Below are 288,358 nucleotides of genomic sequence, written 5' to 3' on the forward strand. Positions count from 1 at the left end.
TATTCCGAAAGGGCTACATATTAAAAAGTAGTGTCTCTGTATTAATTGCCTGCTGTTCCTTTTTACATTAAGGGACTGTTCTGGGTACGATGTGAGTTACCACTTTGCTTGACACTGTCTTCCCTCAGCTCTTTTTTTTAGTACTTATGGGCTTTAACACTCAACTTCCTTGGAATAAGTTATGACTTCTTAATCCCACAACACCAGGGATTCCTGTCAAAGCATCATTAAACATGACAAATGGCAGGAGTATAAATACAGCTCAGTGGAAAAAAAATGTTAATTTGTGCATGTGCCTAACACTACTGCTTAACTTAAAGCCTGCAGCTCCCAGGACTTTTCTGACCAGATACTGTAAATTGCCCCTCCACATTGTGACTCAACCTTTTTTATATTGATTCACAGTAGCATCATGACTCTCACCAATATATTGCTGTATTTTAGCTCTCCACTGCATCAGTGTTTTGTGTTGGAATTATTATAGTGTATCTGCCTGAGTTGGTGCAGCCTTCATTTGCTTTTCCTACAGTCACTTATTTCTTCTTGGATGATGGAGTTCTTACTGGCTGAGTTGTACTGCAGTGGGCAGATAACACAAGCCACTGTCTAATTTATTTTACTTTTTGACAGTGTCTGCAAATGATTTATTACATCCTGTCACAGGCCTCTGGTTGGGCCATTCCTGTTTAATGAGGCAGTATTACTATAACCAGTTAAATGAATACACCATCACTGAGGTCACCCCCTCCTGTCTACCTTAACCTGTGCGTGAGTGTGGAAGGAAGATACTTGTATAATTTATGATCTCCCATGATTAAACCTGATATATAAAGGAAGGCCAAAAATGTATTCAATATAATGTAGATGACGCCGAATGACAGCAGTGATTATTCTGGCTTGACTGTGCAGTGTAATCGTAAACCTGTGAATACTTGTGCTTTGAGAAAACTTGGTAATCACAACCCACTTTAATCATTTTTTAATATAAAACAGTAATCCAGTGGCAGAAAGTATAGTCATCATGGGAATCAAAATTATGCGAATGATATATTTTGGAATATGCAGTACCATTACCAAGTGTGTAAAACCTGTGGACAGGAATATAAGAATATGAATTAATGTTTTGGGCTAATGACCAAAATCCTTTTTGCAGTCAATCCCCCCAATACAACAGCTCGACCAGGCTGTAGTTTTGGTGGCTGTCTTTGGTAAAATGAATGTTAGAACTGTATGTATTAATACAGTGTCAACGCATACTGTTTCACCATGTTTACAATAAATAATTATAAAAAATAGTTCCACAGAATGATGGGGCTTATTCATACAGTGCTGCATTGACTGTTGTTGCATTGTTGTATTTCTAATTTTATGGAATTCAGTGAAAAAAAAAAATAATAAAAATGTAGGAAGTGGGGGGTTACTCGGTTTGTTCTTGTTTTACCAACGTTCTAGGACCATCAAATGCAATTTACGTTATGCAGCGTTTGCTTTATTACATTATTATATAATATATTATTACATTATTATCGGGGAGTTACTTTGAAGATGTACGTTTGTATTTTAAAATATGCTCCCTTCCTCAAATGCTATAGATTGACGAAATAAAGCACTTTGAACTTTGAATGTGTAAGCACGGGCTGAATGGATGGAGATGCAGACTAGAGTTGTCACTCGGGGACCACCGTACTTGCACTCGTTGTTTATGAGCGGTGCTAACTATTGAGCTACCCAATAGTTACGTGGAGAAATGGCTGAATATACACACGTAAAATCAACCAAATTGGTTTTGAAGGGTTTAAACAAAGGGTATGTTATTCTTTCACTCTACTACACGCGTCATTGGCGCGTTTAACATTATCAGCGGAGAAAAATGGGTCTCTGTAACCTCTGCTAACCTTAGCTACGGTAGCAGAGGCTAAAACGACGATGTTGCTACTTTACTCCTGGCTTATCGGTGTTTTCGCTAAAAAGCTAATAAGAGTTAAATGTTTTTCCCAGACTGTCTGACTCAGTGGTTTGTTTAAGGTTGTTTTAGATGTTTGAACATGTCACTTGGCTGCTGTTGCTATTAGCTAACACAAGCCATCGCTCACTTGTGGAATTCGGACAAGAAAGTAAATAATAGTACATAAATGGCAGCAGCACTAACAAACTATCAACGATAAAGCATCGCAATGATCATTCAAAAAATATACGAAATAGTTCTCTTATCTTTGGTACTACTTCAGCGTTTAAGAATGATCTGTTCTAACAATAATCATATTTTTCATTGTAATCTTGGCACAAAAAGAAAGGACATTTTTGTTTGGTCGAGTATCTCTTTGTTGTAACAATGCTTATTGGCAATACATTTTATACCGTTGGAAAGCCTGTTTAAATCCCTTTTAAATGGTACCACATTTGTAAGGAAAATACATTTGTGGGTTGAGCAACAGAGTTTAGTTTGAGGGTTGTGCCCATGAAAAAATGCCAAAGTTTTTGCCAATGCCAAATAGTTTAGTCTGCTATTGACTCTTGTTTGGTGTTGTTTATTGGAGTGGATGATTGAATTCTGAAGAAAAATTGGATTTTAAACAGGATTCCAACTGTATACGATGTACTGCCAAGAAGCATTAAGAAATAATCGACCAAACACACTTTTCCTTACTTTTTGTGCTAAGTTTATTTTGGTTATGTTAAGTGTCTTTCATGTTTAAATGTGATATGTATCAAAAAGAACATTACGTTTAGTGGATATATGTTATTATTAGTTGCACATAATTGTCCAATTGATTTATTTAAAGAAATAAATACAAGTATTGTTTTACATTTTTACTTGTAGTTCCACAGCATCTGTTAGATGAGGTAATGCTTCTTAAAGAATATTCAGCTCATATGTCCTGGAATTGTCTTATGTTAACTTAATAACTAAATGGCAATGATTTGTTGTTGATTGTGAGTCTGCCTATTATCTTATGTTTTACAAGGTCCACCTCTGTGATTTAGTAGTAGCCGCAAACATATACACATATTACATGTTCATTTTATTTGACATTATTGAATATTGTGTCTTTTGTTCAACAGCAAAAAGAAGAAGCACAAGGATAGGAAGAGAAAAGCTGCAGATGAAGACCACAAACCTGATATAATTGGTTAGTGTCATACTAAAATATGTATATATCACTTTACTAATAATCTGTTCATTAAACTGGAAATTATTTCCTCTGTGAGTGGTTGAGGTGAGACAATCTGACAAGTTTGCAAATACTTATGAAGCAGATAAATGGGAGAATTGTATGAACGGCTCTTTCATAATGTTTTGTTTGTGTAAAAAGGTACCCAGTATTAACATTTAGATTTTTATGATTATAAACATTGTGATTTATTGTTACATAAGTACTAGAATTTACTGAAAAATGCTTTATGCAAACTCAACAAATATTAGATTAAATTGTGCTGTCTAGAGATTGTTTTGTATAACATTGTATCAATCAATAAATCATAGATCATCATCAATCATAGAAGTGTGTGTGTGTGTGTATATATATATATATGTGTGTGTATATATATATATGTGTATATATATATATATAAAGGTTTTTGCTCACATCTGCTTCCCTGATATATAGTATCCCCAAGATAATCAGAAAGTCATGCTTTTTTATATTAGAACATTTTATGCCAAACTTTGTCCTCTCTGTGGAGTTTTCACCTTCATGCTTCTTAGAGCAAATTACTGTTTATCTGTGTTTTTTTTAACAAATTTTGACATGGATCTTTCTGCTCACCAGATGGGTGGTGGGCAGTAAGCCACTTTGGGGAACTCACCGGAACAGTTGCAATAGAAATGCAGAACAACTCGTACATCCATGCCCTGGATACTGGACTTTTCACAGTTGGTGCACCACACAAAGGTAAGCAGATGACTTCAGGGAAATCCATGTGGGTCATATTGTATTAAATTTGAGTAGTAGTTGCTGTCCAAGTTTGCATGATTGAACTCTCTGAAGTATGCTGTAGTCATGGACAGGGAATGCAAGAAAACCCATTTTCATCATTTTGAAGTGAATGAGATGCTCAATAATGCCAGCTCACATATCGGTAAAGCAACAAGCAAGATATTATCAAAGACAATACGTATTACACACCCTCAGGCTCCAGACATTTGGAGGATGAAAGGGGCTTAGCCTTCAGTCCACCAAGCAGTAAGTATTAAAGCAGGGAATCTGGACACCAGACTGAAAAGGCTGAATTGGGGTTGAGTTGAGGGGAAGGGCAAAGCTATCTCTTTTCTGCCTCGGGGCATTTCTGAGGAAGTGGTGCCCATTGCACCAGTCTGCCCAGAAAGAGACACGACTAACAATTAATTCAACCCACGTTTTGTGAGAACTTGTGAAAATGGTTTGCAAGAGATTGAAACATCCCTTTTTCCTTAGTGGACCCCACCTCATGCTCTGCATACTCAAAAGCTCATCTCTGGGAGATGAAAGAGTACGCCAGCTCACAGTATAGGAGGAGAGATTATAGATTTCCCTCTCTTTTCTGCACCTGCAGCACACTGAGGATGATGCAGCCTTTTAAAAGGCTGAAGAAGACTGTTCACATTCACCGTTCTCTGACTTTTTACCTCTGTCTTATTAATGATGGTTTTGTTCATGTCTACTACACTTTGTTCTCCTTTGACCAGAATTCTGTATGATACACTAAAAACTGCACAAAGCTTTGATTTATTGTAAAGGTCAGGAAGTGGCCTAATCATAGACAGGTCATAGTTTTATGAAATCACAGGAAGCCCAGAAGACCTCACTATATGAAGTGTAGCATTTCAATGCAACATTTCACTTCTTTTCATATCATAACCAAATGTCTCAATGTTAGTGAACTGGACTCCGATGTGCCCAGTGCTGTGTAGCCTGAGGGGTTTGCGTTTTTAATTATGAGTAACAGGAAACCTGGAACTAGGAGGAAATATGCACATTTTAATAATGATTTATGATTGTTTCACATGTATTAATTACATGTATTATTATACTTTTTTTGAGGCAAAAACATTTGTAGTCTACAGCATCATATACGCTGAGTACAACAATGTAGCAAACAATAAATAAATTAAATAATTTTTTTTTTTTAAAGGTGAAAAATGACACTGTTTATGGCAGTCTGAAAGCAATGCAATCAACTGTGTCATTTCTTTTAAAGCAAAACAATGTTTTATCTGTTTCAGATGATGAAGGACCAGATCCACCTGAGCAGTTTACTGCCGTCAAGCTCTCAGACTCGCGGTAAATACACAAACTTACATCCACAGATAATTCTTTACCTACAGATTTATTACCCCACTTCTGCATTTCATGCCGCCTGTCACAGAGCCATTTCTCATGGGCCAGTTTCACCTTTCAATTTGCAGAGAAAATCCACAGTATTTCAAACATTACCTGCTTCTGAAGCACTGGAAAATTGAAAATTACACTCTACTATTTTTTGCTGTTGCAGAATAGCCTTGAAGTCTGGATATGGCAAGTATCTGGGTATCAACTCTGAAGGTTTAGTGGTTGGGCGCGCTGATGCCATTGGCTCCAGAGAACAATGGGAACCAGTCTTCCAAAATGTAAGTAAATTAGGGCTGCAACAATTAATCAATTACTGAATAATTCTGTATTTATTTTGATAATTGATTTATCAGTTTGAGTGTTCATTTTATAATTAAACAAGTAGATTTCAGCTTCTGAAATGGGAATATTTATTTGTAGTTTAATTTATAATTAAATTAATAGTTTATTTTTGCTCCATATAACAAAGAAATCATTTCAACAGAATAATTTCAGATTGTGGACAAAATATGTGAGAACATCATTATTTGACGTTTGGGAAACACAATCCACATTTTATGACATTTTATGGACCAAACTAATCAATTATACAATAAAATGATCTACAGGTTAATCGATTGTGAAAATAATTGCTAGCTGCGGCCTTAAACTAAACTAAACTAAACTTTTGTCACAATGGGAGGATAATTGTTTTCTCCATACTTACTGATTATCATTGTTAATTTATGTATTTTCAACAGTCACTTTTCCTGTGCCTTTTCCAATCCCTCCTATTAAAAAGTCCACAAAAAGAACCATTGTAGAACATAGTTAAGAAATATATAAGTGATACCTTTATTGAAGCTAATATGTTGCTTAAGAATTTATAAGATTGTGGTGGTGATACTGAATATCACAGGATATAAATATGTATTTATGTATATATTTAGTCTTCAAAGTGTTGAATTTGTTGCCATGTTGACAAATAAGGAATTTGATGTAACTTGTCAGTAACCTGTCTCTGCACATTGCACAGAACTAACATTATATTAATAAAGATAGACAAAGCTATTATAAAGGCTGTATACAATTCATTGTCTATAGATTGATGTTGAATTGGCCAAAAAATATTCTTTCATCTTTTAATCATTTACTAAAATCCAAAAACATGATTTTGGGCATTGGCTTGATAAATGTAGTATACAGTATTCGTAAAGAATTAATTTAGTTTTTGGGTTTCCCAAGTGACTAAGCAATATTTTATATGATTTAATCTGCCAGTTGTTTGTAGAAGTACCTATTTACACAAATGCCCATATGAGTTGTAATCAGTGTTTGAAAAATATACATATACATATATTTTGTGGCATGTGTCTGCTGTCCCTGCCTTTCACGCCTCATCTCAAGTCTGAGTGGCATCAAGCCAGTGAGAGATAACACTTAGCTGTAGCCATGATGAACAAGTCCTTCATTATGCAGAATGCGTCTGCCTTATCACTGGAGCACATTGCTCTCCTTGATGGTTTGCTGAACCTATAAACAACCTTCCTGGCACAACCTTGAGAGTCTTTTTACATCAAATATCGGGCAACCTTTCGTGCCTGTCACAACAACCAATCCCACTGCAATTCTGTCTAATCTACTGCCCTCTCCTGTGTTCTCTCTCTGTTCTGCCTCAGGACAAAATGGCTCTGCTGGCAGCGAATAGCTGTTTCATCTCTTACAGTGACAGTGGGGACATTGTTGCCAAGAGCAAGACAGCAGGGGATGGCGAGATGCTGAAGGTGATGCGTAAATTGTATTCTTCTGCGAGGTTCAAGTTTACCCTTTCATTTTAAGTATGCCATTTCTGTGAGGACCTGACTCCTTGACATGAAAAAAGAGGAAATGTTTGCATCTCCTAACGCACAAATTCTCTTTCTTCCTGTTTTTTCCGTCTCTCCTGACTGATAAACAGATCAGATCAATTATAGAGCGAGAGGACAAGGGAAAAGATGACCTTGCAGATGAGGACAGGGGCAACGTGAAGTCCTGTGAGCTCAATTACGTGTACGTAACTTCCTTTTTGAATAGTTTAAGTGTTTAATTAATATCTAGGCAGCTCATTCAGAAACAACTGACAGGAAATCCATGTTGGATTCTCACTGAATATCACTTTGAAATTAACTCAGTTCATCAGTCCTTGAAAAATGTTAGCACCTTAATATTGATTATTGAAACTACTGTGACATTAGTCAAAGGATGTTTGAGGGAAAAGTAAAAATAAAAAGGTTTTCTACTCATTTGGCTATTTATTCAAACTTTAAATTGATTAAAATTGATTAAAATAAAACAAGCAGAGAAAATACCACTTAGATTTAGTTTTGGTATTTCTTCGTAGGTCTACGCTCATGGAACTGTATTTTTTCTTTTCTTCATTTGTCTGGTCACACTTTTTGACAGTTTTCCTGTCTGTTTAAGCAAGGTATTATTATCTTAATTTGGATTTAGAATAGATTTAATCTGAGCTACGGTGTGTCTCTGCACAGCCTCTTACAGATAAAAATTATTTTCCTTAAAACTACATAAAGCATATTTTTCAAATTTTGATCAAAAATCACAACCTTGCATGTGAGACTGCACCTTTTAGCTGTTACTTAATCATCCCAAATGTCGTAAAGATGCCACTGACGGCCAGCTGTTTGAGCGGGCATCGGCACAGTTAGTGTTTTATATACAGCCCTTCTGTAGCCTGTTGAGTTCCAGGCTATCAATCTGAAAGCTTTTTTTATTTTCACTTGGCATGGCTTGTAACTTCTACTTCTATCATTTTTTTGGACGAATGCTGAGGAAATAGACTTGTGTTGTTGACATGTTGATAATGGCTGCCCTTGAGCCTGTGTCTTGATGTAGTGTTTAGTGTCTGAAATGGATGGAATTATATAAATAAAACAGATAGACCAGCTAAATATCAAAGAAATTACTGACAGGCTGCCTTAGGTGTTTGTGTGTGCAAACTATTAACATTAAAGTAGAGATGCAATATATTGGACTATTTGCAGTATACGGTAGTTTCTTCTGTTCTGCAATTAACATTATTTTCATACTCATTTTCATTTACATTCTTAATTGAGAAAAGGACGGTAGCATAGAAGTCAAGGAGCAGCTTATTTAGCCTACTGTTGACATCATTAGTCATATCCGAAATAATGCAGATAACATCGTGTATCCCTACATTAAAATATTAAGATATTTTACATTGAAATAATACATCAAAATCTGTGCACATTTGTGAGGGTAAATATTAATGAAGAAAAAGTCCTCGCAGGTTTTACATCAGGCTGAAAATTGTTTTTAAATGTCCTCCCTTGAACTGCCAAATATGCTGTTTTCTCCAGAAACACCATCTGCCTTAGCGGACCATTTTAATAATAGTATATCGTATCTGCGTCAATGTGCATGGTTGTGTGAGCGAGACATTTTCATTTGCAGAATCATGTGAGATTGTCTTAACTCATGTTACCATGTGTCCTGCAGGAAGAAGTTTCAGAGTTTTCAAGATCGTCGCCTCAGAGTTAATGAGGATGATCCGTCAATGTTAAAGAAAGCCAGAAAGGACGGGATGTTACATGAAACTTTGCTCGACAGGTGTGAAAATAAGTTTTTACTATTATTTATAATATTTATTGTTGAACACTTAATTTAATTTTGTATTATGATCACTGTCTTTTATATGTTTATTATTATTATGTTTATATTTATTTAATTTATATTAGACATTTAATTTTGTTTAAAAAAAAATCTACATTTGTGCTTAAATTAAATGACGTCAAAGTCATTCACATTCATATTGATATTATAAGTTAACCTAGTTAAGACTCTCTTTTAAGATGAGCACTGAACCAAGCTGCATTTTCACTTATTGTTGAAGTTACTTGAAACTAAATTAGCTGTTATTAACTGTACTGATACTGTAGCATAGTTGTCAAAAAAAAATTGTTTATGGTGTTTTTTTGTAATTACAGAGTAATTTGATCACTGATAAAACAATTTGATGGTGTCCTCTTTTTTCATTACAGGAGAAGCAAAATGAAAGCAGACAGGTACTGCAAGTGAAGACTCATCGCGACTGCTTTGTCTTTTGTAAAAGTCACATTTGATCTTTTAATCTAACGATTGATGTATTTTTCTTTTTATGTTTCTAATAAATGTTACATGGTCTAATTCGTTTTTCTGGTCTGTTTTCTGCAGCCAGTTTGATCTTCCACCTGTTGGCTCATTCATTGTAAATAATGAACTATCATTTTACTTTGCTGTTTTCTAATAATTAGCAGATTAACAATTCATTAATGTGTTTGTCTCAGAAAGCCCTTTGTTTTTAGATGCATTGTATCACTCTTTAGTAATAACATTATCTAGAATTGAGAGTTGTACACATAAATAAAACAATAACAAATGCGGACCTCATCATCAGAATGTTAATACGTATTTATAGTGCCAGTCATCAGCTCTATATTATTTGGTGCAACATGAGTTTAAGTAATGATGATAAATGTCACTTTCAAGTTACTGTTTATACACAATAAAATAAACCACACTGTTATGATTTCCTCCTCACATCTAGCCACCAGACAGTGAAGTCAGTTTTGAACTAACTAATTTTGATGTTACAGTGCTAGATAGTGTTAAGTAAGAACATTATTGTCATGATGGAGCAAAAAAAAGTACATATTCTGCATACTGTTGTACAGTATTGTCTGCAAAATCCCCTATTGCCCAAGCACAGCTCTAAATGTGCCTTTCACACTGCAGCCATTTTGATAAATCACAGGTCTAAATAATCAAATGCATATTGGCTGAGTTCCATTTGGTTTCCATAGTTTCGGGTCACATGAACTGAACAAAGAAATTGTCAGTGTGATCAATAACATATAGTATGCGGTTTTCCTGCTAAACCATGACAAAATGGCTGCTGTGCAAATGCCTCATTTTGTCTATATTTATTTATGTTAAAGATTTAATGGTTTAACAAGCTTTTACAATCAAATTAAGTGTCTTTAAATGTGTTCTGAAGAGGAGAAAGACAGGCTGTTGCACATGAATGAATGAAATGGCAATCATTTGAAACTATTGAAAATATATCAGAATATTTAACTTCATATTCACTTTTTCCTTTAAATAAGGTGTGAGATAAATAATTTTTATTTTATGATATTTTATTTTAATTAGAGAGGGTATGTGTCATACAGTTATAAAAACTGTTACCAGACAAACTCATGGACGTATCCATGGACGAATCATATGAATGTTTTCACTTCCGTATGGAATTGACAATGTTCCGATAGACCTGCTTTGAAGGGTGTTATGTTTCTCTGTTTCAAGTACTTCGTCCCAGACGGTCGCTGTTTTGGAAAACAAATTATAAAAGTTTTGAAACTTTAAAACTTATTTTCAAACGCGTGCAACTTGTTTCTAAATTAATAGTGCGGAAGATGTTTTATTTCCTCCCCAGAACTTCCTGTCCCCCCCCCAGTTTCGCGCATGGGTCAGTCCACTTATCACGGGAACAACTTCACGTCTTCTTGAACTGCTGCTCTAAAGAGAAGTCACAACAAGGCTTTGGGTGAAACCTTCCCGAAAATGGGTCACCTAGTTTACCTCATTTTAGCAGCTGTATTCTCTGTCACGTCGACCCAGTTTATACCACCGGTAAGTAACGTCTGTTTACTCACTGTGACTGTGTTTGTGTCCAAATGTACTCGGATATGTTGTTGTTCTTACTCTGAAGTCGGTGTAAACCCTGCTTTTGTCATGTATGTACAGTACACAGAGGACTGTCGGAAAGACATGTATCCACCAAATGGCCCTACGTAAGTAATACGTATTATTATTATTATTATTATTATTATTTGTATTATTAGTGTGTAAATTAATTTGTGTTTATAAAGAAACGTCGCCACACATGCTGTGTTCTGTAACACTGAGCTCTGCTGCATTCACTTGTCCCTCGTATTTTTGTCCATCCAGCTGCTGGAGTTTGTACCTGTTGTGTTGGTTTTACAAATGTTTACTCAGGTTATCATATAATAAGTCCAGACTCTTGTGGAAAACTGAAAAAAGGGTGGAGGAAGTTAGTCAAGTCTCTTTACTTAAATTTTATTAACAAAAGGCACACTGGAAACTAGTTAACATATACTTCAAGCACCAAAAGTACTTAAGGAGAGAAATACAGTATATTATTGGATTATTGGATATATAATCATTGATATTTTAAAAATTCCCATCTGTGTTAAATACTTTTGTCCTGATATATAACAACCTATTACACGACGATGTGTAAATTTTGCTTCATGAATGACCTCATTCATCAAAAGTTTTGACAATTATTTTAGCTAGCAAATTCATCACCTCATTGTTTGTACATTAAATCAGTGATTTGCTGATCATGATGTAGAAAAATCCTGTCTGGCCTTTGCTGCTCTGGATGCGTGAAATTTCAAGTGATCACATCAAATCAGTGATGCTGTGACTTACATTTGTTATGAATCGAATAATTACACTGCAGTTGTTTCACATAGCAATTTGTTTTTTAATTATTATCTCTAATCAGGTTCAAAGGAGCTGTCAGTTGGTACACAGTGGACCTCGATTTACACCCCAGCAAGAGATGGGCGGCTGTGATTTCTGACAAAAAATCAGATGTAAGAATGCTGTCGACGACTTCAAAAATAATTGTATGTGCTCCAGGTTTCTCAAAAAAGATCCTCACTCTGTTTACTCCTGACTTTACTTTTTTTAGCTGGTCAACATGATTCAGGCCATCAGAGACCTGGCTGATGCGTTTGTGCCCAGTGGAAGACTGGTAGAGCTGGTGGACATTACACTGGTACAGTGTCACTTCTCCTGGTGTCTTTGTTTTCCTTCTGACTGAAGCTTTAATGACTGAAATATGATTTATACATTTCTGCAGCCCTTGATGGCGGACACACTCCCAAAGCCGTTTGGTGATGAAATGAAAGGAATTTCCACTGTGTCAGGGATTCCTCTAGGTAAGGATCCAAATGTGTACAGAAGTTTGAAGAAATAAAACATGTGACTGGTGTGTGTACATTCAGTAGGCTGTGTGGACCAATTGTCAAGCAAATCTATCTTTGTGAGGACATTTATGCTGCTCCGCACAACTTTAACAGGCTTTTTGAGGATTAAGATGTGGTTTTAGGGTTAGACATTGAGTTGTGATGGTTATGTTAAGGTAAGGAGTTTGATGTGTGTGTGTGTGTGTGTGTGTGTGTGTGTATGAGAGAGAGAGAGAAAGAGATGGATTGATTGATTGATTGATTGATTCACATTTTTATAGTTTTGTTTTACCTTTTGCTTTTTTTAATCACCCAGGTGAGGTGGTCTTGTTCAACATCTTTTACGAGGTGTTCACCGTTTGCACATCAGTTGTTGCAGAGGACGATAAAGGTGAGTCATGGTCCACAATCGTGTTCTGTGACCAACGGTAAATGATGCCACATCCTTCATTAAAATGCTTCCTGGCTCTACGTTCTTCCAGGAAACCTCATTCATGGCAGAAACCTGGATTTTGGCTTATTCATGGGGTGAGGATTTAACAGTTTTTAAAACCTGATGGTCTTGACTCAGATCTGGATAAATAGCGTCTCATGAGATGAGGTTGTCCTTCTTTACAGCTGGGATGCTAAAAACAAGTCTTGGATCATTAGTGAGAAGCTGAAGCCTTTAGTGGTGAACCTGGACTTCAAGAGAAATAACCAGACTGTCTTCAAGGCAACAAACTTTGCTGGTTATATCGGCATGCTGACTGGAATTAAGCCTGTGAGTCACATGGCATCACTCCCTTCATCGAGCATGACTGCTGAGTTGTTTACACCTCCGCAGCTCTAGATGTGAAAAATATTGAACAGAATTTTTTTTCCCTTTCCCTCTCAGCAAATGTTCACTCTCACTATGAATGAACGTTTCAGCCTTGATGGAGGATACGTTGGTGAGTAAATCTGTTTTGCTCGGTCCTGTTTATGAAGTGCTTAGTGTGTTTCATGACTGATTAGTGCTACTCTACCATGTGTCCTCATGCAGGAATCCTGGAGTGGATCCTGGGAAAGAGAGACGGCATGTGGATGAGCTTTCTCACTCGCTCTGTACTTGAAAATGCTAACAGGTAATTCAACTCTATGTGTCTGTCTGTGTGGTGGAGGTACGTGTCCAACTGTACCGTGACTTCCAGGTGAAACAAGGCTACGTTATTCTAATCGGAGCCATGGTGTGAATCGCTGCCTCGCGAAACTACAGACAAACGCAAAAACAAAGGCAGCATATTATAGCTTATTTCTCATCAGAAATCTACTCGGAACCAATTTTTCACAAAAGGGAAAGTTTCCAAAGGAGACGCTTTAGTGCAGCAGACAGCCCACCAGTGAAAGTGTTTGTCCAGTCAGGTTCCAGCCAGTGTTTTGGTAGTAAATGTACCAAAAACACTGGACTACACAAACACAGTGAAGGCGTCAGCTGAAATGATTCTCATTCTCTTTGAAATGACTGAAATGCATGGAGCGTCACTTACTGTACATCAGCTAAAATATAAGGCAGCTCCTTAAATTCTGGTCAGTAGTCGCTAAGGGGAAACTTTTGATGGTAACCTTTTTGCAACTAAAACATACAATGGCGACGAGCGATAAATGTTCCTTCAGAGAATCATTTCAAATTTGTCATAAATATTTAAATGCATTTTGGCTTTTCAAATGTTAAGTCTATGGTGGCCTCACATATCATGTGTTTGGCCTCTTTAATTTTTTAAGTCAACATGCACATGTTGCGTAAGTCTAAAATCTGGCAGTGTTAGACTGAATAGACTGAAACTACATACGTCATCGCAGGCACACAAGGTTTATCCACACGTGTAAAATCTGTTTTAATGCTCTGCGTATGATAAACATTTTGTATTCTATCTGCAAGTGAGGTCATTGCACACACAGACATACAGTATGTCGTGTGTATCTTCAGATTGGAGAGGATGCCATTTTCGGAGAAAGAAATGTAAATAAAAAGCTGTTAAAACAAGGTATAAAAAATTATTTAAAATAAGAAGACACAAATAAATAAGATCTTACTTTTGTAAAATAAAACAGGAACTAAAACTAGTAAAAACATGGAAAAGATATACTCACAATAATCTACTTTAATAAAAACAAGCTGCAAAGGCTTTTCTACAATGATTTAAAGAAGAGAGTTGGAGCAGACCTAAGGTTTTTAATGCATGAAACCTAAGTACTATCTGTCAACATTGCTGTCTCAATCGTGTTTCCGCTTTCCTCATCATTAGTTACGAGGAGGCCAAAACTCGCCTGGCTCAGACGAAGCTGCTCGCTCCAGCGTACTTCATCCTGGGAGGAAATCAGACGGGCCAGGGCTGCATCATCACCCGCTCCAGAGAGCTCAGTCTTGATCTGCTGGAGTAAGTAATGGAGCTGATACTGCACCCTTTTTTCTTTCTTTTTTTTTTAAGAGTATTTTAATGTCAACAACACAGTGTTTCTGTTCTTGGATGTAGAGTTGAGACTCTGAATGTTTGAAACTATATAGTTTAACCCTTTAACACCCAAGCCTCAAAATGTCTGTCAGGACTTCTTTTTGCTTATTTTAACCAGAAAAGGACCTGTGAGTAAGTGTTTTTGTCCATTTTTCCAGAATAGCTTTCAATATCTGGTAGTTATTTACTATTTCCTGCATGTTAAAATAGTGTATTGACAATTTAAATTGAAGAAAAACAAAAAGTTGTATTCAAAATAAAAAATACTGTAGTTGTACATGAACACCAGATTTGACATTTGAACATTATAACACATATTTAAAATAGTTTCTGTCTCAATGTCCAAAAACAGACAACAATGTACAGACGTTTTTCCAATGTTTTCCCTTTCTGGCGACAAAGACGCTGATTCCCCGTCTTCCTGCAACAAATTACCGTAATAGCCACAGTTGACTTTGACATGCAGCTTCTCACCTTTCAGAAACCTTTGGAATTTTCCAATAGCACAAACCGTCACATAATTATGGTAATGTAAAGTGCGCTTGCGACAACGTGTCGTCTGCGATGCGCTCTGTGTTAAAGGGTTAAATGTGTCCTGTGTTTTTATTAAAACATTATTATCTAAACTGCAGCCACTCAATAGTCACTGTGACACAGCAACCATTTGTTAGTCTTGTGAAACTTAACGTTTGCTTTAACAGGAACTGATGACTGCTATGGTGTTGGGGTCATCACCTGATCGGCGTCTGTTTCACAAAACAGTTGTAGAGTTTGTCACATGTGCAGATTTATTTTTAATTTCACTGTTGCATCTCCAGGATTGACCTGAAGCTGGGTCGATGGTATGTCCTGGAGACAAACTACGACCACTGGGAGGAGCCTCTTTTCCTGGACGATCGCAGAACTCCCGCCATGAAGTGCATGAACCAGACCACACAGAAGGTAAACACTGACCACACCCACTTCCTGTACAACGAAAAACAGCTTTTACCAAAATGTAAAGGTGAAGTGTTTTGTGTTTTAAGCCATTTTAAGTTAAAGCATCAAGATTTCGTCCCATGTCTTATGACACGTTTGCATTGTGGTGTTTTTGAAATGCTAAATCACATTTGATCTGATTCTGTTTAGAACATCACTCTGGAAACGTTGTATAATGTGCTCTCAACCAAACCAGTGTTAAACAAGGTGAGTCTTCTTTCACACAACTGTCGTTACAGATTCAGTTCTTATTTCTGTGTAACTAAGGTGTTTTTTTTTTCTTTGTTCCTTTTTCAGTTGACCACATACACAACACTGATGCAGGTGTCTGAAGGCAAACTGGAGTCGTATATCCGTGACTGTCCTAACCCGTGCATGCCTTGGTGATCCTTGGCATCTCTCGACTACAAGCTCAGCTGATCTAGAGGGGGAGAAAAAAAAATCTACACTTGTGTTTGCACAGCAACAAATCAACCTGAACCGAAGTCTGTCTCCTCTTCTTAAAACAGTTCAGAAAAATTTAACGGTTTTGAATAAATGCTAATTATTTTCTCTTGTAAAGGGAAACAGCTTTTTTTTTACATTGAAATTGTATATGGATCCCGGAGATGAATGCACATTTGTATAATTAAATTAATGCGAATATAACTATATTGTATTGTTAATTTCTTAAAATGCAGCTCATGCTCACCATTTGTGCCTGTTCACACCAAGTGTTAAGGTGTTTTTTGTGTGTGTGTGTCCAAAGGTTTGTAAACAGCTCAGTAACGGGTATATTTTCAGCACATGACTATTTAATACTGATAATGTACAGTACCTCATCACTGACACCTTTCCTTTGAAAACAATCTCATTAAAAGAATTCCCAAAATAAACTTCAGGTTGTGATTTTATGGTCTGTCGCGGGCTTCATCAGATAAACAAACCAAACGATCGTCCTCTGCTGAAATGCCTGGATTTCTGAAGTTGATTTTTACATCTGATTTATCATGGTATTACAGGGGATGTGCGTGAAACATACATGCACACCTGCATTTAAACTCCGGAGATCATACAGGGACAACCCTCTTTTTTGTGTGGAAGATACAGACAAGTACAGGGATTTAGAGGCTAAACAACTTTGAACCTCAGCATTTTGACAGAACTGAAAAACAAGACAATCGGTTGAGGTAACGAACTTACTTCATCATAATTCATAATCAGTTTTTTCCAAAATTCTAATTTACTGGGTAGATGAGCAGGTGAGCGGATGGAGTCATTCTAAAGTCAAATTGGTAGGTAAATGAGCACACAATCATTAAAATATGACCATTTCCAAAAAAGAGAGGACATTTTACATCTACTAAGGACATAAGTATGTTTTGACTAGTGTTTGACAGCTGGAAAAACTACTAAACTAATATCCATTTATTGGCGAGGGCCATCAATTCAATTTCTAACTATGGGCCTTGGTTCCCACAGTAAACCAGGGGCTGATGAGAGAGTGGTTAACTAACTTGTGTTAACTGGCCGGTGATCCAGCCTGAGTATAAGTGACAGCAGCAGTTATGAACATACTACACACTGGAAGGCAGCTGCAAAACATCAGGAGGAGAAAATCAGCAAGAGGCATTACACATGAAGGTTACAGCATTTTATTTATTAAAACTTCTTATTGTAATCAACATTTTAATTACATGGAAATCAATGCAGACTAACAAAACTAAACAGCATATGAAGAGAAGTCTTAAAGGATAAAAGCTTAAGTTTGAGCCGTGAGCTCAGATAAAAAGAAGAAACTGGTTAAGTTGCAGAAACAATAAGCTAAAGTCAGGCTACAGTTAAACTTCAGTAATCCTACCGTTATCTCTTTATAATAAGTGCAACAAAAAAAAAAGAACGTTACAAGGAGAAATAATAAAAGTGAATCAGTAACATCTCTCAACTCATGTCAAACTGATCCCAGAACCAACGAGGGGAATAAGGCAGATCTGAACACAGGTGTCAGTACTATAAAGATTTAAACAGAGGCAAAAAAAAAATCAGCAGCATAAGGATAACCCCAACCAGATTACCAGAAAATCACATTACGATTCAGGAATAAAATGAGCTAAGTGTTGATTATGTGTAGAGGACTTCTACTGCCTACCTACTGTGTGTTTGTGTGTGTAGCTAATTTGTAACCAAACATGTGATCCACTGCTTTTTTTATTTTTTTTAAATTAAACAAGCAGATTAAGAATCAACAATCTAAATAAAACCAGAACAGATTCATGGTAAAAGCATAGTGTTGCTAAAAACAGTATCTTATGAGCCATCAGATTATTCTTTACATGCTCTGAGCTCCAACAGCTTCTGGAAGACAGGGAGAACATAATTTAGTAAAGCAGTAGGAAACTTATGGACGCTGAGATCGATGTAACGCCAGATTAGTTGTGTGTTTAGCAACGACACAAATACATTTATAATCCAAACCGACAGGGACTATAATCCATACCTGGTTCCTTCAGTGCCTGAGCATTTCCCACCAGCCCAGTCAGCGATTCAGTGTTCCCATTCAGGAGCTCTACAGACAGGTTGTTATTCTGCTGCTCCTCCACGATCCGCTTCTGAAGCTCCTCCTAACATCACATCACACAGACTCGGGATTAAATTCATTTAGAGACGTGCTTCCTTTAAAACTGGGCTCTGCAATTTTGTGTATGTTGCAATCCTTTCACACCCTGATAGAGGTCATGAGAAAGTGTGTAAAAAGAGGTGCCTGTAACAAAGACATTAAAATGGACATAGTCTTCAGTTGCAATTTTATAAACTCCCGCAGTGAAGCCTTAAGATCCACAGTCAGTTTTTTTTTGTGAATTCTGCTGTTGGACAAAACCAGCTGTCAATCTCACTGGTGTCCACTCATATGTGCCATGCTTTACTGCCCAAAACCCTTTTAAATGAGAACATGATTTACAAAAGTGGCATCCTGCATTATTGAGGAAGACCTGAGAGTAGAGATTGAGAGGAATACTTCCTCATGAAAATGTTTACTGACCTAAATCAGGTGAGAAATCTTCCCATAGACTTGCATTCAAACAGAGTTCTTTTTTAAAATCGGTGGACTTGCCCCCTAGTGGCTAAATGCCTCCTCAGTCGGCATCTGCACAGACTATGTGCAGATGTTGAGTGTTTTGTGGGTTGAGCATTGCAGGGCTGTAAAAGCGGGTGGCGTGTATCAATTGTCAAGAGTAGCCTGCTGTTAGCTTTTCCAGACTTACACACCGTCGCTTTAAAAGAAAATGCACTTTACGTTTTATTGTGTGTTTGCGGTTACGTACCTCACACATGACTGTGAGCTGCATTGGCAAGTCATCCACCTTGACAAAGTCTTCCTCATCAGACTTCTGACTTGTGTTGCCTGACCCCATCTCCTGCATCAACAGTTTAACAAAATCAATACAGAACAGCGACAGTAAAAGGAAAGACATTTTAGTGAAAAACCCAATGCTAGGGTTGAGCACAAATATCCCGACAGTGTCCTCCCTCCTGGACTTACGTCTACATTGATCATGACGGGCGAGTCTGTATCCGGGCTACTCGTCGTGGATGACTTCTTGTGGACGTCCGGAGAGACTGCAGCGTTTTCTTCTGAAGTGGCAGATGCCCCGTCTTTACTCTCCTCCACAGGGCTCTGGCACATCACTGTGGTATCTTCATCCACAGTGGAATTCTTAGCCCCAACTGGCTTGTTCATTTCTACAAGAAAGAACACACAAAGGACTAAGAAGGGATCTGAAAATACGGGACTGACACAAGTCTTTAATTGTGTTCGCTGGACAGTTCTTTACAGTTCCCACTAAAATATCCAGAAGGCCTCACCGTCGCCATTCTGGTCAGTTTTGGTCTCCTGGATTTCACCGACTGTTGTTCCCTAGAACATGACACAATCACACAGATCAGATCAGCATGTCACAACATGTTTTGCTTATGTTAAAACTAACTGTGGCTCTCACCTGTGGCTCCACCTGTCCATCAGCAGACACTTGCAAAGAGGTTTGGACGTCGACAGGTCCGGCCTCAAACTCCTCCATCTCCTCCTCCTCATTCTCATCCTCCCCACTGCCGTAGTTCGTCAAGGCCTGAGTTTCTGCTTTGGAAAGACCTGGTGTAAGAATGAGATATAAATATTATTTATCTGTAGACCACATACACAAACATATCCAGGTAAAAAACACAACATGTGGACGGACATGTTTCCATTGTGATTGGTTGTTGGTGGTGTTTTACAGCAGCAGGCATCTGTTAAGTTGCATTACTGCCATTATTCTTATTCCTTCTTGTTCCCCGACACCCATATTTCATATTTTTAAACTGAAACTTTCTCAGTTTCCATCATGTTGTTTTCACTATTTTGTCATACTATTTTTCAAGTGTGACATAAAAATAAGCTAAAAAAAGTAGCAAGAGTCCCTTTGCTTCTTATGCTTATACAAAGGGCTCTTAAAAAAATAGGATAATGATTAGGAAGAAAATCCTTCACTTACTGATTGACAAAGGAATTCCTTGTCCAGCCCCTTCATCTTCCTCTTCAGCCTCTGAAGCTTCACTGCTCCTGTTGTTCTTCAGTTCTGTCTGTAGGTAATGCCGCTGTTGTGAAGGACTGTCTTCCTGTTCAGCTTCATCTTGGTCCTGAATTGAAAAAAGGAGACATCATTAGTGCTCAAGTGACATGCTACAGTATGAACGAGTGACAATTTCATTATCAGCATTAAATCAACTCGCCTTGTCTTCATCCGAGTAGGCTGGAGTAACAGATTTATCACCACTGGCTATATTTTGCTGATCGGCGGAACAATTAACAGCGGGACACAAATTAGTTGAACATTTGAGTGAATTTATATTACAAAACATACAATGTGGAGACAGAAAAAGGTAGAAACAACTAACCTTAAGAGGGTGTTTTTCTTGAGTGGATGGCCCACTCCTGTTTTTATTCTTTTGTTTGGTTGCTGAAGCATTATTGCTGTTGTCCAAATCCTGCATGAGCCTAAAGAAAGCCAGTTCATTGAAGAGGATCTCAGAGATCTCCACAAGAAGATCCTCTCCACAGTCCTTCAGAGTGTGGCCAACAAATTTACTGAGAGAGTCCTGGTGTGAGGAAAACAAAGTACAGATTTGATTAAACCTGCTTAAATGAATATCGCCTCCGGTTGAGGAATCTGGCGCTGGTTATACATATACGTACCTGCAGGATGCCTCCCAGCTGTTTGTGGAAAAAGCGGACAAACTCCTTGCTTTCATCGTTTTGTTGTGTGAGAGTGAGGACCATGCGTCGCACGGACGTCAACAGCTGCAGTGAGCACACCTCGTCCATGTTCTCCTAATTAAAGGAAGCATTTCACTCTTAGATAATCTGAGATCAGATTCACGATATGAACCCTAGTATTCATGAAGATTGACTTAATAAATCTGATCTACAACGCTTGGCCCGTTAATCTAAGCATATCTTTTCCAGGGGCACTCATCCCATGAGCCAGAAATCCTGAAAGATTCATTCCTCTCTGCTCATAAAGTTAGGTGATTTTGTCAGGGAATAAATTACCTCTTCATCAAATGAGGGGATGTGCGTTGTAACTATCACTGACTTTTAAAATTGTATTTAATTAAAAGTTGGGAAATAATTCATATTTAAGAACTCAATCCAATATATTCACTCTCAATTTGAGCTGGAGACTGACACAATTTACCTTAACACTTTAGTTCATGTATAAGAATTCCCAGAATATTATCTGCTGACACAAAGCTACTGTCGCCTGCATTTCCTTGTTGATGTTGATTTTTCTACCTTCAGGTAGGGAATGACTTCCGTCATGATGGCTTTGATCTGACGATCCAACTCCTGCGTGTCAATCTGAGGACAGTGCACGTCGCCAGCTGCCCCTCCTGCTCACACACAAAAGACAGTTCGAATTGAGACGTGATGCAGCCGCATTCAACAGCACAGTGTGCAGCAGCCGCAGTCGAGGTGAGGTCATGTGATTGGGTACCTTGGGCTGGTTCAGCAGTGTTAGCAGAAGGACGTTCAGCATGTGAGACGTCAGCGCCACCTGCACCTGCAGCGCCGGCATTGCAGGGGTTAAATTCAGCTTTTAGCTTCATGCGCTCATACTCCCTAATCCTGGCCAGAGCTTTGTCTAAATGAATCACCGTGTTGCCTATCAGAGCAGCAAAGAAAAAAGAGCAAGGGGAAACATATGGGATATGAATAACGAAGGAAAGGAAAGAGGATAATTGATATTAATGCATCACCAGAACAACCACATTGACACTAGAGGATCAAAGTATGCCAAGGCTTACTGCTCTTAACCTATGATAACAAAGCCATTTTCCCTTCTAGCTATCTTCTGAAGGTTGTTTTTTTTTTTTTGGCCATGCATCATTGATCGTGGAGTGTTTCTGGTTGATTCACCTAAACAAGCCCAGCTACGAAAAAATAGCAAGAGATTCCTCAATTTGCTATATAGTTAAAGACTGTAAGCAAAGCAATTCAGCTGAATCCCAAGATTTGAAGAAAGACAGATTCCCAAGGTCTAGCCTTTTATTCTCCAAAATGAAGTGCTTGACACATGCAAAACTTTACCCAAGTCATCATTTGCAAATGGTTCCAGGTTGGAGGAGGTTGACATGGTACTGTCATTGTCCACAGACTCTGCATCATCCCTCTTCTTCAATGTTTTCTGTGTGAACCTTAGGTTCTTCTCCACCACCTCCTGAAAAAGAGAAGCATTCTGTGTTGTTAACACGCAGCCAGCCTCCAGCCTCAGCCAACCCAGCCTCTGAGCATTCAAGAGAATCAAAGTATAAGATAATAGATGATTCAACTCAGCCACCCACCTATAGAATTCAAGACACAATTATAGTGTACATAATAAACAACAGCAATGGTTCCTTCTCTTTCCGCTCTCTTGACATAAAAAATAGACATTTCATCCATCATTCTTGAACAAAGGCTTTATTTAGACAGACAAAGGGCCTGGCTGCCAATTAGCAGAACCCAGGGGACCTTGGCCCAGAACAAAGGATGCATGTCTGATCTAGCAAAAGAGACATTGAGAGATGAGGGCCATTTTCTTCATAGGCAGGCTACTGAAGCCCTACTGTCGAGCTATACTCAAGACAATGAAGAAATGGTGAGGGGAATTTAAAAAAAAAAAGAGAGAGAATAAAGAGAGACACAGATAAGTCAAGAGAAGATGAAAGGAGGGAGACTAATCAAAGCAGTTGAAAAGGGAGCAAGTTAAAAAAAAAAGAATGAGGAGAAGATGTCAATGTGGGTTAAGAATAAGACTGCAGAACATGCAAAAGCTTAAGAGACAAGAGAGCAAATGAGGTGGGAAAAGTGCAAGAATATCCCACTGAGAGGCAATACTGTGTCTCTTACTGCGTCACTGGTAGCCAGACTCTCACTGGGTGTCAGCTCAGACTGAGAGCCTGCAGCCCAAACCACAGGAGGCAGCTGGTCCTGAGTTGCACTCTTCTCTGCAAGGTACCTGGTCACTATATCCTGAGAGAAACACAGAGACACAATATAATATAATCGTGGACTGAAATTACTCTTAAAAGGAACTGGTTGAAGTAGCTGGGGAGAGGAGTGTCTGGGCTTCCCTATGGAAACTGCTGACCCACGCAACCCGAAACCAGATAAGCGGAATAAGATGAAGAAGACTGAAATTCATCAATGAAAAAATGCCTTCATATATAAGGTCAGGGTCAGATGAGTCAATTATGATGAAAAAAGCATTACATTTTACAAAGAATATTTGGAAATTTCAGACACACTTTTACTTGGACTATCCTCTAATCATTTTAAATATTTTAAGTAATTGATGTTATTTTTACAATAAACAAGAAAACAAAAGACAAAACATTATCAATCCATTTATATTAACTAAAATTATCTCAAAGAAATCTTCTCTTTCCTCATCTCTTCTTTATATGTTTGGTAACAAACAACCTCTACAGTTGTCCTTAAAATATACAAATGGGAATTTAAATTAAACAATATTCCTTCTTCTCATTGGAATCATCTCCTACAGACGGTCTTCCACACTTTCAAATGTGATCAGGAGTTTAAAATGATCAGGGCAGCCCTAAATACAGAAACAGAAGAGAGAAATCTAACTCATCTGTAGCAAGTTGCCAAACAACTTGCCCAATATTCTATATTTAAATCCGCTGGAATATTTTGGAATCAGAGCCCAGTATAAACAAAATATCCATGTCAGATAAAGGCTTGCAGTGAGCAGTAACATGTGTCTACTCTCACCTGGAGGGAATAGAGCGCCCTCTGCCGTAAGTAGTCTGTGTTGAGCAGTTGCAGCTCATGAAAGAGCTCGATGAGAAAGTGAGGTCTGGATTCATTCTGGGATATCAAGGTGGCCACCTCGGAGTAAATGGTCTCCCTCAGGGCCTCGAAAAGGGAGAGGTCACTGCTTGCATCTACAAGTTCAAGATACATGAATGGGCATTTGCAGAATCTTATCCATGAACAAAACCATAGTCTTCCCTCAAACTCTAGTTCAGGTTAAAAATAGTCCATGCAATGGATAATTAGGTGATATGATTTTCTTGGATTGGCACTGTGAGTTTACCTGGTGCTTCTGTGCATGCAATTCTGTTAGAGAGGAAGGGTGTTCTCCAAGCATAGGCTGTGAGTAAGATAAATTAAAGTGACATAGCAATTGAAACAAAGGTTTGAATTAAACATGAGGGCATAACAAACATGCAGAGTAAGTAAACATGATGTGAAATAACATGCTTTAAAAATACTACAAAAAATATGCTTTAAATAAAGAAAAATACACTGCGATTTACAAAAAACAAAAGCAGAATATGAATATTAAATGGATACAAAGACAAATGAAAGGGAGTGAAAGTGCACTACAAGGTTGTTTTAGCCATACCAGAAGAGAGGTCATTTCTTTTATTCCCAAGCTTCGTCTTGCTGTCTAGTTTTTCTTGAGTCAACTTGTCCAGCAGACTCTGATTCTGATCCTTCTGATGAGACGGGGCTGCCCTCTCTTGGACAAAATCTGAAATGCTGCTAACGCTGTCACTCTCATGCTCTGAGGAATACAAAATAAACATGAGCCAGATTTTCTTCATTAAGTTTTCACTAATTTGTTTACAGCAAAAAAGTCCAGCTCCACTTTCTCACCTTCACTGTTCTTGTTGTGTCCTTTGTTCCTCCTTCTCCGACTCTTAGAATTGGGAGTCTTGCTTCGGGAGGCCAAGTTGGCTTGTGCTGAGGCCTTACGTCCAGCTTTGAAAGTCTTTGTTATTGTGGTGGGGTCAACAGGGTCGGGCATGCTGCTGAAGCTTTCCTGTGACGCCTCGTCAAAGTCTTGAGTTCTAGAGTGGTGGTTAATGAAAGCAGGAGAGCAAGAGTTCGTCTCTTGTGAGTGCATTTTAGACGGGTGAGGCTGGACGGTGTTGTTAGTGTAGGTGTTAAGCCAGCCAGCTGGTCTAAGGGGACAATATGAGGAAAAAATATGTTAACAGTGGTGCATAAAAAAATTAAAATGTCTTAAAAGGCAAAAATAAATGGGCATACCCTCTTTCTGTTGTCTTGTTGAGAGGAGAGTGCTGCAGTGGAGGAGGGAAACTCATGTACTCTGTTTTGATTGAGGTGTTGGGGTCTAGTTGTTGCTTTTGATGGTCAGCTGCAGCGTGACCAGCTGTACCCTGCGGGAACTCACCCATGGCAGCAGGGAACAGTGGATAAAAGTTAAAGCCTGCAGAGTAAAAGGAAGAAAAGCTTAATTGGTTTAAGCTACTGGTTTAATGGTCCAAAGAAGCAAATAAATGATGACAGTAAGACTTTTGCAACACGGATTCACTTTAAAACCTGGGGGAGGCAACAGATTATTGGCATTGTTAAGCAATAATCACATATTAGCCTTTCAGTGTAATGTACATCAAGTGATCTTAGAGTGAAGTTGACTTCTGCACCTCCTCTTTGCACTGTTTCCAGCCTCATAGAAATCTGGCCAATGCCAAGAGACTTAATCACAGGGCAGTTCCCGTCAGTCCTTAAAAATAAAGCCCTTTTCACTTTAAAGCATTTGTGAGTGCCTTATCTTGGACCCATTTTTATCTTAAAAATAAAATCTGTATTAATTATGATAGTTCAGTATAGCAAAAAAAGGCATGTCAATATCAGTGGACCATTTCAGAGCTGGAGTGACTGCCTTGGGTAATCTGTGCTCATCAAGTGGAAGTGGCTCAGGACAGAGAGTATCAATCCCAAAAAGATAGTGATCTAATGGTGGGATGAGACTCAAATATCTTTCTGCCTCCCACAACTTTAATATATAGTACATTAATTCAAGTTCAAATGAACAACAAAACATTAGCAGCAATTAGACTGCTTCAACAGTTAACAACAGAAGACAAAAATATTTGTAATACAATTAAGACCCAAAGCTAGAAAATACGTGTGCCATACTGGGAGGGAGTGGGGACATGGTAGATGTTGACATGTTGTTGGTTGGAGGTTGCAGGGTAGAGGAAAAGGGGGGGAAGACACCAGGAGATGCTGAGGGACCGGAGCTGGATTGCTGGGGTGTGCCCTGCTTCTGCGCCTGCCAACCTGATGTTGAGGAGGACAGCAGCTGCTGCTGCTGCTGCTGCTGCTGCTGCTGCTGCTGCTGCTGGCAAATGAGGTCACTCAGGACCTGCTTTAGCCTGTAGAAAAAGTTTTGATAGAATGTAGAACACTTAAAAAAGATCAGACAGCTTGATACAAATAAAGTGCCGTACATAAGTTAGCCTCTTCTTTTACCTTTGCACATTGTTTTGCTGCCAGGCGAGCTGGGTGTAACACTGGTTGAGCTGGTGCATGACCAGTTGAACCTGTGGTGATAACAGGTTGTTCGGTAACACACTGTAGTGACCGGTCAGTAGGGTTTGCAACATGTACGACAGGGTCTGTGAAAAAAGATGAGAGACAACATGGCTGACAATTGCTTTTTCTTTTAGAAAAGCTTCTTTTCTTCATTTAGAAATATACAGAAGGGCTTGTGTCAGTAACAAGGGTCGGTGTGTATGTGTGTGCATGTTTTTGGTAAATGCACCAACCTGCTGGTCCTGCAGGACTGTCTGACACATGGTGGCACTGAAATCCAGCTGTCTCTGCAGCTGGCTGACCTGTTCCTGCCACTGGCTTGAGCCCTCAGCAAAGGAAAGCTCAGAGGGCCAGCGTAGGTTTTCTTGCCGCCGTATGCCACCATGTTGGCTTTCAGACTGGTTCAAACTCCTGGACTGCTGCTGTTGCTGTTGCTGCTGCTGCTGCTGCTGCTGCTGCTGCTGCTTGGCCTTTGTCTTGTTATGAAGATGTCCACTACAGTCCCCTGAGAAGGCTGGAGGAGGCTTCAGGTTACTGGAGACACAGAATAGTGAGCACAGGATTTTAGAAAACACATTATATAATAGATATCAGTAGTGACAGTGACAACACAATTCATACTGGTTCCACTTTGTCTGACCTTCCTTGATTATTCCTGCTACTGTACGAGCGCTGGTTCCGGCTGGAAGAGTAAATGTGGATGTCGTCATCAGAAGTGCTCTCTGCACTTTCTTCCTGATCCTCTTCCACCTCTGCACCCATCTCTGTGGTATAGTCTTCATCATCTTCTTCTTCTTCATCTTCATCATCGTCATCATCACCATTAAGGTGGCAGGAAGTTGAACCCCAAGTAGCCATTGTCCTAATGACACATCATAAAAATGGTGCTATATAATATACTAGATTGTATCTAGTATATTATATTAGATAATATACTAGACTGTGGACTGGTCATTAGTTTATTACTATTCAATTTGCTATTCCAGTTAGTTGAAAAGACATTATTAAAAGGGACTGTGTCCCACAAGATGGTGGTTAAAAGCTAACCACCATCTGACATTAATGAAACAGACACCTAATGCAACACGTCCTACCTTTCATCCCTACTGACAGTTTGTGAGGGTGAAGCAAGGCCATCTTGGTCATCAGTCTGGCGTGAGGGAGAGTCCTCCAGACCATTACGCCTCTGATGCTCAGCCATCAAGGACTCCAAGTGCTTTCTACGTTGGCGCAGTTCTTCGCGCAAGATCTGGTGACGACGCATCTCTGACCAAAGCTGCTGGCAACAGAGGAACAGAGGGGTTATTTTCAGTTCTGAAATAGCAGACATGTGACTAACAGTGATCAGGTCTTACCTCATTATCAGTAACTGAAGAAGTAGCTGCTTCTGGTGCAGTAGCTTTGAGCACAGACGAGTTTGTTTTTGGTTCAGATGAAGACGAAGCCTGGATAGGGACCGGAGTGGCAACTACAACTGGTACTTTTTTCAGCAAACCCTGCTGACTCACTGAGCTGGACAGAGATGACTAGACAGAAATGAAAAAATGCATATATTATTTAACATACAGTATCTAACACTTAAAAGCTCTAGTACCTCAACACTGCCAACGTCCCTGTATGATATATGCCTAGGTGATCCTACACCACCCACACCCTCCACTAAACAGTTAATACAATAAGCATTAATATATGAAATCAGTTCATCAGATATCTGTGTGAGTGTAAATCACCTGGAGGTCAGGACAAGCCCACTGAAGGTCCTGGATCTTGCCTTGGATTTCGATGAGTCTCTGACGTTCTTCGTGGAGCTGTTTTAACTCCTGTTGCTGCTGAAGCAGCTTCTCCTCATACAACTTCTCCCTGTGTAGTTTTAATGCAATGCAAATAGACCAGGGTCAACACAAAAAGAAAATGAATGAATTTATATTCAAAACAATGTTTTGAATATAAATTATAATATAATTGTAAATTATAAACAATAATATAATTGTGTAAAAGTGCCTAACATTTCATATACTGTACCTGGCCTTGCTGGAGAGAGTGAGGTTTCTGGGGTTCTGTTTAGATATAGCTCCAAGTGGCCGAGCAACAGTAGCTCTGGTGTTATTTGGCTGTTGGTGTGGGGCTTCATCCTCATTAGCTGTTGTACCATCTGTGTCATCACTCTAGGAGCACACAAAAAAGGCTATTTTGTAGAGACTAATGGCAACAACTCCATAACAGGAAACAAATTTAACAAAACACCCACAACAACACATCATCCATTATGAATTTGGTCATCATCTTACCTGAACCATGGCCACCAATTCCTGCAGCTGTCGTAGTTTCTGTTTCGCTGTCTGACGATGCACCTTCTGGGAAAAACCTCCGTCATTCCCCAGACTGCTCCTACGACTAGACCCTGATGCCTCACTACCTGGAGCCACAGCCTGTGCCCCTGCACCATTATCGAGACAATCCTCATCTTCATCCTCGACCTTCACTCGATTGTATGACGTGTCCCGGTTGTACTGGCACTCTAAATAGGAGCAAAGTTAGAGATATGGTACTTGCATTTCTGCATAGTTATGCCACATGCTGCTTGCTCCCTTAATATTGCCTTACATTAACCTCCAACTGTTTACTCAAAATCACAATCTTTCAGCTAGAATTTAGTGGAGTAGCAATCCAAAATGAGCATGTTAACGTGGGCTGATGAATTCAGTTTGCAGCTCCTCTTGAGAAGATCATCCAAATTACTTCAAGCAAATTCAACACAGCAAATGTAGACTGAACAGGGGCAATAGCAACATGTAGACTTTGGGTTTAGCAGTCCATACGATCTTAATTCCTATATATGTTCTAAATAAACTGTATATATGTATGTTTACATGTATAAAAGACGCAATGCTCATCGGTCAGTGTATCCATGTGCGTACCTATGGCCGAGGGGATTTTGAGGCTGCGGAGGTTGGCTGCTGACCGGTTGTTGATCTCACATTCAATATTGAGTCTTCCATCTCGGTTGTTAGTAGTGCTACTCCTGACACAGCGCCTGTTGGTCAGGCTGTTCAGGTCTGTCCAGTTACCACTGCGCTGTGGATTTCTAAACAGATAATGTGCAGCATAGGAATTATGCACACCATGATCCAATGGTGATTTCAATGTCATTAGTGACAACAAAAATATAATTTTTCAGATATGACATTTTAACACAATTTGGAAAAATACTGTCATTGACTTAATTTACTGACAAATTATTTTATTTAGACACCTACCTGATATTAGTTACAGACTGGCGGTTGTCCTGCTCAGGGTCAAACATGGCTTCAAACATAGAACCATCCGTTTCATCTTCCTCCTCCTCTTCCTGATCATCATCATCCTCTTTCACGTTCTCATTGATCGCATCCACCATCATATCAGAGGTCTGCTCGTAGTACTGAACCAACTCTCGAAGTTCATTCAAACGCTTGTGGACCTCCTTTAGCTTCCTGTACAGTGAAAAGAACATGAACGTGAATTAAATAGATTTTATGAGACGATAACTCAACAGCATGGTTTACTATGCAATGCCATACTGTTGATACATGACTTGTGCTTGAAGCCATGTGTGTTTTTGAACACACCTGAGCTTGTCTGTGGAGTTGGAGCTCTCCTGGTGTTGTGTGAGTGACGTATGAAAAGAAGTAGAAGCTGAGGTCCCGTTAGAGCAGAGAGCAGATGGACAATCTGAAGATCCGCCCGCACTCAAACTGCACTGTGTAGACAGGCCACGACCTAAAGGAAACCACATGCAATTCATCAATTTACAGAGAAAAAATGCAGAAAAATATCACCAAAAAGCTTTGTATAGATGCCTTATTCTTACACGAGCTGTTATTGAGAGTCTGGTCTCTAAGCGAATGCAACTCCTGCAGGATCTTGTCCATGGTTTGCTTTTTGTCCTGCAGCTCTTGGAGCTTGGTGAGTTTAGCACTGGCAGCTGTTGCACCAGAGTCCAGCCCAGTGTGTGGGCCAGAAGCTGAGTGAAGGAGCGGCCTGTGTTGTGGCGGGCCAACAGCCTGAGGTGTCCTTGACCAGCACACCTCTCTGGAGAGTGAAAGACTCTCTGCCTGTCGACGGTTGTCTGGTACTGCTTTAGTCTAAACAACAAAGATAATGAAAGAAATTATAAAATTCCTTTATAAAAATAAAAATATGTTAAAGGCATCCTATGTTTTCACTGCCATAGCGGAAAGTTAACATCTTTAAATGCAGTTACTTTTGATGATTTATTAAGACAATAAACTGCTCAGTGTGTAAACTTATTCTACATGACAAAAAAAACATTATTTATGTATAATATGGAAGCCATGTCTACTATACCTTTGAGTCATGTAGCTGGTTATGGAAGCGCTGGATCAAATCATTTAACTCTTCGTTTAGTTCTGATGTGATGCTCAGACCGGAAACACTTCCTGTGGTTTCTGTGACAACTAATGACAACACATTGTTCTTTTAGATTCATGTAAATTATCTAATTTTTCACGATAAAAATAATGATTACTAATAATAATAATAATTACTGTTTCACTTAGCTTCGACCATATCTGTGACTTTGTTAGTAAATGTGTATCTTACCGGTGTCTTCAATTACAGCAAGTGCCTGTTCTGCATTCTGCTGCATGGCCATCAGGGCTTCCTGGCGGCCCTGTAGGGCCCTGAGCTGCTCCTGCTGCTCCAGCATCTTCTTCAGTAGCTCGTGCTGCTTACGCAGATTCTCCAACTCTTCCTTCTGGTCAGCACGCACAACCTCTGGCCTACCACCCTGCAACATTTACACCCACACACCATTACAAACACAGAGACGACCAAAACTGCAATACTATTCAGCACAGTGCAGGGCAATCCTTCGAGAACTGTATTTAGTAGAATTTATTTTTTTTCCAATATTGACACAACGAAGGTTCAATATACAGTAGAGTAAATCCAGGTTAGGTTTACACATGATGCAAACACACTTTGAGAAAGAACACATAATTGCTTTGCCTCAGATTTGGGAAACATATTTTCTGTTGAGCAATTGTTTGTGTTTGTTCATAAATAAGTTTAAAACCACCATTAAATGTTTCATTCAGGAGCACATTTTCAGCTATCTGACGTTTTATCATGCTAATTATATAAGAATGAGATGGGCATGAATATGAGACTTTTTTTTTTAATTTAATAACCTATTTGATTTAAAGAATTCAGTCAGTTAATGTGACTATTCACATTAATTATACTAAAAACATTGGGAAAACTAAAATAATGCTTCCTCAATTAATACACTTTCTTCTCCAATGATTACCTCATTTTTGGATGAGCTTTTACTGGACTGCTTGTGTTTGTGCTAAAAGTTAAGAGCTGCAGTCTGAGCTCCCCACACACTCGATCCCACAGAAGTAATGAAATTTACCATCTCATTAGTTGCTCCTCTTAGCTCAGCATGCTGTGAACCTTGCATTACTTTTTACATGTTCTCTTGTGCTTTAAGTTAAGAATATTTGAGTATTTGACGACCAATCCCGCCAAATATTCAAATACCATTTTTTCTTAAAATGCCCATCCCTAATTATTATCAATATCAGATCATCTCAAATGCTTTTTATTGTGATAATGTTTATGGCCACATTGTTCAGCTCTAACTCAGAAGACACAGTAAAGGGAAATTGTCACATACGGACATAGGCTGAGCAATTTGGGCAAAAAAAATGTAAATGTGTCGATATCGATAACCTTTATAAAAAAATGCCAATGACGTTTGACAAATCTAAGGATAAGAATTCGAAGCAATTATATTTTTTATATCTCGTAAGTGTTTACACGATGCATATACTTAACATTTTGGTATTATGGGAAAATATTTAATGTAAAAATGATTGACTTACCACCCTATGGATGATTTGCTATGACATTGCAAATCACCAGAACATGACTTGTTCTTGCTTTAGTTCTACATCCTTATGTATCAATTCAAAGTCAAGCCCACATTTACATATATACAACAAAGAGCATAAACATGGACAGAGGGTTTCAGGTTTGGCCCGTAACAAATGTACACACCATTGCATTTGAAGCACCTGAAGAGCCAACCTCAATGTTAACAGAAGCACTCTCTGCCACTGAACCTGAGCCCACAGCAGAATCCAGGGTCCCTACATCATCCTCTTCCTTCTCCTGTGCCTATAAAAACAGCAGCAACAACAGCCACTGGCTCAAATGCACTGTAGCTGAATGACGTAAATTCACAACAAAACAAGTTTGTTCATCAACTATTTGCCATTGTTAAAGATCACAAGTTTGTCACTGTAAATAATTGATCATACTGCAGTTGGAAATATGCATCAGATGCTGACATTTATGGGATTATAAAACATGGAGATAACTGAAGTCTTCTGTCACAAAACAATACTATTCCTTTAAGAGAAATGCTTAAATCGAGGTACATCCCACAGCAAAGAATGTTGTTATGCTATGTTCCAGTTTTATCATCCCATGAAACATGACTCCACTGTTGAAAGTGTCTCAAAGAAAGAAACTCATTAAAAATATATGTTTGGCTGCCTGGATACTAACAAAGCAGGTTCAACTTAAGCTACAAAATAACAACTAAAATGTTGCACATGACACGCACATTCATACAAAATTACACAGCTTTTCCAGTAAGTATATAAGCATGACAGCAGATTACATTAAATATATCAGTAATGAAGCTAGGGAGACAGTTTGTACACTTACAAGCATTTTTTGCAGGAAACGTAAATAGGACTTCTCTTGCTCCTTGAGGTGGTCGATGAGATGACAAAGACGCTCAACGTTGGCCGGCACGTCATTCTTCTCCACCAGGTCATCCCGCATGGAGCTGGCCTTACTGATGTACTCCCGGATCTGTATCAGTTTGCTCACCACCTGAGACCATACGAGGAAGGGGTGGTGGTGTATAGGTGTGGGTTTCAGGAGAGTAAAAGAAGAGAAGACAAGCGAGATGAAAGGAAAGGTGAGCAAGCATCTGTATCGACAGCTCAGACAGCTAAACAAGGGCAGAAAGGGGGTTGGGCACCAAGGAAACCAAACTCACTGGGAGCCAAGGGTGGAATATTTATAAACTGCCCTAAATACAGCCTAGTTTCAGCTGCACTAGCTCTCTTGCTCAAATTTATCCTAGTTCTGGTTGTACAGTAGTGGTTGAGTACAGCAATATAAGCACGAATTTGCATGTTAAAAAAAATTAAAAATACTCATTGCAATCAGATGTGTAATAAATATCTAATTCTAAAGATGTACTTGGATAAAATTGCTAAATGATTTGTCTAAAATTACCATTATATCAAAAGGGGTTTGTAAATGAACAAATCGGCCTTAACTCTTATAAGCTAGGTTTCTATAAAAAAATGTATGACACAATTTAACCAGATTGTCAAAGATTTGGTAGAAGAAAATGTGCATTTATCACCAACAGTAAAGTGAATATTGGAAGTTTATTCACCGAGAGCAGTAGATGGCGCAAAAGTCACATGTCGCCACAGAGGAAAAACAAGGTGCAACTTGAGGACATAAATAAATAGCTCCCACAGCTGTTGGTATACTTCATGATCATGTTTCAATGCTGCTTCAATTCATTATTGTAGTAATATTAGCTTATTGCACTAAATGGAGGAACGTTGTAGTTTCCTCATCAGAACTGAGAAAGAAGATGTCGGTAGATGCAACTTTTACAATGATATACACATCACCTCCAGCTCTAATCTGTCAATTTGAAATAGCAATCTCTTTACTCTCCACACTGCACTTCAATCACCTTTGGTATATCAAAGTTTTTTCTTAACCCTTAGAACACTTAGGAATTTGGGCTGCTTTTTATTCCATTACTATGTTTAAACATACATAAAGAGGCCATACGAATGTGCTATATATCCTTTTTTCAGCACAACCTAGACAATCTGATGAAAAAAGCTTATTTTGACCAACTATATAAACACACCTGAGCAAAAAATACTCAAAATGTTTAAAATCCAATTGAAATTGTGAAATTTGGAAATATGTCACATTTCACTTGGCACATTTTTATGAGCAAAGAGAAAAGTCAATTTTGTGACTTCTGCACAATTATTGCTACTTTATAGCACTACTAAAATTTGATATAAAATGAATCATAACTCATTTTGTTAAAGCCTGAATATGTGACCTGTAAACACCCCCCCCCCCCAGATGAGTTGTGTATTATTCCCACAGCACTTTGCCAAGGGTGCACCTGTGGCACAGTGCACTAAGGGTTAACTAACATATCTTATCATCTGCTTGACAGACAGATACAAACTTTAGTACAGCACTGTGAATGTATGCAACAGACTTGCAAATCAAAACATATTACACAACATCCAAACTCAGTTTGTGGTTAGTTTTTTAGACAAAATGAAGTTTTTCTTTACCTTGCCTAAAAAAACAAACCAAAAAACTAAGTTCAATATGTAGACATAATGAACTTTCACAACATGACAACCAAGCTCAGCGTAAGTAACAACACAAAACATTACCTGGCTGCTGTCTATTCGTGGCTCTCCTCTGTCTAATTCTCTGCGCACCAAGGGCTCTCTCTCTGCCCCACCATGGATGAGCGTCACAGTCCCCTTGATCATCACAGGGGTTAACGTATCCCTCAGTCCTGCACTCTGCTTCTTGGTTTCCTTGGTGATAGCAGGGGTGGCTGGGGCAGAGGAGGACGGAGGGAGCAGCTCCTTGCTTTTGTTAGTGTTTACATGCAGAGGTAGGAAGTTGTACGGCTTCTTGTTCTCTCCAGCTAACTGGCGCTGGTTGTTGGCAGCTGTGACACGCCCCTGAGAGTCACTGCCAATGCTCCTCTGAGTATGTAAGAAAAGAAGTTATAAGTCAGACAAATCCCAAATCAAGATAGTAGATGTTTACTTTTTAAAATGCAGACACTGTAATTGTTTACATTTGAGTCATTTTTGTCACAAGGCATCTGCATAGATTTAAAGTCAAAATGAAGACAGGTGATTTTTTTGGCATCAAACAGTGAAATTGTATTCTGCAACTTGATACTGATTACCCCGTGTCTCATTGTCTTCTTACAAAAATGTAAAAGCAATGGCTGTGGTACTTTTTGTTAACTTGCAAATATTGTTCCTTGTACTGGTTTAATACTGTATGTTCAGTTTTTCTTGTGAAGGGATTTTTGTGGTGGAACCAGAATTTGGGGTTGATGCACTTCGATAGTTGTGAATTTTTTGCTATAAAAGTAGAAATTAACCGATTTTATAATGCGTATCTTGTTATTGAGTAACACCTACAAATCATTACAAAAAAACACAAATATACAACAGCACAAACGAATGAATAGAATAAATCTTAAGGGCTCGTAAACTAACCCGTCTACCATTATTCTAACAATATACAGTTTGATTAAAAGACATGGTGTTAGACAACAAAACCATCTTAATGATGTTTGACTGGAACATGCTGAAAACAACCAAATAAAATTGTGTATAAGTAAGACTCTGCTGTGGTAAAAATGTATTAATAACAAAATTCTCACCACTGAAGAAGAGCCCTGAAATGCTAAATTACATTTTTTGCCCTCTCAAAAGTTTACACTTTGTCATCTCATTTAAGTCTGCCACAATTTCCTCTATTTGTAACTTAAGCACCACAGCAAGCAGCGAGTTAGAGCAGAGCACAGCAGAGCATTAAGCTACTGCTGTGGTGATGTGAAAATGTTTTTCATGCCCAATTCTACCAAAAACACCAACAGTATAATATGATATTAAGCAGGAATTGGCACCTGCAGTGGGTAGATAGGAACACTACGGCACATTGTTGCTTATGGTATGAAACGGTGTCCTTGTGCACATGCTGGTATGTACAATTTAAACAACACAGATCAGGAACCGTTTTTTGTTTTTTTTTGTTTTTTTTTTTTTAATGCAGCTCTACAGTGTTTTCGGCACACACAACCCCCTAAAAGGATTCCTTTTAAAATATCCAACAAAAAGATTGTACATCGTCCACAAAGCTTATTGTCACATTTTAATAGTGCCTTGTATTATTACACAGCAGCTAATCTGTCAGGCGACAACACCACAGAGATCTACTTCGATCATGAGTCCTAAAACAGTTTACATTACCACCTTTAATTCACTGCTATGTAAAATATGTATCTATATTCCTGTGACAATTATAGGTCTAATTACATAATATTTTTTTACCTCATCCAGGTCTGTGAAATTGATCCTCTGACGCAGTTTGTCCAGCTCAGCTTGGTCTGGGACAGACATCTGGGTGGTGTATTTGATGTGTGGAAAGGAATGAGGGGTGCGCGCTCTCCTGCGACCAGCCCCAGGAGTAGACTCTGGAGAAATATCATTAGTCAGGCGGCTCTCCACCACTGCAGCTGACAGCTTCTTCTTGTTCTTCTCAGAAGATCGGTTGGCTTTCTTCTGTTGTACACCCCAGTCCTGAACAACAAGGGGAACAATTATATTATGTAACTGTGTTTTTATGGAGTTGGACACAAAACGTGCAGACCAACATACATACACACACACAACAGAAAAATACATTTAAAAGAGTGCATATATGTACACAATTCAGATGTTGGTAATATTGGCTGCATATTTAAAAAATAACAATAATAATAATAATTTTGTAGAGAGTATTTCCAGTGTTAAACATTACATGAAAATCTGACAAGTCCTTACCGTGTTGTTGAGTCTGTCTTCCAGGCTGCCATTGGTTACAGTCCAGTTGTGTAACTCTTCTGAACTGTCCTCAAAAGGAATACCTCCAGTTGCCATCTCACACTTTTAATGCTTGCTGGAAATAACAAACAAAATACATACAGTTAATCAAGCACAAAGGATAGGAACAAACAAGTTCTACAAGTCCAAATCAGCCTTATTGGCCAAGTATGAGTGCCTGTACCAAGAATGTGGCTACTGTTTTTACGTACACATAAAAAAGTAAATTAAATATTAAACGAGGACAACAAAACAAATTAGACAAACAATAAGTTAAGCAATTGTACAGACTATACAGGTGAAATGGAAGAACATTTGCAGATATTAAAATATTTCCAAAAACACAAAAGTCTCGCCGTCTCTAACGTTAATCAAATAGAGTAATAGTAATAATAGTAAGGTGCTGACATTGAATGACATTGATAAAACACTAAAGATTTTACTAAAAATTTCATTTCTCAACATGCAATCCAAAAAGATAAAGCTCAATACTAACGTTAGCACTGAGGTAATCAATGCAGATATATCTTATTTACCCACCGTGGGCTCTCCCTTACAGCTAACTGTCAAATTCAAGAGTAAAATGCGTCATTTCTTACCAACAGCAGTTAACTTTAGCTAACGATAATGTGCAAGTGAATCAGCCATTTACGCCGACCATGCAACATAACAGGCTAGTTTCGGTAACTCGTTCGCTGGCGTTAGCAGCAGCCTCTAGGTTTTGTTTGTGTGGCCCGCTAAGATTCCCGGGTTACAACAATGAAATCTTCCCTCCACCAAGCAGCGAGTTAGCGCGAGCGTTCTCTCACTGCTGCCCGAGAGGACAGGCTCCGCCTAATGTTAGCTTAAACTGGCAGAAAGTGCGTAGTGGGTTAAAACGCGAAAGTGTCTAGCTTCGTTCTTGTTTTTGAAAACTTTACTAGCTCACTGACTCTAACCAGACCCTGACTCTAAACTAGTTCCGTCACACAATCCCCATGGAAACACGCAATAACCCCAATCTCCATCAGCTAACCCACTGGTTAACATTCGCGTGATTTTTTTTCTTTTTTTTGGTGACAGAACATCACAATAACGTTACATACGTCACTCAAATTACACGAAAAAACAAAAGCCCATGCTAATCACTCACCAAAGTTGTCAAATGTGGCTAATGCTACATAGCTTGCTAACAGCTGCTCAACAACACAGGGATAACTTTAAATGCCTCAGCAAAAGTTGAAGCACAACATCACATTTAGCTACTTTTAAGCTAATAATTATTTGACATGTCGTAATAAGTTGGGCTTTACAAGCTACCGAGACTAATCTATACTCATATTAGTTAGCAAAAGACAAACGCAGCAGGTTGACTGTCTCAGTCAGAATTATTACAACTGCGCTAGCTAACTTAGCTTGCCTTGAGACAGACGGTGTTGATATTATCAGTCAGACAGGATGTCAAAGCAAATGTCGTTGTCTACCATATCATATATTGCAATTATGTCTTCGCAATTTTTTCTCCAAATTTGGTAAACGTCATGTGATAAACAAAAAAGTCTTATCAGTCCCAAAATGCCAGCAACTCAAGGATTTGATGTTGGCCTGATATAAACACTCCTGTACAGCAGGAGGCGCAATACGTTAACAGCAATCTCATGTTTCGCTCACCGGAAGGAAACAGTAATATTACAGATCGTCGTGTACTCGTTCTTACAAGTAAGCAACTTGTGTGTTGTGTAGTGAGTAGTGAGTGAAATTAAGCGAAATTAAGCGCAGAGGAGAGACAGCTGAGAAATTCACCTCCACATTTACCCGATTAATATCAGTTTTTCGGACTCAAGGTTTGTTCGCTTTTTTGGCTCCGCGCTGAGCAAGTTGTGACGTCGGTTAGCCTAGTGGCCTCTGAAGCTAACAGTCAAAGAAGGAAACGACGGAATAAAGGAAATCTAATTCCTAGATTGTCCACGTTAACCCCATCAAAGACAAAGTACGTATACTCTCCGTTACTGGGATTTTGTGTTTCCGCTGTAGGAACCAGTGAACTAGACAATGGGGTCGTCAAAGAAACACAAGGAAAAGAGTCGCGATAAAGACACAGAGGAGCGCCGTCGCGAGCACAAAAAACATCGCCACAAGGACCGAGACGCTTCGGATCGGGATGGAACACGGGATAAAGAAAAACGTAAGCGCTCCAGGTCCAAGGAGAGGAGTGGACGAGATAGCCGCAGCAAAGGTGAAAAGGGCAGCGGTGAGCCACGCGTGAAAAAAGAGAAAGTTGACATTGGATATGAAGAGAGCAATGCTGAAGTACAACCCCAATCTGCGAGCGGAGATGCTTCACTCAGTATCGAAGAAACAAACAAACTTAGAGCGAAGCTGGGTTTGAAGCCCCTGGAGTTAAATGAGAACAAGAAGGAGCTCGGTACCAAAGAGGAGCCGATGGTGGCCGCGACCATTAACCCTGTAATCATCAAACAGCAAAAAGAGATGAAAGAGAAGCTTGCCGCTATGAAAGAAAAACGCATCCTGAACCAGAAATTGGGCAAAGTTAAGACTTTGGCTGAAGATGACTGGCTAGATGACACAGCTGCTTGGGTAGAAAGAAATAGAAAGGTGACCAAAGAAAAGGAAATGGCAGAGAAAAGAGCCAAACTTCTGGAGGAGATGGACCAGGAGTTTGGTGTCAGCAGTCTCGTGGAGGAGGAGTTTGCACAAAGAAAAAAGGTTGCCTACTCATCCCGAGATTTGAAGGGACTCAAAGTGCAGCACAAAGTGGACTCATTCACCGAGGGCCAGACTGTCATCCTAACCTTGCAGGACAAAGGTGTACTTGAGGAGGAGGAAGATGTGCTTGTAAATGTGGGGCTGGTAGACAAGGAAAAAGCTGAAAAGAATGTGGAGTTGAAAAAGAAAAAGCCAGAGTACAAGCCCTATGAAGAAGAGGAGAGTGTGGATGACATGGTTACATTAAAGTCCCACTCTGTTCTTTCAAAATATGATGAGGAAATTGAGGGCGAAAAGAAAAAGAGTTTCCGGTTGAATACTGGGGGCTTTGCTGACGGGATGCGAGAGCGGGAGCTTCAGGTCATGAGAGAGACTCTGCGAAATCAGGCCCAGTCCTTGGAAATGCCAGCACTCGCCATCGCCTCAGAGTATTACACACCTCAGGAAATGGTGGGCTTTAAAAAGACAACACGACGTGGGAAGAAGATCAGGAAGAAGGAAAAGCATTCATCTGCAAAGGAACTACAACTTGATGACACTCGCAGCTCTGATTTTGGTTCCAGGACACGCGGTCGAGGCCGCAAACAGCTAGATGATGATGTCGAGGAAGTAAAGTTGGAGGATAGCAAACCACCACAAGATATCCCCCAGATGTCTGATGACATCAGGATGGCAGAAATGGATATAAGTGACGATGAAGACTTTGTCATTCCTGAGCCTGCTATAATTGAGGAGGATGAGGCAGAGCAGGAGCTTCAGAAACAGCTGGAGAAGCAGAGGAAGCTGAAACAAAAGCAGCTTCTTAAGGACTCTGGGGAGAAGGTGGCAGAGCAGATTAAAGTGCTTGATAAAGGTGAGGATGACAATGATCCTGAAAAGAGAAACAACATTGTCTTCAATGCCACCTCAGAGTTTTGCAGGACTCTTGGTGATATTCCAACTTATGGGCTGTCAGGCAACAGAGAAGACCAAGAAGAAATTATGGACTTTGAACAGACAGAAGAGAAAGACGAGGCTGGAGATTCAGATTCAGAAATTGATGAAAATGTTGGATGGAGCACAGTCAACTTGGATGAAGAGATAAAACAACCTGACTTTGCTACAGCTTCAGCCACCATTTTGGACGAAGAGCCCATTGTCAACTCTGGCCTTGCTGCTGCTTTGCTGTTGTGCAAAAATAAAGGTCTGTTGGACACTCAAATGCAGAAAGTAGCTCGTGTCAAAGCTACAAAGGGTGCTCTACCCAATGATAACTACTGCATTGAGGACAAGATGGGCTTTGATGATAAATACAGTCGCAGAGAAGAATACAGAGGGTTCACACAAGATTTCAAGGACAAAGATGGGTACAGACCTGATGTCAAGATTGAGTATGTAGATGAGTCTGGGAGGAGACTTACTCCAAAAGAAGCTTTCAGACAGCTCTCACACAGATTCCATGGGAAAGGGTCTGGAAAGATGAAGACTGAGAGGAGGATGAAAAAGCTGGAAGAGGAGGCACTGCTGAAAAAGATGAGCAGCAGTGATACTCCGCTGGGGACTGTGGCTTTGCTTCAGGAGAAGCAGAAATCCCAGAAAACACCCTATATTGTGCTAAGTGGCAGTGGGAAAAGCATGAACGCGAACACCATCACTAAATAAGTAAACCGTGGAAAGTGAATAATCTTATCTAGTACACTTTCTCACAGATGTTTTAAGTAGTGTAACTGCTACAATTTCTTGGCTTAGTTCATACAAGCGTCATTGTTGTAGTGTGGTAATGTTGAATAAAATGAATATAAGTAAGACATGTTTTTTTTTTTTTACATTTGAATTTTCAAAATTAAGTAACTCGGGGCATAACAAAGTACAATATTCCCTTCATGAAAACATGTAGTTGATTGTGCAGTGTTAGTTTAATTTTTATGCATCTGTTAATTTCATGAGAGCTGTTGCCTTGCATGGTCATTTAACTACAAATGAGTGGGAACAGAAACAATTTGATATGTATTTGCTATCATGAGTGGCAAAAGTTGATGACAATTTTCATTCAGCTTTATGATGTGATTTACAACAGAAATAAAAATACATAAAATATACAGTCTACCTGTTGTAATTAATGTTTTGAAAACTGGCACAGCTCACACGGTCTACATTAAATCCTCAATCTGTATTCTAATTACTACTAAAATATGATTATTTCTTTGAGCTGTAACACCCCATGCATCACCAGGAAATATAATTACAAGTTAAGCTGCTCGGAGACAAATGTGGCCAAAACACAACCTCCATTGCAAATGTATTTGTGGCAATATACAATTTGAGGTACATTTAATCATGTTTTATGAATAATTTTTTTTCTTAGTTTTGTTGAAGATGTTTTACCTTTCATCCACCTCAGTCAAGTGCAGTTGCTTTTATCAAAACTGTTGAAGTTTTTCACCTGGATAACCTTACATGCAATGTAATTAGTTTTTTAGTTTTTTTTTTTAAGTCTGACTGCATATTAGAGAAGGATCATAACCCAATATTGATACTTTGTGTTTTTTGATAAAACGGATGGCAGCCATATAATAATTTGGCACTTGATGGATCATTATGTGTAGTAAGTTCTTATATTTTATTGTTAACCATAAATTACATTAATGTGTACACATTAAACATAATAAAATCAATCACAACCATAGCTGTGATAGATTGGTTATTCCCAGGGACTGGGTTGGGATCCACACACAGGTTGCAGGATTAAATTTTTTTCTTGGATATCATTTTTGCAGCCTTTTACTTGAGGTTTGCAATGTACAATTGGCCATGCATACACTAAAGTTGTGATTAATGTATCAAACATGACTGGTTTACCTTTTCAAAATATTACACAAATGGCAGTGAAAGTGCAAATGCAAGATTTTTATTTTATTTTTTTGTGAAGTGGATCGCAATGGTGTTCCAAAATCTGGGTCATAATGAACTAAGGTAATGGATAACGAATGGCTATTCAGAGATTATAAATTATTGTTTTTTTTTTTTACATCACATAAAGCATACACCTTTGACCCTCAGATGTGTCACGTGATTCAGCGGAACTAAGTTGACGGTTAAGCGGCTGACCGACAGCTATTTTGTTGCACATCCAAGTAGCTATCCGACTAGGCTAACGACGGGCTACATCGCTTCATCCATGCAGAGTTGACGGCTAAAGTCTGCACATGAAAGGTAGGTGTGTTACGAAACTGAACGCAACTTAAGGTTGTACGTCACGTAAAAACAAAGCGAGAATATACAGTTCAAAGTGATTTGCATCTTCCACGACGTGTCAGTTTGACAGCTTCCTGTTATTTAGCTAGCACAGAGCTCAGTGACTGGCGGTATTTTAAGTAGCTTTGGCGATTGCAAATGGCTTCTTGTTCTTCGAGAAAAATCGTTATATACCGACTGTGTTCTCTCGACGTTGATATTTTACCGGTGGGTTAAGTTTCGTAATATTGAGAGTTTTGTTCTCACCCCATATTCTATTTTGTTTGGCTGCGTTTTCGGCTCGGGGGAAGCCGAAAGGCAAAGTGGCATTAGTCAATTTCTTGAGCTGTCACCTTATTTCTTTTTTGATTTGTGGACGTGGCATGTATTCGTTAATTCAGTTGACAAAACGTTGGTTACGTTGGTTGATATGGTTATTTTATGGCCGTTACCTCTATTGTTGATTTTGTATTCTTCTTCTGGATGTTATCATCCATAAGTCAATAAGGTTAGTGCTTGCACTGAAACTAGCCTGACATGAAAGGAACCTTTGACACTTAACTTTCATGTCTTATCATCCTCAAGTTAAATGCCTACTGTGCTCTGTGCTTTCCTATCTTTCTACTTTCCATGGCATATGTTGTTGCCAACTGCCATACATCGAGAAAAAAACTCACACTGAAATTTAATTCATTGTGTTAATAGAATTTTTGCTTTTATTTACTTGTATTATTAATGAAGTTTAAATTATAATTTGTTGATGTTGATCAGTTGATTCTGATTGTATACTTGGTGCAGCTCACCGTTGCAACAATCACACCAGTTTATAAAAGGAACAACAGTATGTCCAACCAGGAAATGTTTATCCCCTCCCCAAGGCTCTAACCACTTCCAGTGAAACCAGAAGCTGTTGTGATGTCTGAGTCTAAGCCCCCCACTCCAACTCCTGGAGACACATACAAGGGTTGGCTATTTAAATGGACAAACTACATTAAGGGATACCAGAGACGCTGGTTTGTTTTGAGCAATGGACTATTGTCATATTACAGGTAAGTTATAGTCTGCTCACACACACACACACACATAATATATATGCCAAGGAGAGTAATTTACTCTTATAATGCACTGCATTAAAATAGCACATCTTTCCTCTAATTTAAACACTATTTCAAATGTGTTGTTTGTTGTTTCCTCTCTCCTTTCTTCATATTTATGTACAGGACCCAGGCAGAAATGGGTCACACATGCAGAGGCACCATTAACTTGGCCACAGCCAATATTGCTGTTGAAGACTCGTGCAGTTTTGTCATTTCCAATGGTGGAGCACAAACCTACCACCTGAAGGCCAGCTCCGAAGTTGAGCGCCAACGCTGGATCACAGCACTGGAGCTTGCCAAGGCTAAGGCTGTCCGTATGCAGGCCGAATCCGGTGAGAAGAAAGAAACATTGATTGGGGAAATACTATGAAAATATTATATAGCTTGTAAAACAGCATCTAAGATATGCACAAATGTGTGGTTTCTCTTGTTTCTCAGTGTTGAAATAAATAATGTTAATGTGACATTTTTTGTTCTCACTAATGTCTTTGTTCTTTTCACATTTTCTTTTCCTTCCTCAGATGACTCGGGTGATGATTGTCCCTCAGTGCCCCCCACCTCAGGACAGGGTGGAGGCTGCCGTAATGCAGAAGTCCAGTCCACACTTCGAACAATGACCAGCAAGGTGGAGGACCTCAGCACCTGCAATGATCTCATTGTTAAGCATGGGTCCGCCCTCCAAAGGTATCAGTTATTTAAAGAAGAGTGATGGTGATTTTAATATTTGCTTTGTCAAATTATTTCTACATTAATGTATTCATTTCTTGTACAAACACACAGGTCTTTGTCAGAACTGGAGGGGATTCGGGGTGGAGGGGATATGGGGGACAAAATCAGACAAGTGACGGAGAGGGCCACACTGTTCCGAATCACCTCGAATGCCATGATCAATGTAAGATACACTTGTTCAAACACAGAGGAAGACAGGTCAGTGTTGTTGGCTCTCTAACATGTTCCCATTGTGTACATGTGTCCTAAGGCTTGTCGAGACTTCCTCTCCCTGGCTCAGAATCACAATAAGCGCTGGCAAAAGGCCCTGCAGACTGAACGGGATCAGAGGATACGGCTGGAGGAGACACTCGAGCAGCTGGCCAAACAGCACAACCACTTGGAACGAGCTTTCAGAGGAGCCACAGTTCTCCCTCCTTCATTCAGCAATCCTGCCTTGGGTAACAAAAGTAAGTCTCCCAAACCTTGCTTAACTTTTTTTCTTTGGAACTTTTACTTGCCCTATCATACCACATACCTCCCCTATTCATTTGAGATCAGTGGAACCTTTTAAACCTTTTAGTCACGCCTTCCATCACTGTCTTTTTTCGCTTTAGCTGGTGTTTCAGGAAAAGGTGATGCAAGCGATGAGGATGATGACAATGAGTTCTTTGATGCTATGGAAGACCCAGCAGAGTTCATAACTGTTCCTGCTGACCCTAAGTATCACAGGTTGAATATTTTAAATGTCACTGATATATTTTTAACATCTCAACTTTTTGTGATTTCTCTCCCTTTATACAGCTTTGTTTTAAAATATATGCTGTCTTTCGTCTCTGTTTTACAGGAGATCTGGCAGCAACGTCAGTGGGCTCAGCAGTGAGACCGGAATGGACGATCAGTCTGTAAATGTGTGTGAAACTCTAGAGTTCAATTATCTTGTCTTAAAATGCTATGTAAAATTACCTAAAAATGTTTTACTGTAGTCCCAATTCAAAGCATTCAAGAATGCTGACTGCCACTCACAGAAAGTTTCCATAATGGGGAAAGCCGACTCTGCACCCAGTGTTACACTGTGGTCATATACATACATAACTGTCTCATTGTCTTATTTTTACAAATATTCAAACTATTTAATTAATTTTTACAGCAACAGGTGTGTTTTAGAGGATCAATGGGAAACACAGCAGTGGAGAAATATGTGATGAGTAGAGTGTGCTAGTAATAGACTCTAAAAACGTTATGTTCGATAAATATCCACGACATAGTGTGTGTGAGAGCGTGAGCATTAGCTAACTTTGGCTGCAGTGCCATGTTGTTTCCCTATCCTGGAAATTGTATTAATACACACCAGTATCACTCTTAAGCATCCTCTCTGCTTCCAGCTATCTATATTTGAATGCACCTTCACTGCAAACCCTCACGTTGCTTCTTTTGTTAAGAAGTTAAAAAACTTCTTGGGGTTGTGAGGCTTTTTAGGTTTGGTAAAGTTCAACATCTCGGACTCATGGCTACAGCTGCTATGTAGAGCCATCCAGTGTGTCAACACTGATCAAACCAACACTAGCTCAAAGTTAACACCAGATCAAAACATGAACAGAGTTTACAGCCCACAAATGAAAATGTATTTTGTGAACATACTGGCTGCACCATTGTTATCAGTGAAACCAGTATTGCAATTCTCTATTAAATTTTATCTTTAATCTTTTAAATTTTATTTAATATAATAAAATTTCTTACATATAGCACCTTTTTTTACATTGTTATTTTTTTTTTTGGTTTTGTCTTCCTTCAGTTTGATGAACAGTCTTTGGCGTCCAATCTGGAGTCTCCCCAACCACTTGAGGTTGAGCCAGTTAGACAAAGGCGGACACGTATCCCTGACAAACCCAACTATTACCTCAATTTGTGGAGCATTATGAAGAACTGTATTGGAAAGGAGCTCTCAAAGATCCCAATGCCTGTAAGAAACACATTCAGTTGGTATATAAGAAGCTTTTCTTGAAGCATTACATGTAATCACACTTTTTTCTCTGCTAGGTTAATTTCAATGAGCCAATCTCCATGCTGCAACGTCTATCAGAAGACTTGGAGTACTACGAGCTGCTGGATAAGGCTGCTAAATGTCAGAGTTCTCTAGAGCAGATGTGTTATGTTGCAGCGTTCACAGTCTCCTCCTACTCCACTACTGTCCACCGCACAGGAAAACCCTTCAATCCTCTGCTGGGAGAAACGTTTGAGCTTGATCGACAAAAAGAGTGCGGTTATCGCTCCCTGTGCGAACAGGTATGAGAACAAAATGTGGTTAACAAGTTAGTTTTTGCACTAAGCAGCTGTTTAGTGTGTTTATAGTGTATTTCTTGTAAAGGTCCATTAACAGAACCTCAGTCAGTTTTTACCAGATTTCAGATGTAAAACAAGCATGCTCAAATTGTGTTTATCAAGGCTTGTTTATTTTCTTGAATATGTGTTGGTCACTGTGGCACAATTAACCATGAAAGTTTTTTTTCACGCGCCTCTTCTCAGGTGAGTCACCACCCGCCTGCTGCAGCTCACCATGCCATGTCTGAAAAAGGTTGGTCCCTCAGACAGGAAATTACATTGGCCAGCAAATTCAGGGGAAAATATCTCTCCATCATGCCCTTGGGTGAGTTTATTAGTCTCTGGGTCTCACATTTTTAAGTTCATACCTTAATTTTGTGTACATGCAGAATTAAGATGAACACTGTTGGATATAATTATGTTCCCTCTCTCTCATGCACCAGGTTCTATCCAGTGTATATTTGAAAAGAGCAACAATCACTACTCTTGGAAGAAAGTCACAACAACAGTACACAACATTATTGTGGGGAAATTATGGATCGATCAGGTAACCCTGAAGCAGAGCAAGTCCTGATTAAACTGAACATTGAACTTTGAATCTGCTATCAGGGGCATCATCTCTTGGTTAACCTTTGGCTACCCTCTTATTCATTCCATTAGCACCACCCTTCTCCCTCAATGAATGGACATTTAATCACATACAGTCTAATGTCACAAGTAGAGACAACTGGCTCTTTGAGAAGTTATGGCCCCTAAAGTGTCCTGGTATACTTGAGACATTTCTCCTAGATTTACTGACAGAGAGACCCATGTCACTGAGCAAAGTCTTAATCAGTGATTGCTGTTGGAAAATGGAGATATTTATCACTCAATTAAAAACAACTTTCACATAATTTAATGTATGTGTATGTGTACATGTAAATGTATGTTGTTCTGCTTGGGTTGTCATTCATGACAAACATTTTGACCTTTTCTGTCCTCTCCATCCAGTCAGGGGAGATAGATGTGGTGAATCACAGGACAGGAGATCGCTGCCACCTCAAGTTTGCTCCCTACAGTTATTTTTCCAGAGACGTACCAAGAAAGGTGGACTTAAATTAATATTCTTTTCTCCTTGTATTTTATTCTTTTAACATGAAGTGTTCACAGTTTTACTTACTGCCGGCTTTTCTTTTTAATCTTATCAGAAAGGTGTGTTTTTTTTTTTCTTCTTTTAGGTAACTGGAGTTGTAACTGATCAAGAAGGAAAGGCCCATTATGTGTTGTCGGGAACATGGGATGAGAAGATGGAGTTTTCCAGGATAATGCAGAGCAGTAAGGGTGAAAATGGTACAGAAGGCAAGCAGAGAACTGTGTATCAGACCCTCAAAGCCAAAGAAATCTGGAGAAAGAACCCTCTACCGTAAGTGGTTGACAGCTCACCTTAGCCCTCTACCTTAACAAGAATCAGGGATGGGTAAAGGGGTAAGGAGTGAAAATGGAGTTGAGCCTTATTGTGATACTTTTTCAGAGATGGAGCAGAGAACATGTACTACTTCTCCTCACTGGCCTTGACTCTAAATGAACCTGAAGAGGGGGTGGCGCCAACAGACAGTCGAAGACGCCCTGACCAGCGATTAATGGAAGATGGACGCTGGGATGAGGCTAATGCAGAAAAACAGAGGCTAGAAGAAAAACAGCGTATCACCCGTCGAGAAAGGGAGAGGGAAGCTGTGAAAGCAGCTAGTTCTCCAGAGGAAGGTAGGAAAAGATAAAGACAGCCATTGTTTTTTAAGTTAATCAGTTTGTCTTGTGTTTCTTTCCATTCATTGTTTGTCCACTTGGTCTTTGTATACTTTGTCTGCTTGTCTCTGTCTCAACCCTAAGCTGTCACTGAGGATTCAATCAATGACTCACCCTTTAAAAGCAAGTACTCTTCTCTTAGTCTTTGCCCGCACTAGTTCTCTTTATAGTAAAGCAACACTATGCAACTTTTTTTTTTTATACCTTAAACTGACTTCATAATCAATAAAAAAGATGCAGGAATCATCAAAAGTCTTCGCATTTGGGCATGTATGTTGTAGTAACAGCACGTCTACCAAAGGTTGTATAGTGTTGTGTAATGCTAGAATTCACATTCTTGCACATTTGTGTGTATAGTAGGAAGTAGGGCTGCACGATAAATCATTAAATAAATCGCAATCTCAATTCACAACTACACATGATCTCATTTCTAAATGACAGCGGTTCTTCTCCATTTTATTTCATGAGCTGCATCGCAAACAAATGGTCACAATTTCCTCTCAGAGTTTCTCACCCCAAACACAGCCTTGTCGCTGCCTTCTCTCTCAACACATGAAGTGCCTTTATGTCACGTGATTCAGTAGTGGTGGAAGCCCGTCTGCAGTTGAGAGTTTATGAGCAGCGGCGCTGAGTGAGTGCTGCACTGAACATAGGTGTGTCTGAAAGTGTGTGCTAAGGACAAATAAATACAAAATGGATGGTGATGTAAACCCAGGTGGTAGTGACAAGAATTGCACAACCACCCAACCCGAGCTTGTGCCAAAAAAAGGTTTGCATTCGGCTCGCCGCTCGCAATTGCAGGCCTTAAGCAGTGCTGCCGCTAAATACATTAGAACTCCTCCTTAAAAGATTCCTTGCTAAATGTTGGAGATTAACCCATGTTTTCAAGATTGTTAAGTCTTTTTAACTGGTATGCAGTTCGGCATTGTTCGGTTAGATTCCTGTGCCTCTTCCTGTGACGGCACTCTGACCAATCAGTGAACGGCAGTCTGACGACGTCACGCATTTTCCCTGGTTATGACGTCACAAGTTGAACTAGTGGAAAAACTCGTAATGTAACTTAAGCCACTACTACTACACTTTTCTAGAATCGTGCAGCCCTTGTAGGAAGGTGTTGGAGTAAATGTTTCATCATCATCATCAGCTCATTCACATTTGCTGCCCATTCATTTTTGTTTCAAATAGCTGATGCACAAAAGACTGGCACAGAAGCAACTGAGGTTTCTGACGAAAGCAAGTATCACAGCTTCACATTGAGTGTACTTTTTAACAGTGCTGTGTGTGGCATTTTAACAAAGCAGTGAGTAAGAGGAATTGAACATAGCACATCCAATGGAGACGAGTAGGGTTGTTTAAATTCCATTGCCTTCACAACTATTCAAGCAAGTGCTGTAGTTTGTGGAGAAAAACATTGCTGATGGTAATCTGCTGCTGCGGCGGCGGCTGCTGCTGCTGCTTGGAAAAAGGCACTCAATAATTCTTTGTGTACAGGGTGACACAGTTCATATTTACTATTTGTGGTTTGGAACAGTAACAGTTATCGCCTCAGAAAATTGAGGCCACCACTTACCATTAACGGTGCATTTCTCAATCTAAAAAAAGATTATCTATGTAACGCAAAGCAATGGGAAATATGGCTTTAGATCTGCAATTAGTAATGTTCTTCTTGAGATGAAGGTCAACTTGTCTTTACTTTAAGTATAATTCTCCAGGATTTAAAATGCTACAAATAGCACTTTCAAAATGTACACAAGATATTGTTGTGGATTTTCTTTATTCTTATTTATTTTGTTTGTGCTGGTGTTGCTCAGCTGACACAGAGGACTCTCCTCCACATACACCCGTTGCATGCAAGTAGCCCTTTACATTTCCCCTCCTCTTTGTCTTCTTTCAGATCATGCCCATTCCTTTATTTCTCTCCCATACCTTCATCCTTCACTCTTTTTTTTCAGCCCTCAATGGACCGTCATTCTCCCCTGATTTAAGCAAGTATTCTGTTGAGATATAACGTACACTGCAATGATTTTAGAATACAGATTAAAAAGAAAAACATGTTCCTTTCCTACCATTTTGACTTTACATCCTTTACAACTTGTGCTCTCTTAGTGGAAGGCAAGGAAGGTCCTCATGGCGCTCCAGTCAAAAGCAAGTAACATTAGTCCTGCACTCTATTGACCCCCTTTTTTTGGATCATTAGTTTTTTTTGGTTTTTTTGACTAGGTGTGCAACTAGTTATAATGGCCATAGTTGAATAACGTTGATTATTTTCTCTATTAATGGATTAGTTTTGGTCCACAAAATGTAAAAATAATCAGTTTATTGTCATAGAGGAGCAAAAAAACCAAGAACACATTAATTTAAGTATTAGGTTTGTGTTAGTTGTCCTTTATTTAGCTAATTGTAGAATCTGCACAGTAGACCATTTATTATACTGTTAGCCAACCATCTGTGAGCACATAAGCTTAATTTAAGCTTGATGTGTTGCCATGAGCTTAGTGGTTTCCTTCCTACCTTTATAGTAAACAACTTGTTTTCTTTTCTTTCAGGCACCCATCAAGACAACTACCAATCAATGTGGTTTGAGAAGACGGACGACCCTGTATCCGGAGAGACCCTGCATGTCTACAAAGGAGGTTACTGGGAGACGAAGGACCAAGGCAGCTGGGACATGTGCCCTAACATTTTCTGATCACAGGCTAATCGGCTCTTTTTCAATCCGTGGTGTGAGAATGAGAAGATGGTAAGAAGTGACCTGTCTTACACCAGCTAGAGTGGGGAATCGAGCCTGATATCAACTTCTCTTCAATGCCTTTGGCTTTAAAAGATTGCACCCATCACCTTCACTTCTGCAGCACAGATTTGCTCAGGATCAAGTGCATGTGGTTTTCACCATCAATGTTGATACAATCTCCATTGTGCTTGTAGAAACCTTGCACCTGATCAGTGTTCAGAAACCATACTCACTGCCTCTTTAATACTATCTTTACTTTGATTTTTTTTTTATTTGCATGTTGTTCTGACCGTGTCTATGTATTTTGTGGATTTACTGATGTTGGGCATTTTTCATGTCTCACTCGGACATAGTGAACCACCAAGTTGCAATCCTTGTGTTGCTTTATTTTGGAAAGACTCTTCCCTTATGCAGCACCACTGGATAGATTATCAAACGCTCGCATATTAACGTTTCCCCTACACCAGTTTGAGACCACATCAAAAGCATTCAGTGTTTATTATTTTATTTATTTTTTTATAGTCATCTTTCATATAGACCAATATGTGAAACTGGGTTTCTCTTTAATTCTCTTTCTTTATTCCATATATGAATATATGGACATATTGAATACTATTAATAACTGAATTACAGGGTCAAAAAACATGCAGATTTGGGGATTAGGCAAATTGGGCACTCTAAATTGACTGTAGGTGTGAGTGTGGATGGTTGTTTGTCTCTATGTGACCCTGTGATGGATTGGTGACCTCTCCAGGGTGTACCCCGCCTTTCGCCCTATGTCAGCTGGGATTGGCACCCGCGATCCTCATGTGGAGGATAAAGTACAAAAAAAATGACGAAAACATAAAATAAGAAAATACTTTTATACTCCCACTTCCCATTCCTACAAGAACCAGTGTTTGGTTTTGTTGTTTTCCTTCAGCAAATCATTTTAGAGTCTAAATGTTTCTCATGTCTCATTTAATGCAACAGCACGATTATAATGTGTTTCAGTCTAAGTGTGTTTAAAAGTTTGCCTCCATTTAAACTCTACTTTCACTTTCAAAGTAAATATTGACACTCACAATGTGAACCTGATTAAAATGTAGAGCAGAAGGGCCGAGCTCAAGATGGCACAGGGTTGTTTTTGAACTTCTACTGACACAGTGATCAGTGAAGTGAAATATGAGGCAAGTGTTTTTGTCTTCCTGTTTTATTTCAAACATGGATCGTAGCTTTAATGTCGTGTCGGGATATTTTATTATTTGCGTATTATTAGTATGGATTTTTTTTACAGACCGCAATAACAGTGCCTCGAGGTTTGTGTACACAAAATGGCTCACAGTGAAATAGGAGGACAGTGTGAAGGTAGAAAGCTGTAACTTAAAACCATGAATTCTGTGTCTGTGTTTGTCTCCGCTGCTGTTTGTGACATCAGGTGGAAGGACTGTGTGGTTGATGAAAATCTAAATTTCATTTTATATTCAAGTGTACTTAGAAGGAGAACACTGAAAAATGATGATGAGAAAGTATAATGTTGCAAATATTTATGTGTAAATAGTGAAATTATTGTGATATTAACTGTTTTTGTTGAGAATACAGAATCAAAAGGCAGGGATGCACTTTTATTGATTTCTCTTTCTAATTTTTATCTTATCCACTATGAATACATTGTTATTTCTCAGCTGTGTGTACCGTTTTACCCCAACTCATCCTGTACCACCTAGTTCAGCTTTATATATTCATATTTTCAACTTTTAATGGTTTAGATGTCACAGAATTGGTCCATTGTTTTCTTTTCATCATGTCTTCGTTCTATTGTCATATATTCTTGATTTTTAAGCATTGCTTTTAATTTTGTTATTTTTTTTTTCAATTTATGTTTTTGTTTTTGCCCTAGTGTGGTTTTCAGAATTGATTTATGTTTTTGCTAAAAAAAAAAAAATTATCTGAAGGTGTAATTGCACTTAGGTTCATTACATCAATCCTACCTAATTTCGATTGACACTTTGTGGGTTTATTATGGAAGCCTTTTCCAAACTATGATGAAGAATTGCAAACATTAAATAAAACAAATATACTTTTTTCTTTTTTGTGTCATAGGTTGATAATATTAAAGCCTGTATGGAGATGAAGTGCACATCTTTGGTTTTGCTGTTTATTTATTTAAAACAAAGGCCCATATAACCTATTGGATTCTTACACTTGGCAGATAGATTAGTAAAGCTATAGAAGAAAAAGTGTGCCTTATATTCTTAATTTAAAGTTTAAATAGTTATTATGTGTCGTGGTTTTCAGGGTCTCTGTAGAACTGACATGTCATCACAAATATCAGCAAAGGCAAAACAAGCTCTGTCAACATGTCATGAAGACCAGTTTCTCGGCGTGTTAATATTAGATAATGACTCGTGTTTGAGTATCATTTTATAATGTGATACCTTGTTGAACTACAGCTATTATTGCTTTGACTGCCTTTTACATAAAGCATACATTTTACAGTTATGTCTGCACAACTACACTATTTGCACTGGTACACAATTATAAGCATTTTACTTGTTTGTTGTATGATTCTGAGATAAGTTTATGTTAACGTTCATGATTTGATAGTTAAAATTCAAAATGCTTCAATATTATGCGGTTAACTTCATTTAGGAGAGAAACCAGGCATGTCCAAATTATATCATGTTCAGACTTTAATGTGCTTTACAGAAAAAAAGGTAGTACAGTACAAGTATGTATTGAAATTATAATTCAAAAGTGGAAGCAAAAGAAAAGTGTGACCATTTTCGTTGGGAATTTGGGGGATTTCAAACCAACAAACGATGTAATTTAAAGGATAATTCCAGTTTTTGAATTGTATTTTACCTTTATTTGTATTTTTAACTCCAGGACAGTGTAAAGAAGAATGTATTCAGATTAATATTCGTTTATTTTGTCATATGCAATGAAATGTTATGGACAAGAAAAGCAAATCAACCCACTATTCACAACACTAAAAAAACAATACATTCAAAAAATATAAGCAAAAGTATCAAATACGACGATACATTTAATTTAATTTGTTTACATGTGAGCGTCAAGAGCTAAAAATGAGAATACAAACATGAACTTGGTTAAGATAAGAAAAGCAACTCTCTCAGTAAGACATAATGATATAGTCCATAGTCAAGTAAATGGTCAGTCAAAGCCAGGTAAAAACATACGCCAGCCAAGTCTGCTCCGTTCAGCGGGAATGTTCGGTGTTTGAAACGAGCGTATCTCAAAGTGACGTCAGCATCTTTGTTTACGCACCGATCTCTCTACTCTCCTCAGCTCAGCTCACTCGCACATTAGCTGACTCGCCTCATCCTCTGCTTCCTCTGTTTCCGTTTTCTGTGAAAGCTACTGTTTAACTCACAGGGCGTGTAATTTGACTGTTGTTTTGCGGTTAACTAGTCGACTCTCGAAGATGTCGGTTAATGGGCCTGGATGTGGAGAAGACTCTACAGACGCGAAGCAAAGCGGCGGCCAGCGGTGAGTCAGGGTTTGTTTAGCTAGTTAGCTGTCTCCATTGTTGTGGGTTGTTAGCAGACAGCGATGAGGTTCTTTGTCAATATTTCTGCTACTCTCCTATTAACTCGCCCACTGTTTAAACTAACTTTAGTTTTTATCATTGAGTGAATGTCTGTTGTACAGCATTGATTTAGCTTGTTATTATATGGGCCGTGTTCTGTTGTTGCCATCCTTCAGGTCAGATGGGTCTTCGGTTGACCCCATGGACGTGGATGCCAAGTCCCACTCCCACAGCTTCAGATACAGCCTGGATTTTCCCAGCATCGGCCAGTGCATCATCATCAACAACAAGAACTTCGACAGGAAAACAGGTCTTTATTCAGCAGGGTGTTTTTTTGTGCTTCTTTGGACAGGACTGTGGTCACTTTGTTTTCTGTTTAAGTTTTCAAACTAGTAAAGAACACTGAGAGAAAAGAAAATGTGAGACAGATCAGTTTAATGCATTATCACGTTTGATTTTACTGTGAGCAAAATGCCATATCTTAAATTGGAGAATGGAAAAGTCATAGTGAGAAAAACAAGGGAACACAAACCTTCGCCGAGGCTGCTCATCTTCCCCATCAGCTGCCACTAACCCTAGTATCTAGTTTCCTGTTGGTTTCTATAAACATCTCCAACTTTTGCCTTTAAGTATGGTAGATAAATTTAGTGAAAGGTCAGAAAGCCCTGATGTTGTTTGTGAATCTTTGTGTGTTAGATGATTTAATTTCTGTGCAGGTGGCCGATCATCCAGTGCTTGTTTATTTAGATTTCCATTGTGTGATCAGTGGACACACTGGGACTCGTGTTGTGAGGGAGGTGTTCCTGTTGTAATCTTAAGTGTTCATACATGGCCTGGTTTTTTTTGATTAATATGAAGGGTCTTGGTACAGAAATGGATTTAACTGAAAAGTACATTGATGCTTTCTTAGCTTGCCGTGAGGCTTACACATCGAGCATCCACATGTTTCTAGGTTATCGTGCTACTAGACTCAATTTATGGGTCCATGTTGCTCATGAAGCTGCATCTCATGGTAGTTTTCCTACAAAATTAGAACAGGTAGGCATAAATGTGTCCTTGCATTTCATAAAATAATACAAGTACAAGAAAGTGCCTAGTCACATCAGGAAGTTTCAGTTTCCCACATGATTTGACTTGCTGTCGTCATGTGAATATTTATGGTTTAGTTGGTTCCTCTTTAAAGTTTGCTGTAGACTGTGGAGGATTTATGTAATAGGATGATTGTTCTATAGCCTTTAAGGTAAGCGTAATCAAAATGTTGTGTGTCATTGTGTTATTGAGATACATCAAATGTTGAATTGATTTTAGTCTTTGGAAACTGGCACACTGTGCAGTCTAGCTGTGTCCGCTTGCATTTAAAGAGCCTCTAATGTGTTGTCGTGAGTTGTCGTGTACAAACCCGCCTGGCCGGACTAATGGCACACACCTGACTGCTTGCTCAGACATGAATGTGACAAACACCATTTGATTATGTCTTTTCAGCTGTTCAACCAAGAAAAGAATCTTGTTAATGTAGTTTGGTGCACATTCCCCTTCCCCCGGTTTAAAATTAGCAAGCTATTTATCACACAGCTGCTGTAGCTAACATACTAGAGATATTCATTCCTCAAACAGACAGTGGTGGCTCAGTGGTGAAGTTTTATAGTTTTCAGTGACCGTACACAACGTAATTGTGCCCACCCACACTTGCTAATAATGTGGCAGTGTTAAGCTGTAAGTAAAATTCAGATCAAGATGCAAAGAGAGCTTGTTGGAAGGAGCAATTTTGTCTGGTTAACTTAGTGCTGCACCATGGCTTAAACAACTAAAATGGAGCATATTAATGCAATGAATTTACAGATGATATCAAAGCTTTTAATTGCACCCTGTTTTAATTTTGTATATGTTTTTTTCCACAGTATTCAGTCTGTTAGTATTAATAATAACTTACAACAATGACTATTGGAGCTTTTCCACTATTTTCCACCATTTCCAATTGCATTTTAAGTCATTCTAATAATAATAATACAGATTCTGTAAATATTTGTTTTGCAGTATCGTTGCCATCATTTACTAGCTGTGCAGAGAAGAAGATAAAGGTTTATTGCAGAATCTCGTGCACCTGCTTTTATTTTATTCTCTGATGACAGAGGCATCATCACACCAACTGCTTCTTGTGCCCCATACTGTCCATTTAAGTAGTTTTCTCTATGGTGGACGGTTTGTAACAACATTGTAATTTGTCACATATTTAAAGCTTCAACAAATCTGACTCCCACCAAATCACAAAAATGTTTTTACATGTGCTCCAGTGTGTACCAGTGGTAAAATTGTGTGTTTTCAATGTTTTTGTCGAGTAAACACAACTTTTTTTCTCTTGTTTTGAAGGCATGAATCAGCGAAATGGCACTGATGTAGATGCTGCCAACATGATGAAAGTTTTTTCTAAGTTGGGTTATAAAGTGAAGGTATACAATGACCAGACAGTTGACCAGATTGTACATGTTTTAACAGCTGGTAGGTGCATCTTCATAAACTATCTTTCTAAAATCAGCCATTTTATCAAAACATTGAGTGCTGTAGTATTTCTTTTTCAGCGTCAAAGGAAGATCACAGCTCCTCGGCCTCATTCATCTGCGTTTTGTTGAGTCATGGAGATGAGGGGATATTCTTTGGTACAGACAGCTCGGTGGAGCTCAAGTACCTCACATCACTTTTTCGAGGTGATCGCTGCAAATCCTTGGTGGGAAAACCCAAACTCTTCTTCATCCAGGTATTTTATGGATTCTTTCTTTCTCTGCTGCAATAACTCAAAGCAGCCATGCTTAACTAAACTAAATCGATAACTGAATATGAAAAAATGTCCAGCAGTGTTTAGATCTCAGGTTGCTTGGCAACATTCCCATGCTGCACACAGGTAGTGATTTGTTTTATGACAATACAGATGGAGGCAACAGCTTCATTGTGCTAGTAAAGTGCTAGAGGGCTGCAAACAGGTTGGAGTATGACTGAAAACGGAAGGAAGCGTCCTTAAACACTTTTAGAAGTAAATTCTATGGGTCAAAAAACTCAGTTGTTCAGTCGCTGTATTCACACAAACTCTCCCCCAGTCAGGTCTGATAGTTTTGCTTGACAGAACCTGTTTTCAGATGAAGGATGCAGCATACAAACAATGTCACATTGAAGATCAGAGGCAGAACAATAACATCAACAACACCACTGACCTCTCACTGCAGCTTTAACTCAGGACTTTAAGGATGTGACCATTTATTTTTCTGTTCTTTTTCACACTTTGTAGGCCTGCAGAGGCACTGATCTGGATGCAGGAATAGAGACGGACTCTAGAGAAGAAGGCACAACAAAGATTCCTGTGGAAGCTGACTTTCTTTATGCCTTCTCCACAGCACCAGGTCAGCACACATATATTCAAACACACTTTTTTGGATATCCTACCTTTTCAAATGTTGCATTGATATACCTCAAATTCCATCTACAGGCTACTACTCATGGAGGAATACTATGACCGGGTCCTGGTTTATTCAGTCCTTGTGCGATATGATCTGTAAATATGGAAAAGAACTGGAGCTCCAGCACATCATGACCCGTGTGAACCACAAGGTGGCAGTAGAGTATGAGTCTATCTCCAATTCACCAGGTTTTCATGCAAAGAAACAGATCCCATGCATTGTGTCCATGCTGACCAAAGAGATGTATTTTGTCCCTTGATGTAGTCGCCACACAAGAACACTACTTGTTGGCAGAGCTTCAGCTGCAGGAGAAAAGCTTGGGTGTCCCAATAATCAATCATTTTAGTTTACACATCACGACTGAATATCACTGAAACCTCATCTTAACATATTTCTGGGAAAGATTGCTGTTTTGTCAGGAGCTTGGGGTTGTAAGGTTCTTATTGTGTGGGGTGCTATTATAAGATACATAGCAATACATGTTTATACCTCGGGAACATTCCTTTTTACACATTTACTCTATAAAATGTATTTCACAAAATCACTTCATCCACTGCAATCGTGGGATCTTGTAATGCCAAGCTCACAGTGTGTGGCCAGGAGTTGCCTCTTTGCTCTTTACAACAAACACATTTCAGGTAAAATACTGAGAGTTTGAGAGGAAGTTTGACCTTTTTTTTATCTGTTCAATCATGAAAAGATTGATGGGCTCCAGCACCAGCAACAGTTTGACTTAAGTCGAAAGCAAAATGGATCAGGTATCTTTTATATTCTTGGTTTCTCTTTGTCCCTTTTTATAATCTTGAGAAACTCGAGCCATATGCTGTCATTCAGTGACTTTATGCCCAGAGAGCTGTGTGGAGCCTAAATCAAATAATCGTGCTGTAGCACATTCAGGAACATCCAGTAAGCTATTGTGTGTTTTGTTATTTTAAGTATTTTCCACAAAATATTTTCTGCTGCCAGTAAATGAGTGGGAACACACCAGCTTCTTCATAGCATTCACGAGTAAAGTCAGCCAACTTGCATGATGCTGTCATTTGAGGCGCACAATCCGTTATTCATACTTGACTTTTCTTATTTAGCTGTGGTTCTTGTTTGTTCTTTTGGGTGGTGTTGGGATTTTTAATTATGTAATGAGCAATGTGATGCTTGATCCTTGATTTTCTATAATAGTTACAGTACCTTTTGAATTCTTAAAAAAAAAAAAAAACACCTTCCTGTGAAACTGTGAGTCAATTATCATCAGTGTTGGTTGATATCTGGCAAAGCACTATATGTGTTGTAGGTCATTTTTAAGTCAGATTTAGTGAACCGTGTGCTTTCAAACTTTCAAAAAAAAGACAAACTTTCTGAGCTCACTGCATGTGAATTATTCAACAACATTGTTATTAGACAATCCACTTTTAACTACTATCAGTGTACTGCAGTTGGCTGTGAATGTCACTTGTTGGCTTTTTTGTTTTTTTGGAATATCACTGTTTTTGTAAGCAGTTTGTTTGATGTGAGTTTTTCTCCCTAAAAGATAAAAACCCATTTTCACAGCATCACTTCTTGTTTTTCTTTATATCTTGTAAAGATTTAACCTCCACAAACACTGCAGAGGGTTTATTTGTGTGCACTGTGTTAAGTGTAAATAGGCAGGATTACTCCAGATTTGACTTGCCTGAAGGTGAGAAGAACTGGGCCACCAGATTCTGAGGCCCAAGGCCAAATAAAACTGGGCTTCACTTTCCTTCATTGCCAGCACAGAGGCACTTCACCTAAACCTGCTTCCACAAAGACACTTACTGTGTGTTACTGGGGTTTCCAGTGGACAGTGATAAAACACTTATTTTTTAACTTAATCCTTCCTATTCTTTCTTCAGCTTCTCCCTTTAGGGGTCGCCACAGCAGATCATCTGCCCTCCATCGTGTCCTCTCTCTTGTGTCCTCTTCTGTTACACCAACTGTCCTCATGTTCTCCTTCACAACAACCATGAACCTTCTCTGTGGTCTTCCTCTTTCCCTCCTGCCTGGCAGCTCCAATCTTCAACACCCTTTGTCCAATATGATCACCATCCCTCCAATGTACATGACCAAACCATCCTAACCTTACCTCTCATATCTTTCCCCAATTTAATCAACCTGCGCTGTCCCTGGATTATGCTCATTTCTAATCCTGTCCATCATGGTCACTCCCAACAAAAGTCTCAGCATCTTCAGCTCTGTCGCTGTCTCCATTTTCTAACCTAACCCTATAACACTTAATTTTACAGCACTTTTCAAAACAAGCTTTACAAAGTACTCTATGTGGTTAAAGACAATAAACTCAAACATTAACATTAACATATATAAGATAAAACAATAATGGTATAATACAAACAAGATAAGCTTACAATAACACCACATCCTCAGCTGGACGAAACAATTTCCTCTTAAAAACTTATATACGTTTATTTTCTTTATTCTTTTTAATGACAACAATGAACGTCTTAGGACAAGATACAACAAGTACATAATTTGTTGCTAACATGATCGTTTTGTATGATTATTGTTAACACAGGGCAATATATTGTTAGGTTTTGTTTATTATTATTTTTGGTGGACGTCTCCAGTATCTACCTCTAGTTACTTGTAAGTGTCACCAGAGTTTGCAGGGCTGTCCCGTTACATATTGAGTCCCATTAGAATTACAAGCCAAACAGCCATGGGGTGAACACTCAAATGTTTTTTTGTCCAAAATCTAATTTAAATATACAGTGTTTCAAATTTAGCAACATTTATTGGTGAAGTTACATGTTGCAGCTGAACATCCCTCACCTCACTCTTCCCTTCCGAGTGTGTTTCGGAAAACCGATGTAGTGTTCAGTTAAAACTCAAAAGATGTTTAGTTTGTCTTTTGTGGTTGCATTGGAAAAAACATGGTGGTCCAAAATGATATAAAAACTCCTGATACAAATATAAAAGGCTCATTCTGGGGTAATAAATAAGAAAAGATTAGTTGGCAATAATAGCTTTATCTTAATTTTCTGCTGAATGGAAATAATTCTAAATCTAAATTGTACTCAGTAGCCCTTTAATAATGCTTTTAAATGTACATTTATGTTATTTTAATTGTGTTATTTGTATAATGTTTGCTATTTATGTATCTATCAAACAAGATATGAAGAGTGACTTTTATTGTTTAATCAGATAATAACCTAAAATAGATAATTACCTCTAGGGCTGCAAATAAGGATTCTTTTCATAATCGATTCATCGGTCGATTATTTTCTTGATTGATCGATTAGTTGTTTTGAAATATGTTGATCAGTGTTTCCCAAACCTGGAAATTATGATGTTCTCAAATGTCTTGTTTTGTCCACAAACCAAAATTATTCTGTTTTAAAGACTTCTTTGTTATATGGAGCCATGAAAACAGGACATACTGTATTCACATTTAAGGAGCAGGAAAAGCTGAAATCTTGTTTTAATTATTTGTGGATGTGTTGACTCATGCTTCTCCATATGCAGTATAGTACTGTGCAAAAGCCTTAGTCCATCATTAAATATGCTTTTATAGTGATGCTATAATAACCATACAGTTTAAATATTTCTTAATTATTTCATGGAACCAAAACAGCTTCTTCAGGTTAACATGTCAAATATACAAATACTTTGTGTATTTAGTGTGACCCACCCTTACCCTTCAACAATAGCAAGACCCTGGCTGATTGTCCCACTTTTTCATGTCACAACTATATCTGCTGTGGAAAAAGGTTTATATTACACCAGGTTTATTAGACATGATTGAGCATTACAATGAGTTCAACTCAATGACAGTTTGTTAATATATATGACCAACTCTCAGTCACACCATGCCAACCCATGTGACAATGATCAGAGACATAACAACAACAAAGCTAATGGTGCCTTGAGACTTTTGCACAGTTCTTTGTAATTATGTAAAGAAAGTGGACAAAGCATCACAGAAATCCTTTGATACAAGTGGTTTAGTGCAGCGACACAAACCATGCAGCGTCAAAAAAAAGTGTAATGAACCTAGTAAATGAAGTGTGGTATGCAACTTGATCTCTTTTTGTCTTTCATGCCCACAAAGTGTTAATAATCAGCCATTGAGGCCTGTTTTGTAACACATGTAAAACACTTTGAAGAGCCACATCCTAAAAAATGCTTTATGAATAAATACATTACACATAAATAACCTGTCCTTGTCAAAAACCTTTGGTGATAATGTGGGATGATGGTGGCTGTACATGTACATCATCATCGATGTTCATTGCATTCTTCATGTTTTATATTCTTTTCCACTGTTGTATTTGTTGCACTCTTATTGATTTATATTTTTCTTAATGTTTGTTATTTTATGTACTACCTGTGTATTACCTACCATTACTACTACTACTACTACTACTACCAATAACAACAACAATTTGACTTATATAGCACTTTCAAGCTTAAGTACTAAGGGCTTTCCAGGTTTATAAGGGGTGTCACCAAGGAAATAATAAAGTGAAAAAAGACATCAAAAGGGCATGCCACCATCCACCTGAAAGGCAAACTGAGCCCACACGTTAACAGGTATTAGATCAATGTCAATAAATATAATATATAACATATAAAACCATATTGTGCATTTATAAATAAAAACAAATATAGAAGTGACTCGTTTTCATCATGAAAATAAACGTAAACTTTGCAAATAAACGTTTAAAAAGTAAGTCAAAATGTGTACAAGAGACACACAAACGAGTGCCATTATGACACACAGATGAATTAATACACATATTACAATTGTTGGAATCCTTTGCTAAACTTATTTTGGTCTTTTAAAACGGATTAAATCAAAATAATGTAGGAGTTTACGAGTACACCTGAACGCAGCACAAGTCCTCGCCTCTTTGTAGCTGGATGTCGTTGGGTTTTATGGCTCAGTGGAGTGGTCGGAGCGTCATGTTGCCCGTTTCCCTGATTTTACGCGTCGCACCTGACACTTGTAACGTCGTGCTGCAGACTTTGTATCGGCGCAATGTTTGTTTTAACCCTGTAATGTTTTTCGTTATTGTGTTAAAACAGACTTGACCAGAACCGTGTGTGTCTGTCTGTGTGTGCGGCGGGCTGTTTAAACAATGTCGCACATCTAAACTGCAGGAAACTTCTTGGATTTCCATGTGCGTAAACTTTGACCGAGGCTGGCATGGAGAAGTTCCTCCAGATATCCCCGCACTCTCTGGCTCTGGTGCTGTCGCGGGTATCCAGGGATTATGAACAGGAGTCATCATCCTCATCATCCTCATCATCGTCACCGAAAGCCGTACTCTCTGTAAACCTGCAGCAGTATCATAGTTACACCACCGGCTACGAAGTCTTCGCTAATTTCAAAGCCGTCAACATGCAGCATTTCTGGAACATGCCCCTGACGCACGCGCTCAATGAGATCTTCTTCCTGGGCTGGATCGATGAACATGTGCTGCTGATCCAAGGTAAAGAAGTTCACCTCCAAGTCCTGAGGAACGGATGGACCAGGCGCACACTGAAGCCGCCGCAGGGCTTCAACATCAAGTGCATAGGTGGGTATCATGTGTGCTTGGGTGATTCCACTTGATCTTCATTCCACGTGGATGTGTTTTGAGATCACAGAGAAAGGTCTTATATAGGTCCGATACTGATCAAAATCACTAAGCATAGACTCTGACCATAATGTGAGTATAGGAGATGCAGTGCTCATGTTAGTTATTTTAAGATAAACAAGAAACAAAAAGCAAATCAGACAAGTGTCATTTGGTACTTTCAGTAGAGCCTCAAGACTGTGATATCTGTACTGGACACAAAGAAAGATGACCTCTAATGGAGACGAAATACAGAGAAATTAACACGTTTTAGTTGTTCATATTGTCATGTACAGTTTTATCTCTTTTGTTTAGTTTGTAATTGTAGTTTTACATGATTATTAATAAAGGGCCACACATAAGGGGAATGGGTTAGCACTCAGTCGGAACAAGGGCCTTTCTGCATGAACTTTGCATGTTTTCTCTGGGTTCTCCAGTTTCCTCCCACAGTCCAAAAACAGGGATTAGGTAAATTAGACACTCTTGACTGTAGGTGTGAGTGTGAGAGTGAATGGTTGTTTGTCTCTATGTGACCCTGTGATGGACTGGTGACCTGTCGAGGGTGTACCCCTCCTATCGCCCTGTCAGCTGACATTGGCACAGCACAGCTAGAAGAAGGATGATTACTAAAAAGGGAATCAAATCAAAAACACAACTGGCAAATCTTGACCTCACACAGTATTTCATTACATTATCAGGCCATGATATTTGCATGGGATCTCAAGCTGTAGTCTTTACACATATATGAGACTTGTACTTCAGACCCTGTGAAGTCCAATGAAAGAACAGGCCTTACATTGCTGTCGATCTGTGTATTGGACTTTCTCCATGTTGAAAAGAAAAAAAAAGATTTAAAATGTTGTGATATTGTAATGGACAGGATTCACTACTCTGAAATCATGCACCCTTATCTTTTTGGCAGATTTTGCTTATGTGGACCTTCCTGAATTATACTTTTTTCTATGCCAATTTTGTGAATCCATCTTAAAAGAAATTACATTATACATTACAGTAGCATCATAAGTCTTAGCTGGCACAATCATCTTCTTGCAGTCGAACATGGAGCAAGACCTTGAAAAGTCTGGAATTTTGTGTGCAAGTCTTGAAAAATAGTAGAATCATAGTAGAATTTTAAAAATACATGATATATGAAGAAAAGCAAATAAAAACATGATATGATTTAGCTAGCTGGATGTTGGAGTGATATCTAATCAAAGCTCATGTTACGTGTTCAACTTTGGGGAGGTTGTTAAGAAAGTTTTTGTGAGTTTAAATGATAAGATAAGTTATGTTCAGGATGGGAGGAAAGATTATGAAGTCTATCGACACTCATCCATCCATTCATTTATTCATTCATTTGTGCTTTTATAGCTTGGGTTAGAGTGGTTTTAAAAAGGTTTTTGTCAGTAAAACACAATTTACTTAATGTATTCTGCATTCATTCATGCATTTACTAAAATGAACTTTTCTACTCAACATGACAGGTACAATAGGCACGCAAGTATAAAACTATATAAAGTCAAGAGCTTGATTTTTTGTTTTGAAAAAGTCTGGAATATTTAATTGGGAAAAGACCCTGTTTTCACTATCAAGTGTCTTGTTGAATTTGTCCTGTTACATTAAATCTCATTCTTCAATTACCAGCCTCTCAAAACACAACACAGACACTCTCACACACCCATGTTAACCCCTGTCTTCCTCTTCCTCTTTGACGAACAAGCTCCATCTGTGGTTGTGACTTCCTGCCTACCTTGAGATTGCCAGTCATAAGCACTGTTGGATCTTGGTCAAACAGAATACTGCATGCTTATTGGCTCACTGATGCTGCCCAGATTAACTCCTAAATCGTTTGATACCACAAAAGTATTGGAGTTGATACCCAGCACTGTTGCTAAGTAGGGATGGAGTAATGGAATGTAGAATATTGAATATCGGTCCAATACTGGTGAAAATCACTGGACCCAGACACTGGAAAAAGAAAGCCTTTTAATTCATGTTGTTGTTAACGACTGAGTCGTTTAAAGGATGTTAAAACAACTGTGTCAGACTGATGTCGACATTGTTTGATTCGATTTATTGTTGAGTGATTTACACATTCAATATTTTGCTCAACTCAAATATAAGTAAAACTGTATCAAATTGTTTATACAGTACAAATATTGACGTGTGCTCTCTTTTCTCAAATGTAAAATGTAACAGACGATCTGTTAAGAAGAAACTAATGTCATTGATAGTGGCACTGAAATAGGCACAGACCTGGTCTCTTGACCTTTCAGACCGGCCTTTGTTATTTTTAAACGCATGACCCCGGTTTGTTCCTGCAACTTCTCAGTGTTTTCCTAAAGCAATCTCAGCACAGGGTCCACTTCCTTGATTGTTTCTCTACCACATAATGCCGTCTTGATCAGCAGGGTGATCGATTGGTTTGTTCCAATCCATGCTAACCTAAAAGTTACGATACTTTATCAAACTTTGGCCCTTTCTTAACAAATGCTGTAGTATTGTCAGCATCCAGTGGCTCTGGCGAGTTATACTGGTTGTGTCATGCTCCCACACCTCTTTAATTGCTGGCAATTTACAGTTATTGGCAGTGAACCTCAAATCATAATAACACGGATTCTTTGTAACTGGGTGTTAAAATATTTTGCCTGAGGTTTTCATATAATAACAATAACACGGGCCGGAGTTTTTGTGATGATAGGAGTTTCAGCAGCATCCCCACCCCACCCCCACCCCCCATAACTTCATGTCACGTTGGCTTCAGACTGAATCAAAGACCTGCTGCACTTCAACATTCCCACACTCCTACTCCTCTACCTCTGACAAGGCCATAATTCACTTCATGTGCTCGCACAGGTTTTGATGACTGGAGGTTGTTAGCACATCTAACTGTTGCACCATCGCATCACGCTGCCTTCCCAATTTTCCCTTTGTGTGTGTTTATGTGTGTGTGTGCCTCTTTGTACAAATGAAAGGTTTTTCGATGTTATAGATGAAAATAGGTACCGTTTCAACGGAAAACAAGTTCCTACAAGAGCTTCCAATTACGACACTCATTTCTTTAGTTCACCGGTCATTGTATAAATCTGACCATCACCAGCATCCCTGACGTTTGTTCAGCAAACTGATGGGAAGTTTGCAGTTGTGTTTTATTGGAGAAGAAAGTTGTATGAAAAGCTCCATGCCCCCCGACCCTCCTGTGTAGGATAAAGCGGTAGAAAATGGATGGATGTCACAGCACATGTAGATACAAATTGTCTCCATTGAGCAAAATAAATCAACGTTAAAAAATGATAGTTGTAGAGGGTAGAGCGTAGAAGTCAAGGAGGTAGCAGTCTTAGCCTAATGTTCTAGTCATTAGTCATATCGGCAGATATTGGTATGTTTGCTGATACCGATATCATGCCGATAATATCGTGTATCGCTGAAGATAAGTGCAGTGATGCGGTTTCATTCAGCAAATGCAGTATATTTGAAAACACACACAAATTGCACACTTTTTTTTCATACTAACAAATAGTTTGCATAATGTGATAGGTGTTGCTATGACAACAGCACACAGAATTATCACCTGACTCCACGGATCCTCTCTACAGAGAGTTGTGGCATCTGTCAGCTATTTGTTTAATTTATTTTCACTGTTTCTTTAATGGCTGCTAAATATGAATGTAAGAAGATTTAAACTTACCTTCAGGAGCTGGTGCGGACCAAAACAAAGCTAAAAAATGAAGGAGCAAAAGTGGACTTGCCATGTGCCAAACCGATGCACAACAACTTTAAATATGAGGCTTTAGGTCACTGTTGTATTAGAGAACACTGAACAGCAAAAAAGTAACTCGTATGGCCGTCGTTCAGGACATCGTTTATTCAGTAAACTGATTATGAACCTAGCTGCAAGTCATTTTAACATTATTCCCAATTTGAAATTAGGATTAGTCAACCCTTTAACAGCTAAGCCTTTTTTTTTAGACTTACTTTAACCATAAGGGCCAGAAAATGTCCCGTGAGTAAGTGCTTTTGATAATTTTTCCAGAATAACTTTCAACATCTGGCAGTTATTTACAATTTACTGCCATGTTACAAGAGTGTATAAACAATTTAAAAATAAAGAAAAACGTTTTTATTTAGAAGAAAATACTTACATTGAAGTTGAAGATGAAAACCGGAATTTGTGTGCCAAATTTGAAATTTGAACAGTGTAAAACATTTAAAATTTGAGTCTTCATGTCCATGGAAACTATGTTCAGGCGTTTTTCCAACTCTCTCTTCTCTGGTGACAAAGACGCTGATTCTCCGGCTTCCTGCAAACAGCGCGAGTAAAATTACCGTAAATAACCACATGGCTTTGACGTGCAACTTCTCAGCTTTCAGAAACTGACAAAACAAAACAAGACTTTTCAGTGTTTTGACAACATTGTACATTGTAGTGCATGTTCAGACTCTTCTGTTTAAGACTAAACCTGAGCTGCTAGATGCTGATTTTCATTATTTTTTGAAAAATAGTGCAAGGTTTGTTCTAGTCCAGAAATGTTCAAATATGTTCTGATTGTGCGAAGCTGCATCGGAGAAGGTGATGTAGCTTCACACACAGACACCTGTGAAGCAAACACTGATAAGCTCTGGAATGTTTGTCTTATAGCTAATAACTCACCGGACTCTATAATGCCTAAACCAACAGAGTTTATGTGCTGCTGTCAGAAGTGATGTTTTGTAGACTAGACTCACAATCTGGGATTGATATTACCTCAGAAATCTCAGGAGTAATTGTGTTGTGTTGTGATAATATGTAACAGTTAGTGGCCACATTATTGGGCAGAAAAATCAACCTTTAGTTTACTAGTAAACGAGAATTCAGTGGAAGTTAATTTTTAACCTCTTTGACATCACCTAAAACAGTTCCCCTTTGCAAAAATGTTATAATTATTATTATTATTATTATTATTATTATTATTATTATTATTATTATTTTTAATCTGATCACCTCTTGTTTTTATGCTTGTCATAAATGTCCTACAGCTGTAGTATACAAACCTAAACCAGATTATCCACCAAACTGCTTGGGAAAGTTTGATCAGGGCTGACATCCAGCAAGTAGCTTGATTAATACATTGATACACAAGATGAGGAGTTTCAACTGTGTGGAGTTGGTATTTTTTAACATACTGACCAGTCAGTCTGATTAACAGAGAGACGTTGTATCCGTTAGCCGACTAAACAATGGCCTGTGAGGAGTGTGAGGAAGGAAAACTGGAACATTTGTTCAGGAAACACTTGTGCAACTGTGTTCCCCACTACAGCTGACTCCTCCATTGGAAGGAAAGGGAGGGTCCCCGCAGAGAATTGAGGGAAGTGTTCAACGTGGCATTTGTTGCAGTTTATGTTAATGTCAGGTCAGGATGTGTTATGTTAAAAAAAAAAGAATGCTTTTGTCTTTCTGTTTATCCCCTGATCTGAAGAGTGGTCCTTTTTAAAAAAAAAAAAAAAACAACCAAGACATGTGTTTTCCTAAGTGTTCCACTGGAGGGCAGACCACCAGCAGAAAAGTGGACTTTAGCTGAGGTTGTTACAGGTCACAAAGTCTGCTCTAGTGTTGGACAGTTCAGTGTTTCATCCTGATTTGATTCAGTGTTAATCTAAACATTTTAGAAAATCTGAATCTTTGAAAAAGACTTTATTTATTGACATAAGTGTATGTGGTCATAATAAATTCCTGTTCTGACAGATATATACATTATGGCCTACTGCTGTTTTGGTGCCAAAAGACACATTTGTAATATAGAAATATCAGAGGGAATGGTCATTTCTAAATAATTATTCTCATTTTCATTTGACTAATGTTGCGCCTCTTGCTATTTGAAAGTTGCAGTAGGCCGTATTGCCATTTTAATAAAGGTTTTGACGAATTGTTCAGCCCTAATAATTATATTAACCTCACAAACTCAGAGCAGTCAAACCTCTGATGTGGCCCCATACAGTGTACATTTGTTAATATTTTAAAATGATGCCCTACAACTTTAAAGCTAACAATAAAGTTAGTATAACCTAAAGGTAAAGATATTTTTCATCAGGCTCAGCTGCCAGTTAGCACATGTTAGCATCACAACACACTAAACTAAGGTAGTATATGGTCAACATGGCTAACAAGTCACAGCTGTGGCTTAGTACAGAGCTGCTAGTCTCATTTTAACTAGGTCATGGACTCTTGGCTGCAGTGACTCCTGGCTGCAGTGAAGAAAATGATTGTAACCGTCCACTAAAGTGCACAATATTTTCCTCAGATGATCACTTAACATCAATATAATGTAAATAGTGAAATAGTTAATGTTTTTAAGCTCAAAGTCATTCAGTCCAAAACCAAAAAGACATTGACTGCCATATATTGGGGGGGGGGGGGGGGGGGGGGGGGGTGTTTGGGGGGGGATAAAATGAAGATGTAATGAGATTGTGAAATCAGTGAACAAATAATTACCAAAAGACTGGCTGATTTAAATATTCCCTTATTCATTAAATTTTCTAATCCACTAATTGTTCCAAATCTAACCACTATTTCTGGCAACTAATTCAATACACGATAGTCAATATAGATACAAGCATGTTTCTATATATATTTATACTGTATATATGTATATATAATCTTTTCCATTCTCTGGAAGTTATAGTTTCACAATAGTTGCATTTTCAGAGCGTGCTGATGAGTGATGTACAAATTTCAGCAGCAGTGCAGGAGCATTCTCTGTCCATGTAACAGCCAGTCAGTCCTCGTCAATGTGCCGTCTGTCTGCTTTCTATCTTGAGTAACTGGCTCTTTAAGGGAACAGCACTCAAAGGTAACAGCTATGAGATCATCGGCTTGCGTCGTCATGGCAACAAAGGCTGTTGCAGCACTACTGAGAAATAAAATGGCTGGCGTGCTGTCGCTCTCCCTCCTCCTCCTCCTCCTTCTCCTTCTCCTCCCCTGCCTCCTCCTTCCCTTCCTCTCCTCTTTCAGTTTGGTATCAGTGAACTGGAGCAGATTGGTTGTGACACTGCCCCCGCCCCCCCACTCTTGCCCCTTCCTGCCCCCTCACTTTGCTCCTTATTCTGTCCCTCCAACCGTCCATTCACACTCCACACATGTGAGTCAGCAGGAGTCTGCAGCGACTGCCATTCTGAACATGATTAAGGTGATGCTTTTGAAGGGGTGTGTGTTCCTACTGGGAGTTCAGCTGTTGTCCACACAGTTAAGTTACTGGATCAACTGGTGGGAAGCAATAATGAGAAAAGCACGATTCAGCACGTTTTTAGTTGTTTTTTTTTTAAAGAGGGTTCCCTTGGGTTGTGGCTCTGTCAGGTCTTCAGATTGGGTCTTACACTCAGGTGAGACACACAAGAGGAAGGACTGTGGTGGTTTAAGGGGCCCCCTTCTTCATTCTAGTGACACAGAGAGGGTGAGGGAACAGGAAGTGGGATAGAGGGAGAGGATGGGAATTTTGCCAAATTTAAAACTCTTCTGATTCCATCAATTGAGGACTACACATCAATATGTGTGTGTATATATATTTATGTATATGTGTCTTTGTGTGTGTTTTGAGCTGATATTTGCTCTGCTCTCTGCCTTATGTATGTCCTCGATCTCTCTCACTCTCACACCCCCCTCCCAGCCTCAATCACCCAGACACAGACGCATGCATGCTCACGCAGAAGCGCGCGCAGCAGGCGGATGCGCGCATACACACTCTCCCTCTCTCCCTCACTCTCTCTCTTACACACACACACACACACACACACACACACGCATACACACACACATACACACACATAGACACATACACACACACATACTCACACACCCTTCCTGGAGGTGCTGGGAGCAGCTGCAGCATTAGCGTTGAAAGAGATTTGCCGTTCACTGGAGTTTGCATCCCCCCCCCGTTAATGAATGGATGCTACGGCGATCAGCTCAGGAGCTTCTACCATTGGATTGCGGGAAATGGTGGATATCTATTCTTGAATTTATTTATTTATTTCTATGCTCTCCATTTTTTTCTCCCCACCCTCTCCTGGTGTGCTGTTGTCGAAAGGACGATGGGGTCTTGTGCTTGATCGGATAAAGATGGAGGTGAACGTGTCGTCTCTGGTGCATGGCATACTACTGAGGTTTCACTGCCCGCTAGGGTGAATGGAGCTTTTATTTTTCTTTTTTTTTTTAAGTGGGCTCTTTTGTTTTCCGGGGATTGGCCGAGCACTCCTGTGGTGAATTGAGCTATTGTCGAAGACTGGGCCTCTCAAGCTTTAAATCTTTGACTATCCATCCATCCCCTCCCTTCCTTCCCCTGTTACCTTCAACTCAAAAAGGAACAAGTGGATCCCAAAACCTCCACTGAAACCTCTCCTCACCGTCCTCCTTACTTCCAATGCCCCATTTCCCTCATCTCTACCCCTGCCCCCCCCACCTCTCTCCTGCTCCCTCCTCCCACATCAGAGTGGCTACGTAATGTGCCTCCCTACGCATGCAAATGGGGATGCTACAAATGGTGGCTGGGACTGATGCCGATGAAAGGGTGATGCCTCGCGCAGTCACCTGCACTGCTGCCACTGCTCCAGATCAGCCTGGGAGAGCCCAGCAGCCGATGACAACCACCCACAGTGTGAACACAGTCATTTGTAGCTTGCTTGTGGATGTAAATGAGACGTGTGTATGTGTGTGAAGGTGCACACTGGTTCCTGCCATGTCTGGTGTGTGATCGCTCTAGCGGGACGTTCTTACTGATGCGGGGGAGGCACTGAGCCTGAGGTTGGTCGACCTCCCCCTGCACACCCCCTCTTGTCCCCACCTCCCTCCTTCCTTCCCCCTCCTCCCCATTCCACCACACCACCTTATTCCAGAAGCCCCCAGGGGGTGAAGGCCACCTGGTAAAGGGGTCACGATGAAGAAGAACCGTAGCAGCAATCCGCGGCGGGCCTGGCCCAGCTCGGAGCTTAGTGAACGCCCGCTGGAGCACAGTCTCCCCCGTAGTGAGAAAGACATCCGTGTGCAGAAACAGCATCTTCCTCCCCCTCCTCCACCTCATTTCTCTCCATCCCCGCCAAGGTATCGTGCGCCAGGTGAGTCAGACACTCCCACCAGAACAAGCTCCACCCTCTCTACACTGAGCTCTTCAGAGTTTAGAAAGACACACTTTAATTTGGTGGACAAAGGGCAGACATGAAAGTGGACAATATTTTGTGTTTCAAGTTTTCAAGTCAGAAACGTTTCTTTCCTCGGGACACATTGTGCCATCTTTTTCATATTTACTGACCCATATTTTAAGAAAAAACTATGGGAAAACAATGAACCATTGTAATTGTCAGTTTTGTAAAATGTAAATCCTAATAATGATGAGGAAATAATTTACTGGATTCCCAAAAGTTCAATAGTAGGATTGTGCCTTTGCTCCACATTATGTCACAGATTCATATTTGGGACAGGGACAGTAAATCTGATCTGATATCAGTTCTTAAATATTTTATTATTTGTCTTTCCTGCTTCATTGTAAGCTGTGAAAACAGAAGCACTACAATCCCACTCTTTGGAGATTTGCACACATGAAAGAAAATATAGCCTTAAAGCAACAGACGGGGTGATTTTCTTGCGGCCAGATTGCGTTTTTCTCTTGTTTACTAGGAACCAGGTAAAGCCTCATTAAGCCACAGAACGCTTTAATGTCTGTGATACTAAGCAGAGATAACGTCATCGTGTTGCTTAACTGACCATTCAGCTGAGTGTGGTGAGGAGGAGGAGGAGGAGGAGGAGGCAGGGCCCTGCACAAGACAGCACAGGTATCAGAGCTGTGAGCATCAGTAGACAACAACTTCAAAGCAGTCTTCTATCAGGGAAAATGTATCCTGTCAGCTCCCTGAGAATATGAGAGGTCACTGGATTACTATAATTGTGAACAGATGACAAATGAAAATTGGAAGATTGTATGTTACAGTTTCTTCTTCACATAGTGAGATTCTCTGTCGATCACCAGATTTAGGTCAGAGTAGAGAATCACTACAGCACAGATGCTGCAGCAGTGGATTCAGTGCGTTGCATTACAATCTTTCAGCAGGGCAGATGTTTTCTGTCAGAGCCAGGGCTTGAAGCAGGGCAGGCTGATTGTAGGATGATCTCAGTGCTCACTACTGCTGACAGCAAAGCCAGCTTAACTTAAAAAAAAATAATAATAATAATAAAGTCTGAGTATTTTCTGCATGTACACTGTGAATGATGTGATGCTAAGTGCAGTAATGTTCTGTTAAATGACAAATGAGTTTGAACTGCACTCGTTCTAGCTTCATTTTTCATTTGTCAGATCATGTGAATCAGACGTAGATTCAGGTGATCTCACACCACAGCTGCGGTTGCTGCAGCAGCTGCTTTATTTTGCTAACCTACGAGAAACAGGAGGAACGAGACGCTAAGGAAGCCCAGGGAGGAGGGGAGGAGCCGTGCCAGGCAGCGTGCACAATGCTGCTGTTTGACCATTACATCATAGCTTCACACGCTGCGCATGCTGTTCATTCATGATCTAACAGTTGTCCTTGTGCCTCCTCCTCCCACTCCTCCCCCTTCTCCTCCTGCAGGTGACGTGTCTCCGATCAGCATGTCGCCCATCAGCCAGTCACAGTTCATCCCACTGGGGGAGATCTTGTGCCTGGCCATCTCTGCTATGAACTCTGCCCACAAGCCTGTCAACCAGGAGGCTCTGGTGGAGCACCTCACTGCCAGCTTCCCAGGTACAATCCTCTCACTGTGTTCCTGAAGTGTGTAAAAAATAGCTTCAGTAAAAACTGTGGAAAAATAGCAACTGAGTTTGTTGTTTTTGTAATTCGTTGTCTGTTAGTCATTTCCTCATTCAATGATTTACTACTGCTGTGGCCATTTAAAGAAAGTATAACATATTAAGTTTTACTTTTAACATCTCTTAATTTAATAATAGTTGAGATATATAGCTGAAAGGATTAGTCGAGCAAGTGGTTAATCGATAATCGATAGCTACTAGCTCCTGCTTGTCAAATATGGCGGTTTTCTTTGTCATGTATAAATATCTTTGTAACTTGTGATTTAAAGATGCCACATTTGCTATTTCCTGACATTTTGAAATGGTAAATTGATTGAAGCCCCAAACAAGGACATTAAATCCACAACCAATGCTTGTGAAATAAATGTAGTAAAACATAGTAAACATGGTCGGCTCCCTCTCCAGTCCTACTCTCCTGTTTCTATTAAAAAAAAATGTTTTCTCTGTAAGTGAAATATACACTCACTGATTTATGTGACATTAATCTATATTGTCACATCTCCCCGGGTTTTATTAAATGATCTATTTGAAGATCTCATCAAACATGAAACAAAGATTTTAGTTTTTCCTGTTCTGCTTTGATGATCTTTTTTTAGCATCACCCAATTGTCCCTATATTACAAACATCTTTGCAGTGTGAACTTAAAAGGTTGCATCATTTCAGTGTAACAAATGTACACAGGGGTGATGTAATGTCAGGCAACACATACATAGTTTTACAAGAATGCTTACAGTATATAATGCATGTTTTTGGACCGTGGGAGGAAGCCGGAGAAAACCCATGCACACACATGAGAACATGCAAACTCCATGCAGAAAGGCTGTAGCCACCACGAGCTGACTGTGGTTGAGAGGAAGGTTAGACTCTGGACATGTCCCCTGTCTGTCACAAGACCAACATATGGAGACAAACAACCACTCACACTCAATATGTTGGAATAGAATTTGGATGTATATAATAATGTGTTATACTGTCATGCAAGATGGAGATTTATTTTGGCGGGACAGTTTAGATAAACAACAACAATAATACAATAATAAGCAAGGTAATTTAAATATGAATAGGGTAATATTTTAGTATTACACCAAGTATGGTGATATTACTGTAATTTTCCAATGGTACTAATATTATGCATTATGTAATAGCATCTTATTTCTATAGTAATAACCAAGCAGTAGATATGTTGGTGTATAATGTGTGGAACATAAGGGGGGATGAATTCCAACTTTATAATATGGTAAATATCGGTTCTGATTTACTAACATTTTCATAGGTAGGTGTGACACTGGTGGCATCCTGCACTGATTATCATAACGAAGCTCCTACCTCAATGTTACTATTACATTGTTATTACTAAGGTGAAAATTAGTTTGAAATAAGATGTTATGACCATAACCTCCACATTACATTGTTGTTACCGTTGTTACCGTAAGAAATTGCAAAAAGAAATTCACAATTGCCTTTATTTAAGATTAACTAAAATTGTTATATAACCCTTTGCATTAACATTTCTTGTTTCCTTCAGGCGTGCCTACACCCAGCTCTGAGGTTCTGCGACATACCCTGAACATGCTGGTGCGAGAGAGGAAGATCTACCCAACTCCAGAGGGCTACTTCATTGTCACACCCCAGACCTACTTTATCACTCCCTCCCTCATCAGAACTAACAACAAGTGGTATCACCTGGATGATCGGTTGCAAGAACGGCAACCGCAACAGCAGCAGCAGCAGCAGCAGCAGCAACCTCAACAGTGCACTTCGCCTCCATCTGGCAATGCAACACCGTCGACACCTGGCTGCCTGAGAGAGAGGCCTCCTCGCAAGAATCACAATGACTCATACAATTCCTATCGTGAAGACCCCCCCAGACATCACTCCTCTGCGCTCCAAAGTAAGTCACCAAAGGAGCACAGAGGAGATTCGTATCAAAGTAAGCCACCCAAGGACCACACTGGTGGGGAACCTCCACCGAGCACGGCAGCCAAGGAGCACAGAGGAGAACCGCCTTCGTACCCTTATCCCCCACTTGCCACCTCCCCTCCTGTCCAGCAGCAAACGTCACCTCAAGATCCAGCTGATAAGAGCAAGAGCATTAGTTCTTTCCCTTATAAAACTGACACTCTGACCAAAAAGAAAGAAGGAAGTGGTGGTGGTACTAGTGAGAAGCAATCCAAGAGGTTTGGACTCAGGCTGTTCAGACTGAGTTTCAAGAAGGATAAAATGAGGCAGTTGGCCACCTTCTCAGCCCAATTCCCCCCAGAGGAGTGGCCTCTTCATGACGAGGAAGTGCCCACCACGCCTATTCCCCGTGAGGTGGAGATGGAGATTATCCGCCGAATCAACCCTGACCTAACAGTGGAGAATGTGGCAAGGCACACAGCTGTGATGAAGAGGCTAGAGGAAGAGCGCACGCAGAAGAACAAGGTGGGATCGGCCCAACACAGTGCTCGCAGCAGGAGGGGTAGGGGACATCGGAGGGCTCCACATGGTAAGTCTCGCTCTCATAGCAAACCCCGCACCTCTAGAGGGGACCCATCAGAGGGTTCAAACTGGGACCTTGTGTTCATGGAAAGGGATTACCGTTTCTTTAGCCACTCGTTAGTTCGCTCACCTCGAGAGGCCATGTACACTTTAGAGCGTAGGCGGAGTGGAGGTGCAACGTACCTGGTCCACAGCAACCCCAATATTACTGAATCGAACTGCCCTGTTACCCCTGAGTGGGACGTGTCTGGGGAGCTAGCCAAGAGGCGGACAGAGATGCCCTTTCCCGAACCGTCACGTGGAACATGCCAGTCCAGAGTGCAAAGAAGTCACAGTCACAATCAGGATAGGAAGTCGCGTCATGAGAGGTCCGATCAAGCTAAAGAACGATCTCGGTCCATGGACAACTCCCTTAAGGGCCTGTCACTGGGTGCTCCAGAAGACTTTGATCCCACTTTGGAGGAGCGTAGTCATTACTACACTGATGACGGCACCCTGCGAGCCACACAGAAGTCCTCCCACTACTCAAGGATCATGTTCTCTGCTGCTAAGTTCCACTCTGATTTTAATGTGCCTGATATGGGGAAGGGGAGTTTGGATGAGTCGAGGATTCGGAGTACAATAGAGAGGAACAAAAGCAGAGACAGCTTGCCAACGTACAATGAGCTAATGGGACTTTCTCCTAAGCCCTCAACAGATGAGTATTTCCAGTGCAATACGTCAAATGAAACAATCCTAACTGCCCCTTCGCCTCAGGCAAAATCAGAATATGACACATTAACCTCATCAGGGGGACTCCAAAAGGGCTCTCCGGCTGACCGCCAAACGCCTCACCTCACGTCTCCTCATACGATGGAGTACAAAGAGGACTTGTCGGCAGCAAAGGGACAGAATGGCTCGGTGCGAATGACACCAAGCCAGACACCAGAGCCCGTACAAAATGCCCGTTTGACGCCACACCAACACAATGTAGATCCTGGAGGGGGTGGAGGCAGTATGGTAATCAAGAGGAAAGAGATCTTCAGCAAGGACACTTTGTTCAAACCTCCACTCAATGCCTTGTCCACAGGCTACGTGGACAGCAGCTACACCAAGTCCGGCACATTGCGGAAAGCCTCACATGCCAAATCAACAGAGGCCCTAGACAATCCTGAGCCCCAGCAGCCTTCCAATTCAGCCACTTCCTCAGCATCACCTGCAGTTTTACAGGGCTGTTTAGAGCCAACAGTCCCCTCTGCCTCATTTGACTATTATAATGTATCAGACGATGAGGAAGAGGAAGAGGCAGAGGAGAACTCGCACAAAGAGTTGGCATCAACAGGGGACAACAAGGACCACGGGGAAGGGGGTGGTAATGGTGGAGGTAGTGGTGGTGGTGGAGAGGGAACCATGCAATGGCTCCTGGAGCGGGAGAAGGACCATGATCTGCAGCGAAAACTGGAGACCAATCTGACCTTACTCAGCCCCAAGGAGACGGAGAACAGCAGCAGCCAGAAGTCGGCCCACTCTGCCCGTTTGGACAGCATGGACAGCAGCAGTGTCACAGTGGATAGTGGATTCAACTCCCCCAGGTATGTGCAAAAAGCACTTGTACAGTATATCTCACTCAACTGCAAAATATGGTGTGCAAAAATATCCCTATTGTTTGGGTTGCTATCACACCAGGTGTGAAGGTTCTAAAGCCAAGTAATTGCTGACAGGTAAGGACGGTATAAATGTAGTATGTTATGCTTGGTGGAGAGAACCTACCGTTATAATGTCCATGGTTGAAACCATTTTTTTCCCTGTCAAACCCTAAATTATTCCCAAGGTTCCTATCCGCCATGCTATTACCAGGAGTTAAATGGTAGTTCTGACATCACAATTCACCTCAACACTGAACTCTACTCTGTATGTCAGAAAAAAGTGTACTTCAGCTCACGTTCGAATTCACTGGTTACATTGTGACGTCGGGTAAACTTGACAGCTTTTACTGTAAATGTGTAAGTTAAAGTTTGTTGGCGCTCACAATATGTTTCACAGATTTCTACATTCATAACAAAAATTCAAGGCACATACATATATATATTTATATATACACACACACAGTGCTTAGGCAAATAAAGTGAATTCACCTTTTTACACCCCAATTTGAGTCAGCTCACTGGGCTTTTTCTTTGAGAAGTCAGAAATTAATTATTAGGCATAACATTCAACCACTAAAACATTTTTCTGTTCAGGAATGCAAGTAAATAACTATAATTTGGTGTCTTAATCAAGAAATAATAATGTGCTTTGCTATTTTTTCTGTTGTTTTTTTTGTAAAACAGGAGATTTGAAAATTCATGGATAGCAATAAAAATTATATTTTAGCATTAAAAATATAATTCTGGTTAAATCGCTCTACATACTGGTGTATTAATCATTACGGAGACATAGAAGTTGATTTTGATAATTACCAATTCTGTTAATTGAGGGCAGCTGTGGCTTGGGTGGTGGTCTAATAAATTTGTTAAGCACTGTATGCATATGTGTGTGTGTGTGTGTGTGTGTCTGTGTGTGTATGCACGCTGTAATTACTCAATTGTGCTGGTTGTGGTAATTAGTCAGTATGTTCACCACCTGTTTCTGCTGCTACCAAGTGGCAGAATTGTTGTTATTGCAACCATAAGGGTTATATTCAGAAAATGTAACATATTTATCATCTTATTCTCTTTATGTATTTTTTACATAGCTCTTTTTAACCCTTAGTACAGGTGCACCCATGGTTGCTGTGGGAAAAATACACAACTACTTATATGGACATTCTTAGGGTGTGTGTTTATAGGTCAAATATTAGGGCTTTTAAGAAATTGTTTTTCGTCTTCTTATGTGTTGTTGAGTTATTTTGTATCACATTTTTAGTAGTGATATAAAGTAGCAATAATTGTGCAGAAGTCACAAAATAGACCGTTTTTTTTTTCCTTTAATTTTTGTTCATAAAAATGAGCCAAGTGAACTTTGAACTGACATATTTCCAAATTTCACAAATTCAATTGGATTTTAAGCATTTTGAGTACTTTTTGCTCAGGTGTGTTTGTATAGTTGGTCAAAATAATATTTTTTTTTCATCAGATTGCCTAGGTTGTGCTGAAAAAAAGGATATGAGACACTCTATATTGCACTATATTCTTATGACTTCTGTATATACTGTACATTTAAAGATAGTAATGGGAAAAAGCCAAAAGGTTCTGTGTTGATAGGGTTAATAACCTTGAAAAATTGTCTAATTGTAAAATATGCTTTAAAATAGAGCACAGGAGATAATTTTTGGGTCACCAAATACATTTTTTTAAACTAAAGTTTTTTTTTTTACAAAAGTTATATTGTTTTATGTTTCAAATAACATGCATTTAATTCTTAAATATTGCCTAATCAAACTAAGATTATATGTTGGCAGTAATGGCAGAAAAAGAAGAAAATAAAATAAGACAGAAATGTTATATTAAATACAAATTTGCTGTTTTCATGATTTATGTTGTGAACTGGCTCGCGATTGGTTGTCATTTTTCAAATTGTGTGCATGTAAATAGTTTGGGAAACACAAAATTTGAAAATGTTCAATAGGTTTTTTTTACTTGATATTATATTTCACAAACCATCCGTTTGACTTGATGTCACCTCTGTTGTGCAGGACACGTGAAAGCCTTGCATCCAACACATCCAGCATTGTGGAAAGCAATAGACGGCAGAATCCAGCGCTGAGCCCAGGCCACATTGGTACCAGTGGTATCGGACTGCCATTCAGCTTTCGTGCCATCCCAGAGCCTCCCACCACACAGCCTGAGAAACTCCAGAAGTCATCGAACTGCCTGGCCTCCATCACCAGCGTCTGACAGGGCAGCACAGACTGAGACCATGAAGGTGGTGGAGGAGAGAGGAAGTGAGGTGTTTTCACCATTTTTGACCCTTGCTTTCCTCAGCCTACACACACACACACACACACACACCTGAAAACACACACACACTTACTCACACCTATTCAGACTCCTGAGAATCCATTTACTGGGACTGTTACAAAAACAGGCATGGCTTCAAGAGACTGTTCCCACAGCTTCAAAAACTTTACTGCAAAAAAGAGAAGAAAAACTACAGAATATCAAGACCACACCAGGTGAAGAAACCTACAGGAAGTACTTGGATTTTGGTGACATGGACTCTAGTTTGGCTTATATCAAGATTCTTGATTATTGGTATTGGAAAGTAGTAGACTATAGGATTCAAGTTACATTTGGAAATATCAAAAAAAAACTTTTTATATTACTTAACAATACATGTCCGATTAAATGTTCTCCTTCCTGAAATAGCGTTCTTCAGGACGATTCAATGTATCAGCACAATGTCGAGACAATAAAAGTTGATCTTGAGAACAACGAACGAAAGATATAAAAAACATAAATCAGCTCAGATTTGTGTACCGCAATGCAAATGATGTATGTATACTCGATACTTTTGATATACTAATTATTATAATGGTGGTATTAAAGATGCTATGTGACCAAAGTGATGTTTGGATAAAATGAGCTGCACTTCACCTCTCACATGAACGTCACACAACATCACAGGTGTTCAATAACATCTCATCAACATCGTGTGGGCTCCCTACGTTTGCTCGGTTGTCATCGTGGAGTATTTTGTTTGTTTTGAATCATAAAAAAAACTATTTCCAGTGAAGGTTAAGAACAAACTCTTATCATCATCATCATCATCATCACATTCGCTGTTTCCAAAGAATAATTGACTTGAACATATTATTGTTTTGGGTTTAAGTTGGTAATTCTGAGCTGATTTTGGCTTCTCTGACTTCATTACTCTATACCTCAAAGCAGTGATGAATTATGGGAAATGTAGACACAACAAGCAGATTATGTAACCAGCTGCTACAACTGCAGCTGACTCCACAGTTGTTAGATTTCTGCTGCTACTTTCAATATGTAATGGATCCAAATGAAAGGTCATTTAAAATGAAAGATAAAAGTATTTTGATGCTTTTTTAAAAGTCATTTTTAAGCAAAAAGAAAAAAAAATTTTCAGCTTCTCAGGTGTGAATGTTATCAGCCTATTTAATGCAAAATAGGGAAGAAAATGTTATCCTAATTTTGCCGTTGCTGTGAGCTGGAGCCACAGTACACAGGGAACCGTGTAGCAATAGACAAATCTGTTGAATGGCTCATTTCAACTTCAACTTCAAAAAAAAAAAAAATCCTGCTAGTTAGTTTACAGAACATAAATCATTCATGCAAAAAGAGCGGGAACATTTCTTTGTCCATGTGTATATTATGTATAATATATACATTATGTAGTATTTATTATGTGCTTATCTTTGAGTTTTGAACTCTTGGGCAGATTAAACAAGCAATCTGGAATTTAGCTCGAGATATTATGATTCAAACAGTATTTTCACTATTTTCTCACGGTTTAGGGATAAGAATGTTGTACTGACAGGTCAATAGTGCAGCACTAAAATCTGGATCATTATCATCTGCAATTTGATCTCAGACAGGTTAGCACTGTACATATGCTGGATTTCTAACCCTAACAATGTTGAAAAATGCTTTCTCTTGCAATCATATAGAAAGGGAATATCCACCCTACTGACTGGATCCACTCCAAAACTTAAGTAAGTTAGTACTTAAGTAGTTTTTTCATAATCAGACAGAATTAACAAACAATAGAAAAAAACAAATCTAATCTGTAGTTCTACATCAGGGTTCAAAGGGTTTGAATTAAAAGATTTTGATCAAGAAATTAACTTTCAAATACAAGTGAGTGTTGGTAGATTCACTTTTTTGTTTTTCCTCAGTAACAAAATTTAGTTGACCTGAGTTTTTTAGGTCGATGGTGGCAGAATGAGATGTTTTCAAGTCAAAACCAAGAATGTAATCAGAATGACTGGAGCTCTCCTGTTGAACTATGGGTAGACACACAATTAACACACTGAGCTCTGAAACACTGCAGAAGATCTGGGTTCAGACATCATTGAGCAGGTGGACCTGGATCTCTAGTGAACAACACAACAATACAATAAACTCCACAAAACCCTAACCCTCTGTTGTTTAAGTCATGGTCAGTAACGCTCGTATTCTTAAGAAGAACCATACAACCATTACTTTTAACCTTAAACATTAGAATTGTTTTTGCTTTCATAAAGTACTGCAGCTGACCTTTGAAAAAACCCTACCTGGCGCCCTCTTGTGGTACGTCATGGTGAGACTACAGCCTCAAACTGCTGCATGTATGTAATATTACTGCACCAACTTGAGTTCAACAATTTGTCCCATTAAAGGTAAGTGGACTGTGCTTCTTTCCCAACAACCTGTGGTGTTTGAAAATGGGTCAGAATATGTTCATAGAAGGAGTAAAGGCCAGACAAGTTCATGTATTATGTGTTTAAGATGAAGTTAAAGCATTGTGCATATGGCGTTCACATATTCAATGCACCTCCTACCTTGCAAGGTTAACAATTATTACTAGAACATTCCGTGGAGAAATTTCGAGCATGTCTGCTTCTTGCTGCCAATTTTGGGTGGATTGAATGTTTAAAACGTGAAGCTTTTAGACTGGGGGTATCCAAACTTTTTTTAATGAGGGCCAGATTTGATAATGTGATGTTCGGGGCCAATGGTCACTTCACACCTTTTACAGTAACTTTTACATACAAATACAATGTTTAATTAAAATTAGTCATCTATCTATGACATTTTTGTCTAATTTTGTACGACATACTAAACTATGGCATTTTTGTCAAATTTTGGACGACATACTAAACTATGACATTTTGGTGACTTTTTGGACGACATACTTAACTATGACATTTTTGTCACATTTTGGACGACATACTAAACTATGACATTTTGGTGACTTTTTGGATGACATACTAAACTACGGCATTTTTGTCAAATTTTGGACGACATACTAAACTATGACATTTTTGTCACATTTTGGACGACATACTAAACTATGACATTTTGGTGACTTTTTGGATGACATACTAAACTACGGCATTTTTGTCCAATTTTGGACGACATACTAAACTATGGCATTTGTGTCAAATTTTGGACGACATACTAAACTATGACATTTTTGTCACAATTTGGACGACATACGATACTATGGCATTTTTGTCAAATTTTGGACAACATACTAAACTACAACATTTTGGTGACTTTTTGGACGACATACAAAACTATGACATTTTTGTCAAATTTTGGACGACATACTGAACTATGACATTTTTGTCAAATTTTGGACAACATACTAAACTATGACATTTTTGTCAAATTTTGGACAACATACTAAACTATGACATTTTGGTGACTTTTTGGACGACATACTAAACTATGACATTTTTGTCAAATTTTGGAGGACATACTAAACTATGACCTTTTTGTCACATTTTGGACGACATACTAAACTATGACATTTTTGTCACATTTTGGACGACATAGTAAACTATGACATTTTTGTCAAATTTTGGACGACATACTAAACTATGACATTTTTGTCACATTTTGGACAACATACTAAACTCTGACATTTTTGTCACATTTTGGACGACATACTAAACTATGACATTTTGGTGACTTTTTGGATGACATACTAAACTACGGCATTTTTGTCAAATTTTGGACGACATACTAAACTATGACATTTTTGTCACATTTTGGACGACATACTAAACTATGACATTTTGGTGACTCTTTGGATGACATACTAAACTACGGCATTTTTGTCCAATTTTGGACGACATACTAAACTATGGCATTTGTGTCAAATTTTGGACGACATACTAAACTATGACATTTTTGTCACAATTTGGACGACATACGATACTATGGCATTTTTGTCAAATTTTGGACAACATACTAAACTACAACATTTTGGTGACTTTTTGGACGACATACAAAACTATGACATTTTTGTCAAATTTTGGACGACATACAAAACTATGACATTTTTGTCAAATTTTGGACGACATACTGAACTATGACATTTTTGTCAAATTTTGGACAACATACTAAACTATGACATTTTTGTCAAATTTTGGACAACATACTAAACTATGACATTTTGGTGACTTTTTGGACGACATACTAAACTATGACATTTTTGTCACATTTTGGACGACATACTAAACTATGACATTTTGCATTTTTGTCAAATTTTGGACGACATACTAAACTATGGCATTTGTGTCAAATTTTGGACGACCTACTAAACTATGACATTTTTGTCACAATTTGGACAACATACGAAACTCTGACATGTTGGTGACTTTTTGGAGGACATACTAAACTATGACATTCTTGTCACATTTTGGACGACATACTAAACTATGACATTTTTGTCACATTTTGGACGACATACTAAACAATGACATTTTGGTGACTTTTTGGATGACATACTAAACTATGACATTCTTGTCACATTTTGGACAACATACTAAACTATGACATTTTTGTCACATTTTGGACGACATACTAAACTATGACATTTTGCATTTTTGTCAAATTTTGGACGACATACTAAACTATGGCATTTGTGTCAAATTTTGGACGACCTACTAAACTATGACATTTTTGTCACAATTTGGACAACATACGATACTATGGCATTTTTGTCAAATTTTGGACAACATACTAAACTACAACATTTTGGTGACTTTTTGGACGACATACAAAACTATGACATTTTTGTCAAATTTTGGACGACATACAAAACTATGACATTTTTGTCAAATTTTGGACGACATACTGAACTATGACATTTTTGTCAAATTTTGGACAACATACTAAACTATGACATTTTTGTCAAATTTTGGACAACATACTAAACTATGACATTTTGGTGACTTTTTGGACGACATACTAAACTATGACATTTTTGTCAAATTTTGGACGACATACTAAACTATGACTTTTTGTCACATTTTGGACGACATACTAAACTATGACATTTTTGTCACATTTTGGACGACATAGTAAACTATGACATTTTTGTCACATTTTGGACGACATAGTAAACTATGACATTTTTGTCAAATTTTGGACGACATACTAAACTATGACATTTTTGTCACATTTTGGACAACATACTAAACTCTGACATTCTTGTCACATTTTGGACGACATACTAAACTATGACATTTTTGTCACATTTTGGACGACATACTAAACGATGACATTTTTGTCAAATTGTGGACGACATACCAAACTATGACATTTTTGTCACATTATGAACAACATACTAAACTATAACATTTTGGTGACTTTTTGGACAACATACTAAACTATGACATTCTTGTCAAATTTTGGACGACATACTAAACTATGACATTTTTGTCACATTTTGGACAACAGACTAAACTATAACATTTTGGTGACATATTTGACAACATACTTAACTATGACATTCTTGTCAAATTTTGGACGACATACTAAACTATGACGTTTTTGTCAAATTTTGGACGACATACTAAACTATGACGTTTTTGTCAAATTTTGGACGACATACTAAACTATGACATTTTTGTCAAATTTTGGACGACATACTAAACTATGACATTTTGGTGACTTTTTGGACGACATACTAAACTATGACATTCTTGTCAAATTTTGGACGACATACTAAACTATGACGTTTTGGTCACATTTTGGAATACAGACTAAACTATAACATTTTGGTGACATTTTTGACAACATACTAAACTATGACATTCTTGTCAAATTTTGGACGACATACTAAACTATGACGTTTTTGTCAAATTGTGGACGACATACTAAACTATGACATTTTTGTCACATTATGAACAACATACTAAACTATAACATTTTGGTGACTTTTTGGACAACATACTAAACTATGACATTCTTGTCAAATTTTGGACGACATACTAAACTATGAAATTTTTGTCACATTTTGGACGACAGACTAAACTATAACATTTTGGTGACATTTTTGACAACATACTAAACTATGACATTCTTGTCAAATTTTTGACGACATACTAAACTATGACGTTTTTGTCAAATTTTGGACGACATACTAAACTATGACGTTTTGGTGACTTTTTGGACAACATACTAAATTATGACATTCTTGTCAAATTTTGGACGACATACTAAACTATGACATTTTGGTGACTTTTTGGACGACATACTTAACTATGACATTTTGGTGACTTTTTGGACGACATACTAAACTATGACATTTTTGTCAAATTTTGGACGACATATTATACTATGACATTTTTGTCAAATTTTGGACGACATACTAAACTATGACATTTTGGTGACTTTTTGGGCGACATATCAGTGTTGTTTTTGGCAGACATTCTAGATTTAGTCTTACTTTTAGTGTTTTGAACTAAAACACTTATTAGTTTTTTCAAAACATTTTGAGTAGTTTTTGCTCAGGTGTGTTCAGATATATTATATACTGTATATTTCATCAGATTATCTAGGTTGTGCTGAAAAAAAAGGATATAAGACACTGTATATATTGCCAGTATTTTGCATATGCCTTTATGTTCAAACATAGTAATGGGGGGAAAAAGCAGCCAAAATGCTTTGCGTTCTAAGGGTTAAAAATAATAATATAATAGAAAAACACCATACAGACAAAGAAAAAAAAAGAGTAAACATTCTTAGTGGAGGTAATAATAAAGTGGTAAGACTCTTGCTGATCTGCTGAGGAAGTTCATGTGACATGATAGGCTTAATGTGAGACATTTATGTTCAAAAATGCAAATTCTAATTCAATTATTTGACTGGAAACACAAAATATGAAAGCAGAGTCACAATTTAAAAATTGATGAATGCTTTATTACTTGTCTTGAGTTGTTTCCAATGTATCATATCATGTTGTTACATGTGGTAGTACAGTGTGTAACCTTCAGTAAGCATTTAAACTCAAAAGGTGTTTGGTTTGTCGATTGCAGCCACTGTAGATCTGACCTGGCTCCTGCTATTCATGTAAAAGGCTCATTCTGGTGTCAGGAAAAACAACAACTCATACTATCAGGTGATTGTACACTTGTAAAAAATTAAATATAATTGTTTTATCTACAGTATCTGCCAAATGAAAACCATTTCACTTCAACTGATTATTTATATTTAACACAGCTATACTATTATTCAGGAGCCAGACTTCATGGACTCAAAGAACATACATAGAAGTAAAGTTTTAAGAAGATGGAGCATAAATGTGACTTTAGGTAATAGTAACATGGCAGACAAGAACATAAAATAAATAAATAAAAAAAAAACTTTTTTTTTTTTTTTTTACTTACTTTGCTAAACAATTGGGAATCTTAGTGATTTTAATTCAGTCTGACTGAAGAGTGAAAATGTCATCACATCATAATTGTCACAAAGGTAGATTTGTCTCATGGATCAACAGTTGGCACGTGAACCCATAAACAACATGACACAACGACAGCAACACCATAATGAAACACACATGTGTTTGGTGGATTTTAATGACTGATGCCGAGGAAGTCTCGTCAGTGTCTCTGAGCTACAGACGTGAAATGGTGAAACAAAAACTTACAGAGGTTTAGGTTCAGCTGGAGCTTGGCACGTACAGCAGCTTACAAACACACACACACACACACACATCACTGATTCTCTACGATCTCCTACAACACACACTAATGCTTCAGGAAGTGAACACAAATTATGCAGCCAGTTTACATATTTGTCGGGAAAATGCACAAAGTGCCATTTTCTTTTTTTTTGTGGATAAGCGTATGTGTTTCTATAAAAATGACATAAACACACATGCACCATAGACACTGTCTCACTCACAGACTGCACTTCCCATGTTTTTGTTGTTCTTTTGTTTTCTCACAATAAAACCATTCAAGATCTTCAAACAAATGAAATACGCTGCCTTAAAAACCTCAAAAACACACAAGACACCTGTGCAAGAGCATAGGAGCGACCTCTGCTAGCAGACATTTGGTTCTAAGGCAATATTGTAGTTCCACAGGACTAATGCTGTTGACGCAGTGTGTACGCCCATGTCTTCAATTTAAAACCCCTCACTCAATCCTCTATCCTCCCCTCTTCAGTTTCTCTGCGTTTGTTTTGATATTTTAGCACCATGGGAATCTCCCCTTCAGTCAAAAACCAGTGAAAAATATTCCCTTCTGATATCCACTGAAAAAAAAAAAAATCCTTATGATTAATAGGGTTTAAGAGGAAACTGGAAACATCCATGAAAAAGAAAATATGCAAGGCTTAACATCAACATCACAGGTCATTTGTACATTTATATAGTGTTTTATTTTGTTCCCCCATTCCTCAGTCTGCATAAGCTCTGAGCAAATGGAGGAACTTTTCTTTGTACACACGCACACGCACACACACACTCACACACACACAGTAAACACAGTGGGCTTTTTACAATAAGACATGGCATAAACTCATCTGCAGCCACTCTGAGCTGGGTTGAAGAGACCAGTCCCCAGGAGTGAAAGGCAATAAAAATGTCTGTATAGTTTTTCCTTCTCAGTTACTGTGGATGATGAGCAGCCATGTGATCACAGTAGGTTGCACAGTTCAAGGATTAAGGAGCCAGAAAAGACCCAGTTTTCTTGTTGCTCGTCAGTTCTTTAAGCATCCCATATCGTTTATGTTATATTCTGAATATGAAGTGTTTTTGCTGTCTTTTGTCGTGCAACCACGAGTGTCTCAGTCAACCGATCCAGGTCTTCTGTGACCGTCTTTCCACACCGAACAAAAGTACAGTAGTTTCATGTGCAGTAATGAATCGACCACCTCCACCATGAAAACGGCTCAATCGTCAGCACATTTGCAAAAAGTCACTTTCATCGCTTTTCTCCTCCCAGAGCGCGATGACCTGCGTGGAGCCACGTACAGGCACAAATGTTCAAGATTGTTTTCCTTCTGTGGCTGGCGAATGTCCACAAACGTCCACATGTGTCCACAGGCCAGAGTAGAGGGGACAGGCTGTACTTTTTTTTTCCGTTGCCATGGCGAAGGTTGGAGTTAACAGTGGCGGGGCTACATAGCGATCAGAGGTCAAGGACTCTGTGTGTGAGAGGTCATTTCCTGGTGTGAAGGCTGTCCTGGAACTTGGTGCTCGTGTAACGGATGTGGAAGCCCTTCTTGCTGATTGTGTCGTCACTATGGAAACGGATCAACATGGCGTCTCCGGGTGAGTAAATCCCCTCTCTGGGCTGAGAAAGTGAAGACACAGAAAGAGAGAAAAGTCATCAAGTCATCTTTAAGTAGCTTCAGTGGGCTGGAGGACTATTGCGCACACACACATACACACACATTACATTTTATAGTATGTACTACTGGACACCACTTCACAAGAAAAGTGGTACTGTGGCACTAAAGTTGCACTATGCAATCTTAAAAGTCATTTTTTAATGTCACTTTTTGAACGGTAAAACTTTCTTTCTCAGTCATTACCTAAAACTGTCAGATAATGAGTGAAGAAAACTTGAGCCATCTCCTGCTTTGGATACTGCAATTATAATGAGTAATAATATCTTATAAAGTCTTACCCCTGATCCACAGAAGCGGCCCAGCCGATGTGAGTTGGCATCATACCCGTTGTACAGCTCAATGTAGTCATAACCGCAGTCAGCTTCCTCCTCTACCTCGAACGTGATGAAGCTCAGCTCAATTCCATAACCCTGCTCTGTCGTGAGGAGCCACTCACAGTCAGTGTGACCTGGGTAATTGTTGTCCCCAAACTGTGAGTGAGAGAAGAGGTTCTTCTGGCGAGCATCTGCTTTCAGACGACCCCCGCACTCTGCAGAGAGACATAAGGAAAACAGTTGTAATTCTAAATTATGACCAACAGTTAAGACAATTTGCAGGTAGGTGGTAGGTTGTGGTTCTGTCTCGAACTCAATTCTTGAAGGGTTTTTATCATGTATGTGCTGAAAACTACCACCAGAGGGCGGTATTGTTCAAAAAAAGAAACTAGTCAAATGTAACTTACAGAGGATGGAAACGTGGATTGACATGGTATTTTCAAATTATCTTTAACGAAATATAGAGTAAAATAGGGTGGATTTAAATGGTGGTTCTTTTAATTGCTTTATTAAACGTAAACAATCACCACAAACCATTTAATTAATAGATGTAAAAGTAAGGGATAATAAGTAGAAACTGATAGTTAATTGGCCCAGTGTTTCTGTAAAGAACCAGGAGTGTTCTCCTCCACCATAGGTCAAAATAAACCACGGTTAGTTGGATTATGTAAACAACTATCAGAGGTTTGAGAGTCCATTAAGAAGAACTGATTGTTGTTAATCGTGAGTCTCAAACTTTATTATACACATTAGTGCTGGCGATAACTCATAAAGTGTGTGTATCTTTGCATGTGTGTGCATTCATGAGGTTGGTAGCTGCTTCCTTTCCTGATGTGACGATAACTTTTTGTCATTTGCCGTAACCAAAAATAACGACTACAACCATCGTCATAGTTCACTTCAGCTACTCTACTCTAAATACAAGCCACATGTCGTGTTTGATAAGAAGATCTGGGCTCGCGACCCGGTCAGAACAAGGGCCTTTCTGCATGGAGTTTGCATGTTCTCCCCATGTGAGCATGGGTTTTCTCCAGGTTCTCCAGTTTCCTACCACAGTCCAAAAACATGCAGATTTGGGGATTAGGTAAATTGGACACTCTAAATTGAGCATAGGTGTGATTACTCCCCCCACGACCCTCATGTTGAGGATAAAGCGGTAGAAGATCGATGGATGTCATGTTCGTTCAATATTCTCTTGGGCTTGGTTGATTTTGGACAGAAAAATGCGACACTATGTGTGTTTTAACTAAAGTAACTAAATCAACCATAATTATAATACAAGATGAATAATTATACAAATGGACACACAGACACACACCTGTGGAGTGTGTTGCCTGGAAGCCCTTCCTTTGTACGGAGGCATCAGAGATAAACCTGAGATACATCTTGTTTCCAGTGGAGACCAGCGGCTCTGGGGTTTTACTGCCACACAGTCGACCCAAAATGGCAGCCGTGTCACTGTCCCCGTCAAAGGCCTCCAGATGGTCATAGGCACACTCCTGATGCTGCTCGATCTCAAACTCACTGAAAGACTGCAGAGAGAAAGAGACAGAGACAGGTGGATGACTGAGAACTAGTAACTAGTAACATATTTTAAATTTCATTAAAAATATGTTTATTGTCCAGAGTAAACATGACAATATTCCTGAAAAAACCCACTGTTGATATTTTCCTAATTCTGAGATACACAAAGAACTCTTAAAAGATAACTTGGACTTGGTTTATTTTTTTACAATTTGGCTAAAATAAGTCTTTAAAGCATTCATGGGAAAAGGTCAAAATGGCACTTTATACTACAGTTTTTTCTTTCAATCACACATTTTCACACATCCATGTGGACTAACATGTGGTTTAGTGTATTGCCCAAAGACAAGTCAACACACAGACAGGAGGAATAAAGGGCCTAAATTAGAGATGCACCGAAGATTCGGCACCCGAAACATTTCGAAAGACTTTTCACACCGAAACAAAACAACAGCAACGGGATGTGATGATGACGTATGCCAAAACTGCGGCCAGCACGTGCCTGTCTGTTCCCGCTTAGAGTCTGTCCAAGATCAGTTTGGAACACCAATAAAACAGTTACAACAAGATGTGAATGCACGGTGGAACAAGATGTGAATGCGTTGGATGGGAGAAGACAGGAGCGGGAGAAGCCACATATATAATGCTTTTCTAGTCTTGATGACCACTTAAAGCTCCTTACACTACAGTTTTGCCCTTCACCCATTCACACCTCTTCATGCAGCACTTTATCTATCACAAAACTATAACATCCATTCACACACCACTGCTACAGCCACCAGAGGCATAGCCTGCCTATCACGTCGGCATGTAGAAGTAAACTCGCCAACGGTGAACCTTCAAAATGGAAGATGACCAGCACTATCACGGAGCCAAACTTCATCACTCACAGAACGTTTCATCGCAAACAAAGCTCCTAACTGAAAATGTAAAGGAATCTTACGATAATAGTAAATAAGAAGCTCAGAAAATGTGATGACATCTGTGCCACTTTGAGAATGATTAGATACTCCAAATGCATAAGCACACACACACACACAGGGAGATTGAAAGACACAGATGGCCACTGCCCAAGGCCTCTTACTAACGCATGAGTAACACATGACTAACCCTCACAGTTATATATAACATGCATGTTCTTCACTGTGTTAAACATACAGTAGTTCTCAACTGACAGAATAAAGCATGGGGGAAGGAGGTGTAAAATGAAAAGAAAGAAAAATGTCTTTTGTGGTTCATTTTTACTGCACACTTACAATCTTGACTCGGTGCCCCGGGGTGGCTGTGATGTCCCAGGTGCACTCCTTACGGCTGGGATACTTGTCCGGCCAGTTAGGGCTGCTCAGGATTCCGCTGGGGCTGTGGATCTTATGCTCACACTCAGCTGGACACACAGACACACAGACACACACACACGGGAGGGGAAGTTAAAACCGTGGCTGAACAGGAAAAGGTCAGAGGAAATGGAAAGGAAACAGGCAGGAGAGAAACGGGAGAAGCAAACTGGAGAGAAAAAGACCTCAAAGCAACACATCCTGATGACATGTTCAGTATGAATTTCATGCAAACTCACGCTCTGCAGCAGTGAGATTGTACTGGACCAACACTGCACTCATAAAATGCAAGGCTTCATTATAGTGTGTTGTAGAAGGTAAAGCTATACCTTTATTGAGAGAAGCAAATGTATATTCAACTATTGCACACTGACAACTAAATATCTGATGATCAAGTAAGGCAAAAAAAAAAAAGACATCAGTGGCAGCTCTGTCTATAGCTGCAATCTCATGATTACACATTTGTTGTGGAATAATATTTTAGCTTTAACTCCTGGAAAGTTTGTTACAGCAATATGTTACTGAATTGCTGGAGTGTATGAGAGATTGTACATAAGGATGGACAACAGTGCAGCTTCCTGGTGCCTGGTAGGTTATGTTTTGATCATAGACAGTACATAAAAATGGTAGTGTGAATGGTAGTTTGAAAAGTAAAAGCCCAGGAAGTACGACAGAGGTAGCACTTAGTAACCAGGGGGCGACTCTGCTGGTTGGCAATAACATCTATGGAAAAACGAGCCCAATTCGCAGTTGATTTATAACATTTTCTGGAGATATGAACACTCTCAATTGCTGCTTTCGGGTCTTCGCCAATAGAAAACGATGGAAATTGTGTGTCCAATCTACAGGAAAATATTGGTATTGTCCTATAACCTGGTTGTAGGTGATGTGTGAAGATTTACAGTCCAGTCAAATCTCAAAATCTCAAGGCAACAGGGGTTAATTTTGCAACCTGAAGACTATCTCCACTTTTTATATACAGTCTATGGTTTAAAATAGTAATTAGGACCCTAACCCAATAGAAATTTGGGTGAAATGTCATGTTTTGCACCCGAGGCTGTTAACTGTAATTGGTCCAGAGGGCATATGAGCAGGACCTGAACACTATGGACACTCCACAGACTCCATTATGAACCCAGCACAACATACTGTTGTACGTATGTTAGACGGAATGGAGCAGTGACGGTAATACAGGCATTTAGAAGACAACAAGATGTGTTCGAGAGTGACACTTGTTTATTTAGAGTCAGTCAAACTGAACCCACGTACCGAATGAGATGAATGGATTTACAAGAACAAGGTTTAAAGTAGTTTTTCTACACACTACTTAATACAATGTAGTCAATACTACAATAAAGACCTCAAGCTCTTTTTTTCACATATGTAGACATTAAATTGTGCAAACTTCTCAAATCTTCTCGTATCATCACGTCAGCATCAGGTAAAGCAATTGCTTCACACAAAGTTTTGGGATTGTTTATTCGATTTGAAAGGCCCAGTGTGTAAAAAATGAGTGAGAATTAGTGACGTTTAATGAAGAGACTGCAGAGGGAAATAAATAGTCCTCTGTTTATCCCGTCCCCCATCACGATGTCACCCATAAGACTCTAAAATTGAAACTGAATTCTATTTAAAAAGATCTAAACTAGGAAACTGAGAACATGGCAATAGCACATTATAACACAGATGTGTAATGCATGACTCTGCAAGCTTACTGGGTCAACCTGGTCAGAAACAAAACACACACACACATATATTCAGGAAGACGGCACTAAATGTGATGCTTTCAAGCTCCCAGATGTTTGAAACGCGAGTCTTTTTATGAGCAACAAGGGGCGCTTTTTGTCAGTTGTGTAAGTGGCGTGTGTGTGCGTGTGTTCAAAAGCTTAACTTCAAAGACCTGAGCATAACATGTCAAATCAACGGTTGTGTGTAAGTATGTACCCCCCCCCCCCCCGTCACAGTGAGCAAAGCTTTGGTGACTTACAAGCTGAGCAGTTTGTCTTCTCAAAGAAGTTCACAAGTCATGTGAGACAAGGTCGAGTCTTGAGCCGTTTAAATGTAGTAAAACAAGTCAGAGGTCTTGTAAAGTGGTGCTACCTCAACCTTCAGTACCTCAGAGAGCAACAGCCCTATAGAACAATGTGGGGGAATTTACACAGGCCTAATAATGACAAAAAAAAACATGTTGTGAGAGCTGTCTGGTAGTTTTTGGATTTAATCTATAAAAAATGCAGAAAAGAAACTTAAACTGTCAGAATATTCCATTATTGATTTAGTATTTATAGTTTTAAAATTGTCAAAACCACGTTTACAATGCAGAAAAGATTTGTTTACATTTGTTTTACATGTTTGTTTTCTTAATTCTGAAACCGTTTTTGTTAAAACACCAAGCCTAAATCCTAAATATCATTGTCATGGTGGTTTGATCGCAAAATCCTTTGGTAACAAAATCACGTTTCATTGAAAATTCTTCAGCCTTGATATTTTTACATTTGAATATTTTTGATTTAAGTCAAGTGCTCTGCTCTGTTGTGTGAATATAAATACAGTTTTATAGATCACTCAAACGGCGAGTCTGTTGTCATGTGGACGCTGATACGGGTGGACAGAATAGGGACGGTGTGATGACCGGTGACTGCTCTCATGAACGACCACATGCTCGTGTGGATGTGTGAGGACGTGCACGTGCGCTGCCACGCTCCTGTGCCTGTGCGTGTGCGGATGTGAATGTATGTGGAACCCACCTTCCTTACAGTCATGTTTGTTCTCATGCAGCACAAAGCCATGGCGACACTGACAAACATAAGAGCCCACTGTGTTGATGCACTCGTGCTGGCAACCGCCGTTGTCCTTGCTGCATTCATCTTTGTCTGTGAAAGACACACATGCATGCAACACGTCACTCGTGTGGAAACACTGGAGGGAGAGTGAGAGGTCGGGCGGAGGACGGGAGTGGAAGGACGGGACCTTAAGGTGACCTCTCTTTTTTTTGAGAAAGGATGGTAAGTTAAGAAGGGAGAGGCAGCAGGAAAAAGGAGGATATAAGGGGAAGGAAAAAGTGATGATAGTAAGGCCAGTGAAGTGAACTTGTGAGGTACAAATTGAGGACAGATGATGTTCAATACAATCACAGGTTTAAATAGTCTGCAGCTCAAAGTGGTACCATGCTCACATAAAAACAATAAACAGGAAAATAAGGTATTATAATAGAAAAAAAAAGGCATTCACAGAAAAAACACAGACGACAATTACAACTGTGTGTGTATATCTGTGGCTGCTCTGTGGGAAAACTCTACCTCAGCTGTGGAGCGTCTCTGACCATAACAGCTGTTTTCACATCAGCTTTTCTCTCCTTTGGGTCACGACACCACTGCTATATCAGTCTGCTGTGATGTGTTTGTCTCACTAACTGAAGAGAAGCTGTAAAACAGAACAAGGGCTTCATTCTGTTTCCCAGGAAGCTTAATGTCATGAGTATGGAAAGTGATTTTTATTTTCCACTGCCGTGTGTACACTGTAAGTTTTCATGGTAAATACCTCAATGTAGACCTCAAATTCTCCCTGTAAACAAACTAAACTAAATAAACTGAATTTGTCAAAATGGCTTTCAGATTTTCCCCTAAGTGCTGTAAATAAAATAGCTGCATTGACTGAATGTGCCATATCCTGCAAACACACACACACACATTAAGACTGAGAATAAAAGAAACAGCTAATATGGCTTATGGACTAACTCCCAGGTTTCATAATGATGTAGTTGATGTAGTGATTAATATATATATGTATATATATACTGTATATATGTATGTATGTATATATGTATATATAAAATAGAGAACATGTTACTGATTTTATACACACAGTTAACCCTTAGTACTCACACGGCACAGATCTGTGCTGTAGGTGCACCCATGGTAATTTGCCGGAATAATACACAACTCCTTATATGGGCATCCTGGGGCTGTGTGTTAAGATGCCACATATTCAGGCTTCAATACTTTGTCTTCTTATGTGTCGTTGAGTCAAAGTTATGATTCATTTTATATCGCATTTTTAGTAGTGATATAAAGTAGCAATAATTGTGCAGAGTTCACAAAACGGAGTGTTTTTCTCCTCGTTTTGTTCATAAAAACGAGCCAAGTGAACTTTGAACTGTGACGTATTTCCAAATTTCACAGATTCAATCCGATTCTAAACCTTTTGAGTACTTTTTGCTCAGGTGTGTTTATATAGCTGGTGAAAATGATTGTTTTTTCATCAGATTGTGTAGGTTGTGCTGAAAATATTGCCTCTGTATATACTTTAGGTTTAAACATAATAATGGGAAAAAAGCAGCCAAAATGCTCTGTGTTCTAATGGTTAAAATTGACATTCTGTGGATTTGAACAATGTTTGGATACACAGAATATAAACGATATGAAAGATGACTGTCCTATATGAAAACAACAAACAAAAGCAGCCAGCACAACTGAGGTGTTCTCACTCATTATCTCTCCCTCATCGTCTCATTTTGTGGCTTCTCCTCAGAGTGGTCGTGCGATGACAAAGTGATTGAAGTTAAGTTATGACGACGATGGGCAGAAGAGAGCAGCATGGACACATGACCAGAGAGAAAGACTGAGTAGAAGGACACACACAACGTACGAGTGCATGTGTGTATTTGACACCGTTACACATGTACGTTGAGGCTCACCTCAAGCCTGTGAATGAAATGAGATTTCCTTATAAGGAAAGCAATAAATCCTTCTCTCTCTGACCGTGTGTGTGTGTGTGTGTCTGATGTGGTATTACAGTGCTATTGTGGGCTCAGTCTCACCCAATCACAGGCTAAGAAGCTTTGCTGTTGATGCTACACAGTAGTCATTGTAGCTTCAGGTCAAACACACAGTTTACACACACACACACACACATGTACGGCCTAAACAAAGCATTATTCCTAATCTTAACTGTAACACTAACATTAACGTGACAACAATCAAATCTTAGAAATGAGGTTCTGCCTCATTAGGACCAGGTTTTGGCCTGGTCGTATTTCAGTAGTAAGTGGGAGGCTGAAGGGGAACTCCCTAAAGCTTCTGGCTTGTAGCCAATGAAATCCCTGGAAGTGTCTGTCAACAACTGAATCAGGACAAGACAAACACACAAACACAAGATCTGTATGTGATTAACTAAAGTCTAAAGAGCCCACACTCATCATGTTCCAGGTGAGTCGTGACAAACCACGTGACGGCTCTACTTCCTCTGATGCGGGAGGAAACAGCCGAATGTGAAGTTTCAGTTTCAGCACTGAGAAGAACAGAAGTAGTGTAGATCTTCTCTTCAGGACATCTTCATAAATGATTAGTGTCTGATGTCAGCAACAAATTCATCCCCGCAGCAAAGATCATGGGATATTTGTTGTGTTTTCTCACGGGGAAGTCATGGCTGTGTCCAAATTTCATAACACATACTATTCCTGGTTTATTTTATTTATACAGACGGTTCATCTAAAGCCTACCAGCAATAAAGATATATTGTTATTATTATTATTATGATGTGTTGTTCTAATTGAGTGGAGTTATTACTGTCACACCTTGCCTTTTATCACAAAAACTGTAGTATTTTACAATTCACAGCACCTGTAAAGCATCTCTAAGCAGTGAATATTGTTTCTAAATAAAATTAATGCAAAGAAAGTGACTTTATGAAATAGACTTCTAGATTTGTTTGATTATTTCCGGTTAAAATAAGACTGACGTACCACAGAGTCTACTTCAGAACTCAAAACTAAACTAAACATCTGTGCAATCACATTCTATTTCTGCTATAATGGAAATATTGTTGACCTTAACCGTACACAGTGGACCTTTAAATTCACAGCATGTCATTTCTGCCATTGGGGGTCTAATGACGTTGGGAAGCAGCATGGGATGATTGGGAAATGTTTTTCCAACAAAGCTCTCTAGCCATTTTAAGTGTTGGAAATGTTATGGCTAATGCACGTATACAACCCAACAAAGTATATCACTAATATACTTTAATACTTTAATAATGAATTAATACATTAATACTATATATTTTATATTATCAGCTACATTATAGTGGCAAAGAATGTTAATCGTTTTTTTAAGACCCACCTTTTGCCTGAGATTTAATTTTTTATTTGTACACTTTACACAAATGATTTGCACATAGTACCTCATTTATTTATTTACTCACTTATTTTAAGTAATGTTTTATTTATCTATTTCATTACATTTTATCTGTAACTGCTCATGTTTTGATTTCTCTTTTCCTCCTTTAACCTACTGTGTAAATCCCCCATTAGTGTTAGTCTCTAGTGTTTTACCCCCGTGGCTGTTTGTGAGTTAAATAACAGCGTTTCCTCACTTCCTTTCCTCTCTTCTTTTCCTCACTCCCTCACTTCTCCATTGTTGTTTTTAATATGCTGCAGTTCACAAGAAGGCCAGGTAATATCTAGTATGGAATTGAGACACAGCCCATGTTTCCCTCTGGAGGAGAATGGATTAAACAACGATCCACGCCATTAAAAGAGGATCCATCCATTCCCCTAAGAATTATGGCAGACCTTAGCCAATCAGAGATGCTGATTGTGAGGTCGTGTTACCTCTAACCCTTGATGAAGTTGCCAGCTTGTTGTTGATACGGCCACGAACGGGAGAGTGGCTGTGCTTTATGTCCTGGCATGACTCAAACACAAACATACGCTCCTGACACAGAGCCAGCCTGTCTGAGGGAGACAAAACAGAGTGCGGGGTGGATGGAGCCGAGCTGAGGGAAGCTCGGGATAAACCGCAGGACAGACAGACAGACAGACAGACAGACAGTCACAGCACGTGAAGACAAGCAGAAGAAACTGATGCTGTATGGAGGGAGACGTATGTATGGACAATCATAAATAAACACAAAGCAAGCGTGGACAGCGGAAACGGAATCTGACTGAATTTAGTTTAAGCATGAAACACATAAAACTTCAATCTTCTTGCCATATTTCTACTGAAGACGTTTGACTCTCTTAACTAGTCATACATTCACATACTCAGATAACAATATATGGGTCATCAGCACATTGCCATCAACTAAAATGTTGCTTTAGTTTTTTTTTTTTAATCAGCGTTAACGACAAACCAATACAACTTAAAACCGTATTACAAATGAAAAGGGAATATAAGAAATTCCAATGCTTTACTATAGTCACACAACTAATGAAACATTTATCCATTATACCATTTATCTTCTTTTCTCGTTCTGTGTGTAAGATGTTACATCACATCAAAGTGGGTCCAAAAAATGTTGGATTTTCCCAACATTTTTGTGTACACATGAGGTATTTGATTTATTTTGGCCAAACTTCACATGACATCAACCACTCAATCAAAAAACGAATCAAAACAAATACAAAATCATGAAATATTAGAGTTGGATGAGTGAAGTGGAGATACATGAAAACCTGATCAAGCAAAAACTTATTTAAGACCCTTGAGCATTAATGACACTGTTGACCCAACAAACACTCACACACTTGTCTTACCTGAGAAGAAGTGAGCCTTAAAGCCTTTCTTGGAGACAGTGTTGTCAGACTTGAACTCAATCCTCATGTTGTTGTACTGCGATGTGATGACTTCAGGGACTTCGGTGCCACAGTATTTACCGTGCAGCTTAGAGTCGGACGAAAGGCCGCTCCTCACCTCCACATAGTCGTATTTACACACCTAAACCACACAAAATAAGGCTTCTATACCATGTGCTTCTATAACATCTACTCTAATTAACACAAAACATGCGGCTCACCTCATTGCCCTCCAGCTCAAAGGTTTCAAACTGCATCGAGATGCGATACTGAGTGGGAGCGACCACCTGCCACACGCAGTTCTTGTTTGGTGGATACTCCTTAGGCCAACCAGGAGTGCTGATGGTCCCGTTCAGCTTAGAGAGAAGACCTCCACACGCCGCTGCAAACACACAGAGACATACTGTAAAACATCCTGCAGTGTGGAGGAAGATGGAAGGTATGACATTCAAAACGTGTTCAATAAAGGCGGTCCCTAGCGTTTCAGTGAAGTACGGTGGCCTGTGCATCCCAAAAGGATGCTGTTTTTCTTCATATGCAAACATATGGGTGGTATATACATATTTTGACAGTCAGAAAGTAAAAAAACAAAAAAAACAAGGTATACTGAATGTAAGTCCCAACTCAGACACTGTCACACCTTTATATTACAGATTCCTGATATTAAAACAGCAGTGGCTCATGTGGAGTGCTCTACGTCTTATGTCTTGTCATTATTAGTTGGTAATGAAAGCACATAACGAGCAGTAGAACAAGTCGTCTGTCAACTCAAAGGTTGTGGGTGCGATTCCTGGCTCTGCTAGTCCTGACGGCTGTGTGGAGTGAATGGCAAAACTGCAGTATAAAGCAACTTTGAGTGCTGTATATATACAGACCACTCATAGTAAAATACACCTTAAAAACAGACTTTATATATATATTACGCTGCCACCGTCTGCTGAGCAACAGTAGTAGATTTATACAGCAGTTTTTCTAGTCTTGATGACAACTCAATGCTGCTTTACACTACAGTTTCTGCCATTCACTCATTCACACTGATTCATACAGAGCATTTATGTCACACATATTTCTCACAACACCAGCACAGTTGTCAGGAGCAGCCAGGGGTTTTGTGCCTTGCCCAGAGACACATAAACATGTCTTGAAAGATGACATGCTCCACCACTGAGCCACCAATGCCAAAATCCAGTGCCATACTTTACACTGACCACACGGTAGTGACTGAGTATGAAAACTGTATGTGAAATATAGTGAATGATCCAAATTAAATAAATAAATAAAAATCTGAAATATTATTGGGCTGTTTTGCTGAATCATCAAATATGAGTGTTTTTTGGCGAGGGCAGAGGAAGCACAGTCTGAATGTCAGTGGGTAAATGACACTCCTGAACAATGGATAAGGTATGAGAAAAATGTTTCACAGCATCTGTGGCACTGGAACAACGAGGCATGCAGCTTTGTGTCAGACAGATGTTTTTTCCTGTTGATGGAGGCTGTTCGGATGTTTTTTTCCTTCTGATTAGTCCGACTCACATCCTACAGAAACATGCAGTGTCATACAAAGGAATGCACATGCAGTCACGGTTACCTTCACAGCTCTTCTTGTCAGAAGCCAGTTCATAGCCCGGGTCACAGGCACACTTGAAGCTGCCAAGAGTGTTTACACACCTCTGTTCACATCCACCATTGTCTGGTTTGGCACACTCGTCCTCCTCTGAAAAACACACACACGTCAGCGCACATTTTCACTCAGGTTGGGAAAGAATGTTTTGGTCCTAAAACGTCATGTGAAGAACAAAGTCAACAGAGACACAAACACGCACCTTTGAAGAAGTCTGCAGCAAAGCCAGCCTTGTTTACCGTCCCATCGGAGACAAACTTCAGCCAGAGTGTGTGCGACGTAGAGCGCATATCCTCTGGTTTGTCGTAGCCACAGAAGCGACCAATCAGGGGGCTTGTTTCCAGAGGTCCATCTCGAACCTCCAGGTAGTCGTATGCACAGCTGTCGTGCCTCTCGACCTGCAGAGACGTTCGTGAAGGAACACGATAACACGTTTGAATGTCAAGTCAATTATTTACACGTATACGTCACAAACACATTTTGTCCTAGAAGGACTTCTCAGCTTTCAGAAACCGCTGGAATTTATCCCAAAAGCACAAACCGTCACATAATTGACATAATGCAAGTGCGCTTGCTCAAACATGTCGTCTGAGATATGTTCGGTGTTAAAGGGTTAAATGTTGTCAATTTCAATCATTTTGATCTATAGAATAAATTAGAATAGAATAGAATCGTGCGGCAATGAGTGAGTGAGAATAGAATAGAAAGGTGGAATGAAGGTGACAAGAGTACAACATACTACCATATAATCATAGAATAGAATAGAACAGAACAGAAGTGAAAAGAATACATCATATACTATAGAAAACCATAATATTGAAGAATAGAATAGAACAGAATAGAATAGAATAGAACAGACAGCGTTTAATACTGGAACAGCTGTAAAGAGGCTGATCTGAGCTGCAGTGATAAAGTGAAGCTTGTCGTTCAAACTGACAACAACACTAATCCTTAATCGTCTGTTCTGTGTGTGACGCACACACACACACAAGCACTTTTATTAACTTCCCAACGGCCACACGAGCGTGAAATTTGACCCAGACATTCCGCAGCACACTCACACGCACACATGCGTCTCAGTGCACACGAGCACACAGGGACTGAATCACCTCAAAGGCCTGGAAGCTGAGCCCAACGTTGTAGCCCTCGGACACAGTGATCCTCCACACACACTCTTTGGACGGTCTGTAGTCGTCAGGGTAGTTGGGAGACTGAATCTGTCCCGAGTCCTTGGTGATTTCCCCACCACAGATCGCTGGACAGAAGAGACAAGACAGAGGGAGAGGACAGGTTAACTATACACTGATCCCGTCAAAGGTCTCTTCCCTTTTTTCCTTTCACAGCATGAATGTTTATGTATTACTAATGTGTTCATTAGTGTGATTGATCAGTTAAAGGAGTCACCTTCATAAATGGCAGCAAAGCCCTTTCCCACCCAGTTGCTGCTGCTGCGGAACTCAATCCACATTCTGCTGTCAGTGGAAATCAAGACGTCAGGAACTTTATCTCCACAATACCTGCCTGTAAGACACACACACACACACACACACACACACACACACACACACACGCACACACACATACACAGTTAGTATCATATTGTAAAGTGACATATACAACAAAAGATATTGTGACACCACTATGCCATACAGTGGGTGCCCTAACCCAATGACAACATTTAAGATGGGAATGTTGTCATTCTCGCTATCATTCTTTTATTTATTGTTACATGCACTGAATTTACTCCTTATTCTTGGAAAGCACTTATAAGTAAAATACATTATTATATAAAATATATTATTATTAGTAGTAGTGTGAGTAGTAACCTTTACTGTAGTCAGTAATATTTAAGGTGATTTCAATGTTTCACCCTCAATAAAAAAGCTGTCCAATAAAAATCATGTATCTTCAAATGTGTTAGTTAAGTAGCATAAATTGTAGTCTGGCAGTTTAAATCCAGTCTGTTATTAAGTCTTTTATAGTTCCACATAAAAAACTGCCCTCCACCCTTTTTCTCTCTATTAAAAATGTGCTTACAATTCAAATAACGGGCAACACATTTCACACTCCTCCTTCATCTTTAGTTAATATGAGGCTTAAAAAGTCTCTGAGTTACGCAAATCAAGTGTGCGTCGTCCAAAGTTACATTTAATAGAATATATATTTTTACTTATTTATTTTTTAGTCCTCAACTCCCGCTTTAGTGGAAAAGTCAAGTGAAGAATACGTTTATGGTAGGGAGACGTGATAAAAACTACAAGAAAATAAAATTCACATGAGCACATGACTTTCTTTTAAAGCACATGTGATGAATGATGAGCTTATCCTTTGAGTGCTGTCCCACTCTCTCAGCTCTGGCGTCGCTGAATGTGTCTTGATCTTACCGAGCAGCGGCGCTTTCCTCCAGTATCCATCTCGGACCTCAATGTAGTCATACCAGCACAGACTGCTCTTGTACAGATCCATTGTGGTGAAGTTGAGAACAATCTGAGTAAAGGAAAAAAATTCACATTTAATACATTTATTCTGAATCTAAATGTAAATGAGACCAGAGGATGAGGGTTGTAGCTGTAGTGTTGGGAGCTAAAGCATGTTTTTGGCCACATTTGTCAGTACGTCATGTGTCTGTCTGTGAGCAACATTCCTCCAGAATAAAGATTTGAATGTCATTTTCTAGGGATGTAGGTTAGAGCCCAAGGAAGAAATAATCAGATTTTTGGTGGTGATCTGGATACAGATCCCAACTCATTCAGTACATTTCCATGTACACTTAAAGAGTAACTAAACCTAAACCACTTGTTTCAGGTTAAAACTAGAGTATATGGTTATCTAGTAATATTATTCAGTGTCCAACTCTTGGTAGTATTTGAAGTATTTGAATTAACTAATTAAAAATAGGTGTATGTATTACTGCCTTCTCTGGCTAAACACCCAAGCTAGCTGGTGGCTAGTTAATAGCATGTAATTGTCAAGCACCAACTTTAATTTATTAAAGTCTTTGAGCTGATAGACGTAAATACAGTCTTCCAACAGTCCAAACATGCATGTTTTTTTCGCTTTTTTTTCTTCTTCTTCTTTTTCTTCTGTGTACAAGCATCGTCTAATATTTCAAATAAGTCAAAGCCTGACAGGGTGGGAACTGTGGAGCATGCACAAAGTAACCCAAACATATACACGCAATAGGAATTCCACATGTTGTGTTTCAACTGTACACTGTCGCAAAAAATGTCCACCCACCAGCTGTTGCTCCGAGACAGTAAAACTCTTCAATTATATTTCTACTTCAGACTTAACTTACCCTGTCTCTTTTAAATGAATAATAATAATAATAATAATAATAATAATAGTAATATACCTTTTCTCCAGGTGTAACAGATATTCTCCAGACACAGTGTGTGTATGAAGGGTATCCGTTGGGGTAACCGGGAGATGAGAAGTTGCCTGTTGACTCTTGGAGCGTCTCTCCACATGCTGTAACACACACACACACACACACACTGAGTTACATTTTTGCGGTCACAGTCCTGCTGTTATGTGAAATCCTTTCAGCTGAGCACTGATGATTTAAGATGGGTTTACTTTATTTTTTGGCTTCCATATCTATTAATTTTCTCAATCAACACAAAGCTCTTTCTTTTTTTCCCCACCTTCTTCCAAATCACCAAAATAAATACAATCTGGACAATTTGTCAAAACAACTCCAACATGCCAATGTTCATGTCTGCATTATCTGATCTGTCCATATGGAAACTGTTTGAAACTTATTTATAAGCCAGAAAACTATAAAGGAATTAAGATTACCCTCCCAAACAAAGTCATGTTTCATGTTGTCTTTGTTTTCCTTCAGGTTTACATGTAGGAGGCTGCAGTTTGTTTGTTTGTCGTCCCATGTGTTTAAGTATGTCTGTGCGGTCCAACCACACTCGCTGAGCCCTGTCACCACCCGGCGGCATTAAAACTTCCCAGTTGACTCATTTACTTTAAATACGCAAGACTTGCATACATTTACTTTATTACACTGGAAAGGACTGTGTGGCCATTCATGAATAAATAACCAACAATATTATTACAATATATTTATGCTTCATTTTGAGTTCAAACGCCAGCACTGTCTGTCAAAATGAGGTTAGCCAAATGTGCCCCTCCTATCCCATCATGCATGCTGTTTTCCCCCCACAATGCCCTGGGGCTCTGTTCATCTGTCAGTAAATATGGTATCGCTCAAATATGACCTTATAAGGTTGAAGTTGAATCTATTTCAATGCGAGGCACACTATCACAGTCCTGTTCTGTCTCCAAAATCAGAATGATATGCATTTATATACATTCTAATATTATAATTATGTTTATTCTGTAATATATACAGTACAGCATGTGAATGTTTGCAGTATAGACAGACAGAAGTGCATCTAAGTGAACCAGATTATGGACCAATTTGTCTAAACTTGTCTCAATTACTTGTATTTGTTAGATTCTTTGGACTTTTTTCTGACATAAACGCTGACTTTGTCAGGACCAGTAGTCCTCATGGAGGGCAAAACCTGGTCTCAATGAGCCAAAACCTCAATTTTGAGTTTGATTTGAATTGTGGTAAGGTTAAGGTTGAGGTTAGACAATAACTTGTTATGTTGTGGTTAGGGGTAACACTTTGTTAGGCAAATACCTGTGTGTTTAGGTTAAGGGTAAACGTTTAGTCTTGATGGTAAAGGTAAGGGGCTTGGGACTGTATTTATGTCTATGAGTGTCCACAGAAAGAATGCGCACAGCTCAGTTTGAGCGGATCTAGTATATGATATATGGAAAAATAAATGACTCAACTTCACCTCTGTGCCTTGGAGGACAGAGGGATCGGCCAATTTTACACCAAAGATATGAGCAGATAAACAGATGTCATCTTCTGACTGCAGTATACTCATGCACAATAGCATCCATTTACATACTGTGGTCTTAAAGTAAATATCTCAGTACCTGGACATCTATACAGCTTCCTTGCCTGGGCAATGTCTCCTTTGCTGAGCCTGGTCCGCTGACCAATAGCAGGCCGGACCCCATTATCATCTCTGGATGGAAGGATGGTGTCGAGGAACATGCCCCTACAGAGAGTAAAGCAAAGGTTTAATAAGTAGATCCTGTTTTCAGACATTATAACAGGATTCTATCATCTGATATACACTCTATCTATCTATCTATCTATCTATCTATCTATCTATCTCATCAGTATATATCAGTGACACTGTTTCACAACACAGAGAGGCAGGAGTTGAGAAATATCAGGTTTATTTTGGCAGGGCATGTATTGGCAGTGTTTTGTAAATTTAAAACAATTCAGCAGATAAAAAGTTGCAGCTGGTTACCGTGAGAAGGTGTTCCTCGCGTAGTGCATGATGCTATCAAAATCATATGGTTCCCCAAGAGAGTTGACCTCCCCTGGCTCCATCTTGAGGAAGTTATACTCTTGCCCTGGGAACCACACACACACACACACACACACACAGATGCACATGTACAGACAACAGCATCAGGAAGTTTGTCTCCATGCCACATTAGCACTGTATAACCTGTATATGTATAGTAGAGAAAGCAGAAAACATTGTATTAAGTACACAACACTCTACACTTGATTTAAACACTTCAATCTAAATAGAAGTACATAATTAAGTACAAATACTTTGCCACTTTACTTAAGTTTTGTATTTATTTTGCAGATTTGAACACGGATATCAGCACTTTCTACTCCATGCAATCTCAAAACTTGATACTGGAATAATCCTTTATTTTCATGATGGTCTTTGCATGCCACTTTCTTAATATCAAGACTTGTGCCATTAGAGACATAACAACACAGAGAGGGAAGTGAAGGAAGTGAAGCAGGAAACTTCAGAGAAGCAAGACATTCCATAATGTGCAGGTTGTTAACCTTTCCTATTTTGTGTGTCTAGAGTTATAAGTTATCAAGTTATTATTATTATTTTTTTTTACTTTTATACAAAACTGTACTTCCCTAGTTGCAGGGTTCCCACACCTTGGTTGGCATGAAATTCAAAGATTTTTCAAGGACTTTCCACGACCAATTTCCCCTCAAATTCAACGACTGAATGTGCTGACACAGCTTAAGATGGGAGGGCAACATGTCAGCGCTGCTCTGTCCGTGGCGTTCACTTTTATTGATGTGCAGCACGCTCTGCATCTGGACAAGAGATTGTCCTTGGGATCTTGGACAAGTCAGTCTTTGTAATTTGCTTTGGTGAGCCAGAGATCTTTCAATTTGCATTTCCCAGGCATCACGTTGTCATTTGCTCTCTCTTGCTTAACATTACTCGCTCATTGTTCTGCATGGAATCTCACGTCAACGGCGGGGAGAGCAACACCGCTAGCATTTCGACATTTGTTCTGCGTAGGCCTAGTCTACGTACATCAGGCAATGCAGGGCACATGAAACAGTAGGTGGTGTCGTAACAAACAAGGGCACATGTTCAATGGAAGATATTTACCTAAATGTAAACTTAGCGTCTTTCTTGCACAAAATTCAAGCACTTTCAATGACCCAAGGGCATTGAATTCTTGTTTTTCAAATTCACAAACTTTCTAGGACCCATAGAACCCTGTTCTAAATAAGTACATATGTCAATTACATTGTCAAATGTCTTGTCAGCTCCACACAAATCTCTCTGTGTTTCTCAGTATAACAGAGTTTAGATGTCATGTAACCCATTGATATTCAGACTGTAGAAGGCAATAGGAACATTGCGCTAGTACAGCAAAATGGCAGCGAACAGGTGGGCCTGGGAGTGATAACACAAAGAAGAGCCCACAAAAAATTAATTATGCTGCTCAAAAAAAGGGGAAAAAAAGGGTGGCTCAGCAGTTTGATGAGATAAACACTTCTTGCTCTGGTGCTGTATACACATAAATGCTCCCTCATTCAGGTCTGATAGTTTTGCTTGATAGAGCCTGTTTTCAGATAAAGGATGCAGCATATATAACGTTACATTGTTACATCCACAGCAGCAAAAAACACCAAAAGTTACACACTGCAGCTTTAGGTACATTTTGCAGGCTACACCTTTTTTGCTTGAGTAAAAAAGTTGAATTAGTATTTTTACCCAAACGTCTGTCCTACATAATTAAAGAATGCAAGTAATTTTGCCACCTCTGCTGAATGGATAAGGAATTCTTCTGTAATAGCATTTACTGTGTGTAAAATATTTGAAGGTGTGGTCAGTAGCATGTGATGAGCTGGAGCTCAGGTCTCCTGAGGTCTCTTCTTGCTGTTAATCTAACACCTGTCAGATGGTGAATCCCTCTGAGTACAGAGGAGTGTTGAAGGAAAGGTGTGGGACTGTCTCTTGGTGTAGGTGACATCACATCCATTAACAGCCTCATTCACACGCAGCCAGACACAGGTGTGAATTTAAAAACATGCCTATATGTGGTCTGACAGTGCTCAATGTATCCTGCAGAGACCCTGATGCATACTGGGTAATAAATCTGGCCTCACCTGGTTGGATATTATCCCGGATGATGGTCACGTGATCGTCCCGGTCGGGCCGCGTGTGCTCATGCCAAAAGCCAATGACGTGGCCCAGTTCGTGCACCACGATGCCAAACTTGTCACAGTTCTTGCCGATGGAGATTGCCTGGGGCCCGTTGCCTCGACGACCCACATAGGAACAACACCTATCAAGAAACAGGAGCGAGACGATAGCAGGGAGAAGGGCGAATGCGATTTACTACACATTTGGCAGCACAAAAAGCCTCAGCAGTGTTGTAGTCAACTTACACACACACGCACACACAAAAAACATACACACTTCTTTTCAGGATTTCCTGCCATGTACTATAACAACAAGACAAAAAGTGGCAGGATTTATTTACATAGTACGTTCCAGCAACGCTGCAGTTTCATGACTCAAAGTGAATGAACTGTGAGAAATCACACATTGTCACTCACAGAGCACACAACACAAACACACACACACTCATTCATTCTCTTTTTCTGGTTCGCAGAGACGTCCGTGCAAGGCTAATAAATCTGATTAAAGTTATCCAGTGAGCTGATTGCAGGCTAAGGATCAGGAGTCACTGGAGTAGATGGGAGTCTTTTACTTTGCAGCCATCTGTTGTGGCCTAACACAACAGATGGCACAAATGTTTTATTCCAGCAGTAGTTACATTTTCTGTCTCTGTCTCTCTCTCTCTCCCACACACACACGACAAATAGAAGCTGCAGGATATTTATACGACAGATTAAAGCGTCTAATCTTTGATGGAGGCAGCCTATCACAGAGAAGAGAGACGCCTGGTATCATCAGTTAACACATAGATCTGTAGCTTATCTAAATGACAAATAATAGCTGTAGCAGCTACATTTAAAAAAAAATTCATAGTGGATTCATGGTGCGACTAAATTATAAATGAATTATTATAATAGATATGTGTCGGGCGTTGATTATTATTTCGAGAGTAAAGACAACACATGCTTATTATTGCAGACTAAACTCTTTCTATGACTGTTCCATCAGCAGATGTGGTTCTGGGTATTGCCTCAAAAATTCTAATGTTTGTGTTGATATTATACAATTAAAAAGTAAATAAATAAATGTTCTCCCCGTGTGTGCGTGGGTTTTCTCCGGGTTCTCCAGCTTCCTCCCACAGTCCAAAAACATGCAATGTGGGGATTAGGTAAATTGGACACCCTAAATTGACCATAGGAGTGAGTGTGAGAGTGAATGGTTGTTTGTCTCTAGCTGTGTGTGTGTGTGGCCCTGCGATGGACTGGCGAACTGTCCAGGGTGTACCCCGCCTATCGCCTGATGTAGCTGAGATTGGCACAGCACACCCTGTGACCCTCTGGTGGAGGATAAAGCAGTAGATGATGACTGACTGACTGACATTCAAAGTATATTTTGAGGCATAATTGTGTGAGGAGCGCAATATTTTTCTACCGAACCCAAGTTCTTTATTCATAAAGTTCAAAAAGTGTTAGTAGAACATTAGGTGGTAAAAAATTATACATTTCGACACTTAAACAAAATAGTGAAACACATCAGTCACAAGTTCCAACTGTTCAAATTGATATCTTCCATTAAAAATCCACGGCTCTTTCTAACATCTACACAGCAGGACCCTGAAGCAACAAACTGTGGTCGTCCTCATCTCGGCCTCTCTACAACCTCACAATGTACAACCAGTGAAGTGCCACCACTGTACAAACACACTCTGACCCCGCGGTGCTGCCACTCAACAGAACAATGCACTTCTGCAGAGTATGAGAAAAGAAAGAAAAAAAAGCTGCACGAACATACAAACACTTAAAGCACAGTGTGATTGGTGGGACGGGGAAACAGGAGCAGGACAGGAAGGAAAAAGGAGCCATTGTTGAGTGACCGCATCGTCTCTCGCTGTGACAAGGTCACTGCTGAACTCTAGGTACACACACACACACACATCCAGAGACATCTTCCAAACTCACCCACAGGGCCTGTAGGTGAACACGATGTAGCTTTCCTCATCTGTCTTCTCAATGAAAGTCACGCACGTCTGTTTCTCCCAGTGCCGCATGGCCTGTTTAAACATGGCCCTCTGACTCCCTAAAACACACACAGTTTACATCCGCGTCTCCCACACTCACAGTATGTGTGTGTGTTTTACTGCTGAGCAGTGTGGGCAACCGTCCAGCGGATTTTCTTACCAGTGAAGTTTCCTCCTATGACGTAGGGAATGACTCCTCCAGGCCATATCCTCTCAGCTCGGGACGTGGCTGCTCGAGGAATACGGCTCTTTGCGACGTTCCCAGTCCTTCCGGCTTTCCCAGTTTGGCTCTTGGGACTAGCAGCTCCCTTGCTTATATTTTTCGGGAGATAGTCTTACAAAGGGAGGGAAGAGAGTGTGAAAATGCCTGTGATCCAACACAATACATTACAATGATATTAATAGAACTGGAGCTGCAACTAATGATTGATTTTATTATTGATTAATCTGTCATTTACGTTCTTGGTCCATAAAATGTCAGAAAATGGTGATTGTTGTTTCCTAAACCTTGAAATGATGTTGTCAAATGCCTTGTTTTGTACACAAACCAAATGTTTTATATATATATATATATATATATATATATATGGAGCAAAAAGTTGCGGCCCTAAATAGAAATATCAATTCATTAATGTGCTTCCACATTATTTGATCACATTGTAATTACATGTGACCTCTCAAAGTTTGTCAGAGAACAATAAAAGTCAGTCAGAAAAAACTGTCTGAGTGCATTTCATTAACCCTTAGTGCTCACGCGGCACAGATCTGTGCTGCCAGTCAACCCATGGTAATTTGCCATGGGAATAATACATATAATATAAAGTAGCAATAATTGTGCAGAAGTCACAAAATAGACCGTTTTTCTTGTTTTTGTTCATAAGAACGAGCCAAGTGAACTTTCAACTGTGACAAATTTCCAAATCTAACAAATTCAGTCCAATTTTAAACATTTCTGCTACTTTTTGCTCAGGTGTGTTTATATTGTTGGTGAAAATGAAAGACAGTTTTCATCAGATTGTCTAGGTTGTGCTAAAAAAAGGACATAAGACACTCTGTAGTGAACATTCTGATAACCTCGGCATATACTGTACGTTTTAACATAGTAATGGAAAAAAGCAGCTGAAATGCACTGTGTTCTAATGGTTAAAAGAACATTTGTAATTCAAACTGCTCGAGTTGATTTGCTGCAGTGAAGAAGGTTGTGAGTTCTTACTCAACCTCATCTACTTGTGCAGTTTATGGAGAAAGGACTTGAGCTGTCAACAGTTCAGCTACATTTGCAGAGCTGAGAACAACTTTGTAATAGAGGCATAAATGAGACATGAGATACCATCAAAATATTAACTTATTAACTTAATAAGGCCTTCACTATTTGCTAATTATATTGTTTCAAATAGTTATTTTCATTTAAAAACATATCAATCACTCAGCCCTCATGATTATTCTTCAGATGACAACACAGACCTTTTCCCTTAAAGCACCAGTGGTTTGCATTAATAAGCAGTTTTTTTTTTTTACATTATTACGCAAAAACAAGGCGTGTGCTCTGCTATCAAATTTTATGAAATATGGTTGCAACATCGACCAAAACCCTGCAAAAAAACTTTATTTTTCCCCCCAGAATAAAATACATGGAGAGCAGTATGTTTGAGTAACTTTGCACAGGAATGTGAAACATTCAAACCATTCAAATCAAAAGTGTTGATAATCATCCTTCTTACCGAAACCAAATCTCCGTATTCTTTCCAGCAGCAGGTATAACGACCCTTTCTTCTTTGCAATTTCATGGTCTTCCAGGCCACCTGACACACACACACACACACAAGTGCCAACAGTCAAATCACAAATAATCTTATTAGGGGTGGGTCAAAAATATCGATTTAGTGATATCATCATCCTTCCGCCATACACCACAGGCAAATATCGATATTTCAATGAACAAATGAAGGCGCGCTAAAGTAAACGTCTCTAAAGTCTCTGCCAGTTTCACTCGCCGCCGCGTCACTACTTCATGTCTCCTCACGGTGGCACTGCTCATATGAATGAGGGACACTAGGGTGGAAGTTACCTGGCTAATGAAGAGGGAGTTTACAGCTGGATAATGGTGGAGAAAGCTACCTTAAGAGAGGCTCCATCCACGTTCAATACATATACTTTATGCACTTTGTTCTCTATGAATGTGAATAAATAGAGAAATCCTGCACGTGATGTATCACTATATGATTGTCTTGCAATATATTAATTATTGTAGAATCGTTGTATCGTGATAATATTGGTATCTTGGACCATGTATCGCACATCACATCGTGAGGTAGTCAAAATAAAAAAAACCCAAATACTGATATTCGCAGCTGATAGGGATGATGTTGAATTCCACTCACCAGATGTGTGCCCCTGCCGGGAGTGTGTGTGCATGTGTGTGTGCTGTGTGAGGTCTATCGTCCTGTCAATCTGGAACATCCGCAGGTCCTCCTCGTCCAAAGCGATGTCACCCCAGAAGGCAGCTGGAAATGAGATGAAACACCACAGTGAGCAGAGTCACCGTCATCTTTGTCGTCATATTCACCTCCTCAGAAATGATCACAATATTATCCCGTTTTTATAATTCTGAAAGGTGTGGGATATATCAATACACTTTGCATATTACCAATAATCCGTACTTATTAGTAACTCTTGATCCTGCATACACACACACACAGGTTTGCACAGTTATCCTTTTAAGGACACTTATTGATTTCCTTTCATTTGGAAATTCTTAATTCTTACGTTCTGTCTCATTAGGACCAGATTTTAGTCTCCATGAGGACTACTAGTCCTGACAAGGTCAGTGTTTATGCCAGAAAAGGTCATTAAGGGCTAATCAATACAAGTGCACTGTTTGGCTATTTCTTTTACACTGTAGCTTAAATTTGAATCCAGGTGCCTTAAAGGACAGGATGTGGCTCATTGAAGCTCATGCTTCCAACTTTGTGGCAGCAGTTTGAGGAAGAAGTATTTCTATTCCAACATGACTGTGACCTAGTGCACAAAGCAAGGACTGTAAAGACGTGGTTTAAGTTTGGTGTGGAAAAACTTGACTTCAACCCCATCGAGCACCTTTGGGATGAACTGGAACAGAGATTGTGAGCCAGGCCTTCTCGTCCAACATCAGTGCCTGACCTCTTAGATGCTCTGAGTGGACACAGATTCCCACAGAAACATTTCAAAATCTTGAGAAAGACTCTTCCAAGAAGAGTGGAAGCTGCAAAAGGGGAGCCGACTCCATATTAGAGTATGAATATGAATATGCCGTTACAGTCCCTGTTAGTCCAGAACGTGTACTATAAGATGGAGGCACTGAAACCACCAAACAAAATCAGACTCCCAATTTGTTTATTTACCAAATAAATATTATTTTCACTTAACTTCTGTTCTGGTGACTCAGTGTGATGATGTCTGATAAATGCAGCACACTGTGCTCTTGTGCACTTGGTGTGAATGTGATGTAGATGTTTCCTCCACTTTCTTCTCCTCCACATCACTCCCTCCCTCCCTCCCTCCCTCCCTCCCTCCCTGCCTGCCAGGCTATTCATACAGCGATTCATCCCCCTATCATTCCCACGCACTGTAGATAGATAGATAGATAGATAGATAGAGTCTTTCAGGTCCATTCTTAAGGAGGCACTTCCTCTGGTTACAAAAATAACTCCATTTGAGGGAAAATTAGCCAGTTTCCACGTGATGTATAATGTCAGTAAACATTTTCCTGAGAGTTAATGGAAATTGTGTTCTTATTTCGAGGAAAATAGATTATAAAGCAGCGTGACATCAGTGTGATTGACAACTGGATTTGCTCAGTCGGTGCCTGGTTCGGGCAAAGTCTCCCAAGTCTTGGACTTGTGATTAAAAGACTCGACTAGAACTAGTTTAAAAACAGCAAACCTCCCCCTGCTTCTACCCCTGCATGTCCTCTTCCCACTGGACTCTCCTGTATCACACCAAAGCAGATCCTGGATCCTTGTCCCTCAGTGTTTCCCCCTCCCCCTCTTGCTCTATTCCGAGTATATCTAACAATGAGCAAGTGCATGATAATCATCACTAAATAATTACTGGAGCGGAGTTATTGCCCTCCACAGGGAGTCATGACACTGATACATTGACAATGGCACGGGAGAAGTTTGTCACTTAGCTAATTAGGATTGCCACTAAAGGAAATGGGGGGTCAGGGTGCCACTGTGCTCAACTCTGCACTATTGTTGAAGAGAGCAGCGAAGCACAATGACTACAGATGGTTTACAAATCATAATAGGAGAGTGTGTGACATTTTGATGAGATCAATGTGGACACAGTGTCAGATCTGGATGGTAGAGCTGCTGTCATGTATTTATTATTATGTATAAGTATGTATAATAAGCTATAATCTAAAACCTAAATGACATTGTGCAGTTGTAAATATGACCGTTCCCTCTGACATCGCAAATCACATCGCAATCACAATTCTTGTTAAATACGCAATATCTAATACGCAATTAGATATTTATTCATAATCGTTCAGCCCTACTGTTCACTTCCTAAAACAACAGTTGCTCTTCATGTTAAGCTACTACGTATCGGTGCTTCCATTATTATTTAGACGTTTATTTATTTGATTAATAAAAATCATTTTTTTCAAATTAAAATAGAAAAACAAACGTCAAATGTTTTTTTCATAACCAAACGGATGACTAACTTTCAACAGCTTGTTTTGTTCAACCGAACAGTCAAAGTGTTTTAAGACACACTCACAAAAAACATTCAATCTAAATCAACTTGGAATATTAGCAGTTTAAAAAAAATCGGTCATTAAACAACTATATTTAGAGATGCACAATATTATCAGCAGATACTGGCTCTAAAATGTATCATTGGATATCGGCAAACATGGCAAGATCTGACAATACCACTAATGACTAATAATAATTAGTCATTATTATTATAATGACTAATTATTATAATAATAGGCGGAAAAAACTGCTACATGAGTATGACAAATACTATTTTAATTTCACTACAGAAAACACTAAATGACAGAAGAGACATCATACTGGTTATCGGCCCAAGCACTCCCAATATATCAGATATTGGCAAAAAGTCCAATAGCGTGCATTCCTACTTATATTGTATTTGCACAGTGTTTCCCAGTGAAATAAAAAAGCGACTGACATATATCAAGTGCAGTAATAAAAGGGGTTTGATTTGTGACGTCACTAGTTTCTGTGCTGTATGTCAGTATTAACACAATGTGCGTTGCAGGAAAAACAAACTTTTAATTTGTTATCTATTTTTATACGGGATTGAAACGTCGAGCGAGTCATTGTCAGAGAATTAAAACATCAGATGTGACGGATGTTTATTTGATGCTGCAGTGGTTCATGTGGGTGAGACTTCACAGAAATCACACCATTACACCAGCACATGAACTCAGATGTGGTTCAAACTCGTGCTGGTGTAAGTCAGTGTTCTGCAGACACTCCTCTGCACTGTTAGGTAGTGAGCAGTAACAAAAAAAACCTAAAAAAACTACAATCTTCCATGCAAATCATTTACCTGCAACTTGAGAGGCTGCCACTTCACCACCATAGGCCACAGTCTTTGTAAATTCTCATATAAACACAGACCGTATCACATTACACCTGCATTTGAAATCACATTCCCTCTGCTTTTGTTTCTACTTTTGGTTGTGACACTGAACTGATTTTATACACCTATTATTATTATTCTTATTTCAGGAGAACAAAAGTTTTTCACAGAAAAAGAGCTGACACAAGCACAGACACAAAGTAAGGAGAGGAGGTGAGAGTACAATCATAGTAAGATTGGCCCATTGATTGTTGAGGTCTTGTTAATCCACTGAGGTACCATAAATAGCCCAAAGTCAAGCGATTGGGTGAGGAGGGGTGAGGAAAGTGTGGTGGGGAGACGGAGGAGAAAAGTATTGATCCCAAAACCCCAGGACGTCCCAGGAGTCCTGCATCATGCTGACCAGGGCCTTACTGCATGCCCTTCAGCAGGGGCACTGCAGCAAATGTACAAACACACACACACGAAGACTCACACTCAGGAGTAACACTGCGCAAAACACAAACAGAGAGACAAACTTCCTTCACATGCATCTTCCACCATGTTGTCTGTGTGCAGGACCCTTGTATTGATCAAGTTCTCCTGCAGACAAAAGCAACGTCAGCTTTCTGCAAGTTGTCTCTGCAGCTTGATAACAAATGTCAGACCTACATTCAGACCAGCAGCGGCTCTGCGTGTGTCTTTGTGTGAGCAGGACATTTTCCTATAGTTTGACATACTTTATGTCATCATGTCAAAGCCCACATGTGGTTATTACGATAATTTCACTCGCACTGTTGCAGGAAGCCGATGAATCAACGTCTCTGTCACCAGAAACGGATAAAGTGGGAAAAACGCCCGTACATCGTTTCCATATTTTTATCCTGTTTTTGGACATTGAGACAAAAACGCAAAAACTGTTCAAATTTAACACGCAAAATCCGGTGTTCATGCACATTTTTTTTTTTTCCTTTTTAATCGTTAATACACTATTTGAACATGCAGCCAATTGTAAATAACTGCCAGATATTGAAAGTTGGGCAAAATCTAGCAGAAGCTAAAGGGTTAAACATTACAACTGTTATTCATTTAGGCTAACAATTTTTTTGATGAATTGATAAGACACAGTTTACAACCTAAACTATTACATATATCGTAAAAGCAATAAAATAAAGGAAACACTACAATGCACTAATTGTCTATTAAATCTCAAATTGTATTAATACTGATTACTTAAAAACACAACTGCTGTGCAACATTATTATGTTATTACAATAACATATTGTGTAAGAAAATCTGTTAATGTGTTACTTCAGTTTCATTTTTTGTGTCAGTTGCTGAATTCAGACTGGTGATAACCATAACAAACAAAGAGGTTTTCAATTTTGTTCTCAGTTGAGGGCCCCAACAGTATAAGATTAAAAAAATATTCCAGGGGCCCCACGCTGTGTGTATAAGTATTTCCATTGGAATGGTTTGATGGTACTATTTTACAAATAATTCCATATTAGGGCTTATACTGTAAATCTCATGATAAGTATAATGAGTGCATCTGGAAACTTGATCCTTTAACACCAAAGCCTCAAAATGTCCTCCTTATTTTAGCCATAAATGTGCCAATAAAATGTCCTCCTAAGACAATCTTTCAAGAATAGCTTTCAATATCTGGCAGTTATTTACAATTTACTGCAAATAGTGAATTAACAATTTAAAATGAAGTGAAAAAACACTGCAGTTGCACATGCACAACAGATTTTGCATGTTAAATTAGAATTTTGAACAGTATTAAACATTTACAATAACCTGTTTTGAGTCTTTGTCTCAATGTGCAAAAACAAAACTATGTACAGGCCAACTCTTTCCTCTCTGACGACAAAGACACTGATTCTCCGGCTTCCTGCAAAAGCGCGGGTGAAATTACCGCAAAAACCACACCGTTAGCTTTCACGTGTGTAATTATGGTAATGCAAAGTGCGCTTGTGCAAGTGCGTCATCGGCGAAAGGGTTAAAATACCCTTTATATATGTAAAACTACTCCAATCTGGCACTTTAAAACTCCATCGATTTATTGATCCATCCTACAACCACATTGGTCGCAAATGTCAGTAGAAAATACTAAGGGACAAAACAAAGACACAGTGCCCTAAAACTGAAGAGTTGCTGGCTATCGACTATGTTTTAGATTTGATTTTCAGTTCCTTTACAAACACTACAGCACAGCACAGGATTATGCAGTGCTTAGTTATGTACGAACACTGTGGAGTCATTGTGGTGTAACACAAACTCACACACAAAGAGAGAGCGACACACACACACACACACTAAGCTTCTCATTAAGAAAATATAAGGTCACACTCTAGGTGGTGGTGTGTGTGTGTGTGTGTGTGTGTGTGTGTGTGTGTGTGTGTGTGTGCAGGGACATGAATGTGGTGCATTAAAAAGAGATTATCTTGGCCCCGTTTGGAGCTGCCAGTGGTTGTGCACTCGTGTTGTGTTGCTCAGGTATAGAATAAGAGACATTTGTGATATATTGTCTTTGTAATGTATTTACAGGGAGACAGATGAGGCAATGACATTTTGAAAAAAAAAAAAAACAGTGCCAAGTTTTCCAGTTGGCATTTGCAAAACTTAAAACGTCACCTTAAACTTTCTCACTATTCCCTCTGAAAATGTGCATGGTATTAGTTTGTTTTGAAGAGCTGCTTTACACTCCAGTTTTGCCATTCACACGCTGCAACATGGAGTTAAGTGTCTTGCTCAAGGAATTGAGCCAGGAATTGAACTCACAACCTTCCAGTTGTGAAAGACAACTCGCCCTACCACTGAGCTACCATGGCTCAATCCTAACTCTTAACTTTTTTAATAATTTTATTTCAGAGAATTACTTTTGGTTCAGTAAATGTCATATACTTCAAGATTTTACTTGAGTAATATTATAAAAAGTGACTTCAACTTTGACCAAAGTCATTTTCTGGTAACATACTTGTACTTTTACAATCTCCATAAAGAGTTATCTAATTACTCTTTAGTACTTTACTAATTTCTGTGGACTCACTAAAGAAATAACTGCTATGAAACCAAGCTTTCCAAAGCTTCTAGTGCCTGCTGTTCAAACCATCCCCTCACTTAAGTTTTCCCTTAAAACGTTGAACTGCGAGTGTTATAAAGATGGAATGGCATGATTATGTGCTACTCTACATTGTAAAGTGTTTTGACATAAAAAAAATGTTGGCATCCAGAAGGTTTGGTCAAGAGATTCACACCTAAACCGCAACTGTGTGAGTACAGTTATAAAATACAGCAGTGAAAAGAAACTAAAGAAGCCAGAAAATGATTAAAATCCTTATTTCCTGAATTTCGATGTATGTCTGAATAGTAAAGGATAGTGTGTCTGTGGCCCACAAAGTGTTTTTACTGGCTTTAAACACAGAGCCAGACTCTGAGGCCCAGTTACACACTTCTTCACTGACACATCACAGTGCGCATGTGCGTGTGTGCGTGTGTGTAGACGCTCCACAGCAAATTTTCTTCATGCATGAACACAGATAAAAAACACACGGCCGGGCACTCAGGCGAACAACTGGACATGTGAATCGACCTGGAAATAAAGTCCAGACTGATCCATTCAACAGAGACATTTACTGCCAGACAGACTATATAGACAATAATAACCAAGAAGAACTACTTTTAAACACACAGCAAACCACCATAAATAAAACTGAGTGTGTCCTCAACCAAAAACATGAGAAAACAAAGGGTGTTTGGTGCTGGAGGCAGCTACCGGAGGTTAGCAGGGCAGTGTCCTCGTCTGACAGGGTTCCTACAGCGTAAGGCAAGTTAAATAGAGTTAATGGAGTAAAATTTAAGACCAATTTCATGGTAAACAAAAACAACAAAGCTGCTCAAAACACATTATTTGAGGACAACTTAAGATAACATGAAACATGACTTTTGGGTCTAAGTTAGAATATCTACTTCCTGGTGTTGGTATCATGACATCCTGGTTGTATTGGTTCCGCTGTCCTAATCTGCAGGATGTTACTGCAAGACACATTTGATAAATCTTTTTTTTTCTTTTGTCTAAATAACCGTAACCAATTATTTTGAAATTTTCACTTACAAAAAAACATGTGTTCACATTTTCAAGACTACTGAAAGAGGGATTTAAGACATTTTAATATTAATTAATGGCTTGTTTTTAGATTCATGAGTTTGAACTTGGAACATTTATCGACTCCTGCCGCACGCAATGTGAGCAAAGCAATGGACCCACAATGCAGTTCACACTTGACACTGCTGCTTTCAAAGTAAATGAGAGGCGCCTCCACTGCGTACTCGTGAATACAGCGTATCTGAAATAAAGTTTAATATAATTTCAAATATATGTGGACAAAGCAGAAACAAACATTTGCGACTTCAACAAAAAAAGGCTGTGCACTCATCAAAGGTGTCCACATAAAGTGAGGATAACAGGCGAGGAAACGTTTGGTATGAGAAGAAAAAACATAATATCATATGACAGCGAGAGACAGCGAAAGGGAGAAGTGGTGTAATCTCCTAATCACATTAGCGAGACACTGAGATTCTTCAGGTCATGGGTTTGGCCAGACATTGTGACGGGACACGATCATGTCTCGTTTTACCATCAGGGCGTCCTTGGTGTGCATCCAGTGGCCCAGCATGTCACCGGGCTCCGACACGCACAGAGATCAAATGAAGGTCATGCAAGAGAGTTATTGTTTTGTGAAGATGGAAGACACTTCTGCTCTGCTAAATCCTCCAGTTGTCGCTATTCATTTCCCATTATTATGGATTTCGGTGTAACACTGACGCTGTTGAAATGACAGTATGATGAGAAGAAAAATCACAATCAGAATATGCAATCCAATAAAATTGGATATTGGATTATCAGCTTAAGACATGAGACCACACACAGGTGTGTGATACTGTTGTCAAGCACTATAAACTGATTCAAGTGGAGGAGACTTTGCTTCTATTGTGTAAATTGTTTTAGTGCACAGATTAAACATCGTTCAGTGATATTATTTGGATCTTTTTCATGTCACTGGTCAAGTTCTCCCAGTAAAATGAATCCGATAACTCAGCATTAGCTGCATGGCTACAACTAGCCACCATTTATTGTGTATTTCCATTTACTTATTTAGGACATGTTTTAATTCAAAGTGACTGATGGACAACAATAAGCGTCATTCCTGTATATTTCCTTAGTGGCACGCTGACTCACGTAAGGCCTAATTTTCTATGTTGTACAGAGAGCAAAGAGTACAAGTGATCATGAAAGCCAGGTTTCTAAAAACCTTAGTTGGGATGAGAAATAAAGAGGGGATTTTGCTGGAGAGACTGCATCACTGGGATGACTTCAGAGAGAGAGAGAAGTGGAGACTCTGCAGAAATCGAGTTTGTAGGAAAAACACTTCATGCTATTATTTCTATGCTTGATGCTTTGGTCCACCAAAGATCAGCACTTGCATATTTGGTGGAATAAACAGCGTGCACGTTAGGGCTACACAATGAATAGTTGTCAAAATGTAAAATCGCAATTTAAGCTAATTATTAAAAAGATTTTCGATTGTTTTAGCTTCTTATAACAAAGAGATCCTTAAAACTGAATCATTTTTGGTTCGAGAACGTCCTCATTTCCAGGTTTGACAAACACTGATCACCGTTTTTTTAACGTCTAACATTCTGACATTTTATGGACCAAACAATAACTCGATTAATCGAGAAAATAACCGACAGATCGATCGATTAAGAAAATAATCCTTAGTTACAGCTCAAATTATAATTGCAATATATGTCAGGGAAAAACACGATCAGACAGATTCACATAGACCTGTCAAGAGTCAAGACCAAACAGATCAAATCAGGTGGTGACGTATTATTTTGTTTAATTATATATATAGACAGATAAAAAAAATGTATTTCTTTGAACTCTAATACCTTGAACAACAATGACCAACACTTAACCATAGAATAGCTGAACAATAAAGGTTTGACTGTGAGGAGAAGTGGTTTTCCCTTGGCCAATAAATGTCATATGAGAATGAGCTATAAATAAGATCAGGGAGAGCCAGGTGACATAAAAGCACCCAGATGTTTAATAATTGAGCACTGCACGGCAGGTGGGTGGAGTGACGGCAGCGCTGACTCATGACTCCTGCAACTCCGGAACAATGACGCTCCAAAACAAACAGTGGGCTCTCAGCACAGCGGCAGCGTTTGTGCTGAGGAGGGAATCCTGAGGAAGACTTCGGAAGCTCAGCAGCAGGAGCACTCTGCTCGGGAAAATCCTGTTTAATATAATATGAGCAAAACTGCTCGCTCTCTCGCTAACACACACACACACACACACACATTAACACAGCCACAGTGTCAAACACACATACATACACACATTGCTCTGGTTTCCTTCCTACCGAGTAAAGGGGGAAGGGGTGAACTGAAGCTACAGCTCACTGTCACGATATAGCGGGACACATGTAATGAACATGGGCACACAATCACACACTTGGTCCAGTCGTAGAATATTAAAAGGTTCCTTCATTTCCTGCTACAAAGCTTAAAATCATCGAGATATCTATATTGATATAGTGTAGAACCATAATGCACTTTGGCACATTTCCCTTTTTTAAGTTGATCATTAAATTGCATTAAATTAAGCATTTCACAAGCAAAGCGCATCATAACCTGAGGCGAAGGCATGTGTGATGGAAAAGTTACAATTCTAGAGAGAAACCAAACGTTTCACAGAGTGCGAGTGGTCAAAGTGGTGCATCTAAATCTACGAAATGCATTTGGCATGTGTTTGATCTGCACCTCAAACACATGCCAGTATTCTGTGGCTACTGCTGCTTTAGATGTCAGGAGGGTTTTTATTGCAGTCATCACTCAAACAACTGTAGGCATAAATGTATCCACCACACTTTTAAGGAAACAAACACAAAACCATGAACATTAAAAGCCAGTGCAGCAGTGCTGTGTTGGTCTGACGGGCTTCTTGCTGTCAAAATCAAGCAAATGTCAAAGTAAGCTGGGCAGCGTGTGCATAATGACTCACATCTGGAATAGGTAATAGTCCCACTAAAATTGTAATTATGCCGATCCATTCGCTTAGAATATGCAGCTGGATTTCATCTGTACAACAGAATGAGCTTTAACCATCAAGAACGACTTCATGTTTCAGGGTGGGGATCAAGGGGAAGCTCCTAGTTCACGCTCCATAAAGGAAACTGTGTTGTAACATTATTTAAGTGTTTATAAACCTTGACCACCAACCTCGTACTTCTCTCTAATTTGTGTGTGTAAACACCAAGATTTGGGCACAATCTATGACAGAAATGCTGCATTTTAATCAAAATGTCCACGCAGCACACAGTGGATAGAACAGGAATGATGTGTGAACGGACCCTGGGAACCTGAGCTGCTTTGGTGTTTTGGAAAGTTTCTGAGTGCCTGTAGTTGTGATCATAGACTGTATATCAGAAATGGACATAGACGTCCAGTTTGAAAGGTGAAGCCTATAGGGAGTAGGATGGAAGCAGCATTTAACCACAAAGGGGCAAATCTACTGGTTGCATAAAGAACTCAGTTTGAGTGGGAATATATGTGAAAATTTGCTTCTACTTGTTACTTGATTTATAACATAAGTGATAATTTTCCTGGGGATTTAATGGTCTAAATCACAGTTGAACATGATGTCAATTGTGCAAATTTTACATTTTCTTTCTATTTTCTATATTATATCTGTGCTCCTGTCATGCAGGATGTACTGAAGGATTTTGTGAATAATGTTTTTATTGAACTGATTCTAATGATTCAATACACTGAAAACAACTGATTTACAAGTCACTAGTTTTGTGTGTCACGTACAGACACACAAAGAGACACGCGAGAGCTTGTCGTAGGACAATATTGATCAAATCTGGAAAATGCAAGCTCTTTCAGAGTTAATGTGAATCTTCAATTCTAACACATGCATTTTTCATTTTCTTTAAAATCATAACAGTTCATGTCTTTTCAATTGTTGCCATAAACCGCAAAGGCTCTTCCTGTGCTGAAGTGTAAATCCTGGCCTGTGACATCTAATCTCTGAGATGTTTGTCCATGAGCATACGTACAATATGTATCGCACATACTGTTACTACACATCCCTGCGACAGACTATTGTATTTGATGAGGAGAACAAGCAGTCGGCCTTTTGGGTCACTCTTGAAGAAACAGCTTCATTCGGACACTGAGGTTTGTTTAGCTTTTGCTCTGTGTGTGTGTGTGTGTGTGTGTATGTGTGAGCGTTTTACGAGAACAGTGATTTGGAAGGAAGCATGAATGACTCTTGAGTGAGTGTAGGAGCTCACGCACGTCCAAGTGAGTGTGTGTGTGCACGCACGCGTGTGTGTCATCTCCAGCTGAGTAGCAGGATGCAGACAACCAGGAAGAGATAAGCGCGAGTGAATGGAGGGAGCTCTGCGTGTGTGTGTGTATCGAATGTGTGCCTGTGTGTGCTCGCATGGGGAAATCACTTCACAAAGGCCTGGAAGTGTGTGTTCTCCTGTCTACCAGCGCGGGACTCAAAGGAGATAAGCATCCAGCCAAATATTCCCCTAGTGTTTTCCCAGCGAAAACAGGAGGCGGAATACCAACCACTCAGACTGATGCCACAGGGTCAAGCCTGGAATGAGCCGCTCTTCCACATCTTACAAGCGGCGTATATACACACACACACACACACACACACACACAAACACACAAACTGGTATCCGATTGAGTTGATGATATGGCTGCAAAGTAATCATTTTCATTTTAGATTAATCTGAAAATAACAATAATCTCCGAGTGTGCATGTAAAACCTCGACTTCATGCAGCTGAGCAGATTTGTATGTATCGCAAATACATATATATATATATATATATACATATATATATATATATATATATATATATATATATATATACCTGTATGCAGTATGCATGTTGTGTTTATTTAATAACATTTCTTTGTGAGTGAGAGTGGCGGCGGGACATGTGTGTAAGATGGTGCAACAGAATCGAATGGTACCTATTGGGAGTAAGAGCTAAGGTGATTTTTCTGGGTATTTACACATACATTGTGAACATCAAACATATAATACAGCTAAAAAAGTTAAAGACCCAGTGGACAGTGGATGTCCTCACACGTAATAATTTGTATCATTAGCAAGACATACTTTGTGAGAAAAGCGGACTTCAGGCAATTCATCTAATTTCCAATATCAAGAATGGACTTGAATGAATCTAACTTTTAAGGCAACTGAGATGGAAACTCTGATTACCATTCCTTTCCAGCACTAGTCCTCACACTATGTATGATACATACAGTTGGGATGCCATTAAAGACAGTGATTCAGAAACTTGTTGTGATAGGTCAAACAAAAAAAAATCCTGGAATTGTAATAAATACAATTAGGGCTGCAGTGATTAATCGATTATCAAAATGGTAATCGATTAATCGAGTCATCAGTTTGAGTCTTAAATGTGAATATTTTCTGTTTGCTCCATGTATTGTTTTTGTGGACAAAAACAACACATTTTGTTTTGGGGTTTGGCAAACACCAATCAACATTTTATGGACAAAACAAGTACTTGATTAATCAAGAAAATAATGGACAGATTTTATTGAAAATTATGAAAATAATCGTAAATAGTCCTACATCCAATAATAGGAAAATAAAAGCTGGACTAAAAAGGAAGGGGATATGAGGTTTGGGACTGGAAGCTTTAAAGTCAAATGTACAGAAGAGATTTAACAGCAAAGTAATGTGGTTAGTTTAAAAATATTTTCACAAATTTTACGCAGTTTTGGGATAGACATAGACAGTTAAAATGTTAAAGCTCTAGTCTGTCACAATGCTGATTTAAGACTGTGTGTTTCAGTATAGCAGTGTTTAGGTTTGGTGTCTGTGGAGACACAGATAGAAGCTACACTAGCAAAGTGAGATGGCAACAAACTTTAGGTTAAGGAATTATACCCAGCTCTCTGAAACATGAGTGAGGTAATAACACTGAAAATGACACTAGCAGAAGTTACTCACTGGTGCTTTAAGTGTTAGAATAAACATTTTGAAGATCATCACACATTAGATTGTTGTTCATAAAGTGACCAAATCAAAAATCCAATCCAAGGAACAAGTGGTAGAAGCAAAGACCAGACCAAAGCATGCCAAAGGGCATGAATAAAGGAAGGCGGATATTTGATCTGCATTTAATCTGAACAAAACATGCATACACCGACACTTGTTCCATACTCAAGTCCAGACAAGGACCGTGAAAAAAAAAAATGTTGCGCCTCGCCCTCTCTGTCCCTGACTTATTGGTTTCTTCATCATCGAATAAATACAAAACCAAAACATTGAATTCACACATTTTACACGATGAATCAACTATGGAGAGAAAATGGAATTCACTTTTCATTGACATTTGCTACAGTGGCAAGAAGCGTAATGTGAACCCGTTTGACTTTGGACTTAATTTGTGATAGAATGTGATCTCTCTCTCTCTCTCTCTCTCTCTCTCTCTCTCTCTGTGGGATCAAATCAGGACGCTCTCAATGGGATGATGTTTTTAATGTGGAGATGCTTTTACTCTCATAATCTGGGCTCATGTTTAACCTCATTGTTACCTCTAGAGTTAGTGCAGCGCTCGCTACAGGAGAAGCCACAGACCTGAATCATGCTTCATTTGCAGATATCTGGTTTAACTGTGCACAGGTGAATCTGAGCCACACTCTTATTATTATTTCTTTTGTAATCCTCTGTTGTCCCCAGTCAAATGCACACTTCTGGCTAAGTTTGCTGTAAAACTGGACTCACCGTTGCGTGGTGGAGGCAACAGCTGAACTATTTCTCTTTCACTTTGAATGGAGCAGCGCTAAGCGCCGCCCAACTGCTCTGTGGGTCTGTTGCTTTGCATGAGGCAGAAGTTGAAACATGTTCAAGTTGTCAATCATCAGCGAATCGAGTCACATTTTACAAATATATTAACACAGGTGTTAGCCACAACACTACACTGCTCAAGCAGAGCTCTTAGACAGGGTTATTCTCTTTTGGCACTTTTCTACTATACAGTTCCAGCTCGGCTTGACTCTAATCAGTTTTGTTTGCTTTATCATTAGCATCAGTACCTGCTCTGGTGAGGTTCCAAGCGAGCTGAGCCGATACTAAAATGTGCCATCGACAGACTGCCGGCCACTGATTGGTCAGAGTGTCGTGGATGGAAGAGTCATGAGCATGACATCTGACACGAGGATCAAACTGAACAATGTTAAACTGTCCATCAGTTAAAAAGCCTTAAACATGCGTTAATCTCCAACATTTAGCAAAGGAAATGTCTTAAATCTCAATATTTAACAGGAGTCTGGTGTATTTAGCGACAGCACTGCTGAAAGCTGGCTGATCGTGAGCTGAATCACAACCCGTTCAGTCGTATTTCAGTTCATTGACTGTGTTAGACAGAGTCTGTGCGGCAGTCATGCAGGAAGTACTGAATTAATCTTTTGAATTAACTGATTCTAATGATTCAGTATGAAAACAACTAGTTTGTGAGTTTGTGTCACATATAAAACAGCAGTTTCATTCAGCCCTGCTATGACGACCCCATCCACGTTGAGGAGGTACTATGAAGTAATGGAAAACGACGTGCCTGATACCAAAACCAAGTAGAGTCAAGCCGAGCCGAACCGTGCTAGAACTGTATTGTGGAAAAGCACAGGAGCCTTGTTGCCTGTGTTTTGCCAACAATTGTGGACACAGTGGACAGATTCTGCCGATTTGATTAGCCATTGGATTCTTTTTTTTATCCATACAGAGCTTGAAATGTTTAAATAATGTGTTAAGTATGAGCTTGTGCAATGAAATTATTTGTGTCATCTAAGGAAATTGTTTGTCTTTAAACTTTTTTTCTATAAATGCACATGTATTTTTTTTTTTTTTACCAGCAACTCCATTCCTTATATTTCAAGTAAATAAAAACATTAGCTGTGTTTTCTCACTTCCTAATTTTAACCTACACAAGTCAGTCAGTTACACAGACTGACTGTCTCCCTATAAACTGCCGGGCTGCCATCCAAACACACACACACACACACACACACACACACAGTAAGGTCTTCGCATAAGTGAAAGCCACAGTCATGGGACTGCAGTATCAACATGAAAATCACCTACACAGAGATCAGTGTAACATGCATATGAAACACACACGCACACACACACACAGGCCAGTGTCAGGTTTGTGTATTTGGTATGAGTGGAATGTGTGTGTCGGTCAGCGTGTGGACACTCAGTGTTCTGGGTGGAGTTCTTATCGGTCCAACGTGTCATCACAAAGTGCCATTAAAATAAACATATTTGAAAATACATGTTATACATGTACACTGTTTTAAAACACAACAGTGCTGCTATTACACACAAACAGCAGGGAAAGCAGGGAAGACTGGACTTCAGGAGAGAGGAGAGGAGTCCTCCATCTCATCTATGTGGAATCAACTGACACACCTAATGTGTCTTCAGATTTTTGCTTTAATGTATTTATTATGTTGGTAAAGCAAATTTCATTTAATGAAAAGGACTTTTAATCTGTGCTATGTGTACTCATATAAGATGTGAGAAAATAAAGCGATGTTGGTGCCAGAACTGCATCACACTTGTAGAAACCTTTCTGGTTCATTCAGCTCTAACTCGATTAAGCTGGTGACACCAAAAATAGGACACAAGACACTTAAAGAAGTGAGTAATGGAAGGTTTTACTTTAAAGTTCGTGAAACTGCAGCATTTATGTTAAAAACATTAGTTCATATGGGTGGAACACACACACACACAGAGCTTTGCGCAGCTATTCTTCTGAGGACACTGCATTGACCCTAACTGCCTGACCCTAACCTTAACCTAAGCACAATTCAAATCTCAACACTAAACTTCACCAGTTCCTTAAAAAATTGACTGTGCCTCATTAGGACCAGGTTTTGGTCCCCATGAGGACTACTGGTCCTGACAAAGTCAGTGTTCATGCCAGAAAAGGCAACACATACAAGTACACACTCACACACACCTATAAAAGAGTTCTAACAGACAAATAAAAGAATGATGCTTTACACAGACATGTAGACAACCACAAACAGTTCAAGTCAAGTCTGTCATTAAATATCTTCATTTCATCGTTTATATGTATGTGTGTGTGTGTGTGTCTGTGTGTGTGTGTGAGAGAGAGAGGGAGAGAGAGAGAGAGAGAGAGACAGAGAGAGACAGAGAGAGAGCGAGAGAGCTCATCAGCACATATTTTGGTCCAGATGTTTCTCATCTTCCATGATGGTTGATTTACCATCTGTGCACGCGCAAACACACACAAGATGCACGCTAAACACTCGCACGTGCAGACCCTGTGCTCTTACACTATGAAGAGTTCACCACAGGTGATGCATGCGCTGAATGTGTGTGCGTGCGGGGGAAAGTGCCCCTCGAGGAAGAAACTGGCTTAAAGCAGAACAGTCACCGGACTGCACGTGCACCATGACTTATTTGTTATGAATGTTGCGGATTGAGGGACATCTGGACTTAAGTGCACATACACGCACGCACTCTCTCACACACACACGCGCGCGAGCGCGCTGTCATCTCATGCACACACGTGCAATCTCAGAGCCGCGCTGCAAACATTCTTTTCCCATGTTTTGTTTTGTTTTGTTTTTTAAATATAAAAAACATCAAATAGATGACTCACCGGCTTTGCACGGGTCTTTGTAGTCAATGGTCTCCGCTCTCTCCTCTTCATAATAGTCGTAGTCTGGCTCCTCGTAGTCGAAACAGTTACAAATAGTCACTTTGCCCCAGAAAGTCAAGCCGGCAAACACCAGCGTGATCCAGCGCATCTTAGCGGCCAGTGCCGAGGGCACTCGGTCCATTTGAAGACCGAAACACACGAATGACAAAGGCCTCTCTCTGCGTCTGTTGGGAGATGGTCACTCCACTCTCCGGAGGATTCACAGGCAGCAGCAGCAGCGGGGGTTTAACGGCTCATCGTGGAGAGAGGTCTCCTCTGGTGGTAGAAGTTACCGCGCCGGCGTCTCCTCCATGCTCCAAGTGAAACTGACGCTCAGCAAAGAAGTGTCCGCTGAGGAGGAGCTCCACCGCCGTCCTCCTCCGCTGTGCAGGTGAGACAGCTGCTGCTGCTGCTGAGAGAGAGAGAGAGAGAGAGGGGTGGGGGGAGAGAGAGAGGAAGGAAGGGAGGGAGAGAGAGAGAGAGAGAGAGAGAGAGAGAGAGAGAGGGAGACAGGGGGTTCAGTGAGTGGACCAGCACTGGTTGATCTCTGAGCGTAAAGACGCACAGTGGTGTATCTGCTGCTCACAGGAAGAATCACACCAAGCAGCACTGTCGCCTCGCTCCCTTTCTCGTGTCCAGTAGTAGCCTACTCTCTCACCCCCAAGTCAGCGCACCTCCCCCACACACGGGCGCGCGCGCGCACACGCACACACTTTTAGATAGCTATTTAACTGAGAACACTCATGGATATTACGCATTCCCTCGTTCCCTAACCTTGACCATCACATCTATATGACTAACCTTAACCAGTTTATACATAACGCACACATTAACGTCACCACAGTTCACCAGAGTTACGTTACCAAATGAAGCTCATTGGGAAATGAAGCTCATTAGGACTAGGTTTTGGTCTCAGTGAGGACCAACATCGCGCGCACACGCACACAGACAATAATAACTGATAAAAAAGAGCGTAACTTCAGAGGCGTCTCTCTCTCTCTCTCTCTCTCTCTCTCTCTCTCTCTCTCTTCCATTGCTGCAACAGTGGAGGCAGCGCGCGCTCATCCTTACAGCTCACTGGATTTCACCTCACACGGATCCGTTAAAGAAAGTGAAGTTACAGTAAAAGCCGGTAGTAACACGGCGGTTAGAGAATTTCCCCGTGGAGTTTAGTATCCATCGCCTTCTTATAGACCAGTGGGTTATTTAGAGGCAAGTGCCAAGTAGGTGACAGTCAAACCATAAACGCCTACGAGAGTCTTTATGGCCACGACAGGAAAAGGTCCTTGATGGTTCTGCCTCTTCTTTCTTTAATGTAAGACGCCACAGACAGAGAAACGGCGGGAGGTGAGATGGGAAAATACTTCATTGTTTTTCTTTTTTTTTTTGCGCAAAAACTTTGAGCCCCATCAGTGTGACAGTCCACAGTAGGAGAGTAGATAGATAGATAGATAGACGTTAATTATTTAAGGTGAAAACATGTTTTAATAAAGTTAGGCTGAGTTGAGGGTAAGGGGTTAGGGTCATGGTTAGGATTAGGTCAGTAGTAGTTATGGTTAAGGTTAGAGTAAGTCTCCAACTGAATGAATGTAAGTCAATGCCAAGTCTTCTGAAGTGATGGAAACCAGTGTGTGTGTGTGTGTGTTCGCATGAACTAACCCTTAAATGGGAAGAGAAAAAAAGGAAGTTGTTTACAGTTTGACTTGTCGTCTTGTCCCTCATTTTGCACGGAAGATGTAAACAACAATAATCTCCAAAGTGCTACCTTCACGCTCACCCATACAGTACATGCGCGTGCGTGTGCAGTAAAAATAAAACCGCGGCAGTTGTTGACAGACAGACAGTTGGACAGTCCAGCCTGTGAACACCTTGCAAAGGTAAATCCTCCTGAGACGAGTTGTGTGTCCAGCTCACCTGCTGCTGCATGTACCTAGCAGGGGCGCGTCGGTTTGCTGCAGCGGCAAGAAGAGGCCCATCATGCCTCAAATGCACGGATCATATCAGGAGTTCCTCCGGCGTCGGACAGTCGCTGCACTTCCAAACGTGAGCGTCTCCCACCATTTATTACCGGGAGATTACCGGAGCGTCGTCTCTGCTGCTCCCAACTAATCCTGCCCTCAGAGAGAGGTAACGGCGCGCTGACGTCACTCTATCAATCCAACAGCAAGCTGTCCACGACGCACGCCCCAGGGCCGTGGACACAAATCCCCTGAAGGCCGCACACACACACACACACACACATACTCTCACAGAGAGAGAGACACACAGACACGCGTCTCTCTGTGGTTATGAAGACACTCACAGATATAAGACTTAATGCATTCCAGTAGGCCCTTACCTTAACCTTACCTTAAGGATTATTATTCAGGTAATGTATTATTTTAAAAAAAGGACTTGTCCTTGGTCCTCAAAACCAAAAGAAGACATTTGTACATGGTGTTCTGGTGTTCTTAGGACACTTTGTTAAGTTCCATTCATTTGGGGCAGCCAAAACAAAACCAATTAACATTAATCTTAACCTTTAATCAAAATGCAAGCCTTATAATCTGTACTTTCGGACCAGGTGTTTACACCAGAAAAGGTGAAACACACACACACACACACACAAACACACACACAACTGAATTACAGACATAATAAGATAGATTTAAAGAAAAGAAGCATCGACAAAAATAAGCACGTTGGATTTTTCTCTCCTTTTTCAAATATCTTGAAGTTTATAACAGAATAAAATGAACTCAGAACTCAGAAGCCCAGTGTGTAATATCTAGGTTTATTTTTACCATTTATTTCAGAAATGAAATATACTACCCACGAGAACAGTTGTAAGTTAATAAAAAACATTTCTTAGAATAAGCCTTTTATATTGTGTAGTCACAGAGCATGTATTTCACATTTCTGAAGCACGATCTTCCTTCACAAATGCAGAAGAACAATATCCTTTGTTGTGTGTGAAGGCCACTACACTTCCCTGATGAATTCTACTTCTCTTACAGTCTGTGCTCTCGCCGTTAAATGTCGCTGTACATGAGAGTAATGAGAGTCTGACCACAGTCGTGTCTGTGCTGTATATAACCTAAAACTACTTTACACAACAATAAACTAAAGTAAATTCTCCGCCCGTTGGGGGCGCTCTATGAGATGTCAGAGGGTCACCAAAGTGTTTCCTGCATAGTCAACATTTTTTTACCACAAAATCTTAAGAATTCAATCTGCTGGTGGTTGATGTTAAAGTTAATCCATGATCCATGCAGTGAGATCTAAACATGCTCAGAAAGCTTCAGAAATCCAGGGTTACATTTGTTTTATTCTTTCTGTTTTCAGGTGTGTGTGTGTGTGTGTTTGGGGTCCGGATTATCCTCCCGAGCAACTGCTAATTAACACTTGGGAAGCTCCTGAGTGGCGTTTGGGGCTCTCCAGCCACTTACTGTATACCTACCTGCATGTGTGCGGTTGCCATCCAGCCTATCTATTCAGCAAAATGACTCCCTCTTAAATGGGACCCAGATATTGAGATTAATGCTGTATGCAGGTATTTGTGTCCCTATTTAAAGCATTTATTGATCAGTGCGTCTCTGGAACTCTGAAAGTACCTCGCCAGCATTCTGACCCAGCACACAGACCAGCCCTGCCTGAACACACACACACACACACACACACACACACACACATCAGGAGGAATCCTCCGTCTGAGCTGCATCCCCCTGAGACTCCTCCAAGTGCTGCAGTCTGCAGGTACTGAAGCACCATTACTAGCTTTGTTTTCCTAAAACACATTTTCCCATTAATTCTATATGCAGTCGCTCAAACCAGTAAGGTCGGTGCTGTTTGTTTAACCTTAAACACAATCTGAAAAGTGGCTGCAAAAGTTAGTGCCTTTTTGCCACATATACAGTTTTTTATTAGACCACCAGCCAAAGCCACAGCTGCCCTAAATTAACAGCATTGGTAGTTATCAATATCATTTTTTATGTTTCTGTACTGGAAGCTCTTTAACTTAAATGATATTTGTAATGGTAAAATATAATTATTCTTGTTATCCATGATTTTTTCAAATGTACTGTTTTTCACAAAAAAAACGTCAAAAAATAGAAAAGCACATCATTAATTTTGTACATATACTGTACATATATATGTATATATATATATATATACATACATATGTATATATATATATATATATTCATAGTGTCAAAATCAAAGCACATTCCAATTACCACGCGTTACTGTGTATTTTGTCCAATTGAATGAATGACTATGCCTGTAATATGTAAGGACTCAGTCCTATTATTATTATTCTCAGTGCTTCAGAGCATTTTTTTCTTTTTAGAATTCTCCCATTGTTCCAAATGTTCATCTACATACTACAAACTGACCAACCTCATCCCAATAGAGTTGCAGCAAGCAGCTGATTTAACAAAAAGCGTTTATAATTCCCAAATAAAATGTCCATTCATCACAAAATGCCAAACAAATACCACAAACACGACTCCAGATCAATGTATATACTGCTCTGTAACTGCTTCCTAATAAGTGTGTAATATAAACTAATGTACAGCATACGTACATATACATACGTATAACAGTGTTACGTTTATGGCTTGTTGTTGCTGCCCCCAGGTGGTCGTAAAAGAAATAACTGCTGCAGTTGCAAAAATAAAGAGGTGACTCCTAAAGATCTACCTAACACCACATTAAAAAATGTTCTGCCCTCTGCTGCAGTGATACAGATGTAATGTTAATGACATCATTGTGTGTGGTTGTGGGTGGCAACAGAGGACACTCTTGACCACACCTGGCCACACCTGACCACACCCACCATTGATACAGGGCGAGGTCCGAGGAGAAACACACCTGAGACTGGGATCCACAGAAGACAATAAGACCAAGCTTCTCACTGTGATTAGGATGACTCTGACAGAGACTCTGAGGACTGCATGAACACATGATGGATGGATGGACCCACAGGCTGATGAATTTAAGTCTGCAGACACAATAATGACAAAGTTATAATATGTCAGAGCAGGGAGTTCCTAAAGTAAAGTAGAAATATGAAAACACACACAAAAAAAGTCTGGGATCCAAACTGCTGTGGATAAAAAGTGTTGGATGAAGATGGTGAAGAGGTAGAAGTTAGCTCGTGAGGCCAGACTGAATACTTATAAATCCCTGATGAAATTGTGTGGTGACACAGTTGCTCCGTGCCAGATTAAGAGATAAAAGGGGTTATTTTTATTGTGCCTGACCCGACATAGATTGAAATGAGCGCAGATTTCATGGCGGTGGAATGTGAGATGGGAATATTACTCTTTGGTGTTGCCGATGAGAGAGATCAATGAAGAGCGGCATTTTTAATATTTCCGGATAAACCCTCAAATAAAACCACAGTGAGTGAACCGACAGTTGCTCTCTCTTTTCTGGGTGCAGGGATAAACCACTAAACTCTGGCCGCATGTGTTGCAGTCGTTTCACTGCCACTGTAGGTTACTTCTTGATCGATTGGACTATTAAATCTATACTGCCCCCATGATTTCCAGATGGTATTGCTCCGTTTGTCTATCATCGTACGCTTTCCTGCTTGGTACACAATAACGAACGAAATGAACGCAAAGAAAGGCTTCACCCGTCTCTGTCTTTTACGTATTGTATAAATGCTGTGATTTGCATTCAGCCACAGGTAACGTGGTATAAGGAAGATGTCGCCTCTGTAAACAGACAAGGGAAGCAAGCACTGAATTGGGACAGAACGTTTGTGTTGTATTTCTTGAAAGTGTGTTAGAATGAGTGAGATTTACCCACTCCTCAGGGAACTACGGTGGCCTTCTCTTCAAATACCAAACTCTTCACACCTATCTTCACTCTTCTGTTGCCTTTTCCTCTTACTTTTTTTGTTGATTTATGTGGACAGAGCTGTTCTTCTTTGTGTGTGTGAGTATCTTCCTCCTCAAAGGTTCAGGCTGCTGTGGAAACATGGCGCCACAAGATGGCGGCCTCCTTAAAGCAAGGCCCCTGCCTTACGTACATTTCAAGCCTTATTCTAAAGCTACAAAACCTCAACAAAAGTGTATTTTAAAGTATTATCAAACATATGCCAATAAACTTTTCTAAATGTTACACAGTGGACTTTTAATTTCTTACTCTTCACAGTCACGCAATTTAAAGACACACAAACACCTATGTGATATCATGAGCTGCTTCCACTGTGTGTCAACTTTTCTTAAATCACAAACTGCGATGGTCAGAAAAGGAAAGAAACATCTGACCGCTGATAAAAGATTCAGTCTGTGGAGTCGGAGGAGGCCAAGGAGGGAAAATGAAGACAAAGCTGAAATGATAAGAAAACCCGAGGTAAGAAAGAGAAAAGGAAATCTTATGTTTTCTCTCCGGCCTGCTGACTGTGATAGTGTCTTAAGTGTTTTATAAAATGCCCCAAGAGGGAGCAAAGAGGTGGCCAGAGACATCCATCACCTTTTGGCTAAAATGCCACAGGAAGACAGTCTGCTGACACCACAGCAGAGCAGAGGATGATAACACTTGGCTATTGAGTGGTGGCATCAAAACTGTCTATGCAGGTTGAATTCTTTCATTGCTGTTATTTTTCATAAATCAGATTGTTGCCAAATAAACAAACCGAAACTGTTAGAGAGTATTGAGTCCCATCCAGAGTGAAGCTTTATCTCCAGCCAGTGTGAACACAGTTTCATACAATATGAAGAGTCTCTCCTTATGTAAACAGAGAGAGCAGAGGGAAGACGGGGTACAGAAAGGAAATCCTCTGTTTAAATGTCAAGCTGTGCGTGCCATTCTCCCTCTCCTGTTCTTATTTCCTCTTTCATGCACCTCTCTGGGCTCAGATTCTGCACCTTCATCTCTCCTGCGCCTGCTGCCTGGTGTTAGTGTGTGTGTGTGTGTGTTTGTGTGCATGTGGGCGGAACCGTGTGGGTGTGCGGTGCACAGGCGTGATCCCGGTCGTGTGCTGGGGAAAGCTGACACGGTCCACTTTTGTTTTCATGGCACCAAAACTCAGTGACAGGGCAGAAGAAGAATGAGCGCAGGATGCATGCTGGCGTGAAAAGACGGCTGCAGCTGCGACGTAAAAGATGGAAAAACAGAGAGGGGAATCATGGAAAGTGTGACGGGGAAGATGAGACGGACATTGTCCAAGTGGCAACAATATTCTTAATGTCCTTTTGATTACTGACCTGTTACACTAACATATGAACCATAGTCTTCTCTTAAATGACACTGAAAAGTTCACAAATGTGCCATTTTCTTAACATCTTACAATAATAGTGTTACAATACTGAACAGATGTCACAAGTTCACACTATCAGTTACATTAGGACAGACAAAGGCAGCTGTAACGTTAAAAAACGGTTGCATACTTCTTGCCCCTACGTTGCTGGTGTATATACACAAACGCTCCCTCAGTCAGGTCTGATAGTAATGCTTGACAGAGAGCGTTTTTGGACGAAGGTTGCACCGTACAAGTAATCCTTACATCCTTCTGAACAGAGGAAGAATAATAACGTCAACAAACATCACCACGAGTTCCACACTGCAGCCTTATGTCAAATTGCAAATGTCAAAACACTCATCAACGTCTTGATGAGCTGCTTCACACTACAGTTTTGCCATTTGCACATCTTTCATACACATTCACCAGCTGCTCAACACATTCAACCTTGCTCAAGGACAAATATAGACTAGCAGAGCCAGGAATTGAACCCACAAAAACAACTCGCCCTACCACTGAGCCACCATGGCTCAATACTTACACACATTTTTAATACTTTTACTTAAGTGCATTTTATATCAGACTATAATGACTTTTGATACTTAAGTACAGTAAATGTCAAATACTTTAAGACTTTTACTTAATTATAATTATAAAAAGTGACTTCAACTTCTACCAAAGTCCTTTTCTGGTAAGATACTTAAGTATCCCTTTGAGGTACTGAGGACTGGTATTAGTTAAAATAAAGGTGAACAAACTCCATAAAGAGAACACTAATCTCTGCTGTAGATGGAAATACTATGGCTCAATCCTAACTCCTCAGTAGTACAGTAAATATCATATACTTTTAATAATATTATAAAAAAAAGTGACTTAAACTTCGACCAAAGCCATTTTCTGGTAAGATACTTTATATAAGACTGGGCGCAGTGACATTTTCCTTGCCTGACATGTGACCACACGCCGTTTACAGGATTAGCTATTAAAATTATTTATGAACACATGAATTATTTCTTTGTCGCCGGGTGGAAGGCCAAATGACAGCAAGTAACATTTATGTGAATCTAAACTTCATACCACCGTAGTGCTGAAGATGCTGTATGTCTGTATCATCTGTGTGTGTGTGTGTGTGTGTGTGTGTGTAAATGTAAACAGTAGCCCCTTGCTGACACAGCACTTCTCCAGGAACTTGGGAGTGTGTGTGCGCCCTGGCCTCTGCTCCCCACAGATATGCTTCCTTTCAGAGAGACTGTGGAAATAAGCAGCATAGACCTTAGACTCTTAGACTCTCTGAGTGTGTGTGTGTGTGTGTGTGTGTGAGAAAATTGATGTCTTCCTTCATATGAATTTTGGTACGACTTTATCAGCTTAAAAGCTTTTGGTATGTAAAGTTCTCCTTGTGTAAATCCCTCACACACTCACTCACACAGTCACGTTTAATGGGGTCATCATGGAGGTGGAGTGATGTTTTTCACCAGTAAACCTACAAATACAGAAGGTATCATTAGTGAAAGTCCACACACACACACACACACACACACACACACACACACACACACACACTATTGTGTTCACAGTTTCACAGTTTACAGACTCCAGTTATCACAGAGCATGAGACATGACAAAAAATATTTCCTGGGTAATATTGATATTTCGTGCATTGTTTTTCCTTATTCAAGCACTTAAGTAAGTAAGTAATAATTTAGTGTAGGAATTGCTGTTTCTTATATAGTTGAGTAAAATAAAACGTGAAATAATTCCTTCCAGGTCTTTGTTATTGTGTTCAGGGAAAGCACACAGGTTTGCTGCATTTTTAAGACAACAAAAAGCTTCATAAGCGGGCTTTTTATCACTGTATAACATGTCATTAACATTTGACCACTGCCGAAAAAAACAGCCCCTACTCACAGTTCAATACCAGGAAGTTGCTTTTTTTTTATTTTTTTTTATTGAAAATTCAAAAAGATATGAAAACTGATTTTGACTGTAGGGAAAGTAAGTCGCAGACTCACCCACTAAACATTAAGTAAATCACAGTAATCTTTACATGACCATGATATAGAGTGCTGATATAGTGTATAGGCAGTAGGGGTGGGAATCATCACTACGATACGATATTATCACGATATTGTGATATACAAAGTATTCGCAATATACTCACACTGAAGCTCGAGTGTGAGCACTTGGTACCATCTAGTGGACAGAAATATCAATAGTTTTTTCATGCTGATCCACAAAAAGGTTGATGTTTATTTATAAGATCAGTTAAAAAAATTATATACTAAAAAAATTTAAAAATCCTCTGCTCAAAGTCTCAAAAGTGTCATAATATTGCCACGCAAAATGTTGCAATATTTCACTGTGTGGATAACAGATATCTACAACATCTGACTATCTAAAACTTAATTCAAGATATCTAAAAAGGACAATGAGGATATCTTCAACTGAGGATAATTAAAGATATCTCAAACTTTTGTTAAATTTGGTTGTAGATATGTGAAACTGGAACTGGCGATATCTACAATTCAGGTACAGATATTCACAACTGAATTGTGGATATCTATAATGACACACCCCATACACATCAATGCCAAAAGTGACGTAATGTGGATATCCGTGACGTCGTTTTGACCAGTAAAAACTGAATTACAGATATCTGTGATGTCATTTTGACCAGTAAAAACTGAATTACAGATATCTGTGACGTCATTTTGACCAGTAAAAACCGGATTACAGATATCTGTGACGTCATTTTGACCAGTAAAAACTGAATTACAGATATCTGTGACGTCATTTTGACCAGTAAAAACTGAATTACAGATATCTGTGACATCATTTTGACCAGTAAAAACCGGATTACAGATATCTGTGACGTCATTTCGACCAGTAAAAACCGGATTACAGATATCTGTGACGTCATTTTGACCAGTAAAAACTGAATTGCAGATATCCGTGATGTCATTTTGACCAGGAAAAACTGAATTGCAGATATCTGTGACGTCATTCTGACCAGTAAAAACTGAATCACGGATATCTGTGACGTCATTTTGACCAGTGAAAACTGAATCACGGATATCTGTAACTGTAATTTTGACCAGTAAAAACTGAATTACAGATATCTGTGACGTCATTTTGACCAGTGAAAACTGAATCACGGATATCTGTAACTGTAATTTTGACCAGTGAAAACTGAATTACAGATATCTGTAACTGTAATTTTGAGCAGTAAAAACTGAATTACAGATATCTGTGACGTCATTTTGACCAGTAAAAACTGAATTACAGATATCCGTGACGTCATTTTGACCAGTAAAAACTGAATTGCAGATATCTGTGATGTCATTCTGACCAGTAAAAACTGAATCACGGATATCTGTAACTGTAATTTTGACCAGTAAAAACTGAATTACAGATATCTGTGACGTCATTTTGACCAGTGAAAACTGAATCACGGATATCTGTAACTGTAATTTTGACCAGTGAAAACTGAATTACAGATATCTGTAACTGTCATTTTGAGCAGTAAAAACTGAATTACAGATATCTGTGACGTCATTTTGAGCAGTAAACACTGAATTACAGATATCTGTGACATCATTTTGACCAGTAAAAACTGAATTACAGATATCTGTAACTGTAATTTTGAGCAGTAAAAACTGAATTACAGATATCTGTAACTGTAATTTTGAGCAGTAAAAACTGAATTACAGATATCTGTGACGTCATTTTGAGCAGTAAAAACTGAATTACAGATATCTGTGACGTCATTTTGACCAGTAAAAACTGAATTACAGATATCTGTGACATCATTTTGACCAGTAAAAACCGGATTACAGATATCTGTGACGTCATTTTGACCAGTAAAAACCGGATTACAGATATCTGTGACGTCATTTTGACCAGTAAAAACTGAATTACAGATATCTGTGACGTCATTTTGACCAGTAAAAACTGAATTACAGATATCTGTAACTGTAATTTTGACCAGTAAAAACTGAATTACAGATATCTGTAACTGTAATTTTGACCAGTAAAAACTGAATTACAGATATCTGTGATGTCATTTTGACCAGTAAAAACTGAATTACAGATATCTGTAACTGTAATTTTGACCAGTAAAAACTGAATTACAGATATCGGTGGTGAATATCCTGTTAATCGATCCTATGTTCTGTCTTGCCATAAGTGGTGTTTACACTTGAACTGCCCTAATATTATACTTCTCAAATGAACACCATCCTGTAAGTGACAGTAATTTTAGAAATAGTCAAAATCAATAAGTTCTCACCCTTGTGTGATGATGATCAATTGATAACTGATTAGCTGACAGATAATTTCATCTCCAAAGGCTAAATGTTTACATTATGTAAGTTGAGTGTGACTGGGCGATCAGTTAAATGTCCTGTTCTATCTTTGTGCTCTGCTCCGTGCTGAAGCCAGAGCTGTGTGATCAATGGTATTGATGAAAAGATGCTAATAGCTGATGCTAATAGGCCCAGTATGACTAATAGACCAGGAGGAGCATTGATCTGCAGAGTTAGCATCTAATGCTAAAACAGCTGATTCAACCGCAGAGTTGGAGTAAAAGTGCCAACCTTTGCTTGGTGTGTGTGTGTGTGTGTGTGTGTGTGTGTGTGTGTGTGTGTGTGTTGTTTCAGGTATTCAGAGAATAAGCAAAAGTAACAATTTTCTATACAGCTGATTTCAAAGTCAAACTTATATTCACAAAAACACTGAGTCACTCAGACGCTAGACTTGTATAATAACAGTATATACCTGAGTCAACCGTGCACTGAGCATTGATGCTGAGGTTGTTTGTCACTATTAATGCAAATTATACATTCATTCTTTTTTACTTTTCTCCAGCAACTCTACATGACAGCACAGAGACTGCATTAATACAAATCTGACTTATCAAACGTGTAGTTTTAATTTAAACATGTGCTCCCGGTCATGTACAATCAACATCATGACAAAACTTGTAGGAATTCTCCACAAATTTGTCTTTACAACCATTAGTACACATTTAAGGAACTTCCAGATCAAGCTTCTGGAAATAGTTTTATGCATTGCCAGGAGGTGTATAATAGTGACCTGGAAGTCTGATTCCCATCTCTCTACAACTGTATCATAATAAATTAATACAATACCTTTCTGAGTTCTCGGGATTCGCCGGTTTCCTACAGTCAAAAACATGAAGATTTGGGTATGAGGCAAATTGGACACCCTAAATTGATTGTACGTGTGAGTGTGAGAGTGGATGGTTGTTTGGAATGTCCAGTGTTTACCCCACCTTTCACCCCATATCAGCTGGCACCAGTGACCCTCATGTGGAGGATAAAGCGGTAGAAGATGAGTGAGTGCACTGAGAACCGCCATTTATGTTTTTAAACGCTCTATTACATCTCAGAGATTTAAGGTCCATATAGTTTATGCTAGAAAATGACACAACATGTGCAGTTTTTTTTGTTTATTCTGTGGTGACGCATACAATCATCAGGTTTAAACATTTTCACCATCATCGGTCATCATTACTATTAGTATGGATATTAACTAACTACAGTGGAGTTTAGTTGACTGTAGCTGTTCTGAGTTTAACAGGTCATGCAAACAAACTAGGGATAGGCATTTCAAGCAAAAAAAAGCTATTTGAATATTCAATTGTATTATTAATCAAATATTCAAAATTCCAGCACATGAGAGCTTATTTAAATAATGCAGGGTTCAGATCATGTTGATCTAAGAGGACCCAAAACTTGCTGCTGCTGCTGCTGCTGCTGCTGCCACCTTGTGTTCATACATACATACATAAATCCACAATTGGGTGGTCTTTTTTTTTCTTACGAAAGCGATCATTGGTTTTTCACTTCTGTATTTTTTTTAGCATAATTACAAATAGTCACATTAATTGACTGACTTTTTAGAATCAAGTGAATAATCAAATAATTGAACAAACATGAAGCATGTGGCACGATTCATGTTTGTTGGTTAGGTTTAACTGGATTTGATTAAGAACTGAAATATGAAATCAATCAATATATCAATCTGCCTCAGTAACTGAAGGTAACTGTAACTTTAAACAGTCAATGAAAATGATAAAGAAAAAGGATTTTAATAATTCCAAAAGATGCATGTCCCAAACATTACAGAATGAGTTTCCACCATGTTAATGCTTCAGTAGTTAGTCAGCCATTTCCTGTAAATGTATGTGTTACTTTGGGGGCATTTGATTACATGTTATTGACATACATACTGTTCATTTTTTCAGTATGAAGTCAAATCACAGCAGAGAATAAAAGCAGCACACACATTATAAAGCCGTGTGTCAGTGTGATGCTTGTACTGCTATTAGGTGCGACTGTTGTCTTTGTGGTGGTTGCTTTTGTTGAAGTTGTGCTTGATTGTGGCGGGCTGGTTAACTCCAAACCTACGGACAAATAGAAAGTTAAAATGTGGTGGGACAATTTGTTATTGTTATGAATTATCAGGATTGCGGCACCACAAGTGGCAGCTTCTTAACATTGTGGGTAGCATAGTATATGGAGCTCTAAAAAAGACACTTAGATAATAGACATGTTTATATCTATACTCAATAGGTTGTCCCAGTGTTTCCCAAACTTTCTACATGGGGTTCCACTTTTGAAAACTATCATGACCCAAATCACAATTCAAAGGGCAAATGTGTGCATCATGTGGTGAATTATTTACAGTCATATATGTAAACATATCATTTTGAATTGGTAAACAAATCATTTCCAAGATATATTTGTTTGAGAAATTTGTGTGGGGACCCAAAAAATATCTCCTGTGACCCCTTTGTGGGTCCTAACCCAGTCTTTGGCAATCACTGGGTTATAATTGAGACTATTGAAACCTAAATTAAAACTTGTACAGTGCTTTACAAAATGTATTAGACCACCTGTCCTTTTTTTTTATACATTCAGCATAACATTCAACCACTAAAACTATCAAGAAATAATAATGTGCTTCACTATTTTTTTTTGTCAGGGTTTGTTTTCTAAAACAGTACATTTGAAAATTCATGGCATTAAAAATATCATTTCAGTTAAATAGCCTCCACATACAGGTGTATTAACCATTACAGAAAGATAAAAAAACATATTTTTGATAATTACCAATGCTGTTAATTTAGGGCAGATGTGGCTTTGGATGGTGGTCTAATAAATGAGTGAAGCACTGTATAAGTTAAGTGTTGATTTGAGAATATAAGAAGCAGGTTTAACATAATAGTAAATCCAGGTTTTGACACAAAATAGGAAAACTATAAGTAGACTGTACAAGACAAATGAAACACAAATAGTGAGATAAATAAATTACTAGAAAATAATCTAAATTATCTAATCTAAAATAAAATAATCTAAACAATGTTTCTATTTTCTAATTCAGCTTTTACAAACATCTTTTTTAAGAGCAAGTACGTAGTTGACTACAAAGAGTTAACATTTATTTAACCAGATAGAAAAACCCATGGAGACACATCAGCAGCACACATCAGAGAAGAAAGAAATGTGAATGATTTTACGTCTGAAACTCACCTTTGACGACCACCTCAAATGAAACACTGAGGGCTCCCACATCATTGCTGACATGACACACGTACCGGCCTTCATCCTTAGGAGTTATAGAGTTGATGACGTGACGGTCACCCGTGACGTGGCGATGAGTGGGTTGCGGCAGCTCCCACCGGTATGAGGGGCTGGGGTTTCCCACAGCAGAGCAGTTCAGCTGCAGAGAGTCTCCCTCTGTGACAATGATCGGACCTGGACGCGATGACTCCACCTGCCGAGGCTTATCTGTGAGTTCATTGAGACAGAAAGATAAACACGTGGCTACTGAAAGAATAGTCAACTGTTGGATGAAAAACAATTGAGTTTTCCTTCATCATAATACCGTTTGCATGTTTGCAGGCCATTAAATCCATGTAGGCTGCCTAACTATGAACAACTGTAAGCCTTCTCCCTCTCATTGGTTTTTCCCAAATGTTTAGACTGGTAAAAGGAATGCTGCTGAAACTCAGTGTACACTCACAGTGGACTGTGGCAGTAATGTTCTGTGATTTCACCACTGGGGGGTGCTGTGGTCCTTCAGGTCCCAGTTCCAGAACGCCTTGACACCAGAACTGAGCTCCATCATCTTCTCCAGTGGCATAAAAGTTGTGAGTGAAGACCTCGGTCACTGGTTCCAAAACTGAGCTGTCTAAGTGTAGTTGACCCAGAGTCGTCCACCCTCTGTAGAAGGTCACGGTGAGGTTTGCAACTGGAGCAACGTTGTGCACTTCACACTGCAGAGCGTACTGATGACCCTCAAACATCGGGCCAGAGTGGTTTGTAAAGCTGATGGACACACTGTCTGGAGGCTCTGTGCAGAAACAAACAATCATACAACAGTTAGGTTTTCAGTTTAAGAATTTCTAATCTAGAATCGCCTTTATCTGTGTTTTTCATCCACTGCTGTAAAGTGAAAAATGGGAGTTATGGGACGTGGGAGTGACATCATCAAAGTACTAAAAAACATGGATGCAGACATATCTCGGGCTGGAGACGTTGTTAGCAATACGAGCCGAAAACAACGCACCAGCATGTCTACTATAGGGATGGGACGACACCACTTTTTCATGTCTGATGCCGATATCAATATTAGTCCGATACAGTCATTTTAGACCATTTATGAACTATGAGGCTGTTAATGACACATTTGTGCTGAGTGACAAACAGTGTTCTCCCGAAAAGGAGAAAAAAAAAGACCAAACATGACTCAGCGAAAATGCACACAAGCTGTGCATAGTGAAGCATGCGATATATATACAGTATGTACATATATACATACATACATACACATATGTATGTATGTATAGATGTATGTATGTATGGATAGAACGATGAGGACAGGTGAACAGTGAGGACAGGTGAATGATGAGTACAGGTGAACAGTGAGGACAGGTGAATGATGAGGACAGGTGAACAGTGAGGACAGGTGAATGATGAGTACAGGTGAACAGTGAGGACAGGTGAATGATGAGTACAGGTGAACAGGGATGACAGGTGAATAATGAGGACAGGTGAACGATGAGGACAGGTGTACAGTGAGGACAGGTGAATGATGAGGACAGGTGAACAGTGAGGACAGGTGAATGATGAGTACAGGTGAACAGTGAGGACAGGTGAATGATGAGGACAGGTGAACAGTGAGGACAGGTGAATGATGAGTACAGGTGAACAGTGAGGACAGGTGAATGATGAGTACAGGTGAACAGGGATGACAGGTGAATAATGAGGACAGGTGAACGATGAGGACAGGTGAACAGTGAGGACAGGTGAATGATGAGTACAGGTGAACAGTGAGGACAGGTGAATGATGAGGACAGGTGAACAGTGAGGACAGGTGAATGATGAGTACAGGTGAACAGTGAGGACAGGTGAATGATGAGTACAGGTGAACAGGGATGACAGGTGAATAATGAGGACAGGTGAACGATGAGGACAGGTGTACAGTGAGGACAGGTGAATGATGAGGACAGGTGAACAGTGAGGACAGGTGAATGATGAGTACAGGTGAACAGTGAGGACAGGTGAATGATGAGGACAGGTGAACAGTGAGGACAGGTGAATGATGAGGACAGGTGAACAGTGAGGACAGGTGAATGAAACAATGTGAGACTTAACGTGAGATTTGAGTCCCCTTGTCCTTTTTGTACGATACAAGAAAGTAACTTTCACTCTGAGTACATTTCAAACAAGCTACTTTTTTTTACTTTACCATGAGCACATTTTTAGTCCAGCACTTTTGCTTGTATTTAAGTAAAATGTTATCAAAAATATTGATGCTTTTACTTGTGTAGAACATATCAGTACTCTTTCCACCTCTGCCAATTGCAGCTTCTACAGTACCCTGTAATCATAATGGGATTTTTTCTGCTTCAAAATCCCTTGATTTCAGTCATGAGGAGAATATTTGGCATTTTATACCTCCCCCTGTTTTTTAAACCCGTTGTGATACCTTTGAAGAGCCAATACCACCCATAAAATGTACATTTCTGATCCCCCAATTTACTACTAAAACAGTTCCTTTAAGGATGACTTTGTTTTCTTCTCAACTTCTTATATTGTCATTTATGTTAATAATGCTGTTAAAATTGTATTTAATTTAATGTAATTTAATCATCTATACATACATATATATGTATGTACTGTATATATTAGGTGCGTCTAGTATTTGTGTACATTTATTGAATCTGCACGCACAGAAACAATCAGAAGCGGGTGAACTTACTGTAAACGGTCACAGGCAGTTCAGTGCAGCACATGCGTGCAGACAGGTCATTGTAGAAGCACAGGGCGCTTGTGCCCCACACAGTCATTCTGTCCACGCTCCACAGAAGCACAGTGGCATTCCCCGTCTTGCGTCCGAGTGTAACCTCCAGACCTAATGACTTTTTGCTCTGGCAAGACTGACACAGAGAGCACACGGCTGAGGCCGGGTCACCGTACTTCACCACCAGTCTGGACGGACTTACCTCACTTCTATGTGGACAGTTCATAACTGTGAAACACACACACATACACACACAGCGTTCAAGTATAAACAGTGACATCACTTTGTATTATACTGAAATGACTTAAATTCTAAAATGCTTCAATGTTTGCAGAAGCACAGAGGTTTTGTTTTACAAACAGCACACATTAAAAATTATAATAATTGCATTTACTTGATAAACAACCTGATTTATCTTTCATAAGTATTTTCTGGATTACAGATGAAAAAGTGTCCACTCACCACAACCGAGGACACGGTAACCACACAGCAGGTTCATGAAAGACACCACCGACAGTATGAAAAACATCTTTCCCACTTGTTCTATTCAGAGAGACGAAAGAAAGTCATAAACCACGGAACAAACAGGCGTCTGGAGTGAACGCACTGAACGAGCTCACAATGTGTACACACGGAGAGGAGCAATGTTGGCAGTGCTGCTTGTTTTGTTTTTTCCTCTCTGTGAAAGTGAAAGTGTTCACATTCAGGGCTACGATCATCTTTTATTTAGTTTTGACTTTTTGTTTTGTTGGTTTTCTTAGTATTATTTGTTTTTTAGAGTGGGTTTGCTAGTTCTTATTAGTTTTTATTTTTTGTAAATGCTTAGTTTTAGTTTAGTTTTTATTATTTTCATATTTTTTGTAAGATGCAAAAAGGTCATGATAAGTATTGTGTGTCATAAAAACCCAGCAAAAGATGCCAATTTAAAAAGTCACTGAATCAAATATAACAATCTACAAGAACATGTGCATCATGCTGCTGAGGTTGGATATAGTTAGTGTGAAAGGTAAAGATCTAATTGCATTATAGCAGCTACATCTACCTACATCAGATGTAATATTAGTTGTAATTGTAGACATTTAAGAAGCAGAAATGTATTTAAAAACTGAATTTATGAAATCCATATATTATATGACTATATGTGAATATATTCATATATTTACTAGTTTGTATTATTTATTATTTTTTAGCATAATTGTAATTTTCTTGTCACAATGATCATTTTTAAATGGCAACGTAACCAAATCTAAGCCACGCAGGATGTAAGAAATAGTGCACATATAATGGGTGAATGGTGTGTTATATGTCATAATCGACGTGGGTTTGTCTCCGTTTGTTCTTCTGTTTGCAACGTCCCATGTACAGTTTTTGACGGATCAATCTGATTTTCTTTTTTGTGATGGGGGGGTGAACACAAAAGTATGTGCCCATTAGATTTTTGGTGGGAATCTACCCACAGGTGATGTCACAAAACAAGTGTTTACAATTTGAAACTCGTCTGTGCAGAATCAGACACTCTGCCCGAAAGTCGTTATGTTATGACAATAAAGACATCATTTTTAATCAAGCAAAATCTCAGATGATCAGGTGCGACCTGCGTCAAGATGAGGAACGTGAAACATTTGGTGAAGTAACATTTTGATTGGGGCTTCACAGATAAAGAAATACTTGATCTTTTTGTCACATCAGGACTTTGAAAGGACTGTGAAAGAAACCGAGTCTGTTTTCGAAAAGAAAGACTAACTCAGACTTAGAGGAAATCATTTCTTTTGTGGAGGAAATGGCCGGTAGTGGTCGACTGCGGCTCAGGACACGTACAATTACCACGTTTCCACACAATATAATGATCAAGTTCTTTCCCTAATAAAAAAAAAGCTATTTGAATATTCAATTGAATTATTAGTCGAATATTCAAAACTCCAGCGCATGAGAGCTAATTCAAATAATGCAGGGTTCAGATCATGTTGATCTAAGAGGACCCAATACTTGCTGCTGCTGCCACCTTGTGTTCATACGTACATACATAAATCCACAATTCGCTGGTCCTTTTTTTTTTCTTACGAAAGCGATCATTGGTTTTTCACTAATGTATTTTTTTTTAGAATAATTACAAATAGTCACATTAATTGACTGACTTTTTAGAATCAAGTGAATAATCAAATAATTGAACAAACATGAAGCATGTGGCACGATTCATGTTTGTTGGTTAGGTTTAACTGGATTTGATTAAGAACTGAAATATGAAATCAATCAATATATCAATCTGCCTCAGTAACTGAAGGTTACTCACAACATTTTTACAGGAGAGACTTTAAACAGTCAATGAAAATGATAAAGAAAAAGGATTTTAATAATTCCAAAAGATGCATGTCCCAAACATTACAGAATGAGTTTCCACCATGTTAATGCTTCAGTAGTTAGTCAGCCATTTCCTGTAAATGTATGTGTTACTTTGGGGGCATTTGATTACATGTTATTGACATACATACTGTTCATTTTTTCAGTATGAAGTCAAATCACAGCAGAGAATAAAAGCAGCACACACATTATAAAGCCGTGTGTCAGTGTGATGCTTGTACTGCTATTAGGTGCGACTGTTGTCTTTGTGGTGGTTGCTTTTGTTGAAGTTGTGCTTGATTGTGGCGGGCTGGTTAACTCCAAACCTACGGACAAATAGAAAGTTAAAATGTGGTGGGACAATTTGTTATTGTTATGAATTATCAGGATTGCGGCACCACAAGTGGCAGCTTCTTAACATTGTGGGTAGCATAGTATATGGAGCTCTAAAAAAGACACTTAGATAATAGACATGTTTATATCTATACTCAATAGGTTGTCCCAGTGTTTCCCAAACTTTCTACATGGGGTTCCACTTTTGAAAACTATCATGACCCAAATCACAATTCAAAGGGCAAATGTGTGCATCATGTGGTGAATTATTTACAGTCATATATGTAAACATATCATTTTGAATTGGTAAACAAATCATTTCCAAGATATATTTGTTTGAGAAATTTGTGTGGGGACCCAAAAAATATCTCCTGTGACCCCTTTGTGGGTCCTAACCCAGTCTTTGGCAATCACTGGGTTATAATTGAGACTATTGAAACCTAAATTAAAACTTGTACAGTGCTTTACAAAATGTATTAGACCACCTGTCCTTTTTTTTTATACATTCAGCATAACATTCAACCACTAAAACTATCAAGAAATAATAATGTGCTTCACTATTTTTTTTTGTCAGGGTTTGTTTTCTAAAACAGTACATTTGAAAATTCATGGCATTAAAAATATCATTTCAGTTAAATAGCCTCCACATACAGGTGTATTAACCATTACAGAAAGATAAAAAAACATATTTTTGATAATTACCAATGCTGTTAATTTAGGGCAGATGTGGCTTTGGATGGTGGTCTAATAAATGAGTGAAGCACTGTATAAGTTAAGTGTTGATTTGAGAATATAAGAAGCAGGTTTAACATAATAGTAAATCCAGGTTTTGACACAAAATAGGAAAACTATAAGTAGACTGTACAAGACAAATGAAACACAAATAGTGAGATAAATAAATTACTAGAAAATAATCTAAATTATCTAATCTAAAATAAAATAATCTAAACAATGTTTCTATTTTCTAATTCAGCTTTTACAAACATCTTTTTTAAGAGCAAGTACGTAGTTGACTACAAAGAGTTAACATTTATTTAACCAGATAGAAAAACCCATGGAGACACATCAGCAGCACACATCAGAGAAGAAAGAAATGTGAATGATTTTACGTCTGAAACTCACCTTTGACGACCACCTCAAATGAAACACTGAGGGCTCCCACATCATTGCTGACATGACACACGTACCGGCCTTCATCCTTAGGAGTTATAGAGTTGATGACGTGACGGTCACCCGTGACGTGGCGATGAGTGGGTTGCGGCAGCTCCCACCGGTATGAGGGGCTGGGGTTTCCCACAGCAGAGCAGTTCAGCTGCAGAGAGTCTCCCTCTGTGACAATGATCGGACCTGGACGCGATGACTCCACCTGCCGAGGCTTATCTGTGAGTTCATTGAGACAGAAAGATAAACACGTGGCTACTGAAAGAATAGTCAACTGTTGGATGAAAAACAATTGAGTTTTCCTTCATCATAATACCGTTTGCATGTTTGCAGGCCATTAAATCCATGTAGGCTGCCTAACTATGAACAACTGTAAGCCTTCTCCCTCTCATTGGTTTTTCCCAAATGTTTAGACTGGTAAAAGGAATGCTGCTGAAACTCAGTGTACACTCACAGTGGACTGTGGCAGTAATGTTCTGTGATTTCACCACTGGGGGGTGCTGTGGTCCTTCAGGTCCCAGTTCCAGAACGCCTTGACACCAGAACTGAGCTCCATCATCTTCTCCAGTGGCATAAAAGTTGTGAGTGAAGACCTCGGTCACTGGTTCCAAAACTGAGCTGTCTAAGTGTAGTTGACCCAGAGTCGTCCACCCTCTGTAGAAGGTCACGGTGAGGTTTGCAACTGGAGCAACGTTGTGCACTTCACACTGCAGAGCGTACTGATGACCCTCAAACATCGGGCCAGAGTGGTTTGTAAAGCTGATGGACACACTGTCTGGAGGCTCTGTGCAGAAACAAACAATCATACAACAGTTAGGTTTTCAGTTTAAGAATTTCTAATCTAGAATCGCCTTTATCTGTGTTTTTCATCCACTGCTGTAAAGTGAAAAATGGGAGTTATGGGACGTGGGAGTGACATCATCAAAGTACTAAAAAACATGGATGCAGACATATCTCGGGCTGGAGACGTTGTTAGCAATACGAGCCGAAAACAACGCACCAGCATGTCTACTATAGGGATGGGACGACACCACTTTTTCATGTCTGATGCCGATATCAATATTAGTCCGATACAGTCATTTTAGACCATTTATGAACTATGAGGCTGTTAATGACACATTTGTGCTGAGTGACAAACAGTGTTCTCCCGAAAAGGAGAAAAAAAAAGACCAAACATGACTCAGCGAAAATGCACCCAAGCTGTGCATAGTGAAGCATGCGATATATATACAGTATGTACATATATACATACACATATGTATGTATGTATAGATGTATGTATGTATGGATGTATGTATGGATAGAACGATGAGGACAGGTGAACAGTGAGGACAGGTGAATGATGAGTACAGGTGAACAGGGATGACAGGTGAATAATGAGGACAGGTGAACGATGAGGACAGGTGTACAGTGAGGACAGGTGAATGATGAGGACAGGTGAACAGTGAGGACAGGTGAATGATGAGTACAGGTGAACAGTGAGGACAGGTGAATAATGAGGACAGGTGAACGATGAGGACAGGTGTACAGTGAGGACAGGTGAATGATGAGGACAGGTGAACAGTGAGGACAGGTGAATGATGAGTACAGGTGAACAGTGAGGACAGGTGAATGATGAGGACAGGTGAACAGTGAGGACAGGTGAATGATGAGGACAGGTGAACAGTGAGGACAGGTGAACAGTGAGGACAGGTGAATGAAACAATGTGAGACTTAACGTGAGATTTGAGTCCCCTTGTCCTTTTTGTACGATACAAGAAAGTAACTTTCACTCTGAGTACATTTCAAACAAGCTACTTTTTTTTACTTTACCATGAGCACATTTTTAGTCCAGCACTTTTGCTTGTATGTAAGTAAAATGTTATCAAAAATATTGATGCTTTTACTTGTGTAGAACATATCAGTACTCTTTCCACCTCTGCCAATTGCAGCTTCTACAGTACCCTGTAATCATAATGGGATTTTTTCTGCTTCAAAATCCCTTGATTTCAGTCATGAGGAGAATATTTGGCATTTTATACCTCCCCCTGTTCTTTAAACCCGTTGTGATACCTTTGAAGAGCCAATACCACCCATAAAATGTACATTTCTTCTTCGTGAAAGCAATTTTGAGTCAATCTTTGATTTTGTCGTGAACTTACAGTAAACTATATGTATTGCAAATTTCATGTATATATACACAAAATATTTAAAATAACCAAAATGATTTCCCAATTTACTACTAAAACAGTTCCTTTAAGGATGACTTTGTTTTCTTCTCAACTTCTTATATTGTCATTTATGTTAATAATGCTGTTATTATATATGTATGTACTGTATATATTAGGTGCGTCTAGTATTTGTGTACATTTATTGAATCTGCACGCACAGAAACAATCAGAAGCGGGTGAACTTACTGTAAACGGTCACAGGCAGTTCAGTGCAGCACACGCGTGCAGACAGGTCATTGTAGAAGCACAGGGCGCTTGTGCCCCACAGAGTCATTCTGTCCACGCTCCACAGAAGCACAGTGGCATTCCCCGTCTTGCGTCCGAGTGAAACCTCCAGACCTAATGACTCTTTGCTCTGGCAAGACTGACACAGAGAGCACACGGCTGAGGCCGGGTCACCGTGCTTCACCACCAGTCTGGACGGACTTACCTCACTTCTATGTGGACAGTTCATAACTGTGAAACACACACACACACACACACAGCGTTCAAGTATAAACAGTGACATCACTTTGTATTATACTGAAATGACTTAAATTCTAAAATGCTTCAATGTTTGCAGAAGCACAGAGGTTTTGTTTTACAAACAGCACACATTAAAAATTATAATAATTGCATTTACTTGATAAACAACCTGATTTATCTTTCATAAGTATTTTCTGGATTACAGATGAAAAAGTGTCCACTCACCACAACCGAGGACATGGTAACCACACAGCAGGTTCATGAAAGACACCACCGACAGTATGAAAAACATCTTTCCCACTTGTTCTATTCAGAGAGACCAAAGAAAGTCATAAACCACGGAACAAACAGGCGTCTGGAGTGAACGCACTGAACGAGCTCACAATGTGTACACGGAGAGGAACAATGTTGGCAGTGCTGCTTGCTTTTTTTTCTCTTCTCTGTGAAAGTGAAAGTGTTCACATTCAGGGCTACGATCATCTTTTATTTAGTTTAGATTTTTTGTTTTGTTGGTTTTCTTAGTATTATTTGTTTTTTAGAGTGGGTTTGCTAGTTCTTATTAGTTTTATTTTTTGTAAATGCTTAGTTTTAGTTTAGTTTTTATTATTTTCATATTTTTTTGTAAGATGCAAAAAGGTCATGATAAGTATTGTGTGTCATAAAAACCCAGCAAAAGATGCCAATTTAAAAAGTCACTGAATCAAATATAACAATCTACAAGAACATGTGCATCATGCTGCTGAGGTTGGATATAGTTAGTGTGAAAGGTAAAGATCTAATTGCATTACAGCAGCTACATCTACCTACATCAGATGTAATATTAGTTGTAATTGTAGACATTTAAGAAGCAGAAATGTATTTAAAAACTGAATTTATGAAATCCATATATTATATGACTATATGTGAATATATTCATATATTTACTAGTTTGTATTATTTATTATTTTTTAGCATAATTGTAATTTTCTTGTCACAATGATCATTTTTAAATGGCAACGTAACCAAATCTAAGCCACGCATGAGTGAACAAATGAACAAAAATCTGCCTTTCTTCTGGAGTTAGATATCATATTACAGGATAAGTGAATGTGTGTGACATTTGGTGAAGTTACATTTTGATTGGGGCTTCACAGATAAAGAAATACTTGATCTTTTTGTCACATCAGGACTTTGAAAGGACTGTGAAAGAAACCGAGTCTGTTTTCGAAGAAAGACTCACTCAGACTTAGAGGAAATCATTTCTTTTGTGGAGGAAATGGCTGGTAGTGGTCGACTGCGGCTCAGGACGTGTACAATTACCACGTTTCCACACAATATAACGTACTCATCTGTGCACGTATACTCCTGTATCTGTGGACCTGAAAGGGTTTGTTCCTTCATGCTGAGGAAGCAGAGGAAGTTGGGTGTTCATAATCATGTGGAAACATCTGAGTTCATAACTGTGTTCACACATTCCTCAGCTTCCTGGCGATTTCTAGCCCTCTGCTCCTGTGATGGGTGGGCAAAGTCCCCACCACTCTACTCTCAGTTATTCTTATTCTTATATAATTATTTACCTGTGCTCATACGGGATCATATTATCCTCACACTCTGTTTTACGTTCCTTTCCTGTTTCAGGTTTTAACAAGACAAGTAAACACAGGAGTCCATTACGGAGCAGGTAGGGTAAATCATAAATATATGTTTTTAGAGCGAGTGAAAAAGAAAAGGCTGAGCCTTATAGGAACCAGAGGAAGGTGTCTTATCCGCTGATTTTACCAGCAGTGAGAGATCATAGGAAAACAACGCCACTAATTAGAAAACCATCTGAATTATTTCATTATATAACTGACACAGGAAGAAGCCAACATCCTGTGTAGTAGATGTTGAAACATGACATCTAATCCTGTACTTGTCTTGATGTATGTGGTGTACTTTGTCGCAGGAACAATACACAACTCCTTATATGGACATTATGCGGGTGTGTGATTACAGGTCATATATTAAGGCTTTACAAAATGCAAAATGATGTGCTGTTGAGTAAAGGTTATGATTAATTTTTATGATGCCTTTAAAAAAAAAAAAAATATTTCGATGGTGTGAGGTCCTGGTCCTGATGGCACGGTACCGCTTACACGAGGGGAGCAGTCCAAAGATGCTGTTTGCAGGATGAGACTGATCAGCAGCAATTTTACCTGCCCTCTTCCTGACCCTGGCCTCATGTAGGCCACTGATTGACAGCTACCCCTGTCCAGTCAGACTCTTTGCTTTGTGCACAACACATTGCAGCCTGTTCTTTGCATGGGAGGATGTTGAGGTAAACCACACCAAGATGGACGAAGTCAGAGCACTTTCCACAGTGGCTCTGTAAAACCTGGACCAAACAGAGCTGGAAACATTCAGTTTCCGTAGCTGCCTCGGGAAAAACATTCCACTGTGCGCCCTCTTAATGATGGAGGATGTGTTTTCCTCCCATTTCAGGTTGTCTGTTATTGTTGTGCCTAGTAATTTGAATGACTCCACAACCTTGACGACAGAGCTATTGATGGTTATGGGTAGTAGAGGGGAGGGGGCACGGCGGAAGTGTATCAGCATTTCCACTGTCCGTTTTGGGTTGAGTTCCAGATAATTTGTCACACCACATAGCCAAATGAGACACTTCCTGCCTAAAAGCAGGCTCGTCCTTGCCCTTGATAAGGCCGAGCAAGGTGGTGTCATCTGCAAATTGAATCAGCTTGATGGAGTTGTTGTTGGAAGTGCAGTCATTAGTGTACAGTGAGTAGAGAAATGGAGACAGCACGCACCCCTGAGGTGCTCCTATGTTGGTGGACCGGGGATCAGACATGTGATGGCCAAGCCATTGTCCATCTATTGTAGTCTTTGACTCCAATCCTGGTTCAACCAGAGACTCTGTGTGTGTGGAGTTTCCATGTTGTTCCAATGTTTGTGTTCTGCTCCCACAGTGCAAAGGTAAACTAGTGTTAAGTTAACTGGAGAATGGACTGTTGGTGTAAATGTGAGTGTGATGTTGGTCCTGTGACAGGCAGATGAATAATTCAGTCCAATAATCAGATCCAATAATCCAGTGGTCTACTGGAGCAGCAGTATCTCCACTGTTGACAGGAAGAGACTGGACAAACTGATTAGGAAGACCAGCTCTGTGTTGGGCTGCTCCCTGGACTCAGTGCAGGTGGTGGGAGAGAGAAGGATGACTGCAAAGCTAACATCGCTGATGGAGAATGACTCCTACCCCCAAGTGTGTGAAGGAAAGATATTGAAAGTCCTTCCTTCCTGCTGCTGTAAGACTTTACAGACAGCAGCACTCCCAGCAGACCCAGTCACCACTGTGATCACTATAATACTCAATTCTCTCATCCACTGTCACAATTCTGTGCTCCACCGTGCACCTTGTTGTTGCTGTTCCTCGTTTTCTGTGCAAATGCATATATAATTTATAATTTGTGTGACTTTCTTTTGCTGTGTGACTATCTCTTTGCTGCCGAAATACTGGGAATTTCCCCATTGTGGGACAATAAAGGTATATCGTATCGTAATCAACATTAGCCTTTTATTATTGAATTAGCTGCCCACTTGTTACTTGTGAGTCTCAAATTTGTATTATCAGAAAGTTGATTAACACTTCTAAATGCATAAAAACCAGGGCTGTCAATAGATTAAAAAAAAAAAAAACAAATTAATCTCACATTTTGAAATTTGTTAATCTAGATGAATAAATTAGAATGAAAGCACAGTCAGCCACAGGGTAGGTGTTAAAATGGAAGTCGCCGGGCAGCTGCCAGCATATTACGGACACTATCAGTGCCTGGTTAGTTTGCCACTCGTTGGCAATGTGGAAGAATTCCTCAGCTCAGTTCTCAGTTCTGTTTTTTTGACAGTCAAGGGTAAGGATCACAACTTCCAGTCATTGTCAATAAATTGTACCGTGACAACCAGGCAGCAGTCATATTGTCATGAAACTTTAGTTTTATCGATGGTTCCATTGCTCAGCTTCTTAAAATGAAACCTTTCAGCCAACAATCCGTCACCTCTCTCCATCTTCAGCGACTATCTCTTGGTCTCTCCTCTCTGACTGACTGCAGGCAAGTGACTTACTCGCATGGATAATTTCCGGCTTTCATGTCAGAGGTCAGCTCACACCAGAAGTAAACAAACTTGCGTTAACTGCGTTGAATAATTTTATCGCATTGATCTCGGCTGTATTAATCGCAACGATTAACGCGTTAACTTTGTCAATCCTAATATTTTATCCCTATGTTTATTTGACCAATTTTTTTTTTCATGTTGTTAATATTTAGTTTACACAGTTTTTAATATACAGTATCTACTGTAAGTGCACTGCAGTGCAGACATAAAATACAGACACAAACTGTGTTACTCGATAAATGTTTATTTAAGACATTTTTGGCTCATTACTAAAAAAAGGCGGAGACTGTGCTCCAGTCATGGAGGAAGTACTGAACAAACAGTTTAATTAACTGATTCTAATGACTCAGTTAAAGCGTGCTGTGCCGAGGCAAGCTGGGACTATAGGTGGAAAAGGGGCTTAAGTCTCAGTGAGTTTCAGTGCCTCATGGTTACGTTCATGCTTGTGTTTGGACCTGGTTCATCCGTTCATGTTAGAGCTGTGTATTTGTGATCGGTTCACCTGAAGTGGCTGTTGAGTACTGGTCTGAAGTCTGAGGATCAGTGACCCAGCACAACCAACTATGTGCAGTGGACTAAGGTTTTCCTTGGCAATCAAGCAGTCACAATAGTCTAATTCCAAACATGCCCACTGAGCATGCAACACAAATTTAAGTCAACAATGTCATTTGATGCATTTTTTTTTTTTTTTTTTAATTTTAAGATACAATACAAAAAGATGAAGACAAAGAAAATGAATTAGATTTTAGCATTAAAAAAAACAACCACAAAGAAACCTCCCTTCTGTAAAACCAGAATTGATGATATTACATTTTATTATTCATTATTAAAGCATCAGAAACAGTCTTGATTGTTGCTAAAAATGTCTCAACTCAACTTCTTGAGGCCTGACCTTCAAAAGCCTTATTACCTTCATGATATGAGTCCCGGTCCAGTCAGGTCAGACGAATGCTTTCATGGTAGAGAATCGTTCCAGAAACGTTCGTTGGGTAAGACCCGACAGAGCTGCAGGCAGCAGCTGACAGAGGGCTCATAAAAGACAGTGTCTGGAGCCTCAATCTTCTTCTCCGTCGTCTCTGCTCTGGCCTGATGCACAGAGCGAGAGAACAGTGAAGGTTTTGGACATCTGACCAAAGTTCTTTCGGTTACGCAGCCCATCTCTATCAGTGCCTGCAGAGGAGAGAGGGAGCATAAAACATAAGGATTCAAAGGACATTTTGTAAAAGCCCTTTTTTCTTTTACTCATCACTCTGTTATCGTGAGTAAAGATGGATGCTGCCATCATTTGGAGTCACAGAATTACGTTCTGTGATTACATAGTGAGACAAAAGGTACAAAGTACAACATAAATGATGCATATTCATCATAGTACAGTCTGGTTTAGTACAGTACGGTACAGTTTGGAATGGTAAAGCCCTGGGTCAGGCTAGCATTTTGCCTGAGATCAGTAGCTTTACTTGGTAGGCTGTGCCTGATGGCCATGTCGGCATGATACGTAGATGAGGTCATACTGGTGGGGTGCGACAACAACATGCGACACAATGGACAACAATGGACGACATCCATCAGCCCTTTTTTTCCCTGCTCGGTTTGTGGCTGTTGAAGCTTTGTACGAGAATAGACTGTGGACGTTGAAGAAACACTGGTCGCAGTGTGAGAAACATTCCACTCAATGGCAACGCATCATACGATCATTTCTGTTTACCTGCACGAGTTCCAACACCGCCATTGGCTGCAGCACATCTTTGTAATGTTCCACCAGCGACTGCTGTGTGAGCCCAGGTCGGGACATGATGTGGTAAAGAAGGGCCTCCAGCATGCCCTTACACACCAGGCGGTTCAACTTCCCGTCCACCATACGCCACGGCCGACTAATGAAACTCATATTTTCTCTGAGTGGTTGACAGTAGAAATGGAAAGAAGGAATAGATTACGCACAGGAAAAGGAGAAAGTTAACTCCAGTAAAATTATGGAAATCACTGTACTTACTCAACATCAGATATTCCTGTCAGGGGAGAATGAGCATCCTCAACTCCTTCATTGTTTCTCCTGTTTTCTCTAGATCTCAATTGTCTCTTCTCTTCCTGTCTCTCTTCCTCCTCCACCTCTTCCATCTCCTCTCCCGCCTTCGCGTCTCCTTCCTCCTCCCCCTCTCCCGCCTTCTCCTCTCCTGCCTCCTCCTCTCCCATCTTAACATGTTCTTGCCTTGTCTGCTTTCCTCCATCTTCTTTCAAACTACCTTGTCTCTCTCCACCGTCTTCATCTGTCCTCTCCTGCCCATTTTCCATCTGTGTTTCTTCGTCGTTCATTTCCTCTCTTGTTGTGTCTTTTGACTTCTCTCCTGCGTCCTGCTCTTCTTTCTCCTCCGTGGCAGCTTTTTTGGCTGGTGGTTCCTCTGTCTCCTGTCGGTTTCCCTGTCTGCGTCTCTTCTTGAAAAATGGGAGTCTGTTTGATGAGCGTGTCTGGGACCATTGCTTGGAGTTAATAGTCAGCAGCCATGGTTCAGCGTGCTGTATGAGCACATAATGGACTCCCATCGCCCCAGCTTTTAACACTTGGCCTTCTTCTTGGAAGTCCTGAAGGACAAAAACAGAATATAAAATTCGGCAAGTAACTAAGAAACCAAATGCTCACTACATTCCTACTCTGAATGATCAATATTCAAGCTAGGGCTACAACAATTAATCCATTATTTTTGATTACTAAATTAGTCGTCAACTACTTTGATAATTGTTTGATTGTTTTTTAATAGTTAAAACAAGATCTTTGATTTGTCTTCTTAAATGTGACAATTCAAATCCTTAAAAATGAATAACTTTGTTTGGTGGACAAAACAAGACATTTAAGAACATCCTCATTTCAAGGTTTTGAAAATAGCAATCAACATTTTCTGACACTTTAAGAACCAAACAACGTTTATCACATTACAAGCACTTTAAGTACAACAATTAGCAGAGTTTAGAGTTTAAAGAGTTAAAGGGCCTGATAAATCAAGCAAAGGGTTAGTTAGTGCCATTAGTTTGTGATGGTGTAAATTCATGTGATTCATGTACATCATGATTTAATTTTATTTTTAATCCAACTGGTTTCTTTACTGAAGCCATGTTAAACATCAGATTGTGTTTACCTTCATGTACATCTGCAGGCTCCTGGTGCGTCCAGACTGAGGCTCAACCAGGTGAGCATAAGTCTGGTAGAGGTCACGCGTGTACAAGCCATTCTCACCAGCTTCATCTAAGCTCCTCCTGATCTGAGCACATGCTTCAATGTCCTGAGGAGTGTATCCTCTTTGCTCAATCAAACGGATGTTACACTCCTCTATGCTGTGTGAAGAGGAGGAGACACAGATGGAGCTGGTGAGGAAGGAGGGCAGCAGGGAGGGACCACATTTATTCAAGTCAAGTGGTGGAGAGTCTATAATGTAGAAACGAGAAAACAAAGATTTACTTTATGCAGATCAAAAATCTTATTATACATCTATGAATTGCATTGATACTTACTCTCCATAGTGAACATGTGGTGAGAAGGAGTGTTGCGCAGCTGCATTTTTATAATACATGACTCCAAAACAATGTTATCACTGGTGTTGAGGTTACGTATTCTGACTGGAAACAAAACAAAAACAATGCGAACAATCAAGACAATGTATTCTTTGCCTGAAGGTAAAAAAAATTTCTTGTAATTTTGTTCATCAATCAATCCTCTAAGAACACAGCAACAGCAAATTCTCAAATTGTATAGATTTGTTTATTTATTTTTTAAAATTACCATTAAGTTCAATATTTAAAAATCTGCGTAAACCATAAACCAAGGACCCTTTCGCCTTTAAGCTTTAAACCTACTAAGGAACAGCTTTTTTATAATATATAATACATTTAACTATAGTGTTTCCACATTCCAGAACATAAGGTACTTGACATGAAAAACAAAAAAAAAAACATTTCATTGTATGGAAAATGTAATGTGAAACTTTTAAATATAAACTTTTCTGTGGCGTTTTAATCCTGAGTTGCCGGACAACATTCCTGTACTGCACACAGGAAAAGACAAAAGGAGGCAACAGCGACGTAGCACTAGTAAAGCAAGGCGGCTGCATGCATCTACAAACACAAGGAGTGAATTCTACTGTTCAAAAATACACACAAATACTCCCTCAGTCAGCTCAGTTACCAATAGTTATGTACTGCAGCTTTAAATCCATTCAAAATGACTGAAAACCAAACTATCACTCTCTGCAATGCACTCAGCAGAAAAGACACAACTTCATTTTTCTAAGGGAGAACATTCATCTACCTAAATACAAAGTAAGTGCAAACTTGACTCTACCTATTCCAGGACGGCAGAATCCTTGCATCATCAAGTACTTGGTGTGTGAGGCTTGATGTGCCTTTACTTTCAGCTTCTTTCCTCCCTCACACTCCTCGCCATCCTCTTCATCATCGTCATCATCTTCCAATGCCACACTGGAAAATTTACCCCAGATAAGTTTTCATTTGAAATTTGCACAGATTGCTGGTAACAATAAAAACAGTCACAATTTATCAATGGAAGAAAAAAAAAAAGCCAAAATAAACAGTGAATTCTTTTTCCTGTTGATTAACCAGCTAATATGTTCCATCTCTAATAGGACAAGACATACACTACTTATACCTGTTACTGTATTTAGAGTTGTTATAATGTATGTATATTTCTTAATAATACAGTATAATATAGGGATGAATAAAGAATGATTACATATTAAGTAAAATCAGTAACATCTCACCTCTTATCGTTGTCCACCAGGTTGCTGTCCATCAGGCTGCTGTCCACCAACACCATCTGTTTCGGTACAGACACGTGCACGTTCAGCAGTCCCAGAGTCATTAGGCTGAGAAACACCGCACAGGTTCCACCTGGAGAGTCCAGAGAGAGTCTCAACAGGTCAGATGCATCTTGAGGATCCTCAGAAACTGGAGCTGCTGTGTTTGAAGCTGCATCCACTTCTGATGGCCCTTCTTTGGGGAGATGATCGAGTGTCTGCTCTGTGCTCACTGAATCTTCACCAGAGCTGATGGTAACGTGTTTGAAGTTTTGTTTTTTCTGTTCATCCGTTTTCGCCTCACTGTTCACGTCAACCTCCATCAGCTGGTCATTCTCTCCATCCTTTGCTGACTCCTTAGGTTTTATGTCCAGGTGACTCACCGATGTGCCACTGGCCTCTCCTCCACTTTGCTTCTTTTTACTGTTTGACCCTTTTTGTTTCTCCAACACTTCCTCCCCATTGTCTGACCTGCTTTCAGTTTCATGGTCAAACACAGTGACAGGTCTGTTGTCTCCTTGCCCGTTGTTAATCAGAGTCCTCAAAAAGCGGAAGGAATCGGTGCACAGCGTGTGTGGAAAACGCCACGAAAAACACCTGTTTGGGAAAGAGTGTGAAATAAAGTGCCAAAGAAAATAAGCTTTATCAAAACAAGTGATCTGAACATTCACAGTATCTTCATGCAAGATGTTTGTGTACCTGTAGTAGGACTGAGACATCTGGTAGGACATGGGAAGGATGGGCAGCCCTCGGTTCTTCTTTGGGCCAAATGGCTGATTGATGCGACGCCGGTTGACTAGACCCCTCTTTCGGCACTGTATGAACACTTGGCACAACAGATCCTGGTTGTACTTACTGTACATGTGAAAGGTCTGGAGGGGAAGAAAGAATAATCTGAGTGTCATCTGTATTTGTTCATGTCAGAAGGCAAAAAGGAGAGGAGAGACAATGGACACGTTCAGAAATTGGCATCCACCGTTTTTTTTAATTAACTTTTCACTATTTCATGATGTCTGTATGGAGGTCAGTCACAAAACTTTGTCATTGTGAAGCATGATTCCGTCATATTCTGCTCCTGTGAGGAACCATTTAAAGATATTACATAATGTAGTATTTCTGCATGAAAATGTCTAAAAACCACAATACTAACACTAACTAAATTTTCAGAAATAATAATCCTCTGTACTCAAAAAAAAAACCGGGACTCTTTCCGTGTGAAGTTGCATATCCACTAGTCCTGCAAATATTTAAAAACAAAAGCCTCGCTGAAGAAATGAATGTAAACAGGGAACAAATAAATTTACTTTAAAGGTTTTTTGCAGGAAGGCAAAATCAGAAACTCAATATAATAGAGATTTCAGGCTTCTACACTGGGTGCTAGGTTTAAAAATATATTTGAATGAAATTTAAGATACCTGAAAGGATCTGGAGGACTTCATCTGACTGTTGGTCATGGCCAGAGTGCTCTGGATCAAGTTATGTAACACGATGGTGTGAATGTCATCAGTGCTGCAGTGGACACACAAAATAAACAATTAACTGCCATCATAATAAATGAGTTTACTGGTTCTGAGTCAAAACTTAATCCTTACCAGTTGAGAACATCTTTGCCCAACACCAGCTTTCTACTCTCTATTGCAGAGACCTTGAACCTGTAAGTACACATTATATTACACACTGCACATGACTACTTGTCTTGAGCCAGCACATCAAACTTCCTTCTTTTCTTACCGTGAGAAAAGCTCCAGTTTTGTGTCAGGGATGATCATATCATGACTGCACATGACAGAGCTAAACTTCTGTCTGAGAAGCTTTGTGTACTCAGAGAAGGCTTTAGCACAATCCTTTATAACACAAACAGAAAGAATCAGTTAAAAGCCAACAAAAGAGAAATCAAACGAATACAGAGCAACAGCAACACATTAAGACACCTCAAGGTTGTTAGGATCACAAGGTTTCTCCTCCTCCAACTGTCTCATGAGAGCTTTGTCCTGGTAAACCTCCGCCAGACAGATCCTGCAACACATGCTTTGGATGAGAGAGACCATCTCGGTATTTTATAATATAAAATTAAATCTGTAACCTGTACCTACCTGAAGTTCAGAAGCGTCTGAGGATTCTTGAGGATGTAACGTGTGCGACGACCAACAGCAACAGATGTTTTATCCGCCGATATCTCAAACTCTGCGTGGAGCAGGTCTCTCACAAAACAGTAAGGTACAAACGGCCTCTTTAACTGCAACAAATCAGCAATACAGTAAATTGTTTCCAAATTATGATCCAGAACAGCTAATCCAACAATGTCCATATGAAATGGGATTATGTGTGTTTCAAGATTATGTTTGTGAGTATGTACCTTGCTGTTTAGCAGCTGTGAGGCCACACTGCACAGCATCATCAGTGAGTCTTCCTGTACAGACCAATAGACTCGATGTCGGGTCATCATCTTCAAAGCTTGGTGGTCCACCTCATCGTGGGCTGGTGTGCGTTTCTTGGGCTCTTCATTGCAAACAATGCACATAAACACAAAACAGTCAGATTCACATCTTTAAATCATCAGAAACAACCTTGTAATTTCAGTGGCAGCTGTTCTGCACCTTTCTTCTTGCGTGGAACCTTGACAACCTCCTTTTTGGTTCTCTTCCTCTTCTGTCCCTTCCCACCAACCACCTTCTTGTTTCTGGTAGAAGGCTCTATCCCCACCTGTTTACAAAGAATATAAAATGTGGTTGACACCTGAACTCATTGTTCTTGGCTGCAGTGTTAAAAAAACAATGTAAATGAAAATTACTTATGACCTCAACTTTTTCTGCCACCAATGGTTGCTTGGGTGATAAATAACGAGGTGAAGTTGTTCCTCCTGTTAACACACAGACATTTAGAACCTATATTATTGTCTGTGTGCAAAGTGACACTGTTAAAGGTTAAGAGTGAGGCTCTATAAGCTTCTCTCTAAGAGCCAAGACAAGTATGTGCAACAACATGAGATGAAAAAGGCATTAAAGAAACATAAAATATTATATTCAAAGCTACTCACCGGCTGTAAAAGCAAACCTGAGAGCATTTTTACTCAACAGGCTCTTTAGTCTGATGCTTTGCTCCTTCTCTTCTAAAGCAGCTGTTTTCTAAAATAAAACACAAATAAATACATAAATAAACAGCTGATACATGTGCCTGACAGTCCAGCCTCATGTGTTTGGCTTGTCTTTTGTTTAAATACCTCTTTGACAACAAGAAGATGATTGGTCCACAACCAGTTGCGTTTCAAGTGACCAAAAAACTCAGAATCCAAACCTCCTGCTCCTTTCCCATCTCCTGGTATCGTCCCTTCATCACAAACCTCACAACTGCCTCTGCGTGTGGACACATAACATATACACAACATTTTGAGGAAACATACTGGTGGGGAACTGTGTTCGTAGAATTTCAACACAAATGCAAAAGCTTCAATTTCAGCTTCTTTGAGTTCAATATAAAACGGGAATATATCCACAACAATATAATCTTCCTAACAGCTGATTCATTCATTCATTCATCAATCCATCCATTATCTACCATTGGATAACTAATTGTGAAAAAAAACATATCAGTAGATCAATAAATGAGAGATTATTCCAATGATTCAACGCCACACTGGACTTACTTTAGCAGGTATGACAATCCAACAAACACGTTGCGATCGTGCACAAAAGAAGGAGCAGTGTCATGCTCTGTGACATTTCTCTTGCTCCGGATCACCCCTAAAAATACAAAAAGATCTGTCTTAAAATACTGAAGAAAAAATATTTCCATACGATTGTGTGTGCTGTGCGGACTCTGCTTGTGTAGATACCCAGTGGTGTGTTGAGGCAGACACACATCAGGTCAAACCAGTAGTTTTCCACATCCTCAGCAGTGTTGAAGGTGTACTTGCGCCTCTCAAACGGTTTGTCAGGTGACTCTGTGACCAGCCAGTAGTGAGGCTCGGCGTTGGTGGTGTCTACAATGGTGGTGTTTCGTCTCAGGTACAAAAACACCTTGATCAGAGCAGACATGGAGCATCAAAAAGCATTACATACAAGAGAGGGAACTAATTTGATTTCCTTTGAGTGAGTAAACAATTTCTCCACGTGTCATTCATGCTTTATTTAAAACACATGCTGAACTAAGACAGCCTGTGATGCCAATACTGTGTGTGACAGTGCACAATACTGATTTTTAGACAGGTGACAGCGATCCATTCTTAATTCTTACTATTAGCATCTACACATTTGACTTGATGTGGTCATAGTGTACCTGGTCTTTCTCCTGGAACTTTTCCACAGGACCAAACTGCATCAGACCCATGTAGATCAACCTCTGCAGGTTCTCGTGAAATGAGAACAGGTATTTCCTACAATATCAAGAACCCGTTAACACAGGATGTATTTACATGAAGTGATACAGGGCAGGGTGAAAGAGAAAGAAAGTCACCGTTTGTAAAGCAGCTGTCTTCTCATTTTGGCGGGCAGGGCTCTAACAAGATAATGTTGCTTCTCAGAGTCATTGAGATATTCCTCCAGTCCGTCCACCTGTGGACAAAATAATTTCAAAAAATGTTTTTAAACATACTTTACAAAGTCAGAATATATGAACAGATTATTGTTTAGTGTGGCGTTACGTTAGCTCACCTTATAGTTGATCCGTATGACCTGAATGAAGATGGATAGAGGCAGACAGAGAAGTAGGTCGCCCACCATTGCCCAGCCCGAGCTAAACCCTTTACGTACACGCACTGGAGGAATGAATTTCTTCCAGGACTCATCATCAGCATACACTACCACAAACAGACAGACAGACAATTACAGAATCATCAACAGAGTCACTTTGTCTCAATAATTAAAACACAGAAATCAAGAATTTCGGATATTTTATTTTATAAAGGGGCTTTATAAAGGGCCTAAAAGTAAAGTTTGTCTTTTTATTCATTGGGATTCAAATAAGATGAATCTTACATACAGCCCCTTTAATAAAAAATGGAACGCATAAAAGTCCCAAATATGATCGTCTCACCTTTCATGACAGACTGAGAGTGACCAGGTGTTGCTTCATTACTCTTGTCCTCCTCTTCATCGCCTGCTGTCAGGTCCATTTTAGACTCAGTGGAATCTGTCTGAGTTTGTCCATCTTGTGTGTCTTTCAAAACCTGTTTTTCATGGCTGTCTGGGTTTGGGGCTGCAGTTACAGGGCTGTGTAGGTTTGCCAGTGTTTCAGTGGTTGAGACAGTGCAGCCGTGTCTCTGTGGATGTCCGTAGATCAAGTACCAGAGGAAAGTGTGAATGACTCGTAGACGATGCATCTTAGGCTGGAAGCCAAAGCTCTTACCCAGGCCTTTAACTGGGTGGACAGAAGACACAGAACAGATCATGAGGACAAATATTTAAGGAGAAGAAAATGATCATCTAAAAATGATCAAAAAATAAAATAATAATGATAATAATAATAATTATTATAATAATAACATGAAAACGAATCATATTATTTTTTAACAGAGAGTCAATGCACCAAAGGTCTGAAACATTCTGTCAGGTCATCTTACAGAATTTCCTTTTTTTGCTTTTCTTACAGTCATATTTAAAAGGTTTTATTTGACTGTATTTTCATTTATTATTGTTTCATAAATACAATAATCCAGCGATTTATTTGCATTTACTAATCTGAATGTTGCCCCATATATTCAGATTTTAATTATTATCCATTTGGTATTACAGTTTCTTGTGCTGAAACCATCAAATTCTGTTTGTTGAGAAAAGAGTAAACTCCTGCATAATATACCTGTAGTGGGCTTGAAGTTGTCACTGACTTTTTTATTCTTGTTCGCCTCACTCTTTTGTGCTTTAGAAGGTTGCCCCATCAACTCCTTGTACTCTCTCTTTTCTTGTTTGCTCTTTTCTTCAGCTTGCTGCAGCCTGAGTGACAGCAATGGAAGACAAAAGACAGGTCAGCAGAAACAAGACACAAAGCATGTTGCTGCTGTAAATAACAGATTTAAAGTCTATACCACAGTATACACTACATTTCCACTGAATAACTAAATTACAGAAAGAGACCATAACAAATAACAAACCATCACTAGACTAAGATAACCACAACTGCATTCTGTATTTTAACAGGTGCTAATAATAATAATAATAATAATAATGATAATAATAATAATAATAACTTTTCTTTATATAGCACTTAAGAGCTGAAACAATTAATCGATTAACTGATTACTAAATTAATCAAGAACTATTTTGATAATCGATTAATCGGTTTGAAGCTTTTTTTCATGATTAAATCAAGATTTCCGATTGATTAAGCTTCTTAAATGTGAATAATTTTTTCATTTCTTTGCTCTGGATAACAAAGAAATCATTAAAAGTTAATCATTTTGGTTTGTTCACACAATTAGCAAGCGGTATGCATTAATGGAGAGAAAAAACACCCTTTAAACAGGAGGAAATCTCTGACAGAACCAGACTCAGATGAGCAGATATCTGCCTCGGCTGGTTGGGGTGAATGAAAAATGGGGCACAGTTGAGATGAGGGGGAAAAAACATAATAGGGTTTTGTTTACCGTCCTGCTGTGTAAGAGCTGGAGATTTTGAAGCGGACCTGCTCAATAAGTCGTTGCAAGATGTCATCACTGGGCTGAATAGATGGATGGACAATCATCTCAACCTACATGCAGATTAATATGAGACGAAGGAAGGAGGTGGGTGGCAGAAAACGGTGATGTTTCATTTTCCAACAAGAAGCCAGTGCAAAAAAAGTATGGGGGGGAAATGTAACAGGCTTTTCGAAAAGTGATGTGAGCGCATACCTTTTTAGTAATCCCATCCTGTATGACAGTGGTCTTGAAAATCTTAAGCAAGCCTTCTCTAGACAGACTGTGAACAAGACGTAAAATTGTTTTCTTGCAACACTTTGAGTTGATTCCATCCTGCTTTTCCTCCTCATTGATCATCTTCTGTAGTCTGGGAAAATGACAGAACATTGAATTTTTTTTTGTCTCCACAAATGTAAAATTGGAATCAAATAAATGAAAATGAACAGAAACTCACGGGAAAAGACCCTCTATGACTTTTAAGCTGCGGACAGCCTCAACGATCAGGTTCTTCCTCTTCAACAGACGGTATGTCTCATGAGACCTTGGCGCAGGATTTTTGGATTTTGATCGACGTGTTGCCTGGAGGAGGTGGATTAAATCATTATTTTCATATACTCCTCCCACATTAGCTTCAACCTGGGTCCTATTTCAAAAAACCTGCAAGTTCAAGCTGTTATGAGTTGAATTTTAATGTTAAAAAGGTGTTTGAAGGGAACAGGATATCCAGAAAAATCAATCACCAAAACTGTACTTAAAGAAACAAATAAGCTGCATGAAAATTGAAAAGATTATTTTAACCTGATAACAGCTCGTTAGCCTGATATAGTCAGGGCACAATTGAAGAACAGGACCCTGTTCTGGGGTGGAAAAAAAAAAAAACAGCTAAACCAACCCATTAAACTGACCTTCTGCTGACAATCCTCTTCAACATCTTCAACAACCACAACATGAATTACAGGAGGTATTTCAGCTGCTGTCACAGTCTGAGATGCAGAGCTTGCAGAGGTCAACTTAGATTGATCTTCTGCAGTTCCAGCTTGTTCTGAAAGAAGAGACAATGATTAAGCAGAAAGACTCATTAATACTGTATAATCTCGTGAAGATGAATCAAAGTATCAAACAATGCTTGAACAGTGAGTCATAAAATGTCAAATATGACTCAGGAAAATCGGTTTTGGTTATGCATCTCCTGACAGAAAAGTTGTACCTGGTTGTACCGTTGCTGACTGCATTAACATACTTATTAACACTGTTATAATTATGTTTTGATAATGATAGCAAAACAGGTAGTCTGTGCTGATGAGCCCACAGATAACAGCTTCAAAGCAATAACAAGCTAATATTACTTACACCTATCACATTGAGAGAAACATGGATCAAATGGATTAAAAGATAAATGTTGCTTAGTATCTGATCAATGGTTAAATTGACAACTATTTGCCAACAGGTTCACCGATCGGCAATGTGACAGATAACACTTTGTGTTTACTGCTGCCTCCAAGTGGCCAAAATAATAAGGTCTAGGATTAACTTATTTCAGCAGCTCTGAGTGCACATTGATGATTTAGATATATTTTTAACTATGTCTGGGAATTACCAGCTCTGGGAGCATCAGGTGTCATACTGGTCTTGGATTGGCTGCATGCTGGGGATTCACCTGAGCGATAACAGTAATTAAAAAAAGAAAAGAAAAATAAAAGGGTCAGACAACATAAAAAGCTGTAACTTCCAATTTAAACAACTTTTTCACTGGTCATATTTAAGATGTAGACTGTGTCCCTTTTAAACAACATGTGTTCGGAAAAGAGCAATGCTTTGATGAAAACTCACTTTCATCTGGTGGCAGTTGTATTTCTGGTGTGTCAGGTTGTGCCTCCTTCACTGTCACAACCGTTTTCCCTGTTGACTTCCTTGTGGCTCCCGATTTTCTTCCTGCTTTATCTTTGCCTTGATTCATCTCTTCATCTCCCACTTCCACTGCTCCAATGTCAAGGGACAGCCCAGCCTCTTCAGAATCTTTGTCTCCTTCTCCACCTGCTTTCTCAATTTTCTGCACTACAGGACATTTGTTTTTTCCTTTCTCTGTTGACTTTGCACATGGTGGTATTTTAGGGGCAACTTGTGCTTTATCTGATGGTGCAGAGGAATACAGGAGTTCCTTGCGTTCCTGCTCCTTTGCAAAAAGCTGGAGCTGATTGCTTGCACCAACGCACCTGTTGAAAGAATGGAGCACAATAATATTGTGATTTATTTTTGATACGGTAACAACTTGAAAATCTATTGCAATAAATCAGATGCATACTTATGAGTGATATAGTTTATAGTCCTCTGCCGACCCACATCCACCATGAATCCCTGCAGGGTAGCGTGTGTGCACACATATGAAATGAAATAATCATCACAACATTTGAAATGCTCAGGTTTTGAGTGAACAGCAGCTATAATCTACGTATTTCTGTTTTGTGTTCATTGAAATGAAATTTTGTATGTGAGAATACTTGGTTACCTTAATTAAACCTTCCCTCTCAAGTCTTCGGCAGAGCATACGTGATTCCAGTTTACCAACATTCAGTCTGTATGCGATCTCAGACTGGGGGGTTCCCTTTGTGCCACAGGATGATACTTCATAAAACATAATGACAGAAGTTAAAATTTTGATACTATTCAATGACCATTTAGAAATTTACAGTGTAGCTGGTGGAATGTTATTGTTATGTAAATGACCTATTTTTGTTCTTGATAAATGTTACAAAGCCATTCAAACTTTGATGACCTGTTTTTAATATTTAGTTCATACATTATATTATATATATATTACATATTGTATATAAATGCACTGCCAACATAAAATGTAGTTTGGTGAAATAGAACATTAATGTTGTACAATAACTGGTAACTGAAGTAGAGCAATGTTACTAAATACATGAGCAAAAAATGTGTTTGAATTATCAGCTGCCAGGATTTCGAGGAATGGGCATCAGCCATAGAAAAACCTATAGTGCTCAAACTCTGTATATGACGTATACCATCTTAAAGAATTCATAGGAACATGTTAGGACACAACATCCCTAATAAATACAATAAAGACAGCAATACAACAGTGATGACTATCTAAAAACATGGTAATGTTCAAATATGTAATTAGTATTACATTAATAAAACATTATGTATTAGTATGAGAAATGGGATTGATGAACTGTACCAATGTGATAAGCCTGTGACAGGATATCCTTCTCCATGATTCGTCCCTCAGGAGGAAAAGCTTTATTCCTTCTTCCGTTGTAGTCTTCCTCTTCCTCGTCATCATCGTCATCATCGTCTGGGACACCTTTCTTTGAGTATGGCTTCAACAGTTTAACAACGCGCACAAGCAATTTATTCCCTAAGAAACACAAGTTGTTTTTTTTAGAAACTAAGTGGCTCAATGACAAAACCAATGCCTTATGCATTCTTTAATTGGTTAGGTCACTTTTATATTTACGTCATGGTGCTTTGGTGACACATTACCATTTTTGCTGAGGAAGCGCTTGGCGGTAGGATCAAATTCCTCCACAGGTAACTGGCAAAACTCAACCAACTTCGCAGTTCGCATGTACTGAAATACACGCTTACTTGTGCCTTCATTCACATTCTGCAAGTAAACATAAAATTATTACAACATACCATCAGAGAAACAAAGACTAAAAGTCCAACAAACACTCAGTGAGATACTCACAAGCTGTTGTTTGACTGAGTTCAATGATGCACACTGACCAGGTACCTGCTGGAGGAGGTTGGACACTTGCTCCATGAGTATGTTATACTTACTCCTCCTGAAAGAGCAGAATGGGTTATAGTTTGGAACGTGTCAATACATTTGCAGAAAGGATGCATTTTAGAATCCTTTGACAATAATACACGTGTTGTGCAAAAACCATTTGTTTCATATGTGAGAAGAAGACTCCAAATTGGACACTCTATTGACCGTAGGTGTGAGCCACTACATTTCTTTTCAATTTATCCAGTTAAAAAAAAGGAACCATTAGTTGATAAACCTGACCTAAAAAGTAAACAACAAACAAGAATACGCATATTAAACACACCTGTTAACATGGAAGCGATTAAGGAGCAGAAGTATGGAGTGTTGCTGTTGTCCCGTCTTTAATCGTCTGACATGAGACTGCATGCTGACCAGTCCGTGCTTGACGAGAGACTTCCTCATGTAGTGCAACTTTCGAGCGTCGGTCCTATTGAAACACACCGTGTGTCATGCAATGAACAAAGAAACATTACTTCGTAACAGGGTGAACATGAGCCCAAGTTAAATCTCCTACTTGAAAGAGTTTCCATGCAGTTCACTCTGCAGCGCCCCTTGCCAGCGTGCCCGCCCCACTCTTTCCAACAAACAGTAAGAATCATCGGTAAGTTTCAGATCAGGATCGCCCTCGCTTCCAATCAGCGTACGGAATCGCACATTTTGAGACGCGACCACAACAAGCTTGCGGCCATATCTGGGGGCGAAAAAGGGGAAATGTTCAACAAAAGGTACAGCTGCATTTAAGATACTTGTATATTAAGAGCTCAGTTTGGTTCTTTATACATATACTTAATATTATGACTTTGGTATTTTGTGTCCTTCATCTGAAAACAGGCTCTGTCAAATAATACTACCAGACCTGAGTTAACTGAACATGTTTGTGAGAGCTTCTTTGTGTTTTCAGTCATCTTGCTTTAGTTTATATTTAAAAACTACAGGTTTGTTTTTTTGGAGTAAAAACCACTGCATTACATACATAGTCGGTTGTTCACGACACCAATTTTAAGTAAAGGTAGTGGGAAGTGTCACTCCAACTATTTTCAACTATGTGTACCAACCTTTGCAGAGCCTCCTCCAAATTAATCAAAGGTGTTAGGGACTTGGAGCGGAGATGCTTTGTGATTTCCGTCCTCTCATTAAAGTGACAACACGAGCCCTGTATCCCATTCTTGTTTTCTTGAATAATGTGGATGGGGTAGATGTCTTTCTTTAATTCAAAACTTTCCTCCATTGTTTCAATGCCTGTGTCTGGATCGACGTGTGCAAACCTGAGAACACAAACACACACACACAAGAAGCAAAAAGGTTATGGCATTAAGATATTTGGACAGGAAAATGTATAACAGACAGATATAGATATATACTTTGTTGTACTCAATTTGTCTTGAGCTCAGCACGGCTAAACCAATTGAAATAATGCACCAGACATACAACAATAAAATGGATAATAAAAAAAGAAGATTTAAACTCAATGCAAATGAGTTCTTAAACCGATCACATTTGCAGTGTTGAACTCTTTATCATCTGCCTGATGGCAACAGCCCATATTGAGGGTGCAGAACATGGAAGAATCGCAGAGGATTCTCTGTGCATGTGTTTACACTGAAGACTGTAATGATCTTTACTGGTGCCTTTCACTGCAGTCTGCACCAACTTTGTTAGCTTGGCTTTGGAAGAATAATGTTCCAGAAACATAAGGATATACCATACCTAATGACACTATCCTAGACAACCTCATAAAACATAAATATAATTTTATGATCAACTATGGAAGTAAATCTGTGCCATCTGAGTTTGAATTTGAATTTCTAACACTGAATTTTTTTGCATCGAAATTAGACTTTGGATTTTGTTTTGTGAGCATGGTCTACTCTCGCGAACATTATTTACAGTTCTGAGGCAGTGAGTGTGATAACTGATAATACATTTAACCGCCCGTTACTTCGCTCTCGATTGGAACATACGCATGCCTCTGGACCTGGACTTCTTAGAGTTAACTTGCACACAAGAACTTGTTTTGTTATATGCTGTATCCAGTCAAGTAACTTTTTGTCCAGCTATTTTAGATGCGCTGGCGCAGCTACACAGTTGAGACATCGAATGTTTTGCAACTGAATTTTTTGAGACGTTGAATTTTTTTACACTGAATTTATTTTTTTAAAGGCAAAAAATAGCATCAGTGCTGGAAATGTGATGGTTTTTTTTAAAAAAAAAAGTCTAATTTCAACGCAAAAAAAGTCAGTGTTAGAAATTCGAATTCAAACTCAGATCGCACCGATTTACTTCCATAATCAACACCACCATACAGGTGCACTGTTCGTATAATCTACAATCGCTGGGGAGTCTAGGACATGCAATACCACACAAATTAAACAAATTCAATGACTATTTTTAACCTGGTTACACTCATGATAGGTGAACACTTCAGCATGGAAATACAGTCACTGGCCACTTCGGAACACTTCGTCAATAGAGCTCGCCAATGTGACGTAATGACGCAATGCATTCTGGGTATGGAAGGCATCTTCGACCGGACGTATATCATGACATCCTGATCAAAATTTTAAGACCAGTTGATAATTGCAAGAATTTACATTTTGCACTGTTGGATCTTAATAAGGTAGAAAGTAGTGCTTCAAAATGCAAAAAGAAGAAATGGGAGTGAGACAAAAAAAAATTGAGTAAGCAATGTATTGCAACCAACCATTAAACATTAAGGGCTGTTCAACTGATCAAAAGTTTAAGACCTCAGCCTTTAAAAGCCTAAAACTTCGCAAACATGTGGATTCAGTGCCATTTTCTGTCAGGTATCCACACTGTCATGACCTCCTGATGGTGCTCTCGTACAAACTCCAAAACGGGCAATTTTGCGCAGTTGAAGGAGACGAGGCCTTTGAAGACGTTTTTTGTTTTTAAACCCTTCTCTCGCAGATGCCGTCTAATGGTTATGGGACCATTTGGAAGAGAAACGGCACAGCGTTTAACGGTTAAGAGCAGGAGTCGCACGGTGAGGTATTGGACTTGCTTTGGACCATCTGTATACCAAGGGTTAACCCTTGTGCACTCACAGATGGATTACTGTATTTCTTAGCAGTAGAGTTTGTTATTTGAACTAAAGCTGCCTTTCACACCACTCTGGTTATTCTCCTCTGACCATAGCAGTTGAACAGGTGTTCATAATAAAGCGGTCAGTGACTGTAAATCGACACCTGAAACTAGTTAGCATCTGGGTTTTTTTTGTCCAACATACTCTCCTGATCTTTAGGTGCTGAACACAACACAACACAGCAAGCATAAACTCACCTGTCGGTGGGCAGAACATCTTCTCTCTCCTCCGGGAGCTCATAAAAAGTCAGGTCGGTGTTGTGGATTAGTGACTTCCAGATGAACTCCTTGGAGCAGTCGTCAAACTTGAAGGGAAACGTGGGCTGTCTCGCCTCTAACCGAACCCACAAAGAGGGTATAGTTATCCCGTCCAGTCCCTCCAAAGTCACTTCATCCGCGACTGCACTCAACGCATCCATCGTTTCTGCACCGCCGGGGCTAACGCTATCAGCTAGTAAACATGCTAACTCTGTAAACCTCCAGCTAGCTAGTTATCTGCTTGTCTGGTCGTCCCCGCATAATTAACTATCTGTACATTAACATGAACAATATGTGCGTCGGCTTTGAGTCAGACAATCACTTTTTCGTTCCCCTCTTCTCCAGCATGTGCAAAAATAACCCAAACATATGACGAATCCTTTGATGCGTCGCCTGTTTGCGTGCGTCATAATCTTCTTCTTTTAATGCATTGCCAGCACACTCTACTCAGAAGAGCACAGTGCTGCCCTCTACAGGAAGAAGCATTACTCTTTTTTGTTCGATCACAACAAGCTTGCGGCCATATCTGGGGGAGAAAAAAGGGAAATGTTCAACAAAATGTTTAGTCATTGTATTGCAGTTGCTGACCTTAGCTCGTTTTTAATATAAAGTTATATTGAGAACTGGCCTCCTTCACCTGTAGCGAGATTATAATACCAAATATGATTGTTAGCTATTGTCATGAACAATGAGCAATATTTTTGTAATAATAATAATAATACTGCTTAAGGTTATATGAGTCATATCTTTAAATGTATTTAATGTACAATTATGTGTATGAGTATGTTCAGTGTTGTTATTACAGTTGTTCATATGTTATTATTTAATTTTCGATTTCATTTTGCATCATAAATGTTTTTTTTTTATCATTGTGAAATGTGTATTATTCCATATCATGACAAACACTTTGAAATTCTGTGAAATATCATCATGAAAATCATTATTGCATTATCATTTGAATTGAATATTGTATATGATTTTAAGCTAATTTCCCACATGGTTGAACCTTTTTTCACATGACCGACCCCCTCATGAACAGACTGGACACCCAGGTCATTTGAGTTTTGGTCACTGAAAATGCAGTCTGGTCAGGTGGGGGCCGGTCAAGTAACAAAAACAAGTCAAACTTTTTCAAGGGGAAAAACCAACTGTTCAGTAAAGGCAGATGGTATGAGCTTAAAATTATATCAAGATATTCCATCATGACATCATAATAACAGAATTTCAGAATTTATATATAACTATATATACAGTATGTATATATATGTCCCCTGAATGGGACAAGAAACCAGACTGACTTAATTATCTTATCTTAATTAAGATATATTAAGATATACAGTATAACACCCAGTGCTTGTTGGAAAGGGGACATTTACCCTCCTCTTCTTACCAGTTAAATACCAAGAATCAAAGAATGTTAATTACTTTGTCACGTTTACTAATAACTTTATCTGCATGAAGACACTAACTCTTTCACAGGGGCACCATAGCATATGACAATCTAAAATCCTCTTGAATAGCCCATACATATGCTTTTAGGTATCCTAGGTATAGCCCACTTTTTGGGTTTGACCAAGTAGATAATCAATGTGTTGACCTGTCCTCAAGATGGCGCCATAGTCTGCAAAAAGGGTTAACCCTTGGTATACGTTTAAGAATGTCACTTATGATGACATTAAAAAGAACTGGATTTACATTTTCAATCTCAACAGAATTGGAGTAAAAGTCTCCAAATCTGACTTGAATTGACCTTTGAAACCCCTGTATCATTAAAACTTTTATATAGTTTAATAAGCAAACCCTCTCTCCTCATAGAATCATAATATGCATTTTAATCACCACCCACCCCAACTCAAAATAAGATGGAATTCATTGTGTCTCGCCCTTTCTCTGCAGCTAGTGAGTAATTATTCTCTTATAAACCCCTGTGGGTTTGACAGCATAATTATATTTTTTTTGTACACACATCTTAATCCTTATTTCTTATTTTGACTAAAAATTCAAGCAGGCATACTATTCAACAAAAGTGTTTTATTCAACATCTTTATTATGAAGTACCTTTTTAAAAGAAATGTACAAGTGGGACCAGCACAGTGACATCTTGGCGTTTACCTTTGAAAAACAGAAACACCTTGGACATGTGGTGCGGGTCTGAAGAAATGTATGAAATGATAATGTACATATTTACAGCAGAGTCTATCAGAACAGAAGTGAGCAAGCGTGACTGTAGCTAAAAAGATAACAGGACTGACTGAAAATAAACACTTACGATAAAAACATGGATTGGTTTAATAATCGTTATTTCTAAAGATATCATGATAAAGGCACTGTGTTTCACACAAATTTGACAACACAACGGCTGTTTTTGTTCTGTCCATCAAATCATTAGCACAAGAAACAGCTCTGAGCAAACGTCGTCATTTAACTGTCCCTGGGAGCTTTCTAACACAACAGATAAAATATACCAAAGGGCCAAAGCGGTTTGCACAAAAACAATAAAACAAAACGGATAATTCAACTCATCAGGAAAACATTCCTCATAAAGAACATGCTTGGTGATTATTAAAATTATTTTTTTTTAATAAACAAATACATATCTAAATTTTACATTTCATATTGAAGGCAAAATGTGTTAAAGTAAGGACAAAAATGTTTTACAATCTTATTATTCCTTTACTGGGCACAAACCCAGAACAAATTCTGTTTGACATTCTCTCAAGACTTTGTCGGAGACCTGCACATTCAGTTTACTACCAGCGTAGACGACACAAACAGTCAGGCCATGATTTAGAGATGAATACTGAACGTAGACCCCAGACACGATGACAATCAAGTTATTTTCTTTGAGGATATAGCAGGTCCAGGCTTTTTAAAAGTCAGATTATATTCAGCTGGTGTGTTGTCAGCAAGTGTTTCAAGATGTTCGGGCTCTGAGCATTCTCATGCCTGTATGTTAAATATATGAAACAGCAGCCAACAGCCACATAGCTTAGCTTAGCATAAAAACAGAACATAATTATGGAAACTGAGTGTAGCTCCAAAAGGTCACAAAATCCACCTGGTTGAACCTCTGAAGCCCATTAAATAACATGTTAAATCCATCAACTAAATTAATTTAAATAATGATCAAGCAGAAATTTCACTTCTATCTGAGGGATAGAAAACTATGGTTCAGACAAAATAAGATTTTTTTTATGTTTTAGGATTAGTTAGTGTGATGGGAAGTCGATAGACCTGTCGATTAACTAAGAAAAGAACAGGAATATTAACTTGATAATAAAATGATCAGTAGCTGCAGCTAATTAACTGCATGCTCTAGGCATTATATTTGCAGCACAGGTATGAAAAGAGTATAACTCTCGAGAGGAAAGCAAATGAGGACATTAAAAAAAAGTGGCAAAACTATTCTTTAAGATAAGCTTGTGAGTTTGAATTCAAAGGTGAGCTGCAAAGTTTGAGAATCTGCAGGAGGAAGGAGAGATTCCTTCAAGTTCATGAAGACAAAAAAAAAAGACTTGGACTGCACAGACACACGCATGTAGGCTTTAAGGATGTACGATATGCTCTTTGGCTGAGTTCAGACATACAAGACCAATTCGGGCTCTCACAAATATGCTTACGAATGTGAATTCTAGATAGTAATGGCACTGGCCAGGCAGGCACCTAGACTGAGCTCGGAGTTTCTCACACAGTCTCTTGACATAGCAGAAAAGTTACAAGATCACTGAGAGGGTTTCAGTGAGAGCCATTTAAAAACAACAGATACTGTGGTCAAAGTCTCCACACCTTTAGTGTGACAGTTTTATGGGTGGAAAAAAAAAAAGAAAGAATTATCCAATGTTTAAAATCTATCACGCAGTAGAACAACAAGTGAATGATCACAATCGTAAACAGTACAAAACTGAGGTGCATGGATGTGGTTTAGAAGAAAAAAAACCAAAATGGCTGCCCTGAAATGACTAATGATCTAGCTTCAAAACATACACAATAATACAAAATTAGGTTGAGATATGACGAAATTAGGCTGCATTAGTAAGTAATAGTACCTGCCTTGTACATATACAATTCAAATAAAATGAAAACAAGTAGCTAGGATACTCGTCTTTATCAAAAATATGTAGCTTTGGTAAACAAGTTATGTAGAGAACTGTTGTCTGAAAATGTGGATGTGAGATCACTACATGACATCTAGGAATCAAGGGTGAGAAATGTTAATTAGTTTTGAGGCTGTGAAGTCAATGAGAGGAGAAACAGGCGAAAAGTTCCACTCCCTAAAATCCTCCGTCCTCTCCTCGTGTCTCCAGCTGATGAGGAACAGATACAGCAAAAGGCAGTGAGACTCCCGTATGGAACAAGACTGCTTTCTTTACTGTCCCGAGCACCGATTGAAGAGTTTCCATGGTAATGTAGCAGCATCGTAATGGTCTATGGAGGAAAGACTCCCCCAGAGCATATGTGGAAGACTACTTTATCCTCTCTCCTTCCAGCAGTCCTCACCCTGTTCCATCCATCACAGTGAAGACTGGTCAGATACCAGATTTTAACAGCCTTTCTTGAATATCCACAGTGGAGACAAGACAGGTTAAATAATTTATGTTCTTTTCCTTTGCAGCTGTTTAATCTGACCAAGCATCTTCACTTGATGGGAGTTTGATCCAGGCGCTGTCGCAGATATCCAGATATTCCATGAAAATAACCATCTGCGTAATACTTGAGCTTCTACCATGCAGCACAAACTCCCTCCTGTTACACGTTGCTCCATCCACCTTTCTACTTTCCTTCTTCCATTTTCACACAGCTGAGCTTCCATTCCACCCAAATGTTCTCTTTCAATCTCCTTTTAAAATGATTATTTTTTTTCGCAATTCTGTTTAGTCTTCCATTTCCCACATTTCAGTCAACCTTCTCAACCTTCCCGATGATCTTCTCCTCAAAGATTGGCAAGATGGCGTCATCGTCGCGGACTTCCTCGAACACTACACCGCAGTCAAACTCGTCACTCACTTTCTTAAAGTAGAACCTGTACAAATAAGAGTCGTCATTAATTCTTGTACATTCTCAACTACATGCACTGCACTTGATTTCTATATCTGATTTGATTTCTATTTTTAACTGTATTTTTCAATCAATATTTGAGGGCTGTAATGATTCTAAGGATATAAAAGGAGATGCTTTTACCTATAGTGGCCCTTTTTGGTAAGCAGCTCCTTGAACTGGCCCAAAGTCACCACCCGGCCTTTGACTGATGTTCTGTATGGGATTGGCTCTCCACAGAAGTAGTAAGCGACTGTCATGTTTTCACACAATTGGCGCTTACCAGACTTGTGCCTTAAAAAGAACAAGACCATTAATAACAAACACAGGTGAGGAAAATGCATTTTAAAGTTTTAAGAAATAAAAATACAAGTAAACAAAAAAGTGAGTGATAACTGACCTTTGCTTTGCCTGTGGTAGTGCATTCCTCCTCCTCTCTTCCTCCAGTCTCCTCCTAGCCTCCTCTAGCTGGGTGAGGGGGTTGGGAGCAGGGTTGGGGGGCATAGCTGGGTCCTGAATGAACGGGTGTGAGGGCTGAACCTGGGAGGACGATGACCCAGGGATAGCAGGGGACACCGATGAGGGGTTGTTACGCAGCTGTGCAGAGACCCATGGATGCACAGCTCCTGGTCGCTCCACTGAAGTTGGTCGTGGTGACTCGCTGCTGGTTCCCGTCCTCCTGGAGCTACTGGTGCTGCCACTGGGGAAAAAAAGCAGAGGAAGCGGATGAAAGGACTTGATAATAATACACATGTCAATACATGTCACAAACAATCTTGAGTTGAACTATAAATTATAAATCCCACACAATTTCCTGCACTGGTGATGAGCAACCCCCCCAAAAGCCAGCAGGTGGCCGTAGTGGGAGCTGAGAAAACCAGAAGGAGAACCGCTGATAGTTGGAACAAAGTCAGAGGACTAATACCTTTAAAACGGTATCCATCCTACTCTGCAAGTAAGATAACACATGTAGCCAGGAGCGCTGAGAAACAACTGACCCGAGGGTCCTGAGTTGCAGCCTCATCCTACTGCTTACGGAGTCTTGGTTTTGTGATGATGCTCGGCTAAATGTGCTAGTTTGGCAGATCAAAAGAAAGAGATGGGACCTGCCAGACATGGAGGATGGATGTGTCGTTCTCATTCCCGTCCATCTCTCTTTACTAGGTTCTCCCTTCTCACTTTTATGTAGATGTAGAAGAGAACACTGAAGTTACAGCCATTAACACTATGCTTCCAGTCAAAGGTGTCTAGAGTTCACACCAGTGATAAACCAGAGTTTGATTGTTCCATGTCACAGGTCTCAGGCTACATTCACACCAGCCCCAATGGTGAAAATGTGAATGATGAGCTCAACATATGTATTTACTTGAAGGAGGTCTATGCTCAGACTCAATCGATAAATCAATAAATTACATATTTATCTATTTTCTGAATAACATGATTACATAATTTCAGAAATAATCTTTTACCTAACTAATCGTTATATGAACTTAAAAATTTGACTGATTCATCGTGGGTTCCTGCAAGCATAAGAAACCTGAGGTGGACACCGGAGATGTGCTACAAACTAAGCTGTTGAACACCGTGTTTTTTTTTTTCTGAATGAGAATGTTTCATTCTTACGTTTCGTGAGAGTGCTGCTGTCCCTTTAGGAGCTTGGTCTGTGAGTGTATATATGTGTGTGTGTGTCTTGAGCAAGACAGGAAACATCAGTTGTGACCAGGCAGCGCTGTCGTTAGCCAAGACAAAGTCTCTAATGTGAAATGTTCAATGCTTTTTGGAAGAAATGTCCAGACTCCTTCTGATAAAGCTGAATGTCCGTATGTTCTTCACCCACTTGTAAATGTAAGTGTCAGTTGGAAGCAGCTACAGCTTCTGTCCTGGAGGAAATATTGCCCCTGTGATTTCTGACCATGGTCTATAAGCTAAGCAGGAAAGCTAACACAAGCCAAAGTCTTATTGCATTTGAAGCAAGCACTATTATCAGCATAACTTCTGGTGGTCTCTGTGTCAGACTCCAATAGCCTCTGTGTTTTTGTGCGACAGGCAGGGAGCTTCACTCTCCTGCATAGACATAGAAACAAACAGATCTCTCCTCTGGGCTGGTAACAGCGGAAATCCATTGTACACAATCTGATTGCATCTTATTCCGTTAACATCAGCACTTAAAAATACTAACTTAATTGGGTACCCATCCGAAGTGTAAAGTAGCAATGAATAGCATCCAAAGCTCAATCTGCATTTTGTTAAGAGGGCACAGTGCCACTCTTACCTGCTTTAGAAAAAACCCTGCATATATTTCTTGTAGAATTTGGTGATTCCAAAATAAAAAATGTACACAATACTACATTATAAATGAATGAGTTTTATTTCATAGTATATTTTTTTTTCATAAATCAATATACAGTTTTATTTTATAGTATATTTTTATTAAAAATAATGCATGGTGTAGTGGTAAGCACTCTTGACTTTGCAGCCAGCTGTGTTTGCATGTTCTCCCCATGTGTGCGCGGGTTTTCTCCGGTTTCTGTATTTTTCTCCCACAGTCCAAAAACATGCAGATTTGGAAATTAGGCAAATTGGACACTCTTGACTGTAGGTGAGAGTGGATGTTGTTTGTCTTTTTGTGGCCCTGTGATGGAATGGCGACCTGTCCAGGTTGTACCCACCTTTTGCTCTATGTCATCTGGGATTTAGCAGATGGATGGGTGGGAAGGAGTTGGTGTAAAGGTAAAGAGGTAAAGTTTGGAGTAATAAGGCCACAAAGGACTATGGCAGAGCTATAAAGCTCATTTCAACATACTCTTTTTTTTTCCCCTCAGGTGGATGCACTGATCGTAGATAGACTCACCCATGGGTGGTTCTCCTTTGTCGTTCCCCTTCCATCATCCACTGCAGGATCTTCTGGTTTCTCTCCAGATCCTCCATTGGCACCTGAGTCTCCGCAACACGCCCACTCTCATCACCTTTGCCTGATGTCTCTGAAGCCTTCTTACATCCTCGCCGTGATAATGTGCTGCCTTTACTACTGCAAAACGAATGTCATATACAAAAGATGAACTCATCGGTGTAAAACACAGCAGTAACATAGTTGTAACAAACAGCAGCAAACACAGCCACATCAGCTTACCTGTAACCCATGCCCTCGAGTGTGCTTGCTCCAGCTCCGTCAGCGTAGTTACGACTTCTACCTGCATACTGGCCAGAGGGGTCTCCATTCCACGCAAAGTTGGGCTGAGACCTGGAGCCTGCCTCCTCTTGTCCTTCTCGTCCTCTGTGGTGGTACAGCGGCTTATGGTGATGCACACCTGACAAAGACATTAGGGTCATTGTTGACGTACCAGCTTGCTGTAGCTTCATTCAACACCAACAGCACACACTGGGCATCAGGTATTTATTTCCACACCAGAAAACCTTTGTAAACAACAGTATGAAATAATATAAATCACAGCCCTAACCTAATAGTGCGGGTGATATCCTATCAAGAAATGCCCATTTGTCCAATGCTTTGAACACCATATAGCCAGCATTTCTAAAGGACAAACTGAAGCAAGCTGTAGCAGATCTGTGGATTATCTGACCAATCAACCCCAGTATGTGAGGATTCGGGATTGTGTGTCAGACATGGCAGCCTGCAGTGCAAGGGCACCACAGGAATGGTTCTGGTTCTGTTCCTCTTCACCCTGTACACTGTAGACTTTTACGGACAGCTCCCCCTCCTGTCACCTGCAGAAAGTCTCTGATAATTCTACGACAGCAGACAGGAAAAGGCTGGACAGACTGACAAAAAAGGGCAACTCCTCAAGTGATGGGAACATCCTAAATGTCTGAACGTTCGTCCCTGCTGCATTGCTCTCACAAAACCTCGTGCCTCTACATACCATGTGCAATATCATCAGGGTAATTTACAAAGTGCAGCATCTCATGTGCAATTGCCATGGTAATGTTTACACTGTAAACATCAAGCTCACTGCTGTAGATGCTGTATACATTCTAGTTTCTCACCATCTGTAATTCTATATATTTATCTCTTATAGCTAATATTATTTTTACATTGTACATTCATAAGTGTGAAAAATGCAAGTTTATTATTTATTATCTTTACACTGACAGTCTTTGCTTTTGTATTGCAAGACTAAGAAAAGAATCAACTTATCTCATCTTAAAATTCAACCACAACAAATGATCTAACAGACAAATCCAACTTTATGGATGCCGACTGTTGTAAAACACCACCACCAACCACTCTCAAATTCAATTCTCAAAAATCCAATGTATCTTATTCCTCTCTATCATATAGGTGCCCAGTTGGTGGTGCACTCTTCTTATGGTCAATGGAGACCAGAAGAAGACAGTAACCATGGAAACTTGCTTGAGGTTACATGAGAAAATCTGTTGGTACCCACATATGTAGAATTCCATGCTCAATGGAAACAAGGGAATAGAAAGTGAGTGAACTCTTGGTGCGAAATCTCCACTATTAAAACAGTTTTGCATGCGAGGAAGGCAAGACTGAAGCAGACCCTTGTTTAAGTATGAAGGGAACTGTGGGCATGTATGCGATAATCTGAAGCAGTTCTTCGTGGAACACAAGTCTGAGCTCAATACTCACACTGCTGGACTGAGTGGAATGTTTCATCATTACAATCCACAAAAACATTGCTTATTTTGAGTCCAAAAGCAATTTCAATTTCCAGTGTGTTTAGGAGTACATTCTCTCTCGCTCTCTCTTTCACCCCACTTCTCTCCTGCTCCTCCACAGCCTCTTACCTTTAACCCCGGCAGCAGGTAGACTGTGACCTCCCCCTCGGTGAGGAGGGTAATGAGGCGGTCCGATCCCACCATCAGGTGAGCGTGAGGATTTGGGAGGAGTGTGTCGATCCCCTCCTCCACCTAAGGTGCTGTTGGTTGCCCCAGGCGACTGGCAGCCTGGTGTTTTCATCACACGTGACACATGTTCATCCAAAATCGACTCTGGGTCATCGTCCTGGGTATCCTCCATGGCAACCAAGCCACCAAAGTTGGTGACTGTTGCTGTGTTAGCAGTGGTCTCTGAGTAACGGGCTCCATAGAGAGGTGGAAATGATGAGGGGAGGGGGAGTGGTATGCTATGAGAAGACATGGAGGTTGTCACGGAGATGTCAGCATCATCCCCCTCTTCTTCCTGTTGGGAATGTAGAAAAAAAAAAATTCTAACTGGCAATAACAGTATCAACACATAAAAGAAACTTGTCTGTAGGGATATTGCTGATAATAAATGATTTTTATATTTACATTAAAAAGTACCTGTGTTTATACTTAATATTTTAGTGTCAATATCTTGCCATGCATTTGTGATTTCCATTTAAGCAGTATGTCTGTATGATCTGTGATACATAGACATCATCATATTGTCAGTGTTCAGTTCCCGCTCCTTCCTGTTGATAACTTAATAGATAAACAATCCTAATTATTTACAATCCTGGGGAATTTCACTCACAATTTATCAAGGATATAATTTAAGTACAGCATTCTCCATATTTACAGTATCACTTACCTCAACCATAACTAGTTATGCCTAACCTTAACCTAACACAATTAAAATCTTTTAAGCGCTAAACCAGTTTTTAAGACCAGGTTTTGGTCCACATGAGGGCTACTGGTTCTGACAAGGTCAGATTTTATGCCAGAAAAGGTCCAAAGTAACAAATACAAAAACACACACACTATGTTAAATATTTTTTAGTTAACTGACTGACTGCAAATCATCTGCAGTATATTTTTTACCCTGCTGCTATTTGGTGTGTATCACTATCAAACAGTGTTGTTGTATCTTCCTAATGAGAACCACACACCCAGCCGTGCACTCACCAGTCGTACTCTCTTCAGCCTTTCTTCGAGTCTTTCCTGAGCCTCTCTCTCTCTGAGAACTGTCTCCAGCCTGCTGATGAGCTCTGCTGCAAACCTCTCAGGCTCTACGTGGATATCCTTTGGCATGCGGTACGTGCGCTGCATAGACACAAAAACAAAATTAGATTAGATAAACTCCTATTCACATCTGCTGCAAATACAGTATAAAAAAGCAAAATATGTCAATTATAAGTTAATACATTTCAGATGAGGAAATTGTATAAAGCTGTTAAAGTGGAGATAAAACCAAATACAAAAGTACAAATAAAAATGGGTATCAGAAATTGTTGTTACCCACCCTCAGCAATAACTGCAGCTGTAACGGCAGGTGGGTTAACAAAGGTATCGATCATATGTCACTGCTACATGAAAGCAGTTTTACATGACAACATGCGTGACATGACTCGTTAAGTGTCTGTTTAACTCACAGGTATATGAGGTAGGGGCACACGTCCATTGGCTTTGGCACTTTCATGCATCTCTTTACGATGCTGCTTCCGATATCGATATGGAGGAATACCGTCTCTGCGCACAAATACATAAATAAACAACCATCAAAAACAGACCATGAGGAGGCATTACTGTTGTTGAGGATGTAATTATTGTGTATGCAGCAGTTCTGTGTGTACTTACACACTGCTGTCGGTCAGCGACAGTGTGTCGGCATCACTCGACATGCTCTGCTGCTCACTGTCATTGGCACTGGTGGCTGGAGCGCGAGCATAGCCCATGTTTGCGTAGTATGGGTTTACCGGCTCCCTCCATGGTCTGTGAAAGATTTTCAATGCAATGAGCACAATTTAGGTGATACACATTTCACAATACAACGATTCACAGTAAACACAATTTCACTGACTTCAGCATGTTTGGTTCCTTTTAGAGCAGGTTTGCTTTGTGTTAGTTTTAAAAAACAGTATTATTCAGAAAATGAAACGGGATAAACAACATTTCTCATGTTCTTCTGCGTCTTCTTTTTAATACCAATTCCTAGCAGGCTGTACACCAAGAGTTGCTGCCCCCAACAGGAAAAGATGCTTTCAAAGATGATTAAAGAACATTAAAGGATGACCTATGATGAAAGGCAGTCATATTTTAGGTACGTCTGACTTTCACATTCCTCCAGTGATTTCAAGTGATTGTACATCAAAACATTCAGCTTGTTCAGGATATTCTCCAACCATTTCTAATTGTTTTCAAATATTATAATAATAAATGTTTTTTGAAATATTAAAATTTCAAAAAACAAATATTAAAATGTTCCCAGCAACTTTTCTCCCATAGGAAATCTATTGAGAAGGCAGATTAAAGACAACAGTTTGAGCTGAATGGAGCCCTTATACATGCAGCATAATATTGTTTATCATCAGATCAAAGGTAGAAGAAGAACCATTAATATAATACAGTGACCACAAAATGAGTGGAAGCTGACAGTGCATCAATTAAGAAAAAAGGAAAACGGTTGGGAATAGCAGATTCAGCATTGCAAATGAATAATGAGATATTATCCGAGTTGTAAATAAAAAAAATGCTTCAGAGGGGGAGAATTCCCAAATAAAGTAAAATGGGTAAACGTCACTGGTGTGCAGTTCAAGTGGTATAAAAGAGGAAAAGTTTTGGTTACTGGTAAAAATGACCATAAAATTGATCACATTTAAAAACATTATAGCAATTATTTGAGCTCAAGAACTCTGACGTAGACACACCTGAACTCCCTGCTGTCCTGTCTCCTCCTGCTAACCGTGACTCTCTGCGGTGCCGTCTGCATCAACAGGCTCTGCGTCAGCCTGCCAGCTGGTGTGTCTCCACACTCGTCCTCATCTTTCTCTTCTTCTGCCTCCCTCACGCCTCCTCCCCCACACCTAAGATCAACAGAAGCATTGTTAACAATTGTTTATACATGTTATGAGTTGGTGAGTTATGTTTTTTCATTGTTGCACCGAGCACGTCAAAAAAGTAAAGGCATTTGTGATGCGACATTAGATCTCATCGCACCTCCACTCCTCATCCTCAGCGAGTGTGGGTAAGTATCCAGGCACAGGCTTGGCTGGCCCCGATGAAGGACTCTGATCATTGGGGTTAGGTTTGGGGCTCTCTCCTCCTGTTCGTGTGTACTCCAGGTACAAATCTGATTTAAGGAACAAAGGGTAGGTGTTCTCCTCCATCATGGCCTGGATCTCCGTCTGGGCCTGGAAAAAACAAAAACAAGTGGTAAGTAAAAACAGAGGGTCACAATAATTAGAATAGCACGACATAGTATACATATTATTACCAACATTGTTTAATAACCTGCCCATTCTGACTCGGGGGTGTGTTAAAACAACACTGGTATTCAATCTGAAGGCTCTCTCAATTTGCATTATTACTACACATGATTTTTGCAAAGGTAAATTGGGTATTTTTGGATTTTGGTGAACAGGAACAGAAAGAAGACACTGAATGAAATTAGATTTAAGCAACATTAAACTGAATGCTAAATTTAACAAAACACACACAAATCTAGTTTACGTGTTGGTTCATTATGGCAAGTATGTAATCTAATTCTTTATAATTTGTTGTTTAACTCTGGTGTAGAAGTCAGGAGACTCACGTCTCTGATAACAAGACCCCTGAAGTCTCATACTGTACGTGAAAACAAACTCTTGAGATTAGGGTGAAAGAGGGCACAGAAAACCTTAAAACAAGAAAACATACATTTGTGCCTTTAAAGGGCCATCTGCACGACACCTACTTTACGACTGCATAAACTAGGGCCTGACGGTACGGGCAAAAATGCTATCACGATAATTGTTTTCAAAATATTGAATATCATCGCAGTATATGTACAATGAATTGGTTTGTAAAAAAGTTATTCAAAGTAGGTAAGTCATGTTTTGCTACCTTCCCTATTACTATTCTGAAAAATAGGGAAGGTAGCAAAACATGACTTATTACACATCTTGGTTAAATACTCAATTCTGATTGGTCAATGTCAAAATTCAGCTGTCTGTTATTTATGTATTATATTACATTACATGTCATTTAGCAGACGCTTTTATCCAAAGTGACTTAATAAGTGCATTTCAACATTTGGGTACAAACAAAAGCTAGAAGTAAATAAGTGCTTCAAGTAAACTATAAAGTGCTACTCATAAGTGCGATTTACAAGTGCAATTTTGTTTGTGGCGTCGTCTTAGTCTAGGTAGAGTTGAAAGAGATGTGTTTTTAGTCATTGGTGGATGATGTGGGGGCTTTCTGCTGTATGACAGCCTGTTACTATGGGCTAATCCCACGGAGAGCATTGTTTGTATCAATGGGAACAGTCTGGTCAATTTACCAACGTGTAACTCATCAGAAACGTCAACACATTTTTCGAATATTAACTTAAAATATATGTAGATAGAAGGGGGCAGTTTAGTCTTCCACACTATGAGCTCAAAGACCATAGTGGAGGAGCACAGCAGAGCACAGAGGAGACTTGGAAAAGGGTTACCCAATGCTCATGAACTCAGCTTCTGGCTCAAGTGGTTTTGGCATTTATTTACAGACAACAGCTTCAACAGTTTCATATGGAACACACACCACCCTGCAACCACTGTCACTCTAATTTATATCCACTAAGAATGTTTGTGTGCTGATATAAAGGCCCAGTGCTTGAATTATCTGCAGCGTTAGCTTTATTGTTAGTTTTACCTCAGGGCACCTCCATTCTCATTGTTCGCTTGCAGTGATTTTTTCACTCCCTCCCAGCATAAACGAATAAAAAAAAGATTTGAAATCAATACTCTGCTCCCTTAGTAAGAAGCCATTTAATAAACAGGCTAACATGCAGTAAGGAAGTCAGTGTTGTCTTCAGCCTGTTGGGCTGTTGTATCGTTCCGTCTGCAGTCGGTGTAGTCAATCGTAAAATAGGCTTACTGCCTCCCCCAGCACTATCTGTAGCGCACGCATGGGCAACATAAGGCCCTGGGGCCAAATCCAGCCCGTAAACCAATTTAATTTCACTCTTGAGTTAACTCTTGCTCAGCTTAAGTGACAGATCAACATTTAAGCATTTAACCCTTTTGTTATCATCCTGTCGTTGGTGACAGGATTTGGCATGCGTAGTTCTCATTACCATAACTCCTAGAATGTTTGTGATATCTAGAAAATTCAAAAACTGCCAGTCCAATCACAGACAAGATTCACCAGCGTTTGTGAAGTCAGATTCTCAGTACCATAATTCCTTAACAGTTGAATAACCATATACCACATATTGAAAGTTTAAGTTATCTTGGGAAAAAGGGGCAGAAGCACTCACTGGATATATTTTTTAGAAAATTTTACAGCCATAAAATCAAGATAAATCCAGATGGCCTGAATATCATGATGTTTTATAAGAGGGTTAACTAGTGAAACACCCCCATTCTTTCATTTAGAAATAGTCTCAGGAAAGAAAATGTGTCAACATTTTTACTTTAATAATGTAAAAGATGGGTTTAATGATGTTTATTTATTTACAACCACTTACTTGAGGCTATATTTATGTCAGTGTGGCCCTCTGAAAAAGAAAACGCTGCCTAACCGTGCTGTAGTGCATTGCAGTTATGTTATTAAACGTGGTTTGTCAGAGACAAATTCGTATTTGACAAACATAGGATTGTTACCTTATGCCCTAAACACCAAATAAAATACAATTCAATACATTTTTGACAAACATGAAATCAATGTCTTAAATACCTGTTCAAACATAGCAGGGTCTGGATGCGGCTTTCCCACACAGTCTCTGATGAAACTCTTGGTGGCTGCTTTGATTTGCCTGGAGACAATCCCACTTCCGTCTACAATGTACTTCCTGTAGATGGCCTTGGCCAGCTTTGCCCTCTTCTCTTGGCTGGTCTTCCTGAACCCCGAACAGGCAAACCAGAAGTCCAGAAGGTCCGCACACCCTTCCTGGCACAGGAAGGTTCGGAACAGCTGGATGCCTTCCTGGTCATCTAGGAGCGAGTGAAGTGACTCAGCCCACTTCAGGTAAGGTGGAGTTGGTGAAGCGGAGCCCTCAGGTTCATACCCCAAGTCCAGATCAGGGCGACGTGGAGTCGCAGACGATGAGGAGGGTGTGTAACTTGATGGATCTCCCATTTTAGATAATGACAATGAAGGAGGATAGCCGTGGATTTGGGAAAGGGTGTTCGGACGGGTGTTGGCTGACTGGACTGGGGGGTCCACATCAGACCCCTCCTCACCAGGAACAGGGGGTCGCGGAGCATCCTCGGTAAAGTGGGTAGGGCCGTTCAGAGAGGCCACAACTCCACCACCACCCCTGTACCCAATCCCATGTAATTCTCTCACAACACTCATGTCTCTGATTGCACAAGGCAGAAGTCAGATCTTCGCCTTTAGCAATGATTCTGCTGGCAAACGATTCACCCTGTGACGGAAACAAGAAAAGTGGTTAGTCTCAGCAGTGGGCGCAAACACAAAGGAATTAAGTTTACTACTACACTAAGAAAAAACATCCAACTCAATTCACTGTCAAATCACTAATGTATACAAACACTGACATACAAACACTGATCAGTCACAACATTAAGAAGGGATACTGGTTGTAGAGCTGAAACAATCAATTGACTATTAATCGATTACTAAATTAATTGAGAACTATTTTGATAATCGATTAATCGGTTTGAAGCTTTTTTCATGATTAAAACAAGATTTAATTTCTTTTCTCTGGACAACAAAGAAATCATTAAGTTAATAATTTTGGTTTGTGGACAAAACAAGACATTTGAGAACATCATCATTTCCAAGTTTGACGAACATCGATCAAAATATTTTAAGGTTTTCTGATATTTTATGGACCAATTAATCGAGAAAATAATTGACACTTAAATGAATTGTGAAAACACACGTTAGTTGCAGCTCTAACTGGTTGTATTGTTGTGGCTGATCAGTATAAACATGGAAGTTCCCCCATAGGGACAGAAGAATTTTATTACAGTATCTGCCAGAGGAGGTTTTTTTAGCCCATGAAAACTATCCAAGGTAAGTAAAAACGTGTGTTGTAATATTATGTTCCGTAATATTTATCTTCTGTAGTGTTATTACTTTTTTCCTGTATAAGTGAAAATGCAGCATTTTCAATGAAAAAAGTGAAAATGAAAATTACTGAAGTTTTACAAAATATAAAGTTAGAAAAAAAGTTAATAACATCAGATCAAACATTACGTTACCAGATGTAATGTAACAAATCATGAGGTCCTAAAATGACTGTTAAGATGCAGGCTTCCTTGTGTGGCATCATAACATTTTGGAACCCCACTTTGGCAAGGTAGACAACATTTTTCATGTCACTCACGTTAAATTATATTTTTCCCCAATTATGGAAAATCACCATGATCAACTTATTAAGAATGATTTTTATTATGGCATACAACATCATCATATAGACGAGGGATGGCACAATACCACTTTTTCGTATCCAATGCCGATATCACAAACTCAAATATCGGTACCAATATCAGTCCGATACAGTCATTTTGGACCTTTTCAACTATGGAGCTGTTAACACATTTCTGCCATTTCAAGCTATTTCAAAGACATAATCCTCCAACTGTGTTTTCTGTGCATAGTGAAATATTTGATACACAGGATTTTTGGATAGAATCGGATTTTACTTTTTTAAATCTGTCCGATATCCGATCCAGTGATTTTGACCACTATCGGACCGATACAGAGTATCATATCTCTTCCCCAATATAGACCTTATTTTCATTAGAAACACGTAAGTGGACGTCATTATCTTTTAGAGAGACTTCCGGTTTGGCATTTCTGGTCAGTAGTAGCTTTACGCAGCAGGCAGGCCAACAACTTTGACAGATAACATTGCTAGAAAACAGGTATTGTGTGCTGTCAGGGGTTGCTATAACAGCAGCTGGAATAAGGCTTTAACTGGAATGTCATCAGCCACAAATAAGACAGGAATGTGGATGCAAAGAACCATGTACATTTTTTCCCCTCCTCTGGAAAGGCTAAAAGCCTTAAATTTGAAGAAGCAAAACAAGGCGTCCTTATGTTTGTTTGTTCGACTTAATTGAAAACAAATCACAGAACACCTATCCGCTACCAGAGAAGTGGCTACACTTCGAAACGCCAGTAAAACCTCCAAGGCGGCATCAGCATCCACAGGGAAAACCACAGCTAATTATGATTAAGTGTAAAAAACCAATGTAGCTGGTTATATTGCCGACTTGTTTTAATTCATTATTTCAGTTAATTCACCCATTCAACCGTCCACACCGAGTGCCTAGCAATAAATAATTACAAAATATCAACTTCCTTGTGTCGTCACCCCACCCCGTAATACTACACGGATGTGGAACTGACCCACCATTTCTGTTTGCTAGTATAATGAAAGAAAGACAGAAAGGTGGACCCCTAGTTACTTCCACATTCAAAAATAAGGTATATGCTGTTCCATCAAGGGCTGGGCGATATGACCAAATCATCATCATCATGGTTTAAAAGGAAAAAAAATGTGATAAATATCCAAATGAACGTCAGGTAATGAAAGATTAATCAAGTGAACATTAGAGAAATTAGTTATTTGAGGTTTAAAAACTTGACGTTCTTTAACTTTAACGTTCAAAGTCATTATGCGTTATGTAGAGCTGCAACAACTAATTGCTTAAATTAATCACTGACGGTTTCAACAAACAATTAATTGGTTTGAGTGTTAAATTAATTAATTTATGATTTAAAATAAATTCTCAGATTTTTCAGTGTATTAAATGCAAAAATGTCTGGTTTCTTAACTATAAACCGAATAATTTTGGTTTTTGGACAAACCAAGACATTTGAGAACATCATCATTTTGAGGTTTGGTAAACATTAATTATTAATATATTAGTCCACATTTAACTTGTCGATTAATCAAGAATAATTCACAAATGTACCAGTTATGAAAACAATCGTTAGCTGCTGCCCTAGTGTAATGCCTCAAAATGTGCTTGATGTATCAACATGTTGATACATCTTTATTATATTGGTATTAAAGAAAATTATGGCAATACATAGTTATTTAATTATCACCCAGCCCCATTCCATTCCAAAGCTGAGAATGAAAAGAATCTTAATCACAAACAATAAAAAATAATGTAAACGTACACTTGGCATTTGAGCTTGCGTACAAATACAGCCTTGTATTGCTGTGGTCACTTGGTTATAAATACAAATAAGTGATGCTGGCCATATAACATCCATCCATCTCCTACCGCTTTATCCTCCACATGAGGGTAGCGGGGGGTGCTGTGCCAAGCAATAACTACAAATTATTTTATAGGTTATTTTTTAAATTTCACCAAGTAAGAATAAAATCACTGCACTGTAGCTGAGGCACACTTCTGTCATCTCAATTGGTTAGAGCAACGGTATAACCAAAGTCAGCCTTTCGTCTCGTCTTGATGTCATGATAACATCTAATGTGTTTAATATTATCTCAAGTCTTTTTTGTCTTGGCTGAAATGAAACATGGAAATATTATAAAAAATCTTTCATACAGTATCCTTGGGTTGAAAGATTTGGGTATATATGTATATATATATATATATATATATATATATATATATATATATATATATATATATATATACATACACACATACATATACACACACATATATATGTCTTGTTTAGTCTATAAACCAAAATTATTCAGTTTTAATGCCTTCTTTGTTAAATGGAGCAAAGAAACTAGAAAATATACACATTTAAGAAGCTGTGAAATCAGAAAACCTGTTTGAAATCACTCTGAAAACACTCTGATTATCAAGACAATTGACAATTCATTTAGTAATCATTTCAGTCCTAATGCATAGTGTGAAGAGCTGCATGTAAAGGTTATTTTCATAATCGATTATGATAATCTGTCAATTATGACGATGTTCTCAGAAGTCTTGTTTAGTCCACAAACCAAAATGTTTCACCTTTCTTTTTCAAATGGAGCAAAGAAAGATGTTCAAATCGCAATACTGAATGCATGTGTTTTATTGTCAGTAGCGACAGTTTGTGACTAAAAACTATGGATTGGTTTAGATGACAAAGTGTGCAACAGACAGACTTTCCCAAATCTTTCCAAGTTAAACTACAACAACAACGTCCTGCTGTGTCGGTAAATCGTCAAACTCAAGTTCACCAGTTAAGTTTATGAATTCAGTGAAGCAGCTCCATTAAAATTAAAACCCAGCGCCTGCGGGTGTCAAAGCAAAACTCGCACTTCTCATACTTTAAATCACAAACCGTCACATAAGCAGCCAATGTTAACAGGCTAAGACAGCGAGCTTGCCTCAAAGCAATGCCACAACTTCCACCGATGCCAGCGCTTAAACGTGAGAATCTCATTCATCTTGGCCTGCAAAGACGATGGGGGGATGGGTACAGAAACAAACTCTACAACCACACAAGACGGGCCTGCTGCACGCAAAACACTTCCACACTGGCGTACTCTGTACGCTATATGGTGCCGAGCAAAGTCACACAGAAGCGGCGCAAACTTTCCAGCTGACTAACCCCGACAAATCTGGCAATTTGATATGAAACAAAAACAAGAAAGCGGGGGCACGTTTTCCACTCTACTGGCTACAGTGCCAGCTAGTTTGGGTTAGCCTGCTAGCTGGCTAGCTTAGCTAGGTGCGTTAAGGTCCCGTGTTTTCTACCAAAGTGTCGTCCTACCTTCTCTGGAAGCCCGGTCCCCGTATTCCGCTGCATTGGGGAAACTGGCGCGAACTGTGTGCTCCAAAACGCAGCATATGGATAGTTTCCCAAAATCAAATATCCACGAAAACGAGCCGTTGTCTTGTCCTCAACTCCCCATGGTGGCTGGTTTCAATAATACCGAGCGAGAGAGAATACGTGCGTGCGCGCAAACGCCGTGCGGTGTGTAGCCTGTAGCACGTTTATAGAACTGCAGCGAATAGAAGCGACACACGCTGTGTGGAAGTATTTATATAGATTAATATTACGCGAAGTTACACTGATTAGCAACACCACAATGTACAAATGTCGCACGGCTGTAAATATTATGCAAACGTATATTACGTATATATAAAAAGCACTGCAGGTCTATTTTATGTACAGTTATTTTATGACGATTATTTTCAAATAAAATATTTAAATAAGGTAAAATGTGAAACAGTTACTCGATTAATCGATTATTGATGTGATCAACTATTTTGATAATCAATTCATTAGTTTGAATGTTTTTTCTAAAGAATTCAAACAAGTTTTATGATGACTATTTTCATAAGAGATAAATAATTAATTGGGGGTAAAGTGTGACAAAAGTGGGAAAAATTGGTTTTGCTTTTTCTAACTTTACATCTGTGTAGGCCTGAAACAATGACTCGATTATTAATCACTCAATTCATCGTCAGCTATTTTGATAATCGATTAATTCATTTGAAAGTTTTTTCTTAAAGTTTTCCGGTTTTTCAGCTTCTTAAATCTAAATAGTTTCTGATTATTATTAGGTATTAACTTACGTTGATTAAATGATGCATTACAAGCACATACTTGTACCAACCCAGACCAATAATCCTGTGCCACTGCACTTTTTCCATATACCTTCCATATGCAAATATGTTAATACATATATATGTATATATATATATATATATAAATATATATATATATATTTATATATATGTATATAATAATAATAATATAATGTATATATAATATATATATTTGTAGTGTATGATGGTTTTCTTTGATGCTTCACTATTGACTAATTATTGGGATATAAAATCTTTAGACAACTTAAAAATCTATCAACTAAATTATTAATCATACGTAAGGAATAATGCTTATTAATTGGAGCCTCAGTTATGCATTTTGGTCCACTATGGTTGTTGGGCTGTATTTATTTTCTTTTTTAAATGGACTGGACTAAAAACACGTTTAATGGTTAAGCAGAAATTTAAAGCAACATGAAACGGAACTACTCATCGGAGATACTGCAGTAGAAGTCTGTCAAATTCTCTCACCATTGGCATTTAAATTCAAATGATGTGACTAAACATTGGTTTTATATATTAGGAAGCTGTTAATAACTTTAACTCATACAACATATGTATGTAATGCTCAAGCAAGTCTTAAATTACCCTGGTGTAATAGACATTTTCCATAGCAGGTACTTTTCAACATTAAATAGTAGGACAAACAAAGGTTTTACCAATAACATTAATTTGGGTTTCAGTTCAGGTTTAAGTGAGCTAAGTGTGCAGATAGGTCACACTTAATACTTGAAACATTTACCTGCAGGAAGATGTTTTTCTTTCAGGAAAAAGCTGTAATTTTGAAACTGCATACATTCCCTCCCTGTATTTTCTGCATGTGATCCAATGACGAGACAGAGAACTAATTATTATGTTCAAAAGCAACAAATGGTAGTCTCTAAGACTTTTTGCACAGTAATACTGTATGTCATGACTTCTTTCCCCTAACATCAAAGGCATTTCGTGCGTCATATCGATTCTACCTGTCACAGTTCTATATTATTCTGGTTATGGGGGGTGAAAAAATAGCACAACAGCGACCCCTCTGACGAGAGCGGGTCGTTACACAATGTAAATGAAATGACAAGAACAGCAATAGACTCGCAGTCTATATACATTTTAATTTACAACCAGGGTCTTTATATATACATATATGTATACATACATACATAAAGACTCTGGTTGTAATTTTGAGACTAATGACAATAAAGAAAGAGAGCATGATCACCTTACTTTGCTCCAGACAGAGACGTCAGGACAAATCAAAGGAAACTCACATGTTCTGATGAAAATCACGCAAAAGCAAAAAAACAATGTATCGACTCACCTCGGACTTTTCACTCATGGGCAGGTGATCTCAAAGAGAGAGAGAGGGAGAGCCGCCGACACCTGAGCATCCCTCCTGTCACTGTTCTCCGTCCTGATGTCAGTCAGTCAGGGGCACCGAGCTCTGTGTGTGTGTGTGTGTGTGGAGGAGAGAGAGGTGAACATTCGTTTTCCCTCATTATCAGCGAATGTACCACAGTGACAACAGTGCATTTACTTTCACATGTGAAGTGTCTGAAGCAAATCATCATTTGTTTTATGCTTTTTATGTATTTTTTTTGCTTAAAACTCGACATGGGTCATCTATATGTATATATATTTATATATAGAAAGAAGAAACATAAGAAAGGTCAGTTATGCTGTAGAGCTGTAGCTTTTAGTACAGGCTTCATCGACACTGTTAAAGCTGCAGTGCGTATAAGTCTTGTATAAACGTACCTAAAAGGGATACTTGAGTAAAAGTACAAGTATCTTTACAGTATTACTTGAGTAGAAGTCTTAAGGTGTACGACATTTACTTTACTGTACTCAAGTGTCAAAAGTGATTTTCTGATTTACAGTGTCCTCACATTTTAGAAGTTTAGAAGTTTTAGAAGGCTGTATTTAAAAGGTTACACACTAGAGTTTTAATACTCAAATTTCCATATTTCCATCTTTAAGATTTCTCATCTATGTTACATTAAAAGGTTAAATTAAATTAAATGGAAATTGCAGCTTTCCAGTCTTTTTAAAACAGCCAAACAGAATAATGTTGCATTAATCAGAGCAGGATTTGTTCTTTATGAGAATTAAGCTTAAGAACATTCATTAAGATTAAGAACAATCTTAAGAACAATCTGACAATCCCACATTTTTCATTTAAATTAAATATGTTTTCTTTATATAGCAGCTTCATTATAATGCACTGTGGTTTCCCTTACCTGAGGTGAGGCGTTGAGGTGAGATGGCCCAGGATCAGGTGGTTTGTGTGAGGTCCAGACACCTGCCCTCATCTTTGTCCTCACGTGTATGGACTGTGTCTCCATGATGATTTGAACCTGGAAAATAGTACCAATGAAAAAAAACAGAATTAGGAAATGAATAAGACATAATTTTCCCCCTATTATTTAAGTAAAACATAATCATAGTATACTGAGAAGAAGAAAAGACTGGGATTATAGTTCTTAAAATTAACAGAAAACTAACTTGTTTTGCATAGGGTTTTTTTCTACGAAAGCAATCTATAACATTTCAGTCATACCAAAACACTGTCTTATACTGATATTGTGCACTTCAAGATATTGAGACTCTGGGTAAAAATGTTTGATTTACAGTCAGTCTCATCTCTGCTTAAATACCTTTGATCAAACATCTGGTGTGAAACCTCTGTTCAGGAGTGGCAAAGAAATGTTTGGTGGTGTGTTTGATTGACTTTACTGCCAAGGTAAACACACTTCATTATGGAAATGTATTCACATCACTTTGCCTTTTACCCTCAGCAGTCAACACACATACACACAGGCAGCAACAGGCTGGTGTTGTTATGGTAGCAGCAGTGCCCCCCCGGAGACAATGAGCAGAGAAGGGAGTGAGACAAAGGGAGAATACTGAGGAAGATGAACTTGACCTTTACGATGTCTTGGTGAGGAGGGGTCGGGGGCATGTTGGTACTTATGAATCTATAATGAATTTCGACGATGGATGTGAGTGTCTGTGTGTGTGTTAGTAATGTAGAGGTCTGAAGAAAGGTCAACGCACAGGGGAGGCACTTATACACCTGGCATCCATCTATCTATCTATCTATCTATCTATCTATCTATCTATCTATCTATCTATCTATCTATCTATCTATCTATCTATCTATCTATCTATCTATCTATCTATCTATCTATCCATCCATCCATCCATCCATCCATCCATCCATCCATCCATCCATCCATCTATCTATCTATCTATCTATCCATCCATCCATCCATCCATCCATCCATGTGTGTTATGTTGTGGGGGACCGAGATCTGTTTACACAGTCACATTATGGGTTGTCTTCCTTATGGGGACAAAATTCAAGTCCGTCATAACGTAACCACTGTGTGTGTGTGTGTGTGTGTGTGTGTGTGTGTTCAGTTCTTGTATGGGTATCTTTGTGTGGACCAAAAAACGTAAAAACCATAGGGAATGAAGGTATTTTGGGAAAAGTGAAGACATCTTGACTGGTCTTCATGTTCACTCACCTCTTAAAAGGGATTGTTCAGGGTAAGAATTAAGGTATGGTAGGGTTAGGCATTTAGTTGAGATGTAATGTTAAGGTAAGGGGCAAGGGAATGTATTATGTCTACAAGTGTCCTCACTACGAATGCTGTACAAATGGGTGTGCGTGTTTGTGTGCGTGTGTGTGCGTAAATTGAAATACCACGAGCTTCCCATTGCCCACAAGAGGATTTTTAGAAATTAAAATTGAATAAAAATACTATATACTACTACCACTACCAATACTATCACGTTCAAAAATGTTAAAATACACTCTCCTTCCTTCCCACTCAAAGCTAAATACAGAAAAAAGACTTGAGTGAGAAAGGCATCATGCATAGTCAGCCTACTCACAATGACACTGATACCGTGTTGACATTGAGCAGTTATGACGTTTACCATGGCTACTATCTTAGACTAGCTTGTTAGCATGCTAACGTTTGCTAATTAGCAGTACAAGTACAGCTGTAGTTGATGGGAATGTCATTAGAAGTGAAGGTTATTTGAAGGAAGTCCAAATCATTGGACTATTTTAAACCTTTGACCTGAAGCTGGTGCCACATATGGGACACAAAGAGGCTCTCAGACATATTACAATGTAGGAAACATGAAGGACTGGATCTAGTTTCATGAAAATACATTAAAAGATACAGTATTTGTACTGTCTGTTGTCAGAGAATTTTCCACATTATTTATAGCAATATATTTTACATTTAACATTTCTGCTTCACACCATCAGCCTTCTCCACAGAAGTTGAGAGGTAAGACAGGTCTGTCCACTCTGTGAATGTCAAAGCAAGACAATGAGACAGCACACACGACTGTGAAACCTAAAGCAGCTAAATCAAATCTAGCAATGGTTCTCAAAAAACAAAGAAGTGTCATTCATTACTCCTTAACCTTTGTCAAGTATGTGATGAAAACAGTTATTTGCCAGATTTATTAATTGTGAAATTGAGGCAGGGCCCTTAGACTGCTGACATGGCGCATTTGGTCAGCGTTGCGGGTCTAGCTCAGGGGTCCCTTTGTTCCAGCTGCCACAGCAGATTTAGGCGTCTGTACGGAGGGCTGTCAGAAACAGGCTTATCTCTTGGGGGCCTCTGAGCACAAAGACCTATTTAGATGTTCCCAGGGAGTGAAATCTTCATTTTATACCTCTTGAAAGAAAACAGACCTCTGCTCTTTTGGAAAATTAGTTGGGGACAAAGAGTTTGTTTGGCTACAAGAACAGTTTCCAAACAAAGAATGAGAAGGGTCTTGTACAGTGGACACTCTCATTATGTTAACAAGAACCGAGCAACATGATATCAATATATCCTGTTGGTTTATGTGTCTTTTTTGCTGTGTCTTCATTATCCAAATTCCGCTGTTTTTCTTTTCCTCATAGTAATCTAATTAATTTTAAGGATGTAACAAATCAATATCTGAAATGAAGGAGACAGACAGTGTATTCGAATCAAGGTTTTCTATCTTCTCATGCAATTTTTCATCCATCTATCTCTCTATCTTCTATTCGCTCATCCATTCATCCACCTGTCCATCCATCTGCTGGCCTTTCCCAGTCATGCCTCTAGTAAGGGTGTCAGTAGATCTGCCATGGCGCCCTGCTGATGTGTATTGTGATGAGCTTGAATACTCCAGCTACCAATATGGCCTGCACCAATGCTGGATTAGCCACAGTGGATTAGCTGGCTGCCCTCCTGCTGCTTATTCAAATATTGTTTCACGTATTGTCATCATTGGGGCAGAGCTTTGGCCCGGTAGCCTGTAAGCTACAGAATATTTTCAAAGAAAAACCACAAAAATGTCTGCTTTCATTTTCCAACAAAAGCATGTGATTTTATTTTTCAGTGATCGTAGGATTTGAATCTTTGAGGGTCGGGGGAAAGCGGCGATGGGTTCGGAGCGCATCTGCAGCCATGGAACATCGAGAAAAAGGGAGGATAGAAAGATGATGGAAAGCAACATCCAACCAAGGCCAAAATCAGGCATGAAAGCGTGCCTTGATCTTTGATACGCGGCGTTCTTCTTTTTTTTCCTCCTTCTTTCTCTCTTTCACCCTCACACATACACATGGGAGTCAAGGCAATTGATGTGCTGCCTTTGATGGCGAAGAGAGGCCTATATTAACAGCCAAAAAAACATGATGAAAGGGCCGAGAAAAAAGAAACAAATGGGTCGAAAATGTGTTATTGGAAAGAATGGCAACTCATGATAAATACTTGGGATGGAGCGATGGTAACCAGACATTGGGGCGTTGAGGGTTTGATGGTTTAACAGCAGCGGAGGAGAGGCTAAGGTAGACAGAAAGCTTACCGTGTTAGCCCAGCGGTAGTAGTGGCTGATGTTGGCTTTGTGGTTCCAGTATGTCATGTTGGTGGTCATCCTGTCAGAACAAGGGACGTGAACACACTTGCTGTACAGCCTGGGTCCCTCCTGGTGATGCAAAGGTCTAGACGCCAGTGGACGTCCCATGGCATAAGCAGTCGCCATCTTTGTCCCGTTGTTGTCTTGGATATCCTCTCCTGCGTCTTCATCCCTCCCTCTCTTCTTTGATCATGCCTCCCTCCTTTGCTCTGTGCCGTATGACATCATCACGCAGCGGTATCGACAGGCATCAAAGAACCTCTGGGCAGGACTGTGTATCTGTCGGTCTGTGCATTTGAAAAGGGTGTAAATATGGAGCATAAAGAGTGCTGTAACCCCCCTCTGCTCTCTGCATCCAGTGTTCTCCTCTCCCTGCAGATGAATGGTTTATTAGACCAGTACAAAACTATACACACACATGCACACAGCCACACCACCCATCTCTAAGACGGGTGTATCCCGTGGCCCCCTGCTGTGCGTGTAGCATTTGATGATGTGTTTAACCGCTTCATTCATCCCCAAGCACTCGCTCCTTCTTCTCCAATCCCTACCCCATCCTCCATGTCCTTCTTCTCAAGCTGTTGCAGCAAACTCAAACATGTTCTTAGTCAACTTTTGGACTGAGGGACAGTTAAATCAGTCTCAAACTAATCCACAAACACTCCTCCTCAAGTAGCCCCCCCCACCTCAACTTTGACTCTCATCCCTAGCTCTTTCTCCCATACCTCTTACAGCTGGTCGTTACCATTTCCAATCCTGTTAGAGTTGTATGTCCTCTTGAGGAGCCCCTCTGTCTGTCTGTCATCTGCCTGAAAACCACATATGCATCTTTCACTGTTACACTCCGAGTCTTTCGTCAGCAGCTGTTGTCCAATCCAATGGTAGCTCCTCTTCCTGAAAACACACATCATTGATGTTCCAGGAAACAGAATAAAGCCAGCTCTTTACCACTATCACCATTTAATGACAAACATTTTGAAAAATATTCCATTCAATCAACAGTAAACAAACAGTGTTATTGTGCCTGGCCTACATATTAAGGACAAGAAAGGAAGACAACAGGGGTTTTATGTGTTCAGGCTGGCAAACAAACTAGCTCAGAGACAGAAATGTTGCCTTATTTCTTTAGTTTAGTTTCTCTTGTAGATGATGAATTTCACCAACTTGGTCATACAAACTAATTCCACTGAGGAAGCTCCAGGAAAGCAGTAAATGCTTCACTGGTTAACTAGTCTTCAGGACAACACAGTTGATTGGTTATATTCTTCTTCATTAGCAATATTTAATTGTATACCAGAAAAACAAATAACCACAATGACCAAACCAACAGAGGTTGTAGCATGTACTCTTACTATGCTACTCTCACAAAAATGATGTGTAATCTATGAACTTAAGTTCAAAAAAGCGAACTATCTTTGGTTGAATACGTGTTTAAACATTACATGTAACATTGTATCAACTCTAAATGTCTAATTGTAGTGTTGAAATCTGTTCATTCGGAATTGTTCTTACCATTTTTAATACTTTGCAATAAAGCTCAAACTTTGTCTTCAAAGGTTTTGCAAACATGTCATTTCACCATCTGCTTTGCATTGCACATGAACAGCTGATAACATGAAGTGTTAACCTGGAAATCAGGGTTTCTTCAGATTATGTTGTCTCCCTTCTGCATGTTTGCATGTCTGTGTAGAGCTGAGATCAAGTCTCGTTAGTCAAACAGGGCCTTTATCCACATCCCCTTAAGCACTGATCATTACATGGGAGGAAAGAGGAAAAGTAATCAATGCTGTGTTGAGTCACACAGCTGATGTCCTGCTTCTGCGTTCTCCCTCAAGTCTTCTGTTGTGCAGTTTATCCTAGGTTCCTATTCACGTCTCTGCGCCGCACTCTGCCCCCGAGCCCCCCCCTGCTGTCGAACTAATTGTCAAGGTTCTTGTTAGCATTATGCTAAAATGCGTCTCTCTGCAGCAAAAGCCATCCAGTGATATGGAAAGTACCCTCGGCATGGACTAAACCTCTGATTAGAATGAGGGAATAGTTGTGAGTGTGTGAATGGGACAAACTGCCCCTGAATTTGTTGTTCCTGATTCTGTCCTCAAACTGAGCTGTCTTTTTTTCCCTCTCTCGCTCCACACTTCGCTCACATGAACAGGCATTTACATTCAAACAGCAACTTCATTACAGGTATTAAGAAAACTAATTTCACCACAATAATAGACTCCTTAAAAGTGTCCACTCCCCCCCACAAAATAAGTCAACATAATCCTAATCAACTAAATCCCTCTGCTGATTGTTCCCTTTCTACACGGATAAATAGCAATGTTTGGAATCAATTTGGGCACTCTTGGCCCACCTGTAGGATTGCTGGGGTAACAGCTAATAGCAGTGAGCTGTCAGGCTGTCGTGGGTTGATAAGCATTTCTCATTATCTAACCCCATTCACATAGCTGGGAGCCACATACACACACACACACACACACACACACACAGGTTTGTGCAGCTATTCCTCTGAGGACACTGTATTAACTCCCATTCATTTGGACTTCCTAAACAAAGCATTATCCCCAACCTTAACCGTAACCTGTTAATGCCTAAGTCTATAACCTTAACCTAACTATAATTCAAATCTTAGCCCCATCTCTGCTTCATTAGGACCAGGTTTTGGTCTCCACGAGGACCACTGGCCCAGAAAAGGTCCTAAAGAGGTAACAAATACAAGCACACGTACACACACAAAAAATAAGCACACAATAACTCAGAGAAAAGATGTTCTCCAGAACACATTCCTGCCATTGTGACAATAGATGTGAATAAATAAATAAACTGGTGTGTATGTGTGTGTCTATTGACTATATGACAATGGTGGGGGTGTGTGTGTGTGGGGGGGGCGTTTGGTGAGCTCCACACAGATACATACATAGAGAATAGACAAAAAAAAAGGACAACATCACTTTGGCAAAACTCATAATTGCTTTTCACCCGACAACAGTCACACACGAGGACTCCACTCAGAGGCCAACATTTGCTGTAATACAAAAGCACACTTAGTCTTTCAGACACTTTAGCTCTGCTGATAAATTTGCAAGTGAATGCGACCGCCTCGTGTTTGTTGTGAAGCACTGTTTGCGGTATTCACTACGCCGTGCACACTCATGTCAGTCACAGCCACAAATGCAGATGTACATAGTAAGAGTAATTAGAATATCTTGATAAAGGGAGCACCAGCATCATATTTTAGACTTAATTTTGAATGGCAACTGTCATTGTTTTCTCAACAATTATTATTCAATAAACCTAGAAATTAAAATTGAACCACATTATAGGGTACTTTACAAATGCGCTAAATTACAAAAACGGACATTTTTACTCTTTAACCGTCTTTCAGAAATAGGTTTGTTGCAAACTGGACACAAGGTTCACAAAAAGTCTCTCTGTGGCTGGTTAAACGCTTTTTTTAATGTCCTCAGGAGGCGCACAGTGGTCTTGGTAATCTAGAAACCACAACGTTTTAACCCCCCAAGATTTAACCTACGAAGCCGGGAATGAAGGGTTTTGATCTGGTGACCAAGAACCCAATGGTCAATTTAAATAGTTTTAGTAGACCTGTGAAGATATTTGAGAATAATCCACCAGAAGGACAAACATCCTCAGCAACATCTCAATAATCAGGCCTCTATGTTAGAGGAACGATATGATTGATAACAGGTTACATGGAAGAACGGGGCTGAGCATACTGTAGCGACGATAAAGCCTAAATGAAAACGCTCCCTGAACCGTGACACGTGTGTCATCCTGAAGTCCATTTAAATTGATGCAATTTATTAAACAAAATGATTACTGACAAACTGTAACAGATGAAAATGAATATCATGGCACAAAAACTAAGATCTATAACGTATATTAATTGTGTAAAGTGCCGGTCAACAGAAAATTACGGAGCCAAACTCACCCTCATTGTCTAAAAAAGGACCATGTGCATGTGAACAGGTGAATTTATTGTCGAAACCACACCCCTTTGCCCAACGCCAGAAGTGAGATCTTCAAAAATCAGAAATATAAACCTACAAAGATTCTCTGGTCCGATGACACAAAAATTGAGCACTCTTCATTCATTCATTCCAAACTGCTCCAGGGTGAACATGTGAAAGGGACTATATATGCAGACAGTGCTCTTTTCTTTTTGGAACAATGACCTGAGGCATCCTGCTAAGAAAATATCGGAGTGATTGTCTGTGAGTGGCCCTGCCAAAGCCCAGAAAATGGCACTTTACAGATGTTGTTAATCCAATCTAATGGGTATTGAGAGGATCTATCAAGAAGATTTAGATAAAAGTGTGGAGTGAAACGAGTGTAATGAGAAACAAAACGGTGACTCTCTCTTTTCACTTGTTGAGATAAAGAAAAGAAAGCTCATGAATTAAATCAACACTGAGCCAGGACAATGTGCCAGTGAGTCAGCAGAGATAATGCCAAGACTCTGATACGTAGGCAAACAAATGGATTAATATTTACACCGCTATTGCTTCAAAATGTTTTCATTGACAATATACTATATATATAGTATATAAATGTTGAGGTGGCGATCTATGCCACCCTGGACACTCCTTGCTGCCCTCGAGCAGGTGGTTCATGTCAAGAAAAACAGCCTTTCTATAAGAGTAATGTTGTTATGGTCTACGCAATTGAATATCAGGCCAAAACATCGTGTTTCATCAGGTAAAACGTTAACCTGAACTTTTTTTTCTTCTTACCTAAACCACAGTCTCAATCCTGGTCCTGGGGACCCACTGCCCTGCCCATGTTTTTGATGTTTCCCTGCTCCAACACACCTGATTTAAATAGTCAGCTCATCAGCAAACATTGCTGAAGCCTGATAACAACCTATTTATTTGAATCAGGTGTGTTAGAGCAAGGAAAGTCATAAAACATGCAGGACAGTGGGTCAGCACGACCACGATTGAGAGACTCTGATCTACGACTGTTGCTAGTGTCTTGGAATTTCTTCAGTCAGAGACGAAGACCCTCGTTAAGTTAACAACCTGGTGGTAACATGGACATTGTATTTAATCACTAACTTGTTACGAATACTTGTTTAAAGCACAAATGTTTGTGAGATTTTTTTTCCAAAAACCCCCAAAATGCTCTTAACAAACTATAATTTGCAGTTCAGAATTATTGTGCATCATTTGAATTTTGAGAATTACTGCTTCGTCTTTGAGTCTAACAGTAATTTTACGGCCATTTACTCTCCAAACTTTTGGCTATGCATGACAACAGAAGTGTATTATTTTTCATATTTTAAACCGAAACGTCAAGAGAAGTAAAACATTTTAAAAAAACAAGCTAATCGGAGATGGCAGACTTGACCCCATTCACGCAACAAGCCTATGTCGGCCTCTGTTGGTCACATTGGCAAGTGCGGAAACACAGACAGACACACACACACACACACACACACACACAGAGCCACTAAAAACAATACTTAGTAAAAATAAGATTTTTTAAAGCATCTGCTGGGCCAAAATAGCAAAGCTGGCGGTCCACTTTCGGCCCAGAGGCCGCCATTTGCTGACCACTGCACTAAATGTCGCTAAATATCTGTTTTTAAGGGACTCTGAAATCTCTGTTTTAATGTTTTTAGAGTTTAAACTTTTAGAATTGCACATGTCTAAATTTATATGTATATTTATAATAACTTTTTTATAGATGCTGGCTGCACGAGCAGGATTGTATTCATTGTACAGTGTGAATGTGCAATGACACTAAAAAGATTAGGACTTTCTTGTCCATGGTGTCTTACACAGATTTAAATGTATAAGGTTGTTTGATTGTTGGCTGCAACAAAATAAAAATAGGCAAAGACATGAGTGCATTAGTACGGTATTAATAAAATAGTAAAAACTAAGTATTTAGCTTGTTAAAATTCAACACTCACAGCTTTCATTCTGCACGGAGTGAAGGCTACAGTTAGGAGGGGGTTGAAGCCATTGTTGGGGGGTGAAGTGAGACAAATGAGACCCTGGAGAGAACTACTTAGCCACTCATAAAGGTCAGATATGGAGCCACACCAGTTGATGCTAATCCTGACCCTGGGGACTGTGTGCACATGCGCCTATGGATGCAATTGTTTCACAGGCCTGTGACATTTAAACCTGAATGAGCGTCGAGTCCTGGATGGCAGAACAGAGCACGCGTGCCTGTGTTCCTGTTTGGCGGAAAAGCAGTGGGCTATAGAGCCCACGGAGGTTTAATTAGACATGGCCTTGAGGGCAATTTTTCTTACGTAGACAACACTTAGTGTTTTCCACTGTAAATATTCTGTTAATTCTCTTCCTGGCTAAACACTCCGCTTCCACAAAATGCTTTTAGTGAGCAGATAACAGATTTTTTCCCCCCCTAGATGGCAATTAGTAATAATAAACAATTCATGTCATTAAAATGTTGTCCCCACAGCTGCAACAAAAAAGTAGAATTCCACCTGTCAGCAGTGGTGTCATTCAGATAACACAAGCGTGACATCATTATGTGTTATCACCGGACATTATGTAGACCATGCACACCGTCTAATTGGCATTGTACTAATAATAAGAAGGCAGGTGAAAAACATGTTATCCTTTCCCCGAGTGTCGGGGTTATAAGGTTTTAAGGAGGTCACAGTGATTGGGGCGACTGAGAGGTGTAGTTATATGCAGTGGAGATAATGAACGCAGGGTCATAGCAGCGGCTCAGCCCAAAAGTAATGAGCAGAAAATAATTCAGAATTCAGTTAACGCATGTTTGTGTGTGTGTGTGTGTGTGTGTGTGTGTGTGCGTGTGTTGTTGTATGACACAGACAGACAGCTTACGCTTTCTCCTGTGATGAATAATGACATTATTGTGTGTGGTGATGTGGTTTATACTGTTCAATTTTGGGAAAACATAAATATTTTAGAAATCTTTCAAAAAAAAACAACAAAAAAAAATGCTTTATTCATATTTATTTGCCAAATAATAAACTAAATTCACCTTATTATACCCAAGTTTGAGCCAGCTTACAGGGCTTCTCCTATGTGAAGTCAGAAATGAATCAACAAATTTTTCTGTTCAGGAAGTAAATAACTATAATTTAATCTTAATCAAGAAATAATTTTTTCCCTTTTTGTTTTGTTTTGTAAAACAGGAAATTTGAAAATTCATGAACAATAATAAGTATATTTTAGCATTAAAATATCATTTGAGTTAAAGAGCTTCTACATACTGGTGTATTAACTGTTAGAGTAATATTAGAAAATGAATGAATTACTAATGCTGTTGATTTGGGGCAGCTGTGGCATAAATCTTACAGTGGGTGGTCTAATACATTTACGCACGGTATAGATAACAGAATTTCTCTTATTAATTTTACACATTTAGTTTTCACGAATGTCTAAAACAGACTTTTCCTGGTAATATACTCAAACACACAAACAATAAACTGTGACCCTCTCAGACGTGCTCAGTGGATGCAGAAATATCAACATATGCTTTTATTGGTCAGCTCATCCTGTCACTACAGTGCTCCAGACTGAATTACTTAAACAATTTTTGGATAGGCTGCATTATTTGCTGTTAATAAATTTTTTTGTTTTTGTTTAAAACAGTTTGTTTATCACTGTGATGGATTACTGACCTGTCCAGGGTTTACCCCACCTTTCTGCCCATCAGCTGGAATTGTCTCCAGCTCCTCGCGACCCTCATATGGAGGATAAAGCAGTAGACAATGAAAAGTGTATAGAACCTACTCATGTCAGGGTAGAATATCAGGAGTTTGCCCGTTCAAATTACCTTTAAAAACTGGTAGAAAGTCCTGTTGCCTTCAGGATGATTTGAAATCCCGGCACCATCATCAGGTCAAGGTTTAAGTTTGTCTAATGCTGTGAATTATGATCATAGACAATCAATAAGAATGACAGTTTGCGTTCAAGCTTCAAATTTTAAACTCACCACACTTCATGGTCACACGATTAAACTGTAAAATGTGACAAATGTCTTTCTGAAGCATTTCGCTCTCTAAAATCTTAGTGTCACCCAAAAACAGATATTTGGTATTGCACCCTTAAGTGTATCAGATGATAAATGTATTCTACACTCTTTAACATGGATTAAATTGTATGGAGGGAGGGTGGCACAGCTGAGTCAATAACTAAATAAATCTGTGCTGTAAAACATTCGTCCATGGGAAACAACCTCACTTTCCACCATGGTGTCAATCTATGTACAAATGTGGCATCGTCGCCATCTTGTGGAGCAGAGAAGAACAGAGACGAGAAATGTTGGTTTTTAGTCACAAGAGACATTTTACTCCATGATGTGAAGAGGAAGAAAAAAAAAAAGCTCTGACACACCATATGTACTAAACTGCTGTCACAATCACTGCAACATGAAGTAGGAAAATGTCAGTTACAAACACACGCAGCTTTAATTCAGGTGCTGCTTTAGGAAATCTTACAAAAACAGTCTATTACTGTGCTTGTGTGTAATGCGCGCACACAGGACTGTACCTCTGTTAAACTTAAATTTAAAACGTTTCATTTAAATGAGTTTTAAAAAGTAAAATGTGAGCTGCTGAAACAAAGTTAAGCTGCACATAAAGATATGTACAGTTCATACTAAAGCTCTCCATTAAAATGGACACCCCAATATCATTGATACAGTTTTCTTAATGAAAACAAAGTCAGTAAATCATTGTAGGATCCTGCCAACCATCTTTTGTAAGTAAAGTCATAAACTATGAAAAAAATATCTTACTTCTTTCTCTTTGCAAACAAAAGCATAACAACATAGCAAAGACATTTTAAATCTGACTAACAACTTGTTGCTTTGATTTTAAAGCCTTATTCTCCTTCACCTTGGCCCTTATCAACCTCCTTGTCGTCCTGTGACACATTTTTGCCATTTTCCTCATCACCTGTCTTGTCCTCATGTTTTGTGTCCCCTTCCTTCTGATTTCCCTCCTCCTCGGGTGTGTTTGCATCAGTTTTTGCTGAGGTCGCGTCAGGCTTTGGTGCATCCACCTTGACTATTTCCTGAACGTTGTACTTTCTATACAGTGTATAGTCCTTAACCACACTGATGCAACACACGGCCTTGATGACCTCGACAATGATCGTCAGTTCTGGGTTTGTCAAATCCACTTTGTTTTTTGGATTCAGCTTCCCCACAAGACCTGTGACAGTCAAATAAACAAAAGGTCAATTGAGTTCTATTCTTGGATTAAAAAATTCTATTGTTGCTTTATCAATATTAAATAAACTCAACCTGCAACTGCTTTGATGATTTCATCTCTCTTGTTGTGGCTGCTGTTGCGGGCCTTGAAGGCGATCTGATAGGTAGCATAGTTTGGGGTTTTGAACCATGGTTCCAAGAAAGTAGTCAGGTACCTCACTATATCCTCCTGGAAGGCCTTGCATGTTCCAGTTACCTGGTTTGAGAACAAAACAAGGATTAGACACTATTAAACTTTATTTTATTAAATTTTTTATTTTAGTCTTGCTACAGACTTAATTGATTTTCAGTGAGGTAAGGATAAACGTTTAGATTATTTGAAAGCTAAGTTGCTCACAAGTGACACAACCTGTATTCTAAACCTTGTGCAAATTGGTACACAGTGCTGGTGGTACAAGTGTGATTATTAGTTTCCAACCAACACAGATTGTCATTTTTGCGCCCTGTGCCTATCAGTGTGCTCAGTCTTAAAATGAGGTGTGGTTGGGCACATTGTTGGCACACTGCTATCTTGAGGCAACAGAAACCCCTGTGCCACACTGACCAACAAAACCTGGACAGAGGGAGTTTCTGTCTCACCAAATGAACTGTTGGGTTTCTCTTCTCTTTATAAAATTGTAAAGCTTCTGCTCTACTAATGGAAAACCCCTTGAGATAAAGTATGTTGTGATTTGGCACTATCCAAATAAATTTTCATATGATTAAAGTCAATCTCGCAGTATTTTTATGCTTTTTGAAATGGTACATTAGATGTGCCCACAGGTGGATGCATTTCAGTGCTCCTCCTCCGGCTATGAAACATGTGAATGGTTCTTGCTGCAATGTTAACCTCATGCACAAGCACACCTAGATTTTTAAAGGGAACAACAAATAAAACGCCATGACCCATCATCCATCTTCTACCACTTTTATCCTCCACATGAGGGTCACTGGTGCCAATCCTAGCTGACATAGGGTGAAAGGCAGTGTACAATCTGGACAGGTCACCAGTTCATCACAGGGCTACACAGAGACAAACAACCATCCACTGTCACATCCACGGTCAATTTAATGTCCAATTTGCCTAACCCCCAAATCTTCATGTTTGGACCGTGGGAGGAAACCAGAGAACCCGGAGAAAACCCACACACACACGTGTAGAACATGCAAACTCCATGCGGAAAGACCCTTGTTCCAACACTAATGCAAAGGCAAGAGCCTTTCACCTCACTTTGCCCCTAAATGGCGTGCTGTGTAACTAGCCAAAAATGGACTTCGACACACCCACTTTAGAACATGCACTACAGACTTAAATAGGGCCACTTGTGTTGTTGTCTTTGTATACTGTGTGTATTTAGTTGAATGTAATTTTAGCTTCTCACTGGCAGCATCCGAAGGATCACACGAGACTTTTTCTTCTTGGTGGTGTGGAGATCAGACAGGATGTGATGAACCAACTTGTCAGATTCTAGGAGAGCAAAATAAAAAAAGTTAATAACAGTTGCTGGATAAACATTCAGAACAAAGTACTCTTTGTAGTAACTTAATTTAATGCTAACCCAGATTTTGAGTTCTGATGAAGATTACGTTGTTTGCCCCACTGTCCAAAGCCAGGAAGCGTCTCTCCTGTTTCGTTCTAGACGCTTGCAGCTGTGCCACTTCTTTCTTTAGTGCAACATCAACATCTTCTTCTTCAGCCTCTTCTTCATCACTGCTGCTCCCAGCATTACCATGCAACTGTAATCAAGGAGGTAATTTATTTTTTAGAAAACATACTTTGTAGAAAATCAGCTCCTGTCCATATATTCTAAGCTGCAACTACATTACATTACATGTCATTTAGCAGACGCTTTTATCCAAAGCGACTTACAATAAGTTCTTTTAGCATTTTTTTGAAAAGTTACTTGATTAAACCTGTATTTAAACAATACAGTACAAACAATACTATCCTTTACCCTGGATGAAGTCTGATATGATATAAAAAGTATCTAATTCATTACAATCAACAGTGACAGTATTTTCAGTTAAAAAATTGCTTACGCTAGACACATCTCACAAGACAGCATTTAGTAAAATCATGTCAAGAGCAGGAAAACAAATACTACTAATTCAATCAACTCTTTCCGGTAGCTGCCTAATACAGTGTGTGAATCATCTAACACAGTGGTTCTCAAACTTTTTATAATAAGTACCACCTGGGAAAATACTGAGCTTTCCAAGTAATACCATTATCACCAACGCAGTCAATTGAGCAAAGTCAGCTACAGACTTCGCTTAAGGAGCCAGATTTATTCTCACTAAGATAATTTACTCTCCAATCATCCTCTCTCATCAACCATTCCACCAACAGTGGAATGGTGAAATTAGATCAAAATGGAGCAAGAGATAAGGTAACTCTAATTATTATGATTAAATTAATTAATTAATTTTTGTTATTGGTTTCATTTTCTACACACTGTGGTCAAAATTCCATAGCTCCACTCCAGTCACATACCCTGGATCTAACATTGACAAAAGTCAAGTATTGGTAATGACAGATCAAATCAAATTCAGCTTAAGGCCCCATAAAGGCTATGCCTGGCTCGGGTCTCTAATCAACAAAGAACTGTTACGCTTTTGGGTCCTTTCGTAATACATAATTCTGCTGCTTAATGTTTTAGTCTTTAAGTGATGCTTCTACTCTGGTAATATATCTTCATGTGCTCTCTTTGGCTTCTCATCACCCTGTACTAGGGGTGGATCAAAATAATGATTTGGTGATATATCATCCTCATGCAATAAGATAATTTAATCGCCATGGCCAAGTATCGATTTTTCAATTAACAAATGAAGGCGCTCCAAAGTAGTCCCTTTGTTTGAGTCAGAGGTCTCAAACTTGCCACTTAATATCAATTTATGAGTTGTTTCTATATGTTTTTATTTATAGATTCATTTTCAAAATATGTGAAATATTCAAATAGATTATTATTTCAATTGTCTTTTTCCTCAAAAAAGTTGGACTTTTTTTTCCACTTTACTGGCCCCCTACTGACCAAACTAGACCCTCAGTGGCCCCGAGGTCACTTGACGTTGAGACCCCTGCATTATGCACTTTGTTCTCTATGTTGTGAATAGATAGAGGAATACTGCACTTTTGACTTTTCAGAGACAGATGTCGTGATGTATCACTATATGATTGTCTTGCAATGTATTGATTATCAGAGAATCGTTGCATCGTGATATTATTAGTATGGTGGCATCATATGTATGGTAGCCTGTGATTCCCACCTTTATCTACACTGTTGAATTGTTGTTTGTTATTACTTGTCATTTATGTAGTGTATAATTACAAAAAGGTTTTATAGGACAATTCAGTTGTTACAAGGAGTCAAATTTAGAAAGTGGTTAACTTTATTTGGTCAAATAACAGAACAGGAATGACTGCAGTGTGTCTCACTCACCTTCTCGGGTCCATAGAGCTTGTCGGCGTATTCATTGAGCAGGTTGAAGGCCTCGGCTGTGCACTTCTTCTCGTTCATGTTGCAGGTGATAAGGATTCCCTCCATACCCACCTCCAGCTCACGGGAGCCCTTATACCGCTTGTTGTGGTGTCCGCCCGCATACCGCTTCTTGTTCCGTTTCCTCAACTCGTTTGGCACAGCCGACATGTTACAGCAGCGAGGCTTTCCTGACGGTTGAACTGCAGTTAAGTAGCAGCGAACTACCGTCTTGTTTGAGTTGCTTCTCTTCGGTTAGCGGCTAGCTTACGGGTTGAGACCAAATCAGCTCAATGTGAGGTAAAAGAAAATGCAGCGACTACACTGTAGAAGTCGAAAGGAGTTCCCGTTTTAGTCGAAACGCGCGTGAGGCTGTTCTTAAATCTCAAGAATCGTCTCATTCAGTCACAACACAACAGCACCGGATAGCACGTTTTTGGTCTCACTACGGCGTGTCAGGAGGGACAAAAGGCAAACTGCCAGCCACTACAACTACGTCTTTAAAAGGACAAGCTGGGTTTAAAATTGTGAAGGTCCCAGTGGTGGGAAATTTGCCGTTGTATGTTTTACCGGTAAAACTAATAATACATTAATTGTATTCTGTTCATTATTGAGCTTCATAACTGAAACTTACAGAAAAGTATTATGGCTTTCTGGATTTAATCTCATAAAATCATACGTGGCCCTAATCCTCTTCCGTAGTAAATAAACGTAAAGGATGCGTAAACAGTGTGGTGTTTTTATGTTTAATGTAGACACAGCTTTCATATCAAAGATTTACTATTACAACTGGTACTCATTCACGCTGCTTTCAGGACGATTTGTATTTTATCCAGCACCATCATCAGTGCAAGGTTGAGGTTTCAAACTCACAGCCCCAATCAATTTCATGCAGCCCTCCACTTAATATCAAGTGAAAAAGTATTGTTTCATATCAAAACATACACTTTTAATTTGACATTATATAAAATATCATAATGCAAATTTTAAGCTCATTTCACCCAACAGTTGTTTTTTTTTCCCTCAAGAATGTACTTTTTTTCACTTCACTGGCTCCTGACCAAAAAGATGCAGAGTGGCCCCCAGGTCATTTGAGTTTGAGACCCTGGAATAAGTGATGAGTTAAGTTTGGAGAACATATTGAAGAAAATTCAGAACTAAAGAGAACAGAGGTAAGATACATATAGTCCTCTCTGACCATAATATATTTCTTTAGCAAAATGACTCTGGGATGCTCTGCTCTCGGCTCTATATTTTGAGTTGCATCAGGCTTTGATTGGCCTTCCTGGCAGGAGCTACTGCTTCTGTGGCAACACCCTTGAACAGAGCCTAGTTTCTGCAGTTAATCATCTCCCTTAAACAAGAGATAAGGAATTAAGGAACATACATCTAGTGTGAAACTAATTGTAAATAGTTAGCTATATCAATTTATCAGAATTTAATCAGAGATTGTCAGTCAGTTTTAAGCTTCAGTTTGTACAATAATGTGAATGGGATCATACTTAGATCTTAGAATCTTACTTGAAACCATGGCATTAATCCATGTGCAAAATGTGGCATAATCACCATTTTGTGGTACAGAGAACAACTAAGACTAGATCGTAGGTTTTAGTAACAAGGGATGTTTTACTCTTTGATGTTAAGTGGAAAAGCTCCAACACACTAAATGTACTAAACTGATTACAAACACAGGCAATTTTAATTCAGGTGCTTATTTAGGAAATAACATTTCTTCCAAAAAACATCCATTATTTCATGTAACACACACCTCTGTTTACTCAAATTTAAAAAGTATAATTCAAATGACACTTAAAGAGAAGATTCAGATGAAAAAAAAGTGAGCTGCTGCAACAAAGTTAAGCTGCACATCACTAAGACACAGTTAATTCTAAAGCTCTCCAATTTAAATGGACACCCCAATATAGTCAATAAAGTTTTCCTAAAGAAAACAGTCAGTACATAATTTTATGTAATTTTTCATTTTGTCAAGTAATTTAAAATGGACACCTCAATATAGTCAATAGTTTTCCTAATGAAAACAGTCAGTACATCATTTTATGTAATTTTTCATTTTTGTCAATCTCAAGGCACATTTCCACCAGCTCTACTTGCCTTACCTCACCACACCACAGCACGGTTTAAGAAGCGTTTCCACTAGCATAGTACCTGGTACCTTCGGCGAGGTTCCAAGCGTGGTAGTAGTAGTAGTAGTAGGTTCTATGCGATGATTGGTCAGACTGCCGGCCGCTGACTGGCCAGAGTCCCATCACAGGAAGAGAAATCCCACTCACAAATCAAGCCGACAGCGCCGAACTGTAGATAAATTAAAACTACTTAACAACCCTAAAAACGTGGGTTAATCTCCAACAACTACAGAAGTCTGGTATAAAGTCACTAGTCACTCGTGTGTGTTGCGTATAAAACAAGTCACAGCAGTTTCACTCAGCCGTGCAGTGATGACTCCGCCCACGTTGGTACTTTTTTTGTAGTGGAAATGCAACCTAATCGTGCCGTGCCGAGGTGAGTAGAGCCAGTTTAAATGCGCCATTATAAACCATGTAAAAAGTCAGATTTCTTTCACTTGGCAAACAAAAGCATAACAATATAACAAAGGTATTTTAAATATGACCAACAACTTGTTGCTTTGATTTCAAAGCCTTACTCTCCTTCACCTTGACCCTTATCAACCTCCTTGTCGTCCTCCGAAACATTTTTGCCATTTTCCTCATCACCCGTCTTGTCTTCATGTTTTGTCTCCTCTTCCTTCTGATTCCCCTCCTCCTCGGGTTTGTTTGCATCAGTTTTTGCTGAGGTCGCATCAGGCTTTGGTGCATCCACTTTTAGTATTTCCTGAATGTTGTACTTTCTATACAGTTTATAGTCTCTAACCACACTGATGCAACACACAGCCTTGATAACCTCAATGATGATTGTCAGTTGTGGGTTTGTCAACTCCAGTTTGTTTTTACGATTCAACCTCCCCAGAACACCTGTGATGGTCAATAAACAAAAGATTGATTGAGTTTAATTTTTGATCAAAATCTGATGAAATATTCAAATTTCCTATTCAACTAAATTGTCCAATCAATATTAATTGGATTAAATAAACTCAACCTGCAATTGATTTCATGATTTCATCTGTCTTCTTGTAGCCGATGTCGCGGCCCTTGAAGGCAATGTGATAGGTAGCATAGTTTGGTGTTCTGAACCATGGTTCCAAGAAAGTAGTCAGGTACCTCACTATTTCCTCATGGAAGGCCATGCATGTTCCAGTTACCTAGTTTGAGAACAAAACAAGGATTAGTCACTATTAAACTTGAATTATTCCAGTCTTGATATAGACTAAACTGATTTTTAGTGTAAGCAGCTAACAAAACTCTGATTGGCACATAAATACAAATTCATGCCTTACTTTTTACCTAGATGACTGGCAACGTAATTGGCAAAAGTGGAGTTGGACAAATATACTTTAAAACATGCACTTTAAAAACATGATTGTTTAAATATGGTCACTTGTGATGACAACTTTGCATACTATGTGTATTAAGTTGACTAATATGATTTTAGATTCTCACTGGCAGCATCCGGAGAATCTCATTGGACTTTTTCTCCTTGGTGGTGTGAAGATCAGACAGGATGGAATGAACCAACTTGTCAGGTTCTAGGAGAGCAAAATAAAGTTAATGACCTATATTCCATAATCATGAAGACGCAAGTATTCTTTTGATTCAGTGTTTACCAAAATTTTGAGTTCTGATGAAGATCACATTGTGTGCCCCACTCTTCATAGCCTGGAAGTATTTCTCCTGTTGTGGTCTCGGTGCTCCAGCCTCTAGTTCCTCATTGATGCTCTCAGCACCATCATGCAACTGTAATCAATGGAGGCAATTTCTCCATCTAATGATCATTTGAATTAGATTTTTTTTTCAATTTCTAACAGCATAGTTTGTATGCTAACCTCCAACTAGCCATTTCTTTTTCTTAAGAAGTTACTTTACTTGTGAAATAAATTTACAATCTACCGTCTTCATTACAAACAACATCCACAGTATTTTCATTCAAAAAGAAAAAAACAAACATCCAAAATGGTCTTTAACAGAGCCAGCCCCAAAGTAATTAACAAAGAGCTGTGACAATATAATGTTATGCCATATTTTATTTAGCCCATCTGTTTATTGTTTTAACTTTTAGGTATGGCTGCCTTTGTTTTATTACTTTGCAATCTATAGTATCGCCATATGCCTCCTTTGTAGGGCTGCAACGATTATTTCGATTTTTCTTTTTGATTATAAATGAATCGGTTTAAGTGCTTATCTAATAACTAAAACAAGCTTTCTGATTATTCTGCTTTTTCAAATGTGAATATTTTCTGGTTTCTTTGCTCCATGTCATTGAGAAATCACAAAAAGGGAATAATTTTTGGTTGGAAAAAACAAAACATTGTAAAACATCATTTCCAGGTTTAGCAAAGAAACCTGGAAATTAATCGAGAAAACAATCGGCAGATTAATCATTATGAAAATAATCTTTAGTTGAAGCCCTACTACTCCTGTGGCTTCACAACACCCGTTGTTAGAAGGAACATATTGCAGTGGTTCATTTTATTAGGTCAAATAACAGAATAGGAATGACTGCAGTGTGTCCCACTCACCGAATCCGGTCCATAGAGCTTGTCAGCGTATTCACTGAGCAGGTTGAGGGCCTCTGGTGTGCACGTCTTCTCGTTGTTGCAGGTGACGAGGATTCCCTCCATGCCCACGTCCAGCTCCCGGGGACCCTTGTGCCGCTTGGTATGAAAGTATCCGTACGCATATCGCTTTCTGTTCCGTTTCCTCGACTCGTTTGGCACGGCCGACATGCTACAGCAGCGACGCTTTCCTACTTAACTGCAGTTAAGTAACAGCGAACTACCGTCTTGTTTGAGTTGCTTCTCCTCGGTGGAATTAGTCGTTATTTTCCAAGACGGGCTGAGACGAAATTAGCTAAATGCGTTTTTTATCCAATGTGGTGTCTACACAGTAAAAGGCGAGAGGAGTTACTGTTGTCTCTAAAACGTCTCCTGAAGTCACAACAACATAGCAGTAGTTTAGCGGCTCACTACGGCGTGCGAGGAGGGACAAAAGGCAAACTATAAACTAGACATTTGTTTTTATATATTTCACCTGTAAAACATAACTGAGTTTCATAATTGATAATAAAAGCGCCTTTGTAAATAATACATTTTTTTAAATATATTTTTCGACAATAAAGTCGCAATATTGTGAGAATAATGTTGATATACTGTATATATATTTTTAAAGTCACAATAATATGTATATGTATATATATATATATATATCATAATTATTAACTATTTAAAAAACTAGGCTTTTCCTCCTCCGCTAAAGAGATGATTTCCTCCAATTCTGTGTGATTCTTTCTTCGAAACAGACTCGACTATTTAAAGCTAATGACAGCATGATGGTGCTGATGTGCCAAATAATGAATGATTAAGTATTTCCTTACTTGTGAAGCCCAAACCAAAATATAACATCACAAAATTCTCCGGACCTGATATTGGCTTCACAGACCACCACTTGAACAAAACATTAAGAAATCATTTTCTATAACTGTAATCACCCGATTGTATTTCTTTATTTTTTCCTTTGTCTAATTTGTATTTTTACTTTGATTTTTCTAATATTTATTAATATACATATTTTTCTTTTGGTTACGCACATGATTTGCCATGTAACTAGCAGTAACTTTAATTATTGTCCTGGCTTAATTTTATGTTCTGTACGTACAGTACATAAAAAAATTCAATCCATATCCAACCCAATAATCAATGAAGTTAACATTTCTGTTTTATAGAGCAGATTTATAATTAATATTGCTGGTAATCGTGATCTCCAACACAGTGTTTGTTTTCTGTGGCCATGATTACCTCAGTTTACTAATTCATATAGGATATATTAACATATACCGACAAAGTACAAACACATGTCCTAATGTATGTGTGTGTATATACATATATATACACACACACACACACACATATATATACATAATACACATATATACATAATATACATATATATATACACATACATACATACATACATACACACAGTACAACCAACATCTTTCAACATGCTGTAATTTACAATGTGAATAAAACCAAAAAATCTGTTTTGTTGCATTTATAAAAATTGAAAACCAATGATCAATAACCATAATTGGAATAACTATATTTGGTATTAAAAATGATTAGTTGAGTAAAGACTTGACTGAGATGTCAAAGATGTGCAATTTGTTTTTCCCCCAGTTTATAGTTATTTCTGAATCCTCTTCATGAGAATTTGACTTCTCAATGAAAACGTCTCTCCGATTGGTTTGATGGAGCAGATTGTGATGCATGTCCAAACAGATTAATAACTTTTTCGTAGCGTTAGCCTCTGTTGTGGAAGACAGTTAAAAGTCGAGTTGATCTGGCCCAGTGACACAGAGGCCAGAGCAGCCAGGGAGACACTCTTCATCAGGGATGATTCCCATTTGAAGAACTCGCATCCCTTCTGGATCCTGCCTCCACTGCCTGAGCGGCGGACTGGACAGCAGTAAAACCCCCGGTCATGGTTCGGACCACCATTTGACACAACCTGACGCTTGGCACGGCGTCCACATGAGCACAGTGGGGATGTGATCTTCTGTCCTCTTTTCGTTGTCACAGAAGTGGAGGAACGGTTGATACATGATGAGTGTGTGTTGGCTGGCAAAGAGCGGAGGACATTCTTGGGTGTGTTAAGAGTGCTGAATGAGGAAGAATGAGAGGGGGGTCCAGCCTGTCTTGCTGAGTCAGTGTAGATGGTGAAGGAAGACCTTGGAGTCTCTGTGTTTTTCCTGATTTGCATAACTGCTTTGGGTTTGGTAAATGAAGTATTAGGTGTGGATGTGTTTCCAGGAATGAACGTTTTGTGCCCTAGTGGAGATGGTGTGTTTGTTTTGTTGTTTTTTAGGACTCCATATGACTTGTCTTGGATTTGTGGAGATATCTTATGTCCTGATTTGTGCAAATTTGTTTTGGAGCCACAAATAACAGTCTTTGGCACAGCAAAATATGGCTCTGAGATTGTTGTGAGATGCCCCATCTTGTTTGACTGATCTGTCCTGCTCTTCTTTGCAGATGTTGTGGAAAGGCGAATGGTCTCAGAGTCCATCCCAGCACTCATGTTGTCCTTTAATGTGACCTGAGCCTTTGTTAAATGTAAATGTTGAGGTTCATCTTCTACGTAACACCCACTGTCAAAATCTGATACGTACTCAGCGCCACAACATTCTCCATCAGCTTCATTCATAATATTATCATTCTCCAGCACCACATCGTCATATGAACCACACCTCTCCTCTGTTTCCACTGAAAATTCTTCACTTTCATCTTTCTCAAGTTGCACAATCAATCCAGTTTTTGTGACCTGGTTTGGTTGAGGCAGATGAGATAGGCAGCCCAGAGTAGTAGAACATAGAACAAGGCTTTTGTTACTACTACTGTGTGGTGAGGAAGTGGTTACCAGAACTGAAGAAAGGTCAGTGACAGCCACTGCTGTAACCGTTGTCCTGCTGTGTCCCCAAAGTGGTGCAGTAGCAGCATTCAGAATTGTCTTGGGTGAGATCAGGTTTTGGACAGATTCCTGAACTGAATTTTCTTTTGGGTCAAGATTTACAGCATTCCCCGCTGAACGTGACTTTATTTGACAGGATTCAGAGGAAATCGTGGATGATGAGTTTGTAATAAGGATATTTTCTTCTTTATTGATGTTGGGTTTTACTTTTGTCTTGTCTGAAGTTAGGTTTCCAAACACAGGATTGACCACGGATGGGGTCTATAATAATGAGAAGATTGGAGATATAATCAGTAACTCACACAATAAGATAAAATAAATTAAATTGCCCTAATGTTTTAGTGCTATATTATCCAGCCCCTTCATGTATAAATATGGTGCTATTATTCTCCAGAAAGCAGTACTTCAAATTTCATGTTCCATCCAGAGCAGAATTTTTACAAAGATGGGAACAGGAAGGCAAAAAATCTGTAGTTATAATTAGCAGCACTTTTATACATATTTATTCATATAAAAAATATACATGTAATATAATATCTCTGTGACCCAAACAAGCTCATCGTCCATAACAGGTTCTGCTCTTGGACAAAAAAGGAGGTTGGGCGTTTAGTAGCAGGGAGGTAGTGTTGGTCGATGGCCACTCACCCTCTCAAGGCTTCTGGTGATCTTCATCACACACCCATCCCTCATCATTCTCACTGCCAGCTGAGCTGTATTTCGGGCATCATCCAACCCTGACAAAAAAATAAAAACACAACACACAGACTTTGATTGTGTTTATATCCTAAGTAGAGTTATATAGGCCAAAAGACCATTGCTCTTTTTTTTGTACCTGAATGTTCTCTCCCTGTAAACTGAATTCCTAGATCTTGCAGGGCCCCATTCAGGCCTTTAGGTTTCCTGTTGTAAAATAGCTGGAAAAATACAACTGGCAGACATCAATTAACTATTTTTTTTATTTAGTCAATACACACAACTGTTGGAAACTTTAAACTCATAAAATGTAATTTGATGCATAGTCTTAAGTGAACAAGTTATTATGAAAGAGAGCAAATGTGAAAAGAGAAAGTTCTTACTTACTCTGTATGTGCTTCTCAGGTCTATCCAGCTGTTGAGCACATCAGGTTTATGGAGCTGCTTACGTTTACACTCGTACTGCAAACAAACTCCAAGATCCCAGTCTGATTTATAGTGCAACAGGAGGTACAACAAATGAGAAAACATGATTTATTTTTACAATACATCAGTAAGTGCTTGATTGGATTGTACAGTGTGTGTACACATTTTTTATATATATATATATACATACACACACACGTGTATATATATATATACATATACATATACACACACACATATACATATATATATACATATATATGTATATATATAAAACTTAATGATTGTGTTCAGACAAAATACTTGACATTTGTGTGATCTTTTCTTTTTTTTTTTTACAGTGCAGGAAGTATCTTAGTAAACTGAACCAAGGGCTGGTGAGGAAGGTTATGGTGGTCATTACTAACAACTTATGGTGAACCAATACAAAAATGTGTACGGTAAAAACATTTTTTACCTGACCATGTGAGGAAAGTACACAGCTTTTGAGAAGGTGAAGGTGCAGAACATCTCTGTTGGCTGTTGGGAAAGACTACACCCATCTCAAGCTGCAGGTTTTGCAGCCAGCGGCAGAATCGAGACAGACAGATCCGGAGGGGGATCCCTGCCTCTACTTGCATCTGTGAGATGGAGAGAGATGAAGCTGTCAGATGCAAAGTAAACACAAGTGTGGTTCTTAAATATATTATGTACAAATATTTTGCATGTGCACACTCACCTGTGTGATCCCAGTCAGCTCAGTGCAGAACTCAGAGAGAGTAGGATGTTCTTGGGGTTGAACATATGTGTGAAACTCAGACTCAACTTCTCCTGAGGACGTGTTCAGCAAAACAGCAGGGAACTCAACTAAAGGATAAGGAACACATGTGTTGTTTGTAATGAAGGGTGGATAAGTAACGTGGCCCCACATGAAATATCATTCATGGAAAAATAAACCAGTGCTTTACTTACTAACTTCCTGGCTATAGTTGTTTTTCTCTTTCCAGCATGTAGACTCAAAATCAATCACAATCAGGTATGAAAATATTTGATCTGAAATCATGTAAACCGGGTTAGACAACTGCCACATGATGAATGATATTTCAACACAAGCTGAATGCAGACCGATCACTCACTGGACACAAGTGACTTCTTTGACCCAGTGGAAGACTGACTCCGCTGCCTTAATAACCCAAGCTCTCTGTGGATAAAGATATAAAACCACAATAAAACCTCAAATAAAGATCAATATGACCCTTCGAAGAAAACACGTTTATCCACATATAATCAAAAGCATACGACTTGCTACTACATCTTCAGATTAAAACTCAGAAAAGTACCATTAAACTTTCGCATGCTCATCTTAGTACACGTGTTTTTCCAACATATTCAAATGGGCCTTTTGTCTTTTCTATTTGTTATTTGGGTTAGCTGTTGTTAAGCTAGTTAAGAGGCTAATGACTACTAAGTACCGACTGCAAATTAAAAGATACGTACTTGGCCAGTTTCCTTGTCGACATCACTGTTACCTGAACCTGTGAACCAGTTATTTTTTCACTAATGAGGGAAACTCGACAGAAACAAGACAAACGCAAACAAAACCGCGCTGGGTTTTCAAACATCAGCATCAATCAATCGGCGCTCGATTGACTGTGCCTGGAAGGCATCATCGAACACTCGATCACACAAACACCACGAAATTTATATCCGGTGTTATTGTGTCCTGACAAAATAAAAGCACGTACAAAACTACAGCGTAGACAATATGATGTATTCAAATAAAATTTGACTCATTTGGATATTTATATAGTTACATTTTCTTTAGTTAGCTATAAATAGACGTTTTCTCAATGAAACACAACATATTAGCCAACATGGGAATTTATTTTGAAAGTCATTACTCGGACATAGCATTTGTATATTTGATCTTTACACCCCACTATCACATGCTGCTGCTGCTGCTGTTGCTGCGCTTTAGCCATGTGTTTTTAACCTGTACCATTCGTGGAAAACTGAATTTGGAGCTACACGGACTAATAACTATTGGTATTTACACATTTTTACTGTTGTCCTTTCTTTCAAAGTTTATATACCACCTTTATTGTGGAGTAAAATGTAAATATTGTACTGGCATAAAGTTGTGTAGTAGAAAACAGTATTTATCTCGTAGTTGCTACGTAAATAAGACAGCAAATCTTAATTACGTCATTATTACGCGGGATTGTAATGTGCGCTTTTCAAAATGGGATTAAGTACCCCCAAAACAAGATAAACCAACTTTACATGTCTCCAGTTGCTCCCATGATTACCATTTTGCTTTATAGATCAATATTTGACACTGCCATGTCGTAAGGTATTTCATGTGTTTGTTAAAATGGTCAGAAACACCTGGTGTATAGTTGAGTTGTGTCAAAGCTGAATAGTTCCCCTAGCTGCTTATATATAATATAAAAGGTTAAACACCACAATTGGTGTTTAACACAGAGTATATCACTTTGGAGTAATACATCAGTTGCATTTTGTAAATGTCGATTAATATTCAAGGAAAATGGTAAATGAAAGCAAATACAAGCTAGGAAATTTGAATGAATTAAAATTGATCAATAGTAAAAAACAATCTTCTACTTTAGAGCTATATGATATTTGACAGATATTGAGATCATGATGTTTGATGCACAGGTCTTGCTTCTTGGGTGTAGGTGTTTAACTGTACAATTCATTACTGATGGTCAGCTCACATTTCAGAGATCTGTTTTCTTTCCCAGTGGAAACAACAGTTGAATGATGGACCCTCCATCAGCAGCTACAGGTGGCAGAGGGAAAAGAAAGAAAACCTCCGCAGCACCTGAAAAGAACAAGAGATTAAAAATGGGGGAAGATGGTGAGGGAATGGATGGGTGTGTGCATCCAACCCATTCACCGAGGATCTCTTTGCTGCTCAATCGACTCCAACAACCAGTGACACTGAATGAGCTGACAGAGCTGCTGCATTATGCCGCTCTGGGGAAGACAGGTGGCATCACACAGCCGAGGTACTGACTTGTGGAGCCAGATTTGATGCATTTCTTCGACTCTCATCAAGTAAATAACTGTCACTTACTTATTATTTTGTGTCTTTGCACCTCACATCTCATCTTTCTGCAAGTTGGTGTCGTCTCCACCATCAGAGGAAGGTTAAAGGTGTGAACGTTGTCATCGTAAACGGTCTGACCCAGAGTCACTTTTACAAGCACTACCTCACTCTGCAACACCTCAGGATCACCTACACCTCTGTAAGTATCCAAAGGAAACGTAGGGACATAATAATGGTTGAATGAACATTTTGGATGCTAATGTCTGCCATTGTTGGTCTGTCACAGAGGGTCACCTTCACTCCATCGTCTCAAAACATCGCATCTGAAATCTTTAGCAGTGAAGTTTCCAACTCAGATGGTCCATCGATTCATCAAAAAAAGGAAAGCGTTAAAATGCACAAAGGTGAGAATCACATGTGTTCTCTAATGAATACATTTTGATGCCTTTTTCTAATTTTATGACTATGTGTAAGTTAATTTGTGTTCTGGTGCAGCACTGAGGTGTCACCCGGTCATCACCAAGTTTGGAACACAGACCAGAGGACTGACAGCGTATTTACTCCCCCTGCAGGAGATGATCCAGCGTCACTACCCTGTCAAAGGTGAACATCTGTTCAGTAAGAAGCACATTAACTGACTGATTCTGAAAAAGGAAAATGTGGAAAATGTTTAGCCTTACCAGGTTTTAGTGCCACTCTGCTCCCGACTATCTCAGTTTTTTTAGATTCATCCACTCTGGGTAGCATATTTGAAAAGCTCAGGGTCAGGGGAGCAGGTGACACATTTTCAGATTTAGCTTAGGTTAGTGTGGACACGGTCTCACACTCTGTTGATGTCTCTGTCTCTATCTCTTCTCCTCACCTGTGGTTTGGTTCATACAGGAATGCCAGGTTTTGAAGATTTTGTGTGTACAGACAGCGTGAACTGCGTGACTGACAGCAGTCCTTTGTATGGCCTTGACTGTGAAATGGTGAATATGTCTTAAATACTCAAACCTATCTTGGTAGGAATCTGTAGCTATGTTGCTTCTTCTTCTGCATACACAAATTTAACTGTACTGTTTATATTCTTTGGATATTTTAAATGCTCATACAGTAAACCCTTTTATGTTTTTTACAATTAGCCTTTTTCCTGCTTTTCTTATATTGCACGTTTTCTCTTTTACTGATTTTCTTGCTTTTATTTGACTGTCCTCGTTACAGCTGCAATACAGATCACATCCTTACTCATCTCATCCTGAGTCAGACAAAACAAAACCAGCAGTATCAAAAGGGATTTTTTCAGTTAACATAATCCTACGTTTTGTTAGATATTTTTCACTCCTAGAATGAGCTGCATTACTTATAAGGACTTTGTTTGACTCACATTTGCACACACCTCCTGTAGCTGTTGATGTATTTCATGTGCCGTCTGTGACACTGCGAAGAGCGGTAACTGCGAAAAACAAAACAAAATATGAGGAAAAATAGCAGACATTTGACTAACAATACAATTATCCAATAATCCACAAATAGATGTGTTCTGTATCAATCTCCTCGTTTTAAATATTTTCCTCATAATTTTTGTAGCCTCTCGTCTCCAAATCATCAGCCATCTTGTTCTGTGAAATAGTCACTGTTGCTGTCATCACGTCATCATTGGTTTACTGTTGTGTTGTGTTGTGTGTGTGTTTCAGTGTCTGACAGAAAAGGGCAACGAGCTAACCCGTGTTTCTCTGGTGGATAGTGATGGGAACTGTGTGCTGGACGAGCTGGTGAAACCAGAGAACCGCATCCTCGACTACCTCACCAGGTACACATGCACACAGAGTTGTTTCCCAGTGATTAAAAAAAAAAGAGTATCGTTCTGTTGCCTTCATTGCTGTGTGCCTTCTGATAGGTTCTCTGGCATTACCGCGGCAATGTTGCGACCCGTCACGACGACCCTGCGGGACGTGCAGGCAAAGATAAAGGCGCTGTTGCCATGGGATGCTGTTCTAGTCGGGCATTCACTTAATGGTGACCTTGTTGCACTCAAAGTGAGTGACTGTTCGTTTTTCATCAGTCTCATTCTTGTGAACCTGAGGAATCCTTTCATATTTGGCACAAATGTTGATTTGTACTCACAGATCAACATGGATTTAGGTGGCCAAAGGTCACAGTCGCCTCACAAAACATGATTTTTCGCTCCTTTTAAAGTTTCAGTGTGTAAAATTTAGCAACATTTATTGGTGCAGTTGCATGTTGCAGCCAAATATTCCTCACTTTACCCCTCACTTCCAAGTGTGTTGGTGAACCAATGTAGCCTTCAGTTAGCACCAAAACATAAGTGATGTTTAGTTTTTCCATTGTGGGCTATTTAAAAATGTGGTGGTCCAAAATAGCGGCCTCATTAGAGGCGACCCAGCTCCTGATATAGATATAAAAGGCTTGTTCTGGGGTAATGAAAAACAATTATTCAGTTACAAGAGTCCCCTGTGGTAAATTCAACCCTTTTAAACACTCATTTGTGCCAAATTCAGTCTTTTACATAACGCTGCTTGAGGCTGTAGAGATTGTGCAATAGACTCATGGTTTTTTATTATCATTACTTAAGTATTTATTTGAGTATGGTGCGTGTGCAATTTGTGTAAAGTGTATTCACTTTGAGTCTATACTTGTATTTTGTCATGTGTAGTTTTTATTTTATCTGTGAAGGCATTATTATACAAGACAAATCAAGTATAATTATTTTATCTTCAATTTCTGTCAAATGAAAATAATTTCACCTAAGGTTCACTTCAGCATGCACATGTTACAAGAGTTTGGAAAAAATGTGTGTAGACTGAAACTGTTAATCGGTGGAGGCAAACAAATGTTGAGCAATGATTCTCGTTTTTAAGGAAAATAAGTTTTGACCTGTGTTGTTTTGTTGTCCTCACTACAGCTCATCCACCCTCATGTAATCGACACGTCGCTGCTGTACAGGAAAGAGTTTGGACAGAGGTTTAAGCTCAAGGTTTTGGCGGAGACAGTTCTGAAGTAAGTTTTCACTTTGTCCCTCTCTACCTGCATTTGTGTCTCTCTCGCCCACCAAGGCCAATAATTCACTTGTGTCCAAGGAGGCAAATACAAACTGAAAAGAAGATGGGTCACGATTCTATTGAGGATGCTGCAGCAGCACTGGAGCTGGCCCAGTACTTTATTAAAACAGGACCTCGTCAGGTAACCCCCCACACACGCGCACACACACGCACAGAGATAGAGCTGATTTAAGTTTTTCTCCATATGCTCACTGTCAGGTTTTAGAGCGTCATCTGGAGGAGCTGTGGGGATACACATTGGAGGAGGAAAAGGAGGAGGAGATCACAGACTCATCTGCACCCTCGCTGAGTCTCAGGTACAACACCTGTCAGGACATTGAAACAAAACACACATTTCGGCAAATTCAGATCAACACCACGGTGACTTTGTTTGAGCATCATAATCTATACATTATTTTCTCATATATTAATAATGTCATCTAAACTACAACCACAGGGTGAATGAGGTGTTACCTCTTCCTGAAAGTCCATATCATTGTCTCTTTTAATGAATTAAAGTCTTGTCTACAAGCTTCGATACTAAGTGAAGCGTTGTAGTTTTCATTCACAGTTGATACTGGTGCAGTTATATTTGAGGTGTTCTCTGTCTGACTATCTTTCCTTTTGCAGGTTTGCAGACATATTACAGACACTTGGCCGGACAGTTGCATTTATAGGGAAGCGATCGGCTGTGGCCTTGGATCTGTCCAATCAGCAGTGGCACAGCTCTGATAAAGAGGTTAGAAGTTGTGGGTGGTTTTGACTTCAGCCAATCACACACTGTTGCTGAGTTTAGAATAAGCAAAATGTGTAGTTCCCTTTTATTTTATTTTTTATCAGATAGAGTTTCTCCTCTTTACATATTATACATGTTAGACCAGTGGTATTATACCAAGTACCACCTGAGAGAGTATTGGACTGAGCAAAGTCAGCTACAGACTTTTCGTCCTCACATATACTTCACACACTGGTACAGTGAAATTAGGTTAAGATGGAGCCAGAGATAAGGTGACTCTAATTATTTAATTTATTTATATTATTGAGGTCAAAATTCCTCAGCTCCACTGCGATCACATACCCTGGTTTATACACTAGAACAGTATTTCCAATTTTCCTCCGAGTACCAGCAGAGGAAACTTGCATTCCACTGGAGGAACCACAGTTTGAGATTCTTAGAACATTCCCCTAGTGTCTACGAGTAGAGCTTTTTTTTTTTTAATCACTCAGATTTGGTTAGTGAGACATTTTCCTGTGGGGAGACAAAGTCAGAGGAGGTAATTACACACAAGGGCTGAACTGTAGCAGTTTTCCTTTTGCTTTAAGATATACTTTAGATTTCGCTGTTGTTGACATTTGCGAATACATATATGTACTAAAGATGCAACTGTACATGTACTGTGCACCTGAACCCCTCGTCCTCTCACCTCTGCACCGTCATCTCCTCTCCCTCAGGTGTTGGCTTCCTACAGGAAACAGAGCCAGAGTTCATTTCTCTCAGTGCTTCAGTTTTCTTCCTTCTCAGACCACGTCAAGCGCTGCGTGCCCGAGCAGGAGCAGCGATACCAGAGAGTGAGTCACTTTATACACACATCTACTTTTAAAAGATCCTGCTTAAACTTTACAGGACGTTTGTCATTAATAGTCTCCTTAAAAATACTTGAGGTAACACTTTCAATTACAGTACAGTCACAGGGAGGTTTGTCTAGCTTGGTGATAACAATGGTAAAAGTAATGAGGAGTTAATATTACAGTAATACCATGATATTTCCAAAGTAATAGCTTGGTCATAAGAATTAAGACACAGCATACTAAAAACAGACTAGTAATCTTTCAAAAACTTTACTTACTTCAAGCATAACATTCAACCACTAATTGTTCTTTTCAGGAATGCAACTAAATAACTATAATTTGACATCTTATTCAATAAATAATAATGTGCTTTTACTATTTTTTCTTTGAAAATTCATGGATTATATTTTACCATTAAAAATAGTTATTTTTTATATATTATTATATTAAAGAGCTTCTACATACTGGTGTAATAACCATTACAGAAGCATAAAAAATTATTTTGATGATTAACAATGCTGTTCATTTAGGGTGGTGGTTAGGGCTGTGCAATTCATGGAAAATTGTCTTTCAATTACGATTATGGCCCCAAACAATTATAAAAACAATATAATAAAAACAAAACGATTACTACAAATTGGGGGCTTTTATTCTGACACTTTTAATGCTGTAATGGTGTTTGACTTCCTGTCCCGCTTGTTATCCGGCAAAAGTAGAACACAGGCGTTCAGTGGAATCCCTGGATTAAACATGCAGTGTGACTAAAAATATACAATATTATATCTGTATATACACAATCATTATATATAAAGGTATAAGGTAAATTCAAAAGGTTCATTTGAAATTTCATGCTTAAAGCCACATTTTTGTTTTACATGCAATACATTCCAATTGTTTCAAGTTCAAGTAAACAAATTGACCCAAATAATCCTTATTATTTTTCCCATAATAGAGCAGCCCTAATGGTGGTCTAATAAATTAGAATATGAATATGTAAAGTTATTTATGGGCAGGTACTAAAAAAAAGTACCTGGTACCAGGAACTACGCTCGTGGAAATGCAACTTAACCGTGGAAACACGCCATAAGGCAACACATTAAATCTAACGCGAAACATTAATATGAAATGAACTTCTGCCATTGGAGAAAACTGTGGCGGTGACTTTTGTTATTGTTAACAGCAGCATAAAAGACTATGTGTGACTATTATTGAGTAGATTTCACCGTCTTCAGCAGACAGACTGACCTCAGCAGAGAACACTTGCTCTCCCTGTGTCTTCCCTGTGGGAAATGCTGTGTAAAAACTCTACTTCACTGTTTGTTTGCGTTTGTCCTGCAGGTGTGTGCAAACCTTCGGGACATGTGCGTAGTATTCGCTGGGCCGTTCCCTGCAGGTTTCTCCGAGAGGGAAGTGAAGCGATTTTTTTGTTGCTGTGGACCTGTTCGGAAAATCAAAATGCTGAACACAGCTGTCAGAGTAGGTCTCACCTGCGTCTCTGTATTGGTGTGATTTTCTGTTGTTTTTAAACTTGTTTTACTGCCTAAATAACCCCTGTGGCCATGGTATTAGATCATAAAAATGGTTTTATCGATCTCTTTTTGTCTTTCTGTTTGGTCTCCAGGTTCATGCAGAGGTGGAGTTTGAGCTGCTGGAGGGAGCTGTGCTGGCTTTAAAGATGCTGAATGGATTAAGTTTGCAAGGACAATCCATCAAGGTAACTCTTTCTTAACATTATTAATTACTCCACATTATCCACCTTGTTCCTGTCACCCATGATACCTTGGTGTGAATTATGGACACTTCATCCAGGGAGAACAGTCACTCAGCTGGAACTAGTGTTTTCCACGGCAACTGGACACTACTTTTGATGATGTGATCGTCCTCCTTCAACACAGTACATTTTCTGGCATTGTTAGAGTAACACCAAACCTGTCAGTTTAACACAAATGACCTGATCAGGACAAGATACACTTGGGATTTGTGTTAATTTAACTTATTTCAAAAAGTTGAATATAAACCGTTAAATTGACTCTTTGTGTTATTTTAACACTTTTCTGTGATTGTGACACAAAGGTGTCCATATTTCCCAAATAATAATCAATTTAAATGACTCTTGTTACTTAAACACTTTCAGATTTACTGTGTATTATGGGATGGACGACCTGCAGAAGTGGCCTCACCTTACCTCGCCACTTTATTAATTTACGAAGAGTTAGTCATTTTTACACACAACAATTTTTCACCCATCCTTATTACTCACCAGTAGTTCACAGGAGCACCTGGGAGGGGGTTGGGTGCCTTGTGCAAGGGCGCCCCAGCCCTTGGCCCATCGTGGGATTGAGCCAGTGACCTTCCAGTTACAAGCCCAATTCCTTTCCTCTTGGCCATGGAAAGCGATGACCAATCTGAAAAGCTCTAAAGGTGCATTAGTATTTTCACAGCGATAAGGTTGCTCGTGTTTTGTTAAAGGATGGGGGACAATCTTATTTATTACTAGTATGCCTTGCAGCAGCAGGCACTAAAAACCCAAGCATGGGTTTTTAAAATAGTAAGACCGGTGTAATCCTGTAGCCACACAACTGCTACAGTGTACTTTTCTCTTTCCTAAAGTCATTTTCGCAGTAGCGTCTCCAGGAATAAGGTGGCTAGTTGTTCACAAATGCTCAGTAGCCACTCTGTCCCAACAGTTTTTGCTTGTGTGTTCCTTTCAAGGTCCAGAGGCCTGTTAATGAGTCCATGCTGGACCTGGATGAAACTCTTGATGCTTTAATGGGTGACGCTCTCAACACCAGTTCCCTGTATGCCATTAAAACAAAGCTCAGAACGGCTGAGAGCATGAACATTTCTGCAAAGGTCAACGGACACACAGTAGGTGCACAATTTCCGGGTGCATCTACCATTAAAACTGCCAATGGTCCGTGTCCGACTAAAGCACACAATAAAGCATCTAAACTGACTGAGGAAACAGTCAGAGAGACCTTTGGCAACTTTGGAGCTGTGCAGAGAGTCGACCTGCCTGCCAAACCTGGAAAATATGCAAGACACGCCTCCATAAGTAAGCACAAAAACGTCAGTATTCACTATCTCTTGTTCTATTTGCGAGCGCTCTCGCAAAAAAAAAAAAAAGATTAAGTCCTCTACTTCATTTGCATCCACTTGACAGAGTTTGAGAGTTCACACAGTAAACATGCAGCTCTGACCTCTGAGGATCTCTCCATGGAAAACTACGTCATCTGTCCATCCCTGACTCCATCTCACCTACATTCCTGGGTTTCACTGGCAACTACAGTGGATGCTGAGGGGGAGGACACGGAAAAAACCCACGTGCACAACAGTCATCAGGTAAGAAAGTCGATTCACTTGTGAAGAAAATGAGTCAGTCTTGGTTTGGTGTGTTTGTTGCGGCCGGTTTGTGCTGTACTGCCCTGTCAGCATGTTAACTCTCACTGCTGAAATAAATCCCAGAAGAAACACACACTGTAGTCTGTTCTCTGCAGGACCAGGAAATGGAGCTCATGATGAGGAAGTTGGACCGCTACCTGGGGAAGATCTTCAAATCTCTTCCACCCTGCACCTTGTCTGTGGTTGTGCTGCCTGGACACAACAGGTGAGAACTGGTGACTAGAGGTCGACTGTTACGGGTTTTTCTGTGGTCAGTTATTTTGGCCCATTTAGTGATTTTCAAGAGTCTGGGAACAAAAAAAAAAAAGAATTCTCATTTATAATAATTGCCCGATTAATAAATAAGAATCAGCCGCTTTATTCTCCCTATGAGGGTCACTGGTGCCAATCCCAGCTGACATAGGGCGGAAAGGTGGGGGATGCCCTGGACAGGTTAGTCAGTCCATCACATGGAGACTAACAACCATTCACTCTCATGGTCAATATAGAGCAGGGGTGTCAAACATACAGCCCGCGGGCCAGATTTGGGCCTCTAGATGGTCCAGTCCGGTCCCCAGGATGAATTTGTGGAAGTTTCATATTATGATTAGAATCTAAACATGTGATATACTATAGTTTTCAGTTCCAAACCACTGACTAAATGTTTTGTGCCTTTATGGATCCAATGATCTGCAAGTTGTAATGCACACGTGTTATTGACATTTCAGGATGTTGGAAAATGGGAGTTCTTGTAGGTTATTATGCTATTATTTTACTGCGCTGGTCCACCTGCGATCAAATTGCACCTTTTGTGGGCCCTGAGCTAAAATGAGTTTGACACCCCTGAAATGTCCATTTTGGTTAATCCCTATATGCATGTTTTTGGACTGTGGGAGGAAACCAGAGAAAACCCCCACACACGGGGAGAACATGCAAACTCCATGCAGAAAAGCCCTTGGGCAAAGGCAAGAGTGCTAACCGCTACACCAACCACGTGGCCCCTGGCCCAATGCCGGTTATTAAAAAATGGCAAATATTGGCTCAATTAGTCGGCCTAAACTGTTTAATCAGTCAACCTGTACTAAAGTCCAACATTTCTCACACGCCTCTGCTCTTTCCAGCGTTCATGGTGAACTTCCTGGTTTGTGCTTCATGGAGGTGAAATCAGGGTCTGGAGGAGAACAGTGACATCAAGGAACTAACAAATGACGACGAGGACAACTCCTGTGAAGCGTCTGAATCCAGCAATTTTTGCAAGCAGTATGTTAAAAGAAAAAAAAACAGGTTGTGTTTTGTACTAAAATAAACTTAGTATGTGAACACGATTATGTTTTGCACCTGGAACATGTTCTGTTCATTATTCAGACGTTTCACTGCCTGTTAAACTGGCTTCATAGTATGAAAGTAATAGTCTTGTGCATGTTTATTAATATATGATGCAGGATTTACATTTTATAAAAGCAAAAATGGCCTTTGGTACAGATTTATTTTCATAATAAACCTGATCATTTGCAGGATCAGGGTCTTTTTTTTTGGATAAAAATGGTATAAATATTTATGCTAAAACTGCCAGGTTTGTTTTTAATTAAAAACGGTGTTGATGTGGTTTGATGGTTTACTTCTTGTGCTTTATTATCATCCATAAACATGTCAGTCCATGGGGGGGATTTCAATTTAACACACAAAACGACTTATGGCCAATTGTCTTTAAGAATGAAAATTAAATATTCAATTCTGTTGATTTATTTTGGCTATCCGATTGTGATCATTACATTGGGGGTTTAAGAATGAGATTTTTTGCCTTTAAGCCAGATTTATAGAACGTATGGTTCTAACGAAAGAATATTGTATCCAACTTTTCTTGGTGCTGTTTCTTCTCATGACAACTACCATTATGTAATTGTGAATGTTAGATGCCATGTGGTCATGTTTTTTGTTGGAATCTTATAAGCCCTTATGGGCTGAGCCTGACTGAGCAATCAAACTACATGACCTGGTGGATTTCTCTTCCTTCACATTTACAGAGCTTTGCTGAAAATGTGACTGATGGCTGAGAGAACAGATGGAACTGAAGCAGAGATACTAAGAAACATTCTTTAATTTTTCCCCCCTTTTCCAAGGAAATATTTAAGGATTTTTAAATTGTTCTTATACAAAATGTATACGTCTCTTTTACACGTTTACACCTTTTGCATTAGAATATACTTACAAGAGACGTTTGTTGACACAGTTACAAAACATTTAACACAAAATAGGTAAAGAAAGAAATCTGTACAAAAGAAAAACATAAGCACCTCATGAAAGGGTCAAAATGCCACCAACAATTAATATCACATTATCATTGATGAGCTAATTTATGTCTCGTTAAAACTGAGGGAGTTGACAGAACATACACTTTAAAAATGGGGAAACTATCCGACTCCATTAAAATATTAAACAACCCTGACATTGTAGACTACAGGACCCCGTCAGGTGGCATTTTATTGTTCACAGGTTATGAAACGGGGAAACAAAGACAAGTGACAGTACATCTCAGATGCACAGACACGCGCGTCGCGCTTCCAAAATACTAGACTGACCAGAGGTGATGCGTCTTTAAAACTGAATCATGAAGGTGACAGCACGGCTGTTGTGGCAGTCTGAACACATGAAGAAAAATGATATCTGTAGATATTAAGATATATTTGCGTTGTTGAGCGTTCGCCCGCTCCTCAGGTGTGCGATCAAAATATGGCAGCTGTCATTATTATGGCTTGTGTTTTCTCTTAAAATAGTCCAGTCAAAAATAGCTTAGCTGGTAGCTCTGGACACAGTATCCGGAGCTTTTGAGAGAATGAATGGATTTAGGGCATGCACCGCTGCCAGTAATGTACGACCTTTTCAGGAGAGTGCACCAAGTGCTTAGGAAGAGACTCTGAGCAGGAGTCCAGTGTTTGACAGTGGCCTCTCTGCTCCTCACCTCTCGCTACCAGACTTCTGGGACTTCGAACAGTGATGCTGCCGAGTCGGTTGCTGTGAAAGAGAGGGAGAGGAACGTTAAGACGTCTTGATTTGCAGAGACTGTGCAGACAGTTGGTTGAGTTTCATCTCTACACTTATTTTGAGGCTCTCGGTCCCGAGCCCCTCCCACTAGATGAACAACAGATGTCTCCTCCAATATTCAAGCCTTAACATAAAATATTGTTTAAGTCTTTTAGACTATTCAGGTTGTTTTTCCCAGTATAGACAGCTGTAACCAATGCTGGACTACAAACCTAACTCCACCAAAGCAATGTCTAGATGCAGCTGCTTAGAACAGCCACCATCTGTGGACTGTCCTGTGATCTAGTGGACTGCACAGGCCTAGAATCTGACTTTCTACATGAAAAATATAACAAGAAAAAAAATATGAGTGCCCTGTAAAGGGTAGACCAAGTAAGAATGTATTTATATTTCTGTTTCTTTTATTCCATTGGTCATTTCTCTGGACCTCACATACAGTGTAGTTATGATTTACACCAGCAGAGGGTGCACATCAACTAAATCACTCATGTAATTAGCAGGAAAAGAAGTCAAAATGCCTGGAGGCTGCACTTAACAGCAGCTCACTGAGCTGCACTAAAACTCAGGCAAACAGAGCAGCAACAGCCATTCTGCATGACTTTTCAAATTACTTTAACAGAAACGGAACAAACTTCCATGACAAACATCCTCTGGACGTAAACGGTGTTGACTGGTGGAAGTAAACGCACCACATTTCCCATTTTAATGGCAGTATCCCTTTAGTGTCACCATGACTGTGTGAAATATGGTACAGATGTGTAATCACTCCACTAATTCCATAATATCTAGGCTAATAAAACCAACCTTAAACATTTTATTAATTAAATAATCACAAAAAAAAAACCCACACACCTTCAGACTTCTTTTTCTCACTTTTTTGACTCTTCTTTGCTCGGCCCGTCGACGCTCGTTGCCAGGTGACTGTTCCCTCTGCGTTGTTGACTGGATCTGTTTCATCAGGACTTTCCTCCTCATCAGGGACTGGGCTTAAACTTGCTGAATCTGATACATCTCTGCAGAGTACAGCAACCAATAAGTGGCTTTTTAAAAAAAAAAAAAAAAAAAAAACTCAACGGCAGCATGAATGATCACCTCCATTTCACTTACGTTGTCTTCAGCCATCCCTCCGATGTCTTGCTCTCAACAGCTTCAGCATTTGCCAGTCCACTTGCATCTAAGAAACACAACAGCAAGTGGAACATGAGTTTAGATTAGAATGTCCTAAACCCTATGTGTACGTAATCTCATCTCATAAAATATAGAAAAATTAAGCCTACATGACCTTTAAATTTGTGACTAGACTAAGACATTTGGGCTGACACCTTTTATTTGAATTTCAAATTTAAACTTGGTGGAGTGGGGAGTTCAAATTTGAAACTACAAAACATGATCGAGTTCAAAATATACAGCTAAGAAGCACATCAGATATAATATACATAGTAATTGCTATGAGGTCCGGCAGAGGGCGCTGAGAGCACTTGGCCTTGGATTTAACGTTCTCTTGACACAGAAGTAAAATCGATTCAGTTTGTTTCTTCAAAGCAATAGTGTGTTACATAATATTCATGTTCAATATTATGTTAAATGAAATTAAGAAGGCAAAGTCATTAATAAAAAGTTTGAAAACAATGTCAATCATGAATGGTCCATTCAGGTAGCCAAAAATCTAGTGTTAAACTAATTACTCGGCCACAGTCGTCACAGTTATTCAAAATGACACCTGCCCTCTGCCTTGGGCCACACTGGGTCCCTGCTTAGTTATTTCTTAGGGTAAATTTGAGTGTCTAAAGCAGGAAAGAACAAGCGCACGCATGTGTTCACACACCATCAGTTTTCATTTTCTTGCTGCCTGTGCTATCCAGGTACGTGTAGTGACTCCAGCCATCTGCAATTGGCAGTTCTCCACTCCCCTGCTCTCCGTGACCTGGACTGATGCTGCGTTTCCTCAAACCCCTGGAACAAAATGGAGAAAGAAGCTTTGGATACCTGCAGTAACTCCCAGGCAACCGATAGCACGCAATGTGTTTACATGCATGTTAAAAGGCTGATTTAGTCAGACTAAGACAATAATTCTGTTTTTTTAATGTCATGTAAACACGCTAGTCTGACTAAACTCGAGCTAGTCTTAGTCAGACTAACATACCTGGATAATGCTAGTCATAGTCTGATTACTTATGCATGTAAACGCTTTGTTGGACAGGAGTTGGGACTTTGCATTCTGCACATGCATCAAAACTTTGAACCCGGCGTAGAAGGAAACGATGTAGACTGCAGTACCGTTGCCAGAAGTCACAGTGGCGGTCTCTCTGAAAACCACGAGAGCCATGCTCCATCTAATTTGTATCACGATTAACATGTACAGCAGGTACGAAACGTACAAAACCTCAGCACAATCCATCTCACCATTCGATTTTTGTTTTTCCTGTGACATAAATGTCAACAGGAAATACAGCACCACTTATGGAGGTTGAGTCAGACGTTCACAGCCAATAAATCTACTTTTTCTTCTCGGCAAGTTGTCCAATTTCCCGTCTTAGTCGGACTATGACCATGGCTCGATTAAACTGCATGCAAACATACTAGGAGAACCAGTTTTGTTTTTTTAAAAAGCTCTACCTGCAATATCCAAAACTGCCTGCAGTGGAGGTGTAGTGAGGTTTCACCCAGCCGTCTTCGCCCCAAGTTTTGTTGGTTTGTCCGAGCTTCTTCTCGTCCTGCTGCTGCTTGCCCTGGATGTACTCTGCATACGTTTGGATCCTGTAACTCTCTGCATAGCGACTGGTGTTCATAGCTGCAGGATGAAAAGCAGTGTTTAGATTGCTTCAACATTACTGATCATGGAGTCCTGACTGGTGGGAGGAAGGCAGTCATACTCACCTATCTGGACCTGGTCTGTTTGACTCAGTGACACAAATGCAGATGTGTCGTCTATCCATGAAACCTGGATATTTCCTGAGTAGATGACAAAAGTTAGAAAGTGAGAGGGAAAATATGGCTCTGCATGTTGGCAAGTAGAATGCAAAAAAAAAAAAAATCTCACCAAAGGCACTAAAAAGCTGGTAGAGGTCACTTGTCTTCCATTCTTTTGGGAAGGCAACATGCAGGACATGGTCTCTTTTGGGTTGCACTGTCAGTGCAGAACAGATTAGGAGGAAAGAAAACAGTGCAGGGTGAAATGTCATGGAAAAGGTAGAAATATGTAAGAAATATTGTATCAAGTATTAACATGCATAGTAGATACAATTATGGAATCTTAAATGACAAAAATGTTGATTAAAATACTGGCGTCACTGATTCACAAATAATTTATTCTCTGGATTCAAAAAATAAACAGTGCAATTTACTGCAACTACTGCCAGGAGGTGTCACCATATTCCTACTTTACAGCAGCATGGCATAGATTAAAAATTGCACACATATTTCTAAAACTTTGATTTTGATTTAGAGTTATTCTGTGGAAGCTGCTCCCCCTCCCCCCCTTTCAATATGATCATTCCTGACTATCCCTCACATGTTACCAGTCAGAAAGAAATGAAAAAGCATGTTTAACAAAATGTTTATAGAGTTCTCATAATTCTATAATTCAAAAACTCCACGTGTACCTCTAGATTGTGTCAAAGCATTCAAAAGGTTAATACAACAATTAACTGTGCATTTTACTCACAATCTGGTCCAGTAATGTTGAGGTAGGGAATATCTATTATCCTCATCAGGAAAAGCCTTGAAAATATTAAGTAGATATAATTAACCATTTCATCCAGGACTTAAACATGAGCCCATAGAAATTTAAGAGCATCTTCTCTTACTTGTTGAAGAAAGGCTCAATGAGTTTAGATCGAGCGGAGATGTAAGACTTCGGCGGAGTCAAGAATGAGCCTGAAAAGCAAAACCAACATAGACAATTTGTACTTATACACACACACTGCACTCTTTGTACTTACAAAGCTAAAAGTGTGTACGAGTGTTACCCAGGTAGTTGGCCATCGAGATGAAACAGAGGCCAGTGATATAGGCATCGTAACCTGCCTCATGGAGCTGCTCCTGGGCTGTGTCATACCTGGGGAAGCCCTCTGCCGTTTCTTGAACAGTAGGGAGAAGAAAAAGCTGTCAGCAGGATTTAACACAGTGAAGAGTCGAGGAATGTGGCAGATGGTTTTTTCTTCCCCCCTCACCGACTTGTGGTGCCTTGAAGGGGCAACCGTTCAACTGTTTCTCCAGTTCTGCTAGAGATGTGTTATTGATATGCTCCTGCAACACAAGAAAAAGACAAGAATCATAAATGATTCTTAAAACCATATTTTGAAGTTCTCATGACATGTCTCTCATAGTGCCAATTACTTTCTCTTATCAATGCAATACCTGTTAAAATGAGCTGCAACTGTCTTGTAGTCATATTGATTGGTATTTAGAGATAAGTGCTGAATGAGTGTTACAGCAACACTAAAGGAGTACTTTTTGCCACCACAGCCAACTGTGTCTGGCGAGTTAATAAAAGAGGAAACTGAGTGACATTTCTGAGATGGAGGATGGTGAGGAAATTTATATAGTCAGGAGCTCCAAAGGGAGAGACTAGAGAAAAGCAGGCAGGAGTTGATGGTTCATGCGTGCTGGGCATCAAAAGAATATACAGCCCTTGAGAGGATGCAAAGTATTACTCTTCCAAGTATAAAATGAGTCATCTAAAAATCTCAAAGCAGATTTGAGGGCACAGCAACTTCTAAAACTCTAAGAGTCAAAGATAAACCAGATTTTGATATCATCAGTAAAAGGCTGAAACACCAAATTCAATTTGGAACCAGAACAACACATAGATGCAGCCCACTTTGCCTGTGAGATGCCATTTGTCCTTTAATAAATGTTACCCCTCACCAAACACCTTCATTACGTGCAGGTAGAACAGACTGGAAGTTTTTTTACCAGAACTCAACATCAAGTTAAAATGTTTACCTTAAATGGCTGAGTGGAACCCATCAACTTAGTGTCCAAAAGTCTGCAATTAAATAGACAAGATTTTAAATAACAAAACATTTAGGGGAAAGGAACATGTTATGAAAACAAAAACTAATTTAGCCTGAGGTATATTACCTTGGGAAGACACACATTGTGACCTCTTTGAAGTCTTGAAGATCCTGGAGAAAAAGGTACAAATTAGGCACGGATGGTTCTTCTACCTGCAGTTTTGTGTAAAGCCATGAAGGCTACATTTGAAATATCCATTTCCAATATGTACCTCTGGAAGAGGACAGTAGAACTGGTGAATGGTATGCATCACATCCAACAGCATGTTGTGGCCAACCACAAGTTTACCCTGTAGAGCAGAGGACAAGTGGAATAAGTCACATTTAGCAAACTATACATTTGATCAAGTACTCCTTTTAAAAAACGAGTTAAATTAGTTTTGTGAAGCTATTTCATGCCAGACATCACTGAAGCAAACCACCATTTACAAACTCCTTTGAAATTCAGATATGCAATGCAAGTGGTGACTCACAGATTTGGAGATGGCATGGATGACCCTCGAAAAGCCAACAGCATCATTTAGCTCCTCCTGTTGGGGGGGAAAAGTAGTATGGAAAAACAAGTAGTGTCACATTTAAACTGAGAAGAAAAATGTATGGATTTCTACAACAAAACAGTCCTGTTATAACATTAATCTCACCTGCTCCCTCTCCTGTTTCTGCTGTTCCATCTTCTTTCTCTCCTCATCATCAACTTTGCTGACCTGGATGTATCGCTCCTTCTGCAAACACAGAAATCACATCTATAATTCTACATAAAACAAAACTGGAGGCAAGATTAGATGAAATAAAACATCATCTTACCTTTTCTGTTTCTATCGTATCCACATGAAGCCCTTTGGGAAATCTGTGAGAGTGAGATAGAAATGTTAAATCTACCACACCCCAACACATTAGGTGCAAGAGAAGAGTGATACTTACTTCCAGTTCAGGGTCTGGTAGATTAGCTTCCTCTGAAACCTTGAATGGAAATATAAATAAGACAGCATGCAAAAATAAAAATACAAAACTCAAAGTTGTAAAAATGAACTGGATAGATGCAGCTTTTTTTCTTAAAATAAAAAAAAAAAAAAAAAAAAAAAAAAAAAAAAGTTTTAATTACCCGGTGCATGGATCCAAGTCCACAGTTTTCTCCGAGTTGGTGAAAAGCCCCTCGACTTTCTCCCTGATGTGAACAAAGAGTACAATAAACAAAAATAGTAACACATCCTGGAACCTGGAAAACACAAGTGGCGCAATACTTACACCACCCTGTTGATGAAGTCTTTATGTTCATCAGGTACATGTGCAGGGCCTTTGGAGGATGAAGGGGAGATGTAGGATGGTGTACCCATACCATTAGCATGTTGATTCCTCTTCTCCTCCATCTGCTCCCTTAGCTGTACCTCCTGATCTTGATTAAGATATGGGATTCCTTTGAAAAAACAGATTTTTTATTTTTATTTTACTTGGGTGCACCTTCAGTTCTGTGGTTGCTCTACCTTATCGACTGTCCAAATACAGCTGAAAAACTAAGTCATGCAATGACAATAAAGTCTTTCTAATGTATCCTATTTTATTCAATTGATAAAGAAAATGTACAATATTTGCAACCCTAGTATACTATGCAAGTTTAAGTTTCATAGATGTTGATACAAACACTGCAAATCATGTTTTAGAGCAACTGACCCTCATTTTGCATCACTTACCATGACAGAACACTTTGTTGAAGTCAAATCCTTGACCGGCTAAAAAGTCGATACTAGAACTCTGAAATTACCCCCCGAAAAAAAAACACAAAAAACAAAACACTTAAACAGGAACATTTTAAACCTTCTGAATTAACTGTTCACAACAGAACAAAAAACACAGACTTACCTGACAAAGGAACTTTATGTCAGGAGACATCCTGTTGAATGGTTTCGGGAACACATAAAAATTAAAAGGCTTTATGATATACCTAGAGAGATGTGATAGATTGAGAGAAAAATTGCATAATTAGTTTAAAAAAAAAAAAAAAAAAAACACACTTTCAACCATTAGTACATCAGCATTTATATAAAATTTAAATGGCAGTGACTATGGAGATTAAGCAGAGACATTTGGTGCACAGTAAACAATCTGGGGCCCTGGAGAAGTTTCCCACTTGATAATCCAGCTTTGATTAATTCAGAAGCTGGAACAGGGAGTGATTTATTTGTTAGTCTGACAGTTCAAATTATTCCTCTCCAGGTACTGAGTCAAAAAACTGTCCCCCAGGGGATTTGCAACAGCTCTTCCAGCTGTTTTAGAACCAAGTTGGGCTCATAAAGACAAGATATTTAAATGTGGACACATTACAGTGGGCTTTGGGAGTATATCCACTTTAGCACAGCAACTTTCACTCACTTTGATTTTGCCTGGTCGTATGTGAATGTACAAATTCCAAACTGGAACAGCAGAAAGTCCATGGAGTGCTGGTGGACAGAAAGACAGGTTTTCAGTAAGAACAAAACAAAAGACTCTTTCAAGATCGAGGAAGGAAACTCTGATGAACTGAACAGGAGTTTTCTTCTATGTGTGCATGTTAGTCCTAGTTCCCTCTATCACTGTGCAAGTGTTCCCAGTGCTAGAATTCTGTATTTTCCAGTACGTAATCGTCGTGGAGTTTAAGCACGTGAGAGAACTTCCAGGTGCCTGGCAGCACCTGGAAGTTGGTTGATAATAATCCATGTATATTCATTTAGATTATTCCCAATTAGACATGGGACGATATAAAAATATCCCATCAGGTTTATCCAATTAAAATAAATAAATGCAATTCACAATATTGTGAAAATTGTAAAAACGGATAATATTGTGTGTACTGTACATATAATGTGCATTGACTCTGAAATGTAAACAGACCTATTTACCTACATTTGGTTTGCATCTGTAAGCTTTAGGAAACTGTGCCCAAATATAGATGGACGAAGAAGCAAGAGGAAATAAATGAACTAATGTAACTCATATATATATATATATATATATATATCCAAACTTAGCAGTCAGCTAGCTCACTTTACAAGGAGGTGTACAGCGCGATACACATACAAATTCTTAGACTTTTCTTCACAAAGCCTTCACCACAGCATTTGAGGTCTAGAGTTCAACTGGTTCAAATGAGCAAGGGCAGCTTGGTACACAGCTGAAAGGTGGGCCCAATTATTTGGGAAACAAATCACTTTTGCCAAGTACACTGGTCAGTCACAATCACATAATGCCACAACACCCAACAGTATGAAAACCTCACAAGCATTTTCAGCCATTTTAATGCAATACACTAGATGGCAGTAATGAAGCAGATTACAGATCAGTTAGGAAACATTTTAGACTAAAATCATCATTAGGTCAACTTGGTGTCATAGTGTAATTTCACAATATCTAGCAGGCATCCTGACTGCAGAGAGGGAACTGTGATTTGCCTCAGCATAATGTTTAGCGATTGTTTAGACCATACTTCCTGTTCCGCCAGCATTTTAGTGTTCTGATGTTCTTTTAAGTGGTTGTTTGATTTGACCAACATATACAAGGCCACATGGACAAGTTAGCATGTAAATCATAGATGGGATAACATTTTACAATGGTTACAAAAAAAATGTTATTAACGAAATGGAAAGACTAGACTGAAATTTTCAACACCCCCTTGTGGCAGTTAAAAATTACATCACGAGGACGGTGTGTTACAGCATTTTTAAACTATATCAAATTTAATTTTCTCCATTTATGATCATCCCAGATTCCCAGTAGTGGGAAATGCACTACAATCAAGCCATCGATGCTATATTAAATCTCCATGTGTGCTGATTTATTCTGCACGCAGGGGATCTATGGCCCGTGTGGCCATGCGTAAAGAGCTTGTGCTACAATTTATCCAATACAATTTTTACTTTGTATTTTAATGTGAGGGTCACTGGTATATACACATGTTGTAAAGTCCTTGAAAAAAAACGTGTGACTGGCGATATTGAGCTGCTCTTATCAAATATGACTTGATTTAAGTGTGCAAGAGTAACTAAACTGTGCTGACCTTTTTCAGCTTCGTGTATCGTTCCTCTGGCGTGTCCAGTCCGTTGGTTAGTGCACTGACATTAGGACCATCGCTTATCCCTTCAAACATACAAGAAACAGAAATTAATGTTTGCAGACGCAGCGTTTCAATTAAACACGCAGCTTTAACACTTAACACCATTACCTGAAAATTCTCCATCGATAGCGAGAAAGTCAGCCTCCTCAATCGCGCTGTACACCTCCTTCAAAGAGCTTTTAAAATCTGGGGAAAGTGAAAGCGCATTAATAATAATAATGCTATGTTAGCGTGATGCGGAGCGCTTGCATCCGACACTGTAGCATCGCAGCTACCAAGCTAGTTAGCCGGCTAACTAGCAGCAAAAACACAATAATTGAAAAGTCTTATTCACAATTAATATATCAAGTGCTCCTGCTACGCTGTAGACACACTACAGTCAACCAAAATAAATCATGTGTGCTACGCGTGGCTGACTACTTACTTTTCCGTGTCACCTCCATCTTCGTACAATGACTGAACCCAGCAGACAGCTAACGCTACCTCCGTCAACTGGCGTACGAACACTTCCGGGCCGCTGCTGCCACGAGACGACCTACCGGTGTTTTTATACGTAGTTATTTTATTTACAATAAAAGACAAAACATTTGGGGGGCAAACAAAAAACACAAAATATCTACTTATATGAGAAAAACATTAGTAAAAGTAAAAATATGTCTTTTTTTGTTGTTCCCTGGGCAGCTTAATAAAATATAGAATACACATATATCAACGAGGAAAAACAATACATTCATAAAATCCTGACTCACCATTCATAAATAATAATCCAGATAAACTATATCCATGGTTCTCAAACTGTGGTGTGTGTACCACCAGTGGTACACATGCTTCATCTGGTCGTACTTCAAAATACTCAGAAATACTAGTGTGATCGGAGTCCGTTGAAAATTAAACAAATAATAAAACAAATACAAATAAATGAAATAATAATAGTTAGATATATTAATAATTAGCTATATTAGTGTCTGAAGTATATGTTAGGAAGAGGAGCATGATGAGAGAGCACTGTATTTTAACGATAATGGTGTGAGCTCAACGTTTTCTCCGTTGGTACTTCAATATAAAAAAGTTTGAGGACTACTGAACTCTATGAAATGGAGATTAGTGTTTAGAGTCACACAACAACAACACTATCATAAACTGCTGTATTTGTCACTTACAAAGTACTTTTAAAGTACTATTAGCTAAGAAATAGGTAAAAAAAAATTGGATTTTTGTCTTAATTCACATCAAAGAAAAGGACCAAATAAACTGTTTTATTTGTTGTGTTCCACACTCTGATCAACATATAAACAAGACATTTCCAAAGAAAAAGCAGTTGGGAATTCTGAGCTCTGTTTGTTTATTTATTTATTTTATTCAGTAATAAGTATCCCTGCTGTTACCTTTAGCTAGTTAAATTCAATATGTCAAATTATTATTATTATTATTAGCATTATATGCATTACTATTTTGAATGTGTGATAAAATGCTTGTCTGATATTTGTTTTTGAGTGTTCTCAAGTGCACTTCAATTAGGCTCTAAAAACCCTCTCCTATCCTGTTTGTTTCAAACAAAGTGATCATGATACACATTCAATTTCAAGATACGAGAAATAGGCAAGAAACAAGAAAACTACAAGGAAAAAAGAGTTTCCAGCAGAGCACACTGTGGTTATATAAAAGGTAAATGACAAGACACATTATACTTATTTAATTAAATATGGTCCCCAATATTTGGGAGTGAATATGTGTGTCCACAAAACTGAAAACACAATCAGATTAGTCACACTTTGATTAGTTACAACGGGGTTCTGAGGTCTGTCACACCTATAAACAGAATTGTCTCCTCTAACAAAAAACAAAGGAAAATATTTTTTTCACCATCTGGCATCTGTGAGCTGTTCTGGTCAATGAGCGATAACATCACAGGAAATCAGTTTATTTAAATATATAAATACATTTTGTTGTGTTGGGATTTCTTTTTAAAAAAGAGGCAGCATATGTATATTTAATTCCTATCTGAAATGAGTGTTGACATACTGTGTACACCAACAGTCTTTATTTCCCGTAAATGCTTCTTATGTCCATTCCAGCTGCAAAGAGATCTCCTGATGCAAGTGTTTAAGGAAGTTAATGTTAGTTAATACTCACAATGCTTTGGGTTTGAATTACAGTTTAATTGACGTAAAATGCCATGTTTGTGCTTCTATCCTTCTGCCAAAGCGAGGAAACACCATCTGAGAGAAGGCAAAATGCTCTGTCCTGGGGTACATATCCACTTTATCATGCTTTATACAACACAACACTAAACACTGAAATCAGTGGTTGCAGTCGTTTTGGATCCTACAAATAGGAGTGAAGGATAAATATAGATAATAATTGAGTATCTGAATACTTGTCAGTGATATTTATTATATTGTATTAAATGCTGTACAATCTCACAACATTACACTTACAAGATGGCCTTGCTGTAACACAACACACAATTAGACATGACTTATACATGACTGTATAATAAATAGATACGACTTAAAGATCAATATTTATTACTATCCTTGTCAGCACTTCGCCAAACTTGGTTGTTGGTCTGACAAGTGTGTGAACCACAGGAGGGCGCTATGCTCCACCATATCAGATTTGTCATCTTGCTTTCAAATTTACCTTTGATCGTGTTTCCTCCGCCCCACAAAAAGACAAAAGGCATGTCACTTATACACAGCCCTTCTAAGATGTGGTAGAAAGTGAGGACCAGCTATAATGTCCTTCACTTCTTATATATGGTTCATAAGTCCTTGCAAAAATATACATACAAGTAAACACACAAACACACAGGTTTGCTCACCTATAGCACTCTGCATGTGTTGATACTGATTTTGAAAAGTTGAAAAAGAGCTCAATATACAACAAATGTACTCAATGTACACGGTTGGTGTAGTGGTTAGCACTCTTGCCTTTGCAACAATAAGACCCAGGTTTGAGCCCTTGAACAAGGACCTTTCTGCATGGAAGTTGCATGTTCTCCCCGTGTGTGTGGGGGTTCTCTGGCTTCCTCCCACAAACCAAAAACACTCTAAATTGACCCTAGTTGTGAGTGTGAGAGTTGTTTGCCAGTCCATCACGGCGTCGCATATACACAAACTGTCCAAGGTTTGACCCCACCTATTGCCCTATGTCAGCTGAGATTGACACAGCACAATATTTGGGTGTAACAAGGTTAAGTCAGTTTGTCACTTGAGAAATAAATAACAATAAAACAAAAGATAACAATAAAAAAAGTAAAGAGCATTCAAAAGAACACACATTAAACATTTCAACACAAACACAGTGCCAGATTATCGGTTGTAAATCAGTGTTTGAACAAGAAGAGGGTTCAATTTCCCACAAGGATAAAGAATAGGAAAAAAAAGGGCACACACACAAACACAGAGAGTAGCGGAACTCTACTTCCTCTGTTTTTTTCCTCCTTCATCAAAGAACATCAGAGCCCACCTTTACAGTTATAGGTCAGTAGAGATCATAACCGGGAAGCTTCAGAGTGGGTGGAGTCGGGGGGGGGGAATGAATGAGTGAGTGAGAGCATTGGTCGCAATTTATGGAGAAAGCAGACTAGGGGAGATGGCAGCATCTGTCATGTGAGTGTGAGTGTTTTATAAGTTTGGACATCTCCTCAATCAACCCTTTTTTAAAAAATTTTTTGGAAGATGAAGGGGAGGCCACCAGGGAAAGAAACAGTAAAGAAGAAATATCGTAAAAGAAGCAATCAGTAAAGCCGCATATAGGTCAAGGAGGAAGAGGGACTGGATTTTTTTCTTATAATGTAGCAGGTGTATAAAGAAAAAGACACTTAAGACTGAAGGAGTACAGGTGGAGAAAAGAGGGAGCCAGTCGCATGGTTGTAATGTGACAGTTAGTGGTTCAATAAACATTTTCTAGGCCGTCACACTCATAAAAGTGTGTGCACACTCATGTAAACACACACACACAGAGAGAGAGAGAGAGAGAGAGAGAGAGGGAGAGGGAGAGAGAGAGAGGTGCTCCCGCATTTATAACCTGCTCAGACAGTCGTGCTATTGCTCTCCTAATCATGCGTGAGATTAGGTGGCAACACACAAGCCAGATCCTGCTGTTGACACGGCCCGTGTCATTTTCATCTCTCTCTCACTCACACACACACACACGCACACACACACACACACACACTTGTATAGCATTCATAGTGAGGACATTCATTGACATATTTTATTCCCTAGCCCCTTACCCTAACCTTAACCCTCAGTGCTCACGCAACACGGATATGTGCAGCAGGTGCACACATGGTAAAACATATTCAGGCTTTAAAAAAATGCGTTTTTGTGTCAAAGTTATGATCATTAGAGTGCCTGCTCCGCAATGCAAACCAATGAGAACTCCCTGGTGAGCAAGCATCTATTGTTATTCTGCCGAGTTTCTTCTTCTTATTATTCTTCTTCCATCACAATGTTGGACCGTAACACACATTCTATATCAAAACATGTGGTTTGAACAGGAATAGCGTGCTATGACTTTTCAGTGTTTTGTGTAACCATGGCAACAAAAATGCGAAAAAATGCGAAAAATTGCCACATACACATGACTGGCAAACTGTCGAAAAAATGATCACAACCCAGCCCAATTTGGAGCCTCATAGTGTCGTCATACTTTAATGTAGAGACGTGGTTGAAACTTTAAATGGGTCAAAAGACTTGGGACTTTTCTCACCTAAGTTTTGATATCTATTACGGTTTTACAGTTTATTACAGTTTTTGGACATTTTCAGATTTTATAATGACTGTGTATTGGGCACCTAGAGTGGCACACTCAGCAGAGGAAAATAATCACAAAAATCTCTAAACAAACTCTTCTCATATTTTCAAAATGATGAAAACATGAAGACGAGAGTGATTTCAAAACTGTAATTTCTCTGTCAATTTACACCCTTTTTTCACAAATTGAAATGTGGCAGCTCCTGAAAGCCTCCTGAAGCTCACAAACCAAAAATATTTGGAAGGGGGAAATCAGGGTGGGGAGGGGCTTGTGAGTTTTAAAGGTTCAATTCACCCAAATCATCAACAAGAAGTAAGCACGATCAAAATTTCGTCGTGGAATTTTCTATTTTTTTTTAACACATTTTTAGTAGTGATACAAAGTAGCAATAATTGTGCAGAAGTCATATAATGGACCGTTTTTCTTTTCTTTTTGTTCATAGCCAACGTCATAGCCAAGGAGATCTAAATACAAATTCATACAAATTAAATCTGATTTTAAATATTTTGAGTACTTTTTCCTCTGATGTGTTTCTATAGTTGGTGAAAATAACAAAAAAACATTTAATCAGATTGCCTAGGTTGTGCTGAAAAAAGGATATAAGACACTCTATGTCGCAAATTCCTCTACTGTAGGTTTTAACATAGGACTGGAAAAAAAGCAGTCAAAATGCTCTGTGTTCTAAGGGTTAATCATCACAACTAATTGCCTAACCCTTACCTTCACTCTAACCCTAATCCAGGCATGTCCAAAGTCATGGCCCTTTTGTATCATTTTGTTTTGTATGGCCTGCAGCTTCAGTTTTATAATGTATTATTCATGGCCAAAATTTTTTTTCTTAATTTCTTCACTCCTGCGTGGCGTAGATTTGGTTACCTTTTCCAAATGATAAGTGTGACAATGAAAATAAAATTTGTATGTAAATGTTACTGTTAAAAATGTCTGAAGTGACCATTGGCCCCTGGAAATCTTCACATTATCAAACCTAATTCTAATCCTAACCATAAAACCAGGCCTTAAACCTGAAAAAGCCGGCAGAATATGAGGACCAACCAAAATGTCATCACTTCCTTAGGTATGTACGTTTTTTGGTCCTCACAAAGATACCCTTACAAGAACACACACACACACACACGCAAATAACCACAAACTGATAATACTTTCAAGCCAAACATAAAAATGAGTAAAATGGTTTGACTCTACAACTGTGCGATGGGGAAGGAACAGAGATTTACTATAGCTGTGTGAAGGATAAAAGTTTTTCAGAGTTGTGGAAGTGTAGCAGATAAGTGAGAATAAAGAATAAATTGATGGCAGTTTAGGGATGAGGAGCTTTTCTGGCTGGCTCTCTCTGCTCTGGTTCTTTGTTTAAAAGAACTTGTGGGAGGATGAGGGGTTTGACTCAGATGAAAGGAAGAGCTGAAGTGAATCTCAGCTCTGACGACAAGGAGGTGGAAGTCACACTCACAGAGGTGTGAGAGAGGCCCATAAGAACAATTTTCCATCTGCAGTGAATGGAAGTGGGTTTGGTTATCATATTTTTGACTCAATACACACTGTACATGTCTGAAATCCACTGAATTCCTGTTCCAGTTTATTTACTGTCTAAGCCAGGGGTGTCAAACATATGGCCCATGGGTCAGAAATGGCCCACCAGAGGGTCCAATCCAGGCCGCAGGATGAATTTGTGTAAATTTCTAATAATAATGTAAAATGCTATCTTTTCAGTTCTAGATACCGGTACGACTAAATATTTGTAGATCAACTGTATGTTGATCTACAAAGGTCATGATATGTTTTGTAAAAAGATACTTCATTAAATTTAAAACAAAAAATGGGAAATATTTGGAGTTTCTTGTTGTTAATAGGTTATTATATTTTATAATTATGATGGGTTTGACACCCCGGGTCTAAGAAGCTGAAAAGGGTTAAAAGAAGAGAAAATACATTTTTAATCAATTTCCTCAAATTAATGATGTATAAGGTGTTGCCTGTCGTGATGAACTTGTGAACAGTGAATAATTCAAAATTTCAAAATCGTCAAGCTCATTGTTTCATCTTTAATAATTGCTTTGAATATTATTTCTTCGTACAGCCTCTCCTTCAAATATGGGGTGAATCTGAGTAGTCCAAAAAAAAAGAAAGAAGACATCTTCAGTCCTTTCCCAACAACTTTACCTTGATGGACAATCACGTTGTCAGGAGAATTTGACTTCACTGACAGTGACAGACATTAATGAGCTAGGTCTGCTGTGATAAATATACAGTAATCCGTAAATAGATTACAAACAGTAAGGACACTTGACCCCGTTCAGATTATATAAATTTGGGGGAGTGGAGCATGCACACTTTCTGTGCACAGAAAATTTGTTCGACACCACAGGGCATGCAGTCAACCACACAACGTCCTAGTCCATACTTCATAGTGATCATTTCACAGCAGTAATGTTAAATTCACAAGTACAGTCACCTCTAAGATTAACACATTTTTAAAGGTTTCAGACACATAAGCATGTTTGCAAGTTATGGCATAGGATGGACAGTTATTTATAGGGTCAGGTCCAAAGTTATAATAGTTTTGGGTTTTTCATTCGTTTTAGTTTTTATTTATTTAAAAGGAATTCATTTTAGTTAGTTTTATTTTTTTTGTAAATGCTTAATTTTGTATTAGTTTGAGTCTTAGTTTTATTGTGTGTCATCAAAACCTAACAAAATATGCCATTTTAAAATGTATTAGGACAGATGAGTGAAATATAACAGTCTACAAGAAATTAGCCTGAAGTCCAAAATGTGCATCATACTGCTGAGGTTGGATGCAGTTAATGTGAAAGGTAAAAATCAAATAGCCAACAGACTAAAGACACAAATGAACATAACAACATAAATAATAATAAATAACCCTCATGAGACACATCACATGGTTTGTGAGCTTAGATGAACCAACTCAACCCAATAACCAATGTTATGTTTAACTTACACAGCCTTATTTATGTTCCACATTGTACATTTTGTAAACACACAATTCAGCTTCAGTTAGTTATCATTTTTTTAAAACTCTTTTTTATTTCCGTTAAAGAAAATGTTTATATGTCTATAGTTGTCGGTAACTAACCTCAGTCAGGTCATACGTTTCATGTCCACTTCACATTTCCACATGCATGTAAATGCCCAAGGTTCCATTTATACTAAAATGAGGGTCTGTGTCAGTCTGGCACACCACATGTGTAGTCACATTTCATTCCAGTAGCGGTGATGTCTTACAACGCGTTTGTCCTCTTTTGTATGTCATTGTTGTCTTTGAGCACTGAGTCGTACACGTGTGGCTACATGTAGTTTCCATGGTTTCCATGTTTTTTCTTCTTCTTCACTCTTCACTGTATGACACCAAGTGGAAAGTCTTGAGCTACAGGGAGGGAGTATGTTCAGTCCATGCAGACTCAAACTAGAAGTGCGCATAGGGTCAGCACGGATCACCACAGAAATGGGTAGATGACAAAATGATGTCATGCCAACCCTAGTGGACCTCTGTGCACATGCGGACGCAGTAAGTTTGACCTGGACCTTACGTGATGATCTGTCACACAGCAAGTCTCAAGCAAGTCAAGTCAAGTGGGATGAATGTAGAAAATGAAGTTGATTTCCCAGATATTTCATGTTTAAATATGCTAAAAAAAAGACAACGGCTAGAGTTTTATCTGTAACAGAAACACTGTATTACTCATACAATGACTGCTTCATGGTCCAATACAACTGAATTGTTTATAAAAATATATATATAATTAATATAGAGCCTAAAATGTAAAGAATACTGACATTAGGCCTACATTTGCATGCACAAATGCATTTTTACGTTTTTCGCGCTTCCTGTCTTAACTTCCTTTGTGTGATTTGAGGTGTTGAATGGAATTCTATGTAGTGGTGTTGGTGTTGCTTGGTTGCCAGGTTTGTGCACAAGGAGACACCCAATATTTTTCCGTGTTTCAGAAACACATTGTCATGTTAACCCCTCAATATTTGAGAAAATGTAAATATTCCATAAGTCAAAGTCTAAGGCGAGTCTGATGTCATGAGTGTCTTTTATTGACATTAGTCAAGCAAGCCTCAAGTCACTTTGCATATTGTTCCTGCATTGGATAGTGGGGTTACATAATCTCATTTGCTTTTAAAAAGATGCTCAGTTTCCCCTATGCTAATAGAAATATGAAAGGAATCAATGAAGTTCCTTAAAGGATTATTATATATCTATAGATTATTGTATGATGGCTGCCTATGAGATACTTCTCCTAAGCAAATCTGATTATTAGCATCCATAGTCTCATCTGGTTTCAAAAACCAAAGATGGCACTGCCCAAACTTCAAATTTCAACGTTTCAGAAAGGAAGTTAACAATCCACTGAATGATGTCACGGTGAGTTGGCAAGCAAAGGTGGCCAAAATTGGATTTTTTCCCATGCCAATTTCTGTAATAGGGAATGTGATATATAAAAACAAACTGTTGAAAAAAACGACTGTTGACTTCAGTGATGCGGGGCATAGCAAGGTGCTAAACTTCAAAGTTGGCTTTATCGCTTGTAAAACTCAAAGTGACATAGTGAGGCCACAGGAGAATGTGGCCACAATGTCAAGGCCATATTAGGGCCCTTAGAACGATCTTTAGGGACAAAGATGTGGTTGGGCGATATACAACACAGTTTTACTACTATACATAAACAAGCACACAGGGCTGAACCTTTCCTTTTCCTTACAGTTTTATAAAAAAGTGCCCGTGTTATGTCCATTCAGATGTTTCACATTAACATTAACTGAAAAATACTAATGATGGACAGACAGACAGACAGACAGATACATGGACGGTCAGTAGAACCAATTGCCGCAACATAATTTGAATGCGCATGTCATTTACTTTGGATTCACTCTCCATCACAACAGGAGAAACCTGATGGGCAGCCTGATCGACAGTTGTCAAAAAATAAAATATTAGAAACGATAATCTCCATTTGTGCAAATATAAGCACCAAGACCTGATATGTACAATGGCTCCTATGATAAAATAATAAAATGTGCCCTTCCCAGACACCCTGGATATGACTCTGTAGCTAAAGTTTAAATGGAGTGCCTTTCCACAGAGATGACAAAAAATGTGTTGCCACTTCATTTAACTGAAAAATGGCTTTAAGGCACTAGCTGTGAGGTTTGTTCTGACTGGATAGTCTTGATAAATTCATCATGTTTTCATCTAAACAAACATTAGAGTCACATTTGAAATCCAAAAGGACAAAGGGACAAAATGTTTCACACAAGTCCAGAATCTTTTTGGAAAACAATTTCATTGTCTTTTGTGTAAATGCTCACTTGTTAATGTTTCTGAATGAATATATGAATGGTTATGAGATTTAGTTTCCTAAGTTGGACTGAATGCTGATTACAGTAAGATAAAGTCATGTTTACATGACTTACATATTGAATAGATTACTCATACAGTATCTGCAATTACATGCTACAGAGGATAGTCTGATTATGACTCTTGTCTTCATTATGCCCACTGCTGTCACTGACATTGCAATCTGATGAAGACAGAGGACTCAAACTCACGGCCTGCGGGCCACATGCGGCCCTCCAGTCCATTTCATGTGGCCCACCACTTAATATCGAGTTCCAGTGGAGTAAATTCTTTATTCCTTATTTTTCGTACTAGATTAATTTTGCATTATATATACAGTGTTATTGTGAGCTATACATCGTCACATATCAACACTGACACTTTTATTTTGAAATTCTATGAAACCCAGTTGCAACAAGTACCTTTCTGCATGGAGTTTGCATGTTCTCCCCGTGTGTGTGGGTTTCCTTCAGGTTCCCTGGTTTCCTCCCACAGTCCAAAAACAAGCAATATGGGGATTAGATAAATTGGACACTAAATTGACCGTAGGTGTGAATGTGAGAGTGAATGTTTGTTTCTCTCTATGTGGCCCTGCGATGGACTGGAAAACTGTCCAGGGTGTTCCCCGCCAATTGGCCTCTGTCAGCTGAGATTGGCACAGCACCACCGCAACCCTCATGTGGAGGATAAAGCGGTAGAAAATGGATCACTGAGTCTGTAAAGGATCATCAGCATGTTAATATGTCAAGTTAGCAACTGTGTTTAGCTATCGTGGACATGCCAGTTTGTTATTTACGGTTTAACAGGAAGTTAATTTCTGTATTTGTGTTTTTGATGCAACAGCGGAAAAATTCATGCATGTCTATATAATGTGACCAAAGAATCAGATTACTCCACATATCTTAATACGATCATTGCTTATTTTCAGTGTGACCTAATTGAGGTGAAAGTAATCAGAAGATTGTGTTTACAGCGGCAGCTCAGGTTATGGCTGGATTTCTGTAAATGTGAAGCACGAAGGCATTCAAACTCAATTAGTGTTAGTTTTGATAAAAGCACGTTGACATGCAGTCAAACAATGACTCACTGAGTTTACATACTGTATATTGCTGGGTGGGTTCAGTCGTGTTTAAGTAGTCCTGTATGTATATGTGTCACTGCTTGTGTTTACCGGCACTCATATGTAAGGCAGGAGTATATTTTGTGTATGTGATAGTGCTCAGATATCTTCAGCTGGTGCGTGGGCTAACATGGAAACACTGTGCATTATTTATCACAAACCAGTTGCTACAAAGAGTGCTACAGTATATGAACACACACACACACACACACACACACAGACACAAGTGTGGTGTATAACATCCCACACAGTGCATTAGATCGTTGGATGTTCAGTGCATCCATCAGTCACTCAGGTAATTGAGGAGTCACTTTGATAACAATGATCAGTCTTTCTCACTTTGAACCATTCGGCTTCTTCCACAAAGCACATATATCTTTTTGCAAACCGTGGGTAATGTTACACTTGTGCATTGTGTACATACAGACTAAAATGTCTTCATATGATGTTTTCACAAATAAATTAAAATTAAATAAATTACTCCTTTATCAGTCCCGCAGGGAAAATTCCTTCTCTGGATTTAACCCAAACTCTACAAAAAACATCCTAGAATCAGGAGTAGGAGCAGCCACTAAGCAGCGTCCGGGGAGCAATGGGGATTGGGTACCTTGCTCAGGGTTAACCCAGCCCAGCCAAGTTCCCTCTCCACTTGGTCATTGGCTGCCAAAAAATTATTTCATATCAACATTTTTAAATATTTGGAGCAAATTTCCTAACCGGGGAAGAAGGTAGTGGTAGTTAGTAACATCAACACCACAACTTTAGATTTGTTATACAGTCCATGACCTTTTCCAAGCCCTAACCAGGTGCTTTTTTGTGCCTGAACTTAACCACATGTATTAACAGGAAATGGTTACCATCATGCTCATTTAGTAATTTCTGTGGTTAAAATACTATCATCAGGATATTCAAGCGTGTGAACGGGCAACTAGGTTATGTTATTGTGGTTGAGAAACATGACCTTGCGCATGTCTATGCTTTGCAGAAATATACAATGGCACCATGTGATTCTATCCGATCACAGAAAACATGATCGGGGCTCTGTCATTAGTTTAGACTGAAATATCAATTTTCTAGCCTTAATATCATATTCACCCACATACAGATTCATAACATGCTTGTACTTATACATCAGAGCTGAGGCCATGTGTTTGTTCCTAAGGGGCAGATATCTGAATTATAAGGAGGTGTCAAACCAGACAGAGCTTTAACAGTGATTCAAAGTACTTTAAAATCCATTTGACATGGGAAGCTATGTCACAAGGCCAAACTGGGAGCTGGGAGTCCAGCTGCAGCATTTTTTATGAGTTGTGAGATATGAGTTTGTGTGATTGCTGATGTCACATGAACCGTCCCAACAACTAGGTACTTTATGTAAACGTGTCTGTACGTGTCACTTATCGTGTGAAAACATGTGTATAAGTACAATGGCACACAATTTTGATGATCCCTTGACTTTGCCTTTTAAGGATTAACAGAGAGCAAAATATCTCACTGCCATAAAACTTAAATCAGACATTCATGTGGTCCTTTGACAGTGTAGTCATTTGGTCAATAATTCAACAACTGTACCTTGCTTGATGATAAAATACCTGCAAAACTGACATGACTAGTTGCACTTGTTCATGCTCAAAGTTCTTGGTAAAAATGTTGCCATGAAACAATAACTGTCTCTTTTCAAAAACGTCTTTGTTGCTCGCCACCCAAGAATTTTAAACGGGGGGTAGAACGGAAACTTGCATTTTCATTGCTTTTGGGTATCTGTGTCATTTCCTCGTCTACGAATCCCTAAAGTTTCACAACAAACACTTCAGTCACTGATGAGAATGCAGGGTTTTATTGTTTGTTTACGTTGCCGCTAACTGCTAGCGCTGTTTTTAGCCTTGTATCGGAGCCTCGCTCTGGGAGGGGGCAGGTTTGGCCAATTACAAGAAAGTAGGAATGCTCTCAGGAGCTGACCAATCACAAGAGGAGAAGTAGACAGGCTGTTTCCACAGAAACTAGGAGGTTTTTGACCATAAAAAAAAGTGAATGTTTGTAAGTAGACCTCTATAACTCACATTTTTACTCACATTTAGTGAGAAAAGAGCTGGGAGAAATTATGTTGGTTATGAAAGGTAACTGAGAATGTGGTTTAGTTGCGTGGGAGGTTGAGAAAAAAAAACAACCACAATGCAATGGTGTCAATGTTTGTGTGTAAAAAAAGAGAATCCTGTTTAAATGTTCACTAAAAGAGAAAACCAAAAACAGAAAGCTCCGTCTACTCTTCTACTTATTTGCTTTGTCATCTGTTGAAAGACAAGAAACCCCAAAGCAATAACTGTGTGTCATTACAGAGGTGATATAAAGCCATCAGACAGATCTTTTAAAAGAAATATGTACAGAATTAGCACATCGTTGACAGCTTGTGAATTTTTCAACCACTGCATTAAAGCGACTGAATAATACTCCTTTGGTATTACTTACTTACTTATTAGATAACTAGCAGAAATAGCTAATGTGTGTTTGGTGTTGTTTCTTCACGTTTGTGTCACTCCATGTTATTATCACTCCATCTTCTTTTACCATTTATTTATAATCCGATTTCCTGCCTGTCCTCAAGTGTCACAGCTTCTCTACTTCCCACCACCCACCCACCGTGGGTGTTTCTGGAACCGGAATTTGTTTACAGGCTGTGATGTTGGTGAGCAGTCCATTACACTTTTGATGAAAAAAATAACAGATGTATGCTTTACACGCCATGTCTGCGCTGCTCTTTTGGGCCATAATTGATCTTCCTTGTGTGACACCGAGCGGTGAGCTAATACAAGCATTCAATGGAAACAATACAGAGCAGTTTAATAGTGACAGTCAAGAGCATTCCTGCCAAGAAACACATTTGAGGCAACAAACTAAATAATCATACTGCTTATGTTTTTATTATTTTCCTCACAAAGTAGATAAAAACACTTTTTGTCAGTATAATGTTAGGAGTAAACACAAACAGGCTCATCTATCTATCTGTGTGAAAACTTAGAGGGACGAGAAGAGTGAGAATTTATGGTGCACATGCAGGGTTAATCTAATTCAGTCTTGTGGTGGGGGAGGATTCTAAAGGTAGCTTACATTCAGCCTTGAAGGGAAAAAACAAACAATGGAAGAAGGGCAACAGAAAAGCCAAAATGAGAGGAAAAGAAATTACAGGTAAATAGAAAGTGATCATGTGACAGTGGCTCTGTGACAGTTCTCATTTTAGTTCTCATTTTATAATTTGGCAACAGCACACACACACTTGATATACCTACATTTACAATCATTTTTGTCTCACCCTCTCATCTGAATGAGCTAGACATCATTTCTTTAACTGGTATTTTTATTGTTGCTTTCCTCTGCAGGTGTGTGCGTATCTATGTGTATAACATGTGTAACCATACATGTGAAGAGTTTATGACACAAGAAAGATTGATAATGTGCCGTAAACTGACACTCGGCACAATTTGGCCTTGACTTGCACCATGGGCAGGAAATGAGATTGTGTTTTTGTGTGTCACACATAAACACACAAAACACTCTCTTTTATATTGGTTAAATGAATTTCAACAATTTCTTATTAAAGTCACTGTCAGGAATGTAATACAACATAAAGACCAGAAATATGTCATTTCATGGAAATGATGTCAATTCAACAGATTGTGTTTGTGTGTGTGTGTGTGTCTGCTTCCTTTTCACATTTTTAGTAATTGCAAAAACATTTTCCTGAGTTTCATTTGAGCTTGTTATTTGCTTTAAGGCTAATACTTACCCTCCCTCCTGATGAATTTAATACATTTGGTCTTCTGCTGCTTGCTACAATGTTCTCTACATCAATTTTGTTCAAGTGCAGGTCTGTAATATGAATATTTTTACAGGCAGCCATTTCTGACGTGGCTGAAATTAAATCTATTCTAATGAAATCCCAGCATTAGTGAGGATTTCTCTCGGCTCAGTAGGTTTCCAGACATTCAGGGCCAATCAAGACTATTCTGCACATATAAGTGAAAGTAAAGGATAACATTTGCATCTTAAAAAAATGAACTGTAGACCTTCCATCCATGTTGATTTTCAATTTTAATATTTTGCAGTTATCCAGGTAAGGTTAAGTACAAGGTAACTTTAATTAAAAGTGTTGATGGTAGGAGGAAACGGACTGGGGATTGAACTTGCTGTGAGGCAACAGTGCTAACCACTGTTCAGCCATGTCATCCAGGAGTTTTCCAGATTTCAGCCCACTGTCAACATGTGTCCTGACAGATTTATGAATAGTGACTTAGACAATTGTATATAAGAGGATGACATCATAACGGCACTTTGAGATTTGTACACTGTGTGTAATTAGGTTTAAGATAAATTAAACATTGATAATAAAAGTCAGTATAAACTTGCTAAAATGATAAGAACGACTGCTGCTGTTCCTGCACCATACAGCTCCAAGCTTCCTGGATGAAGTCTGGACAAGTAACGCTATTTCAAAAGACAGATGTAGTGGGAATAACTTCCTGTTGATACAAAAATCTAATGTCTCTTATGTCTCTCATGTCAAGAGAGTGAGAGAGAGGGAGAGAGAGAGAGAGAGAGAGAGAGAGAGAGAGAGAGAGAGAGAGAGAGAGAAGTGGTAGGTCATGTAGAGACAGTGGCAGTGTTTTATTAATTCCTAAGAATTCCTCAAGTTGGCAATATAAGTTCTGCCCAGGAGTTTTAACTTGGCAACATACTAGTAAGTAAGTAAGTAAGTAAGTTTATTTATATAGCACTTTGCACAGATAAATATCACAGTGCTGTACAATCATAAATAAAATACTACAGCAAGGAAAATAAGAGCACATACTACGCATAATTGTCACACACAATTTAAATCAAGTAAGTAAAAGCCTGTCTAAAAAGATACGTTTTCATCTCTTTCCTAAAAGAATCAACAGAGTCCATATACAGCGCAAGGGCAAGGAAATGCGTTCCATAACCGGGGGGCTGCTGCCTGGAAACTCCCTGAGTCTTAAAACGGGTACGGGGGGTCATCAGAGTCTTTGTTCTGATGACCTTAGGAAATGTGCTGCAGAATACAGTACAAGGAGATGGGAAAGGCAAAGCTCTAATAGTTAAAACTAAAATCTTAAACTGAATTCTAAAATCAATTTGCAGCCAGTGAAGGAAAGCTAAAACCCTTTGAATCGCCCCAGTTAAAAGCCTTGCTGCTGCATGCTGCACTGTCTGAAGATGATCAACTGCTGTCTTGAATAGATGATAATTTCAACCTCAGGCTTTTGCCCAGAGCTTTCATTCACACCTTACACATATCCAGTGGATGGAGTTAACTCTGTTTAAACTCGGCTTTTTTTTCTTTTCTTTTCTTTTTTTTAATTCTAAAATGATCTGGTTGCCAGTGTACAGAGGTAATAATACATTTAACAAATTGTAAGACTAAACAAGCTGCATGTGCAAAGTGGAAGTAGAACAATCTCATGATTGTTGTGTTGCATTAAATTCATTGGATCACTTCAGAGAACTGCAATGGAACACTCATATATAGCCTATACTATTATAATGTACTGTACTATACTGTACTATACTATACTATACTATACTATACTATACTATACTATAATGCGGTCCAGATTTTTACCAACTGATCCTTTCAGCTCAATAAACCCTTCTGGAAAGGGCAACCAGAACAAGTACGGTGTGAACAACTCAAGTAGACAAGAAACCGACATAAATCGTACGGGTTCTGATGATGAGTAGTTAGAGACACGTATGAAGGTTAACATAAAACAAAAGAGCTTGGATAGTAAAACTTTGACAACAAACTGCACTTGGATGACAACAGTGCTTTGATAACAACTGTGCTTTGATTCCATACAGCGCATGCTCCAAACACACTGACTGGAGGTTATCTTAATCATAACATCTATCACATATAACAATAAATAGAGTGATAGTTTTGCCTGCTGGAAAGTTCTACAAATGCACTGTACTATATAGTACTGTACTACACTATAATGTACTGCACTGTACTGTAGTATACTATACTGTACAATACGGTACTGTACTGTACTATACTGTACTATACTATATTGTTGAAAAAATGAATTGTAGCCTAGCAAGATAAGCATTATATCTTCAAAAGAGATTATAAATAGAAGAAGAACACAACACAGGCGTCTGCCGCAATATGAAAATAGTGCAAATGGTTTTGTACACAAGTGAACAAAAGTGCTGTTAAAGCTAATGTCAAGGACAGAGAAGGAAGCTTGTAATCCAATGGTGTTTGTGTGTGTGACAATCTATTTAGCAAAATTTCCTCTGGAATCAGAACAGTAGCCCAGTAATTGTGGTCCACCGTGCACATAACTCAACACTTAAACCAATAATAGACACAGTGACCGAAGCTGCAGGCCCTGGACTCGTAATTATTACTGCTCGCGTGCCTCATATAGCAGGATGAACTGTGGCCTGTGAACAAACAAACACTCAGAGACCAATTTACCCCCCACAACACACACACACACACACACACACACAGTGCATGTTGTTCATATGCATGGAAGGGGAGCTAAAGTGTGGGTTCACAAATCCCAGAGCGAGCCGTTTTTTCATCCCAGTTCAGATGCTCTATCCTGGGCATCACTTCTCCCGCAGGAGCAACACTTTCCTATAGCAAGCTATATCCTCCCCCTGACTTTTATAGCATGAGCCTGTTACACTGCTGTATACGAAGCTTCTATATGCACGTATATGCACACCATCACATTATGTAATAAAGACAGCCAATCATAACTTAGATTAAATCCCATCTTTAACAATTAGTGCTCACACGGCACAGATCTGTGCCGCAGGTGCACCCATGGTAAATTGCTGTGGGAATAATACACAACTCCTTATATGGACATCCTGGGGCTGTGTGTTTATATTATAAAAAATATTATATTATTTCATTTTGAGTCCTTTTTGTGGATTGTCTATAGGTTGTGCTGAAATCAAGGATATACTGTAAGACACTCAGTATTGCACATTCTTATAGCCTCTGTATAAACTGTGTATTTAAACATAGTAATGGAAAAAAGCAGCCAAAATGCTCTGTGTTCTAGGGGTTCATAATTTACATTGGTTAAAGTTAATGTTTTTAGTTAAGTTAAGTTAATGACGGTGCATCTTATGACTTCTTGAATATCTGTTATGGCCTTGAGAGCATTTTTATCAATAAGATCAGACTTGAAAAGACATTTTTAGTTTCATCAAGGTCTAAAAATTCACCATACACGTAAGATTTAAATGCAATTTATCGGGAAAATACACAGAAAATATCTGTCAAGAACGATACTCACATTCCTCGCACGCATACTATTTTGGGTTTCTTTATTCCAAAAGAAAGCCACAGTAGCTGCTGCCCACGCTGCACAGCAGCCATCATAGTAGACTGTGAACTGGAGCGTGTGCAGTTGCCACATGTGAGACGGAATTACAGGGCAGTGATTCTCATAGAACTTTGATTTTCCCTGAGATTGTCATTCACAGAGAGAGCTGCAAGAGCTGCTTCATGAGCCAATATGCAAATGTGCAGCTTTTGAGTGTCAACATGTCAAAGAAAGTCTCAGTCAGTGATAAAAAAAAAAAAGAAGGAGTGAAATTGTTGGAGGCCTTTTAGGCCGGGTGGCAGAAACTAAGAGTGCAGCTGCTCAGACTCTGCTTTTGGAGGAAACTCGTCAGTTGATGCTCAGTAGAGCTGATGACAGAACTTCAGTGAGTTACACAGGAAAAGGGAAATTACCATATGTCTGATGATGAGGGCAGGTTATAATAAAGCACCACATTTCTGGATGATGCTCCTCCATTTTATGGAACACATTTGCACTGCTGCTAATGTCACATCATTATGGGATAGGGGATCTATGTATGTTATAATGTCATGTGAACAGATTTAAAAGGTCAGTAAAGGACGATGATTTAACAAATATACAATCCTTTTCTCGTACGGCTAAATGTGTTGTACAGTTCAGTTGATAGAAGAGAAACAGCATGTGATGCAGAGGGAAGAGGATGATGCATCTGTTCCTCAGAGACCTGGGTAAGTGTCCAACTGCAGAACAACCAAATGTGTCAGAAAAATACTTTCATTCATTCTGAAAGAAACAGCCGACCTGTTTAAATGATATGATAACGAGGAAACATGATTCATAAATGTATTTGCAAGTTGAAAAGTGTTGGCACTGTGTGACGTGTGTGTTTATGGTCACGCATAAACAATTCAAAACACCTGAGTAAGTTTAGAATTAGAGGCTAATATTAAAATATTGAAATATTGATGGCACTGAAACTGCTACAGAATAACGTTTTGCAATATTGTGCAATATTTTAGTAATCAAATATTTATGATGTTAACATTTTTATTGCTTTTTCTTTTTATCCTCTGGTTTGTTTTATGTTTTATGTTATCTTTATTTCAAGCCTGTTCAGCACTTTGATCAACTGTGGTGGTTTTAAAAACATAAGCTATATGATTGAAATTATACTAAACTCTACTTAAGTACTAAAACTAAACAAGCAATGAATACACTGACACTATGATCACCTTTTTAACATAAATGTGTTAGGAAAATACATTACCTGAACTCTTTTATCATCTTATAGGTATAAATCATATGTGCAAAGGGTCTCAAACTCAAATGACCGAGCATCTAGTCTAGTCAAGTGAAAAATAAAAGTCAAACTTTTTTCAAAAGCAACTGTTTTGGTAGGAGGTACATTATATATTATATATAATTCACAGAATTTCAAAATAACCGTGTTTATTTTGAGATAGCTCATAATAAAAAATATTTATTTATGATGCAAAGTATAAGTATTTATGATTCAAAATGAATCTGTTCATAAAAAACCCCATACTGGAATAATAATAATAATAATAATAATAATAATATAGTATTATGCGGCGGGCCAGATTAAATCAGAAATCGGAAGGCCACATGTGGCCCGTGGGCCACGAGTTTGAGACCTCGGGTTTTTGCCATTCAAAACAATGAAATGAAAAATAAATTTATTATTTTGTACCGCACAGTATATTTCCAATAAATAGTTGACAATGTTGCATGTGGAGTAACCAGGACATTGATCCCAGACAAAGATATTTCTGTCGAGTTTTTCCAATACTTTTAGAGCCACAAATAAAATGTTATGTGCCTCCACTGCATGGGCAAGAATTTCTGAGACTGTTATTTTTCAGGTTGGTGACAACAAACCTGCATCACTACAGCGACAATAGTTATGCGCCACAAAATATAAGAAAGTAAATCTGTTTTGTTGTTTGGCTGAGACTTTTTGGGTAAAATGACTATTTACTGCTGCTCTGCCAGGAGCTGAAATCACCAGAGGGCTCATTTTGTAAATTGTAGGCACTTGGGATTGGAAGGAAGGCAAAGATCACTGATATCACTGAAAGATTCTTGGATATTACAATCGCAGGACATCTGCTGTTACTAATGCTCTCCCTGAGGACTGACGGGGACTGAATATTAAGGAATGGCTGGTGATGGTTATGAAAACAGTGGGTGTAGGTTTAATTATAGTTATGTGAATATAAATTATTGGGACACACACATACATGTGCAGCTATTCTTCTTAGGACACTGCATTGGCTTCCATTCTTCAGGAGGGCCTAAACCACCTAACCTTAACTGGGAACACACACACACACGTTCACACAGCATTCATAGTGAGGACACTTATAGACATAATGTATTCCTAAGCCCCTTACCCTAACCTTAACCATCACAACTAAATGCCTTTCCCTAACCCTTAACCTAAACCCAATTCTAATCCTACTCCTAAAACCATGTTTTAAGAGGTGACAGAACGTGAGGACCAGGCAAAATGTCCTTGGTGCAAATGAAAGGTTTTTTGGTCCTCACAAAGATACCCATACAAGAACACACACACTGCAGTGACCTTAAACCAAACACATTCACAAGATCATAGCGTGATGTTATGGTTGACAGATGACCTTTAACCCATAGACAGTCTGTTTGAAAGCCTGCAATCTCAGAAGGAGGCCTGCACAGGACACACACACACACACACACACACACACACACACACACACACAGGTCCGTGCAGCTATTAACCAGTTTCTCAGAAATTAGGTTCTGCTTCATTAGGACCAGGTTTTAGTCTCCATGAGGACTACTGGTCCTGACAAGGTCAATGTTTATGCCAGAATAAGTCCAAAAGAGGTAACAAATACACACACACACACACACTAAATCACGATCGCACGCAGCTTTCTTACTGAGGACACTGGGACATAATGCATTCCCTGCCCTCATCCTCACATCTGTGACCCACACGAACACACACTTTTGCAGTAACAACATTTCTGCATCAGTGATAAAAAATGCTCATATATTTGTGTTTGTTCACTGCTGAAATTTTAATACAACAGCCTACAGCTCAGCGTTTCATAACGGCTGCCAGCTCGCTGGGACCACAATTCAATCCATCTTAATATTCAGCGTTAGTGTGGGTGTGTTTGCGTGCCAAAGTGTATCACAATTAGCCAAGAAAATGTGGTTACTTTGTGGCCCCTGAGCTAAAACCAGTGCAGCTTACAATCTTATTACCTCAAATCTCATGTTGGACAGAGATCCTTTGCACCTTCTGTGTGTGATTTGCAAACTACAGTGCAGTTTGTGTGTTTGTGTGTGTGTGTGTGTGCATTGTAACGTACAAATCGATGGACAGACATTAATCGATGACTCTGTTGAAGTCTAATATTCTAACAATGCATCATCCAAGACACAAGAACAATGCTTCACGAGGTGCATACATTATAGAACAAAAACATTGATTATTGTCTGTAGATTTGTTCTTCAAAATGCACACATGCAATATGAGCTCACATGTTCGTTCACACACACACACACACACACACACACACAGGCTGAATGCCAGTGCCCTACATTCCTGTGAATGCACCATACAGCATCAGCCTTTTACAAGACAAAGAACAAACAATCCAGAATATGATATTTCATTTCCTTAAACTGTGTATCGATTGATAAATAAGCCTAAAAAAAATATAGAAACACACTGATGAACAGAAATGCTGTGATTTCTTTTTTTTTTTTACTGAATATGAAACAATTTTCATGATCAATGCTGAGCTTTGCTGTAAAGGAAATAGTGTAATCTCAAAATGAGTTTTTGTTGTGCGGCTGTGAAGTGTGTATTCTGTTTATGGGACATTAAAACAACAGGCTGAGGGAGGGAGGTGGTTTCCTCTTAGTTTAATAATCTGAAGTGCATTTTGGAGATAATTTTGAACAAACATGCTTCTGGATTAACTATCACAGCTTGTAAGGGCAAATGAAGCCTGGGCTCTGTGCCTTTAAAGGTCCTTTCTTAAAGCATCACTGAACATAGATCTCTGAGATCTCTCAGCATGGGTGCATTGAATAAGGGTCACGTGTGATCACTGGTAAGGTATCTTAATTTTTTGCAGTGTAATCTGCCACACTAATTTGAGGGGATATAAGCCATGTTTCCACTACATGGTCCTAGCTCGCCTTGCCTCGCCTCGCCTCACCTCGCCTCTACACGGTTTGGTGTTTCCATTACAATATAATACCTCCTCAACGTGGGTGGAGTCATCGGTTGCATGAAACTTCCAACTTCGTTTTACATGCGACACACACAAACGAGGGACTAGTGACTTGTAAAGCAGTTGTTTTCAGTGTAACTGAATCATTAGAATCAGTTAATTAATAAGATTTTTTCAGTACTTCCTGCATGACAGACTCCTTCTGACACATGTCATTGGACTGAAATACAGCAGCAGGTGATGTGATGCGGCTTGCCGGTTGCGATTGCAGGCTTTCAGCAGTGCTGTCAATAAAATACACCAGACTCCTCTGTTAAATGATGAGATTTTAGACATTTCCCTGATAATTGTTGGAGATTAACGCAAGTCTTTTTAACTGATCTACAGTTCGACATTACTGAACGAATACATCACGCATAGTATCGCCCCACCTTGCTCGGAACCTCACCAGAGCAGGTACTAAAAAAATACCATGTACCAGGTACTATAGCTAGTGGACACACAAAATAATGTGTCGTGCTGAGTTGAGTCCTCCCGCACTACTGGAAAAGGGGCTATAGAGGGACTTTTTAACCTTTAATGCATTGGCACAGCAGAGAGAACATTCACATTTATGTGATGACATAAATAATGACAGATAAGAGATATAATATTACATATACACATCATAATTGTAATACCATATAAAGTCTAACGGGTGACTGGGGGATTATTGAATAATAATCTGTGACTGGCTAAACATGGTAGTTACTTGATTACAGGCTGCAAATAAGATTCCATAATGGTTCATTGCACCTGTGAAAACAAAGAGGGCAATAACACAGAGAATATGAATCAGATATCACTGCATTGTGCTCACCCTGTACCTCATGACCAATAGCCAGTAAAGAGTGAACAGCTGAGAGTGATCATTTGACACTTCTATCACCCAGGGGTCAATCCAGTGCATCCACGGATCCTAGTGTAAATAATCCAAATTTACATTTATGGCTCTTACATAATAAATTAAAAAAATATAACGCTCAAATTGTGAAAACAAGAAAATCTTTCTTGTGTTGTGCAAAAAGACAAGGAGACACAAATCTTACATGGATTGTTTTTAATTAAAGGCAAACCTTTATCAATTAAAGTGCAGACAAAATAAAATATGTAAACACAGTCAAAATGGGTCACTCAGGGACCTTAATTAATGCCAATTCACCTGTCCTCATCATTTACCTGTCCTCATCACTCAGCTGTCCTCATCATTAACCTGTCCTCATCACTCACTTGTCCTCATCATTAACCTGTCCTCATTGTTTACCTGTCCTCATCATTTACCTGTCCTCATCATTCATTCACCTGTTCTAATCATTCATTCACCTGTCCTCATCATTTACCTGTCCTCATCATTCATTCACCTGTTCTAATCATTCATTCACCTGTCCTCATCATTAACCTGTCCTCATCGTTTACCTGTCCCCATCATTCACCTGTCCTCATCATTCATTCACCTGTCCTTATCGTTCACCTGTCCTAATCATTCACCTGTCCTCATCATTCATTCACCTGTCCTAATCATTCATTCATCTGACCTCATCATTCACTGCCAAAGTTACCGGTGTTGATTTTTTATTTAATTTATTTATTAATTTAAATTCAGGCCAACATTTCTTTTAGTCAGTAACAGACGTGATTTAAAACATAGTGAAGCACAGTACAGTCCAGATAAACATACTCAAATAAAAGTAAGTAAAGTACACAAAACCTACTCAATTACAGTAACGCCAGTTAATGTAATTCATTCCTTTCCACCTCTGCTTCATACCTCACAGTAAGTCTTTTGTTTTTTTTAGCAGTAATATAATAAAAAAATATTTACTATAACAATGTATCACAGGTGACATGTGTAATGAAGATTAAGAATGAGCTTGTATTTTGCCCCCACATGAAGATATTGATTTTGAGATAAAAGCCAAGCCTATGATGACGACTGTATCATAGACATGACAGAGTCCTGAGTTTAAGAAAGGCTGACATTCTGCCTTCATGTCTGACAAATATAAAGTGCAACTGAAGGTCATTGTTAATGCACAATGTAATCTTTTATACAAATTGATTCTAGTGGACAGATAGAGTCACAGCTTTTTTCTTTTTTAAATAAAGCCTGACATTTGTTATATTAAGAAAGAGAACATGACCTTTTTTGCAAGCAAATGTAGAGTTACTATAACCTGTGTCCCAGAGTTAATCTCTGTAAGAACAGTGTTTAGTTTTGGTAGGTAGGTTAAGACACGTTCATTTTCTAGGAGGAAATTCACACAGTTGGTATAGTGGTAAGCACCCTTGCCTTTGCAGCAAGAAGACCCGATCACTTTCTGCATGTAGTTTGCATGTTCTCCCTGTGTGTGCAATTTCAGTATTCTCTAGCCAGATACTGTCTTAAAAGAAGTCACAAAACATGCACTGACGATAAAGAACAATACAAAAAAACACATACTGTTAATACCATGTAAAACGAAAAGCTTGAAATAAATGTAAAATGCACAGAATATCAAAAATAAAAACAAAACAGTCGGATAACAACTTGCCAAATAATGAGCAACTCTACACTTAGCCACAATACAGTTTAACACACTACATTACCATTACTGTAAGTGTATCAGTGTTTTATTATTGAAAGCAATATTCAAGGTTCCAGATGTCTTTTTATTTATTTCAGCAAACTTATGCACAGATACAGCACATACGCATGCTGGAGCAAAATAAAGTAGGCCTACTTCAGATCCCAGTGAGTAAACACCCACATTATCCTATAAAAACACGATAAAGGCATAAGTAAAGTAATAAGTAAATATACAGTATATTCATATAATAAAAGAAATATCAGACCAATTACTGGCTGGGTTTAAAAGCAGGAGCTAGAAAAAGCTGCTTAAATATTACGTGCCACCATCATGGTATAGCATTAATTGGGACACTGCTTTGTGAATTATGATTTTTGGCCATTTTTCTTTCACCACACTGAGATAAGAGACAGGAAATAAGTGAAGGGGTCTCCAACTGGATTATATGATCGTCTTAAAGCCACAGGGATAACATGAGTTGGGATGAAGTTTACATTCTGTAAGTGCACTGTAGAGTGCTCAAGCACAGGTGAACAAAAAAAAAGACAGACCTGTGCAAAGCTGAGGAACTGGAAATTGCTTGATTTGCATAAGCACCATGACAGGGGGGAGAGACTGATGTATATTGTGTATATATATATATTAAAACTAGCATCATTAGATGAATTCTGCAAACACATAAGAGGTAACTTCACCCGAGTGAGTTGGAAACGTCATGTTGTAAGAGTGTGCTTTTTATTTTCCAATATTTAAATCCACAGAGACAAAGTTGGATGTCAAGTCCACCCTAATAGTCTTTTATGAGATTCTTTGTTTTCTGTGTGTGTGTGTGGTAGCTGCAGGAAAACCTCAGAGGGCGTAAGCATAACGGAAAAGACCCTGTAAGCTAAAAGAAAAGTTTCCCTAAACACTTCTGAAATGCTTGTAGCCAGGAGTTTAACTAGGGGAAATTATTCACAAAGAGGCCAGTAAGGTATAAAGAAGAGAAAACACTCAAAAATCAACAAATTCTCTTTTCAAGTCACAATTTACATGTGATTAGTGTCAGGGTAATGGATAAACATTCTATGTCTATCACCTTAACAGAGAAGGTTCATAATTCATTCTTTGAAAAATACACCATCAGATTACTACAGTAGCTGTTTTGATGCTTTTGCTCACGAATATGTTATATATATTAAATAGTTCCTCAAAGGAGGAGCTAATTACAAACAGATAAGAAGGCTGGTGTAGGCAGGCGGGTACGTGAAACGGGTTTGTGTTCAAAACAGAGCAGGAAACCAGAGTACACAGCAAGAACAACACGAACAACACCTTTAACAGTGTGGCAGGGAGCAGGTGTACCATACTGTGTATTGACAGTGCTGACGGAGAGACTGGGTACAGGTGTGTGAGTGGGTGGAGAAGGTCAGGGGACTGCATTGACATATAGTGGCTGAATGGGGACATGGCAAAAAAGGAAAACAGGAACATGGACGTTCCAGGACAAATCGTTCTTAGATGAATTTCCCTGCAATCTATGTGGTTTGCGTTTCCACCGCATCTCAAAGTTGATGACGTACACCAGAAACATTTAACACGGTGGCTGATCACTTGTGCTTGTTTCCCGAAAACCTGTTTCCTTTTAATAAGCATGAAAAAACTATAAAACGATTATAGTGGAGGGGGGGTTGTGGAGGGGGGTTGCAATGTCCTCATAATTTATTATTTTCTTTTCTGGATTATTCACACTTTTGTCAGTGTGCAAAAACCTTTAGAATGACACGTGCTTTCATGTCAGTGTCTCCAAAAGTCACTTTTTCTTTTAAAAAACTGTCCCTATAGGGGACTGAATACTTGCTAAATATAGCTACAAAGTCGTTAAATTGGCACCACTGAAACAGCTGCAAATTGTGTTCATCACACAGCCCCGCCCCTCTAGAGTGCCTGGTAATCTGAAAAGTCCCTATAGTCGCAAGTAGGTACTTCTTTTGGGGGAAAGTTTGGAGTCAAGGTAAAGTTTTCCCCCGGATAAGTTTGGTGGAAAAGTGCAAAGGTCACCTGCTGACATTCCCAAGTTATAATCAGGGATTGATACGTTTATGTCACGGTTAATGGAGGCTAGTCTGAAGCACAACACAACGCTACACAGTGCTGTTAAAGTGTACTGCTTGAATTGCTTTTGCATTCTATTGGCAGAGCACACGCCAGAAGACACCAAAACAACATATTTCTAAGTAAGAAATATGTTGTTTTGGTGTCTTCTGGCGTGTGCTCTGCCAATAGAATGCAAAAGCAATTCAAGCAGTACCCCAACAACTGCCTGACCAAGTGCCTGCATGTGCCTATCACAGCTGCTGCTGTTCCTGCACCATGCAGCAAGTTTCCTGGATGCAGACTGTATGAGTAACACAAGACACATCAACAACAAATAACAGATAGTTGAACCAAAAATTGAATGTCTACCACAGCCCTCTGCTGCGGTTGAAAAGCTCGAGAGCTCGAGAGGCAGAGAAGCGAGGATCTTGCTCTCGATATTAATAAAAATAAATGCTTATTGCAACTTGGTAGCAGAGGGTTGTGGTGATGTGAAAGCAGCAAGGCATACATCATCAGAGACACTGGCAGTGTTTTGTAATTACTCATGTTTTGTATTCTGCACTGAAGTTTTGAAGAAGAAATAGATTTTTTTGTCTTCACATAAACCGACATATGTGTTAGTGTCACAAACTATATTTTATCTTTGACCATTACCAGAGAAAAATCCCTTTAAATGAACAGATTTGTTTGGCAAACACAACATTGTCTTGCACAATTGGTAGGAAGCTTCCACAAATCCAATAAAGAGCAGTGCTGAGCAGGTCATGTCACCGTAATCTCTGATACCTTCCAAGAACTGCCTCCACACATGGGAAAACACGAAACTGATGTGCTACTGATTGGCTTTGGAGGTTAGTTTACTGCTAGAGGAAGTATAGCTGACGATGGCAGCCTTCGTTTCAGTGGAGAGCCACACTGTTCACCATTTCACATACTTTTTGCTCTTGTGCATTGATTTGATTTTGTAAAGACTAAACGAGACATCACCATCCCTTTAAATGCCAAGTTTCCCTCACAGACTGCGTCAACATGCGCAGAGATCAAAAGCTTGACAGGCCTGTCATGCCTTGTTAAAATTACTCAGCTATGATACAACAGACACTATTCTGGGTAAGGGTTTAGTCAGCATTCAGGGAGCGGATGGCAGTTTAAGCATAAACAAAAACTATTGTCTAAACCCTTTATAGATATATAGATGAATGTATACATTTATGATATGATATATATGATATGAGTTACAACAGCAGACTATGGTTTATTAAAAAACCACATAGCATTGCACTGGAATATTTAAACTGTAGGTAAAAAGTAGAAAGTATGCAATCACATCCAAATGAAATAAACAATGGGTGCTGGGCAGGACTGACAAAATGATAAATAGCTAAAAGTGTCCCTACATCAGTAGTTGCCGTCAACGAAACTCTGTAAGAAAGAAAGAAGCTAGAGTCATGGGTTAGCACACACAAGAAGTTTTTATTCATGCCGAGCGAAAAATAGATCTAATATAAACCTGCATTGTTGACCAAAGACTTCATTTGCATTAAGGCTTACAAAGTAATTTGAAAGAGTAACCCTAACACTACCATTCATCTGAAAACAGACGGCTTGTCTGGAAGCAGAGATGATTTAATACTGTGGCTACTCTCCCCAGAAGTAAACACCCAGTTAAGATGACTCCCAAGGCACAATGCACAATCCAAAATGAGGTAATGAAGAACCTTAGTATGAGAGCTTAAGGCGTGAAATAACCATTGAGTTTGACCAATGTCTGCGTTTATGAGTCAAGACATTGAATGGGCAGGGTGTCAATAGCAGTAGACCGTGTAGCCACTGCTCTCCAAAGAGAATATAATTACATTCCTGACGTTTGCCAAAGAGAACCCTAACACTCCAAAACACTAGTGGAAACATATCTCTGATTAAAGTAAGGTACGTACAGCTCTATGTTTGCATGACTTCCAACAGTATAGTTCTCCTTCATCATCTCTGGTGTTCATCTGTATTGTTGCATTTTGGCCTCATTCTACAGTGAAATATGGTGGAGGTAACATCATGATTTGGGGCTGTTTGGCTGCCTCAGGGCCTTGACAATTCAGTTTATGGTGGAGTCCAGGGTGATGTCAGGTTGGCTGTCTGCCAACAGGGAATCAGTAGAAGCTAGTGGATGAAGCTAGACAATGACCCTACATATCAAAGTAAAAGCACAACAGAATGGCTTCAAAAAACTGAAAATTCACCATTTTGTAGAGTAGATAGAGACCTGACTCAGCCTGCTCATGTAGAATGACCTTAACAGAGTGTAAGGGTGGAGAATGGTGAAAATCTACTGCTGTAGAAAAGGCATGTTTGGACAGACCAAAAGAGTATTTGCCTGAAGCCCTACCAAGAAACCAAATTGAACTGTCCTTGACACATACATGCAGGGACACAGACAGATATATACGTATGACACATTCATGCAGACACACGCACTCATACTCAGCCTGTCTATTGTTGCCGGGGGCAGAATTCTGCAGACAGAGAAGTGTTTCCACAGAATAGGCTCAAGAAAAGCCCTCAAGGCCAAAACACTCATATCGCAACCTCACATCTTTGTCACTGAATGATAAGCGGCATCAAAATGCTCACATGCAAGTTTCAAATGACCTGTATGTAAGATTTTCAGTGATGCCTTGATGACCAGTGTTGGGAACGTTACTTTAAAAAAGTAATTAGTTATAGTTACTCACTACTTGTTCCAAAAGTAACTGAGTTAGTAACTGAATTACTCTATAATAAAAGTAACTTGTTACCAGGGAAAGTAACTATTTGCGTTACTGTTAAAAAAAAAGTTGATATGTCAAGAATTTGGATTTTTTTGTGTAGTTTTCACAAGTCAGTTGAAATGAGTAGAACAGACAGGTGTTTGTACATAACTTTCTATATTTATTGCACGTCGACAGACAGCAAGATGTTTATCCTGCACTTCAAGTATTAACTTTGTAAGAAAAGTAAACAGTTACACCATATAAAGTGCATTTAACTCTAGCAAATTAAATCAAACTCTCTCAACCTGAGACAACAAAAGTAAACTTTTAAACAACAAAAAAGTGTGTTTAGCTCTGTAGCCTTATTCTTAATTAAATAAATCAAACTCTCAATAATCGCTGTTTTTGGCAACTAACTTTGTAGATGCGTGTGCCATTGTGAGATGCTTCATAAAATTAGAATTGCTTACAACGGATGTCGACAAAGTTTTTGCTCCAGGACATAATGTACACATGTACGTTCTTGCCTTTGATCACAATGAAAATGCCAACTTTACATCAGAGTCCTGACTCGCCATCTCTGCTGCTTCATCGATTCTCTGTTTAGCTGTTTAGCTGTTTATGCTGGAATCGCTTACCTCGTTATGAACCCGCCTCCTCACTAGCTGTGAGCCAGGGGTGCGTTGGGATTACACAGTTTATTCAATCAATGCATAGTAACGCACCGCATTTTACGTCCAGTAACGTTAACGGCGTTGTAACGAAGGGAAAAGTAATTAGTTAGATTACCCCGTTACTGAAAAAATAACGCCATTACCTAACACCGTTCTTTTAAACGGCGTTATTTCAAACACTGTTGATGACACAACAATTTAATCCGGTAAAATGATTAAAACTAGTTGCATCTATCCATTTTAGTCACTGTCTATCTCTTGAAGTGTCACTGTTTGTCTGTTTCTCCATAGCTGAAGAAACCAGTGACACAAGTAAACACAGTATCCCATTAAATGGGTTCATTTAAAACACACAGGGCTTAAATCAAACTGATAAGTCAATGCCGTATACAAATAGGCACATGCATAAACAGATGCAGGGTCTTTAGGGAAGGGTTAAAGCACTGGTGAGTTATGGCAGCCATTAGGTTTTCACCCAAAGCATTTCTTGTTTATCGGTCTGTGTTGTTTTCACTGAAACTGTTCATTTCTCCAGTGTGTACACACCAGGTGCTTAGAAAATGCCACAGACAGATGGCATTGATTAATAGAAATCCTTTGGGAGAACAAGTTGCTTGCAACCACAGTCATAAAAAGAAACCAACGATCAAACCATCTAGAGATGTCAATATATATATAAATCTAGCCAGAAGAACCGCAAGTGACTCATTTTACAGATGAACTACACAAAGATAAAAATAACCAAATGTTATGGATGTTACATAGCATTCCTTTAAAGTTTACATTTGCAAAACTTTAGAATGTATAAGATACTTTCTGATGAATGGAAAGGAAAAATATCAGCCTCTGCCATAATTGCAAGCATCTGTACGGAACTAATGAGAAGCTTGTTGGAAAGATTCCAGCTGAGACCACGAATAACAGGAAAGACATACAGGATAAAGTTCCTCTTGGCAACTGTGAAATATTTTACCAGACGGTTTGAGCTTAACTGAAACAAACACAGACAGTTGGTCATTTCAGGAGAATAAACTCATCAGCAGCAGCAGCAGCAGATCTTCATCTTCCTACACATCACACATGAGGGACATTTTGTTAAGAGTGTTGTAGGAGCCAAATTGATATTTGTGTTAAATTTTTGTTTTCTTTCCTTGTGTGTGTGTGAGTGTGTGGCTTAGTGAATGTTTGTGTAACTTGGCCAAAGAGGTGTTTACCCCCACCTACAGGAGGACTGGGAGACCAAAGGTGGAGGCCAAGGGGGAAGAAGCCCTTAAAAGACCTGAGGTCACAGCAGCTGGGTGTGGCTGAGAGGGCAAACATTCTTTTGACCGTGTTGAAGCCATGAATCAGTGTTAAGCCATATGACTTTAAGTTTATTTTAATTTGTAATTCTACTTTGTATCAATAAATCGCTAGAAGAGCAACTAGATCAACCTTCATCTCATTCATTCTTCATCTGCACGCGTCAAAACCACACCAACTCAGTCACCAGTAGCAGCTCCAAGGCAAAGAACAAAGTAAAGGGTGGAACAGCTGCTACAAGTGTCAAAATATGAAATATGTTTTCATCTTCAAATTCTTTAAAAAAAAAAATGCATTAAAGATCATCTTATAACTGCCTTTTAGATTCCCCCTTTACAGGTGGAGGCTTCCTATAAGTCCAATAGATTTTCTACCTCTCCCTGCAGTGTTCATTTTAAATATATATTATATATATATATATATATATATATATATATAAAACTCAGGTAAATGCTTACCACAGGCTTATATAATGAAATATGGAACGTGAAACCAATGTGTGAGTGCCTGAGACCTGTCTTCTCTTTGAGGCCAACAGAGGGCGACTCCATAAGTCTATACAATTTTGAATAAAGTACATGATAAAGTACTGCATGTATTGGTGCATGGATAGAGTGTGATTGGCAGCTAGCACTATCACACATAGGTTTCTGGTTGCATGTAAGTGAATGAGTTCGCAGTCAGACCAGTCAGGCTTCTACAGGTTTAAAACAAGATGGCACACCCCAACATATTAAACTTGGGGCTCAAAACAGCAGTTCACAAACTGATGAGTTCCATTTGATGTTTCGAACAAAAGCTGAGTGTGACAAAAAGATTCAATCTAGATCTAACTTCTAATGAATCAGAATCAGAATACTTATATATACTATAAATGTGTGAAGACGCTAGGTAATCTAGAATAACACACAATCTAACGTGGCCAATCACTTAATAGCAAGTTATACTGACTTATTTCTGTATGTTTTTTTTTGTAATATATTAATTTTACATCATAAAATAATTAATTGTGAACTATTTATTGGTCTGGTGTGCAAAAAAGAAAAAAAAATCATTGTAGATGAAAATATCCTCCATGCATATCATTCAAACATACCTTCTGCTGTTGTGCCAGAAGGGTTTACAAACTGCCAGTTCGATGGACGGTCCAGGGGACATGAGTTTGGAGACAGACTGAGCTCCAGATGCACCTGGTGTTTACTGAAACAGCCTGAAGCTTATGTAGATGCTCCTCAGACAACTGCTCAGCTACTCTTGACTCTACAAGAGTGAGTGTACAATTTCAAAACCAAAATTTAGAAATTCTAAATGACCCATTAGGTGTTTTTGAATTTCTTACATTAATATTGAGAAAGGCATAACATAGCATAAGGTGTGTTTGTGACAAAAAATAATTGTAGATTATTCTATTAAACCTTGAAACTGATGGAATAATAATGACTGAGGGACAAAAACACTTCAAGCTAAACTGGAAAATGGTGGAGAAAAAAGTGGAAAACACAGGGAGAATAAAACGATACGTCTTATAAAGAATTAAATATTTTGCAGAAATAGCAGAGAAGACTACTATGACAGCACGCGTCTGTTTGAATGCAGAACCAGCAGGACAACAATGCGCTGAGCCCCCGAGTGACTTAGATTATTTCTTTTAAAATCATTATTTTCCTTGTTGAAGGTAACACTCAGTCTTTCCTCCTCATTCTCTGTACTGGATATTTTAATTTGCCCAAAGGAACCTCCTGTAAGGCTCAGTTTTATTAGATTCGGTCTGGGCCTCTCTTGGACCTGTAACATTGTTTGGCCTTAATTCATTACCCTGAGAGTTCCTGCTGCTTCTCAACGCAGCCTTGCCCTTTGCCAACTACATTTTTCTTTCTGATTGCTGTTTGCTCTGCTCTCTATAAGACTAATTGTGTGACGGTCAAATGACCAGTTATACAGTATGTTTAGCTGGTGAGCATTAATCAAGTATCCTTTAAGTCTGAAGCCACATATTTAAACATGTGTGACATTTCTATTGTTGCGGCTTCCAAACACAAACCTTTTAGCCGCTGAGAGTATATGAGGTTTGGGTCCTCAGGTACGTAGATTTATGACGCGCTATAGTAGATTATGATAAAGATACACTGAGATCCAAATATGCTTAGGTGCATTTATTGTAACAAAACAGCACAGAGCTATCACAGCGCAGCAAGGATGGATAAACGTAAAAATGAGACTGGCGGATTAAACAGGAAAAAAGGGTGATAAATGAATGAATGAGTAGCGGTAGCGGTCAACAAAAATTACGGCTACTCCCAACCCTGACTCTCTCTCTCTCTCTCTCTCTCTGCGTCACCGTTGAGTGCCCACCTTTACGCACACACACTTCCGCACCGTGCACACGCCCACTCCCAGGTGAACCACGCCCTCTGCAACACACACACACTCTAACACACCGTGCTGCTCATCTTCAGCCTGTATGTCTCTTACACACCAGCCCCTAATTATTAGGTCTCACATAATAATTCACATTTCAAAACACAATAGGAGACATAATAAATCATCATATCAATTTCAACGATAATGCAAAAATGTCTAATAAATTGCTCAAGTCCATGAAGTCATTACAACGAATATTCCTTCTTCTGGTCGTCATGACCGATTAGTGCAAAGTCCATCTGACGTCCAAAAACACAAAGTCCATATAGAGGTCAGCAACGTCCTCATAAAAGCAGTGCTGCAGCTTGTCCACTGTCTCCTCCTTATGCTCATGTCCAAAATCCTCTGCACATTTCCTGAGGGAAAAGTTGGCGCAGCTAGGGGAGGATGTAGCTCCGAAAAGATGTACCTTCATCCTGTATTCACATGGTGCTTGGTTCAAGTCTCCTTGTGACCACCAGAGGAATCGCAGCAGATCAGCATCATCTGGGGGCACTTGCACCTGGTGAAACATAGCTTCTATGTCAGCCATGATGACCACAGGTTCCCTCCTGAACCTGGTCACAACTCCAATCAGTGAGCTGGTTAGATCGGGCCCTTGCAACAGCTCTTCATTCAGAGATTGTCCTTTGTAACTGGCACCACAATCAAAAACAACTCTGAGCTTTCCCTTTGTCGGGTGGTAGACACCATGGTGCGGTATGTACCAGACCCTGCCATCACTTCTTTCCAGCTCTGCATCAGGAACCTTTTCAGCATAACCTTTACCAAGTAGATCGTTAATAAAGGTGTTATACTCCCTGTAAAACACTGGATCCCTCTGGAGCCTCCTCTTCAGATGGTTTTGACGCTGTTCCACCACTTTCCTGTTATTTGGCATGCTGACGTTTGGATTTTTCAAAGGCAGGGCAACCTGGTAGTGACCATTGACATGTTTGGCTGACTTTGTGACCATGTCCATGAACCTCAGGTCTTCCCTGGACAGACCCACTTGTTCCTCCACAGCAGATTCTGGAAAGTCCATCTTAAATTGCTGTTGCCACAGTTCATCCAAATTTACAATGGAGACACGGTTCACAGTTACTGGCTGCTCACAGTTATTGGCCTCTCCACCGTTTCCTGTCAGTGGTCCATTTACCGTCCAGCCCAGCGCCGTCCTTATAGCGTAGGGTCCATTGTGCTCACTGCGGATAACTTCCAGCGGTTCCATGGCTCGTGGAACATTCGTTCCAATCAGCAACTCAATTCCAGCCTCAATCTGTGGTAAGGAGATGTGTTTTAAATATGGCCACCTTGTCAGATCCTTATTTGTGGGTATGTTTGCTTTGTGGACTGGCATTGACAACTGAGTATACGCTTTTGGCAACTCAATGAAGCTGTCATCTTCAAGTGCTGCCACCTCCAGCTCTGGCACAATGTAGCTACTGACCACCTTCTCCTGCCCCATGGTCCTGAGAAGAATGTTGGCTCTCTTCCCAGACAAATTGAGCTTCTGCTTCAGACTCTCAGTACAGAACACCGCAGTACTTCCCTGGTCCAAAAAGGCGTATGTGAGAATGATTTTATTGCCCTTCTTCGCCTTCACTTGGATCGGCACGATAGGAAGCTTGCAATCCATCTCACCAGCCCCTGTAAGCCCACTGGAAACCAAGGTGTCATCCACTGTAACCTGGATGCTTCTCTCAGCTGGTTCTGCCGTTGCCACACTATCCTTATGGAGCACAGTTGGATGTCTTAGGCCACACTTCGAGCAGGAAATCTTCCTTTGGCAATTTTTGCTTATGTGTCCTATACACAGGCAGCGAAAACAAGCACCATTTCCCTTCAGGAAGTCAATTTTCTCTTTGTGTGCCATTTTTTCCAACCGCGCACACACATCCAATGTGTGTCCTCCGGTGCAGCAGGGACAGATCTTCTTGGCTGGTGGTTTTATGTATGTAGCTTTCACAGGTTGAGCTGTTCTCTCCACACGATTCACTGTGGTAGCGAAGCTGGTTCCTCTGATGCTGGAGCGAGGGGGAGGTTTGTGTTTCATTTGTTTAGTTGTTATAACAGTGTCCTGAATGTTTCCAAACACAGGGTCTGTCAAGATTTTTACCTGTTTTTCAACAAAGTTGGCAATATCCACAAACCTTGCTCTCCTATTGTACCTTTCCTGCAGGTCACATGCGTCGCACCTCCAGCGGTCTCGGAGTTTGTACGGCAGTTTTTTAATGATTTCCACCATGTTTGTGGGTGTGTCCAGATCACTTAAATACTGCACATCCTCCAAAGCGTTGCAGCATCCACGCAGAAAGAGGCCGTACTCCTGGAGGGCTTTCACATCTTCTGTTTTAATAGTGGGCCATGACAAAGCTCTCTCCATGTATGCTGCTGCCACCTTTTGCTCATTGCCATAGTGCTCTTTCAATAGAGCCTTCGCCTTCACATATCCTCTACTCGACTCAATGTGCTGACAGCTCCTCACTAGTCCCTTTGCATGCCCTTTGGTGTATTGTTCTAGGAAGTAGAGTCTGTCACA

At 39.2% G+C, this 288,358-nt stretch overlaps 17 protein-coding genes across 35 annotated transcripts; 7 read left to right on the forward strand and 10 right to left on the reverse strand.

The window, feature by feature from the left end:
* Nucleotides 1–1,659: 1,659 nt before the first annotated feature.
* Nucleotides 1,660–9,491, forward strand: frg1 (FSHD region gene 1). Its single transcript, XM_058641442.1, has 9 exons — nt 1,660–1,806; nt 3,064–3,131; nt 3,771–3,893; nt 5,204–5,261; nt 5,473–5,587; nt 6,968–7,072; nt 7,246–7,337; nt 8,805–8,915; nt 9,347–9,491. Exons 1-9 carry the CDS (start codon nt 1,748–1,750, stop codon nt 9,381–9,383), a joined length of 768 nt encoding a protein of 255 aa, XP_058497425.1. The 5' UTR covers nt 1,660–1,747; the 3' UTR covers nt 9,384–9,491.
* Nucleotides 9,492–10,813: 1,322 nt separating this feature from the next.
* Nucleotides 10,814–16,670, forward strand: asah1b (N-acylsphingosine amidohydrolase (acid ceramidase) 1b). Its single transcript, XM_058641441.1, has 14 exons — nt 10,814–10,976; nt 11,091–11,137; nt 11,878–11,968; nt 12,067–12,153; nt 12,238–12,316; nt 12,660–12,734; nt 12,826–12,871; nt 12,962–13,106; nt 13,221–13,275; nt 13,368–13,449; nt 14,611–14,742; nt 15,636–15,759; nt 15,946–16,002; nt 16,093–16,670. The coding sequence occupies exons 1-14, from the start codon at nt 10,908–10,910 to the stop codon at nt 16,180–16,182; spliced, it is 1,179 nt and encodes a 392-aa protein (XP_058497424.1). The 5' UTR covers nt 10,814–10,907; the 3' UTR covers nt 16,183–16,670.
* Nucleotides 16,671–17,413: 743 nt separating this feature from the next.
* On the reverse strand, nt 17,414–39,029 carry pcm1 (pericentriolar material 1). Of its 11 annotated transcripts, none has more exons than XM_058640530.1 (40): nt 38,822–39,029; nt 37,384–37,498; nt 36,892–37,140; nt 35,203–35,526; nt 33,407–33,577; nt 32,732–32,851; nt 31,268–31,454; nt 31,013–31,122; nt 30,516–30,789; nt 30,274–30,424; nt 29,923–30,138; nt 29,584–29,750; nt 28,954–29,183; nt 28,688–28,830; nt 28,396–28,525; nt 28,021–28,191; nt 27,760–27,944; nt 27,306–27,527; nt 26,899–27,199; nt 26,603–26,748; nt 26,267–26,505; nt 25,373–25,553; nt 24,977–25,170; nt 24,723–24,884; nt 24,411–24,467; nt 24,086–24,258; nt 23,201–23,323; nt 22,400–22,529; nt 21,807–21,974; nt 21,605–21,702; nt 21,005–21,139; nt 20,707–20,907; nt 20,542–20,598; nt 20,304–20,448; nt 19,773–19,921; nt 19,639–19,690; nt 19,316–19,515; nt 19,098–19,190; nt 18,272–18,395; nt 17,414–18,129 (listed from the first exon to the last, which is right to left on the reverse strand). In XM_058640530.1, exons 2-40 carry the CDS (start codon nt 37,477–37,479, stop codon nt 18,104–18,106), a joined length of 6,300 nt encoding a protein of 2,099 aa, XP_058496513.1. In that variant the 5' UTR covers nt 37,480–37,498; nt 38,822–39,029; the 3' UTR covers nt 17,414–18,103. The 11 variants fall into 11 exon arrangements, with proteins under 11 accessions (XP_058496513.1, XP_058496512.1, XP_058496507.1 ...); XM_058640529.1 differs by having other exon boundaries at nt 21,807–21,872; nt 24,977–25,284; XM_058640524.1 differs by having other exon boundaries at nt 24,977–25,284; nt 38,886–39,028.
* Nucleotides 39,030–39,160: 131 nt separating this feature from the next.
* On the forward strand, nt 39,161–42,206 carry sart1 (spliceosome associated factor 1, recruiter of U4/U6.U5 tri-snRNP). The gene has a single exon (XM_058640537.1). It carries the CDS (start codon nt 39,454–39,456, stop codon nt 41,767–41,769), a length of 2,316 nt encoding a protein of 771 aa, XP_058496520.1. The 5' UTR covers nt 39,161–39,453; the 3' UTR covers nt 41,770–42,206.
* A 959-nt stretch (nt 42,207–43,165) lies between these two features.
* LOC131466924 (oxysterol-binding protein 1-like) lies at nt 43,166–53,961 on the forward strand. 3 transcript variants are annotated; one of them, XM_058640533.1, is made up of 17 exons: nt 43,166–43,320; nt 44,220–44,390; nt 44,562–44,770; nt 44,960–45,122; nt 45,219–45,330; nt 45,418–45,616; nt 45,764–45,878; nt 45,994–46,057; nt 46,942–47,109; nt 47,187–47,432; nt 47,673–47,793; nt 47,912–48,015; nt 48,459–48,554; nt 48,686–48,870; nt 48,979–49,208; nt 49,335–49,373; nt 51,797–53,961. In XM_058640533.1, exons 2-17 carry the CDS (start codon nt 44,257–44,259, stop codon nt 51,937–51,939), a joined length of 2,328 nt encoding a protein of 775 aa, XP_058496516.1. In that variant the 5' UTR covers nt 43,166–43,320; nt 44,220–44,256; the 3' UTR covers nt 51,940–53,961. The 3 variants fall into 3 exon arrangements, with proteins under 3 accessions (XP_058496516.1, XP_058496519.1, XP_058496517.1); XM_058640534.1 differs by lacking the exon at nt 43,166–43,320 and adding an exon at nt 43,414–43,569; XM_058640536.1 differs by lacking the exon at nt 49,335–49,373 and having other exon boundaries at nt 43,167–43,320.
* Nucleotides 53,962–55,243: 1,282 nt separating this feature from the next.
* Nucleotides 55,244–60,506, forward strand: casp3a (caspase 3, apoptosis-related cysteine peptidase a). The gene is made up of 6 exons (XM_058640091.1): nt 55,244–55,473; nt 55,690–55,823; nt 57,881–58,009; nt 58,090–58,265; nt 58,791–58,902; nt 58,989–60,506. Exons 1-6 carry the CDS (start codon nt 55,409–55,411, stop codon nt 59,216–59,218), a joined length of 846 nt encoding a protein of 281 aa, XP_058496074.1. The 5' UTR covers nt 55,244–55,408; the 3' UTR covers nt 59,219–60,506.
* A 3,377-nt stretch (nt 60,507–63,883) lies between these two features.
* Nucleotides 63,884–82,358, forward strand: stox2a (storkhead box 2a). 2 transcript variants are annotated; one of them, XM_058640089.1, is made up of 4 exons: nt 63,884–64,511; nt 75,138–75,290; nt 76,882–79,408; nt 81,490–82,358. In XM_058640089.1, exons 1-4 carry the CDS (start codon nt 64,139–64,141, stop codon nt 81,689–81,691), a joined length of 3,255 nt encoding a protein of 1,084 aa, XP_058496072.1. In that variant the 5' UTR covers nt 63,884–64,138; the 3' UTR covers nt 81,692–82,358. The 2 variants fall into 2 exon arrangements, with proteins under 2 accessions (XP_058496072.1, XP_058496073.1); XM_058640090.1 differs by lacking the exon at nt 63,884–64,511 and adding an exon at nt 71,881–73,634.
* Nucleotides 82,359–89,988: 7,630 nt separating this feature from the next.
* tll1 (tolloid-like 1) lies at nt 89,989–134,574 on the reverse strand. Of its 2 annotated transcripts, none has more exons than XM_058641388.1 (22): nt 134,316–134,574; nt 132,363–132,807; nt 115,396–115,518; nt 114,736–114,816; nt 113,175–113,348; nt 112,956–113,073; nt 110,982–111,160; nt 108,838–108,943; nt 108,452–108,576; nt 106,839–106,954; nt 105,868–105,970; nt 104,888–105,004; nt 104,593–104,738; nt 103,686–103,881; nt 103,451–103,576; nt 102,084–102,244; nt 101,824–102,004; nt 97,037–97,162; nt 94,212–94,339; nt 92,750–92,963; nt 91,396–91,646; nt 89,989–91,059 (listed from the first exon to the last, which is right to left on the reverse strand). In XM_058641388.1, the coding sequence occupies exons 2-22, from the start codon at nt 132,541–132,543 to the stop codon at nt 90,925–90,927; spliced, it is 3,087 nt and encodes a 1,028-aa protein (XP_058497371.1). In that variant the 5' UTR covers nt 132,544–132,807; nt 134,316–134,574; the 3' UTR covers nt 89,989–90,924. The 2 variants fall into 2 exon arrangements, with proteins under 2 accessions (XP_058497371.1, XP_058497370.1); XM_058641387.1 differs by having other exon boundaries at nt 132,363–132,810.
* Nucleotides 134,575–145,527: 10,953 nt separating this feature from the next.
* On the reverse strand, nt 145,528–152,155 carry LOC131467525 (cell adhesion molecule 1-like). Of its 2 annotated transcripts, XM_058641489.1 has the most exons (6): nt 150,433–152,155; nt 149,929–150,198; nt 147,688–148,017; nt 147,195–147,452; nt 146,007–146,065; nt 145,528–145,961 (listed from the first exon to the last, which is right to left on the reverse strand). In XM_058641489.1, the coding sequence occupies exons 1-6, from the start codon at nt 150,497–150,499 to the stop codon at nt 145,914–145,916; spliced, it is 1,032 nt and encodes a 343-aa protein (XP_058497472.1). In that variant the 5' UTR covers nt 150,500–152,155; the 3' UTR covers nt 145,528–145,913. The 2 variants fall into 2 exon arrangements, with proteins under 2 accessions (XP_058497472.1, XP_058497471.1); XM_058641488.1 differs by having other exon boundaries at nt 145,528–146,065.
* A 144-nt stretch (nt 152,156–152,299) lies between these two features.
* Nucleotides 152,300–160,043, reverse strand: LOC131467526 (cell adhesion molecule 1-like). 2 transcript variants are annotated; one of them, XM_058641491.1, is made up of 6 exons: nt 156,702–160,043; nt 156,198–156,467; nt 154,256–154,585; nt 153,763–154,020; nt 152,575–152,633; nt 152,300–152,529 (listed from the first exon to the last, which is right to left on the reverse strand). In XM_058641491.1, the coding sequence occupies exons 1-6, from the start codon at nt 156,766–156,768 to the stop codon at nt 152,482–152,484; spliced, it is 1,032 nt and encodes a 343-aa protein (XP_058497474.1). In that variant the 5' UTR covers nt 156,769–160,043; the 3' UTR covers nt 152,300–152,481. The 2 variants fall into 2 exon arrangements, with proteins under 2 accessions (XP_058497474.1, XP_058497473.1); XM_058641490.1 differs by having other exon boundaries at nt 152,300–152,633; nt 156,702–160,042.
* A 1,357-nt stretch (nt 160,044–161,400) lies between these two features.
* On the reverse strand, nt 161,401–179,594 carry LOC131467159 (general transcription factor 3C polypeptide 1). 2 transcript variants are annotated; one of them, XM_058640899.1, is made up of 40 exons: nt 179,128–179,594; nt 176,883–177,092; nt 176,342–176,518; nt 176,111–176,254; nt 175,744–175,840; nt 175,536–175,659; nt 175,231–175,410; nt 174,535–174,650; nt 174,331–174,383; nt 173,859–174,241; nt 173,626–173,685; nt 172,934–173,070; nt 172,483–172,607; nt 172,242–172,395; nt 171,996–172,099; nt 171,212–171,345; nt 170,450–170,773; nt 170,068–170,213; nt 169,871–169,968; nt 169,694–169,790; nt 169,251–169,434; nt 169,062–169,158; nt 168,639–168,771; nt 168,456–168,543; nt 168,217–168,278; nt 168,016–168,121; nt 167,775–167,917; nt 167,512–167,654; nt 167,350–167,434; nt 167,150–167,262; nt 167,011–167,070; nt 166,834–166,927; nt 166,118–166,290; nt 165,383–166,015; nt 164,947–165,083; nt 164,121–164,225; nt 163,748–164,034; nt 162,610–163,196; nt 162,325–162,511; nt 161,401–161,789 (listed from the first exon to the last, which is right to left on the reverse strand). In XM_058640899.1, the coding sequence occupies exons 1-40, from the start codon at nt 179,346–179,348 to the stop codon at nt 161,574–161,576; spliced, it is 6,717 nt and encodes a 2,238-aa protein (XP_058496882.1). In that variant the 5' UTR covers nt 179,349–179,594; the 3' UTR covers nt 161,401–161,573. The 2 variants fall into 2 exon arrangements, with proteins under 2 accessions (XP_058496882.1, XP_058496883.1); XM_058640900.1 differs by lacking the exon at nt 173,626–173,685.
* A 1,609-nt stretch (nt 179,595–181,203) lies between these two features.
* On the reverse strand, nt 181,204–199,982 carry LOC131466839 (axin-1-like). The gene is made up of 13 exons (XM_058640357.1): nt 199,795–199,982; nt 194,806–195,496; nt 192,103–192,296; nt 191,814–191,969; nt 190,744–190,878; nt 190,539–190,635; nt 190,072–190,209; nt 188,992–189,385; nt 187,352–187,529; nt 187,073–187,249; nt 184,622–184,921; nt 184,366–184,515; nt 181,204–184,207 (listed from the first exon to the last, which is right to left on the reverse strand). Exons 2-13 carry the CDS (start codon nt 195,424–195,426, stop codon nt 184,081–184,083), a joined length of 2,667 nt encoding a protein of 888 aa, XP_058496340.1. The 5' UTR covers nt 195,427–195,496; nt 199,795–199,982; the 3' UTR covers nt 181,204–184,080.
* Nucleotides 199,983–214,828: 14,846 nt separating this feature from the next.
* On the reverse strand, nt 214,829–219,703 carry thumpd1 (THUMP domain containing 1). The gene is made up of 5 exons (XM_058639611.1): nt 219,200–219,703; nt 217,319–217,496; nt 217,142–217,227; nt 215,814–215,976; nt 214,829–215,721 (listed from the first exon to the last, which is right to left on the reverse strand). Exons 1-5 carry the CDS (start codon nt 219,404–219,406, stop codon nt 215,390–215,392), a joined length of 966 nt encoding a protein of 321 aa, XP_058495594.1. The 5' UTR covers nt 219,407–219,703; the 3' UTR covers nt 214,829–215,389.
* Nucleotides 219,704–220,837: 1,134 nt separating this feature from the next.
* LOC131466439 (THUMP domain-containing protein 1-like) lies at nt 220,838–224,302 on the reverse strand. Its single transcript, XM_058639651.1, has 5 exons — nt 223,887–224,302; nt 222,975–223,104; nt 222,811–222,896; nt 222,350–222,512; nt 220,838–222,225 (listed from the first exon to the last, which is right to left on the reverse strand). Exons 1-5 carry the CDS (start codon nt 224,091–224,093, stop codon nt 221,894–221,896), a joined length of 918 nt encoding a protein of 305 aa, XP_058495634.1. The 5' UTR covers nt 224,094–224,302; the 3' UTR covers nt 220,838–221,893.
* A 1,146-nt stretch (nt 224,303–225,448) lies between these two features.
* Nucleotides 225,449–229,485, reverse strand: eri2 (ERI1 exoribonuclease family member 2). The gene is made up of 9 exons (XM_058640712.1): nt 229,429–229,485; nt 229,068–229,132; nt 228,904–228,984; nt 228,671–228,798; nt 228,410–228,572; nt 227,914–228,014; nt 227,666–227,747; nt 227,479–227,567; nt 225,449–227,094 (listed from the first exon to the last, which is right to left on the reverse strand). The coding sequence occupies exons 1-9, from the start codon at nt 229,449–229,451 to the stop codon at nt 225,646–225,648; spliced, it is 2,181 nt and encodes a 726-aa protein (XP_058496695.1). The 5' UTR covers nt 229,452–229,485; the 3' UTR covers nt 225,449–225,645.
* A 385-nt stretch (nt 229,486–229,870) lies between these two features.
* LOC131467200 (RNA exonuclease 5-like) lies at nt 229,871–240,850 on the forward strand. Of its 2 annotated transcripts, none has more exons than XM_058640971.1 (19): nt 229,871–229,977; nt 230,697–230,963; nt 231,077–231,203; nt 231,291–231,408; nt 231,479–231,607; nt 231,887–231,975; nt 232,681–232,796; nt 232,884–233,022; nt 233,910–234,004; nt 234,085–234,187; nt 234,265–234,362; nt 234,676–234,784; nt 235,498–235,614; nt 236,953–237,090; nt 237,236–237,328; nt 238,327–238,669; nt 238,778–238,956; nt 239,112–239,221; nt 240,117–240,850. In XM_058640971.1, exons 2-19 carry the CDS (start codon nt 230,713–230,715, stop codon nt 240,181–240,183), a joined length of 2,421 nt encoding a protein of 806 aa, XP_058496954.1. In that variant the 5' UTR covers nt 229,871–229,977; nt 230,697–230,712; the 3' UTR covers nt 240,184–240,850. The 2 variants fall into 2 exon arrangements, with proteins under 2 accessions (XP_058496954.1, XP_058496955.1); XM_058640972.1 differs by having other exon boundaries at nt 231,500–231,607.
* Nucleotides 240,851–241,075: 225 nt separating this feature from the next.
* Nucleotides 241,076–251,662, reverse strand: parn (poly(A)-specific ribonuclease (deadenylation nuclease)). Its single transcript, XM_058640973.1, has 26 exons — nt 251,564–251,662; nt 251,248–251,325; nt 251,083–251,162; nt 249,423–249,490; nt 248,913–248,994; nt 248,744–248,804; nt 248,301–248,469; nt 248,158–248,220; nt 247,977–248,015; nt 247,860–247,902; nt 247,697–247,777; nt 247,529–247,585; nt 247,268–247,345; nt 247,123–247,166; nt 246,985–247,027; nt 246,210–246,285; nt 246,006–246,116; nt 245,844–245,913; nt 245,702–245,757; nt 245,078–245,164; nt 244,915–244,989; nt 244,654–244,828; nt 243,863–243,990; nt 243,145–243,211; nt 242,890–243,050; nt 241,076–242,007 (listed from the first exon to the last, which is right to left on the reverse strand). The coding sequence occupies exons 1-26, from the start codon at nt 251,580–251,582 to the stop codon at nt 241,961–241,963; spliced, it is 2,058 nt and encodes a 685-aa protein (XP_058496956.1). The 5' UTR covers nt 251,583–251,662; the 3' UTR covers nt 241,076–241,960.
* Nucleotides 251,663–288,358: the final 36,696 nt, after the last annotated feature.

The sequence above is a fragment of the Solea solea genome, chromosome 10 (assembly GCF_958295425.1).
Source record: "Solea solea chromosome 10, fSolSol10.1, whole genome shotgun sequence".
NCBI classification, from domain to species: Eukaryota; Metazoa; Chordata; class Actinopteri; order Pleuronectiformes; family Soleidae; genus Solea; species Solea solea.

Bases quoted from the DNA above. Each gene is read 5' to 3' on its own strand.
- LOC131467525 (XM_058641488.1), bottom strand. From the start codon at position 150,499: ATGTTTTTCATACTGTCGGTGGTGTCTTTCATGAACCTGCTGTGTGGT. The intron at 148,018-149,928 runs GTAAGTTCACCC...GTTTCTGCACAG, and splicing joins ACTGCCTGTGACCGTTTACA to AGCCTCCAGACAGTGTGTCC. The intron at 147,453-147,687 runs GTGAGTGTACAC...ATGAACTCACAG, and splicing joins CATTACTGCCACAGTCCACT to ATAAGCCTCGGCAGGTGGAG.
- parn (XM_058640973.1), bottom strand. The intron at 244,990-245,077 runs GTGAGATTTTTT...TCATCTACTCAG, and splicing joins CCAGCTTTTTAGTGCCTTTG to GAAATATCCAGGTTTCATGG. The intron at 243,212-243,862 runs GTGTGTGAACAC...TGTGTTTCTTAG, and splicing joins CAAGAAAATGAAAACTGATG to ATGCAAGTGGACTGGCAAAT.
- sart1 (XM_058640537.1), top strand. From the start codon at position 39,454: ATGGGGTCGTCAAAGAAACACAAGGAAAAGAGTCGCGATAAAGACACA.
- tll1 (XM_058641388.1), bottom strand. From the start codon at position 132,543: ATGGACCGAGTGCCCTCGGCACTGGCCGCTAAGATGCGCTGGATCACG. The intron at 114,817-115,395 runs GTGAGTGGAATT...TGTGTGTGTCAG, and splicing joins CCGGCAGGGGCACACATCTG to GTGGCCTGGAAGACCATGAA. The intron at 105,005-105,867 runs GTAAGATCAAGA...TGTGTCTTACAG, and splicing joins GAGGAAAGCGCCGCTGCTCG to GCAGGTATTGTGGAGATAAA.
- eri2 (XM_058640712.1), bottom strand. From the start codon at position 229,451: ATGTCGACAAGGAAACTGGCCAA. The intron at 228,573-228,670 runs GTGAGTGTGCAC...TCCATCTCACAG, and splicing joins AGCTGACTGGGATCACACAG to ATGCAAGTAGAGGCAGGGAT. The intron at 227,568-227,665 runs GTACAAAAAAAA...TTTTTTTGTCAG, and splicing joins TACAGGGAGAGAACATTCAG to GGTTGGATGATGCCCGAAAT.
- pcm1 (XM_058640524.1), bottom strand. From the start codon at position 37,479: ATGGCAACTGGAGGTATTCCTTTTGAGGACAGTTCAGAAGAGTTACAC. The intron at 25,285-25,372 runs GTATGCCCATTT...TTGTCCCCTTAG, and splicing joins AACAAGACAACAGAAAGAGG to ACCAGCTGGCTGGCTTAACA. The intron at 24,468-24,722 runs GTATGGCTAAAA...TCTTACTCACAG, and splicing joins AAGAAATGACCTCTCTTCTG to CCTATGCTTGGAGAACACCC.
- LOC131466439 (XM_058639651.1), bottom strand. From the start codon at position 224,093: ATGTCGGCCGTGCCAAACGAGTCGAGGAAACGGAACAGAAAGCGATAT. The intron at 223,105-223,886 runs GTGAGTGGGACA...CATTGATTACAG, and splicing joins AGCTCTATGGACCGGATTCG to TTGCATGATGGTGCTGAGAG. The intron at 222,226-222,349 runs GTTGAGTTTATT...TGACCATCACAG, and splicing joins AATCATGAAATCAATTGCAG to GTGTTCTGGGGAGGTTGAAT.
- asah1b (XM_058641441.1), top strand. From the start codon at position 10,908: ATGGGTCACCTAGTTTACCTCATTTTAGCAGCTGTATTCTCTGTCACG. The intron at 12,154-12,237 runs GTACAGTGTCAC...ACATTTCTGCAG, and splicing joins AGCTGGTGGACATTACACTG to CCCTTGATGGCGGACACACT. The intron at 13,450-14,610 runs GTAATTCAACTC...CCTCATCATTAG, and splicing joins GTACTTGAAAATGCTAACAG to TTACGAGGAGGCCAAAACTC.
- stox2a (XM_058640089.1), top strand. From the start codon at position 64,139: ATGGAGAAGTTCCTCCAGATATCCCCGCACTCTCTGGCTCTGGTGCTG. The intron at 64,512-75,137 runs GTGGGTATCATG...CTCCTCCTGCAG, and splicing joins CTTCAACATCAAGTGCATAG to GTGACGTGTCTCCGATCAGC. The intron at 79,409-81,489 runs GTATGTGCAAAA...TCTGTTGTGCAG, and splicing joins AGTGGATTCAACTCCCCCAG to GACACGTGAAAGCCTTGCAT.
- LOC131467526 (XM_058641490.1), bottom strand. From the start codon at position 156,768: ATGTTTTTCATACTGTCGGTGGTGTCTTTCATGAACCTGCTGTGTGGT. The intron at 154,021-154,255 runs GTGAGTGTACAC...ATGAACTCACAG, and splicing joins CATTACTGCCACAGTCCACT to ATAAGCCTCGGCAGGTGGAG. The intron at 152,634-153,762 runs GTGAGTTTCAGA...ATTTGTCCGTAG, and splicing joins ATTTGAGGTGGTCGTCAAAG to GTTTGGAGTTAACCAGCCCG.
- frg1 (XM_058641442.1), top strand. From the start codon at position 1,748: ATGGCTGAATATACACACGTAAAATCAACCAAATTGGTTTTGAAGGGT. The intron at 3,132-3,770 runs GTTAGTGTCATA...TCTGCTCACCAG, and splicing joins CCACAAACCTGATATAATTG to ATGGGTGGTGGGCAGTAAGC. The intron at 5,588-6,967 runs GTAAGTAAATTA...GTTCTGCCTCAG, and splicing joins GGGAACCAGTCTTCCAAAAT to GACAAAATGGCTCTGCTGGC.
- casp3a (XM_058640091.1), top strand. From the start codon at position 55,409: ATGTCGGTTAATGGGCCTGGATGTGGAGAAGACTCTACAGACGCGAAG. The intron at 55,474-55,689 runs GTGAGTCAGGGT...GCCATCCTTCAG, and splicing joins AAGCAAAGCGGCGGCCAGCG to GTCAGATGGGTCTTCGGTTG. The intron at 58,266-58,790 runs GTATTTTATGGA...CACACTTTGTAG, and splicing joins CCAAACTCTTCTTCATCCAG to GCCTGCAGAGGCACTGATCT.
- LOC131467159 (XM_058640899.1), bottom strand. From the start codon at position 179,348: ATGGATGCGTTGAGTGCAGTCGCGGATGAAGTGACTTTGGAGGGACTG. The intron at 175,411-175,535 runs GTAATGTGTCAC...TGTGTTTCTTAG, and splicing joins GCGCTTCCTCAGCAAAAATG to GGAATAAATTGCTTGTGCGC. The intron at 174,651-175,230 runs GTACAGTTCATC...TGTTTTATGAAG, and splicing joins GTCACAGGCTTATCACATTG to TATCATCCTGTGGCACAAAG.
- thumpd1 (XM_058639611.1), bottom strand. From the start codon at position 219,406: ATGTCGGCTGTGCCAAACGAGTTGAGGAAACGGAACAAGAAGCGGTAT. The intron at 217,228-217,318 runs GTTAGCATTAAA...TTGCTCTCCTAG, and splicing joins CATCAGAACTCAAAATCTGG to AATCTGACAAGTTGGTTCAT. The intron at 215,977-217,141 runs GTGAGAAGCTAA...TTCTCAAACCAG, and splicing joins TGATCCTTCGGATGCTGCCA to GTAACTGGAACATGCAAGGC.
- LOC131467200 (XM_058640971.1), top strand. From the start codon at position 230,713: ATGATGGACCCTCCATCAGCAGCTACAGGTGGCAGAGGGAAAAGAAAG. The intron at 231,976-232,680 runs GTGAATATGTCT...TGTGTGTTTCAG, and splicing joins ATGGCCTTGACTGTGAAATG to TGTCTGACAGAAAAGGGCAA. The intron at 238,670-238,777 runs GTAAGCACAAAA...TCCACTTGACAG, and splicing joins TGCAAGACACGCCTCCATAA to AGTTTGAGAGTTCACACAGT.
- LOC131466924 (XM_058640533.1), top strand. From the start codon at position 44,257: ATGTCTGAGTCTAAGCCCCCCACTCCAACTCCTGGAGACACATACAAG. The intron at 45,123-45,218 runs GTATCAGTTATT...ACAAACACACAG, and splicing joins CATGGGTCCGCCCTCCAAAG to GTCTTTGTCAGAACTGGAGG. The intron at 48,016-48,458 runs GTAACCCTGAAG...CTCTCCATCCAG, and splicing joins GGAAATTATGGATCGATCAG to TCAGGGGAGATAGATGTGGT.
- LOC131466839 (XM_058640357.1), bottom strand. From the start codon at position 195,426: ATGAGTGTTGTGAGAGAATTACATGGGATTGGGTACAGGGGTGGTGGT. The intron at 190,636-190,743 runs GTAAGTACACAC...ATTTGTGCGCAG, and splicing joins TCGCTGACCGACAGCAGTGT to AGACGGTATTCCTCCATATC. The intron at 190,210-190,538 runs GTGAGTTAAACA...GTGTCTATGCAG, and splicing joins TGCCCCTACCTCATATACCT to CGCACGTACCGCATGCCAAA.